General features: G+C 36.1%; 22 protein-coding genes, 3 long non-coding RNA genes and 2 other non-coding genes across 39 annotated transcripts; 12 read left to right on the plus strand and 15 right to left on the minus strand.

The window, feature by feature from the left end:
* Window positions 1-19,095: 19,095 nt before the first annotated feature.
* On the minus strand, window positions 19,096-21,810 carry LOC121729572 (HBS1-like protein). The gene has a single exon (XM_042118127.1). The coding sequence runs from the start codon at window positions 21,738-21,740 to the stop codon at window positions 19,719-19,721; it is 2,022 nt and encodes a 673-aa protein (XP_041974061.1). The 5' UTR covers window positions 21,741-21,810; the 3' UTR covers window positions 19,096-19,718.
* An 819-nt stretch (window positions 21,811-22,629) lies between these two features.
* LOC121729576 (ras-related GTP-binding protein A) lies at window positions 22,630-31,646 on the plus strand. Its single transcript, XM_042118133.1, has 7 exons — window positions 22,630-22,870; window positions 22,949-23,048; window positions 23,221-23,438; window positions 26,725-26,891; window positions 27,161-27,254; window positions 27,418-27,570; window positions 31,180-31,646. The coding sequence occupies exons 1-7, from the start codon at window positions 22,859-22,861 to the stop codon at window positions 31,357-31,359; spliced, it is 924 nt and encodes a 307-aa protein (XP_041974067.1). The 5' UTR covers window positions 22,630-22,858; the 3' UTR covers window positions 31,360-31,646.
* On the plus strand, window positions 26,604-42,148 carry LOC121729577 (beta carbonic anhydrase 1). Its single transcript, XM_042118134.1, has 6 exons — window positions 26,604-26,607; window positions 40,400-40,516; window positions 40,860-40,944; window positions 41,040-41,227; window positions 41,334-41,522; window positions 41,754-42,148. The coding sequence occupies exons 2-6, from the start codon at window positions 40,424-40,426 to the stop codon at window positions 41,961-41,963; spliced, it is 765 nt and encodes a 254-aa protein (XP_041974068.1). The 5' UTR covers window positions 26,604-26,607; window positions 40,400-40,423; the 3' UTR covers window positions 41,964-42,148.
* Window positions 32,190-55,291, plus strand: LOC121729581. Its single transcript, XR_006035980.1, has 3 exons — window positions 32,190-33,370; window positions 48,668-48,670; window positions 55,279-55,291. It is a non-coding gene; the product is annotated as an uncharacterized LOC121729581 (long non-coding RNA).
* LOC121729578 (HIG1 domain family member 1A, mitochondrial-like) lies at window positions 35,118-38,784 on the plus strand. 4 transcript variants are annotated; one of them, XM_042118138.1, is made up of 4 exons: window positions 36,227-36,308; window positions 36,522-36,577; window positions 36,680-36,785; window positions 37,928-38,784. In XM_042118138.1, exons 3-4 carry the CDS (start codon window positions 36,692-36,694, stop codon window positions 38,137-38,139), a joined length of 306 nt encoding a protein of 101 aa, XP_041974072.1. In that variant the 5' UTR covers window positions 36,227-36,308; window positions 36,522-36,577; window positions 36,680-36,691; the 3' UTR covers window positions 38,140-38,784. The 4 variants fall into 4 exon arrangements, with proteins under 4 accessions (XP_041974073.1, XP_041974069.1, XP_041974070.1 ...); XM_042118139.1 differs by lacking the exons at window positions 36,227-36,308; window positions 36,522-36,577 and adding an exon at window positions 35,118-35,163; XM_042118135.1 differs by lacking the exon at window positions 36,522-36,577 and having other exon boundaries at window positions 36,176-36,308.
* Window positions 38,847-56,125, minus strand: LOC121729574 (serine/threonine-protein phosphatase 2A activator-like). 4 transcript variants are annotated; one of them, XM_042118129.1, is made up of 2 exons: window positions 56,062-56,125; window positions 38,847-40,037 (listed from the first exon to the last, which is right to left on the minus strand). In XM_042118129.1, exons 1-2 carry the CDS (start codon window positions 56,068-56,070, stop codon window positions 39,054-39,056), a joined length of 993 nt encoding a protein of 330 aa, XP_041974063.1. In that variant the 5' UTR covers window positions 56,071-56,125; the 3' UTR covers window positions 38,847-39,053. The 4 variants fall into 4 exon arrangements, with proteins under 4 accessions (XP_041974063.1, XP_041974064.1, XP_041974066.1 ...); XM_042118130.1 differs by lacking the exon at window positions 56,062-56,125 and adding an exon at window positions 40,340-40,363; XM_042118132.1 differs by lacking the exon at window positions 56,062-56,125 and adding an exon at window positions 40,291-40,313 and having other exon boundaries at window positions 38,848-40,037.
* LOC121729580 lies at window positions 50,776-53,327 on the minus strand. Its single transcript, XR_006035979.1, has 2 exons — window positions 52,676-53,327; window positions 50,776-52,597 (listed from the first exon to the last, which is right to left on the minus strand). It is a non-coding gene; the product is annotated as an uncharacterized LOC121729580 (long non-coding RNA).
* LOC121729579 (HIG1 domain family member 1A, mitochondrial) lies at window positions 55,584-56,750 on the plus strand. Its single transcript, XM_042118140.1, has 3 exons — window positions 55,584-55,690; window positions 55,845-55,945; window positions 56,085-56,750. The coding sequence occupies exons 2-3, from the start codon at window positions 55,858-55,860 to the stop codon at window positions 56,276-56,278; spliced, it is 282 nt and encodes a 93-aa protein (XP_041974074.1). The 5' UTR covers window positions 55,584-55,690; window positions 55,845-55,857; the 3' UTR covers window positions 56,279-56,750.
* Window positions 56,751-58,282: 1,532 nt separating this feature from the next.
* LOC121729570 lies at window positions 58,283-68,116 on the minus strand. Of its 2 annotated transcripts, none has more exons than XM_042118125.1 (11): window positions 67,908-68,116; window positions 67,599-67,806; window positions 66,102-66,225; window positions 65,535-66,019; window positions 64,655-64,989; window positions 64,310-64,426; window positions 63,685-64,237; window positions 63,529-63,556; window positions 62,407-62,507; window positions 62,281-62,317; window positions 58,283-62,047 (listed from the first exon to the last, which is right to left on the minus strand). In XM_042118125.1, exons 1-11 carry the CDS (start codon window positions 67,974-67,976, stop codon window positions 58,384-58,386), a joined length of 5,721 nt encoding a protein of 1,906 aa, XP_041974059.1. In that variant the 5' UTR covers window positions 67,977-68,116; the 3' UTR covers window positions 58,283-58,383. The 2 variants fall into 2 exon arrangements, with proteins under 2 accessions (XP_041974059.1, XP_041974057.1); XM_042118123.1 differs by having other exon boundaries at window positions 65,367-66,019.
* A 1,777-nt stretch (window positions 68,117-69,893) lies between these two features.
* On the minus strand, window positions 69,894-72,308 carry LOC121729573 (flocculation protein FLO11-like). Its single transcript, XM_042118128.1, has 2 exons — window positions 72,063-72,308; window positions 69,894-71,646 (listed from the first exon to the last, which is right to left on the minus strand). Exons 1-2 carry the CDS (start codon window positions 72,111-72,113, stop codon window positions 69,994-69,996), a joined length of 1,704 nt encoding a protein of 567 aa, XP_041974062.1. The 5' UTR covers window positions 72,114-72,308; the 3' UTR covers window positions 69,894-69,993.
* Window positions 72,309-72,422: 114 nt separating this feature from the next.
* LOC121729571 (probable multidrug resistance-associated protein lethal(2)03659) lies at window positions 72,423-82,969 on the plus strand. The gene is made up of 29 exons (XM_042118126.1): window positions 72,423-72,534; window positions 72,820-72,914; window positions 73,001-73,154; window positions 73,261-73,332; window positions 73,419-73,629; window positions 73,713-73,850; window positions 73,926-74,010; window positions 74,100-74,256; window positions 74,384-74,597; window positions 75,000-75,141; window positions 75,235-75,297; window positions 75,425-75,522; window positions 75,686-75,842; window positions 76,000-76,196; window positions 76,327-76,409; window positions 76,602-76,725; window positions 76,834-76,977; window positions 77,236-77,402; window positions 77,676-77,855; window positions 78,138-78,285; window positions 78,463-78,613; window positions 78,696-78,923; window positions 79,053-79,216; window positions 79,450-79,584; window positions 79,840-79,995; window positions 80,522-80,642; window positions 81,377-81,615; window positions 82,358-82,498; window positions 82,904-82,969. The coding sequence occupies exons 1-29, from the start codon at window positions 72,458-72,460 to the stop codon at window positions 82,931-82,933; spliced, it is 4,071 nt and encodes a 1,356-aa protein (XP_041974060.1). The 5' UTR covers window positions 72,423-72,457; the 3' UTR covers window positions 82,934-82,969.
* Window positions 82,970-84,351: 1,382 nt separating this feature from the next.
* Window positions 84,352-103,826, minus strand: LOC121729352 (exocyst complex component 2). The gene is made up of 17 exons (XM_042117829.1): window positions 103,632-103,826; window positions 103,392-103,544; window positions 103,121-103,313; window positions 102,623-102,734; window positions 102,252-102,411; window positions 101,733-101,947; window positions 101,123-101,238; window positions 100,896-101,032; window positions 100,498-100,676; window positions 99,712-99,903; window positions 99,243-99,395; window positions 96,924-97,115; window positions 96,272-96,453; window positions 95,545-95,776; window positions 86,758-86,963; window positions 85,312-85,371; window positions 84,352-84,658 (listed from the first exon to the last, which is right to left on the minus strand). Exons 1-17 carry the CDS (start codon window positions 103,738-103,740, stop codon window positions 84,574-84,576), a joined length of 2,676 nt encoding a protein of 891 aa, XP_041973763.1. The 5' UTR covers window positions 103,741-103,826; the 3' UTR covers window positions 84,352-84,573.
* On the minus strand, window positions 90,372-90,511 carry LOC121730019. The gene has a single exon (XR_006036057.1). It is a non-coding gene; the product is annotated as a U4 spliceosomal RNA (small nuclear RNA).
* LOC121730018 lies at window positions 92,512-92,651 on the minus strand. The gene has a single exon (XR_006036056.1). It is a non-coding gene; the product is annotated as a U4 spliceosomal RNA (small nuclear RNA).
* Window positions 103,827-104,393: 567 nt separating the features above from the next.
* Window positions 104,394-107,753, plus strand: LOC121729353 (growth hormone-regulated TBC protein 1-A). Its single transcript, XM_042117831.1, has 6 exons — window positions 104,394-104,563; window positions 104,663-104,847; window positions 105,502-105,768; window positions 106,138-106,320; window positions 106,811-107,064; window positions 107,298-107,753. Exons 1-6 carry the CDS (start codon window positions 104,544-104,546, stop codon window positions 107,400-107,402), a joined length of 1,014 nt encoding a protein of 337 aa, XP_041973765.1. The 5' UTR covers window positions 104,394-104,543; the 3' UTR covers window positions 107,403-107,753.
* A 3,672-nt stretch (window positions 107,754-111,425) lies between these two features.
* On the minus strand, window positions 111,426-112,209 carry LOC121729354 (mitochondrial import inner membrane translocase subunit TIM14). The gene is made up of 3 exons (XM_042117832.1): window positions 112,070-112,209; window positions 111,734-111,973; window positions 111,426-111,642 (listed from the first exon to the last, which is right to left on the minus strand). The coding sequence occupies exons 1-3, from the start codon at window positions 112,070-112,072 to the stop codon at window positions 111,526-111,528; spliced, it is 360 nt and encodes a 119-aa protein (XP_041973766.1). The 5' UTR covers window positions 112,073-112,209; the 3' UTR covers window positions 111,426-111,525.
* Window positions 112,210-116,882: 4,673 nt separating this feature from the next.
* Window positions 116,883-129,796, plus strand: LOC121729908 (importin-5). Of its 2 annotated transcripts, XM_042118607.1 has the most exons (17): window positions 116,883-117,037; window positions 117,510-117,743; window positions 118,136-118,278; window positions 118,739-118,940; window positions 119,451-119,576; window positions 120,364-120,575; window positions 121,124-121,355; window positions 121,898-122,041; window positions 122,487-122,606; window positions 125,112-125,307; window positions 125,673-125,825; window positions 126,075-126,553; window positions 127,030-127,170; window positions 127,648-127,867; window positions 128,211-128,511; window positions 128,882-129,095; window positions 129,374-129,796. In XM_042118607.1, exons 1-17 carry the CDS (start codon window positions 116,957-116,959, stop codon window positions 129,455-129,457), a joined length of 3,282 nt encoding a protein of 1,093 aa, XP_041974541.1. In that variant the 5' UTR covers window positions 116,883-116,956; the 3' UTR covers window positions 129,458-129,796. The 2 variants fall into 2 exon arrangements, with proteins under 2 accessions (XP_041974541.1, XP_041974542.1); XM_042118608.1 differs by lacking the exons at window positions 116,883-117,037; window positions 117,510-117,743 and adding an exon at window positions 118,030-118,050.
* A 4,125-nt stretch (window positions 129,797-133,921) lies between these two features.
* Window positions 133,922-167,859, plus strand: LOC121729909 (choline-phosphate cytidylyltransferase B-like). 3 transcript variants are annotated; one of them, XM_042118611.1, is made up of 8 exons: window positions 133,922-134,219; window positions 152,751-152,973; window positions 157,018-157,115; window positions 163,649-163,811; window positions 164,236-164,405; window positions 165,422-165,645; window positions 166,392-166,464; window positions 167,358-167,859. In XM_042118611.1, exons 1-8 carry the CDS (start codon window positions 134,070-134,072, stop codon window positions 167,412-167,414), a joined length of 1,158 nt encoding a protein of 385 aa, XP_041974545.1. In that variant the 5' UTR covers window positions 133,922-134,069; the 3' UTR covers window positions 167,415-167,859. The 3 variants fall into 3 exon arrangements, with proteins under 3 accessions (XP_041974545.1, XP_041974543.1, XP_041974544.1); XM_042118609.1 differs by having other exon boundaries at window positions 133,923-134,219; window positions 166,392-166,456; XM_042118610.1 differs by lacking the exon at window positions 133,922-134,219 and adding an exon at window positions 144,881-145,257 and having other exon boundaries at window positions 166,392-166,456.
* A 774-nt stretch (window positions 167,860-168,633) lies between these two features.
* Window positions 168,634-169,540, minus strand: LOC121729366 (protein canopy homolog 4). The gene has a single exon (XM_042117845.1). It carries the CDS (start codon window positions 169,367-169,369, stop codon window positions 168,725-168,727), a length of 645 nt encoding a protein of 214 aa, XP_041973779.1. The 5' UTR covers window positions 169,370-169,540; the 3' UTR covers window positions 168,634-168,724.
* Window positions 169,541-170,806: 1,266 nt separating this feature from the next.
* LOC121729784 (N-acetyltransferase 9) lies at window positions 170,807-171,752 on the minus strand. The gene is made up of 4 exons (XM_042118408.1): window positions 171,591-171,752; window positions 171,417-171,526; window positions 171,231-171,287; window positions 170,807-171,151 (listed from the first exon to the last, which is right to left on the minus strand). Exons 1-4 carry the CDS (start codon window positions 171,665-171,667, stop codon window positions 170,814-170,816), a joined length of 582 nt encoding a protein of 193 aa, XP_041974342.1. The 5' UTR covers window positions 171,668-171,752; the 3' UTR covers window positions 170,807-170,813.
* An 846-nt stretch (window positions 171,753-172,598) lies between these two features.
* Window positions 172,599-180,020, plus strand: LOC121729781. Of its 2 annotated transcripts, XM_042118405.1 has the most exons (5): window positions 172,599-173,263; window positions 173,497-173,683; window positions 173,998-174,253; window positions 179,305-179,309; window positions 180,009-180,020. In XM_042118405.1, the coding sequence occupies exons 1-3, from the start codon at window positions 172,914-172,916 to the stop codon at window positions 174,250-174,252; spliced, it is 792 nt and encodes a 263-aa protein (XP_041974339.1). In that variant the 5' UTR covers window positions 172,599-172,913; the 3' UTR covers window position 174,253; window positions 179,305-179,309; window positions 180,009-180,020. The 2 variants fall into 2 exon arrangements, with proteins under 2 accessions (XP_041974339.1, XP_041974338.1); XM_042118404.1 differs by lacking the exons at window positions 179,305-179,309; window positions 180,009-180,020 and having other exon boundaries at window positions 173,998-175,194.
* A 1,490-nt stretch (window positions 180,021-181,510) lies between these two features.
* LOC121729779 (lysosomal acid phosphatase-like) lies at window positions 181,511-196,236 on the plus strand. Its single transcript, XM_042118400.1, has 6 exons — window positions 181,511-181,969; window positions 182,912-183,007; window positions 183,190-183,429; window positions 185,197-185,497; window positions 195,146-195,360; window positions 196,065-196,236. Exons 1-6 carry the CDS (start codon window positions 181,769-181,771, stop codon window positions 196,215-196,217), a joined length of 1,206 nt encoding a protein of 401 aa, XP_041974334.1. The 5' UTR covers window positions 181,511-181,768; the 3' UTR covers window positions 196,218-196,236.
* A 2,928-nt stretch (window positions 196,237-199,164) lies between these two features.
* On the minus strand, window positions 199,165-205,431 carry LOC121729778. The gene is made up of 5 exons (XM_042118399.1): window positions 205,328-205,431; window positions 204,700-204,960; window positions 201,668-201,862; window positions 201,134-201,373; window positions 199,165-200,128 (listed from the first exon to the last, which is right to left on the minus strand). Exons 1-5 carry the CDS (start codon window positions 205,398-205,400, stop codon window positions 199,197-199,199), a joined length of 1,701 nt encoding a protein of 566 aa, XP_041974333.1. The 5' UTR covers window positions 205,401-205,431; the 3' UTR covers window positions 199,165-199,196.
* Window positions 205,432-205,996: 565 nt separating this feature from the next.
* On the minus strand, window positions 205,997-207,715 carry LOC121729780 (mitochondrial nicotinamide adenine dinucleotide transporter SLC25A51). Of its 2 annotated transcripts, none has more exons than XM_042118403.1 (3): window positions 207,521-207,715; window positions 207,174-207,388; window positions 205,997-207,063 (listed from the first exon to the last, which is right to left on the minus strand). In XM_042118403.1, the coding sequence occupies exons 2-3, from the start codon at window positions 207,363-207,365 to the stop codon at window positions 206,338-206,340; spliced, it is 918 nt and encodes a 305-aa protein (XP_041974337.1). In that variant the 5' UTR covers window positions 207,366-207,388; window positions 207,521-207,715; the 3' UTR covers window positions 205,997-206,337. The 2 variants fall into 2 exon arrangements, with proteins under 2 accessions (XP_041974337.1, XP_041974335.1); XM_042118401.1 differs by having other exon boundaries at window positions 207,174-207,385; window positions 207,520-207,715.
* Window positions 207,716-208,146: 431 nt separating this feature from the next.
* LOC121729776 (integrator complex subunit 4) lies at window positions 208,147-223,589 on the plus strand. Its single transcript, XM_042118398.1, has 16 exons — window positions 208,147-208,298; window positions 208,480-208,812; window positions 209,015-209,263; window positions 209,543-209,718; window positions 210,436-210,628; window positions 211,273-211,447; window positions 212,083-212,288; window positions 212,615-212,737; window positions 217,599-217,734; window positions 218,220-218,357; window positions 219,010-219,169; window positions 219,633-219,779; window positions 220,005-220,180; window positions 220,528-220,670; window positions 221,183-221,402; window positions 222,850-223,589. Exons 1-16 carry the CDS (start codon window positions 208,245-208,247, stop codon window positions 223,047-223,049), a joined length of 2,829 nt encoding a protein of 942 aa, XP_041974332.1. The 5' UTR covers window positions 208,147-208,244; the 3' UTR covers window positions 223,050-223,589.
* Window positions 220,217-233,745, minus strand: LOC121729785. Its single transcript, XR_006036003.1, has 3 exons — window positions 233,735-233,745; window positions 222,126-222,129; window positions 220,217-220,463 (listed from the first exon to the last, which is right to left on the minus strand). It is a non-coding gene; the product is annotated as an uncharacterized LOC121729785 (long non-coding RNA).
* LOC121729783 (steroid receptor RNA activator 1) lies at window positions 223,841-229,273 on the minus strand. The gene is made up of 3 exons (XM_042118407.1): window positions 229,111-229,273; window positions 228,634-229,041; window positions 223,841-224,001 (listed from the first exon to the last, which is right to left on the minus strand). The coding sequence occupies exons 1-3, from the start codon at window positions 229,145-229,147 to the stop codon at window positions 223,844-223,846; spliced, it is 603 nt and encodes a 200-aa protein (XP_041974341.1). The 5' UTR covers window positions 229,148-229,273; the 3' UTR covers window positions 223,841-223,843.
* Window positions 233,746-237,696: the final 3,951 nt, after the last annotated feature.

Consider the following 237,696-nt stretch of genomic DNA (forward strand, 5'->3'; position numbering starts at 1 on the left):
GATCTACAATTACTTAGAACATTTTATGGTTCTATCTTTTATAGTTTAGGCAGCGTACGCGAAAAAAGTAACATTTCTGGTTGATTTTTTACACCTTGCGTCCGAAAATCCCAAATATCTTACGGAACCCTATTTTTTTTCCAAAATAAAATTTAGCCTATGTTCAGCAGAATTAATGTAGGATTCCAATGGTAAAAGAATCTTTCAAATCGGTCCAGTAGTTTCGGAGCCTATTCAAGACAAACAAACAATCAAATCTTTCCTCTTTATAATAGTAGTGTAGATGGTAATCTACAGTAACAGTTTGAATCTTAAATACGCTCTCCTGAAAACCACTACTTTTGACATGTCGCTTTATACGTAGGGACCGTCGACATGATAGGCTTAATACTCATCAATGTTACTTACCCTTATCACACCTAAAATGTGAAAATGGCCCCAAAACAACTGCATAAAATATTTCAGTAAGTAATCGGTGACTCGCTTTATAATATGCCTCGACATGCAATATCTCTCGACTATTATAATACAGGTATACTGTGTAGAAGTAGACATAGTCTTCTGTCTAATCCTAGTACTATCAATATTAGTTTGGTGTCTCACGTGTCGTGATATTAATTAATCATAAGGGATCGGGCCGCCATGGCTGCCGTCTTACTGTCAACATAATTAACTGGGATTCGATAGGCTTTCGATCAATTCCATGCAAGCAGTAATTAAAGATCAACAATAATTATTATTGTAGTCATTAATTTAAATTAATTGGAACTAAGCCTGCTTTGACAACCTGCCTAGTACTTATTCTACAATCTACATATTATAATTTTTATAGGTAGTACAGTAGTCGACAAAAACCTTTAGCGTAGAGGAGCTCTCTGACAGGAGCGTTAGTCTCGTCGTAAAAACTGGATAACTTTCAAATAAGATCAAGATAGCGAAAGAGATACGAGGGAGGGATCATTTGTGGCCTATCTGCCCAAAAAGTTTTGAGTTTAGGTAATAAATGGAAGTCTGATAGCGCTAGATCAGGTGGGTGGGGCAGCAAATCATACTTTAATTCTTTGATTTTCTTCAATTCTTTTTTGATCGTGCGTAAGCAACCGCGGCGGGCCGGTAAATTTTTCATATTTAATTCCTCACTTAGGATAATATGATGATTCCGTGCTCTTGAGATACCTATAGTGTCTGCTATTTCAGATAACTTCAATCGTCGATCTACTAAAACCATAATATCATGTACTTTCACGACAATTTCCGGAGTTGTGACGCTTTTTGGACGTCCAGAGCGGGCCTTATCTTTGACACATTTACGACAGGTTTAAACTCAGCTACCCAGTTTTTTTACTGTGGCATAAAGAGGCCCATTCACAGCAGGACTGCACGGCAGTCCTGCAGTGAATGGGCCTCACTGATTGGTTCACACTCGGTGTTGCCGGCCGGAAACACCGAGTGTGAACCAATCAGTGAGGCCCATTCAGTGCAGGACTGCCGTGCAGTCCTGCAGAATGGGCCCTCTAAGAAGAAACAGATTCACCCAATGATATTCTACTTATACAGATATGTTACGTCCATACTATTTTCCGGCTTAAAACTCTTCCGAACAATTTTCAAATTCAAAATTACAAACATTGACAAATTTGACAGATAAGTGAAACAAAAGATACGAAAAACCATTTACATAAAAGAGACAGTTCTATTTTTAAACGTCGAATCGTATCGCTGTCTCTTTCTTCGCCTGAGCTATGACGAAAATTCGATTTTTTCCAGATTGTTCGAAAAAAAATTGAAAATGTAAATAATCGAGGTATTTATCGCAATCAAGACATGTGGTAAGAGATTCTATGTGTTTTGTTTACTTTCGAGTCATAATTGGTACATTTTATTTATTTAGGTAAGACAAGACGCAGGACGTTCGTGACTGCGCTCGATGCAGACTAAACAACAGACGGCCCAATTGGGCCGTATTTGAATCTTCACAACGCGCGCGGTAGTAACATATCTGCTTTGAGTTTTTCATCATTGGATTCACCCAAAACATTTTTTAATTCATCATAGATATCTCTCCCCTATATCCCCTTCATATGAGGAAACTTTATCACCGCTCTTTACTCAATTTTATCCATATTCAAAACAGTTGACGAAATTTATTTTTAAATGATTTTTTTTAATTCGTCCCGGTCGGGACAGGCAAAGGGAGCGTTGCCCATACAGCCATTTTTATGTTTTCTCTATTTAATTAATGATAGTGAAGGCCGAAGCCAATTCTTTTATATTAACCATCTGAAATTAATAGAGTTTTCATCAGGCCGAAGCCGATTCTTTGATAGCAATAATATGAATTTAAAAATGACATACTTACATATTTTTTTAATTCTAAAATTTTAAATAGCAGAGGCTAGTTTCTTCTCATCCCGCCCTCGTATCTATCTACATACATATTATGCTAATATCTCACTCTATCAGAAATTCAGAATTCGTCAGACGTACTTGTTGTTCTTGTTTGATTAATTTTCTATTTTATTTGCACAATTAAGATTATGTTGATGTTTACGCAGGCAAAGCCCGGGTCAGCTAGTACTGTATAATAAAAGGTATAATAAATATCGGCGAGGCCGCTGGCAGTTCGGTGAAATAATAATGCGCCATATCAAATCCCGATCACGTAATTTATTGCAGCCAATTATATTTAGGCGCTCCCCAACAACCGTTCCAGCGTATATCATGAGCGAAAAACTCATTTTCTTAGCACATTTTTCAAAAGTTTTAATTGCACAGTTTTAATCGTAAATATAAAAACTAAATTTTAAGAAACTTAAAAAGAACCACAATAAGTGTCAGAAATCAGTATGCGAAATGTTGAACCAATAAAAACACCGAAAGTTGCCTTTCAACCTTTCTTGTAATAGACAAACCCAAACTTTCCAACATTGCACGGGCGGGCACGGGCACCTTCAATTTAATGAAGAGTTTGACAGATAATGTATGGAGCTTATGTCAAAATTTTGAATTAAGAGCCCATATGACCCTAACTTGACTACATACTTTAACCTAGATCTCAAAATCTGTAAGGTCTAGAAAACTGATTTTTTGACACAAGTAACTTCAGTTCATAAAGATTAAATGCTCAAGACGAAAACACGATTACTCAAAAAATGCTCGATAGTTTCTTTTTTACAAAAAACCTTGTTTTAGACACATTTTTGCTTGGATCTTCGAAGTTTGCTGTCTTTTCTTTAATATTTTTTAATATCTAAAAAGGTATTGATAAAACCAAAATTTGCTCAAAACGCTTTTTTCATAATCATTATAGTTCGTCTTTTATTCAAGTAAAACTAACTCGGCGATGATTCCGCGCCGTCTTTTTTCACCTTGCATATGAAAGACGGGCGTGAGTGTGAAGAGAGAAGGACGATGTTTGATTTTTAGAGTCAGGTGAGCTCTTAATGTCATTTAAGTAATTAATGTTCCACTCTGAATGCGGCAGTTAGACACTTGAAATTTTCACAAAATGCTCAATTATATACGTACTTAAATATTTCATAATATAATTGAAATAAAATAAATAATTAAGGGGAGCTCCCATACAAAATCACAATTTTTTCCCCTACTTTCCGTTTTTAGGTTTTTAGGTTTCCGTACCCAGAGGGTAAAAACGGAACCCTTTTTCTTGACTTCATTGTCTGTCCGCTATTCGTCTGTCTGTCTGTCTGTCTATCTGTCTCTTGGATGTATCTCATGCATCTAGCGACGGCCGTCGTAACTTACCGACTATCATAATATAAATTATAAACTTTCACCTTATTTTTAAGTTTCCGTACCCAAGGGGTAAAAACGGGACTCTATTACTGAGACTTCGATGTCTGTCCGCTGTCTGTCTGTCTGTCTATCTATCTCTAGGATGTATCTGAAGAACGGTAGAAGCTAGACAGTTGAAATTTTCACAGATTATGTATATCTATTGCCGCTGTAACAACAAGTACTAAAAACAAAATATAATTAATATTTAAGAGGGGCTCCCATACAACAAACGTGATTTTATTGGCCTTTTTTGCTCTATATCAATAATGGCAACAGATAGGTACTTGATTTTTTCTCAAAGTCCTAAGTTATATGTTAACTTTAATATTTAATAATAATATTAAAATAAAATAAAAAATTAAGGGGGGCTACTATACAAAAAACACAAATTTTTGCCTAATTTTGCTCTATATTGGTACGGATATAGGTTAAGTTGGGTTTGATAATTTTTTTGTTGTTTCAGTACTAATATTATGTTACATACCAAATTTCAGCTTTCTAAGACTTCAGGAAGTACCCTAACAGTTTTGATGATCGGTGAGTCAGTGACCGAATTGTGGGTTTTTGGACACCTATAAAATCTAAAGTATAATAGGTACGATATTCAAACTTTGCGCACTTAATAACTATAACCATGTCATAATATCTTAAAAATTTCAACTATCTGGCATTGTTCAAACCAAAGTTCGAAACGAGGGTTCAAAAATACGACGAAACGTTTCGAGAAATGGTAGGTAGTGCCCTTGCGCGCTTCGCTTGGCTCATCTTGGCGGGGGCACTCCCATGCCCCCAGATCGCCTACGTACAATGGCGTATCACGAGCCAGCTTCATTATCCGGACTTGGAGACGTAATAGGAACGTCCTACCAGGGCCGGATCTACCATATGGCTTTTTGGGCTTAAACCTAGGGCCCCGTGAAATCAAGAGCCCCCAGCTAAGTCAAGTTAAAATAAAAAATAAAAGACACTTAGAATTAACTAGCTGTTTCCCGCGACTTCGTCCGCGTCAACATAGTATAATACAGATGAGTAGTCCGCTAACAAATATGAAAAAAGTAAAATATAACCTCCTCCTTTTTGGAAGTCGGTTAAAAAGTAGCCTAAGTTACACCTTACTACACAGCTATATCTACCAAAAAAAGTCCCGGCAAAATAGCTCCAGCCGTTTCAGAGATTAGCCGGAACAAACAGACAGACATACAGACAAAAATTGTAAAAAAATTGTTTTGGTGTATGTATCGTATTAAAATACGTAATATTCATATGCACGTAGTAAAATACGTGCATATATAAATTCTTTCAATATTACAAACAGACACTCCAATTTTATCTACACTACTATTATAAAGAGGAAAGATTTGATTGTTTGTTTGTTTGTCTTGAATAGGCTCCCAAACTACTGGACCGATTTGAAAGATTCTTTTACCATGAAAATGCCTGGAAATCCTACATTAATTCTGCTGAACATAGGCTAAATTTTATTTTGGAAAAAATAGGGTTCCGTAAGATATTTGGGATTTTCGGACGCAAGGTATAAAAAATCAACCAGAAATGTTACTTTTTTCGTGAACGCTGCCTAAACTATAAAAGATAGAACCATAAAATGTTCTAAGTAATTGTAGATCTTTTAAATATCTACAAAAAAGTCCGCGACACACTATACCTATCTATGTTGAGTGAGGCACAATAACCATTTTTTTAATAAAAAATCTTGAAATGTTTTTGGACTACATTTAAATGCCTTTATTTTACTCATAGCATTAATTCTTATCAAAATAAATTATTTCATTACTAAGTACAGTTAATGTAGATAATATTTGGTCTTTAAATGATTAAAATTGGACGTTTGGTTTTAATGTTATGGCGAAATTAAAATATTACGATTTCTGCTGCACGTTGCGAATTGGGCGTCGTCAAGGCGCGCCGCGCGGGTGTGCTCGCCCGGAGAGTCCACGTAAATATTAATTATTATTACCTCGATCATGGGAATCGCAGACACAATAGATTTATAATATCATAGTTATGCGACAGCCGGGTGCCGCTTCATTGATGGGATAATAATATTATAGTGCTTCATTAATTCATTACGTTTAGTGTAAACCATTTTTATGTTCTGCTTAACATAAAGATTGACCACTAAGAAATAAAGATTAAAAAAATATATTTAAAAATCAATGTCCACCCGCGCGAAGCCGGGGCGGGCCGCTAGTTTTAAATATGTATATATTTTAATGAATTAAACAGGTCGTGTGGTTTCCAGCCCTGTGAATCCTACGACCAATAAAATCATTGCAATCAAGTCTAAGTTGTCGTTTTGTCTATTGTGGTTCGGTGTTGGTACTTCCAAACGTCCCTAAGTAGAATTAGCCCAGCAGGACGATTCATGATTTCGATTCGGATTCGGTCATTGCAAGTCAACGCGAAGAAGAATTGCGCGTCGTGATTTCGTGAATGATGACCAAGGGGCCAGGGCCACCCATGATCCGGCCCTGGTTCCAACTCTGGAACACCGCCAACTCTGTCACATCAACTGTAATCTTTTTCGCCACCTCGATGGATGTGCAGCTCGGCCGATTATTCTTAGTTATATGGACAGTATTTATGGTCGTGTCGCTTTAAAATAGAAGAGTTTAGATAAATAAATCGCGCATAAAATTACAAAATTACTGTAAGCATTCAACGCAAAACGTTCATGCAGGGTTCTACTTTTATTTAGACGTTTTTCACTGCTTTGAGATTTAAAATTGAAAGGACAATGACCAAAAAAAACCATAGTCGATTAAAATAATTTATGTACAGCAAAGTAGAGCATAAATAGTAGATTGAAAATATGCAATTCTTTTTTTTCTAAACCATAACCGAAAACGATAATTTGAAAAAATTAATCTGAGATACACAGTATGGTATCTACTTCGAATCAACTAGTTATTTCCTTTGTTTTTGTGATCTTTCTCGTGAAAGCGATGTTGATAGACAATAATGTACAATTAAATAGAAAAAAAAATCGGCCAAGTGCGAGTCGGACACGCGTACGAAGGGTTCCGTACCGTTATAGAGCGAAAGTAGGGAAAAATTGTTTTAAATATGTATGGGAGCCCCCCTTAATTATTTATTTTATTTTAATTTTGCGATTAAATATTAAAGTACACATATAATTGAGGATTTCGTAAAAAATCATGTGTCTACATAATATAGTCATTATAGATTAGGAGCCAAAAAGGGCAAAAAATCACGTTTTTTGTATGGGAGCCTCCCTTGAATCTTAATTTTATTTAGTTTTTAGTATCTGTTGTTACAGTGGCATCAGATATACACAATCTGTGAAGATTTTAGAAGTCTAGCTATAGCGGTTCTTGAGTAAGAGCCTGGAGACAGACAGACGGACAGACATTGAAGTCTCAGTAATAGTGTCCCGTTTTTACCCTTTGGGTACGGAACCCTAAAAAAGTATGTCAAATTTAACATATTTTAAGAATAAAGTAAATCACAACTCACAAGTGGCTTAACTCTACATCCTCTATCGGTTGTATCACGGGGAGTGCTCTAAGAATTTGTTCGGAATCATACCACCTGCAACTTTTCGCCATCGCTCCACGCAAAAAATATACCATCCTCATCACCCGACTGTGTTGTGTGTGTGTGACCCGTTCGCTCGTTTGCCCCCTTATTTTATAAAAAAACCCATCATATAACCGACATCGTGTACTTAATAATCCTAGAAAAAACAGTACATATTGTATACAGATTATTTTCTATACCAAACTAACATTCTATACTGTCAGATATAAAAGTGATAAATATGTTTTAAACATTAAATTCATAAATACATAATTACAACACTGTACTTACATCTGTATTAAAAATGTTTTTACTACGAACTAATCGCCACACTATCGTTTGTAGCATCGCGTCGTCCTGAATATCATATAGATTCCTATTTTTTTTTTTATGAAATAAGGGGGCAAACGAGCAAACGGGTCACCTGATGGAAAGCAACTTCCATCGCCCATGGACACTCGCAGCATCAGAAGAATTGCAAGTGCGTTGCCGGCCTTTTAAGAGGGAATAGGGTAATAGGGGAGGGTAGGGAAGGGAAGGGAAGGGAATAGTTGAGGGTAGGGAAGGGAATAGGGTAGGGGTAAGGGGATTGGGCCTCCGGTAAACTCACTCACTCGGCGAAACACAGCGCAAGCGCTGTTTCACGCCGGTTTTCTGTGAGAACGTGGTATTTATCCGGTCGAGCCGGCCCATTCGTGCCGAAGCTTGGCTCTCCCACGTATAAATCTCCTATACGAAAAGTCAATTAGTTACGATCGTTTTTAAAGTACTCGGTGATTGTTTAATCCAAAAAGGAAATTGTATTTGGGATACAGTATAAGTAGTCTACTATGCCACATATAAATGGTTTCAATAGATTACGGGTTTTTGGTCCATACATTTTTGGGCATTCACCTTTATTTAATTACGTTGAATAGGTACACCGTTCATGGTTGACATGAAAATATTATAATATCCACAGAAACTGAAGCCGTATTTCACTACAAACTAGCCAACGTACATTGCTTACGTATAATTTTAAATTTAACAAGCAATTCCACGACATTTGCCGTTTAAAACGGTAATTACTATGAAACGCGATATTAGACTTTGCAAACTGTCGTAAGTTTGCTCGGTGGAATACGGGCGTCGTGAAACTCCGATGGCAGCAATTAAATTGATATTGTAAATAGATACAACTGAACTTCGTCCGCTAGATACTCGTCAATATATTGCTAATTTGATTGCTTTGTGCGGCTTGGAATAGGTAAGATAATGTTATGAAATTGTACTCCTATGTGATGTTCAGAATAATTAAGGCATGATCACTCAATCATCAGGCATGATCAATTAATATTATACAATGTGTCCCGACACCTGTGTCCGATCCTTTAATGTCATGATCTATGGCATATTTTATCGACAAATTGGCTCTAAAAAATTTTCTCTCTCTCACGGTTGTAAAATGGCAGCCATTTTAATTTTTCTCGGGTTTTCACACTAATCTGATCAGTACTTCACACGTAAATATCCTATGAAGATAAAAAGGTCTCATTTGATAGCTGAATTTGTGGACTACGCTGTTATAAATTTCGTGGAATTAAACATAGAAAAACCCAAGTTTAAGAAAAAAAATGTGTATTTTTTTATTAATGGCATTTTGTGGAAAATCTAGCAGATTAAACTGGTTTTTTTTATTTTAAATAGATAGAGGAAGTTTTCATCTTCTAAAATTCTTTTACTTCAATGCTCTAAGTCAGATAGTTTAGAAGTTATAACGATTTTCTTATGATGAGGTGGTCAGATTAGTATGAAGCCAGAGGAAAAAAAATTTTTTCAAAAGTTTTAGAAAAAAATGTTCAACTCATGATATATGGCTTATATTAGTGACAAATTGGCTTTCAAATTATTTTTTTCTCCAACTTCTGAAAAAAAAAAATTTTCTCTGGCTTCTGACTTAAAACATTGAAGTAAAATAATTTTAGAAGATGAAAACTTTCTCTATCTTTTAAAAATAAAAAAGAGCCAGTTAATTCGCTAGATTTTTTACTAAAAGCCATTAATAAAAAATACACATTTTTTTTTTCTTAAACTTGGGTTTTTCTATGTTTAATTCCACTAAATTGATAACATATTGCCTGTGTAAGCGTAGTCCACAAATTTAGCTATCAAATGAGACCTTTTTTATCTTCATAGGATATTTACAAGAGCAGTTCTGGTCAGATTAGCGTGAAACCCTCCATGATAAATGGGCTATCTAACACTGAAAGAATTTTTCAAATCGAACCAGTAGTTCCTGAGATTAGCGCGTTCAAACAAACAAACAAACTAACAAATTCTTTCGCTTTATAATCTATATATATATAAAACTCAAAGGTGACTGACTGATTGACATAGTGATCTATCAACGCACAGCCCAAACCACTGGACGGATCAGGCTGAAATTTGGCATGCAGGTAGATGTTATGACGTAGGCATCCGCTAAGAAAGGATTTTGATAAATTCCAACCCCAAAGGGTTCAAATGGGGATGAAAGTTTGTATATAATAATACTTCTTAACGCGAGCGAAGCCGCGGGCAAAAGCTCGTAATATTATAAAATTATAAAGTATAAAGTACAGATAATTGCATTATCAAAATGAAGCTAGGTACTCACAAAAAATTACCTTGATAGTTACAAAAAGAAATTGTTCTAGGGCTCCCGTACTATAAGTAAAATACTTGTACCCATAAATTACAAGAAAATTCTTAAACTCAGAAAACACTTAACTTCTTTATCTGCACAGTTAAAGTGAATCAGCTCTGTCCACAAATTAGCGAGTTCTGAGCTGGATTATACGGGGTGGGGTAGCCCACTTAATTAATGTTTGTCCTTCCCAACTTACCAGAATACCTGCAAAGAGCTCTAAGTATTTATGAACATTGAGGTAAGATCTCGGTTAAAACTTTACAACTCAAGACGTGAATGGATAAATAGGGTAAGTAACATGAAAAAACTTCCCGTTTTTTTAGGCTTTATGGCCGGAAAAAATATTTGAAATAGAAAAAGTATGGATTATATGTGTAGCCACATATATTTAGCTTGGTCATGAAGTAGATAAGTCACAAGTTTTATTAAAATAATTAAGAAAAAAATGAGTTATTGTCCGAATGTTACGAAATGTTACTTGTTCGATTCTTCTACTCACTATTATTATTATAAAATTGGATTTTCTATTTAAAGTAAGTATTATTATTTTTAACTGAAAATGAGATAAGTCCATAATTTTTTGTAGAAGCCGTACAGTGTACACACATTTTACTTTTACAGCTTCGATCTATTCAATTCTATCATATTATCACAATTACTTATTATTGTATTCTCATAAACGATCACATGTAAAAAGATCGATTAGGTAATAGGTACTTAAAGTTTCGACCAATCAAAAGTCGTAACACGTTGGTTTGATAGTGACGTTTATATACCGAAACTGCATTAAAACCTAAAGAGGAGTCCACACCGCCGTTTTTCCATACAAACGTTGTCCCCTGTTTCCTCCCTGGATAACGCCGGTAGAGTTGTGATTTTTTCCTGATTATCTATGGACACTATTAGCATGTTATCTTTTTTTCATAATAAAGTTTCTATTTTTTCATAGTAAAATTATGAAAAAATAGAAAACATAGGGAATGTTTTCTATTTTTTCATAATTTTATTATTAAAAAAGATAATAACGTCCAAAAACCCAAAATGGCCAGATTTTCCTCTGTGTTCAAACACCCAGAAAACAAAACTGGTTAAATAATACAAAAAAAATAAAACATAGGAACACAGCTCAAGCCTTGCTTTAACTCTTAATAAAAAAGTACTTAAATCGGTTAAGTTTTGGAGCAGGAATCAGCGGACAACGAATCGAAGATTTTCTGTTCTTTTGTCTCTGTCTCTATCGCGCTCTGCGGTGGGAGACTTAAGATTGGTGAGACAGCAATAGATTTTCAAGTACCTATTATTAATTTCTCTCGCCCCTGGTGCATCCTCTTATAACGAATGTTAATCATTAATATTGAATTAACATATCTGAAGTAAAACATGCAAGTAATTATAAATAACGCAACCTTTAGGGTTAAGTTGTAAGTTTCGCAGCCGACGGCTGCAAAGGGTTACGAGGGGGTTGCTAACGATGAAGCTTATATAAATAAAGGATCACAAAAGCCCCTGGAATAAGTAAGAGGCACCCTTCTTTATCGCCCTAGGGCCCAGGGCATTCAGGCGTACTCCATCTTTGACGCATCCAAACATCAGAGGATACAAAATATACCTACACACCTGAAAAGTACCTACATTGCTCATAGTCTTAGGTAGATAACAAATTGTTTCGTAAATGGTTAAAACTCCGTCCATTTGATATGGACACAATATAAATATGTCTTATTTGGAGTGTTTGGATCGCAAATCGCATCTATTTTAAATGGTGAAATCGAGTCGTCAGCTTATTTTTGACGTCAGTGATAAATGAGACCCTATAGCAATTAGCAACTCTTCAAAAGTAATTACGATTTAAATAAAAACTTAAGCACGTATTAGGGTTGGTCTGGAAATAAATAGGTCATAATCTGTTTTTAATTTTTATACACATAGATAATATACACTTAAAACATTGCTTGCACGATTCAGAAAGCTTTCGGCCCCCAGTCTCTACCATACAAACTACACAAATTATTAATGTAGGTAGGTACACTGTACAGGTAAGGTCATAATGATCCGGAATTGAAATATAAATAAAATCAGAAATGCAGCGCTTTCGCAAAGTTAAAACGAGGAATGTATTCGCAAGTTTTATTTTACATTCCGCTATCCTATTTGCTTTCACAATCACAAAGGTTCATATTTTCTCGATATTCTCATTTTGAGCGGGAGTCGGCAGTCGGGACGCACAGCGCTAAATAAAACCTGACAAAATGAATCGCGGGGAAAATTAAACGAGACTTATTACGAACATTAAATTTTAAAACGTCATCTCCTTCACAACATTCCTTGTACACGAATATTTATTCCGTTTCAAGATTTTGCAGAATGAATCTAATAGCAACTTCTTAAATGGCGTTTGAGTGTAATAATTTTTCTGAATCTCAAAACGTAGATACTCAGTTAATAAAATATATTCACCCTGTAGATAAACGAGCGTATTGGGAGTAGAGGTAAGTATTTAAGTTAATTTTATGACTGCTTGTCATTATGACTGCTCAAATTCACAGTTCACTGCTACTTTGTAGTTTGTACCAACTTGATACGTTGATACAAACTACAAACTAGTCAGACTATTCTTAAGATGTCTCCTGGGTGGGCTATAATCACTGACCTCCATTATACAAGTACTTGTATAATGGAGGTCAGTGGCTACTGGCTATAATAGATAGCCATAGTTGTCAGAGGTCATCCATAAATTAGTATGTTACACCTAAGGGGGAGGAGAGGGTCGACGAAGTGTGACAAGGAGGGGAGGGGTACTAAGTTTTGTGACATCACATTTTAAATTTTATTTAAGATTGAATAGCGAAAATAATTGAGTTTACTGGTAGGTTTACTGCAATGCAACCGAACAAAAAAATTACAATGTTGGCGTTGCGTTCATTGACGCATACCTACAATTATTATCATTAAATGCGCCAAAACGAAAGTTGAATGAAAGAAGACGACGAAAATTGAAGATGAAAGTGCATAGTGTGGACATAGTTACGAACATGCCTCTCTACATCGTTGTATTAGCAGTTCATCATGGGCCAAAATGTTAAGGCCGGACGCATTAAGATTTTTCTATGGGTTTGTAATTTATTAACTGATGCAATATCAAAGTGAATTCATAAAAGAGTCCTCCAAAGAGTCATAAATTGACGACAGTCTTCATAATATAACGACTGCATTTACCAACAAAGACAGGGTAAATATACTAACATAAACTAATAACTACGTAATAACTAATAACACTAATAAGTTATGTTTGTCCTCACAGAAAGTAAGTTATTACTCGATTCAGCGGAGAAATAAAACACATAACTCACATTCGTAGCGGTCTAATGTACACAAACAAGGTACTGCGCCTGCTGGGAAATTGATAGGAAATTGGAATCTGTGCCCGCCCCCGCCCGACTCCGCGTCCTATTAAGGAGTGAGCACACTGAGACGGGCCGTGCCGGGGCTCAGCGTGCCGGGGCTCATCGCAAAAATCCGCCTCCATACAATTTGTATGGAAGCGGAAATCCGCTGCGCCCCGACATTTGTACGCTTACATACAAATTGTATGGTGGCGGATTTTTGCGATGAGCCCCGGCACGCTGAGCCCCGGCACGGCCCGTCTCAGTGTGCTCACTCCTTTACAGTCATGGGCGTTACGTTTTTTACTATAGGTCTACCAGGATCTGATAGCAATATTTGACAGCAGATTTTCAAAAATATCCTTGATCATTGGATAAATTTTTATATTTGCATGTTTAACACATAGAATCAGCCGCTAAAAGAAAAAAGCGGCCAAGTGCGAGTTGGACTCGCCCATGAAGGGTTCCGCAGCAGCAATAAGGTTTATTATTATGAAATTAAAAGGGTTTTGATTTATTTTTATCTTTCAGTTGCTTTATTGAAAGTTTATTTAAGGTTTATCATTTATAACGTGTTAAAAAAAACTACTTGATAGATTTCATTCAAACCAATTTTCGTTGGTAGTTTTTACAGTAATGTACATCATATATTTTTTTAGACTTATCATGCCCCTACTTTAGAAGTTAGAGGGGGGGTGGGGGGACACACACATTTTACCACTTTGGAAGAGTCTCTCTCGCTCTCTCGCAAACTATTCAAGTTAGAAAAAAATGATATTAGAAACTTTAATATGATTTTTAAAGATCTATTCATAGATACACGCATAAGTTAGATGAAAAAAAAAATTTTTGTTGGTGTAAGGTTTACCATTTATGATGTATAAAAAAACTGGTTGCTAGATATCGTTCAAACCAATTATCGTTGGTATTTTTTACAGTAATGTACATCATATATTTTTTTTAGAATTATCATGCCCTTACTTTAGAAGTTAGAATGGGGGGGGGGGGGACACACATTTTACCACTATGGAAGAGTCTCTCTCGCAAACTATTCAGGTTAGAATAAAATAATATTGGAAACTTCAATATGATTTTTAACGACCTAATCATAGATACCTCACGCGCATAGGTTAAATGAAAAAAAAATGTTAATTTTTTAATAATTTTTCCATTTTTGTATCAAAATATTAATGCGGTTCACAGACTACATCTACTTACCAATTTTCAATAGTACAGCTCTTATGGTTTCGGAGAAAAGTGGCTGTGACATACGGACGGACAGACAGACAGACAGACAGACAGACATGACGAATCGTGATACGTGGGAGAGCCATGCTTCGGTACGAATGGGCCGGCTCGACCGGGTAAATACCACGTTCTCACAGAAAACCGGCGTGAAACAGCGCTTGCGCTGTGTTTCGACGAGTGAGTGAGTTTACCGGAGGCCCAATCCCCTAACCCCTACCCTATTCCCTTCCCTGCCCTCAACTATTCCCTTCCCTTCCCTTCCCTACCCTCCTCTATTACCCTATTCCCTCTTAAAAGGCCGGCAACGCACTTGCAGCTCTTCTGATGCTGCGAGTGTCCATGGGCGACGGAAGTTGCTTTCCATCAGGTGACCCGTTTGCTCGTTTGCGCCCTTATTTCATTAAAAAAAAAACTATAAGGGTTCCGTTTTTTGCCATTTGGCTACGGAACCCTAAAAAAGGGTCAAAATGTTTTAATCCGGTATTGCTAGAGTCGATTTATTTTCTCACTTTTTGCCATCAGATTCTGGTAGACCTATAGTTACATACTGTTGTACGGTGTACCCCGTGTACCCACATGTATGCAGTTCAAACTTCAACCAATAAGTATAGAAGAATATATTATTATGTATAATGTACTTCATCTTATACCAGTGGTACTCAACCTTTTTTTATACGGGGGCCACAAACACATTTTGGTCTTGATGTCGCGACTCGTGGGCAGTCGTGGGCCGTAACCAAAACTTTTTAGGGTAAAAAATAATCGTTCTTCAAAATTAACGATTTATCAATAGGATACCATTCTGAGCAATCTATGAATATGAATTTTAATAGACATACAGGGGTAACAAAATTAAGTGACAATATACCTACTTTAGGGTGTGTACCTAATTGGGTAGGTATGTCATATTATGTGGAATTCACTGTGGAAGAATCAGCACTGTAAGAGCAAATTTTTTATGATTTGTATAGGCAAGGGCCCCAGAGCGTCATCAATTTTCCTATACAAAGGTTTAAAAAAAAGTTATTCTTTCAGCACTGCTACTTTCACAGCGAACCTATATTAAGTATAGGAATCCCATACACACCATAAACACCCTAAAGTATATTTCACTTAATATTGTTACACTCTGTATATAGGGGTTTTGAAAAAGATAAAACGATCAAGCTATTACATACCTACATAATTAATTAAGTAAGTATCTATATAATCTAGTTATGTTTTTGTCCTTTGAACTCCGAGTAAAACTATTTATGTTGATTCGGTATATTGCTTGGTGTTTCATCTTCATTTACCATTTATTTCTTATTAACAGTAATTTATTGTAAGCACAACGCTACTATTAAGAATTTAGGGGGCGAATGACCCAAAATTTTCGATGTTATAATTCATTTTTATACTTCAAACAAAGCCCCGAATTGTTTCATTTTCTAAAATTAGATACTTACTACATTATATTTCCAAGAATTCCATCCATTCCATCTGAGCAAAAACACGATATCTCAAAATTTTCTCCATAGAAAAAAATCACAAATAAGTATACATCTAATTTTCACGAATTTTTCATTTATTTCCATAACCGTGCATTGAACTAAGTTAATATATATATAGGCATCCGCTAAGAAAGGATTTTGATCAATTCCACCTCCAAGGGGTTAAAATAGGGGATGAAAGTTTGTATATAATAATACTTCTTAACGCGAGCGAAGCCGCGGGCAAAAGCTCGTGTTGTATATATTTTATAGAGTTATTGAGAAAAAACCAATTTGGCGATGAATCCGCGTCGTCCTTTACCACCTGGCATATGAAAGACGGGCGTGAGTGTAAAGAGAGAAGGACGATGTTTGATTTTTTGGGTTAGTCTGCCTACACTTACGGCCGTTCCCAATATTCAATCTATCTCTGGTTTGACATACAACCGGTCGCAGCTAACATTGAATTGACATAAAATATATGTCTCTAATGTCTAATGTGAGCTATTCCCATAGACTAACGGCCGTTCCCAATATTTGATCTATCTCTGGTTTTGCCCTACTAGACATAGTTATATTATAGCTCACAATTGACATAAAATATATGTCTCTAATGTCTAATGTGAGCTATTCCTATCGCTAGTAGGGCCAAACCAGAGATAGATCAAATATTGGGAACGGCCGTAATATATGCTATTCCTATCTCTAGTAGGGCAAAACCAGAGATAGATCAAATATTGGGAACAGCCGTTAATGACACTTATCTCTATAGCGATTAATATAATCTATTCTTAAATTTATGTGCTATAGGTTGGTAGGGTAGATCTTTTTAGGATTCCGTACCCAAAGGGTAAAAACGGAACCCTATACTAAGACTTCATTGTCTGTCCGTGTGTGTCTGCACTCTGCGTCCAAGCTGTATGATGTATCTCTACTCTCAAGAACGGTGATACCTAGAATTTAGAAGGTTAAAATTTCCTCAGATTATACAGTATTTCTGTTGCTGCTATAATAAATAAATAAAATACTTAAAAAAAGTAAATATTATAGGGGGCCTCCTATACAACAAAAACAATTATTTTGGACGATTTTAATACGCACATCTCTACAGAGACTACTCGTATTAAATCTGAGGTTATAATAACGTCGAAATTCATAACTCGGCAGTCAGCACATCTGTTATACTAAGCACTTTCATTTCCGAGCCACATTGGATCGTCGAGGATTAAGGAAAGGATACATAATTTATAAGTACACTAGCTGTTGCCCGCGACTTCGTCCGCGTGGACTTCAGTTTATAGCGCGCGGTGTCAATAAAATTGGATTCAAAAGCTTTTTAAAACCCTGGTACCCCTTAAATCAAAATACCCAAAACAGCCGTGTAGTGTGCACATAATATGTTTTTTTTTTAATTAAACTTTTTTATACCTAAAGCTTATTTAGCGTTACACAACTTAGCTGCATAATGCATTACACAACTTTAGCTTTGCCCAATACCCATAAACTATTTAGTATTTATTATTGGTAGACTGTTGTTTCTGATATCTATGTTGGTACGTGAGTTAATTAATAACATGTATAACAATCGAAATATTAACTCAAGATAACCTCTTATAGAAATACATATGAGCAAGCGATAGCGCGATCTAGGCGACTCTTGGCGCCATCTGTTCCAGTTTTTGGAACTAACTTAATTTGAACAAATTTACGCATAAACACCCCCTTACAACCCCTTTTTCCAGTAAGAAGTAGCCTATGTCCTTTCTCAGGCTTTAGACTATCTGTATACAAAATTTCAATACAATCGGTTCAGTAGTTTTGGTGCTGTTGTTTCTGATATTATCTAAGTTGGTAGGTGAGTTATTAATTAATAACGTGTATAACAATCGAAAGAATCGAGATCCAACTCAACATGGTACCACCTTTTATAGAAATACGCATGAGCAAGCAATAGCGCGATCTAGAGGACTCTTGGCGCTATCTGTTTTGAGTTTTTGGAACTAAGTTAATTTGACCAAATTTACGCATAAACACCCCCTTACAGCCCCTTTTTCCAGTAAGAAGTAGCCTATGTCCTTTCTCAGGCTTTAGACTATCTGTGTACAAAATTTCATTACAATCGGTTCAGTAGTTTTGGCGCTGTTGTTTTTGAATTTGATATCTAAGTTGGTAGGTGAGTTATTAGTTAATAACGTGTATAACAATCGAAAGAATCGAAAAACCTAACTCAACATGGTACCACCTCTTATAGAAATACGCATGAGCAAGCAATAGCGCGATCTAGAGGACTCTTGGCGCCATCTGTTTTGAGTTTTTGGAACTAAGTTAATTTGACCAAATTTACGCATTTCCACCCCCTTACAACCCCTTTTTCCAGTTGAAAAGTAGCCTATGTCCTTTCTCAGGCTTTAGACTATCTGTGTACAAAATTTCATTACTATCGGTTCAGTAGTTTTGGCGTGAAAGCGAGACAGACAGACAGAGATACTTTCGCATTTATAATATTAGTATAGATAACATCTACTACAAAATATCATATTATGTTTATCGGGCTAACATAAAGATTAAAATATACTGCCTTATCACATGGGCGCATTGCTTTTAAATTTCTTAAGGGGTTACAAATTATAATATTATGTAATATGTATATCATTCCCGTAACCGTTGCGCCAAAATTCGTTAATCGTACGGGAACCGTACATTTTTCGCCGGCAAAACAGCTATCCTATGTCCTTTCCCGGGACGCAGAATATCTCCATACCAAATTTCATCAAAATCGGTTCAGCGGTTTAAGTGTGAAGAGGTTTGACAATAGACAGACAGACGGACGGACGGATCTTTTACTATTAAATAACACAACTGATGTAAATAATAATATTATATAAATCTTACAATCTACTTTAACTAATAAGTAAATAACAAAAATAGTCAGCTAATAAGACTTCTGTCTTCTCTGTGTAAATTGAAGTAAAGGAGGAAGGATACCATGTTTGTGTTATGTTATAATCTTTATTAACATTTTAACACAAGCAACAACATTGTCCCTATTTACTTCATAAGACATTAGTTACTTACCAAATATTCAATTATTACCTTATGTGATAACAATACAAAAATATTGTATTTTAGCTATGGCAACCAAATAAATCATATTACAATAATTTAGTAACAAAGTAAATATCTTATGCTTGTACTGTACTACGGAATCAAAACAGGAATATTTAAATAACATAATTTAAGTAATTTCCATATTTTTTTTAATAAAACAATTTAATCCTTCGATCGTGGAAAAACCAGACATCGCAGCTGCATGGGGCCACTTGGAAGTTGAAGCATTAAAATAAAACTGTATGTAAAACATACTTTTAAATGATAAATAACTTATTAAACAATCTAGACAAAACATCTTAATAAGATACATATTATACACTTTAAAAAATGTACTTTAAACATTGGCTTAAAATAATGGGATTATCATATTAGCTTAGCTATCTTTAGCTTTTTGTTATCATAGAAATTTTCCTGTAACAAAATTGAATTCCTTTAATAAAATTTTAAAGAAACTGTGGAGTTATAACTTATTATACATAATTAGACATTATATATATCAGTAACAAGTCCAGCTGCAATAGTAACTCCGCTAACACGCAACATAACACGTCCTAGCTCCTTCACATCTTTGTATTTCTCAATACATATCGGCCTGCACACTTCTATTTCAACCACAGCAACAGAATTATTACCGAGGCATCTAGGCTTCTTTTTCAAAACTTCCCCCGTACTTTTGTTTAGTAAAGCCTTCAGTTTGACTATGTTGGCCGCCTCCACAAGAGACTGATGGTGAATGAGCACAGAGAATCCTTTTGTTATTGGAACTTTTACATTAAATACGACTAATCTAGCTTCAAATCTTGTAGTTACAGGCACTTGTTGTATCGGATCGCTTAGAACAAATCCAACTGAAACATTTTGCATCTCCACACCTGATAAAGTTACCGTGACTTGATCACCAGCAAAAGCAGAGTTGCACGTCATTTCGTTGATGCTTAAGTTTCTTATCTCAGCTGGTTCTTTCGTCGGACAAACTAAGACCTTATCTCCTTTATTGATTACACCATTTTCAATCCGACCGGCCACACAGAAACCGGATCCTGTTCCTTTGTATATATCACTGACAGACATTCGTAAAGGCTTGGTGATTGGGCGCTGAGGAACATTAAATTTGTCAATGACATCCAGAAGGCTTGGACCACTGTACCATTTCATCAGTTCTGCTTCAGAAGGTGGCTTCACTAGATTTTCACCAGTTAAGCCAGAACATGGCACATAAGTAACATCGGAATCCTTGAAACCGGCTTGTTTTAGGAATATCTTCAGCTTTTTTGTTATTTCATCAAATCTTTCTTGAGACCAATTCGTTGTGTCTAACTTATTAACGGCTACAGCTAACTGATTAACACCTAAAGATCTAACGAGCAATGCATGCTCACGTGTTTGCCCACCGAGTTCAAATCCAGATTCAAACTCTCCTCTGGTAGCATCAACGACAAGCAGGGCCACATCTGCTTGTCCGGCCCCAGTTATCATGTTTGGAATAAAGTCTGCATGGCCGGGAGCATCTAAAATAATAACCTTCTTTGTTTTAGTTTCAAACTGAGCTTTGCCAACATCCATGGTGATACCTCTGACTCTTTCTTCCCCTGTTTCATCTAACACCCAGGCATACATGAAACTTTGTTTACCAATCTTCTTACTCTCCTGCTCATACTTATGTAGTGTTCTCTGGCTCACTTCTCCCAGTTCACAGAGCAAATGTCCCATTAATGTCGATTTGCCCGCATCCACATGACCTATAATTACTATATACAAGTGTTCCTTGTCTGAACCTCTTTCATTTTTGTACAATATTGTCGGGTCACTTTTGTTCTCTTTAACTTTAGGCAACTTGGTATCATCGGCTTCATTTTTCGTCGAGTTTCTCTCCACAGCGGGGGATTGATCTCGAGGTGTTTGTGGGCGACTGTGGCTTTCACTCTCGATTTTGAATCCCTTGACAGTGGGCACTTTGTTTGGTTCTAGCTTGGTAGCTATAACTTTTGGAGTAGTGTCAACTGTTGTTATTGTTGGAGCTTTCGACGGGTCAATCAGAACGGGTGGTGATATGATTGGTTCTTGTTTAGTCTTCTGCAGAGATTTCTCGCTATTATTTAACAAATTGTCCAAAGATTTGCTGTAATCATAATTGTACTTTATCACCGTTTGAATGAGTATATTGTCAGGGATCGTGTCACCTAAAACATTTCGGAGTTCATCTAGACAAGACATGAGTTTTGCCTCGTCATCTTCGCTCAAGTTTAGTCCGCGGACATCCATAGATTCTCGCCGTTCCAGCGCTGGTCGTACTTCTTCATCGTCTTCATTTTCTTCTTGTATGTCATCTCGAGAGTCTATGAAGGTCGCTATCGCTTGACTATTCCGGGACCGATCGTACATCCACTGGGCTGAATCGCTTGGCGATAAGCAGCTGTCCTCCTCGACAGAGTGGCCGTATACATCGTCATAATCGTAATCGTCAGAGTAGCTCCTGTTCCGCACGTTTCTGTGTCGAGCCATATTATTTTATTTTCCAGCACTTATTGATAAACATTTTATTTTGGAAAAAATATAACACGTTTTCCTAATTTTCTATACTATTTTGACAGCAAAATAATTTGTTATATGTCAATGCCACAAACTGTCAATGATACAGATTACTAGTATATAATATTTGTAGAGTCAATCATAGATTTAGACTGGATTGCACCAACTAACTTTATTTAACTGTAACTTTAACTTTGACTACAGTGCAAAATGTCAAATCTTTGGGTAAAGTTAAAAATGGACGCCATCAAGACGCCATATTTAACTATAACCATAGAGCTCGACAAGGTTTTAAATGCATGTGGCGAAACAAGGAACTAACGCTGTCATCATACAAAAGCCGCAATTTTTGACAGTTTCCTTTACCAGCAGCGCTCCCACCCACGCGCATGTATAACCTTGTTAGATCAGCTGTCATCTGTCAATTTCTCCGGGCAAAGTTAAGGGTAAAGTTAAAGTTAAATTTACCTTAACTATAACCATAACTTTAATTACTTTAACTTTACCCACGCCTCTGGTGCAACCCAGTCTAAGGATATAGGTAGATGGCTTTTTAGCTCGCCAGCGCGTGGCCATTTTATGCTTTTTTCGTAGATTGATTTGAAAGGGATGACATTACGATGTTGCCACTTTTTAATTTCTTCACTTTCTTGACAGACTATATGATGTACATCATAAGTCCAGCGTATGCCTAAATGGAGGTCAGTGTTTTCCCGCCAATAATATACTCGACACTGGCCATGGTTATATAGCCGAAGTGCCATAAATAAAAAAAACAAGTTGTCAATGAAAAAAAAACAGTTGTCATTTGTCAGTGTCAAAAATGTATTAGTTATTTTTTCCTATTCGTTTCTTTGCGTTTCTTTGTGATTGTGTGTCATTGAGATGTGAGATTTTACTATAAATTTGAGCAGAATATTTCACATTTATCCTATTTTTGGAACTATTCCAACCATTTTAAGCATATCCAATATAAACCATTCATCCCTGTGTTTCAGAACATAAAAGAAATTATATTAAAAATCCAAAATTGTTTATCAGTAATCCGCAGTTTAATCGAGTTTACTTCGCATATTGAATAAATAACCAAAATGAAGAAAAAGGTATGCATGTTACAAACTTTTGATAGGTGAAATTATACCTTAGAAATACCCTGTTGTAATGAGCATGTTGTATTTTAGGTCCTCTTGATGGGTAAAAGTGGGTCTGGAAAGACCAGTATGAGATCTATCATATTCGCAAATTATATAGCGAGAGATACGAGAAGACTAGGAGCTACAAGTGAGTTAAAGTTGCCTATAAATTACTACAAGTCCAAATAAATTCTCCTTTGGAGCTGTATTAATTTTGTGTGATGTCCAATACTATATATATTATATATACTTGACAAGAGTAAAATTTTCCATTTTCGTCAGTTACAAGGGATATCTAAACCTTTTTACTTATTCAACAGTTGATGTAGAACATTCTCATGTCCGTTTTCTTGGGAATTTGGTGTTAAATCTCTGGGACTGTGGAGGGCAGGAGGCTTTCATGGAGAACTACTTTGCATCACAACGAGACAACATATTCAGGAATGTGGAGGTGCTCATATATGTGTTTGACGTTGAGAGCAGAGAGATGGAGAAGGACATGCATTACTACCAGTCCTGTTTAGAAGCAATACTACAGGTGGGTAGCATCATTTATACTCTATACTAGATGTCCCGCGCGGCTTCGCCCGCGTAAATTAGGAATTTTACAGAAACCGTACATTTTCCCATAAAAAAATATTTTCCCCGTTTTTCCCGCATTTTCCTGAGTTTCTTCGGTCGTATTAGTCTTAGCGTGATAATATATTATATAATATAGCCTATAGTCTTACTCGATAAATGATCAATCTAACACTGAGATAAGTTTTTAAATCGGACCTGTAGTTCCTGAGATTGACGCGTTCAAGCAAACATACTCTTCAATGTTGTTATATTAGTAAGTACCTGATGGACTTGTGTTACAGGTACCAGACAACGGAAATATATTTAATACTTTTATACTATACATATATTTAAGATTTTTATTATATGATACACATATTTAATACACATCCATGACCCAGGAACTTTGAAAACTTTTTGTTCCGTCGGCGGGATTTGAACCCGCAACCTCCGGCTTGAGCTACCAACGCGCTCACCACTGAGCCACAGAGGTCGTCAAACTATTTTTAGACATAAAATAAAGATTTTTTTTAATTATCGCTTGACAAACTCGAGTCTCGATCTAAAAGACTATGAAATGGTATAATATGGTAGTGATGATGATGATGATGATGATGATGAATGTAATTTGCATAGTAGCATATGGTTCCTGTTCTTAAAACAACGCCGAAACTCCCAAACTTGTATCTATAAAGAATCAAGAGTTCTCTCAGCACCTTCCGAACCACGGTATACCAGGTATATCTCGGTGCAAAATCTTACTTGTTGGTAGCATATGCTTAGAATACTTCTCACGTAACCGAAGTCACCACACGTTTCCCTATAAGTTTTAAGGAGTTCCCTCGATTACTTATGGATCCTTCATCAGATCACCACTTTTGTGAATATAAAAATCGGGTAACATACGGCGGAGTAATCGTTGAATATAAGAAAACGAACATAACACCTCCCCCATTTTGAAAGTCGGTTAAAATTGTAGCCTATGTGTTATTCTGATGTATAAGCCATATTATTGTAAAGTTTCATTAAAATCCGTTCAATAGTTTTTGCGTGAAAGAGTAACAAACATCCATACATCCACACATCCATACATCCAAACAAACTTTCGCCTTTATAATATTAGTAGGATGTAGCCTATAATATATTATCACGCTAAGACCAATAGAAGCGGAGCACCAATGAAGAATGTTTCAAAATCGGGTGATTTTTCCTATTGTGCTGCGTAAACGATAAAAGTTTCGCAAAAATTGGCAGAATTTTCTTTATTTACCCATGAATTAGTTACTCTCTCGGGTCTGTGGCTGTTTGGTTGTTCGTTTTGTTCGGTGTTGCTATGTGTCTGTGCGGATGATTTTCTTGCTCTCTGTATTCGATGCCTATCCCTATTCTGGCTGAGGCGAGCCTCACGCTCTACAGATGATTCTCTTTCTCTCTGTATCCGAATTCTATCATTTTTCCGACTGAGGCGAGCCTCACGCTCTACAGACGATTCTCTTTCTCTCTGTATCCGAATTCTATCATTTTTCCGACTGAGGCGAGCCTCACGCTCTACAGACGATTCTCTTTCTCTCTGTATCCGATTTCTATCACTATTCTGGCTGAGGCGAGTCTCACGTTCCGTTGACGATTCTTCATCTCTTGCTGAACGTGCTCTTTTGGCATTCACTGTACTACGACCTAAGCAACAAATAACCCAATCGCAAAGCAAAAACAAAAGTCCGTTTTTCTAACGCAAGTCAAATATATTTTTATCGACAATTCAGAAACCAAAGAACCAGAAACAATGAATATCTGAAAGAAAGCGCTGTGGTTGCTCCTCTGCGTTACCGTCTGCACAACCACACAATGACGAAATACACTATCTACTACAATAACATAAGCCCGAAGCTTATGAGAGCCCCCGGCCGGTTCTGCCGTAACCGCTATGTCCCTCGGCCGCCGCCGCGCGACATATTTTTTGATTCCGCGTAAGTTTATACGTTTGAAAACTTCTAAAGTATTGATCGAAATTGTATAGTGTAAAAGACAATTATAATCTACATTTAATGTCTTAGCTTCCAAACATGTTTATTTGGATAAGGGTTAATGTTGTAAATTGTTAAAATCGCTTCGTAAATAAGCCATTATTTTTCGTAAAAAGTAAAGAACAAAAATGGCTATTGTGAGTTATCCCTAAGAAATAGACATATACCATCGCGGACTTTTTTGTTTACCTAATTAAGGTGTACAATACTGTAGTACATTATTTTGATCTATCTCGTAGGGTTTAGCCAGCGTTTGCAATATAAACGCAAAAAAATGAATTTATTTACGACATAACATTAGAAACCTCTAAAATTATCAGTGTTTCTCTACCATATTATGCATATGTTATACATATAAACCTTCCTCTTGAAACACTCAATCTATTAAAAAAAACCGCATCAAAATCCGTTGAGTAGTTTTAAAGATCTAAGCATACATACACACATACAGACAGCGGAAAGCGACTTTGTTTTATACTATTTAGAGATTACTCTATGTTTAAATAAGTTGTTATTAACTTTATAGCACTAAGGGTGGGTTGCACCAACTTACTTTCTTCTTCTTCTTCTTTTTTATTAATGGCTCCTTTGTGAGTCACCAGTATCAGAGTGTTTTGGCAAAGACTTTACTTCTTGAGATGGCTTTATGAAGAAACAAGGTTACGGTATGTCATACTGTAATCTTTTGAAAGATCTAAAACAAACGCAAACTTTAACCATAACAAAATGTCAAATACCTAGTAAAAGTGTGTAAAAGTGGCGTACATTATGCAATGTACGCCATATTTGATGATAACATTAACCTTAACTATAACAATGCCTCTGGTGCAACCCACCCTTACTGATTTTAGGGCCTTTCTTAACCCATCAATCCCCAAGCGGCAGCCGGCTGCCGCATAACAATTGAAAACCTACTGTGTCTGCGATATCCACAATAGAGGTTGTAATGTTCCTAAAAAACTGTTTTTAAATATGCTTTACAATAGCAAAGATAATAATATTGTAGTTTGTATAGACTATTACAGCCCAATATTATAATAATTATAAAGCAGGATTGCTTCATGTAACTTGATAAGAGTAAACTTTATAACTAGCTTGTCACAGAGTTAAACATAGTCGCTGGTCCGATTCTCATTTAAAACTACATGACTATCACAAAATTCATTTACTAAATAACATTGTCACCAAAATGTGAAATATCAGCAATTTTTTACTTTTAAAATATATTAACTATTCTAGAACTCTCCAGAAGCACGAATATTCTGTCTAGTACACAAAATGGATCTTGTGTCAGAGGAGCGAAGAGAGGAGATTTTCCGGGCTCGGGAGGAGGATCTCAAACGGCTCTCTAAACCACTAGAATGTACCTGCTTTAGAACTAGTATATGGGATGAAACCCTTTATAAGTAAGTTCACATGCTTCTGCAAACTAAAAACAGTCACTCATTTACACATTAAAAGAACTTATCACTCTTTATACTTGTTGACCTTGAAAGTAGCTTGTTCAAGTAACCAGTACATCTTTAATATTAAATATTAATGAAGTTTGAAATAACTGTATTTTAAATGTACCATTCTAATAAAGTAAATTAAAAATAAATTACATTCATTCTTTTTCTGAACCTTACGTAAAAACAAGTATTTGCTAATATATATATTTTTTTTATTATTTCAGGGCGTGGTCGAGTATAGTGTACAAACTAATACCCAATGTCAAAGCATTAGAGTCATCCCTGAAACAGTTTGCTACCATTGTGGATGCTGATGAGGTAAGACCGTAACTGAATAAATGTACTTTAATGTGCTTTATATGGAACTGGCCTTGAAGGCAGTGGGGCGCGGCGGACTAAACCCGCGCCGCCACCACCGCTCTCGCCCCGCGGCTGCCCTCAAAATTCGGGGCTGAGGCTTTAGAGGTTTGTCACATTTCAGGTGCTGCTGTTCGAGCGCGCAACATTCCTGGTGGTGTCTCACTACCAGCGACGGCCGCACCGCGACGCGCACCGCTTCGAGAAGGTGTCCAACATCGTCAAGCAGTTCAAGCTGTCCTGCTCTAAGCTCGCCGCGCAGTTCCAGAGCATGGAGGTTAATACCCATGTTTTTTTAAATATAAAATAAGGGGGCAAGCGAGCAAACGGGTCACCCGATGGAAAGCAACTAACGTCGCCCATGGACACTCGCAACAATAAGCACTCGCCCGCCTTTTAAGTGCTGCAGGTGCGATGTCGGCCTTTTATAACTACATACTACCTACCTACCATCCAGTCCCGGATTTTTAATAGGCCGTTGTAGGCCATGGATTAGGGACGGCAGAGTCCATAAAAGCCATACAGATTACCTATACATATATCCTACCAAAGAAGAAATTGATTCATAGGCCGTTGACAAACCAACGTCATTTGATCAGATCATGTCAATTCAATGTTGTGATCTGTCGGCTGGGTTTGCGCGACCAAACTACGTAGGTCCGCCACACGTCCGCCATCTGCCTTTGAATCAACTTCTCTGATAGTACGTCTGCGTTGTTAACGACTACTACCTACCTATCAACCGGCCCCGGATTTTGAATAGGCTGTAATAGGCAACAACCTAGGGGTCACAGCATCCATAGAGGCCCTACAGATTACGGCTGCGGAAATGTGACCCACTCTCATAAAAAATATAAACTGCTACCAACCCACTAAAGGTAACGTTACGACTGCTAGGTTCAGTCACAGTAGGCAACCGATTTAAGCAATGCAACCAAAATAGAATTAGGTGTCCCACAGGGATCTATCTTAGGCCCATTTCTTTTTCTCATCTATATAAATGACTTACCTTATCTAGTAAAGGATAATAATAATGAGATAGTGCTTTTTGCTGATGACACTTCACTTATTTTTAAAGTGAAGCGACAACAGTCGAACTACGACGAGGTAAACAGTGCTCTCTCAAAAATAGTACATTGGTTTAATGTTAATAACTTACTTTTAAATTCTAGTAAAACTAAATGTATAAAGTTTACTTTGCCCAATGTTAGGCAAGTCATAACCAATGTGCTATTAGATAATGAGAAGATGAATTTGGTAGATAACACTGTATTCCTAGGTATTACACTTGATAGTAAATTACAGTGGGGTCCTCACATTGCTAATCTAGCAGGTAGGCTCAGTTCTGCAGCATATGCAGTCAGAAAAATTAGAGAAATTTCTGACGAAGACACGGCACGATTAGTATATTTTAGTTATTTTCATAGTAGGATGTCATATGGAATCCTTTTATGGGGAAATGCTGCCGACATTAAGACAATATATTTTGTGCTGCAGAAGCGAGCCATACGTTCTATTTATAAAATGTCTGCTTTAGAATCTCTGAGAGATACATTTAAAGAAATTGGTATTCTAATTACTGTTGCTTCTCAATACATTTTGGATAATGTAATATATGTTAGAAAAAATATAAATAAATTTAAAGTTAAAAGTGACATTCACTGTAGATTTCTACAGTGAATGTCAATCTAGTATTTACTAGAAATAAGCACAAGTTAGATATGCCAGTGATCAGACTTAGTAAAGTCAGTAAATCTTTTAAAGGTCAATATATACGCCTTTACAATAAAATCCCTGAAAACGTTCAAAATCTTTCCATTAATAAATTTAAAAAAGTAGTCAAAGAGCGTTTGTGTGCCAAAGCGTATTATAAGGTCAATGATTACATAGAAGATGGCACATCTTGGGAGTAGGATGGCTTCTTGCAAGGCTACTTCTACATTATTATAATATTATGACTTACAATTATGTATGTTGACATTGTATATAATATTAAGTTACAAAATTGTAAACTTTATTTTAAAAGAACAATTTTTCTCTCGTGAGTGGGAAAAAGTGGGATCCGTGCGAGTTTCTTACGCCGGTTCTACTCGCCTGGGTAGTTCCCGAACCGGTGGTAGGCATCAGGTAGACCATTCTGAAAAAAATTGATTCAAATTTACTCAGAAATAAAACATTTTTTATTTTATTTTTATTATGCAAATGTTACATAATAATATTATGATACAACTTGAACATTTATTCCGTTTTGTACAATTTGTACATTGTCGTTGGAGGAATAAATTAAACACAGAACACTATATCACTGAACGCTCTACTCTCGATGGTGGTTGGTAAAGAAGTGGACGACAGCTCTCACGTCTGGCGACCATCTTCTCCAAGCCAATGATTGGTAGTGCGGCCATCTTTATTTATCTTATTATATATATACTACACGTTTCAAATACAAGCAATGATTTTTTAAAACAGTCGCTGCGTCGTGCGCAATCTTTATAATTAAACTTACAGTATGTACCTATTCGTTTTTTTTTACTAGCTTTTACCCGAGTAATCATTTCAAACCCTATCAATTACCTTTCCCTTTAAGTACCTATTTTATTTTACCCACTCACGAAAGAACATAATATAGGATACTTTTCATTCCGGGAAAAATGTACGGTTCACGCGCGATAAACGAGTTTTGGCGCAACGGAGTTGCGGGCGTCGTCTACTTTATAATATAAACACAGTCTATGGAACTGACAGTCGGCCAACGGACACGTCTAGACAGAGCAATCGTGCGGGGCGTGCGGGGTGAGAGAGGGGCGAGCCCAAGCTGCCATACACTCGCTTGGGACACGTCAGCCGGGGTTGACGCTTTTTAATTTCATTGTTTTAAGTGGTTTGCGAGTTGCGACAGTGTTTCGTTTGAGTTGTATGTAGGTACTTATTACACTACATTGTACGACTTGATTTTTTACATTTAAAACATTATTTTACATTTTTTTAATATAAATATCAATTTTGATATATATCAAGCAAAAATATCAATTTATATACATAATATATCATTCGAACCCTTTTGTATACGCATTTGTATTTTTTATAATAAAAATCTTCATTAATATATATTTTTTGTTTTATCCCTAGTACTCTACATACACATACTACGAATACACAAAATGTAGAACAGATTATAATAAAACACATTATTGTGACAACCCTGCAGCAATCACGAATACCTACACAAAAGCGGCCGCGGCATGTCGCGCGACTTCAAACGCGTTGTCCCACTGTATTTTTATTACGCTGCATGTGATATAAGCATGGGCGTACCGAGGGGGGGGGGGGGGGGGGCAGGGGGGGCAGCTGCCCCCACCTGGATCATGTTGACGTCCCTACTAAGTGTATAATATATAGTACTTTTATCTATAAAAATCAAAAATTAGGAAAACGAATTTTACAATATTTTTGCAACTAAAAATTATAAATTTTTATTCTTTATAAACACCTAGCTTATAAAAAAATCTGATTTGCCCTCCCCTGGCCCAGAACCTGGGTACGCCCATGGATATATTTTTTTTTTTTTAATGAAATACGAAACAAACGTTTCGTTTCGTATTTCATTAAAAAAAATACGAAACGAAACGTTTGCAGGTGCGTTGCCGGCCTTTTAAGAGGGAATAGGGTAATAGGGGAGGTTAGGGAAGGGAAGGGAATAGGGGAGGGTAGGGAAGGGAATAGGGTAGGGGATTGGGCCTCCGGTAAACTCACTCACTCGGCGAAACACAGCGCAAGCGCTGTTTCACGCCGGTTTTCTGTGAGAACGTGGTATTTCTCCGGTCGAGCCGGCCCATTCGTGCCGAAGCATGGCTCTCCCACGTTTAAATATAGATGATGTTTTCAGGTGAGAAACAGCGTGTTCGCGGCGTTCATAGACGGGTTCACGAGCAACACCTACGTCATGGTGGAGATGTCCGACCCCAAGATACCGTCGGAGGCGACGCTCATCAACATCCGGAACGCCAGAAAACACTTCGAGAAACTAGAGAAGGTGTCCTCGAACGCGCCCAGCCAGTATCAATGAAGATGCATGTTTTGTTCCCGCAAAGAAATATCATCAGAGAAATGAGGGTCTATCGTGTCAATTGTCGTTGCTTTCATATATCACGATATAGCTGTCGTATGTCTGTCTGAACTCTGACACGATATTTGACACGAAAGAACGTCGCTTTGGTGGCAAATGATATATCGAAAACCCGCATTAATTCGTGGGTAGATGGTAGGCCCACGTTTAATTAGGTCGAGCTATGTCAAGCCAATGCTAGTTCGACAAGGCTGTTTATGAACGTGGCGAGAAAAGGAACTAACGCTTCTATCATACAAAAACGTCATTTTTGACATGTGTTTGTCAGTTCTCCTTTACCAGCAGCGCACATTGACTGACATTGACACATTCAATTAAAGCCTTGTCGAACTGTACGTTTACGTAATTAGATACAACCCGACCATATTACGTAAGCCATCCGCTTATGAATCTTTTCTCTGATAGTATGTTAATTGTTACGTTTCTCAACTCCAATACTAAAACTCGCAGTAACGAAAATGTACGCTTTATGTTGATAACTCAACTCGTAAAAGTGACAATATAAAGCTTGCTTTTCTGTCTTGCTGTGGGTTTAGTGCAGGGGTCACCAAATGGCGGACCGCCGACCCATTGTGTGCGGACCAAGCATCTACGAAGATGAACTTCGTTAAAATCAATTTCGCTCTAGACTTACTCATAAACATCTCCAGGATTTAATATCAATACATTGCACCAATTTCACACCAAACAAGCAACAAAAATTATCACTTTTCTCATTGATATGTCAAATAAAATTTTTTTTTACAAAATGTGTGGACCGCGAAGGTCATTTCATTTCCTAAAATGGATCCCGAGCGAAACTAATTGGTGACCCCTGGTTTAGTGTATCACTTGTAAAAATACGTTTAGACTTTAGGCCAATGTAATCGTCTGGCAATCTGACTTTTTATTTATAATGCCTTTTTAGAAATAAAAAATCTGACTGCCGGACGACATCTGTGTGGCAAAAACGCCCTAAATAAAAATTAACATGGCCTTAAAAGTAGCTTTGGTTACATTCGATTTATTTAATAAAAAAAATATTTTAAGCTTCATAAACTTTAAAACTTAACCTCTAAACAATGACAAATCCCTATGAAACTCTCGCTACGAAAGTTTACCTTAAAAAGACTTAAAAATAGATCTCCTAAAAAACTTACGTTATTACTTTCATTGTCAAGTTTAAAACTTTTGTACATACATCAATTATTCCAATTCACCAAACCAATTTTAGCCACCTATTAAAACCTTTATAAATCGCAAAGTCTATACTTGTTGAATGTAAAGTTTGTTTTAATAAATTAGTATATGTTATGTTACAACATAATATTGTTTTAGTGATTTAAGTGTGTACTCTAAGGATACACAGTGCGTGTCCATAGCTATACTTACTATGGGTTTCTGAAGTGTCGTCGATACTTTTATTGCAAATGTTAGTGTCAAGCAATCAAAAAAAAATACCAATTTTATCTTAGAAACCGCCTATTGATCACCAGAAAATATTAAAATATATATTTTAATGACTACGTGCTCAGCACAGGGAAATGTTAATGAGTAGCTTTATACCAGTACCTTATGAAGCGCTGGAAAAGCATTGTAATTAAAAATATTTAATATTTAATAATATATTATATTCCCTTTGCAGCTCATCGTATACTATATTTTACCATTTTAGCGTTAGCTCCACCGCTAAAGGAGGAGTGTTATTCTTACTATGACAATACATAAAGGTATAAAAAACATATCACCAAATTGCATATTATATAAAAAATCGGCTTTTGTAATGTAACATAATATTTTTAACTTGGCTTTAAAGTAAAATAATTTGCATACTATCTTTCAGATGTTATGCTACTCGCAACCGATACAGGATGTTTAATAATTTTGCTCTTTATGAAACTAATTTTAGGAATTATGAAAGCAAAAATATGTTTTACATTGCCTACTCATTTAAAACTTAGGTATATGCCTAGTTTGAATCCCTTAAACTACAACTAAGGAATATGTGATACTTCCCACTTGTAATATTTATTTATTTATCCAGGTTAGGCTATTTTGTTATATTTTGTAATAAAATGTTTTTAAATAGGTATAAAATAGCTTAATAAAACATTTGTTATTTCCGTACATAAATAAACTTATAATATTCATGTGTATTTCTTTATCAACACCATTAACCAAATTATACGTGGGAGAGCCATGATTCGGCACAAATGGGCCGGCTCGACCGGAGAAATACCACGTTCTCACAGAAAACCGGCGTGAAACAGCGCTAGCGCTGTGTTTCGCCGAGTGAGTGAGCTTACCGAAGGCCCAATCCCCTACCCTATTCCCTTCCCTACCCTCCCCTATTCCCTTCCCTTCCTTACCCTCCCCTATTACCCTGTTCCCTCTTAAAAGGCCGGCAACGCACTTGCAGCTCTTCTGATGCTGTGAGTGTCCATGGGCGACGGAAGTTGCTTTCCATCAGGTGACACGTTTGCTCGTTTGCCCTCTTATTTCATTTTTTAAAAAAATTGTATACCGGTTTAAAAACTATGTTATCAATTTATCAGAGTTTGTAAGTTCTATAATATACTTATCTACATATAAATTTACTTTAGAGAGGCATCTAAAAAACCGACTTCATAATTTTCTATCTCGAAAACTCCTAAACCGGACTTGTAGTTACAGAGATATGCGAACACAAACTCACACACACACACTCCCTCCTCAAATTTGCCCATTTTGTTCACCCGCTGAACTATAATTATATTATACATATACAAAAACTGGGCAGTTTCGGAAATATTGCTCCTTTTTTTATGGCGGATAAAAATCCCATGTAGGAAAGCTCCTGCCATTAACGGCCGTTCCCAATATTTGATCTATCTCTGGTTTTGCCCTACTAGAGATAGAAATAGCTCACAATTGACATAAAATATATGTTTCTAATGTCTAATGTGAGCTATTCCTATCTCTAGTAGGGCAAAACCAGAGATAGATCAAATATTGGGAACGGCCGTAAGAGGATACACCAGGGGCAAGAGAAATTGAAAATAGGTATTTGAAAATGTATTACTGTCTCACCAATCTCAAGTCTCCCACCGCAAAGCGCGATAAAGACAACACGACAAAAGTTCTAATAAAAGAACAGAAGATCTTCGATTCGTTATCCGCTGATTCCTTCTCCAAAACTTAACCGATTTAAGTACTTTTTTCATTAAGAATTAAAGCAAGGCTTGAGCTGTGTTCCTATGTTTTTTTTTTTTTTGTATATTCTAGTCAATTTTGTTTTCTGAGTGTTTGAACACAGACGAAAATCTGGCCATTTTTTTTTTTGGTTTTTGGACGTTCTTATCTTTTTTAATAATAAAATTATGAAAAAAAGAAAACATAGGGACATGCAAATAGTGGCCATAGATATTCAGGAACAAAATCATAACTCTACCGGCATTATCCAGGGAGGAAACAGGAGACAGCGTTTGTATGGAAAAACGGCGGTGTGAACGGCGGCGGAGGAAACTCCTCTTAATTGGGAACTCCTGCAATAAAGCGAATTTAATCTTTGGTTGTGTTGCTATTTGCTGTAGCAAGGAATGAAAGATTCTCATGAGTCACTGGAGCTAGGTTTTAAACGTGATAAAAATAAGATAATAACCAGTGTGCCGTGTGCAAAATACTATGGTCGGATGCTAATAGCAGTACCATGTCGAACTAACGATAAAACAATTACAAAGAAGACATTATCTGACATTATTGTGCAGTAGGTTTCTGCAGCTCATAGTAAGTACTATTACTACTGATATTTAATTTTGAATCAATAGATTAACCTATCAATCCCCAAGCGGCACCCGGCTGTCGCATAATGATTGAAAATCTATTGTGTCTGCGATTCCCACGATCGAGGTAAGAGCTTGACATGTGGACTGTTTCATAGAGCGTATAGGTATAGGTAACATTAAATATTATCAGGCTAATCTTACAGTTTAATAGTTAATAAATTCTCTTTTTTGTTAGAGAAGTCTCCTCAGAAGAATCTCGGGAGATTATTATCATTTACTGATATTTTGTAAGTACCTACGCATTTCTTTATCAAGTTACGTTTTTCATGCAAATTTCGGTTTTTACCTGCAATAGACTATAAGCTTATAGAACAGACCCTTTCAGACTTTATTTCTGTAGAAGTGTAAAAGAAACAGTCATGTGTAAATAGATACTTACCTCACTTATCAAGTGCTCTATCAATAGTAGGTAAAGATAAGTTAGATATTATAAAGAAGCAACTGCGAAAACTCTTATAATGCAATACAACATTTTATGAGGAAGGAAATTGAAAACCATATTCTATGATCTAACTACTCTCTCATAGGTTTAACCAGTACAGTGGGAAAACATACCTATACCCAAAGCCCGTGCAAAGTGCATTGTCCTTTGATTAGGTAGAGCAATTAATATGCAAAGAATCCGAATGATCTACATAAGATGCGCTGCTAAAAAGTTGTAGTGAAATAGTTATGCAATGCTTTAGAAAATATTAAAACTACTAGAGTTGCGAAAAACATGTTCTCACTTAATCCATAAATAAGTACCTATCTATTAAAGAGAATCCATTATCAAGAGACAAGATTAGTCTAGACTCTATAGACACCTCATCAGTAGTACTATGAAAACCAAAAGCCATGAGGATCTAGCAACCAATTTTACGACTTGTCAAATATTCCAAGAAATAATAAACTCCACGCGAATATCGCTCTTATGGACTCAACAGAATGAAAGGTTTTCCGTATAATAATAACGCATTTGTTAGGTGGAATTCCCGCGACGTTAATTCCTCGGTCCTCTAACATTTTCGCCAGTCGTGAACCGAACTTCGGACAGTGAGGATTTGTGATTAAAAATAATCATTGAAAATTAATCGAGTGATAAAAGTGAGTGAGTTTACAAAATATTATGTAATCGAATTCGAATGGTATAATAGTCAGGTTTTATAGTTTATACCCATCACTTGACCTTCGTACGTAATACAAAATTATTACTCGGTTTAGACTACCTTGATATTGTGTGGTAGCAGATATTTGCACTTGTCTGATAATAAAATTATCCACGTCAATTTGTTTCTCTAATTGATACGTTTGACCCAGGATCAGTGTTCTGTGGTGTACCGATGGGCGACGGGATTTCACTTTTCGCACCGGAGGTAGTGATTTCAAAACAATTTTGTGGTCTTACGGTGTTTAAATATACCTATTATTTGTATTCAAAAAAAATATTATTATTGATGAACGTTCGTAATGTACAGATTTAAACAAAAATGGCCGAGGGAAGACCAGACTTTGGCTACCATGAGGAGACACAGTCTGAGCGTTTGGCGCGAAAATCTAAGGACTCACCCTTCATGATGATCGGTAAGTGTATTATTTTAGAAATATAACTAATGATAGATTGACATAATAATAATTTAGCTGATAACATTGTGACGTCAATAAAGTTAGTGAATGAGTAGCCAGCTGTAGCACCATTGAACGTTCATTGTGGCGCCATAATGACAGATTGCTTTCGCGACGAACTTTTATGCATAGAAAATCAATATTATACCACAATTACCTAAGTGTTCTTGTGCAATAGTGCAAGTACTTAAGTACCTATGTATGACCAAAGTCTAAAATACATGATACGAATATCTATAGCTATGTCCACACTGTTGACTGTGCACTTTCATCTCGTCTTCATTTCATTTTCGTCATCAACTTTCATATTGGCGCATTCAATAATTGAATGCGTCAAGGAAGGCAATGCCAATATTACCATTTTTGAAGTTTTGGATACGGTCAGAGGGCATACGTTGCGGGCATGCCTCACGTTCGCTGTTGACTGCGCTATAATGCATGCCCTTGACGAACAGAAAAAGGCACAGTGTGGACAAAGCAAATAGGTAATTTCCTAGTTCATCACAAGATAAAATGCCACATAATCGCAAGATAAAATACCACCAGACCGAGACCTGGCGACACTGAATCGCTTATCGCTTATCAAATGTTATCGTAACTCGAAATCGAAATCTATAGAGCAAGATCCTAGCGATGAACCGATGACGTCACGTCGGGTGTAGCAAATATTGTAACAATGATTTCGATTCTTTAATAAGTAGGTATTATGTATGTACTAGTATCGTATCCGTAATAATTATACGTAGTGCCTTATTAGTTTATGAATAGATGCAAGCCTCGACGTGGCAAAAAATAGTCTGTTAAATCTATTTGCCCATTTGTCCAATGGCCTTACAAGCTAATTTAGACGACGAGACACTTTTATAGCTAATAGTTAATTACATAAATTGTGAGGAGCAAACGTCGTAATAGCACGAATATGCAGTTTTGGCACAAATATTCCTACCACTTAGCCTACCACACATTCTACCTGAACTTGTTCTAAAGTTTTTGTATAGATTTCACTCCGCTACTTGCATCACAGTTAACTGTTACCATATCTTTGGTACAAGATTTGCAATCAAAATGCTTAATAAATAATAACTCCTTACTTTTTCCAGGCCTGACAGGCCTCGCAGCGTCCGTCGGCTACGGAATGTACACATACAAGAACCGCGGCGCCATGAGTACCAGCGTCTTTCTCATGCAGTTCAGAGTCATCGCCCAGGGCATAGCGGTGGGGGCCCTCACAGCTGGCATGGCCTATACTTTGGTCAACAACCATCTATTGAAGCCAAAGAACGAGGCTATCTTACACAAAAATGAACACTAAATGACTTATCTGATTATTTTAAGTTATTTGGATTAAGTGCTGTTCTGTTCTGGTGTAGTAGTATCAACAAAATTAAGTATAGATGTTGAGTCTAATAATTGTCGTACTCAAAAACTTTGTCTTTAAATGGCAAGTTTGTGAATTTTTTTTTGGCTCGAGCTTGACAATTATTTTAACCACACCATAGCCAAGATAGATACGCTCTACCAACTTGGACCTTATTGCTAAGTACTATTAGGCCAAAAGCGGTGCACTGGATCTGTCTTCAACTGCGCAAAAGTTCTAATTGGAAGTTGAATGGTAAATTGCCTAGCAATTATTAAATTGAAACAATAAAGTGTTGACATTGCTTCATACCCAATGTCTGGATAAACATATTGTTTATCCATTGGGTATTCAGGAGCAATGTCAACACTTTTTTGTTTCAATTTGATAATTGCTAGGCAATTTACCATTCAACTAAACTGACTTGTGTGCAGTGTGTAACTTTTTATGGATAGGGACTTATAATGTGTAACTTTTAATAGATAGGAAATCCTTAAGTAGGTATTTATTGTTCTTGTGTACTTGTAAGAGTGATATTCAGAATATATTGCCTGTGTTGTAGAGAATGTTAAAGTGAAAAAAATTAAAATATTTTTGTTACACTTGTATTTTATTTACAATATTTTTGTACATAGACTTATACAAGCTTATATTATTTCATTTCAAAATTTGTTGCATAAAATCTTATGCTACAATATTTTAAAGCCACTTTTAATTAATATCACATTTTATTTACACACCAGTAAATTGTTGACATTCATAATAATACTGAGTAAAATAAATAGGAGGTTAAGGTAATATCTACTGCTATATTATCAAAAGTTTGTTAGTATCTAGACATTTTAAAGTACTAAAAAGTTATTCAGACTTTACTTTTGTATCGAAAATCTACGAATTGGCAGGAGGGATCCAAAAAAGACATGTTGGATAACCGGAAATTTAGCCAAAACTTCCTTTTTGTACATTTTAATCAATCCCTGGTTAATTTTTGACCAAGAACCCACTGCGCTGATACTCCAGAGTTGGTTAGAATGTTCCGCAAATGGACCTTTCTTAACTTCCTTGATGTATTTGATGCAGGACAGAAACATGTACTCCTCTGCATACTTATCTACAATTTCATCTTCTAGAAACTTCACAGGTGGGTATATCCGGGGCTGGTCGACCAGCTGCGAGCTGCCCCAGATGAATGGCACAAACTGGTAGTCGTCCAAGCTCCAGACTCCATGACTACCTGCCGGCTCCATTCTGTAGGTCTGCTGCAGTCTTCTAGAAATTTCTAGATATTTATTGAAAATTAAAGTTACAGTCGCTACATTGTCCTCGTCCTTGAGGCAACCTATTTTGTAGAGACAGCACAGGAACATAACAAATGACATTTCATGGCCCGTGCCATAGTCAATTCTAGTGGAATTACCAAAACTCTCCTCCAGGTATATTTTAATCTCAGGTACAGCTGAATGTATTTTTGGATCCAAAGCTTTCTGAAGGTACTGACTAGAGTTATTCTTTACTTTATTGAGCCAATCCTTGAAGGCAGCATTACCGAACCTCTGTGGTTGAGCTATAGGCGGACATTCATCAATCAAATTATTGATTTTCTCCAACATTCCAACAATATTCTTCACGCTTTCTGATACTTTGCAGTCTACCGAATTTGGCTTCCCCTTCACTGCCTCATTTAAAGTAGAAATGAAACCAGTGTATTCCATGTAAGCCTCGGACTTCTCCCAAATTGCCATATCAGTTACAGATTTAACAACTTTCTCGGGCTCCATAAAACGATGATTTGGGGGTAAAATGGGAGCATCTGACTTTTGGATTCCATCACCAACATCACCAGGGGGATTCATCTGAAATATACATGTAAATACAATTAAACTACTGATTTAATTTCAGAAGAGTTTAATTCATCAAGATTTTATTGATTATCCAATGTCAATGATCAATGATGACACTGCTCTGTTCACTGTTTAAAAGCATAGCAGTAATACGATTAATTTTGTGATACATTTTTAAGCAGTTGATATGTTTTATTACTGTACTAGGTATATGGTTTATTACTTAAACGATAACTAAGTACCTAATTCTAACGGGCTTATATACCTACGATAAGCTTTGACAACGAAGGTCGAATATGTCAAAACAAGGCAACCTTACGCATGAACGTAGACGTACGAGACTATAATTTACATCGTATCTTGCTAAGTCAAAGTTAAATAAAGTATACCGTTACAAAATGGACAGAATCTTGCGTGGAATAATGCGGTACCGAGTTTTAGACCGTGCGAGTATGGTGAAACAGTTTGAACAAGTAAAAGATAATCCAGTGGTAAGTTTAAACTAACCTTAATATGTAGTGAATGTATTGGTTGTTTCAGTTATAAAGTTTATCCGTAATTGATAATAATTATTTTAACGAGGAAAAACGAATAAAATAAAATTATTATTATTCATTGACAAATGATAAGTTACTTGTCATTTGTCAATGAATAACTTCTTGTCACAAGTATGAATTGTCAAAATTCAAAAAAAAATAAGAAGTGATGTCTGTCATAATGACATTGTCATATTTTTTTAAAATTCATTTTCACTTTTTGAATAAAATTAGGTGAAATCACCGGTTATGGGTAATCTCACAATAGTGATGCACTTTATTTACTTACTTCTTACAGCCTAAGGCGATTTTTTATACTTGTATGGACAGCAGAATGATCCCGACTAGATTTACAGAAACGAGCGTCGGTGACATGTTTGTGGGTATGTAAATGTTACTAAACTAAAATCAAATAACTAGATACAGAATGCAAATTTTCCCATACATTTTTGTAACTTAAATACAACGCGTGTTTCAGTAAGGAATGCTGGTAATTTGGTACCTCACTCAGAACACTTTGTCGATGAAATGACTAGCTGTGAACCTGCTGGACTAGAATTAAGCTGTATTATAAATGACATAAAACATGTAATAGTATGTGGACACAGCGATTGTAAAGCTATGAATTTGCTTTATAAATTAAAAAGTCCTGAAGAATCCAATATTGTAAGTAAAAAAAGTTCTTTACGCATCAGTAGCAGAACTAATACTTAATGCACTCGACCTCCTGCAGATAACATGATTTTTTATTTTGAATTTAACGTTTTTACAGGAACAGCGTAGAATATCACCCTTGAAATCTTGGCTTTGTACACATGGGCAAACAAGTTTGGATAAGTTTCTTGCTGCTAATCAAGATTTTTCTAAACCAATGCTATTCACTGCAGAGACGCCTCAGCGAAAATTTGTCGCCTACATAGACCCCGAAAACAAATTTTGTATAGAAGACAAACTTTCTCAGGTATTAAAATATTTTCCAGGCTTACACTAATTTTGTGTGGTCTGCTGTAATTGTCTGTTATGTGACTTTACCAACGCATCAAAAAAGACAGTCACAACTCACATGGATTAGTGAAAGCCTGCAATATTTTTATTAGTATGCAAGCGGCGAGAAATAGTTTTATCATATCGGAATTTCTTTGAAAAATCCATTTTTTTTCATTAAAGTTTTAACTAGACGATTTAATTTTAGGTAAACACTTTACAGCAGCTTCAAAACATCGCTTCTTATGGAATGCTGAAGAAGCGATTAGAAAGACACGATTTACACATACATGCATTGTGGTTCGATATTTATACTGGTGATATTTATTACTTTAGTAGAAGGGCAAAACAATTTATTATTATAGACGAATCAAGTTACGATATCATATTAGCAGAGGTTCGAAGATATTACTCATAGTAAAACTAGTAATGTTAAATATAACCCTAAGAGAAAAAAATATACTGTGTGTATAATTCATACGATGTAGAAATATTAAAATATCATTTGTTTTGCTTTTGACTGCTAAGCAAATTTTCCAACATATCAATTTACAACGTCAATATACACAGTGTACGTTTTTGTATGAATACTCAAGCACGGGAAGACTACGCTGCCCTGATACCAGAAAAGACCGCTACGTGCAAAACGCAACTTTTGGTAATTGACAAAAATAGCGGGAAAACAGATTTCTTGAAAAGTATTATGATTAGTTAAGATTTAATGATTGATTAAAATAAGTGACGTTACGTAGAATATTTTCATGTTCTCCTTGTCTATTTAATATGTTTGTAAGGTAATTTAAAATACATATTTCTGGTTTAGCTTAGCCCGTAAATATCTTTTTCACTCACGCTGCTAGGTTAAAACGCAGTTACCTCGATGGTAACTGCCATTTAGCGTATGATTTTTGTCTTTAAATTTTGATATATCTATTTTTTACATGAATCATACGAAAAAATGCCGCTATGTCGCCTAACTGCTTTATAGATTATTACGTAACTGAGAAGAAACAGATTCATCAATCTAAAAACGCCATTATGTGACGTCAACGGCATTTTTGATTAGTTTAATCAAAATTGGTTTAAAAGTTATCAGTATAATACTAAAAAAGAAAGCAGTTAAATGCACTACCCACTTAATAACTGTATTTTAACTAAGTATTCCACTTCAAATAATTCTAGTCATTAGCTGAAAAGACCATTAGATCAAAAATGCAACAGCAAAAAAAATGAAATTTGAGCAGAAATAAAACCATAATATCAAAACAAATTGTTTATTTGTGAAAGAAACTTAAATGCTTAATTTATTATTTGGTAATAAATTGTAAACGACGTTACGTAAACATTATAACAATCAATAGAATTCTTACTGACTTCAGTCCTAATAATTTCTAGTACAGTACCATAACTAAACATATGAAAATTATAAAAAAGTAACTTAAAAAATATTACACATCCAAAATAAAATATAATTATCAAATATTTATCAAAAACTTAATTGTAATGAGATCAAAAACATTACTTCTATGAGAGATCAAAAAGTAGATATATTAAAACCTAATCATTAATCAGTCTCTTCGTTATTTATATTATTAGTTGGTATTCTTTTCCAGAATGTAAGTTTATGAGAAGGCATAAGTTTGGTTAACTTGGTTAAAATATTCAATTTTCTTGTTTCTGATATTCCTCTCGCACTTTCTCTAGGAGTCAGCACCTCGGGAACAGATCCATTTTTTGGTTTAAGGTAAGTATCTTTTAAAAAACAAACTTCAGTATAATCGCCGTCAAAATCCGATTTGTAAAACATATTGTAGCTTTTTCGTTCAAAACTAACTTGAACGATATTTTTCATGTACACTCTTGGTGTTGAAGTTTGAATTCTTCGATTAGAAGTATAGTCAGATATATCGATAAAATCTCCTAATTGCATCTCTTTCACAGCTACCTTTCCAGAATTTGCTTTTTCGACACAATCAACAAAATCTTGAAAGTCATAGAGTTTGCCTGACTTCTTCATGGAGAGTTCTACTTGGTGATGAAAATGATCACAGCTCATATACGTATGCCCTTTTTCGAAATAATTCAATGTTATTTTGTTAGCGCTTATTTCATCCGAGTTAATGAGATGAACCAAAAAGAAATAGAGGAGCCAATTTTTATTTTGTGCCGAACAATTGTCAAGCCACAAATCAAAATATTTGGTATCACGATATTTATTGAAAAAAGCTTTAAACGCACTGATGATATCATTCTGCTTCCTTCCAGCTATAGCTTCGTGCCATACAACCGCTAAGGGTTTCTCATCATTGGATTTCCCTAGTGGTGCAAATGTTTGGTTGTAAGCTACTAAGCGCTGACAAAATATGACTTCTTTAAAAGTGTCTAGTCTCGGCAACATAATTATTTTCTCAAGATCTGTACTGAAATATAAGTGCGATTCATTTTTGCTGTTCTTATGTTTACTGTATAACATCCTAGCTTTTTTTGCTCGCATTTTGTGGTTTAAATAATCATTGCAGACTTGGCAATCAGTAGGTAAATTATCTTTGTCATGACATTCGCTGTCAGAATGAATACGGTGAGCTTCGCAGATCTCACACTCTTCATTGCCAAGTCTAGCAAACGATATGTTTAAAGACCTTAAATGTTTTCTATATAAATCGTAAGACATCTGTTGATTAGGATTTTTCTCTAAAAAATTTTCGTGCATCATTTTTACGTTTATATCACTTGGCAGGTATCTTCTCAATGGAGCATGCTCCCTCCTGTAGTGTGAAACTGTTGGATGAAAGGATTCTATGTGTCGTGTTATATTATCTCGGTCAAATAGTATGATTTTCTTATGCTTTCCTCTATTGTCCTGTATTTCTTCGCTGTCTTTAACCTTTAAAGCATTGTATAAAACCGTGTCATTAGTTGGTTTGTATCCTAGTGTGGAGAGAAAGAAGGGCTTGCACACATCTACCTTATTTTCGTAGGCATTTTTAAAGAAAAACTTGCGTTTTGGGTGTCGTTTAGGTGATGATGTTAGTGTACGTTTCGGGATTACAACATAGCAGCTTTGTCGAATAAATATGCGACGTGTTTTCCAAGACATCTGCCAATAATTTTCATTAAGTGTTTCTCTTTCTTCCTTGCTGATTTTTTCCATACACTTGTTTGCACATTTGCAGCCTCCTTTAACTAGAAATTGTTCTCGATATTTAGTTCTTTTTTCTTGCAGTCTTTCAGTTAAACTTGTCTCATATATTTTTCTTTTTCGCAATTGCCCCGATTTAGTATAAAGTTTGAGATCTTTTTCATAGCAGTCATCATGTCTATCTTGTTCATGTTCTTGGTTTAACTCAAATATTTCTTCGCCTGCACTATTTTCTTGAATCAATTCCTCTGGTTCTTTGTCTTTACTTGTAATTGTTTCTGTTACATTTGCTTCGCATTCATCTTGAATAATGATCACAGTTATAACTTCACCATCATCTTCAATATCCTTATTTTCGTTATGTGTTTCTATTGTCACTGTCTCATTTTTGTTTAATATTTGATATTTATTACTATTAATGACTCCCAAACATAATAACTTTAATGACAATACTGTTTGACCTTCTTCCTGAACTGAAAAATTAAGAGATGGAACTTGTCCTGTGTCTGAATCACAGGCATGGACCTCTGCCTGTACTGTGATTTGATGGTTTTCTTTAACATCGCATTTCTCATCCGACTCCGGAGGTTTTACTGTTGGCGGCATAGAATATACGACTGATTCTTTATCGCTTTCTTCAGAGCCCGAACTATCATCTTCCGGTATATAATCCTTATCCTTAACGGAGTCGTCAGAGTCGTAATCCTTTACACTTGATTCATCGTCTGTTGAAGGAACTTGTTTAACTGAATTACAGGGAATTTCTGCGAGTACTGACTCTGGACGTTTCATCGGTAAAGGCATAGAATTTTCGACGGAGTTTAAACTGATTTCCAGAATATCATCATCTTCTAGTGTTTCATGGCAAAGTAAATCTAAGTCTTGTTCTTTAAAATTGTCAAGATTTTCTTGTGAAAATTTTGTAATAGCTTTGTCTATTAAGTAAGGGTCGCTTGTTTTATATTCGTTAAATTTTCGAAAAAGGGGTGTCGTAAATGAATAAGGTCGTTTCCATAAATAGTCATTTTCAAAATATTTTGTAGAATATAACTTGGCAAGATTTGCTGTGTTCGTATTTTTATTTAGTGTTAAATCATTATTTCGGTTACTTGTAACAGACGAAGGTTCCTGGTTTCTCTTTAATGATTTATCCGCAAGAGGTGTTGTTTTCGACTGTTCATTCTTGGAGGAAGAAGTATCAATACTATTTATACACATTTGAGTAATTTTTTTTCCTCGATACATTTTACAAACGGCCTCTGGTTACCTAAAACAAAAGTACCTAATGTAATTTATATATCTAAGTCAATACAAAAACTCGCTGTTAAAATATGTAATAGAGTAAGAGCCTGCGACGGCCAGAACTTTCTCAGCTTGGGAAAGCTGAAAGTTTACCTGTTTGTGTAACGACCAGCAACTATGGAGTTTCGGTCGCGGTTACTTTAGGAGGAATCCAGTTCTGAAGGTCTACCTAGCCTTCGAGAAAGAGTTATAAAGCTCAATTTCATAACTTATATTTTTCGCGGTAAGTGGGAAAATCTCGTATTCCAGAGTCCAGTACCGGACATTTTTCACAGTTGCTTCCCATTGCTAGACATCCAAGAAAGTTTAAGGGTGTCTAGAAGTGGGAAACAATTACTGTCGAAAATGTCCGGCACTGGAATACGAGATTTCCCTACTTACCGCGAAGAATATTCTTTGTTTTCACCTCTGTAAAGGTCAAAAACATTTTCAGCTTTCCTAAACTGAGGCAGGTCTGGACTCTGGCCGTCGCAGGCTCTTGATCCATAATGTTAGCAGTTATCAATTAAAATTATCTGGTAGTAGAAAATAATTTGAATGAGTACTTTGTGTTACCTCAGCTGTCCCACGAAAATCGCGCCAAAATTTTTGGCGCGCAAAGCAAGCACGCGACCTTCCCCCACGCCGACAAAATATTGACTGTCGATCGATCGATGCTCTGCCGCGTTCGTATTCACCCCCGCTCTCCTCTAAATCAACTTAAATAGCGGTCTTTTTGTTTAGTTTTTTAATTAAACCGCGTTTATAAAATGCCATCATGCAAATATTTAAATAATATCCTAAGTTAAATGACGTTCATAGTTTTGTAGTGTAGTTTTTTAGTTTGATTTATTAATATTCTACTACGCTTAAAAACAGTTTAGATATCATAACGTGGTTCTAGTGTATGACGATAATTTAGCCGTTTTATTGCTTATAATGGAAATGGTTCTGGGCAAAAATTTGCTACGTATTAAGGTCGTTATAGTTAAATAACGGTTTTTATACTTATCATGACCATTTCACGGCATTCTTCTGTAGTAGTTCCCCAACCATGTTTTCAATTCTTACTAACATAAACATCAGTTAAGATATTATAACATGTTTATAGCTTAACAATTTAGTTTAGCGGCTTTTTATCTTATGGCCATCTCTAAAAACTGAAAAAAGGGGTCTTATAGCGGCAACTTATCTCAGAAACTAATAAACTTAAAAATATAAGTCAAATAGAACCAGAAAGCTGACAATCTGCTTAGTTTACACATAAAAAAATAAAAATAACGTATTTTTCACGTAGCGGTCTTTTCTGGTATCAGGGCAGTACGTTTATCACTATTATTATATATTTTTTTATTTTCATCATGATCAGTCATCAAAGAAAACTTAGAATCAACTTTGTGAAGATTGCCCGGTTGGTGACAACAAAATATTAGACGGTGATTAGATGATTTAAATTAATTTGTATAACCCTTATATTAATTCTTATCTTCGCTTTTTTTACCTGAGTAAGGCAAAGCTGAAAGTGAGGGCAATTATTAATGATGTATGTGTTGTTAATGCAAACAGTGGGTAGTAAATACCAGGTGCCTTAAAATCTAGAAAAAATCCTCATATATATGGATGAAAGGAAATTTATAGAATATTAGAACATTGTAAAGGTGGTGAAAGTAAGAACATAACATTTTGGCTACATTATATTTATAAGTAATATAAATTATTATATTAAATATTATGAGCTAGTAATATAGGTCGCCCACAAAATTAAAAAGGGCAATCCACGCGTGTGTATAATATCAACCAATAACGTACAGCAGCTACTATAAACTATTGGTAGCTTTTTTGTATATTATGTACACGTTACTGAATTACTGTGTGATCGCAATCAATCACTCGCACTCTGGTCTACAAACAACCTATGAAACCTAAATAATTGCACTCCTCTTTTATTTGACGAGCGATCATTTAACTAAGTTTTAGCGCGGCCTATATCAAAGCTATATTTTTGCTACATGTATTACTTATATTTTTTAGAAGTTAGGATATGGTATATTTTGATTTGCGAGTTTTTTAACATATTGTTTAGAATATTTTAAGATATCAAGGATAAACTAAAGCTCTATTCTTCTTACTAACAAAAATATTTATACAGCAAACTATAATATAAGGCCTGCTTGTCTTTGTTTGGCACATTGGAAAAGTTACACGACAGACAAAGACACCAGACTTTGAACATTATAAATATCTTAATCGGCTGCGTAAATATCTTCGTTAGTTTTTTTTTTATATTTTAATAAATACATTCCTCCTTTACTGTGTGCTATAATACAATCAAAAAGGTTACAGGTTGTTATTAGTGTGTCTTGACTCTTGTTTGATCAAGTAAATTATATTTTTCTGTAATACATGATATTATACATAATCTTATTACAGGAATAGTTTAAAAAATTATCTAAAATATATACTTATCACAAAAAAACTTATAATAATATGCTGAGTTGATTTTCAATCAATCTCGCTTTACATAAGCGAGATTGATTGATACACGTTTAAAATTATGTGTTCTGTAATCTGTATTATTGTCGAATACAAATGATCTGTAGTATCTATAATCCGTTAGTTATATCATAACTTATTACTTATTCTATTATAAGGCGACTGATGTAATATTATTGTTAAGCGCTTATTCCACTTATCCTAGCTAGGAAGTCCTAGCTAGGATCCTAAAAAATTTAGTCAAGTGGAATAACATTTAGAAAGCTAGGATCCTAGCTAGGATAAGTGGAATAAGCGCTATAATCTCCCAATGCCCTCATACTAAAAAAATATTTTGGCAGCATATTATATTCAAGGTCTGCTGTCCTTGTCCATTATGTAACTTTTTAATATGACAAACAAACACAAGCGTACCTTGTATAGTTATCGTTGTCTAAATATTTTCATTAGTAAGGAGTTTCGAAGATTTTTTAAAATGGAATCTTAAAAATGTGTATTGGTTTAAGTGTTTTGTTTTATAAAATAAAGTATTTTCTAAAGTTATTTTATAACGTCTACTAATTTTTATTAGGCAGCTCTTTAAATAAAAGGCCGATTTAAAGCGAAAACGACCCGCCGGCTTAAAACAATTTTTTTTTTCTATTAAAACGTTTAAGGCGGTCCCCCTACGGAGATGCCGTAATTTACCGCTTTTTAGAGCTTTATAAAATTATAACTCATAATTTGAAAGCTACAAATTATCGCATTCTTTTCGAATGGACTTTATTCCAATGGTAAAGTTTATCTGGTGATTGAAAAATCAGCACTTACTATACAATAATAATAAATTACAAGACCACAGCAACTAATTTTTCCCCATTGATTGGGCACCAGTCATATATCTGGCAACTCGATTATCTACGCACACAACAATATTTGTGCATTGTTTTACACACACTACAATATTGAGGTGCCGCATTCGGGAATCTGTGTTTTCTATACAGCGCGGTATCTAGTCGAACGCGCGCGCGAGACCAATTATTTATCTAAGTACTCTTCCTTAGTTTTTATTATTCGTAGCTTATGACCGCAGCTAAATATGTGGCACAATTATTATGATTCGTATTTCAAGGTATTTAACTAATTTTAGCAATTAAAATACATATTATTAGAACTTGATCATTTCTAAATCCGCCATTACACCAGCAACATCAAATTTAGTGCCTAATGGTCTTAATTGTTCATTTATTATAGGTAACGATAGTATATTATACTGTAATACTGTTACGCCAACGCGACGAGTTCTTAAGCATTATATTAAGCTATAACTGATAGAAATTTATTATGTTTGCAGCTTTTAAATTTATTATTTACAGCCCAATAAAAAATACTTAGTAAGTTGTCAACAACTGGTGGCTTTACCATACTTTTAAGGACTGAAAATAACTTTGCCTTATTCCAGTTTGTATAAAAATGATTTTATGTCAAAGGAAAGTCATGTCAATGTCAATTTTGACCAATACTGTCATTGATAGAACTTGTAGCAGCCACTCTGACATTGGCAACTCACCGAGGCGGCCATTTTTAAAAGAAGAAGAAGAAGTCTACAAAATGGGACGGCGGGAAACTCGAACGCGGGCGGTCGTGTTTTTCTCAAATTTTATTTGTTTATTAGTGTTCAGTGCGGGAATATTGTACATATTTTTGTAAATATTTAGTTTTAATTATCTTTCTAGTTTATTTTATATTTTCTTCTCGGTAAGTATTTATTTTTGTACTATGAATCGACCTCCGGATCCCGGAGGCGGGAATTTTTGTGGCCCAATTCCACAGCCCGGTTATTTTGTTACGTTGGATTTTGATGAGTCCAATAATATGGACACAGAAGAGTCAATAAGTCAAAGAACGTACAAACGATCTCGTAATGATTTTATTGACGAGCTGACGTGCAGACAATGTAACAAAGTAACTAGAGATAGCGCGGGAAATCGTATTAATTGTAAGTGTATACTTGAAAAGGATAATGCTGCTAGCATGCGTGTATCCTCAGCCTCAGCACCTGAGACAGAAAGAAAACATATTGGCAGAAATTTATATAATGAAAATGATGTTTCCCCTTATTTAATTCATGTACAAAAAGTTACAAAAAATGTCTCTGATGGTACGCAACTACACCCCATCACCTTTGGTGACTTTTTAATTAAAAATAACATTTATAATATTATTAATGGCTCTCTAAAAAAAATTGGTCGGAACAGAATTTCTGTTTCATTTCAAAATTACAAAGATGCTAATACATTTATTAATAATTCAATACTCGCTGACAATAATTATGAAGCTTTTATACCATCTTTTAATGTCGTTAGAATAGGTATTGTGAGGGGTATACCAGTTGAATGGTCACCTGAGGAAATAATAAATAACATTTCTACACCTACCGGTAGTGGTAAAGTTGTGAAGGTCAGACGCTTAAATTATAAAACAATGGTGGAGGGTTCTCCTGTATGGAAACCGACTCAGTCAGTTGTTGTATACTTTGATGGTAGGGTTCTGCCAAAAAGAGTTTTTATTTGTTATAATTCACTACCAGTTGAGCTCTACATCTTTCCCACTATACAATGCTTCAAATGTTGTCGGTATGGACATACCAAAGCTCAGTGTAGGTCAAAATCACGGTGTATCAAGTGTGGTCAGGAACATGATATGGATTCTTGTAGTGTTAATGAGCATGAATATTTCTGTTGCTTATGTTCTGGCCATCATATGGCTAATAACAAAATATGCCCAGAGTTTAATAGGCAAAAATCTATAAAAATACACATGGCTGAACATTGTGTCTCTTATGCAGAGGCCAATAAAGAAATTCCTTCCTCATATAAATCTTATTCAGATACACTATCCACTCCTAAATTTAATTTATCTACTAATAATAATAATAGTTCATCTGATAATAGATCATACAAAAAAACTGTAGTTGCTAAGCCTCGTGCTCCTTATAGACCAATGAAAGGTTATGATAAAATTGCCCATAACAATGTGGTAAAAGAGTTTTCTTTTGATAATTTAGAAAAAAACACAACACCAGTACATGAATACAATAAAGGTATAATAAACAATTACAAGAATGAACTTTCTTCACTTACAGATGTAATATCATTATTACAAACCCACTCACAGAACGATAATATACCGTCCATCGTTGCCCCTTTAATTCAATGTATAATTAATATTCTACAATATGGCCCAGATCATTCAGTGGAACGCTCGAAGTGTAGTTAATAAAAAAAGTGACATAGCTTATTTATTAAGAAATTATAATCCTTTTTTATTTTCTTTCTCAGAAACTTGGCTTAGGCCAAGTAATACTTTTAGATTTAAGAATTATAATACAATTAGAGAAGATAGGTTAGACGGCTATGGTGGTGTAGCCTTTCTCCTTGAGAAAAACTACCCTTTTAGCCTTATTGATATCCCTGTACATAGTTCAGAGCTATCTATTATAGCAATTAGTGTAAATAATATATGTTTTGTCTCTGTATATATTTCCCATGCCTCTATTAATATTTTAAATGAATTTAATAACATTTTAAGCTCTTTACCAAGACCTTTAATTATAACAGGTGACTTTAATTGTCATCACCAGTCATGGGGAAGCTCCATTACTAATAGTTATGGTAACAAGCTGCTAAGTGTTTTAGATCTGAATAATCTATGTGTTATAAATTCTGGTGAGCCCACAAGGCGCACTAGTCCAACAGAAGGCAAAAGCGTTGTTGATTTGACTATTTGCTCCTCACAGTTTGTAACACAATTAACATCTTCGGTTCTATCATCCACTTTTGGAAGCGATCACTTCCCCATATTAACTACCTCTCCTTTTGATAATTCTCAGGCTCCTATTCAAAATGTCAGATTATTTCCCAGGTATAACCTTAATAATGTCACCGATAAATGTTGGAAGAAATTCAGTAGTAAAGTTGATGTAAAACTGTCACAGATATTTCCAAATGAAGATGACTCTATTGATGCTCTCGTTTTTACAGATGTCTTGATAGAAAGTGCTAATGAAGTTTTTCCAATAAAAAATGAATCATCTTCCATTCCCAGCCCACCGTGGTGGGATAAAGAGTGTACGGAAGCTGTAAAAAGGAGAAAGAAGGCTGAAAGAATGTATAGTACAAATATGTCTCTTGAAAATTATTGGACATTGAAAAACATTATAAATAGCACCAAATTACTTTTCAAAAAGAAAAAATCTGAAAGTTGGCAAAAATTTTGCTCCTCTCTGTCCCCGAATTCTCCTCCAACTGTTGTTTGGCAAAATATTAGGAGGTTCAAATCTGCATACAATACTTCTCATTCTGTTTCTCTTCCTAGTTCTATTGCAAATGATTTTCTTGACAAGCTTGCTCCTCCTACAGTCAATCTTCCTAACCTATTTCATAACAATAGTACAATAGATGAAAATGAAGAGTCTTCAGAATTAAATTCCTCCTTTACCATGGCCGAATTAAAAAATGTACTTTCGTATGTATCGGATTCCTCTCCTGGGCCTGATGGTATTTATTATTCATTTATTTCTCATCTAAACGAAAACAGTTTATCAGTTTATCTTAGAATCATTAACTCAATTTTTGAATCTGGCAATATTCCATCAGAGTGGAAATGTCAACTAGTGTTACCCATTTTGAAACCAAACAAAGATCCTTCCCTCTCATCTTCATATCGTCCAATAGCCCTCTCGTCTGTTCTTCTAAAAATAATTGAACATTTAGTCAAAAACCGCCTGGAGTGGTTCGTTGAAAGTAACTGCCTGCTTTCTTCATCTCAATATGGTTTTCGGCGTAATAAAAGTACATATGACAACTTAAGTTCTTTTACCACCGACATAAGATTAGCTTTCAGCGCAAATAAATTCGTTCTTTCGGCCTTTTTAGATCTTTCTAATGCATATGATAGTGTTATTATATCAATATTGAAACAGAAACTAAGACGTCTAAAAATTCCTAAAAAAATTATTTCATTTATTATAAACCTGTTAACTGATAGATATATTATTTTCTATAATAATGGCCGTAAATACATAAGAATTGTTACCAAAGGTTTACCACAAGGCTTAGTTTTGAGCCCTCTGTTATATGACATATATACTTATGATTTAGAATTGGCCATTGCAGAGTTGTTGGATGTTGATATTTCGCAGTATGCGGATGATCTGACCTTATATGTTGTAGGGAATAATGCTGATGATGCTTCCGCTAAGCTAACAAGAGCCTTGCATTTTCTTAAGCGTTGGTTGGACAACCACGGCCTAGATTTATCCCCAACTAAAAGCTCCATAGTTCTTTTTAGTCGAATGCGCGTAACTCCTCAAGTTAGAGTATTTTTTGATAACATTATCATTTCACAAAAAAACCATCATAAATTTTTAGGTGTCATCCTGGATGAAAAGCTTTCCGGAATTCCACATTGTGATTATGTTGTAAGTAGATGCGAAAAAAATGTAAATATCATCAGATGTCTAGCAGGCGTATGGTGGGGTGCCCATCCATTTTATCTAAAATTAGTGTATAATGCTTTGATTCGCAGCATATTAGAATATGGCTCTTTCCTTTTGGAGCCTAGACGTGTATCAGGATTTAAATCTTTAGACAAAATCCAAAGTAAATGCCTCAGAATTATATGTGGAGCAATGAAATCTAGTCCAATCAACGCTTTGCAGGTTGAATGTTATGATCCTCCTTTACATTTACGCCGTCAATATTTATCCGACAAATATCTCTTTCGATGCCTTCAGCTTTATGATCATCCTATTATTGCGAAACTTCAAACGCTTTCCTATCATATTTCCGAAAATTCATACTGGTTAAATAAACAAACCCCGTGTTTAATTGTGAGCTATTTTAAATTTAAATCTCTTACTGCACCTATTCATTCTTCTTCTAAATTACCGATTTTTTCTTCTTCTTATGGGGCTCTTGTGTCCGCTCCAAATATTCTGACCATTAATATAGAGAAGAACTCTTTGAGGGCCAATGAAAGATTTAATGATATAATTAATTCACAATTTAAAGATCATCATTATATCTTTACAGATGCTTCTAAAAGTAATATTAATGGCCATGTTGGTGTAGGTGTATTCCATTCCCAGTACAATATTGTCCAAAAAATTAAACTCCCTCCCGAATGTACCGTATTCTCTGGAGAATGCTTAGGGATCTTAAAAGCTTTAGAATATATTTTATTAGCCAAACTTAAAAAATCTATAATTTTTACAGACTCTCTGAGTTCTATTCAAGCTCTTAACAAGAATCCATTTAAAATTAAACAACAACATCCTGTTATATTCGATATAAGACAGTTATTAACAGATGTTACCAAGAAAGGTACTTCAGTTTCATTTGCTTGGATCCCTAGTCATTGTGGAATAGAAGGAAACGTTAGAGCGGATTCTCTTGCCAATGATGCACTAACGTGTGGTGACTTAAATCCATACAAAATTTACTACCCTGATTTATTAACTTTACCCAAAATTCATTTAGAGACGTCATGGAAATCGTCATTTGATCAAAGTCATAAACAAAAAGGAGCACATTTCTATAGTATTCAATCCGAAATTGTATCAAAACCATGGTTTTATAGTATGAATTTCAATAGAAAATGTAGTAGTATTATATCACGATTAAGACTTGGCCACACTTGCTCGCCAGACCATCTTGCTAGACTTAATATAATTAACAATCCTTCTTGTGCCTGTGGTGCTGAGGTTGGGGATGTCAACCATATATTCTTTTCTTGTCCTCTTTACAACCGTTCCCATTTCCTTGATTCATTGTTAAAGAATAAAATTCCTTTTCCTACTTCAGTTATTTGCTTATTGCATTCTAGAAAATATATTATATATCAAATATTAGCTGATTTTATATTACATAATAATATTGAGATTTGATATTTCTATATTTAATTATAAGTATTCTTTTGTAAATATATATTTTTTCCTGATCCTGTCCTGAATTCCTTTTTCCAAATTCCTCGTTTTTCGTAATAATTTAATTTTTTACATTGTTTTTCCCGTTCGTCATTGGCAATGTACTATGTGCATGCCATTAAAAAAAAAAAAAAAAAAAAAAAAAAAGTCTACAAAATATATACTAGTAATCTGTGGTAGCAAGGTTAGATTTTATGATGCAATGTTATGAATTTGCCATAAAATATTATATAATAAAACAATTAGAATAAAATTAAACAAAAAGGTAAGCGAAATTGTAAGAAATTGTATGATGTCTAAGTCTCATATGATATTGTTCTATGAAATGTTTTTTGGTAGCATTCGAAAAATTATTTGTTCATTTATTTCATAAATCTGGGAGATAGCGAGGTGTTTTATATTAAATTTGTTGTTTTTAGATAAAAATTCAAAATGAGCGATAAAATATTTGAATATGATGTCGAGTCTCATGCCGACAAGCTCGCCAGAAAGTCCAAGGATTCACCATTTATGATAATAGGTATGATATTTCCAATACCTTACTCGTCGTTATAGTTGCATTATATTATGTAAGTACTGTTTTCATAGCAACTTCTCATGGGCCAATTAAAACAATATAATATTTATAATACTGACCTTATCCATTTTCTAAACTTCAGGTATAGTCGGACTTATTGGCGTGTGTGGCTTGGGTGTGTACAAATACAAGAACAGAGGCAAAATGAGTACAAGCGTCTACCTCATGCAGCTTAGAGTGGCCGCTCAGGGGACAGTTGTAGCGGCACTCACTATAGGCTTAGGATATCAACTAGCAAATAAATATTTATTCAAATCAGTCAATAAGGAAGAATAAATAGATATGTGCTTAGCTAATTATGACTTGTTGTTGTGTAGTTGCAATTTCTGCTTGTTTCAGTATTGTTAAAAATCTAACCTCACTTGTACTACTCAGTAGAAATGTTAAATGTCCCTAAATTCTTTTAAAACAGAATCTCAAAATTAGAAAGCAGAATCTCCAATCTGGCAGTCAAATAATTATTTATTATTAATATTATGAGAATAACATTTTGTTGATAAGAATATCCAAATTGTCAATACAAAGATCTACTGGATTTGTTAAACTACTTTATGAATATTATTCCAACACCAGTACATTCAGGTATTTATTTTAATGTCTAGGTGTTTATTTTAATGTCTAGCAAGTAACATTAATTTCTGTGATTTACTACAAATACCTTTTACTCAAATGTTATATTCCATCAATCAACCTCGAAGGTTACTTATTTTGTGATAAAATATTGTATTAAATGTGTCCGTTATTGTGAATAATATTTATTAAAATATGTAGGATACATATTATTTCTTTGTTTCCTTAATCTTCAATCTATGTTCTTACTCCCTGTATTATTATCTCAGTAATCGTATTATGTCCCTTCGATCGTGGATTCTTGGAAATCTATTGTTATTCTATTGTGTCTCGCCGGTGAGCGTATGGGGCTTGACGAGTTAATCTTGTCTGGTCATGACAACAGTTGAGTTACGGTCGCGCCTCGCGGTAATGTGTACTGTGTTACTGACCATCGAAATACAACAGTATTGAATGATAACTCATACATTGGACAGATTAAAATAAATAGGGCTCTAATAAAATTAGTCAGCTAGAGAAAATTGCATGACCAATCCAAATATGAGAACCAACTAAAAGTGACTTGGTGACTGGTGAGCATATTTTGTGGAACCTGATTTATTAGTGGTTCAGAGCTCGGCTCTTGACTCGGAGGTCGTGGGTTCGATTCCCGCGTTGGAAACATGTTATTTCCAAGTTTGGTTAGGATAATGCAGGCTGATCACCTGATCGTCTGACAAAGATGATCCATGCGTCGGATGGGCATGTAAAAAGTCGGTCCTGCGCCTGATCTCTCGCCAGTCGTGTGGGTTTGCCGTCCTGGGTTATGAGAGTAAAGGAATAGAGAGTGCTCTTGTGTACTGCGCACACACTTGGGCACTATAAAATTACTCCTGCGTAGCTGACCTGGTTTGGGAGCTATTATATTATTATATATTACGGCATTTCGATGGCACCGACCTTAAGGTATGTGACGCATGGCTTTCACCTTCACACGTGTTGGTCTACTGGCTCCTTGCCAGGCAATATGACGTATCAGTCATATGCTCTGGGAAAGATCTGATGGCTTTGATCACACATGCGGTTGTCGCGCATCATTTCCTATTCTTACGAATGCGTGCAATGTTGTGTGTCATCATAACTACCATATTATTATTATACTCGTTTTTTCAAGCAATCCGTCACGTTTTTCGCCAAAGCATGTTCATCTCTATCTCCATTGTTATACTTATAAATAAGTACAAATTTCTGCTTTAAAAGTATTATGAAAGCGTCGATGAGCGAATGCGCGCCTCGACGCGCGTTCCCACATTTTCGTTTCGAGATGCGATGAGAATGCCCTAGGGTTGAGCCTTACTTCAATTATATAAATACTAACGCCTCTAGCACAGTATAGCAATATGACATATTGCTATACTGCACAGTATAGCAATATGACATATTGCTATACTGTGCCTCTAGTACACCGACGATGAGAAAGTCGAAACTCGAAATACATATCTGCGAAACAAGAATAGAGCGAGATGCCATATAACGCATTGCCGTGTGGCGAGTGAGACAGCAAATCCGTTCGCCGCTGTTTCGCGTTTCGCAGCGTACTAGAGGGTATTAGCTCCGTGACTAGAGGCGTAATTTATGCCCTGGTTTTTCCCTTTTAATTATTATTATTAACTTATTTAAGAATAAAAAGCAATAGCAATTCTTTAAAAATGTGTATTTCGTAGCGTCAACTATAAAAAAATACACCGTAAACATATTATCACATAATATTATAAAATTCATTATGAACAATAAACAAGACACGTTATATAAATAATTTAAATATAAAGTTATTAGTCACTTTTACTAAGGTTACAGCCTTTTTTCAATTTAAGGCTATAATTTGGAATGGTCAGGTCCTCCTTATCGGATGTGGAATGATTTCGTAAAGAGTTCGATGTTCCTTTAACGGAAGATAGATCATCAGCGTTACTAAACAAACCGTTAGAAGTATTGGAACTTGAGCTTGTTTGGTACGTGGACGATTTGAAGACGTTACGTACAGGGGTAGAGGTGCGAGCTCGGTTATTTGGACTATTCGTACTTATGGAATGCTCTTCAACATTCGCCCTGGTATTTTTCATTTCTTCGGGAATTTTAGTTTCATACAAAGACAAAAACTCTTCAGCTGTTCGGCTTTTAGAATTGTCAAATGTAATTTTCTTCGCTAATTCGTTCCTAAGAAATTCTTTCACTGTCATGGAATTTTTGGGAGATGTCTGTTGGTCGGCATTTCTGAGATTTTGTTCGCCTTTTGTTAAAGACTTTTGATCGTCATTTTTGATGCTCATCATGGAGGATATTGAATCTGTTCCCAACGTCGGGAGTTCCAAGTTAAAACTTTTCATGTTGAACTTCCTCAAACTGGTGCTAGATGTGCTCGATGACGATGTTAACGCCAATCTTTCTTTTGTTTTCTTTAGGGTCGACGAAGCCCACCCTATTCCGAGTTTCTTCAATGCGTTTTCCAAGTCTGGGTTCGACGACGTACTCATTGTTTCAGAAGTATCTATTAAACTTTTTTGAAGTTTCAGTTTCGCTTCTAAAAATATTTTATTCTTTTGAGCTTTATTTAATGCCAATAATGATGTGGACGATTCCGAAGATAGAGAGGTGGAGTTATTATTGGACGACGAGTCGAACTTAAAAGGTTCACTGATCACATTTCTTTTTAACAGCTCCGTCATGACATCAGGCAAGCTATTTTCCGAGTTACTTATAACTTCAGGTACCGTCTTACCTTTTGATGCTTCCTCAATTACAGATCCATCTTCTAAGTTTTCTATATTGCATTGTTTTGCATACTCTTGTAAACTTACAAACGGTTTGAGCATAATCTCATTAAATTGTTTCATATTCATCATTTGTAATTTGGGATCTTCGGATGATTCGGTTTTTGATCTATTCGTTTTATTTTTCTGCATAATATTTTGGTTTTTATCGACTTTAAGTTCAGAATATGAGTCGGAAACCGGAACATCTGTGGTTGGCTGGGTACTAAGATTAGGTTTAGATTGGCTTTTCATCTGCACACTCATTGGAGAGTCAACTTCGACTACTGTAGACAATTCATGTGGTGCAATAAACACTTCTTGTCCATGTTTGAGATGACGGGTCAGGGCCGGCGGAGGCTTCGTTCTGCACTTTAAATTTGCAGAGTCACTGTTACTAGAAGAATAATAATCCTTTAAAGAGTCAGTATGCACGGATCCTGTAATTTTAGTAGATTTTAAAGCATCCGGTTTCGGTAAATCTTTTAAAAGTTGCACAAAGCCAAATGTTCCATTTTTAAATGCATCATTTCCACTAGCATTAGTAGAATTCTTAACAATGTTGTCACATATTTCCTTGTCTTTAGAGTTAGGTAAAAATATTTGATCTTTATGTACACTAGTGTCCGATTTATTATCAGATGATCCAGACGAAACATCGGTCGATGAAATTTGACTATAAACTAAAGATTTATTCCTTCTCACTTCTTCCAACACTTTGGCTAAATTGGATATGCGTTTCGTGCACTTTTCCGTAAGGTCGGCTAGTTTTTCAATATTTTGTATTTTATCTTCAGCTATTTTCATGCAATCTATGTCACTCCCAATACCATCATTCGTGTTCGAAGGGAACCTATGTGGCTTTTTGGAAGAATTTACATAGCTCAAAACTCTGTCGTGTGTATCTGAATCTGAGGAAATAAAATGAGATTTCATCTGGTTTTTAGTTAGGTATGAATGTTTATGAAGAGCATTATCTATTACTTTATTTACGTTTGCAATTTGATCATAAACCTTTCTGATGCTACTTTGACTACGATTTAATTGATTACTACCGCTTTTCGAGACAGGCGAACTTTGTTCTCTTGGTTTTAAAACCTGACTATCATCGACAGTATCATCGCCATCAGTACGTTTGCTAGCTGCGGCAGTACTGGTTTTGCTACGTACACTATTTGTATCAAGTCGCTGTGAAGTAGACTTCTTATTAACAGCATTATTTTTTAAAACTTTCTTTGATATATTTAGAGATTTAACTTTGTGTAAACGCTTTCTTCCACCGGCTAGCGGGACTTTTTTCGTAACTTGCTTAACGGTTTCTGGCTGGGGTTTATTATCGCTATGAATTTTCGTCGATTCAAGATTTCTACTAATGATTTCGTTTTTTAGAACTTCTTTCATTTGTTCAAGTGAGATTTTGTTTTCAACTCGGTTAAGTTTATTAACATTTGACGGGACATTTATTACTGAATTGCTCGGGGTCGTAACATCACTGCAATCTTGATTAATAATTTCAATTGCTTTTAAGCCTTCTTGATTAAGATCAAGCAATTTGTTTATATACTTTTTAACCACAGGGTCAATCTGCGATTTGGTCAACTTTGTATGGTATCGACTGTTAAACATACTTATTACATTTGCCGCTTTTAGACTATCTGCAGTACTTGATGTGGGTCGTTTTCTCTTATTACATTTTTTATTCTCTGTATTGTTGCGATTCTTATGTTTATGACAGTGCGGTTTAGACGTTTTGAGAGTTTGTTCATCACACCTGTATAGAGTTCTGCAAGTGTTGGGAGGAGTAGCGCTTGTAGTTTTCCTAGTATCTCCCTTTTTACTGGGACATCTTATTTTCAGTTCGCATTTGGCGCAGTTGCATTGTTTTTGTTTGTTACCTTTACATTTAAAATATTTTCGGTGTACGTTTGACTCCCGGCCATTGCTAATACTATTTGACGAATCGTACGGGTCAGTCGTTGGATAATAATTTTGTCCCAGCAACCGTGGTAGGATAACGTCGGGTGGGCTCATGTACGCTGTTGATGTTGAAGTACTCATGTGCATAAATGGCGGTCTGGGGGTCGGCGAACTGAAGTTTGTCTGTGTGCATGTGGAGGTGGCCTTGACGGCTGGGTCAGTTTTTGGAGCATTTTCGGGAACGGCGAAGGAATTCTGGAATGATGTATGTACAGCTTTTTCACAAGTGTTTGGTTTGTTAGGCGCGCTTTTAACAGGTTCTTTATCATTAGTAGTGTTAGTCGAGTTTACGTCCTTATTGGAGTTAATATTTCGAGTCTCTACGTCAGCAACTTCAGCCTGCTCCTGGTATATACCACTGTCGTTGGACGTGGCGACATCTTTTTCAAGCAGCAATGATTGCGCCTTTGTCGTATTATTTTCTGATACTTCAGCTATTGGAGAGTCTACGGATTGACCTTCAGTTACTATTTTCTTCTCCAAGTTTTCACCCTCCTTCTTTCTTAGTTGTATAATGACTTCATAATCACTGTCTTTCAAGAAACCTGAAGCTCCAATATAGAATTTACTATTCTCCTGGCTAACTCCATCAATGAGCTTGATGTAGCCATCACCAGGTGTACTTTTTACGTCATTTTTTGCGGTCCCAAACGCCGATGAGGTTGGCTGGTTTAGAAGATTCCTGCATTGGTCACATTTCTTTAAAGTCCTGTAATTTAATATGAAATAATTTTATCAATTTTTTTTTCTCATTAACCTGTAGTTTTAATTTATTTTTAACTTTTTGCCATAACTTTGTAAGTTTTGCATTTGATAGTGGACCCATAGTTTATCTTATGTGTTAATAAATTATGTGATTTTGATTGCCCAGCAGTAAAAAAGCAGATGTTTAAGAATATTTCTTGTGTCACAATTAATTATTATAATTTAAAAAAAACTTACGATTGTAAAACTCTGCCTTGATCAGCATCTGGGTTTCCTGTGAAGTACAAAAATTGGTACATGTTTTATTTTTTATTATTACAATAATTATATTGAAACATTTTGTGATGATCGTTCCTTTCTTACCTTTAATTTTATCACTACTGCATTTACAAGATGCTGATGTATTATTATTTTCTTTATTCCCTTGGTTGCGGTCTACGACGCAAGTAGCCTCAATATGGTCCCTGAAATATATATTTGCATAAGGCCCCTTACACATTGCGACTTTTAGCAGCGATGCAGTCGCACCTTTTTGAAACGCGCGATAGCATCGCGACACCAGCAATTTTTGCATCGATGCTGTCGCGCGTTAGTATCGATACAGTTGCGCGTTAGCGTCGATACACACGCGCGACAGCATCGATGCAGACACGCGTTAGCATCGATGCAGAATTGCAGACGCGGGCGGACTGTAAATGGGTGGACCCAATAATTACTCTGTTTACGTTTACGTTTTTTTTAAAGTAATAATACAGAGAGCGTGATTAGAACAGTTTCAATCGAACTTATCGCGCTGTGGTAGTTAACGAATGACTGACCAAAATACGTTCGCCGCACTTTCGCGTTGTGGCTCACCATCTGTCCATCTTTACACACTTGCGCTACTTTAAGCATAGATACAGTCGCGATGCTAACGCGACACAGCATCGATGCAGCATCGCGATTGCATCGATACTGCATCGCTACACCGCTTCTGCATCGCTACTGTATCGCGACTGTATCGATGATGCTTAAAGTAGCGCAAGTGTGTAAAGATGGACTATTTGCGACTGCATCGATGCTGCATCGAGACAGTATCGCGACTGCATCGCTGTTAAAAGTCGCAGTGTGTAGCGGCCTAAGACAGAAAAAAAAAGAAAAAAAAATTGACTCAACATTTCCGGAAGTGCCTTGTTAAGTGATAACCATTTACTTAGCATAATATATAAACTATGTGGGTGTTTAAATAATAGATAACACTACTTTGCCGCTGCTATGTTTGCTAATAGAAATGTAATACAAATGAAATTACCACCAAGAGTTCCATTTTACAGACGTTTGAGATATTTCAACGCCCGAACCGACTCTTGTAATTTTATATCCCAATCTGAAGATTTATTGATTACTTGTAAAATATAAATAAATCGTAATGAGACTAAATATTTTATTAAATTCTAATTTAAACTCAAAGAATAATTCTGTACTGATACCAAACTTTAGACTTACCCATTATTTTTCACTGCTTTGTAAAGTCCTGAAAAATTAAAAACAAATGTTATACTTAACAGACATATTTCTTCTGATATTGAAAAAAAGCATCACATACCTACTATCAAGTAGTTTGAAATATGAATACAGTGAATGTGTATAAAATTAATTTACCTTCTTGAACAGATGATTTCTCTTGAATAGATTCAACAATTGAATGTAATTCTTCATTTTGAGTTGAGGCATTCTTATGTGATAATGACCTATTCTTAAATTCAGGTGTCTTACTGTCTTTTTTCTTTCGTTCCTTTTTCGAATTCAGTATCTTGTATATTATAATCCGATCCGCATCTAATAAACTTCTATTATCCTTATCATCATTTTCTAAATTCAAATCTTGGACGGAACTAGTTTCAGATGCTGCGGACGAATTACAGTCGCTCAACTCATTTTCTTCCACTACAACAGTTTCTACTAATCTCTTGGGTTTATCACCAATATCTTTTGTTGGAGGTGTGTGTTTGTGCCGTGACCGGTACTCGTGGTAACTGTTTGCTTGACTGAACTTAACAGTATTACCCTTCTCCTTTACAGGTATTGTATGAATGGCTAGACTACCATCACTTTCGGGTACCGGCATCCAGGAATACTGGAACTTGTCATTTTCAATGTTACTTGGAGAGCTTGAAACATTTCTGTCTGACATTACAACCCTTTTCCTGGAATGCTGCAAGGAAAATTTTATGTTACAAAAAAGTTTTGAAAAAAATAATAAATTAAAAAAAAATGTTTTACTTACTTTACAACCATGTTTACAATTTTCTTTTTGCACTTTTCTATATTCTTCTTCAAGATTTTTTTGGTGAAATTCCATTTGCCTTTGCTGTTGGTCTTTAGTCATAAAATGTGCAGAAGCCTATAACAAATTTAATGTTAATTTTATTTCCAAAATAAATTGAGTTGAAGAAAAAACTAGCATAACACAATAGAATTAGGGTCTGTTTCACCACTCCCTGATAAGGCTATCCACCAATTAACTTGATAGATAGAGTATGGAGAATCTGTCAAATAAGCCTATACGTACCTTATCAGGAAGTGGTAAAACAGTAGTAGTAGTAGTGTTATAAATGAAATGTAATCTTACCATAGATGTAGCTTTCACATTCTTTTGAAGAGTATTTAGAAAAGACAATGTTTCTCTGTACTCCTTGTCAATGTTCTGTCTGTGCATTGCAATTTTGCCCCTCATATCTTTTTGTTGTTTATTTAACAAGTCTTGTCGTTGGTCATTATCAGCAGTTGATTCTTTATATGCATTAGAATACGCGTCGTCCTCTGTGTGTTCCTCTCTATGCACAAAACCACCGTCTCCACATGGCATGCACCGTGAATCCTTTGTTGTGTGATCATAAACAGTTACTAGGCTCCGTTTGCTGGATGTATCATGAGACGTTGAACGGAAGGACCTTTGCTTGTTTCCTGTAATCATTATTTAAATAATGATAATACCAAATGCTGCTATAGAAATAGATTAAAAAGCAGAAGGGTGGGAAGTATAGTAATTGGATTGGTAGGAAGTATAAAAAAATTAGATTCAATGTAATGAATAATGCTATTTATTTATTACTTTAAATATTACCTGACTGTCAAAAATAGGCAGCTAGATTAAGGGCCTGTTTCACCATTTCCTGATAAGGCTATCCACCAATTAACTTGACAGATCAAGTATGGAGAATCTGTCAAAAAAGTTGTGAATAGCCTATTAGGCACTTTATCAGAAAGTGGTGAAACAGGCCCTAAATGCCTATTTTTAACTGACAGATAATTTTTTAATAATAAAAACATATATTTGTAACCTGTTTTAGAGTGTTTGGGACTAGAGCTTGGTTGACATACTCTATCTAACTGTAGAGGTTGACACAGTTTGTTTATTGGGATATTAGGTTTAATATTATTGTCAGAGTGCCAGGAAGGGACAGGTAGGACTTTATCATCAAGCACATGCACACTATCAACAACACTACCGTCAGCTTTCGGTGCCCTTGTTTGTAAAATAGTCTGCTTTATACTCTGTAAATCTTCAGCTGGTTTCCTTTTTATCGGTTCAGTTTCACGTAAACGTAAATTTCTATTCTGTAGGTACTCTGATACCATAGTCAATGATGGTTTGACTGCCGGTCTATCTGAACTTTTAGCCAATTCTTCGTTCATATTAAGCGTCATTTCATCACTAAGAGCAAATAAGTTTGTTCTTTTATTTTTGTCAGTGTTAACATTTGTTTGGGCAGTTTCCTCTGGTTGCGATATGGATGCTAGTTTGGGTGATTCCCACTGTACACCAATGTCATTTGTTGCTATATCACATTCATCATGGACATTATCAGGAGCTTGTTCAGTTACGCTTTGAATATCTTTATTTGGCTGTTCTTCAGATATTTTGTTTGACTCTTTACTTAATTTTTGTATTACTGTTGATGATTTCTCTCTGCTTAATTCATTTGCCACTTCTCTGTTAAGTAAATGGTTTATAATTTTAAAGTCGTTATCATAATATATTATGCAAAATTTAAAATAAACATAAAATGACATACCTAGCCTTCAGTTTTCTATCTAATATTTTTTTCTGTTCATCCAACTTTTCTTGCTTTCTTCTTTTAAGCTCTGCAGCAGCTTCCTTGCCTCGTAATTTTGATAAATCTGTCTTTTCTATACCAGCTAAAAAAGAAAATAGCATTTTGCATTCTCAGACAAATGAGAAAAAGAAAGAGTTCAGTAGAACACAGACTAGGGTTGGTCCCACCCACGAAGCTAAAACAAAGAGGCGGTGTCGTAATCGAATTTCCTTAAGAAACGACGCGTGACAATTTGCGGGGTGAGGGGGTGTCAAGCTCCGCCCACTTTTCAATATTTTATCTATCGGCTAAAAGCAAAACTACTAGCTTAGGTCGATGTTGATGTTACTACGTTGTTCAGCTATCATACACTAGATGCGAGACAGTACTTCAGTCCGGACCAACGCCTACAACTTTACAAGGCGCAGGTTCGGCCTCATATGGAATATTGTTCTCATCTCTGGGCAGGGGCGCCTAAATACCAACTGCTCCCTCTGGATCGTATCCAATTTATACGAGAGAACACTTTTCTGTACTGCCTTGGCCAACAGTATCAGTTGCACAATAGCCAGCCACCCCTTGGAATAGTGAAAAACTGGTAAAGAGACATATTATGGTTGCGAAGGAAATACGAATAAATATGTATATCTTCCACTGTCATCTTCTATCATAGCAACTTTCTGAAGTATTTATCATAGCTATTGAATACCCTTCAGTTCATTGATTATACAACATTGATCAGTGTACAAAAAATTGGAATAATTTACATCCAATGTGCCCATTGGCCTCAAATAGGGACACTTGTATAAAACTACTCCTAATCTTATAAAGACAAGCTTTTCACACTAATATGTATATTTTTTATAGGTTATAGTGTAATGAGCTCTTTCAAGTAAAAAAATATAAATGCCTAAAAGAAAAACTTAAAAATAAAAAATACTAACTTGGCATCATTTCGGATGATAGAAACAGCTTCACAGCGTTATAAAACACTGTGAACTATTTTAATATTATTTGTTCCTTCTAGGAATAAAAAATATACTTTTAGACATATTGACACTTAGAATAAAAATAAGTATAAACTTGAAAGACAAAAAATTTAAGTAATTTTAAAAGTGTCCTTGTTTAGGCACGGCGGGTCTATATGGGTTAATGCATCTTTGTTATAATTAGATAATAATAACAAATGCCACTAAAATTGGTTTGTAGTGCTTCGCTGCACTACGCTACTTACTAGCTTGTGATAGTAAGTAAGTAACACGTAAATACCATAAAACATATTATGACCTTATAAATATTTCAAGATTACGATTTACGAAAATTTCAAATGCGAATTTCTCCTAAATGGGTTTTCAGGGGTAAGAAGTGGTACGGGGAGGTTTTTCTCACCCAAACATCATTCCTCAACCCATGAGACCACCAAAAAAAAATTGGGGTAGGTTTGTAAGCCATAGCCTAAAAATTTTATAATATTACCTTGCTTATTTTCCAAAATCTCTGCATGGGCTTTTCCAATATTTCTCAAATTTTCAGAATATATTTGCTGTAAGCGTTTAACAAACTTTTCTTGGCATTCAAAATATTCCTTTTCTTTTTTATTGTCAACGTTTAATGCATGCCGTAATTTCTCTACTTTAGCGCGATGTCTTATTTTCTTAGCAATATCCTTCGATTGTTCTCGAACCTAAGGTGAAGAAATTGAATATTATTTATGTTTATGTGTTTTCATGTTTATGTACAACTAAAGAGACTATGGCAGTAATAATAAAATAAAAAACAATAAACCTGTTGAAGTCGCAGTTTTCGGCGCTGTTGGAATTCATTTGTTTTACAAGCGACGTCGTCTAATGTCATTTTTACATGAGTTATTTTGTAATTAAACTTAATTTAACTATTTTAACACATGAAAGAACAAATAAACACAACTATTATAGTTAGAAAAGTTTCAAACTATGGAATTAACAGCGATTTTTAAACCACAAACTCCGAAAACGTTTTTTGAAACGAACAACAATGTCAATGTCAACTGTCAAGTGTCAGTAACTGTCGCTTTTGTCAAACTGACATTATTTTTTATCACTCAGTTCCTTATTTAAGCAAAGTAATACCATAGTAACGTTCTTATGCCGCGGCCGCATGATAATGCGTAGTGCTTCGCGCTAAAAACGATACTACAGTTCATAAACTGTCGTACTACAGTTCGACAAGGCTTTAAATGAACGTGGCGAGAAAAGGAACTAACGCTTCCATCATACAAAAACGTCATTTTTGACAGTTTTCCTTTACCAGCAGCGCCCAGTCCACGTTCATTTAAAGCCTTGTCGAGCTGTAAAACATTGTGATTCTTTTTTCCCCGGTACTGCTAGAGTCAATTTACTTTCTCACTTTTTTCCATCAGACTCTGGTAGACCTATAATTTTCATGTAATTTCCTATTAACTGCCTACTTAAGTATAGTTTTAAATATTTTAATAATAGGCTTGATGACTATTTTTTTATAGGTAATTGAGCGACCCTTAAAAATAGAAACATCGCTGAAAGAATGACTCTGATAGCTTAAAAATTTACCAAGATATGACAATTCAAACATCTTATAAAATAGACCTGCCCGAAACGCTCCATACAAAGTGCTACGAAGGACTGACGTCACTCTTTCATAGTTTGTATGCATCAGGAGAGAACTTTGTTCGATAGGTATATTAAATATTGCGTTTATGAAAGTGGTCTTATAACAAAAGTTGCTTTTAATTGCATAAGTTATCGAATGGTATACAAATATTAAGAAATATAATTGAAAAAAAAATCGACTTGATTATCCAACTTTGAAGGCGTATAACAAAAAAAATACAAATGCTATCGAGCTGAAATTTTGGGAACACTTATTTTTTACCGTGATTTCTTTATTTTATTAACAAAATTCACTAATCTTTGACCTTGTCATCATCCCTATAATTGTACTTACTATGTATAAAAATAAAAAAACGTATAATTTTAAATAACGTTTATTTCAAAATAACAATATTAATAAATGCTCTTCGTTTAGCTAGGATATTTTTTTAAATGAAATAAGGGGGCAAACGAGCAAATGGGTCACCTGATGGATAGCAACTTCCGTCGCCCATGGACACTCGCAACATCAGAAGAGCTGCAGGTGCGTTGCCGGCCTTTTAAGAGGTAATAGGGTAATAGGGGTGAGTAGGGATGCGAAGGGAAGGGAATAGGGGAGGGTAGGGATGGGAATAGGGGAGGGTAGGGATGGGAAGGGAAGGGAATAGGGGAGGGTAGGGAAGGGAATAGGGTAGGGGATTGGGCATCCGGTAAACTCACTCACTCGACGAAACACAGCGCAAGCGCTGTTTCACGCCGGTTTTCTGTGAGATTTGTTAATTATACTTAATATAAAATAAATAAAGTCATGTTACAATTTAATTACAACTTTAAATACTGTACCAAAAATTGTATATAAAACAGTTCTAGGGTTCGTCTCATTACTCATAACACCGAGTGTTACACGTTAGCTATACGCTAGAATCTAGACAAAAACTTAATCTTATATCAGTAATAAAAATTTAAATCTTATCGGTGTACCGACCTAAAATACTATACCTACGGCTTTTAAGGACTTACAGCTGGGCTAGCATAACAACAGTAGACATGGGAAAGAATCGACATACTGACAGATTTTATCGACAAAATGGCGGATTTCTATTGTCTGTCACTTTGTCTTGTCTAACTGTCACTTTGTCTATTCTTCCGTAGAAAGAAACCGTTTTTTATGGTGACCATGCTTCGCCTGCAGGTGGTAATATTTTAATTTACGTCATTTCCTTAAATATAACAAGGTATTTGGTATCCATATAGCAAGGTAGTCGCTATCCCACACTAATACTTAATAAAGAACCATTATTTTCACTGCTTTCGCTTTCACTTTCAGAAGAGCTACTACTACTGACTCCTACGTCCAGTCCGATAACACCACTACCACCAATAGTAATGTTTAAGAGGCCACCATTACTATTGGTATTTTCCTCTGAGGAACTACCTCCAATATCAACTGTTATTAGCGAACCTCCTCCAATATCAACACCTAGGAGACCAGAACCATCCAAATCTATTCCAATAATACTCTCTCCATCACTTGAAGGTATACTTAAGGGAATTTTAGATCTAGTTGTTGCAGGGTCAGATATATTAGGAGTTGTTTGCGTAGGTGAAGATTTAATCGGCGATTTCGTAGGAGGACCGATGCTTGGTGTAGTAGCTGGTTTGGATTTAGAAGCGGTCGGAGTAGAAGTTACCTTAGCTGGATCAATAGCAGGAGCTGTAGGAGTAGATTTAGACGAACCTGTGGCAGTTTTGGTAGGGCTCGTGGTGGATTGTGTAGATTTCGGATTTGTAGTTGAATTTGATTGGGGAGGGCTAGTAGATGCCGGAGTAGATTTGGAGAAAGTTTTGGTAGGAGCTGTTGTACCAGAATTGGTTTTGGGAGAGGCTTTAGATGTACTCGTGGTATGTTGAGTGGTGGATTGAGCTGTTGAAGACTTAGGAGTCGAATTCTTAGTGGGAACAGAGTCGGTCGTATCAGGGAGGCGCCTGGAAGAAGTAGTAATGGTAGGATCTACAGTTGAAGGTTTAGGTTTGGTAGGAGCATTTGCTATAGATGTTACTGCAGCGGAGGCAGTTGATGTACCTTTTGATAGTGGACTATTCTTAGAAGGAGCCTGAGTAGTGGCCGTTGCTTCAGCAGTAGCAACTGTGGTAGTAGCTATAGCAGTAGCAGAGTTAGAAGGTTTGTCGTTGTCGGGAGTCACTGTGCATTTGGAAGTTGAATCAATATTCGTTTTTGATGCTTTGTTTTTAGACTTCTTTTTTGGTCGTTTTGATTCACTGGGCCTAATCTTTGAAGTTGGATTCGCTGTTTCACTTATAGGTTGTACATTATTTGTAGGTTCTTCGTAAGTAATAGAGTCACATGGGTCAATTAATGATTGTAAAATTTGCTGATCACATAGTGACTGGAAGTTACTTGACGGATTCGGATGATTTATTGTAGGTTGTGGGATAAACGGCTGAATATCTATTGGTTGTTGGACTACAGGTTGATAGTCTGATATTTGCGGGCTTATAGATTGGATAGCTGGCGGCAAATTATTGATTGGCACGTCTGTTGTGGTGTTAGATAAATCATTAGATGATTTAGAAGGTAATTCATGAGTAAGTATATAAGGAATTGGAGGAATTGGAGGTATAGGCTCTGGACATCGCGCTTGCGTAGCTTGCGTTGCGGTGTAGACTAACGCGTTGACTAGATTCATAATAATTTCATCAGGATAGGATGTTGAAGTGACTGTTTTCGATGTTTTTTCCTCCAAGGCTCGAGCAAGGTTCAATAAAGCATATAGATCATCGCAACTGTAGCTCGAGTCTTTCGGCGGCGACTCTCTATAACTAGACCTGAAGTCCACTGAACTGGGTGAACCAAACGGCCTTAACCTTCCACCATTATAAAACTGTGCTTCAATGACCTAAAACAATTTTTTATCATTATTATCGTAATAATAATTTTATTAGGACATAAAAAATTGCTGTAAATAACGCACAATATATTTTTGCAAATAACTAGTTTAGTTGATGACCAATTTGAATGCAAATCTGGAATTAAAAGGTAAAAAGTTACAAAGAACAAGTCTTTAAGCTTTTTGGAAGCAAAAAATAAGGAGTCCAATAAATTTGCAGAAATATTCCCGTATACAGCAAGTTTAAAGTACTACGAAATTTTAGCAATATTGAGAAATTGATGGTGGTTAATTAGAAAATTATATTTTACAAGAAATTAATTGATTAACTTCATATACGGGGGCTAACTAGTATTTAGTGCTGATAACAGTTATTACGTGTTGTGTTACTAATTACTGTACATTCTAGGGAACTAGTTACTTACGTTTGTTATTGCAACAGTAACAAATATATACACAAGACCGGTATAGGCCATCTTCCTAAAACTTATTTCATTTAAATGGAAATTTCTAATATATATGAGTTCATTTCTAAGTATTACATAAGATGCAATTATTAGGAATTCTTCTACAGAATGTTTGTATTGATGGGTTTGAGTTGCGTAAAGTAACTAGGCGAGATTTCTTAAAGACCTATTTTATAAACGTCACGTAGTAGTTTCTTATCGGAATTATGATATTTTATATGCAGTTCAAAGATTTGATCTTCGAAAACGCTTCCTACCTGTTCATATTTATGAAAAAATTTGAACGTCCAATAATCGTAGCCCTATAGAGTAGGATCAGGTAAAAAATAAGAGCGTCTGTTGATTTAAACAACATGGATACAGATCCCAAGCAACGCAGAAAAATGAACCCAAGGTTCAAAGCAAACCTTTTTTCGGCACTAACGTTTGGGTATGTACAGAATGTTAGGAAAGAAATATTCATTTTATTCGTCGCAGTGATACAGTCATGCTGCTTTTAATAAGTTTACCTCTTGATTGAGAAATGTAGATTGCGTTGCTTGTTTTATAATAAGTCTTGCTCTCAAGTACTCTTGTGTCACAAATATTACATCAGTTAGCAGTTATCAAATTTTCTGAAGTATATTTACGTGACTTGGAACCAGTGATTGCCTTATTTTTATCCTCTGATTATAACTATTATTACTTGCAACTATTTTGCAACCAATTTCTGCAGATGGACGCTGGAAACTTTTATAATGGGATACAGTCGAGATATCAAAGAAGAAGATCTTTATGCTCCCCTACCAGAGCATAGATCTGACGTTCTAGGTAAGAAATTCGATACAGATTTGAGAGAAGAGATACAGAAAATGATTTAATTGATCACCTATTACAATAATATTGTCACATCACAGGCGATGCATTGGAAAATGCATGGAAAGAAGAAGTCGAAAGTAGTTCTCAGATTATAAACAAGATACCAAGTTTAAGAAAAGTGCTGTGTAAAGTTTTCGGGGCTGAGCTCTTGCTTTATGGACTAATTTTGGCTGCTATGGAATTCATTATTCGGTACTACCTTTAAGTCTCTGTATTAAAAACAGTCTGCGGATAGTAACTTATAAGTATTAGAGTTACATACCTTATTGAAAGCCTAAGCTTCATTTTTACATTTTAGTTTGCAGCAACCACTATTTTTGGGTCTTTTACTCCGCTACTACAGCCCGACACAAGAACTTTTTAATCGGACGTATGTATTTATTAGGAGGTCACTGGACATACAATCAATTTACTGCCTTGAATGAAACGGTTTAATTTATTGAAATCCTTTTCTAGGGTTTCCCATTCATATCTAAATCGGCTTTATAAATATTACGATGAAACGCAGCACTCTAGCCCCATATCGTGGTGGGAAGCCGTTTTCTTCTCCCTAGGAGTGGTATTCTGCAGCATGGTCAATGTGATGGTTCAACATCCTTTCATGATGGGTGCGATGCATATAGGCATGAAGATGCGTGTGGGAATATGCAGTCTTATTTATAGGAAGGTACGGACAGCTCCATGATATGACGAGAAAACCAAGATGTTAAAAAGTAACTCAGGAAAGAAACTAATTTGTGTAATTTTCAGACACTAAGAGTGAATCTTCGAGCAATGTCGGAAACCCGAGGTGGATCGGTAGTAAATCTCTTGGCAAATGACGTTAACCGTTTCGATACGGGTCCATTATTTATACATTATCTCTGGATAGGGCCTATTGAAACCCTGGTGCGTATTATTTTACTTGATGAGATCAGAGATGCCACCAATATTCAATCCTCTAAATTGTAAGTATTTTTTCAGATAGTCACGTTTTACATTTATAGGGAGCTAGGAATGCCAGCAGTATATGGAGTTTGTATGATTTTAATCGTTATGCCTTTCCAAAGTAAGTAGATCCTTTATTTATCAAACTAAGATAGGTATTGGATTTTAACAAAAATGGAATACTTTTGATGGGTTTTGACAATATTTTAGCTTATCTGGGTTTTAAGACTGCGTATTTTAGAAGGAAAACAGCGCAGAAATCAGACGAAAGGGTTCGGTTGATGGAGGAAATAATAATGGGCATAGAGGTCATCAAGATGTATACATGGGAGCAGCCGTTTCGAAAAGTTATTGACTCTGTGAGACGGTAAGTCACAGACAGCAGTTGGCAAGAGAGGTTTCTGGAGAAATAAATGGGGCGGTCCATATTATGGCGACTGCTGCAATCTATTTAAAATAAGTTGGCTTGTTTTCATCTTCTCTTTTTATTTTAGGGAGGAAATTCGCTACATCAAGCTGACTTCATACATCCGTGGGATAGTGATGTCGTTCATAATGTTTACGTCTCGGTTTAGCATATTCATCACTGTTCTTTTATACGTTATGTACGTTCAGAGAATTACTGTTGAAAGTGTATTCTTCCTCACTTGCTTCTACAACATCATCAAACAAACTATGACGTTGTATTTCCCGCAAGCTGTTGGACAGGTTTGTTGCTCTTAACTTACAAAAGGCTCAAAGTAATGTTTATACTATAACATTATATATATCTTTTTAAAGTTACCAGAATTAGGTAGATATACCAGAAATTGGCAAAGAAATTTTTGGTCAATGGTAATGTCAAATTGAGTTCCTATTCTTGGTGATTATACTTGCAACAATATTAGCTATATTGTTGGCCATGCAAAATACTTCGGAAATACACAAAACAATAGTCGTAGAATTATTACTTATTGTTATCGTCATGTGAATAATAAATATTAGAACACGTGCCATACACAAATTGCTAAAGATGTTTCTACGAATCGTAGACCCAACCATGCCTGGATCATTGGTTCAAATATCATCTACGTGCCTATTCCTTTTTTTAACGTTTAGGTGTTACTTCAGATTGCAGAGTTAGACGTAGCTGTTCAGAGAATCAGAGATTTTCTAATCAGCGAGGAGTGTCTCCTACCTTACCGTAAGGATTCGACGATAACCCACATGAAATCCAAACCAAAACGGCCGAAAAAACGAGTAACCATTTCAGGTAAGAAACAAGTGTTTTTTGCTTTGCGACTGTGGCTACAACTAGTGTCACAATCCTGCATCGACCGTAATTCAATTCTTATATTTATTTTAGAAAATCCAAAATTGGGACACACTCAAAAAGCAAGCACTTCAAAATACAAACTGAAAGAAGAAGGTAGAGAGCTGTTCCTGTATTTTTTGGGAGACTTCTAAAAATCTTAAATTTTACCGATCTACAAATCACGTAACAAGACAAGTTTTCAATGCGAGCACTATAATGATGTAGCTGATAATGTTTTTAGAAACCGATCAAAAGGACATCGCAATAAAGCTGCAAAATGCAAGCAGTCGGTGGTTGAAATCATCGTCAAAGGATGATGTAGCGAATGTAACATTGAATGTAAGAATATATTCTTAAAACCTATACACTGTATACAGTACCTATACGGCTTTAATAGGTACAAATTACGAGTAATTAAAAACACTTGTTGGAATTTAAACTTCTTCTAAAATACTACCTAATAGAATCTAGCTTCAAGTGTTTGTTGTTTAAATTTACGCAGATTTATCAAAAATCCCTTACGATTGTCATTGGAGCTGTCGGATCAGGAAAGTCTACATTGTTGCACATGATGCTCAAAGAATTGCCATGCTTAAAGGGGAGTGTGGAAGTTTTGGGAAACGTCAGCTACGCCAGTCAAGATCCTTGGCTTTTTGTCGGTAACTTTTGTTTAGCTATGTTGATGCTGTTTTCATAATATCATAAAAGAAAATAAGACAGCACCCTGCACCTGCCTTTTTAATACTTTCTGAAAATTTCTAGAGGACCTTTGACATTTCGTATTCTTTTTTGCCTTAAAGCAACTTCATATTACAGGATCTGTACGTCAAAACATATTATTCGGCAAGCCATTCGACAAAGCGAGATACATGGAAGTTTGCAAGGTGTGCGCACTCGAGAGAGACATATCCATGTTCCCGCATGGAGACAAAACTATTATGGGGGAGCGAGGAGTATCCCTTAGTGGTGGTCAGAGAGCCAGAATAAATCTAGCAAGAGCTGTTTACAAGGATGTAAGTTAATATGAGAGGACTGAAAATGAGGCAGTTTAAAACTTTAAACTAAGTTTTAAAGAGCATTTAAAGACTACTGTATATTAAATACTGAGAAAAGTTTAATAATTATGCCATCTCTATATTTCAGGCTGACATATATTTATTGGACGACCCACTATCTGCAGTCGATACGCATGTTGCAAGGCACATATTTGAAAACTGCATTAAAAAGTAACCATCATTTTATATTTTTATACTTATATAGTATTTGATTGTATAAGTCCCATAAATTCGTTAGCTTTCTCTTAAGCTCAAGTTGAGGAAACTAGTAGTTTAGCCTGAGGTTTAGAGATCTTCAATCAAGTCATAAATAAGATGTTTATATAACCAAATAAATAAACTTAAATTAAAAACTGTTAACAGATATTTAAACGACAAGACTGTTGTGCTTGTAACACATCAACTCCAATTTATCAAGTCAGTGGATCAAATTCTAATATTCAACAATGGAAATATCCTTGCACAGGGCAAGCTTGATGAATTAGACGTAAGCATAAAACAGTATCTAAGAATAAGTATTATATAAAGAAACATCAATTAAAAAAGTAATATTCCCTATAAAATTTTACTGAGACTGCTAAATTTTTAAATGCAGAGCAAAGAACTGGCCATCATTCAAACGATTCAATACCACCCTCAAGAACCACGAACAGAGAAACTAGCAGGCAGTTTGAGTAAAATCACATTAGCCCCTACTACTTCGGTTTGGTCGCGATGGTCCATGATGTTTGACATCAAAGTAAGAATTAAGTAGATAATAAAAAGCATTAAGCAACAAAAAAATGCATCCACTACGGATATCCAAGAAGACGGTTAAATAGTAATAGGAAATACCAAAGAGCACTTTGCTGTTTGATCAGTTGATGTTAATGTTAATGATAAAGAACATGTAATATAACAAAGAGTAAAATAATAAAATTTCCTTAGATGTAGAAGAGCTGTGAATGTTCAAAGCTTGCGATACTTACCTACTTCTATTTAACAATTTCTGTTAAAGGACCAAAAAAAGATAGGCGAAGCTCAAACTGAAGGAAGGGTGGACGGATCTGTATACAAGAAGTACTTTTTAGCGGACTCGCCTTGCTGCTATGTGCTTTTTGTGGTGTTCATGTTTCTTTTAGCGCAGTTCTTCGCGAGTGCTAGTGATTATTGGATCAGTCGTTGGTATGTGATAAAATATCTTTATTTACTCATTTGGTAACTCTTCGTTGACATGCGGGTAATCGATATTATTTACATGAAAGGTAACGTATACTTGGTGGCTTCCGAATTTATCAAAAATGTTGCAGAAGAGTAGCAATCCTGAACTATTTATTGATGATCGGTGATGTAGAGCTGCTTATGCGAGGAGTAATATTGCAGAGTATTGGGGACTTACGACAAAGCTTCCTTTTCCGTGCAAATAAAATGTAAACTAGACTAAAATACTTCTTTCAGGAGTATCGCCGAAGACCACCTAACAGGCGATGCCACGATGGACTACATTCTTTGGTCACAATACGGACTAAGTCGGGATTATTTCGCCCTAATATTTGGTATATTAACTATTGCAACGGTCATCGTCGCTTTGATAAGAGCTATATTCTTCTTCTCGCTCTGCATGAAGTCTTCGATAAAGTAAGAATACATTCCCGTTACCTACACTTATGCAGTTGTCACAGTTACTATCTGAGAATGCAAAATTATATTTAGAAGTTTCAGACTCTATGAAGCGTTTACGATATTTAGAGCACAGAGACGTAGCTCCTTAGCTGCAAAGTCGAGGCACTGCTACGCAACAGACCAATTTAGTCTACCCTTATATTTAAGACTTTAGAACCATAATTCCGGAACATTTCAATGAAGCCGAGAGTCAAGACTAAAGACGTACCTATCCTGAGATAGATTTGTTGTTCACAGATTGCACGATAACATGTTCGACTGCGTTTCAAATGCACCAATGAGTTTCTTCCACAGCAATCCCTCGGGACGGATCCTGAACCGCTTTAGCAAAGATATGGGCTCCGTCGATGAATACTTGCCTCAGGCTATGCTGGACTGTGTTCAGGTAAATGCTGATGTTTCTACTCTTACAGCGCTGTATTTTCTTTTCGCGACTTATGGTTAACCTGCTTAAACTGCTCGGAATTCAAATACAACTGGAGCAAGGACGACTTGTACCCAGTGGATCTCGGTCACCAGAATTTGGCCCATTACTTTTTTACTAACGCAAATTTAATTTCAGATAATTTTAAATTTAATGGGCGTGATTTTGGTAATATTGATAACGGAAGTAATATTTTTGGTACCGATAGCAGCTACGTTGTTGATATTTTATGCCTTTCGCCTGGTATATATCAGAACTTCAAGTGCTATTAAACGTTTGGAGGGAATAAGTATGAGCGTTGTTTCGATCCAGAAATAAAATCTTTTAAAGTTACCTATCTAAACTAGCATCATTGTGCATTTTATCAACAGCAAAGAGTCCAGTATTTGGTCATGTGAACGCGACATTACTTGGCTTGCCAACAATAAGGTCGTTTGAAGCAGAAATCCTCCTGGTGAAAGAATTTGACCGGCATCAGGATTTGCACAGTGCAGCGTGGTATCTGTTCATTACGACAAGTAGATCGTTCGGATACTTTTTGGACGTTGTTTGCCTTCTCTTTATTTTCTGTGTAACGTTCAGTTACATTATGAAGACTGGTAAGAACATAGGTCAATTCCTGATCTCTGATAAAATGCCTGTTCTCACGATTTTAGCTAGAGAGACCAGTATTTTAGCCATATTTGATTTGCATATCGGAACATGATCTTACTATCTTCACGTTTCAGATTTTGAAGGTAGCTGCGCGGGGCTGGTAATAACTCAATCTATCTCTTTAACTGGCGTGTTCCAATGGGGCATGCGACAGTCCGCCGAAATGGAAAACCAGATGACCAGCGTGGAACGTGTGCTAGAGTACACACAAATACCACGAGAGACCGCGCTTACGACTGTGAGTAAATAGCCGATGAGGAAAGCTAGACAAATATAAGTACTGTCGTATCCCATTTAAAAATACAAAATACTTTTACCAAATTACAACTCTTGAGTCATAACTGATAATCCCGTAAAGTCATCAGCAAGAAGAAAAGGCAGTTCAAGACATACATTAAAATGTTTAAATGCTTCAATTAACACTGACCACTGCCCTATGTAACTTTACGAGAAATCCGAAATAACTTTCAGAAATCGCAAACAAAAGCTCCAGAAAACTGGCCATCAGAGGGCGCCATTAGTTTCGAAAACCTTAGTCTGAAATACACTCCGGATGGAAACGAGGTTCTTCACAAACTTAATTTGGATATTCTACCACAAGAAAAGGTACGAAATAAATTTTGTACTGTCATTAAAGTAGAAGTTCACATAAAGAAATAGGCGAAATGATGTTATAGATGTCGATAAGTATTAAACTACGGTCAAACCCACGCAACCAAAAGCGACTGCGAAGCGGGAGCGTCCGCAACGCGGGACGTTCGCGTCAGCACAGCGGGAGTAGTCGCGTAGACGCGTGTGTTTGACCAAAACCTTATTCTGCCAATAATAATAATTATTTTTATATATTTTTTTAAATTCCAGATCGGCATTGTAGGAAGAACGGGTGCTGGTAAATCGTCAATAATACAAGCGCTGTTTCGCTTGGCGTACCTAGAGGGTGCCATCTTGATAGACGGTGTAGACATTGCCACAATACGTCTGGAAGATCTGAGACAGAAGATATCTATTATACCTCAAGTAATCCGAAAATCTGAATAAAACCACTACTACTGACTAATTAAAAATGTTATCAAACCTTAAGCTGGCATCATGTTTTTTGAAAATTCAGTAGTGCACTGAATATCTTCTTAATCTTATATAAAAAATTCTCGTGTCACAATGGCCGCGTACTCCTCCGAAACGGCTTTACTGATTTTAACCAAATTTTATACTTATGCATATTCAGTGGGTCTGAGAATCGGCTACTGGGTACTTTTTATATTGATGCATGCATTTGTGGAATAAATAATAGTAAATTATTACAACTTGAGACTGACGGCGACCATTGTTTGTGCGACGGGATAGCGATGGACGTTGCCATGGTGACATACTTATTTAGTCACTTCAATAAAATAATATGGGCGAAATACTTTATATGGCAAAGAAACGTTTGCCGGGACAGCTAGTAGAACTCTATAGTCTGCAATATCATAATACATAATATGTCTAGTCAAAATATGTATTTATTTTTAAAATAGGTATAAAACTTCTTAAATGTTTGCAGGAACCAGTTCTATTCAGCGGAACAATGAGAAAAAACTTGGATCCTTTCGACCAGTATTCTGATGACGTATTATTAAATGCTCTGGAGAAAGTTGAGCTCTTGGATGAGCTAAATCTAACAGGTGTTATGTTATTACCTAAACATTTAGACGACTATTTTTAAGGGTTCCGTAGCCAAATGGCCAAAAACGGAACCCTTATGGATTCGTCATCTCTGTCTGTCAGTCCGTCTGTATGTCGTCGTAGCGACTCCTTTACTATGACTATTGAAAAACCAAGTTACTTTTTCGAATGAACGAATGACCGGCATTTGTCATGTTTTACCACCGACTAATACTGAACAGTAGCAGGCTTCAAATTCTAGACGCTGCGCTGTAATATAAATATCATATCACATGCATGATGCAGCGTCCCAACTCTTAGGGCCTGTTTCACCACCTCCTGATAAAGTGCCGGATAGGCTATCCACAACCTATTTGACAGATTCTCCATACTATATCTATCAAGTTAAGTTGTGGATAGAATATCCGGCACTTATCAGGACGTGGGGAAACAGGCCCTTAACATATTAATGTGATAAAGTGGCTATCCAACACTTCCAACGACACTAAGGCTGCGTTTCCACTGAAGCGGAGCGGAGCTTAGCGGTGCCCGAATTGACCAATCGTGCTATTCCAGCGGAATGACAGCGAAGATTTCGAGCATGGTGATTGGTCAATTCGGCACCGCTAAGCTCCGCTCCGCTCCGCTTCGCTTCAGTGGAAACGCAGCCTAACACCCTGCACCTATACAGTTCACCAGTCACCACACACTATACCTCGCTAATACAGTTTACACAAAAAAGGTGAACTTTTAGACGCATTATACAAGAAAGTATCGGATTGCGGTTCCAACTTCAGCGTGGGCGAGCGGCAGCTGGTGTGTTTAGCGCGGGCCATCGTTAACAACGCGCGAATACTGCTGCTGGATGAAGCGACAGCGAACGTCGACGCGCAGACCGACGCGTTGATTCAGACAGCCATCCGACAGCATTTCCGAGCCTGCACCGTGCTGACTGTCGCCCATAGGCTTAACACCGTCATTGACTCTGATAAGGTGCGACTTTTATTCATTCCTGCTGTATCAGACGTTTAGTTCCTGCTGCTGGATGAAGCGACAACAAACGTCGACGCGCAGACCGACGCGTTGATTCAGACAGCCAGCCGACAGCATTTCCGAGCCTGCACCGTGCTGACTGTCGCCCATAGGCTTAACACCGTCAATGACTCTGATAAGGTGCGACTTTTATTCATTCCTGCTGTATCAGCCGTTTAGTTCCTGCTGCTGGATGGAGCGACAGCAAACGTCGACGCGCAGACCGACGCGTTGATTCAGACAGCCATCCGACAGCATTTCCAGCCTGCACCGTGCTGACTGTCGCCCATAGGCTTAACACCGTCAATGACTCTGATAAGGTGCGACTTTTATTCATTCCTGCTGTATCAGCCGTTTAGTTACTGCTGCTGGATGAAGCAACAGCGAACGTTGATGCGCAGACCGCCGCGCTAATTCACATAGCAATCTCCGCCCATAGACTCAACACCGTCATTGACTCTGCGCCTTTTATTAACTTAATCAGTATTCACTTCTATAGATAATGTTTTTTGACCTGATTGCACTCAGGTGGACATGTCATTGATTTTAGATCAGGGTCAGGAAATTTTTAAATCCGTGGCAGACTCAAGCAAAACAACTAAGCGGTTTTATAAAACATAACTACAAGACGACCGAAATCTCAGATCTTCATCCAGGAAATGTCGTTTGAGAGCTAAATTTTTTTACCGGTTTCTTTTTCAAGATCCTGGTATTGGACGGTGGACATCTCATGGAATATGATCACCCACACTTGCTGCTGCAGAACAGACAGGGCCACTTCCGCAAGATGGTGGCGGAGACCGGGCCAGCCATGGCGCAGATACTACAAGCCATGGCTGCTGAGGTAATACGAGCATTTTTAAAGATATCATAGAATGGAGGCATTAAACATGAATTAGCACAAGTCTCCTTAGACCCTTACTAATAAACATATACAGGTTATAACAAAACAAACTCCGAATAATTTTTGTGTATACCTTGCATAGAGTTCAATGTCAAAGTATCAAATATCAATAGCATCGAAACTTCGAAAGTTACTTTTTCAAATTATTGTACAGACGTTCATGGCATCAGGGCATTTCTCATAGAAAAGTAACTGTTTCGCCTATCACCAGTTTCATCTAAGTGTGGTTTGCTACAGGGAAATAACTCACCTCGTAATTTGAACCACAATTCTTTTGCATAGGAGTCAAACCTAACTAAAAAACTATTACTAAGTAAGCTACTAATGCTAAAATGTACTTTTCAGAGCTACAAGAAATCAAAAACCCAGAACTAGTTTCATAAATATATTATTTCTATGTACAGAACAGTCTTAATAAATTTCATTTTTCGGTTAATACTTTTTCATTTAAATATGATTAAATAAGGCCGCATGATTAATATACGCATAAATAAAATACTTACATTAAAACTAAAGTTTATAAATAATAATAGGCAGTAATACAAAATATTAAGATTAAAATATAACAGTAAAAATGTACGTAACATTTAAATGTTTATCTCGCTGGAACCATATTATATTTTTTCGTGATAAAAACTATCCGATGTCCTTTTCCGGGACACACAAAATGTCCATAGTACTCTCTATAACAAAATATATAAGTCTATACCAAATTTCATTTTTTTTATGAAATAAAGGGGCAAACGAGCAAACGGGTCACTTGATGGAAAGCAACTTCCGTCCCCCATGGACACTCGCAGCATCAGAAGAGCTGCAGGTCCATTTAAGAGGGAATAGGGGTGGGTAGGGATGGGAAGGGAAGGGAAGGGAATAGGGGAGAGTAGGGACTAGGGACGGGAATAGGGTAGGGGATTGGGCCTCCGGTAAACTCACTCACTCGGCGAAACACAGCGCAAGCGCTGTTTCACTCCGGTTTTCTGTGAGAACGTGGTATTTCTCCGGTCGAGCCGGCCCATTCGTGCCGAAGGATGGCTCTCCCACGTATAAATTAAATTAAATCGGTTTACCCGTGGAAGCGTCAAGCGATGACTGACATACATACTGTGGCATTTGCAATATTAGTATGGGATATGTTACACTCATCTATACTAATCTATACTAATATTATAAATGCGAAAGTATCTCTGTCTGTCTGTCTGTCTCGCTTTCACGCCAAAACTATCGAACCGAGTGTAATGAAATTTTGTATACAGATAGTCTTAAGCCTGAGAAAGGACAAAGGCTACTTTTTTACTGGAAAAAAGCGTTGTAAGGGGGTGAAAATGCGTAAATTTGTTCAAATTAAGTTAGTTCCAAAATGCATAATAGATGGCGCCGTGCGTCTCTTACATCGCGCTAACGCTTGCCCAAAAGTCTTTCTATAAGAGGTGGTATTATCTTACATTCAATTCTCGATTTTTTTTATTGTTATTTTCTTTATTACGTTATTTAATAAATCAGTACTTTATCTATGCAGTGAGCCAGTGACATAACCTTAAACTGATATGAAATGATAAATAGTTTATGGGTAAAGTTGTGTAATTGCGGGGCTAAATAAGCTTAAAAATTTGGCATAAAATATAAAGTTTAATTAAAAAAATTGAAATATTATGTACACACTGCACAGCTGTTTTGATTTAAGGGGTACCAGGTTTTTTTTTTACAAAAGCTTTTGACACCAATTTTGTTGACATCGCGCGCTATAAACTGAAGTCCACGCGGACGAAGTCGCGGGCAACAGCTAGTTCCAATATAAACTACTTTATGTTACATAATATTATTTCCTTTAAACATTGCTTTGAGACCGGCATATTTTTTTTACAAACATATCAATTATAGGTATAAATATAACAAGTATTTCTATAAATACTTTCTAATATTTACTATCTACCAAAGCCACCTGTCTAGTCTAATTATAATTCATAATAGTCTCACGGCTCACCTAATATAGTTTTCTATACATTTCGCAATGTGATTTATATGACTTCGACGTTACAGTTGAGGCTCGCGAGTTGTAGAGACATCTTCTGTTTGATGCCCTGTAGGAGCGTTTCCATGCGTCTGAAACATTTTAAATATTAATTAAGTACTCAACATTATCTAATGAGTGAGTATATTTTTTTACTAGATATTTCTAGCTTATTTGTGGAAATTGTTGATCACACTGGAAACATACATTCTTATGGAAAAAAAACAGATGGATGAACTACAGCTCACTGGAGGGGAATTTTCCGTGGGAGAGCCATGCTTCGGCACGAATGGGCCGGCTCGACCGGAGAAATACCACGGGCTCACAGAAAACCGGCGTGAAACAGCGCTTGCGCTGTGTTTCGCCGAGTGAGTGAGTTTACCGGAGGTCCATTCCCCTACCCTTTTCCCTTCCCTACTCTCTCCTATTTCTTCCGTACCCTCCCCTATTTCTTCCCTACCCTTCCCTATTCCCTTCCCTACCCTCCCCTATTACCCTATTCCCTCTTAAAAGGCCGGCAACGTACCTGCAGCTCTTCTGATGCTGCGAGTGTCCATGGGCGACGGAAGTTGCTTTCCATCAGGTGACCCGTTTGCTCGTACAATAAGGGGGCATATTTCATAAAAAAATAAGAATTAAAAGCTTGAGATTTCCCAAACATGTTCCTACTATTAAGCTTTACGTAACTTATACTTAATGTTAAAATAAAAATATATATTATATACAGAATAGTAAAAACTCTCACCTTTTCTCCTCCTGAGTTTCCAGCGGTGGAATGGTTTTCAAAGTCTCACTCAAATAATTCCTGGAAATGGTTTAATTGTAATTTAGTTGTAAGAAAAGCAATAAGTAGTTTTAGGCTGCGTTTCCACTGAAGCGGAGCAGAGCTTAGCGGTGCCCGAATTGACCAATCGTGCTATTCCAGCGGAATGACAGCGAAGATTTCGAGCATGGTGATTGGTTAATTCGGCACCGCTAAGCTCCGCTCCGCTCCGCTTCAGTGGAAACGCAGCCTTAGTCCTCTAAGAGTATGTTTCACCACTTCCTGATAAGTGCCGAATAGGCTATCCACCAATTAACTTGACAGATCAAGTATGGAGAATCTGTCAAAAAAGCTGTTATATAATAGCCTATTCGGCACTTTATCAGAAAGTGGTGGAACAGGCCCTTACACTAAAGAATTCTGGAAAAAAAGATTCAATGATGGTTAAATTTTAAAGAATTTATGATAATATTTACATTATAGTTTGTGCGTTCTAAGATGATATGGGTGACAGTTTTCATGTTCCTTGCTACGGGGTTTTTTACAAGAAAACAAAAAAAATCAAAATGTAATAAATTATATTCCATCTACAAAAACAAATGTTTCCTATAATTGTAAATGAATAAACATGAAAAGATGCTAAATGTTAACTTATTAATAAAAAATATAAATATTAACTTGAAATAGGAGTATAAAATTATTGTTACGAAAACATTTGAAAAATGTCATATGCATGAAACGGAACTTATGTCAATAGAGATTGACTCGGTTGAATCGAAATCAAATCGATAAAAAAGGGCGGCCATCTTAAAACGCCGGCACACCTGAAATGTCAGTACGAAATCGATAATTTCGATTGCAATTCCTTTACGAAGTGATTCGATATTTTTAAACTATCGATTAATTTTTGTTAGGTAACTTCCCTACTATTGTCAATTATAATGTGTCACGCATATCATCATAAAACGCACAAACTATAATATTGTAGTCGGTACCAGAATAACTGGATCTGGCTCGGCGCTGGACTACTATTGCATTAAATGAAGCATGCCCAAAAAAATCAAAAATTAAAAATCAAAAATATTTATTTTTACAATTTACAGTTTCAACTTAACAAATAAAGCAGAGATTGGGACCACCTGGTAAGTATTTTACTTGTATTAGGCATACCCAGCATCCAGATAGCTAGTTTAATCTAATCCTCGACACACACAGCTATTCTTGTAAATGCAATGTCCACTATCAGGCGCCTTCTGCAAATGTCAGCTATTGGCGACTGGTAATGTCTCAAAAGCCTTAATAAGGGCTCCCAGAGAAAGCTGCGGATTCGCATCGCATCGAAATATAATTTTTTGTATCAGTTTTGTCGCAGATATTTGCGATGGGATGCGAATTCGCAGTTGTGTGGGATCCCTAAACTGAACTTACTCAGCCTTCGGAGTGAGGTGTTGCACGCAGGCAGCCTGCAGGAGCGCCAGCTCGAGTCGGGCGCGGAAGGCGGGGGCCCGCGGCGGCACCGCCCCCCGCAGCAGCCGCGCCAGCTCCTCGCACACCATGTCGCACACCGTCTCACAGATGTTGCGCACGTAGCGACCGCCCCCGCCCCCGCCGCCCCCGCCGCAGATGCTGTCCACCTGAACACAAAAGCATAGATAAATAAATAAAAACATCTTCATTGTACACAAAAGAGACAAAACACAGCCAGATTTTAGAAAGACAATCGACTTAACCTTATATCTATGTCTAATCAATAACAGACTACATCACAAACATAATATAGGTTATGGCTACGCAATGCCCCCACAGCATGTTTTAGAGGTCACTTAAACTTCGGCCGCGGCAGTCTGTCAAAAGGGGGTAAATAAAGGTTAAGCGACTCATGCTCAGATTCATAGGTTTTAAACAGGGCTTTAAGCATAGTAAAAGGATTCGCTAGCACTTTTGATTGGCTGACGAATACATTAACCAATTAACAATGTTATAAAAAATATAAACTTTTCTCATCTCAGAAATTGCAGGAGAATTAATGTAGCTTACAACTTTGCAACAACCGCGGAAATCCGCACATTTTTTAGTGCCAGAAACTATCCTCTGCGACTCAAAGTATTCGCATTCAAGGAATCGATAAAGGGCCAAGAGTTTTTAATATTCGTAAGGGAGATTTGTAAAGAATCGGTGCATAATATATGAAAAACCGGTCTTTAACGTCTTGCATAAAAAAAACGGTTGTTCAATACATCTGATCATGAAAGCTTAAATTAATAAGAAATTATACTCCGCTCGTAATCTCTGAGAAATCAGAGCTGGGGACCATCTAAAAGTCACTCCACAGTCCACACACAATATTTTTGGCAATTTCTCGGAGCCTGTGCGCAGAGTATAATAATATGCCTTATGCACAGCTAACCTAAGGTACGTTTATTCTACGCTCCAAGTTCACCAACCTCTGTTTGTTAAATCCTAACAAGGCATTACTTAACGGACCTTGGAAAATTAAAAAGACTGTTAAAATACTTATGTCCCACAGTAAAAATTTAACAGCGGATTAGTAAACACAATGTTAAGTGAACATCGAGTGAATAACATTCAATTCGTTCGTTCTTGTTATAAGGCGACGAAATTGCAATGTACAAGTTTAATACGACATGTTGGCTGTAATGTGTCATTTTCACCTTATTCGTATAATACGTCATCTGGTAGATAATGCGACCAAATTAAAATATCACTGATCGCATACATTTGTTACACTACAATAGTTCTTTTTAATTTACCAGGTTAATAATTATGATCTGTTAAAGCTGAAAACATTAATCATGATACAAACTTTTATTTACTTATTTCGGTTTGGTAATTTTGATACAAGTCAGTGTATTTGCAATGTCTAGGAAAATCCGAGGGCTGAAGTTTTGACAAAATGAAAATAAATAATTATGCATAACATGAAAAATAATAAATAATATGTAAGGATGTGGCGAAACATGGCGGCAACACTCAAAAGTCAAAACAGATTCTTTTATTGATATTGGATATTGTCTTTGAAAGTTGTTGTTTTGACTATTATAACGGCCTGTTATATATTTAACGGACCTCCCTAGCAGGAATTAAAATTTAACACCGTGTTAGGCGATTTGACATGACATTAGCGTATGGTGGAACGCTCGATAGCTCTAACAGGCCGTTATCTGATTTAACAAGCCATTATTTATTTAACATTGCTTGATGAAACTGGGTCTAAGACCCAATTTCACCAACCTCTGTTTGTTAAATCCTAACAAGGCATTACTTAACGGACCTTGGAGAATTAAACAGACTGTTAAAATACTTATGTCCCACAGTAAAAATGTAACAGCTTAACGGATCTTGGAGAATTAAACAGACTGTTAAAATACTTATGTCCCACAGTAAAAATGTAACAGCGAATTAGTAAATGGAATGTTAAGTGAACAACGAGTGAACAACTATCAATTCGTTCATTCTTGTTATAAGGCGACGAAATTGCAATGTACAAGATTAATACGACATGTTTGCTGCAATGTGTCACTTTCTTCCATAGTAGTATAATAGTAGATAATGCGACCAAATTAAAATATCACTGATCGCATACATTTGTTACACTAAAATAGTTCTTCTTAATTTACCAGGTTAATAATTATTATCTGTCAAAGCTGAAAACATGAATCATAATACAAACTTTTATTTACATATTTCGGTTTGGTAATTTTGATACAAGTTAGTATATTTGCAATGTCAAGCAAAATCCGAAGGCTGAATTTTTGGCAAAGTGAAAATAAATAATTATTCATAACTATGAAAATCTATACTAATATTATAATTCTGCAGTGTTTGTTTCTTTGTTTGTTTGAACGCGCTAATCTCAGGAAGTAGGTCCGATTTGAAAAATTATTTTACTGTTGGATAGCCCATTGATTGAGGAAGGCTATAGGCTACATTTTATCACGCTAAGACTAATAGGAGCGAAGAAATAGAGGAAAATGTCGAAAAAACGGAGGAAATTGTATGAAAGGGTTTATTTGAACGCGCTAATCTCAGGAACTACTGGTCCGATTTGAAAAACTCTTTTACTGTTGGATAGCCCATTGATTGAGGAAGGCTATATTCTACATTTTATCACGCTAATACTAATAGGAGCGAAGAAATAGAGGAAAATGTCGAAAAAAACGGGGGAAATTTATGAAAGGGTTTATTTGAACGCGCTAATCTCAGCAACTACTGGTCCGATTTGAAAAATTCTTTTACTGTTGGATAGCTCATTGATTGAGGAAGGCTATAAGCTATATTTTATCACGCTAAGACTAATAGTAGCGAATAAATAGAGAGAAATGTGGAAAAAACGGGGGAAATTATATGAAAGGGCTTATTTGAACGCGCTAATCTTAGGAACTACAGGTCCGATTTGATGATGCAAACATGAAGAATAGACCACGTTAAGGAACAAAGACTATTTTTTGCGGAAAAATGTACGGTTGCGTGAAATTCCTAAATTACGCAAGCAAAGCCGCGCGAAAAATCTGTATTAATAAAATCGTAGGAAAGTCAATTATGTATATTGAATATTTTTGTACAATAAATAATACTTGGGATGTGATCTACTATGCTAACGCGGACGAAGTCGCGGGCAACAGCTAGTAATTAATAATAAGGACGTAGCGGAAACATGGCGTAAAGACTAAAGACTCAAAAGTCAAAACAGATTCTTTTATTGATATTGCATATTATTGTCTTTAAAAGTTGTTATTTTGACTCATATATCAGCCTGTTAAATATTTAACGGACCTCCATAGCAGGAATTAAATTTAGCGCCGTGTTAGGTGATTTAACATGACATTAGGGCATGGTGGAACGCTCGATAGCTCTAACAGACCATTAACTGATTTAACAAGCCATTATTTATTTAATATTGTTTGATGAAACTGGGTCTTAACCTATTACAGTAAACGTTCGTTCTCAGTTCTACGCTTGACTCATGATGACATTTTTTAAAAAGCGAGATAAGATGCATAGTTGTATAATGTATTTATGTGGCCAATTACGGCCTTTCAAAAATTGCCATAGCGGACGGTATTTCACGTCCACACGGCGGGGTATTGGTAAAGTTTTCAACTAGCAATAATCGCACCTCGGATTAACCTCATTGGTTACGATATTGCCTCTGCGCAAAGTAAAAATTGATGATTCAACCGGCCGCATATACGTAAACGGCTTCGTACAACCGCTAGCGCGATCTAGAGCGTACGCAGCGACATCTGTTGGTCACAAATCGGAAATATTTTAATATGTTTTTTTTTCAATGCTTTTTAAATAGGTTATTGGCAGTAACAGTTCTCAACAATAACACGTCCAACTAAATTAGTATTCAGATCAGGGACGTGTTACTTTGCTATTACTAATGCCTGTTCATTGGTGTCAATACTAGTAGTATTGTTTACAGTAGACACTAGAAGCCTATAAGCTATATTTTGTTACGCTAAGACTAATAGTAGCGAATAAATAGAGGGAAATGTGGAAAAAACGGGGGAAATTATATGAAAGGGCTTATTTGAACGCGCTAATCTTAGAAACTACAGGTCCGATTTGAAAACTTCTTTTACTGTTGGATAGCCCATTGATTGAGGAAGGCTATAGGCTACATTTTACTACGCTAAGACTAATAGGAGCGAAGAAATAGAGGAAAATGTCGAAAAACGGGGGAAATTGTATGAAAGGGTTTATTTGAACGCGCTAATCTCAGGAACTACTGGTCCGATTAGAAAAAATCTTTCAGTGTTAGATAGTCCATTGATTGAGGAAGGCTATAAGCTATATTTTATAACGCTAAGACTAATAGTAGAGAATAAATAGAGAGAAATGTGGAAAAAAAGGGGGAAATTATATGAAAGGGCTTATTTGAACGCGCTAATCTCAGGAACTACTGGTCCGATTTGAAAAATTCTTTCAGTGTTAGATAGCCCATTTATCGAGAAAGGCTATAGGCTATATTTTATCTCGCTGAGACTAATAGGAGCTAAGAAATAGAGGACAAAGTGGAAAAAACGTGGGAAATTATATGAAAGGGTTTATTTGAACGCGCTAATCTCAAGAACTACTGTTGGATAGCCCATTGATTGAGGAAGGCTATAGGCTACATTTTATCATGCTAAGACTAATAGGAGCGAAGAAATAGAGGAAAATGTCGAATAAACGGGATAAATTATTTGAAATGGCTTATTTGAACGCGCTTATCTCAGGAACTACTGGTCGATTTGAAAAATTCTTTCAGTGTTAGATAGCCCATTGATTGAGGAAGGCTATAAGCTATATTTTGTTACGCTTAGACTAATAGTAGCGAATAAATAGAGGGAAATGTGGAAAAAACGGGGGAAAGTATATGAAAGGGCTTATTTGAACGCGCTAATCTCAGGAACTACTGGTCTGATTTGAAAAATTCTTTTAGTGTTAGATATCCCATTTATCGAGAAAGGCTATAGGCTATATTTTATCTCGCTAAGACTAATAGGAGCAAAGAAATAGAGGAAAATGTGGAAAAAACGGAGGAAAATTATTACTGGAGCAATTTTTATGTTATTTGGCAAACATGAAGAATAGACCACGTTAAGGAACAAAGACTATTTTTTGCGGAAAAATGTACGGTTGCGTGAAATTCCTAAATTACGCAAGCAAAGCCGCGCGTAAAATCTGTATATAATAAAATCGTAGGAAAGTCAATTCTGTATATTGAATATTTTTGTACAATAAATAATACTTGGGATGTGATCTACTATGCTAACGCGGACGAAGTCGCGGGCAACAGCTAGTAATTAATAATAAGGACGTAGCGGAAACATGGCGTAAAGACTCAAAAGTCAAAACAGATTCTTTTATTGATATTGCATATTATTGTCTTTAAAAGTTGTTATTTTGACTCATATAACAGCCTGTTAAATATTTAACGGACCTCCATAGCAGGAACATGATCACAAACATGACATTAGGGCATGGTGGAACGCTCGATAGCTCTAACAGACCATTAACTGATTTAACAAACCATTATTTATTTAACATTGCTTGATGAAACTGGGTCTTAACCTATTACAATAAACGTTCGTTCTCGGTTCTACGCTTGACTCATAATGACGTTTTTTAAAAAGCGAGATAAGATGCATAGTTGTATAATGTATTTATGTGGCCAATTACGGCCTTTCAAAAATTGCCATAGCGGACGGTATTTCACGTCCACACGGCGGGGTATTGGTAAAGTTTTCAACTAGCAATAATCGCACCTCAGATTAACCTCATTGGTTACGATATTGCCTCTGCGCAAAGTTAAAAGTGATGATTCAACTGGCCGCATATACGTAAACGGCTTCGTACAACCGCTAGCGCGATCTAGAGCGTACGCAGCGACATCTGTTGGTCACAAATCGGAAATATTTTAATATGTTTTTTTTACAATGCTTTTTAAATAGGTTATTGGCAGTAACAGTTCTCAACAATAACACGTCCAACTAAATTAGTATTCAGATCAGGGACGTGTTACTTTGCTATTACTAATGCCTATTCATTGGTGTCAATACTAGTAGTATTGTTTACAGTAGACACTAGAAGATTTTAATGTACGTATATTAATTATTGTAAGTACATATTATGTATTCTATTCTTAAAACTTGTTAATGAAACTTCTTGGTAAATAAAGTTTTAAGGACATTTTGAAAAATGTTGGTAAATAAAGTTTTAAGAACATTTTCTAAGATGTTGATAAATTAAGATTTTAGAACATTTAAATTTTAAAATAAAACATTTGATAGATAATAGGATATTACCGACTGGGTAAATGTTTTTTTATGGAAGACCAACCTCCACATGACGACATAGATATCGAGTTACCATAATAACATGACAATGTTTAGCAAAATATACTTAACTTTAAAGATGCAAAAAGGTATAAAACATATTATGTATTATGACATCATGTGTAGGACGTAATTTTTACCTTCTTACTCGTAGGGTGGGCTGCACCAGAGGCGTGGTTAAAGTTAAAGTTATGGTCAAAGTTTTTAACTACAAGTATAAGCCCGGACGCGCACTAGCGGCCAGGCCGCGGCGGCCATCGAAAGTTGGTGTGGCCGCTTGACAGCGTGCGGCCAGGTGTGCGTGGTCTATGGCGGTTTCATACTAAGGTATCTATCTCGATGGCCGCTGCGGCCTGGCCGCTAGTGCGCGCCCACCCGCCCGGCGCTTAACTATTATAGTAATAGTTAACTATAATAGTTAAGGCTAACTTTAACCTTAACTTTGACCACAGAATTTGACAGATGACAGCTGGTCCGACAAGGCTATAAATGAACGTGGGTGGGGCGCTTCTGGTAAAGGAGAACTGTCAAAATGGCGTTTTTGTATAATGACAGCGTTAGTTAATTTTTTCGCCACGTGCATTTAAAGCCCTGTCGAAAATGGTCGCCATATTATATAAAATGCGAAAGTATCCCTGTCTGTCTCGCTTTCACGCCAAAACTACTGAACCGATTGTAATGAAATTTTGTACACAGATAGTCTAAAGCCTGAGAAAGGACATAGGCTACTTTTTAACTGGAAAAGGGGTTGTAAGGGGGTGAAAATGCGTAAATTTGGTCAAATTAAGTTAGTTCCAAAAATGCAAAACAGATGGCGCCAAGAGTCCCCTAGATCGCGCTATTGCTTGCTCATGCGTATTTCTATAAGAGGTCAGTGATGCCAGATTGGGGGGAATCCCCCCAAATTTGGGGGTTTTTTTAGGTAATGAGGGGAAAATTGGGGGGAACAATTTTTTGGGGGGATTGTTGGAGGAAAAAATCTGGGAACAGACGGCGAAATCTAAGTACTATGGTCCCGTTTTTACCATAAAAATGATCAAGGAGCTCGCGAAGATGCTGATTCTGTAAAGATTGGACGCTATTGCCGAAATAGTGTACATTCATCGTATCCATTTGTGAAATTCCCATTTATAATGAACAAAAAATTTCTTTTATAATTTGTGGGGGGATTTTTCTTGAAATCCCGAATTTTGGGGGGATTTCGGGCAACACTGTAAGAGGTGGTACCATGTTGAGTTGGATCTCGATTCTTTCGATTGTTATACACGTTATTAATTAATAACTCACCTACCAACTTAGATAATATCAGAAACAACAGCAACAAAACTACTGAACCGATTGTATTGAAATTTTGTATACAGATAGTCTAAAGCCTGAGAAAGGACATAGGCTACTTTTTTACTGGAAAAGGGGTTGTAAGGGGGTGTTTATGCGTAAATTTGTTCAAATTAAGTTAGTTCCAAAACTCATAACAGATGGCGCCAAGAGTCGCCTAGATCGCGCTATCGCTTGCTCATATGTATTTCTATAAGAGGAAGGTCGATTCTTTCGATTGTTATACACGTTATCAAATAACTCACCTAACATAGATATCAGAAACAACAGCATACCAATAATAAATACTAAATAGTTTATGGGTAGAGCTAAAGTTGTGTAATGCAGCTAAGTTGTGTAAGCTTAATAAGCTTTAAAATTTGGTATAAAAAGTTTAATTTAAAAAAAAATTATGTGCACACTACACGGCTGTTTTGGGTATTTTGATTTAAGGGGTACCAGGGTTTTAAAAAGCTTTTGACACCAATTTTGTTGACACCGCGCGCTATAAACTGAAGTCCACGCGGACGAAGTCGCGGGCAACAGCTAGTGGTTAAACATGGCGTCCATTTTTGACTTTAACCAAAGATTTGACATTTTGCATTGTAGTAAAAGTATAGTTAAAGTTATAGTCATAGTTAAACTAAGTTGGTGCAACCCACCCTTAGGGTTCCGTACCCAAAGGGTAAAACGGGACCCTATTACTAAGACAGACAGACACATCTTCCATGGCGTCTCCAGGCAGTATCTCAAGAATGGTAGTACCTAGAAAGTTGGAATTTTCACAAATTATGCATTTCTGTTGCCGCTATAACAGCAAATACTAAAAACAAATTAAAGACAACAAATAAAAACATAATAAGGCGGGCTAAACTGTGTTTTTTGTATGGGCAAAAAACACAATTTTTGGATGTTTTCCCTTTGTAATGGTACGGAACCCTTTGTGCGCGAGTCCAACTCGCACAGGCCGATTTTTTTATTGTAAAATTATATTTTGGCGCATAATGTTATAGGATATATCTGTAGTACAAATATTATGTAAATGTCAACCTACCTCAGCATGGACGGCAATCAAGTTGTTTATGATCTCGTACACATACGGGCGCGCGTCCTCTACCACCGTGTCGGGGTCTATTCTCTGCTGGCCCATGTACATGCTGGGCTCGATCGTGCCCACCAGTGGGTCGCCCTTGTGCTCCAAATACGTCTCAGCGATACTCGACTCCAAGTTGCTCAACGCCTCCTCAGCGGTCTGCAGTGCTAGTGCTGGCTTTGGGAACTCGAACCTGTTGGTTGTGGAATTATTTTCTTATTTTAAAGATTAAAATTTAAACGAGTTAAAGACCGCGTTTACTGATATTGAATGATTATTTATCACAATGTAAGTTTAAGTTACTTATAAAATGTTTTGACAATCCATACATTTTCTGTCGCTGTCTTCATTAACATTTAACATGGCCAGGGTGAGGCCATAAAAACAAAAGAAAATAGCAGGGACCTTTAACATTTGTTTGCAATGTTTTTATTTATAAAATTGAATAACGAATTACGAAATTAATATGTAAATAATTATCTAGTTATTTATTTACTACTTTTTTTTAATAATACAGCTACTAATTTAAATTTCGGTTTAAAAACATTAACACAGTCCGGGATTTCGAGGGAATGTCCATATTCTTACGTACGTTTCGGATCGTTAACCTCATTTCAATCTACCTACTCCGATCACTGGTGATAACACAACATTATGCTACAATTAGATAATATCAGGGCTACCAAACCTTTCGAATGTCTCAGCTATATGCGGCAAGGACGCCAACCGCGTACGCTGCGCGTTGGCGGCGGCCAACAGTAGCCGCTGCTGCCACGCTCGCCCCGCCCCTCCCCGCGCTCCACCCCGCGCCGCACCCCGCTCCTCAGCACGCTGCTCTAGCGCCACGGATAAACTCGTATTGTTGAACTCCTGGGATATTATTTAAATGCCATTAGGTTGCTAACACCCTAAGCCACACTTGCACAGTAGAGTTTATTTTTGGTTATCCGTCATGTAACTTTTATAGGTCTTATTCCTCGTATGGGTTATAAAATTAAAATTGAGAGTCTAGGAGCTTCTTAGTTTAACTAGTCGATCTCAGATCTAACTAGAGGCTATAACCAAACTCCCTCTGAGTTTGGTTATAGCCTCTAGTTAGATTAAACTACCAACTAATTTAAACTACCAACAACTACCAAATAGTCAAATGGTTGGCTAAAAAGACGTTTAGCTTTGCAAAGCCACAAAAGAAATGATAAATAACAGAAAGTTTTTTTTTTCAGAATTTCAGTTTGACACTACACATTAATATGTTGATTTTACCCTAGAAGGAGAAAAAGTGCCTTAGGTGGTCACACTAAGCTTATTGTTTACATTTCTCCTGGTCCCAACTCCATTACCTGGTCAGCGTCCTGCATCGCCAGGTCCTGTAGCACGGCGACGTACGCCAGCAGGATCTGCTGCGTGTGGGAGTGTAGGGCGGCGCGCGGCTCCCCCGCCCCCAGCAGCGAGCTCTCGCGCCGCCCGCCCCACGACACGCACTTGTGGATGGACGATAGCGCCTCGTCTATGTACGACTCGAGGAGGTGCGGCTGTGGGCAATGACGTTATTGTCTCAAATCTATAGTCTGTACTGATATTATGACGTATTAGTAACGTATTTGTAAAGTATTATTTTGTGACACTGTAATCGGTATATCTCTGGACCTGCTGGACTGATTCTAAAATTCTTTCACTAACATAAAGACACATTATCTATTTGCTTCATAGCCTATTTTAATAATCTCCAAATTGTACCGAAAAGTTAAATATTTGGTCAAAGGTGTGTATGTATAGCGCCCTGGCGCGGAGGTGCGCGCGCTGCAGGAACACCGTCATGCCGAACACGCGGTACTCGAATATTACAACTCACGAGGTCGGTGATAGCGCCGTAGTCGGTGTACTCCCTGATCCGCCACGTCTCCTTGTCCGGCAGCGCCCTGACGCGGCGGTGCGCGCGCTGCAGGAACACCGTCATGCCGAACACGCGGTACTCGAATATTACAACTCACGAGGTCGGTGATAGCGCCGTAGTCGGTGTACTCCCTGATCCGCCACGTCTCCTTGTCCGGCAGCGCCCTGACGCGGCGGTGCGCGCGCTGCAGGAACACCGTCATGCCGAACACGCGGTACTCGAATATTACAACTCACGAGGTCGGTGATAGCGCCGTAGTCGGTGTACTCCCTGATCCGCCACGTCTCCTTGTCCGGCAGCGCCCTGACGCGGCGGTGCGCGCGCTGCAGGAACACCGTCATGCCGAACACGCGGTACTCGAATATTACAACTCACGAGGTCGGTGATAGCGCCGTAGTCGGTGTACTCCCTGATCCGCCACGTCTCCTTGTCCGGCAGCGCCCTGACGCGGCGGTGCGCGCGCTGCAGGAACACCGTCATGCCGAACACGCGGTACTCGAATATTACAACTCACGAGGTCGGTGATAGCGCCGTAGTCGGTGTACTCCCTGATCCGCCACGTCTCCTTGTCCGGCAGCGCCCTGACGCGGCGGTGCGCGCGCTGCAGGAACACCGTCATGCCGAACACGCGGTACTCGAATATTACAACTCACGAGGTCGGTGATAGCGCCGTAGTCGGTGTACTCCCTGATCCGCCACGTCTCCTTGTCCGGCAGCGCCCTGACGCGGCGGTGCGCGCGCTGCAGGAACACCGTCATGCCGAACACGCGGTACTCGAATATTACAACTCACGAGGTCGGTGATAGCGCCGTAGTCGGTGTACTCCCTGATCCGCCACGTCTCCTTGTCCGGCAGCGCCCTGACGCGGCGGTGCGCGCGCTGCAGGAACACCGTCATGCCGAACACGCGGTACTCGAATATTACAACTCACGAGGTCGGTGATAGCGCCGTAGTCGGTGTACTCCCTGATCCGCCACGTCTCCTTGTCCGGCAGCGCCCTGACGCGGCGGTGCGCGCGCTGCAGGAACACCGTCATGCCGAACACGCGGTACTCGAATATTACAACTCACGAGGTCGGTGATAGCGCCGTAGTCGGTGTACTCCCTGATCCGCCACGTCTCCTTGTCCGGCAGCGCCCTGACGCGGCGGTGCGCGCGCTGCAGGAACACCGTCATGCCGAACACGCGGTACTCGAATATTACAACTCACGAGGTCGGTGATAGCGCCGTAGTCGGTGTACTCCCTGATCCGCCACGTCTCCTTGTCCGGCAGCGCCCTGACGCGGCGGTGCGCGCGCTGCAGGAACACCGTCATGCCGAACACGCGGTACTCGAATATTACAACTCACGAGGTCGGTGATAGCGCCGTAGTCGGTGTACTCCCTGATCCGCCACGTCTCCTTGTCCGGCAGCGCCCTGACGCGGCGGTGCGCGCGCTGCAGGAACACCGTCATGCCGAACACGCGGTACTCGAATATTACAACTCACGAGGTCGGTGATAGCGCCGTAGTCGGTGTACTCCCTGATCCGCCACGTCTCCTTGTCCGGCAGCGCCCTGACGCGGCGGTGCGCGCGCTGCAGGAACACCGTCATGCCGAACACGCGGTACTCGAATATTACAACTCACGAGGTCGGTGATAGCGCCGTAGTCGGTGTACTCCCTGATCCGCCACGTCTCCTTGTCCGGCAGCGCCCTGACGCGGCGGTGCGCGCGCTGCAGGAACACCGTCATGCCGAACACGCGGTACTCGAATATTACAACTCACGAGGTCGGTGATAGCGCCGTAGTCGGTGTACTCCCTGATCCGCCACGTCTCCTTGTCCGGCAGCGCCCTGACGCGGCGGTGCGCGCGCTGCAGGAACACCGTCATGCCGAACACGCGGTACTCGAATATTATCTTCTCCACTATAGCTAGCGGCTGAAAGGTAAGATAAGGATCAGTTCTTAGGGAAACAAGAAGTAATAAGATGTGACATGCTATTTGACCTTTGATGTTTATTTATGTTTAAAATATTATGTGTCTTCTTTTATTACGACTTGGCACAGGCGTTTAATTTTTGGATTAAATGTGAATGTTGAGTCTGAATTCTAGTTTTTTTAGGACTAGGGAGGATAAGTTTTATTCCGTTACATTATACAGTTTCTATACGCACGAAATGTAACGATGCGTCTCGATGCGTGTAATTATATCCATTAACGAATAGCCCAATTATTGCAATAGGAAATTTTATTACCTGTGACGGCAGATCCAACTTGAGTAGCGAGTCGTACGCCTCGCGCAAGTACTGCAGGTTGGCGAGCAGGCGCGCGCGGATCACGTCCGCACCTACCCCGCTCGACGCCCCGCTCCCGGCCCCGCCCCCCGCGGGCAACAGGCACGCCCGCATGTGCTCCGAGAACAGCTCCACGGCGGCGATTATCATCTCCTGATAAGAATTAACACAACAATTTAAAAAACCAATAATCGGGCACATTACACTTCATATCTGTGCCAAATAACATAAAAATTTATCCAGTAGTTCACGAAATAAACCCTTTCAAATAATTTCCCCCGTTTTTTCCACAATCTCCAATAATTAAAAAATCGGCCAAGTGCGAGTTGGACTCGCCCATGAAGGGTTCCGCAGCAGCAATAAGGTTTATTTCTATGAAATTAAACGGTTTTTGATTTATTTTTATATTTCAGTTGATTTAATGAAAGTTAAATTAAGGTTTACCATTATAGTAATATTTAACACTATTGTAGTAATAGTGTTAAATATCACTTAGCTATCACTTTCGTTTATTCATCAAGCCCCATACAGTCACCGGTGACCAAGACATAATATAAATTCTATTGTGTCTCGTTTTTCCACGATCGACGGGTGCGGTGATATTGTGATGTTGAATATAGTGCTATTATGATGTGTGATGTGAAACGTTGTCACGATATTTATTTATTTTTTCCATCAACCACAAATAATAATTATGTCGATTAGCCGATTCATATCAAAACTTTGTAGTTTGTAAATTCATATTACCTTCAGCTGGTCCTGGCGTTGCGGGTCAGCTGTCGTGCCGGCGAAATCGGCGAAGTATCGTCGTGCTAGCGGCCACAGCGCGTGCAGCTCGGCCGCCAGCGCGCCGCACGCCGCGCCGCACCACGTCCCGCGCCCCGCCCCCCACACGCCGCTGCCAGAGTCACGCCCTGACTTACGACCTTGAAGATAAAAATTACATTAAAGTTTAGTAAAAAAAAAACTATATATTATGCATCAGAATACGATACTATGGAAGAGTAACTGAGTTAAAGAAATGATTTCACGAAACGTGTAAGTTTCGTGAAATCATTTCTTTGACTCGGCGTATTTTTAGTTGGTTGTCATGCTTGTACGTCTATATATTTTCTATTTTATCTTCTGTATGACTAAAAAGATACCTTTATCATTCGTTTCCTGTTCTTCTTTTTGTTTAAAATGATCCTTAACTTTATTCAGAAGACACATAAGATACTCTTTGCGGGCAAGTATGGCGTCCCACGCCGCGTCTCCATTCCAATTCAAACTGATAAGCAGCCTTAAAAAATTACAACAGTTTACTATAATAATGTAACAATATTACCAGTAAAATATTGTACAGTTCATAGTAATTTCTTCAAAAACTTACCTGATATATTTGGTTTGATCCTGAACATTACAAGGCATTGTGACCATTCTAGTGTGTAAGTCCACTTTCAACTCTTCAATCTTTTTATCAATCTCACCAAGGATTTTTTGGAAGAGCTGGAATAATTTAATCTTATATATAAAATTCTCGTGTCACAATGTTAGGCCGCGTACTCCTCCGAAACGGCTATACTGATTTTAACCAAATTTTATATGCATATTCAGTGGGTCTGAGAATCGACTACTGGGTACTTATTATATTGAGAAGTGCATTTGTTGAATATATAATAGTAAATTATTACAACTCGAGACTGACGGCGACCATTGTTTGTGCGATGGGATAGTGGTGAAGTATGTCACCATGGCATGGCAACATCCTTGCCATGGTGACATACTTATTTAGACACTTCAATAAAATAATATGGGTGAAATACTTCATATGGCAAAGAAACGTTTGCTGGCACAGCTAGTTATATTATAATAACACTCAGCATGAGGGTACCCAGTACACTATAATATTATAATTATAATTTATCATTGGTCATACTGAATACCATTCATACTCATACTGAATAACACAAACATTTTACATCTCCGCTCTCTAAACTCACCTTGACATCAGTATTTCCAAACAAATTCTTCACTCTAGTGTAATCATTTACGACTAGATCATACTCCTTTTTGCGGATGTTCTTGTCGATGGACGCGGGTAGTTGGAAGAGGAACTTGTGCCGAGTCAACAGAGACAATGCTTCGCGCGTTTTGTCCGCGTGATCCTTGCGCGCCAGTATCTCAGAGAATAATGAGTCCGCAAGTGTTATAGATTCTGAAAAATAAGTTAGAATTAAATAAATGAAAAAGTCACAAATCACAACAATTTAAAATATTTATTGATACTTATTATTACTACTTACAGTCTAGCATTGCTCAAAATCAATCAAATTATAAACAAGTCGCAAGTCTTACACTTGCGACTTGTTTATAATTTGATGTGATTCAATCAAGAATTTTGTCTGTCTAACTTAAGATTGATAACATTAAATGAATGCTATCTTTCTACTGAGAGTATCTTCTAAGGTAAATCAGTGTTATTTGTAGCTGTTATAAATTATAATAGAGAAAGAACATACCCTCAATAGCCGCTTGTAAACTTAGAAGAGGTTCCTTTCCATTCTTCCTCTGATCTTCTTCAAACATATTTTTCAGTAAAACCAAGCGATCTAGTTGATCCATCACAGCTCCTGTATTAGCTTTTAAGAAACTGAGTTGCCCCTCTTTCTGCCCCTCCACCTGTAATTTTTTTTATTTTAAACAAATAAAACTTCGTCTAAACTTTAATACAATTTCTTTCATTGTGTTGATTTGAAAAATTCTTTTAAATAAGATATTGTAGGGTTAAAAAATTTAAATTAATGTACACTTTTTAAATTCTTTTAACAACATACTAACTTAAATACAACATTTTGTAGTTTTATTTTAAAAAATTAAAGAGTTTTTTGACCTTTCTCTGCAAAAACACCATTCCAGCTTTGAGATCTTCAAATGATGTGTTGCTGTGATGCTCCAAAAGATACCACAGAGGTTGAAAACTTTCATCTGTCAACTTTCCTGATCTACAAGAGAAATGTTTTAATATCTAAATTCTAATGCCTGTTTTCAATAACCACCTCCTAACGCTAAGTGGTCCCCTAGCGGCCATTAAGGGTACATATTATCCTTCAAGATTTCACGAATTTTGTAACGTAAACGTAACGTAACGTAACACGTAAGAACTTTTGCAAAACATTATGTTTTTTAAAATGTGTTTGTTTAAGGAAATATTTGATGCGCAACGATCGCTAGGGACCACTTAGCTTTAGGAGGCGGTTGGTGAAAACAGGCATAAGTGTATCAGAATTTTCTTAACAAAGAAAACGAAAAAAAACAATGGAATGAGTTAATAGCAATTTATTGTAATTTTTGGCTTCTATTAAAATAGATCTTAATATAAATAACTTACCCTTCTGGAAACAGCTCATTAAGTTCTTCTTCTGGGAATTTGCTCTCATCTCCCTCAGTGGAGAGACCCAAGGGATCTGGAGGGGTATAAACAGTGGGGGACATTGGTCTCCTACCCCATGGTAGGGAAGGTGGAGCTGCTTCTTCCACCCACACGGCACTCTCCTTAACAGGTCCTATAGACTCATGATAACCTGATTGCAGAAAAAATACTCATTAGAAAATAATGCCTTGATGACATAATGTTAAGTCAATTACATGGTTCTTTTTACCTCTAAATTGCACAGTAGATGTTCCCTCGCCTCCCGATTTAGTCGTCACAATTATATCACCCCGACCCTTACACGGGCCCGACCTGGCGACTATTTTATTTTTGCTCTTCCATTCCGCAGATAAAAGACAGTCACACCCACATATTTTTAATCCTGCAAAGGGTAAAAAAGCGAAATGCTTAAAATTCTACTAAATATGTAATGGAGTTATTGAAACTTTTAATGATAAATAATAGTTACCAATTAGATCACTGGGACTGGATCCAAGAAACTCCCCACGAATAGTTACTCTTGTTCCGGGAGGGCCTTCTTTTGGAGAAATGCCAGTAACAACCGGTGGAGGACCCATACTTGACAACACTTTATATATTCAAAACAAAATAAATAAAATGTGTTATTTAAAAACCAAAATAATAATTTATATTATTTTGTAAACACCCCGAAATCAGACACCTCGAAGTTTTTTGACGTCTGTCACTGACAGACAGACGTCAAAAATGTCAGTGACGTCCACAGATTACTAGTATATATTTGGTGACGTCAAAATCCGTTTTGAAATAAAAAACAATCTTAATATGGCACCTCGGCTATTTAACCGGACATGGTTAATTAAACCTGTCCCAGGGCAGGTGGGCCGACAGGATACGGAATTCGGAAACATCCGAAGTTTAAATTGACAACATAAATTACGTATAGAATGCACTAGTACTTATTGCATAGTACTAAGTACGAGTGCATTATATATACGTAATTTATGTTCTTAATTTAAACTTCGGATGTTTCTGTATCCTGATTCCTGTCGGCCCACCCTGCCCTGGGGCAGTTCAGAATTCACTTGAATTCAGATGCCGAAAACGACAAAAAAAAATTGTTTTCTCGCCATAAAAATTAAATTATACTCCACACTGGCCATGGCTAAATAGACGAAGTGCCATAATAAGAAATAAAATAGTAATGTCAATGTCAAAAAAAATTAACAGCAAATTTTGTGCAGCTGCAGGGGAGTGCTAAACTGCCAATTTGCTATATTTTACAAATAAATTAAATACAACAACTGAAAATTGTATACAAACACGCCCCGTTAAAATATTTGTGAACTCCAGTAAAACATGTATCGGTTCAGTAGCTAAAATATTTCAGAAATAAAAAAAAATGGCTAAATCGACCTTTAGGTGGGTGTTTGATATTTTCAATGATATTCTATGTTACCAACGGATATTTTTCGGTCTTTTCTTCGGCTCGATTGTATCAAAAAATTTTTACTGTTTTAGTGCGGTCGATGAATATGGATTTGAAAGACACGAAGACTTCGACTACGAAAGCTATGAAGAATTCATGTCAGAGTATTTAAAAGTATTAGCATCGAGAGCTCAAAAGTGGTCAGTTCTGTTGGGCGAAGGAAAATCTCTGAAGAGGACAAACATCGTAAAACGATACGTTCGAAAAGGAATACCAAGTTAGTTATAAAAGTTAAACCGTCTCAAAATTATTTTACTCAAAACTACCACAATCTTTTAATTTTAGTCAACTTTAATCGCGGGAACTTAAAACTTGTGATTTTTAACACATGTACTAATCATATATTTATACTAAATATCAGCTGTTAATAGTTATGTTCATGTTAACCAATATTTATAAAAATATATTATTAACACTTCCATCGTGGGTATGGCAGACACAATAGATTTTCAATTGTTATACAACAACCGGCTGCTGCTTGGGGATTGATGGGTTAATACCTCGATCATGGGAATTGCAGACACAATAGATTTTTTAGGTTAAGACTTAAATGTGCAATCAAACAAAATTTATATTATTAATTTATTACACAACAAATTTATTACAATTTATCAAACAATCTGTGGTTATCTTATCAACAGTAGTGACCATGAACTTATTGAATGCTTATTCAATTGTGTTTTGTATATCTCTCTCTAGAACCTCTTAAATTCTAGCTGTAAATCAATAAATTTGATTTATTATGCAAATAAAAATATATTACAAGTACAAGAAATATATATTCAAATAACTTTTGTACTCGTATCAGTTGTACTTTAAGCCACCTTGAATATAAATCTTTGCTAAAAGTTTTCATCGCCACAATTTCTAGGTGAACATCGACCATCAGTATGGATGGCTATATCAGAAGCAGAGAGAATGAAGGAGCAGGCACCAGATTTGTACCAGAAGATACTGGACAGTCCATTTGAAAAGGAGCTAGTGGATCTTGTGAAGACAGATCTACCAAGAACATTTCCTGACAATATCTACTTCACAAAGGAAGCCAATCATCAAGCTCACCTATTTAATATTCTGATTGCTTATGCTCATAACAACCGAGTTGTGGGATACTGCCAAGGATTAAACTACATAGCTGGTGAGCATGTTCTAAACTTCAGACTCATATTTAACTTAGGGCCTGTTTCACAACTTACTGATAGGTATTGGATAGGCTATCCACAACTTATCTGATACATAGAGTATCTGTCAGATGAGTTGTGGATAGCCTATCCGGCACTTATCAGTAAGTGGTGAAATAGCCCCTTAGACTTGCAAATTACTATCACTGAATTATAAATGTATATATACCTTGATGAACTTCTATTTATATATAATTGATTGTACTGTTGGTTCTTGGTGGAAATTCATTTTAAACTTTAAAATGAATTTCCACATTTAAAATTCCACTATATGTATATAATATTCTATTTATTATGGGATTAACATAAACAATATTTGTTTTAAGGTTTATTATTATTAGCAACAAACAATGAAGAAACATCATTTTGGCTGCTAAAAGTGCTGGTCGAAAAGATTCTTCCTGACTACTACACAAGGACTATGGATGGTCTTATTGTTGATATCGAAGTGTTGTCTGAACTTGTGAAGTCCAAGGTACCTGATGTACACCAGCATGTTATCAATTTAGGTATGTATTGTGATTGTTTTTAATACCTCGATCGTGGGAATAACAGACACAATAGATATTCAATTGTTATGCGGCACCTGGGTTCCGCTTGGGAATTGATGGGTTAAGTAAAATATTACAGTTGAACTTAATGTTATTATAGTCTCATTAATAAAATTAAACCTGGAATTCGACACTTCGACAATAAGTTATGTTATTGCAAACACAACAAAAAAGCTGTGTATAAATTTGTTTAGGCTTCATAATGTATTATGAGTTATGACATCCATACTAATATTATAAATGCGAAAGTGTGTCTGTCTGTCTCTTACCTCTTCACGCCCAAACCGCTGAACCGATTTGGCTGAAATTTGGTATGGACATACTATGAGTCCCGGGAAAGGACACATTTCTATCCCAGAATTGGCACAACATAGTTGCGGGCATAATCTAGTTACTTCACTCTTGTTAAACTCGATGGCTCAAATGTTAACAATGCATGTTATTTCAGGTTTGCCATGGGCTGTCATCACCACCAAGTGGTTTGTCTGCCTTTTTGCTGAGGTACTACCCATAGAGACGGTGCTCAGGATTTGGGACTGCCTGTTTTACGAGGGCTCCAAAATCTTGTTTAGAGTATGTCTGACACTGATTAAAAATAATCGAGCGTCGATTATGGCTTGCAAAGATTTCACATCCCTAGCAGAATGCTTTAAAGCAATTGTCAAGAATGCCAGCGCGCTTCACTGCCATGAGTTCATGCAGGTAACTATTTTCTCCGAGTCTTGTAAGTTGTGAGTCATTGATGGCTACTTCGAATTTAGTGGCAAGCACAGCTGAGCAGTGCGGAGATTGTTTGCCTCTATTCCAATTTTGTTCCATAAGAATGTATACAAAATATCTCTATATTTTAGAAGTGTTCTTTTAACTATTATTATTGCATTCTGTCATGTTTTAGAACCCAATGGCTAAGTAGTATATTTGTTTTTCTTTTCCAGTCAATCTTCAAGGTGCCAGGAACACTGTCAAACGCTACTATAATAAAGTTGCGAGCGCGATTCGCCAAGCAGCGCCGAGAACAGCAGCAGAAAGAGCCTCGATAGATATGTCAGAAGTCTGAAAAACCTTGTGAGTCTTATTTTACCATCAGGACCTAAGACAACAACATATAAAAAATATTTTAAAAAATAATTAAATAATTATTATACATAACACTATTATGAAACTCAGTGCAAGTAAGCAGTAAGTAGTAGGCCAGTAAAATGTTTTGCAAAGATTTTTTGGCTTGTGGCCAAAATCAAAAAGCCATATTATTTAGGCTTAATTTACACAGCTGCGAAATGGAACGGAATGGCAGCGTCAATTTGGCCTCATGAGGCGGGAGTTGGCACTGAAGAATTTTCGAGAATTCAATTTCATTGAACAAATGCATATTTCTAGTAGAACTTGGCCTAGGAAACCGTATTTCACCCCTATCATCAAATAAAAGCTTATGATTGATAAATAAAGTCGATTTGAAAATATGATTTTATGAAAATAGGATTTGTACTGACGAAAACGCTTTTGCGGTACTTCCGATTTGGATGTGACGTCATCAGACTCGTAATTTAATATCTTTTATTTATCGCGCTCGTTATATGTAAGTTTATTTGTACATAAATAATAAGAATAAGCCTAGAAAGATTTGTAAAATTTATTTTCTATTCAAGAAAATAAATTTTACAAATCTTTCTAGGCTTATTCTTATTATTATAATATATTCAAATAAAACATCACTTTTATATAATATTATCTCCATTTATTGTAGACGGGAAATGAAATGGCCAAAACTTTTCTCCAAACATTTTCAACATTACAAATGATTTCTTATTTCTTATTTTAGTATTTTTTTTATAATTTTTGGGCACTTTTAGACTTAGCATAGCACATAAAAATGTTCAATAAAAAGAGTTTAAAATACAAAACGTATGACATCACACTATGGCGGACAGTGTTTTCGGCGCCATTTATAAGGCATATTTTTCAATCAACATTTGTATGGCTTTCTACTGTGTAATATTTTACATTAGTTTTTTTTTGTAAAAATGAATGATTAAGAAGCAATTAGCATGAAGAAAAAAAGTAGGTCAAGTAGCCTATTCCGCAGAAGATGCGCTTCCATCCCACAGCGGTGTAAATTGAGCTTTAAACGACGACCCGCCCCATGACAATATTATTATTGAAACGCCAAGACTTGTTATCGGTCTTTAGCTCCTAAAGTTTGATGGTTACAGAGGCCAGAGGCCACAAAAATTGATCAAGACTATAATAGAGCAACAATAATTATTATAGAATATGCCATTTGCACTGAGCCATCATTACAGAATCGAGTCTTAAAGTCATAAATATTTTTCTATTATAAAAATATCAAAATAGTCATAGCAGAGGCTTTGTTTTATATGAGCATATCCATTTAAAATTTTCAGTGTTGCCAGATCTCATTTTGTCAAATAAAACCAAAACATAGTTTTAGGATTTTTTACTGTCTTTCTTAAGTTATTTTAGGAGAATAGTCCGTATTACACTTGGATTTTGGAATTTGGTGTGAGGGAGAAATATTTATATCGTTATTAATGGTAAATGTGTATTGAGTACAACATTGTCGCTTGGCACAATTTTGCTTGCATCATGCATTTGAATGCTTTAGAAATAAGATATGTGTGCACTATTGATTAATGTTTACATAATTATTATGTATAAATAGTATTTCTAGTTATTTTATTAAATAGATAATTGTGATAATAAAGAGCCCATGGCAAAGGTTTGGTTCACTGTTTATAATAATCTGTAAATCATAACGTGTTCGACAGTCATATTATAATATAAAATACTGTTGGTTATAACCGCATTTTTAGGGTTCCGTACCCAAAGGGTTAAAACGGGACCCTATTACTAAGAGGGGTATTACATTATCATTTATATTGGATCATTTCTATGATCATATATAGGATCCAATATATATGATCATTTGATCATATCTGCGTATTACATTATCATATTTCATTGATCCTATTTTACGTCAAATGTGGTTTCAATAGCCAATGGAGAGCGCTCACGCTGACTGGTATTGACGGCAGGGTTACTAGATCTCAGAGAATTCGATTTGTCAAAAGACATCGTCATTTTAATATGGCTTGTTTTTTGTTATTTCAGCAAGATTATCCAAGTATATAATTAGAAAAATAATAACATTACATTATTTGAAACATATAAACGAATAAGAAATTAAAAACTCTTTTTTATATTAAATAACACCTATTTCTATGACCGTATTGGATCCAATCTCTCAGCAAATGTCAAAAATCTATGATCAAGGAAGAAATGAATCATATGTCTATATTACATTATCCAATATCATTGACTCAATGATCTTGGATCCAATATATATGATAATCTTATATCCCCCTTAGACTTTGATGTCTGTCTGTCTGTCTCCAGGCTGTAACTCAAGAACGGTAATAGCTAGAGTTGAAATTTTCACAGATTATGTATTTCTGTTGCCACTATAACTAAACTAAAAGATTATGTATTTCTGTTGCCACTATAACCAAATACTAAAAACAAAATAAATTAAATATTTATTCCCATACAACAAACGTGATTTTTCTAAAATTTTTTGCTCGGTAGCAATGATGACAAAAGGTAGGCACTTGAAATTTTAACAAAAGCTTTAATTATGTGTACTTTAATAATTAATAATAATATTTAAAATGGGAGCCCCCATTAAATTTCTTAAATTTAAGGGGGGCTCCCATAAAAAAAAACACAATTTTTGGCCTATTTTTGTTATTGGTACGGAACCCTTCGTGCGCGAGTCCGACTCGCACTTGGCCGATTTATTTTTTTTATCTTTGATGAGTCATGGCTATGTTATTATATAATATTGTTCTCTCCTGCAAATTGCAATGGATTTTTTAAAAGTTGTATTTCCTATAATAAACCAAAGGTTGCATAGCAATGACAATAAATGAAATGATAATATTATGTTATTCTTATTACTTACAAAGTTATCATAGTAGTTAAGTTTTTAACTAATATTTTTTTACATATCAGTGTATGTGTCATTATTTATTACTTTTGAATATAAAACTAATGATTTCTGTACTGGGTGTATGCTGTATTTATTTTTTATTTAATTTAAGTAATTTTACTGTAAATGATGTACCTCAGTACAGCATTTAGTCTGTAACATGTTTTTAGTATTTCAATTTTTAAAACACATCATAATAATTATGATTTTTTATTTTTTTAAGGTCATGTTTTAAGTGATTAAGTAATTATAATAATACGGCAAAAAAATTAAGTTACTATGCTAATTTATAATATTTATTACAAGCCAATTTGGTTTCATAATTTTGATACATATTAAGATTTTACTAGCCTTTATAGTATTTGAATTGTAATCAATATTTTTATTATTATTATTGTATACTTTATTAATAATAATTAATCTAAAAATATTAAGTTATGTTTATAATTCATATTATGCCCTGTTGTTAGAAGTGATTATGAAGAACAGTATAAGCATATTGTTTCCTACTGAAGACCCAGTAGTTATGTTGTTTATTAAAACAGAATTTTCATTACAATGAAAAAATTGATGTTAATGTTTATATAATATTTAGAATTGATAAAAGGCATAATATTATAATATTTAAAAAAGTTATGAATATTGAATACTTATTACAGTATCAGTACAGAGCACTTAAAAATTAATATTTTCATTGCATCTCTGCTTAAAATTATAAATGTATAATAAGGAAGACACTTAATGTGATTTTTAGTAAATCCTGGTTTTCAGACAGTTTTAACATCTTTTCAGTAGCACTCCGGTTAATTATATTTACGATAAATTGCTCAATTAAATTTTAAACAATTTATTTTTCTACGATAAACAATTACTGTGTTCACTCCATTATAAATATTTTCAACTAAAAAGAGCATAGATAGGTAACTATTGTAATAGTTTTATTCTGTTTCACTGCCTGGTGTGGTTTTAGAAAAAATACAGTACGTAAATAATAAAACTATAAGCAACTCAAGTTTTTTTTTTCTAAAATGAACCTCACAATGAAGAAAAATATTTTAGCAAAACAAATTTATTTACAATACCAATTCTAAGAAACTTAACACTAATGAAAAGCTACTAACTTTACATATAATTATAATTTTTATTTCTTGATAACATCATGATTTCCCACTTTCAAGTAAATCTTTTGCTTCGTTTATTTTAGCTGCAATGAGTGGAGAACCTCCTTTATCTGGATGATTTAACAACATTATCCTTCTGTGTGCTTCCCGAATCTGCAATTACCATATTTATTAAAATATTACATAAAACAAGGAGAAGGTAAGTGATGTTGTACTTTATGCAATAACTCAAATTATATTGTACCTTGGCTTTGCTAGCAGTTGGGCTTACGCCTAATATTAATGCTGCTTCCCTTTTTGTCATTTTAGGTTCAAAACCACCTTTGTAGTATTTAGAATTTGCTAGGCTTTCTGCATCAAACTTCGGGAGATTTTTAATGGCTTCCGAAAACTTAACAGACACATTGGGCATTTGTCTGAGTACATAACGCCCTGCAAATCCCACTGCAGCCATACCTAAACCAGCCACAATAATGGAACTAGCCTGAAAGAAAATTGTTCATTAGAGGTTATATGCCGTAGCCCGTAACATTTCGATGGCTTATCGCAAGCCATATCGATTGAATTATGACAAATTTACCATTTTCGGATTATTATGTTTCTGGTAAATAAAAAAATATAATCAATTATGAGTCATTATAATCTTTTCACGCAAATAATTAATACTAATTTCGCAATAATTTTCGTCACTCATCAGTTTTCACAGATTACTAGTGTATTTGTCAGTTTTCTTGATATTACAACCAAAGAGAATATAATCACTACGATTACAACTTTGACATTGTTTTGACTTTTGACAACAATTTGACAATGACCATCAATGACCCAATGAGTAAGGAAACAGATGGAGGCGACATAACTACAAAAAAGTGTGGCCGGCGCCATATTGCCAAGAACTAAACATGGCGGTCTATAGTGATGGGACACTCGGTTGATATTTGTCGAGAACATCCTGTCGAGAGCGTCCTGTTATATTACATATTATATTGATATCAAAAATGTTTTTTTATATTATATAAAAAAATATCATTTTTGCCTATTTTGTCTCTATGTATTATAGTACATAGAGACAAAATAGGCAAATATGTTTTTTATTTTTATATAGGAGCCTCCTTAATTTTAATAAAACTATTTAATTTATTTTAAGTTTATTAATTATTATTTAAGTTGCCATTATTGATATCGAGCAAAAATTACCAAAAAATCGGACAAATACTAGTTGTACTCGCGCACGAAGTGTTTACAGTTTATTTTAATTTTACCATCAATTATTATTATTATTATTAAAGTATGTATACAACTGAGTATTTTGTGAACATTTCAGGTGCCTATTTTTTTCGCGATATATCGAGACCGATATTGATATTTTTTCAAATATCGATATTTTCTTTCAATTTCGACATTCCTATAATACGACACTTTGACAGTTTATGTAGGTACCTCGGAAAACCGTAACATAAAATGGCGGACCAGCCACAGACCACAGTATTTTGATTTGGTAGAGACCATTATGCCGAGTCCACTTTTAAAAGTCAATGAATATTTTGACATAATTTTTTTCTTACTATGGCAATTCGGCTATATTATAATTTATAACCATGGCCAGTGTCAACTTAAATGGGCCCTTTAAGGCAGGGCTTCATTGCAAAAATTGAAATGGGGGTTCCACAGGGGTCTATATTAGGACCCTTCCTGTTTCTTATTTATATAAATGACCTGCCATTCTTAATTAAAGATAAACATGGAATAGTATTATTTGCTGATGATACATCTCTTACATTCAATATCAAACGGCTTAATGCGTGTTATGACGAAGTAAATAATGCTCTCTCAAAGATTGTACATTGGTTTAGTGTTAATAATCTTTTACTTAATAGTAAAAAAACAAAATGTATTAAATTCAAATTGCCCAATGTAAGGCAAACGGAAACCAATGTGCTTTTAAATGGTGATGTTATGGAGCTAGTGGATACAGCTGTATTTTTAGGTATTACACTAGACTCCAAGCTTCAGTGGGGCCCTCATATTGGTGGGTTGGCCGACAGACTCAGTTCAGCAGCATATGCAGTAAGTAAGATTAGATAATTTTCAGATGAAACAACAGCACGTCTAGTGTATTTTAGTTACTTTCATAGTATTATGTCCTACGGCATTTTGCTGTGGGGCAATGCTGCAGATATAAATACAATTTTTGTGCTGCAGAAGCGAGCTGTGCGGGCAATCTACAAGTTGGCCCGTAATACTTCACTTAGAGAAAAATTTAAGGAAACTGGAATCTTAACTGTTGCTTCTCAATATGTCCTATCAAATGTATTATATGTTAAAAAGAATATATATCAATTCACGAAAAAATGTGATACCCATGGGAGAAATACTCGTAATAAACATAAGCTTGAAATTCCGGTGACTAGACTTACTAAAGTCAAAAATTCTTTTAAAGGTCAATGTATGCGCCTTTATAATAAGATCCCAGAAAGCGTTCAAAATCTCTCAATTAATAGATTTAAAAAAGTTGTTAAAGAACGTTTGTGTACCAAAGCGTACTATAAAGTTACTGATTTCATGAATGATAGTACACCATGGGAATAAGGTCGCCCCCTGCAGAGCTGTTTCATTATAATATGTATAATAATTGTACATTCGTTGTATTTTATTTAGTCATAATGACACTGTTATTTTATAATATATTTTTTGTAATTTTCCATCTTTTTAGAAAAAGATGGCCCCGTGCGAGTTTCTTACGCCGGTTCTTCTCGCCGGGTTAGTTCCCGAACCGGTGGTAGGCATCTGTGTAGCCCCGACGTTCAGAGAATATTTGAAAAAATTTATTCTGAATAAAAAATTTTGAGTTTGAGTTATAACGTTATGGAATACCCGAAATTATATCGTTACGTACCGTTATTTCCTAATGGTGGCCAGGGCTTCATAACGTTATCGAATACCCGAAAAAATATAGTTACGTACCGGTATTTTCATAATGGTAGCCAGATAACGGTATTTTTTTATCGATATCTAGTAACATAACCAAAAAATATCGTTATGAAAATACCGTTAAATATAACGATATTTTCTGGTATCAGGTATGCGGTATGCGTCGTGCACCAAATCTCACTCGCAGCCCAACTTCCAACTTCCGAGCACCAGTTTTTATATACGTGGGAGAGCCATGCTTCGGCACGAATGGGCCGGCTCGACTGGAGAAATAGCACGTTCTCATAGAAAACCGGCGTGAAACAGACGACAGACAGACCGCGCGGCGGCGCGGGGCGGCAACTAGCCCTATTCTCCCTATCTCCACTAGAACGAACGTCCTGAACTGACTGCCTCCACCCGTTGTATGCTTTGTGTACCTACGCGGCGAGGATAGCTGCAGACATTGACGGGCAGACGCGGTATTTATTCCTTCGTGGACAAAAAGCTCGCCCCGCCCCATCGTCTGCAAAACAACAGAGCCCGTCCGGCAGCCAGCGCACGACGCACGTGCTGGCAAATGGCAATACAATAACTTACTATACAAACCATAAATTAGTAATATTTGAACAAAGATACTGAGCACTGAACTACTGACCATGTCATTCTCATTAGTAGTGATGCAACGGATCCCTGTTTCTGTTTCCGCAAGTGCGGAAGTTCCACGCGATTTACAACATCCGTTTCTGCTTCTGTTTCTGCAACTTTTATAACGGAGATTTACAACCGACGGCGGCCAAGTTACTTTTTATAAAATGTAACTTGCCACTACTAAATTTTGAATATTAATCAAAATATTTCCAGTTGCAAAGTTGTAATATTGTTTTCTATTTTTTTTTTTATTAAATAAGGGGGAAACGAGCAAACGGGTCACCTGATGGTAAGCAACTGCCGTTGCCCATGGACACTCGCAACATTAAAAGAGCTGCAGGTGCGTTGCCGGCCTTTTAAGAGGGAATACGCTCTTTTCTTGAAGGTTTGCAGGTCGTATAGGTCCGGAAATACTGCTGGTGACAGTTCGTTCCAGAGTTTTACAGTGCGCGGCAGAAAGTTACGCGAAAAACGCACTGTGGAAGACTTCTATAATAGATTTCTAATATATCTATTTCTAATCTAGATTTCGTGTATTTGATACCTAATAAAATAATGAAGAATTATATATTTTGTACATTTGTTTTTTTTTATATTATTTACACTTCCGTTACTGCATCCGTTTCCGTTTCTGCAAAAATTTACTTTTGACATCTGTTTCCGTTTCTGGTTCCGCTAAGGCACTTCCATTGCAACTCATTAGACGTCATTTTTCCTATAATATAATATACCTACTGGTCACCAGACACGTCTAGTTTAAGGATATATATAAGGTCAAATTCCGTACTACATCCAATTAAATTATGAAAGTACTAAATATGTAAAAAATTGGACACCCAGACACTTATTATTAATTATAATGATTTTCAATAATAGATTTTTAAAGAACTATTTGATATTTAATTATTATTGAACAAAATTTTGTTGTAATTTGACTACCGCAAATGGCGGCCAAGTGAGCTCGGCAAAGCTTTAAATGCAGGTGGCGAAAAAAGGAACTAACGCTGGCACATACAAAAACGACATAATATTTGACAGTTCTTCTTTACCAGCAGCGCCTCCGCCCAAGTTCATATAAAGTCTTGTCGCACCCTTCGAAGGATAATTTTCATAAATTTCAATTAGAAATATTTCCTCAGGATTACCGGTGAACCCACTTTTTTTTGGGCTTAAAAAATCGCAAATCGTACAAAGAAATTAATAAGCAGTTTTTTAGCTGTTTATCTTTGTTACAAAGTTCCCAATTCTGACGAATTCTCAAAAATTGTAACACTTCCGGCAAACATTACGTATGATAAATGGAAATTTGAAAATTAATTATTTCACTTAACTTGTCGGTAAGGTATTGATTTTTTGGTATCAATCGATGCAGGATGTTTTATTCTACTATATATTTCGAATTTAGGTCAGAATCTTTGAATTTATAAATGTTATATACATCCTTAATTTTGTGCATACTGCATACTGTACTGACTGATTAAATTAAGTACTTATTTTACAAAAGGTAACGTTATCAAAGAACATATATGTACCGTTATATATCCTATTTACCGTTATATTAACATTTACCGGTATTAATTCCAATTTTTACCGTTATTTCTAGTATCGAGTAAATTTTGCAGTAACTTTATTAAAAAATACCGGTATTTGAAGCTATTTTATTCTACTATGTACTTATTTCGAATTAAGGTCAGAATCTTTGAATTTATAAATGCTTACATCCTTAAAACGCATCTAGGGTACCTACTTATTATAGATTTGACATTTAGTTCACCGTGTAACGTACATCTAATAGGTTATATTAAAAAAATAAACTGGCAACACTATGGAGTGGCGTTCTCTTCGTTGTTGGTTGGTCACGTAAACTTCTATCAAAGAAAAACGGGCCTTTTCAAAGAGGTTCAACATGGCAGGAGATCAGGCGCAATTTTATCAACTACTAAATACACTATTGTCTACAGATAATGAAATTCGAATACAGGCAGAAGTAAGTTTAATTTGTTAATTATAAAATTGTATTTAAAATTCAGCAATATGTGCAATCTTATAAGTATTTCGCGTTAAAACTTTGCTGCAGCCTCGTGTCAAAACGTGGTCATGGAGGATAGTTTTAATTAAAGAAGTTGTTTCTGTTGTTAAATAGGATTATGATTAGCGGTTATACAATACCAGTTGTAGTATTTAATGTTGAAAGTTTATTTACAATTGTTTCACAAATTTTGCTGACTGAGCTTCGCTTAATTTAGCATAACCCTAACTCAATATTGGCGGCTATTACAATAATTTATTTTCCGTAGTCCGTACATGTATCGTACTACCGAACTCTACGTGCCCATTGATTGCGATACAATAATTGAAAATCTAAATCTAACAAAAAGAATTATCATAGGAAAACAGTGTTCAATACTTTTTTGCTTGTTTCTTACCACCGAAATATTCAAGTTTTTTTTTCTTTACAGGAAGCATACAACGGTATACCTACAGAAACGAAAGTAGCATATTTAGTTGGTGCGATACAAAATGCCGAAGTCGGAGAGGAGGGTCGCCAAACGGCTGCAGTGCTCCTGCGGAGGCTGCTCAGTGCTGAGTTCTTCGAGTTCTTCCCTAAGTTGCCGTTTGAACAGCAAGCGGTGCTCAGGCAGCAACTCTTACTTACACTGCAGATGGAAGTCAGCCAACAGTTACGACGGAAGGTTATTTACATTTATTCAATATCTAAAATTAGATTTTATAGAAACAAAGAGGGTCTGAGTCATCATGATTTAAATTTTTTACTATGTAACTATTGATTACATTATAAGTGCATTGGAACATAAAGTACCAATACATATTTTGTGTCTCTCCAAAGGGGATTCTAATGCCTTTGTTTTTCAAGTTTATATTATGTTCATCAATACTTTTGATTGGCAAACATAAACCAACCAACAACCCTGTGATAAACCTGTCAAAAATCTGTATAACTAGGCAAAATTCTATCAGTCATATACTGGTACATTTAAAGTAAAAAGTTACTTTCTATTTGATAGAGAATCACTTATTTTAACTGTTTATTCGGCCCTTAAACTTAACAAATGATTGTTTTCAGATCTGTGATGTGGTCTCAGAATTGGCCAGAAACCACATTGACGAGGATGGGGTCAACCAGTGGCCCGAGTTTCTGCAGTTCATGTTTAACTGTGCAAGCTCACCGGACTCTAACATGAAGGAAGCTGGCATAAGGATGTTCACGTAAGCAAATTTTCAAATTCACAAAATCATTTATCTGTGCTACATGCACAATTTGTCTAATTATGTATATGATAATTGATAACATAATTAGTCTAATATTCATATAGAAAGTCATAAAATAATGATTTGAAACTTGATTAGCAATAAATATCAAAACATTAGAAACTAGAGTAATAACTAAGCTATGAAGATAGTTTAGTATCAACATGTTTACAGCTTATCTCTTCTATATTTGTAACTGGTAATCTGGGAGATATGAATCATGAGGACATTAAGTGTACATCTGATTGCCAAGGTCACACAAATTTGCCAATATACGAGTGACCTTGACAGGGTTATTAATATTTTGCCCATTTAAATTTTGCCCAGATTTGTTTTATGCTCTTTGAATTTATACTTGTGTTTTCCTTGTAATATTTTAGTACATTATTAGACATTCTAATTGTATATTGTATTTTAGATCTGTACCAGGAGTTTTCGGCAATCGTCAAAATGAAAACTTGGATATTATAAAGAGGATGCTACTGTCAGCCCTGCTGCCAAATGAACCAGAAACCCTGAGGATGCAAGCTGTAAAAGCTGTGGGAGCATTTATTCTGTTGCACGACAAGGAACCAGCAATACAGAAGCATTTTAGTGAAGTTCTGTTGCCTTTGATGCAGGTAATAATTCTGTTTCATGTTTCGCTTGCAGACTGTTAAGTTATCCTCTTATGAATATTAATAAATGATTTTAGTAATACAATTGTATCTAGACAAATGGTATTATTTACTAATACCAGGGTTAAATAACTAAGTATGATTTCAATGCTTTAAATATTTGGTGGTTTTATAATTCATAGCTTCACATAAAATGCACATAAACTCCTACGTGGGAATTTCCTATGAAATGTTTCACTGCTATAGTGTGCAATATAAAATTGGGGATTTCGCTAACACCACAATTACATAGAGTGGAGTTTGATAGTAACCCTCAAGACAAATTATTTAGTTAGTCTTCTCCATTTTGTTTTCACTCTATATTTCCTTGTGCTACACAAGAATTAAATATCTGCAGAATATGCAACTGATGCCACAATTACGGTGCCACCATAAAGATCAAATCATACTAGATAGATGATAATTCTTTCATATTATAATGTTTTTAACATGATGTATCATGTAATTTTTTAGGTGGTTGTGCAATCAATAGAAAAGGCTGATGATGACTCTGCGTTGAAAGTTCTTATTGAGTTGGCTGAGACAGCACCAAAATTCCTCAGACCACAAGTAGAAGCCATCTTCCAAGTTTGCATCAAGGTAATTTAAATTTTTCTGCTGGGCTTATATGTATTTTATTATTATCTTAAAATTTTTAAACAGATTCTCATGCCAGTTCTTGTCAGTGGGTGTGATCTGCAAGCTGTTTGATCTTAATGACCTTGGCCTTGCTTTGACATTCAGTACTGTCTAATGATTTATCCTTACTAATATTATTAATTATAAAGTAAAATATTATAATGTGAAAGTAGTTAGTTTGCCTGTTAGAACAGACAAAGAGAAATCTCTCTATGCCTAATGACTGGTATGAAACTTTGTATATAAGTACCTGGATGACCGAGTTTTGCTCGGTATAGCAAACACTCACTTAGCTTTATGTGTTGTTGTGTCGTTAAAGCAATTAGTTGCTCACAAAATAGTATTATTATTCGCCAATAGATGTCAGGAAGAGTCATATTTTTCAGTTTATTGATTATCGATAAAACACGAATAAAAAGACATTTTCTAAAAATGATTCCTAGCTAGATCGATTTATCGCCTCCAAAACCCCCTATGTACTAAATTTCATGAAAATCGTTGGAGCCGATTCTGAGATTCCATTTAAAAAGATATACAAGAATTGCTCGTTTAAAGATATAAGATATGGATTCTTTTGTATATTATTAATTATTATGCATATATGTAGACAGTATTTATATTACACAAAAATATATGATATTATGTGTGTTCGTGGTACATGAATTTGTATGCGAATAAAGTAGTGAGTGAGATCTAGTATAAACTAAATTGTTTTTTTTGTTATTCAAGTAAGTTAAATATATTCTAGGTGATTGCTGATGTAGACGCCGAGTCAAATTGGCGTCAGCTGGCGTTGGAGACTTTAGTGACGTTATGTGAGACAGCACCAGCCATGGTTCGAAAAGTGGTACCAAATGCGGTACAAGCATTGACACCCTTGGTGTTGGAAATGATGTGTGAGTTGGACGATGAACCTGATTGGTCGCTTCAAGATGATGCTGCTGATGATGACAATGAAGAGTAAGTATATTTTAACTTAGAATCTTAACATATAATATGAAAAATCTTCATTGAATACACTTCTTTAATGCCACTAAAAATCCTTATATGAATTGATTAAAATGTAGTAAGATTTTGATATTTACGACAATTCTACTTACAACACCTAAATATGACCTGTGAAACCCAATAAAGTTGGCCTAATTTTTTAAACCAGATTATGTGGGTGAGAATGATTCAGCAATTTGACCCACAATGATGTAAGATCCATTTAATTAGCATGGTAATCTGCAAATTACAGTGTGAATAGCGATCTTACAAGAGCAACATCAAGATAATTAGCACTGTGTGTTCCTTATACACAACAGTGTCAGTCCCTTGATGACATGTTTACAGAAAAAGCTTAATGATCTATACTTAGTAGGAATTTCCCATTTTAGATATAACTAAATGTTATCAGAAGATAAAGTCACAGTTATTGGGATATCCATATATTTTATTTGACACTTGAAACAATAAATTATAATTAGCTGACATGTTCTAATATTATGTATCCTAATGTATTTCAGGAACTATGTAGCCGCCGAATCAGCTTTAGACCGTATGTGCTGCGGCCTCGGTGGCAAGATAATGTTGGGCCTCATAGTAGGACAGGTCCCAGTGATGTTGAACTCAGAGGACTGGAAAAAGAGGCACGCTGCCCTCATGGCGGTGTCGTCAGCCGGGGAGGGCTGCCACAAGCAGATGGAACAGATGCTGGATCAAGTGGTCTCTGCTGTACTCAACTATCTTACAGACCCTGTGAGTATTTTTGTCTTCCTTTGTATATTTTACATTTTAGTGGTTAGCTCCCAGCAATATTGAAGGGTATTTTCCCGTCAGGCGCCGCTCCGTATCGCGTATAGTAGTATAATATTTTAGTTGAAGTGGGTTATTGTTCTTTTTCCATGCAACGCAGTTAAGTAATAAAATAAGAGTGTTGTTCGATATTGAACCTGATGAATTATAATTCTGTTGCTTATTTTCATCAAAACTCATATGCACATAAACTCCTACGTGGGAATTTCCTATGAAATGTTTCACTGCCATAGTGTGCAATATTAAATTGGGGATTTCGCTAACACCACATTTACATAGAGTGGAGTTTGATAGTAACCCTCAAGACATTTTTTTTTTTTTAGATTCAGATTCTTGTTAACATAAAGAATATATTACAAGTAGGTATGTACAAAGGAATTCATCGAGGGAAACATGAATGTTGCATACCAAAAACACCGCAGACATTTTCGCGTCATAAAATTATATAAGTTGTACTTCATAATAAAATTTCTTGCTTATTTCAGCATCCTCGCGTCCGTTACGCAGCTTGCAATGCAGTTGGGCAGATGTCAACTGATTTCGCGCCAATTTTTGAGAAGAAATTTCATGACAAAGTAGTACCTGGCCTATTGTTGGTACTCGAAGATAATGCCAACCCCAGAGTTCAGGTAAGAATTTGCACAATAGCTGTTAATATAAGGCTGCGGCCAAACCTACGCGTCAGTAACGCGGGACGCGGGACGGGAGCGTCTGCAATGCGAAACTGGTGTGCACACCTGCGCAACTACGGTGCGAAACCGTACATTATTCCCGCTCTGCCGACGCGAACGTCCCGCGTTGCAGACGCTCCCGCTTCGCAGTGGCTTTGCTCGCGTTGCCGGAAGCTTAAGAATTTAAATGTGACAGTTGATTAAGCTAGGTATTGAATTAATTCAAACAGCCATTCTTACAATTTGAAGTTTAGATTATTTTTTTATTCATCTTTTTTATTTATAGGTTATGTTGCTGTAGCTTTAGTAATAAGATACTGAATGAATTCAATGTGCAATTCTCATAATTTTATTGTCAAATTTTATTTTCTATCCTATTTCAATGTTTTTTTTTAATTTACAGGCTCATGCTGCTGCAGCTCTAGTAAACTTCAGTGAAGACTGTCCTAAGCCCATATTGACACAATACTTGGGACCCTTGATGAGCAAACTGGAGGCCATCCTGACTGCTAAATTCAAAGAGGTAATAAATAATATAATAGACTAATTAATAACTGGCTGTTCCCCTCGATTTCATAATAAAATTTATCAGCTGACTAATTATGGCCCTGTATTCCCAAAAACGGACGATTTTCAAGATTTAAAAGTGACAGTAGACACAAAAATATAGTAATTTAAATTCGGAAAAAAATATATGTTTTAGTTAAGGATCTAACACAGTGGAATTTATATTCTATTACACAATATCATGAACTTCCCTCGATAGAAAAAAACCCCAAACTTACCTCTTCTTTTAACGAATTTTCCATACTATGTCCAAATTATTTGGAATTTTCAGATAATTTTTGCACAGAATTAAAGACAAAGAATATATCTAGGGCGATTCGTTCTTTTGACTCGATTTAATTGATGTATAAAAAAACGACGATCAAAAAACTATAAAATAGCAGGTTCGGCTGGTACGCTTTCAGTCACACACTTTTTCCTCAAAAAAGGAGCCTTCCTTTCGTGTAGTCTGCATCGTATCTAAACACGCATGTAATCACTACCTGTGTTACTTATAAACCGAGTATAAAAGTTATACTCAGAATTAACTTGGAATAATCAAAATCGCGACTCATAAACAAGGTACAACTTAAACCTAGTATAAGGTTGGTGTAACTCCCATACAAAAGTTATACCATCGTTATACCAACCCCAGCCCTAGTTTAACGTCGGTATAACTTGGGTTGACAGTTCATATTTCGTAATATATAGCCTTAAACAGTATATTTTCATGAATAAAAATTTTATAATAAGTGATTCGAATAAATCTTTGAGTAGGTAATAAAATACATGTACTTAGGTATCAGTGATAATAAAATAACCATTAAATAAACCATTCAGATCGATACAAGAAGTGAAAAATAGTAAGAAAAAATTCGTTTAAAATATCGCTTTTCTAAACATGGTGTCCTATTTATAAATCGACTATTATGTATTTGATGATTTTGATGGCGCAATATCAATGTAGCAAAGTATTTGAAGCAGTAGAAATTATCTAAATCTCTTTTTTTTTATTATGGCGCTACAGCTAATAAACCAAGGCCAAATCGAGAAATAGCAGGAAAACTATTCTTGTTACAATTTTAACAGCATCATTTTTATTCTATCGTCAAGTCCAAATTCAGAGTCTAAATAAAAGTCCATGCAGTTACTGTTAAAGAATCAAGTCAGTTGCCTCCAACGATATCAAAATACTACTACTATTACTACGTTCTTATTCTATGGTTGCCTCAGTAAATTAGTATAGTCTGTCAAGAAAGTAAAGAAATTAAAAAGTGGCAACATCGTAGTGTCTTCCCTTTTTTCTTAGATTGATTTGAAAGCGATGATACTATGATGTTGCCACTTTTTTATTTCTTCACTTTCTTGACAGGCAATACTTAGTAGTTTTTGGAAGTTGTATCAAGTCTTGCCCACACTTGTGCATTATTATGAATATCAATTAGTAATGAAAAAATATTCCACCAATATTCCACATTAAAAACTCAGATACTTAACACAATTTTAGGAAAACAATACAAAAACACTTCACTCTTTCATATTATTCCCGGCAAAACCCCCATCTGTTGATTTATAGTTAACAGCTGTTAACAGAATTCACAGACAAAAACCAACTTTTTACTTTGTTTTATCTAATAGTATTGTCTGTTTGCGGCGTTGCCGTCTTGTGCATCGGGAATAGTGGTGGTATAGTTATGACAACCATATACTGAGATGAGTTAGAAAATAATCTTGGGTTATTCCTAATTTATACCGAGTATAACTATTCCTAGTTTAAGCTTGGAATATCCTAAGGATAAACAATTTTTATAAGTAACACTGTAAAATGCTTCCATGGTTCTCTGGTTAAGAGAGTGGCTCTTGACCGGAGGTCGTGGGTTTGATTTCCGCGTGGGGAACATGTTATTTCCAAGTTTGGTTATACACTCATACAATAACAATAATTACTCCTGCGTAACTGGCCGGGTTTCAATGAAATGTGCCACCATCACCAAATCCGGTGTGGGAGTTATTATAATAACTATGCAGTAGTAACAAGTGCAAAGAAAATTAAGTGTTCAATTTGTGAAAAATATGGCATTAGTTGAAGTTTATATTTTGTGTCCAAACTTTATTGGGGTTGTAGTTAGAGTGTTTGTCTTACTCCAATGTTCGTTAGTAACTGCACTATTACAATGGTGAATTTACTTCCATAACATTGGAAAATTATATGTGGCATTTGCTGCCTGCTTATCTGCTATAGATAATTGGGCATCTCAGTTCACACACATTCAAATACTTACAATAATTTTTTATGGGTTACTACAATATAATAAAACTATTACTGTAATATTTCTGCTTTTATAGACATTCATAGACACTGAATATATTATAATAATAATTTTAGAATGTGTAGAGTTGAAGAATAAGATGTACATGATAAAAATTCACTCCTACTTTAGTCTAGTAAATGCATAATTAAAAATATGTTTTTATTTTTCAGTTGGTAGAACGCGGTACGAAACTGGTGTTGGAGCAAATCGTAACAACAATTGCATCAGTTGCTGACACAGTCGAAAAAGATTTTGTCGAATATTACGACCGCCTTATGCCTTGCTTGAAATACATCATAGCTAATGCTACAACTGACGAACTAAAGATGCTTAGAGGAAAGACCATTGAGTGTGTCAGTTTGATTGGTAAGTTCACATGTTACAGCAATTTAACTATCAAAATTGTGAGGTAAAAAAATGTTAGGTCAGATTTTAGTTACGCCTTATTTGTGAAAAATGTAATAGAATGTCTTCTCTTTGTCAGTACAAAAATAGCAATGTTATTTGTTGTAAAGTAATGCAATGTATATATCCAATGTTCGTTAGTAGCTGCACTTCTATAGTGAAATTACTTCCATAACATTGGGAGAGTATTTGTGGCATTTGCTCCGTTTTTATCTGTATAGATACTTACGGATCTCAGTTCACTAACAAGCATTTTTTCACTATAATAATATTATAATATATAATTTCTGGCTGAGAATGTCTACATGAGGAGTTATGTTTCACAGGTTTGGCTGTTGGAGAGGAGAAATTCATAGCTGATGCATCAGAAATCATGGATTTACTTCTGAAGACACACACAGAGGGAGAACAGCTGCCCGCTGATGACCCACAGACATCTTACTTGATCTCCGCATGGTCAAGAATTTGCAGAATTATGGGTAAGATTTTTAGTAAACTGATTGTGCAGTACCCATAGGAAGGGCTTTAAGAATCAGAAATTCCGTAACGAAAAAACCTAACATACTTTACTCCGACCGGTGCAATTATAATTGCATAGGTTGATAAAAAATGCTATGCAATAGCTTTACCGCGGCAGTCCCAGAGTGCCACACGTATTTTTTTTACTATACATAGTAAAACTTGTTTTAAGACCTGAAAAATTATAAATGTTTTCCTTTTTTTTCCAGGCAAAAAGTTTGCTCAATATTTACCAATGGTAATGGAGCCAGTAATGAGAACTGCTGCCATGAAGCCAGAGGTGGCTCTGCTCGACAATGATGACCTCGAGACAATTGAGGGAGACTTGGACTGGCACTTTGTGACACTAGGAGAACAACAGAACTTCGGAATTAAGACCGCGGGTCTCGAAGATAAGGCGTCCGCGTGTGACATGCTCGTTTGCTATGCTCGTGAATTAAAGGAAGCATTCGCTGAGTATGCTGAAGATGTCGTTAAACTAATGGTACCGATGCTGAAGTTCTACTTCCACGACAATGTTCGAACGGCAGCCGCGGAATCCCTGCCTTATCTGCTCGAGTGTGCCCGTATTAGAGGACCCCAGTATATTCAGGGCATGTGGGCGTACATTCTGCCGGAACTGCTCAAGGCAATCGATTCGGAACCAGAGCAAGAGGTTCAGGTGGAACTTCTCAACAGCCTTGCTAAGGTAATTATTTAAGGTGTCCATTAGACGGTCATGCCCTGGTAAGTCCATTCCATCAATCATGACTTTCGTTTGGCTGTTGGTGAGTATTGGAATTAATTTCATGTTACACAGTTATTCCGACTGATTGTCATACGCAAAACTTCACAAAGAATACTCGTTCTCACGCAAGATAATAATTATGGACGACTGACTGACTGACGCGTGATTGACGAAATGACATTAGACATTTACTCAAAAGTCATGATTGATACCGTGTAACGGATGCTTAAGGCACTGGCAACTTACTGTTTGGCTGAAGAATATTGACAATAACCTAAATACAAAATAGAATTAGTTGTCCTGGCTTGGTTCTAATTTAAATATTGACTAAAAAGCCAATGAAACAGTAAACAGCCGCGTGATTGGTCATTTTTGATACTACCCAGATGATTTGTATCCAAAATTCCAAACATACTAATCAGTGTTACGATTTTCAGTGCATTGAGTTGCTCGGTGCTGGATGTCTGTCGGACGAAATGATGGCCGAGGTCCTACGCATTCTGAACAAACTCCTCACTGAGCACTTCGAGCGCGCAACGGAACGTCGCCAGAAACGCGCCGACGAGGATTACGATGAGGTAAGTTCCTTTAAACGTAATTTATGAAAAAAGAACTGGTTTTAGATTATTTCTAATTTGACTTGATAATTTGCTTGATACAGATTATGTAAATGAATGTATCCATATGACGATTTATGTGATACAGATTTAATTTGAGGCATTTACATTTTACACATCATGTTTATGCCTCTAAAGTCCCCAGTACACTCATTGGACTAAGAACTCCTTATTTTTATTTTATTTTACGAAATTCGGAAATCTTATGGCTATTGGCTAAACACAAGATCATAATATACAAATGAAAAAAACAAAAAGGCCACACAATATTTCACATAAATAAGAGAAGAAAAAACTTGACACATAATATATGGAGTCAGTGGTTAACAACAATAAAATATATAAAATAATATGGTAAAAACAATACATTGAGGTAAATGAGGTATGATACAGATTAAGAATAAAATGTAAAGGATTTTTAACACATTTGTTGTTTAGGTTGTAGAGGAGCAGTTGGCCGACGAAGACAATGAAGACATCTACGGCCTGTCCCGCGTCGCCGACGTGCTCCACGCCCTAATGTCCGCCTACCACGAGAGCTTCTTCCCGCATCTGGACTCGCTGCTGCCTCACCTGGTGCAACTGCTCGCACCGGGCCGCCCCTACGCCGACAGACAATGGGCGATATGTATATTCGACGACGTCATAGAGTTTGGGGGTAAGTTCAGGCGTTTCCCCCTTTAAGGGCTTTATTATCCCAACTAGAATCTAGTTACTAGATAACGCCCGGAACTCCGTTGCGTTAAATGTCGTTTATCGTGCGGAAACCGTCAATTTTTCCGGGATAAAAACTATCCTATGTCCTTTCCTGGAACTCAAAGAATCTCCATACCAAATTACAGCTAAATCGGTTGAGCTGAATGGGCATGCAGAGGTCACAGAGAGACACATTTACATTTATAATATTTGTATGGATTTCATTTTGGTTGTTCTTTGTTTTTAGTTTAGCAAACTACAGGATCTACATGATGAAATTACGAAATACACTCTTTCGCTTTCAGGACCCGCTTGCGTTAAATATCAGGACATATTCTTGGAACCCATGCTTAACGGACTACGCGAAGCGGAGCCAGAAGTGCGGCAGGCGGCGGCGTACGGCTGCGGCGTGCTCGCACAGTTCGGCGGGCCACAGTTCGCCGCCGCCTGCGCCCGCGCTGTGCCCCTCCTAGCCGCACTCATAGCTGAACCCGCCTCCCGCTCCGTCGAAAACCTCAACGCTACCGAAAACGCAATATCCGCAGTCACGAAAATCATCAAATACAATCACTCTCAAATCAATAGAGACGAAATTATAAGGCATTGGTGAGTTAATGCTCTGAAGACATTGAACTGCACAAACATCCTACTATACTACTCGACGGTCTTTTTCAATGGAAAAGTTGTATAAAAAACAATTTACCAAGCACTGATAATAAGAACAGCTCCGTGCGTAATTTATTGTGATACTTTAGGCTTAATTTATACACTAGCGCGGAATGGACTGGAATTTCGCTTTTGACATAAAATTCATTATGCTATGTACAGTTTCGTGGCAAAAAGTCGCTTTCATTCCATTCCGTGGGCAGTGTATATTGAGCCTAAGAAGGAAGTTTTATTTGTGAATTTATTCATAAGTGCTAACAAGATATTATAAACGAATAGCATAATAAAAACATATTGTAACAATTCTCAGGCTGACTTGGCTGCCCGTCACCGAGGACACGGAGGAGGCGCCGCACGTGTACTCTCTGCTGTGCGAGCTGGCGGCGAGCGGGCACGAGGCGCTGGCCACGCCCGACGCGCCGCAGCGGGTCATCGCGACGTTGGCCGAGGCGTTCCTCCGTGACGCCGTGCCCAACGACAACCCAGTGTTCGCGCAGATGGTCGCACTCGTCAGACAGATACAGGTAACTTATTGTACTATGTTGTAAATTTTAGTGTATTTTTTGCTACTTTCGTTGTCTCTATTATATTTGATAATTGATACTTGCAAAGCAATTTACAAAATTTGTTTTCTACCTACAAAGTGATTTTTTTTCTTTTTGGAACTTAAAAATGAATGCGCTCCAAAATATATATAAAAACTAAATGTCTACTTCAAAAATCTGCTGTTACATACAAAAGTGCCTTTTCTTCAAATCTATGCTTATCAATAATGTTTCTTAATAATTGTTTTAATTTTCAGGGGAATGCGGAGATGTTCAACTCGTGTCTAATGCAGCTGAGTAACGAGCACAAGGAAGCTCTGAAGGTCGCGCTCTCCACATAATCTAATCGCCTGAACTTATATTTATTCCCGCCATGTTGTCCAATCACTCATCGGTCGCCATCACACGTCCACAAGAGCCCTCATTACTTTCGGAATATTTAACCACCATTTAATATATAACCGCTAAAACTGAATGTTTGTGTAAATTCTATTTGAATGTCTAACCCCTTTAATGCTCGCTAGTTAGGAACTAGATAAAATTATTGACTTATACGAGAATGAATTTACCCTTTCCTTTTGAGGATCATTTTTCTTTGATCTCAAATTAATTTCTTGGGCTAAAATTGCTGTGATATATTTTATACTTCTGATAATCAACAAAAAATGAAAGCCTCTGATGTTAATGATTTTACAAATCTAGGTGCATAGTCCAGTGAGTTCCGCTTCGGATGTGTAAATTAGTTACATAGTAATGTACTTCAGCATAGCAGAGTTGACTTCAATAATGGACTATCGCATTTATAGTGTTCGTTTCGGCTGCGTTTGAATTCTGGTAGCTGTGTCTCATCGAGATTGTCTGTTTATAAAATGATAATTTTATTCATGAAAATATATATAATATTATATTATATATACATTTTCTTTGTTTAACTAAAATAAAAGTTATTGACATTATACTTGTTTTTCTTTATTTAAACTTTTACACACTATGCAAATCCTTCATATTTCTTTTCTTATTTTACTTGCATATTTACGGTACTTAAATAATAGAGATGATGAGGCCAGGCGTAATTTTTTATGACTCATCGTGTCGCTTCGATTCTGCGCCAATGTGAGTTAGATCAAGAGAAGGAAAATCAAGAATATGCTTATAATGCAGTGGTACTCAACATTTTTAAAGTAGGCCAAAAAATTATTTCTTAAACAAAATTCGTCCTCTTCCGTCATTCATCACGATCACAGGGCCGGCACATCTACTCCCCGAGTCGACGCTAAGCTATGCTATAGCTAAGTAATGGCAGCGCAGCGGCGAGCATTTTCAGTATCATATCACATATGATTTTAAACTTTGTCTTCATTACAGACTGCCCACGCGCCGCCGCCGCGTAGGAGTCGTCAGAGTCATAGTAAGACTTTCCAAGTTTCTCAAGCGATACTATGTATTACACTAATGAAGATAAAGTTTAAAATCATATGACACTGAAAATGCTCGCCGCTGCGCTGCCGTTTCGGTGTGATTGAGCCTAAAGATCAATGAGCGATAGGTTTCACAAAAGTTACGCAATCACACTGCAGCGTTCCTCGTATACTATATTGTTAGATTACTCATTACAGGTGACAATATTGTAATTTGTACCACAGTCCACAGGTCTGTGGCCACAAGGTACCTAGGCTCGGTCAGGGGCCAGGCGGCCCAATGAATGTATAATTCGGTCTATGGTTAAAGGATTACTTTAAATAAGCATTATGCATATATATTCGTATTTATCACTTACCAGACACGAGTCGGGAGTCAGGGACAGGACTCGGGAGCGCGGCGCCCGCGCCGGCCGCCCTTGGACTGCCAATGGAATGAAGTGGAAAAAATGGAAGTCTTTTGCCACACGGTGTGGCCAACACCTTGAGCTTACCCTAGATGGGCCTAGAACACTGACCTCCAATCTCCATTGTATACAAATTATATATGTACGTGGGTCACACTGAAAGTGTTTAGAACTAGCTAGTTAGAAACATTACTAATGAAAACTTTTTTTTAATTACAATTTTAGAACTCTTTGGTAACTATCTGGTATATTACATTTATTTGTTATTTGTTTTGGTGAATTGGCGGCAAATCTAAAACTCTTGTTACACGTGAAAATGAACTTAACGCGAAAAAATTTTCAGTTAATGATTTTTTATGACTTTTGTTGTGGGCTTACTCAATAACAAAGCTTTGTTATGCTGCTATTACCATTTCATAATGAAGCCCCATCTCGTGTCACTATTTACAATTGGTTTAACGAGTTTAAACGTGGACGTAGCAATCTCACTGATGATCCGCGTGAGGGACGTCCTTTAACAGCGACTACTGAAGTTAACATTAGTGTTGTGCGACGCATGATAGAGGGAGATAAAAGAGTGACCTACCAGCAGATACGGGCAAGCCTAGGCATTGCTATGGCCGGTTTAAATAGTCAGTACTCAAGATGCATCTCGGTCTCAAGAGATGGTTCAGGCTCTGTGATTGGTTGGCTGTCAAAATTTGGACCAATTATAGAGCCGAACCGCGTCTTGAGACCGACATGCATCTTGAGTACTGACTTTTTATACCGGCCTTAGAGTCAAGTTCAACAAATATTACATGAACATTAAGGCGTCAGGAAGCTTTGTACCAGATGCATTCCCCATACTTCAATCGACGACCAGAAACGCCTTCGCATGGACTGGTGTCGCCAAATGCTAGATAAGTTCAACGGCGGTGACTCTAACGCTGTATTTGACAACCTCACAGGTGATGAAAGCTGGATATATTGCTTCGAACCCGAAACCAAAAGACAATCAGCTCAAGGGGTGTTTCCTTTCGAGGTTTGGCCAACTAAGGTAAAAGGAAGAAGTCAAGGCAAAAAGATGATTGCCTCATTATTTGGTCGGAAATGTAAGTTTGCGACAGTTGTGCTAGAAGATGAAAGGACAGTTACTGCAGAATGGTATGTCAATCGCTGTGTGCCTGTCGTCTTGGAAATATTTTGACAGCAGCGCCCTCGAAGCAGGACACTCCTTCACCACAACAATGCTTCAGCGCGCTCCGCGAGACAGACTGTTGAATATTTGACTATGGCACGTGTTGAGATATTGAGTCATGCGCCATGGCGCCCTGCGGCTTAATTTATTCCCAAGAAATAAAGATAAAATTCGAGGTACTCGCTTTACGAGCCCTGAAGATGCGATGAAAGCGTACGAAAATGCCACAGAAGAGACCCCTAAGGAAGTCTGGGCCCACTGCTTTTTTCAGTGATTCCATCGAATATGACGATGTGTAGAAAGGAACGGAGATTACCTACTTCTAAAAACAATAAAAGTATTGGCAACTTTCTACATTAAGCCGTTTTTCATTTTCTAAAAATTTTCAGTGTTACCTAGGTATAATGGAAGTCAAAAATTATATTATTTGGTTACTTAGGGCCACAGAACAATAATGCTTAGGGTCGACCCACACGTACCACAACATCGCAACGACAAATGTCGTCGAACAGTGGTTACGTGTGAATGGTGTCGCTGCAGCTTTTTGTAGTTGCGTTGTGGTATCGACAAAATGCCGACGTGGTTGCGTTGATGCCAGTGGTTGCGATGTGGTTACGCACGAAAGTCAATAAAATGGAGAGGGGAAGAACGCGAGCGGTGTGCGCGCACTGTAGTTGCGGTGTCGTGTGGTTGTGGCCATTAGGGCCAATCCACACATACCACAACCACATGACAACCACAACTACACCACGTGGTCGGGCGTATATTTATTTCGTATTGTAAGACTGGTTTGCACCAGAGGCGTGGGTAAAGTTAAAGTTAGATTTTATGGTTATAGTTAAGGTAAATTTAACTTTAACTTTAACTTTACCCTTAACTTTGCCCGGAGAAATTGACAGATGACAGCTGATCCAACAAGGTTATAAATGCGCGTGGGCAGGGGCGCTGCTGGTAAAGGAGAACCATATACTTAATATATACTGTCGTAGGAAAACTGGCAAAAATGGAGGTTTTTGTATGATGACAGCGTTAATTCCTTTTTTCGCCACATGCATTTAAAACCTTGTCGAGCTCTATGGTTATAGTTAAATATGGTGTCTTGATGGCGTCCATTTTTAACTTTACGGTACCCAAAGATTTGACATTTTGCACTGTAGTCAAAGTTAAAGTTACAGTTAACATTTTGCACTGTAGTCAAAGTTACAGTTAAAGTTAAAGTTAGTTGGTGCAATCCAGTCTTAATGAACTAGAGTTAACTAGACCATTCACACGTACCACACGTAAATAAAAAATAAGAGAATTCTATAAATGTGCTAGACTGTGACAATATTTAAAATGTAATTTATGCGTTCTCTGTGAAAATACAACGAAAAAATACACCTTATTACGAATACTATACTCACAACAAATTTTCCCGCCTGTCATGACTTTCTTGACGCACTATTTATCGTATATTTTTCACACAGGTGAAAACCAATTTTGGTTTCGTTTGACAGCTCGAGATTGAACTGTTCTGTAGAATCCGCCCATCCTAGGATTTTTTATCTGTGTTCGCTGTCAAGGATCTTCATCTTCTTTGTCAATAATTGTCATCAAATGTCAATCTTGTGTCAATCTTCAGTCATCATCCGTGTTTTGTTTTTGTCGATTTCGTGTTGTCAATTGAGATTTTCAACCAATTTCACGTAAATTTCTTTTAAATATTATATTTTACACGATTTCTTGAAGCTTTTAAAATATTTGTTATATTGGTGTGTATTTTAATGCATTTAATTAAATTAAAGTGAGGTTATGAATCATATGCTCCACAACAGATTTTAATTCTGATGATTTCGTAATCGTCGTTTAAAGCGTTAAAAACGATAAGAAGTTTCAAATTTATTAACAATATTTAATAAAAGTCTTATGTTACGCATTATTTATTCATATTAGTGCCTGTCATGAAATAATGTCTCGAAAGAGAAGTCGACTTAGCACCGAATCTGAAATGAGTGCTAAGTTACCAGAAACCGGATCCGGAGTAGCCAAAAACGGCAGTGACGGGAGTTTCAGTACCGCCAGCAGCAGCAGTCAGGCTAAAGAAGAGTTCCAGCTGCAGGTAAGAGTGCAGCTTTTGATGGAAAATTTGTAATTCTATCTTTTGTTTCATTTTAATTTACCTACTACATAGTAAATAATCTGTTACTTCATGGTATAGCATTTTAAACCATCAAGCCTCAATAGAATACAATAGCATTTCCGAGAATCCCCGATCGAAGGATTAAGTAATATAATTTATTAAATTATGTAAAATAATTTGTAGTAAGTATTGATTATTCACCTTAGTGTAAGTACTCACCTACAGTTTTGCTCGATCGAGCAATCACGTAGAGTAAAAACCACGGCTCGGGCTTTCGTCCACACATTCAGTATTGCTCGATAGTTTTACTCCATTTTGAAGGAAATTAGCTACGACTAATAAAAACTAAGGAAGAGTAACTGTGTCTAAAATTTGTCAAGCCGGCTCGATGCGAGCCATCGAGCTGTGAGTTTTTGCTCGATTTTGAGTTAAACTAACAAACAAAACCGTATGTGAGTACTTAGCATTATTTGTTCAAATAATCAATGGTGATAAAGTATGGTGATAAAGTTGTTCAAAGAGAAAATCTACTAAAAACTTTTTAAAATTAAAACTGTGCAAGTCTTCTTAGCCATGAGCAATGTAGTACTTAACAGCTAGAGCAATATTTCATATATTTTAAAATTTCTCCATAATACTGATTTTAAGGAATCACACTAGTGTGTATAAACTTGCAAATTTCAAAGGTGCTGTTTACAATGTGCACCTTGTAATGATACAATATCTTGATAGAACTTGTAACATCAATGAGAAGTGACAGCACAGACCAGTTATACATGTATATACATATGTATAATTACTGGTCTGTCGTGACAGTGAAGTCAACTTGCTATGAAATCCTCAAAGTTGAATCTTTAATATTTATTATGTTACACGCGAATACTCGTCAGTCAGAGAGATATTATTGTAATGTTATGCTTAAAGATAAATCTATAATGTAACATTACACATGAATGCTCCCATTGTGGGAGCACCTAGTGTTTTTCGTCACTTTTAGCCATTTTACTTGAAATTTTAACCTCTGAAACAACATTAATAGAAACTCTTAAAAAGTTCCAATGGGTCCAATAACTCTTCTAATCTGGTTATTTCTAGTTCCTATGAATATTCTGTATGGCATGGCCTTAAGTTGATTAATGATAATTAAAGATGTGAACAGATGAAGTAGGTAACTAACAATTAGAAAATTGACATTTTTTTGCATAAATGGAGGCTTTAGGACCAGAAAATGGTTTGAAATCAAAAGAAAGTGGATATAAAGCCAGACGAAGAAACATAGATAAGTTACAACATTTGTTAAAATTATAAGGGGAAAAATGAGTAATTGTCCAAGTACGAGTATGTTGTAAAATGTTAGTTATCAATAAATAGCACAATTGTGGGAAAACCAGACACAATAGCTATTCAATTGTTATAGTTGGGCCGCTTGGGAGTTAAGCGTTATTATTATCCGAAAAAGGAATAAGCTTACACCTGTTTCTGCACTAGTTAAATACATTGTGTTTTTCTTCCCACTAATGATAAGTTCTAATCTAACCCCATTGCTCACAAATTCTAATTTTAGGCCGATTTATGTAGTTCTTGCAATATAATATTATTTGAAATTGAGTTAGAAAAAAGAAGTTTATAACATGATTAAATAATCTCTCAAAGTCAAAAAGCCTCAGAGAACGCTCATGCATTTGCTCATATTAATATGTTTGAATTGGCCTTGAGTAAAAATATTGAAGTGGCCACTCGGTCTACTTAATGTTGCCAGTTGAATGGCTCATCTCCAGCTATTATGATTCATGAACAATGGCTGAGCCTATAATGAGTGTGCCTTATTAGTTTGCTCATTTATAAGGTGAAGCTTTAAAAAAATATAATGCAGATTGTAGACACCTATTATTATAATTAAAGACTTAAATGGAAGAACTAGATAACTAACATTTTATAACATAAGAGCAATTATCCATTTTTCCCTTATATTTTGAACAAACCTTGTAACTTACCTACTTCATCATCTAGCTAATATATCTGGCTACACAAAAAATACACAGTTTATTGATTTCAAATAATTTTTACGGCCCTAAGATCTCCGTTTATGCAAAAAAATGTCAATTTTCTTTTATGAAATAAGGGGGCAAACGAGCAAACGGGTTACCTGATGGAAAGCAACTTCCGTCGCCCATGGACACTCGCAGCATCAGAAGAGCTGTGAAGTCATATCAAGAGAGAAGTGCATTGCCGGCCTTTTAAGAGGAAATAGGGGAGGGTAGGGAAGGGAAGGGATAGGGGAAGGTAGGGTAGGGGATTGGGCCACCGATAAACTCACTCACTCGGCGAAACACAGCGCAAGCGCTATTTCACGCCGGTTTTCTGTGAGAACGTGGTATTTATCCGGTCGAGCCGGCCCATTCGTGCCGAAGCATGGCTCTCCCACGTATAAAGTGGACGTTTTGCAGTTACTTACCTGCTTTTTCCACTAACATCTTCTTTTGGTATGTTGTATTCAAAGATTCAAAGATTTTATTTGCAAACTAAGTAATTTATATACAAACATTGTAAGTAAAACTTAGTACCTTGTGCAGGCGTTTGCTTAAAAATTGTGAACAATTACAACATTATAATATAATATTTTTTACAATATTATGTTAACAATGCGAAATGTTAATAAGTATCTTAATTTTATTTTATTTTATTAACAATATTTCTAATTATATAACTATACTAGTATATTATGTATATCTATATAATATACCTATGGGTAGTAATATATTTTATGAACTTTGTTATCTTTCAACAACTATTCAGGACATACAAAATCTAGGTTTGTCAAAAAGTGATAAACCAAATCTAGGTTTGACTGTACAATAATGCAAGATGCAATTTGCAGAATAATATTACTAGATGTTCCGCGTGGCTCCGCCCGCGTAATTTAGGAATGTCACGGAAACCGTACATTTTTCCGCAAAAAAGAAACCTATGTCCTTTCACGTGGTCTATTCTTCTTGTGTGCCAAATAACATAAAAATTGCTCCAGTAGTTTCTTAAGATAATAAGCAATCTATACTAATATTATAATTCTGAAGAGTTTGTTTGTTTGTTTGAACGCGCTAATTTCAGGAACTACTAGTCCGATTTGAAAAATTCTTTCAGTGTTAGATAGCCCATTTATCGAGGAAGGCTTTAGGGCTTGGCTATATTTTATCACGCCAAAACTAATAGGAGCGAAGAAATAGAGGAAAATGTGGAAAAAACGGGGGAAATTATTTAAAAGGGCTTATTTGAACGCGCTAATGTCAGGAACTACTGCACCGATTTGAAAAATTCTTTCAGTGTTAGATAGTCCATTTATCGAGGAAGGCTATAGGCTATATTTTATCACGCTAAGACTAAAACGAGCGAAGAAATAAAGGAAAATGTGGAATAAGCCGTTTCAAATAATTTTCCCCCTTTTTTCCACACTTTACTGTATTAGCGTGATAAAATATAGCATCCCTTGATAAATGGGCTATCTAACACTGAAAGATTTTTTGAAATCGGACCTACAGTTCCTGAGATTAGCGCGTTCAAACAAACAAACTAACAAACTGTTCCGGGGTCATGTCCCCTGTGACCCCCCCCTTCGGACCGCGCCTGGTCTGACAAGTAAGATGATCCATGCGTCGGATGGGCATGTAAAATGTCGGTTCTGCGCCTGATCTCTCGCCGGTCGTGTCGGTCTTCCGTCCCACTGGGTTATGAGAGTAAAGGAATAGAGAGTGCTCTTGTGTACTGCGCACACACTTGGGCACTATAAAATTACTCCTGCGTAGCTGGCCTGGTTTCAATGAAACCGACCACTATCACCGAAACCGGTGTGGGAGCTATTATTATTATTATAGACAGAGACCAGATATTTATTACTCTATGGTATAGACTAGAAAATCGGTCTTGTCGCAGTAAGTGATCTGAACAAGAAAAATCATAGGCCGAACAGTGAACAGTTTGTATGCTTAACAATGCCAGCAAGGTGACATTACCACATACCAGCTAGGAAAAATAATATTCTTACTTTCATATATTGTTATGAAGAAATGAGCAGCATATTTTTTGCAATACCAGCACCATTGATGCTGACGTCTTAACATTGCTTACCTTGCGAATGTCAAAGAGGTCAGCAGTAGATAGCTAACTGGGGTGAGCAACGTCAAAAACATCAGGCAAAAGCTGCAAATTCATTAAAAATTTTCCTCTTTTCCATAATGTAATATTTTAAATACTAGATGATGCTGATATGATGATAAAAAGTGTTCAAGGTCCTTTCCCGGGACTAAAAGTATCTCTTAGATACCAAATTTCAGAAAAACTGGTTAAGATCGACAAAACTAAAGCAACCAACGACGAACCCTAAGCTACGTGTTGAACTAAATGCAAGTAAATATTCGTCGATCGTCGAATTTAAAAATCCTAGAGGTTTATAATCGTAGACAGAGCATCTTATTCCTTGTTTATAATGATTCTTACCAAAAAAAACTGTCACGATTCTATCACGATTTATTCTTACCAGAATAAATCGTGATTAGAGAAGTACATAAATAGACGATCATAATAAAATGTGTAAACAGTGAAGAAATATCGAAAGCCAAACAAAAAATACGGGCGTGGAGCCAAAGAGTGGCGTGATCGCTGACCATGCCACAGCTGAACTAGATACATCCAGTATGTGGTCTGGGAATTAAATTTAACGGCTAAATCATAATAAATATCATAGCCACAGAACATAAAAAAAAAAAAAACAGAAAGGCCTATACATCATGCAATATTATGTTGATATTATCTACATAATTTTGTATCGGGTTTGCTCAGAATCAAACCATGAACACTGTTTTCATAGAAGTTTTACAATTAAGTGGTTAATAAAAAGTAAAAAGTAAAATAAGTGGCTATAGCCTGAAGTCTGAACAAGAAAAATATAGTTAAGTTCGTACCTTCGTTGCAGCTAATGCACATCTATGAATTTTTTTAAAGGAATGGTCGTAAAGAGTTACGGTCTTACTACAAAAGATTTAAACACCTGTTGAACAGTTGATTAGAAAAAAATTCAGTACATAATTGTCTCAAAACAACTGTTCAATAGATATTTAAATCTTTTATGGTTCTCCATTAGACTTTAGAGGAAGCTTAATGACCTATCAAAAAGGTGTTTCATAAGATACTTACCGAATCTAGTGACATTAAGTTTTACGATATTGTGTTTCTTCTAGCTTTACATTAAGATTCAAGACCTAAAAGTCAAGCGCAAATGGGATAAAAAGATCAAAATGATAAGAAAGCAATAATTATAACTTATAAGTGCTTAGGTTTTTTCATAATAAGTAATAACCAAAGCTAGAGCAACAAGAACAGACGACGTAACTAAATTAGGATTTCTGAAACCGCTATTGTAGAATCTGAGGATCACGCTGTAGTTATTGAAAGAGAAATACGAAGTACTATTATAATAAAGGGACATTACATTAGTTTATCCCTACTACAAGCAGTAGGTTGTAGGTACACAGTTGTGTAATCGATACAATGAGTCATACTGTGAAACCGGGCCCTAGGTAAACCCGCTGACACTAATGATTCTAAAGACTAAACGAATACAAATTTTGCATACGCCATTAAAGTCACGCAAGGATTCATATAGCATGTAAACAAACATAAAGTACATTATTTGAATCCTAATTATTATAATTGTTAAAATGCCAATGACTAATACTTGTTTTCAACCCTCATCCTTTGGGATTTTAAATTCAAAACAATGTCATTATCTGCATTATGTAATTATCGGCTTTAAAGTTAAAATGACTCAGATGGCGTGATTTCAATGTGAACAATTGGTAACTTCCGATACGAACACAAGAATGACATTAGCAATAGATAGCGGTGAGAAGAGGCTTAAACAGATGTACACTAATTAACAACGGTAAAACAACATTCCCTTGCTAACCTAATTGTATTTTTTGCAAAATGTTGTTTTCAGTCTTTTTACCCTAGAACTTCTAGTTTTTAGGGTTCCGTACCCAACGAGTAAAAAAAGGGACCCTATTACTGAGACTTCGATGTCTGTCCGTCTGTCTGTCTTTCTGTCTCCAGTCTGTAACTCAATAACCGCTATAGCTAGACTTCTGAAATTTTCACAGATTGTGAATTTTTGTTGCCGCTATAACAACATACATTACTAAAAACAAAATAAAATTAATATTTAGGGGGGGCTTCCATACAACAAACGTTTATTTTTTTGGCCTTTTTAGCTCGTAAGTCGTAATCAATAATGGCAACTGCTAGGCACTTGAAATTATCATAAAGTTATTAGTTGTATGTAGATACCTTTTTAATCAATAATAATTTTTTTTCTTTATTTAAAGGCCTTACATCGTAAGATTAAGTCGGCCTATCAATATTAATATTTAAATAAAATAAAAATTTAAGGGGGGCTCCCATACAAAACACAATTTTTGGTCTATTTTTCCTCTATAACGGTACGGAACCTTTTTTTATTATTTTACAATAAATCCTAGAATTTTAAGCAACCGAAATATTTGCATTACTTTTTTTTGCTCTTCACTTACTACTTTTCTCATAACTTACTATCTTTAGATAGTATTGTTTTCAAACCAACGTATATTGTCTGTTTTACTGCAATATAGCGTCGCGTCGTGCATTTGTCATCAATGACTAACATTACCTGCAATTTGCACTGTTTCAAAATACATATAATCTTCAAAATATTTAGCAACCATTTATTTATTTATTTTATTTTATTTTATTTTTATTTCTTCGGAAAACTTACAGCTATTATCATAAATTAACTTGACTAAATAGTAACTATAAGCCATTTAAAAGTTTTCGCAAATAGTTAAAAAATGTAAGTGCACAAAAAGTAACAGAGAAAAAACTTAATTTAATTATTTTTTCACATTGCGTTCACTAATCATGGTTTAAGCAATTTAATAAAAAGGTAGTCAATATTCGTGTGAGTATGTATAATGTTAATAAACTTATTCTACACTTATCACTAGTTAAAAACTAAACTGGATTAGTATCTAGATTCTAGTTTAGTGACAAATTATCAGCTTTGAAAAAACGAGCTAGTTACCGACTGTCTAATCTTATAAGGCTTAGTAGAGAATATGTCAAAGGAAGGATTTATTTTTAAAAACTCATTAAGTTGAGAACTAGCCCTTAGTAAAAACGAATTACTGCGATAGTAAGTATTAAAGGTAGGTACATCTATTGGAACGAAATTTCTAAAATATTTGGTGGGGATACTAAAATTTAATTTCTCTAACAGATATGTGCTGTCAATGTTACTATTGATAATTTTAACTAAGTAGGAAAGATCAGTTATATTTCGTCTAATTTCAATGGTAAAAAGTGAAAATGTCTACATCTTTCTTCATAATTGGATAAATAATAATTACTTCTAAACTGTAGGTATCGTAGAAAACGCTTTTGAACACACTCAATCCTATTTATATATATGTCATACCTGGGGTTCCATACCTCCGAGCAATATTCGAGCACACTGCGCACAAGAGAGCAAAACAGAATTTTAATAACCTTAAGTCCTGTGAATGCTTTGCTCATCCTTATGATGAAACCAAGTGCCTTCGAAGATTTATTTACTATATGATTAATATGTTTGTCGAAAATTAACTTTGAATCCATAATAACACCTAGGTCTCTCATTTTATCAGTGGACTCAAGATTGGTATTATTAATAGTATATGAGAACTTAATTAAATTTACATTGCGAGAAAACGTCATCATGAAGCATTTGGAGACATTTAGATCGAGTTTATTTATTTTGCAATAATGACTAAACCTATTCAAATCCTCCTGTATTAGGCGGCAATCTTTGATAGATGAAATAATCCTAAAAATTTTTGTATCGTCCGCATATAATAAAAATTTTGAGTATTTAAAACATGATGCAATATCATTTAAGAAAATGGCAAATAAAAGGGGCCCTAGGAGCGAACCCTGGGGCACTCCTGAGGGAATTGAAACCCAGTTGGAGATAAAGCCATTAATAGCAACAGCTTGTGAGCGATTGGTAATGTACGAGCAGAACCATCTGAACAAACTACCATGTACACCTGCAAACTGTAGCTTTTTAAGTAGCATTGAGTGATCAATTCGATCAAAAGCCTTACGAAAGTCCGTAAAGACCATATCAACCTGATCACCAGAGTCCATGCACGAAGATATATAGTCATTAGCTATGACAAGGTTAGATACAGTCGAGCGTCCTTTCATAAAGCCATGCTGCTCAGGTATAAACCAGCTACGGAGTGTGGAATATACCTGGCGATGTACGATACCCTCAAAGATTTTAGCAAGGATACATAGCTTAGAAATAGGTCTGTAGTTATTAATAGCAGTTTTGTCTCCTCCCTTGTGTACTGGCGTTATGAAAGCGGACTTCCAGATGCTAGGTACATGTCCTTCGTTAATTGATCGGGAGAAGAGGATACACACAGGGTAGACTATGCTCTTAGCACACTTAGAAATAAATATCGGATGTAGATCATCCGGCCCAGCTCCCTTACTGAGATTAACCGACTTGAGCGCATTTAATATTTCCGTCGAATTAATATCAATAGTTCCGATGCTAAAACTACTTGAGTTAACATTATGGTCATTGGTGTTATCATTATTGCAGCTCGAGTGTCGAAAATTAGCCTCAAAATATGTATTGAACAAATTGCACACCTCTTCGCCATTAGAAGCAAATGTTTCATTGTAGCTCATAGTGGAGGGGAAACCATTACCCGAATTTTTATTATCTTTAACATATGCCCAAAAACTTCTAGGACTATTCACAATATTGATTTCAGCTTTCTCAATATAGGACTTAAAGCATTGATGTTCTAAAGTTTTAACTCTGTTTCTCAATAATGAAAAAGTATTATAATCATCAAGGTTACCATATAATTTGTATTTCCTGTGGAATTTATATTTTTCTTTGAGTAACTTTTTTAGGGGTGCATTAAACCAGGGAGGAAAGCTTCTGGACGATGATATTATATTTTTGCTTGGAATAAAGGTGTTACGGAGGTCGTATATAATATTATAGAAATGCTCAACTGCATCTTCTAACGGTTTATCATTAAGGACGGTCTTCCAATCAGTAACATCAAGAGCGGAGCATATGCCATCATAGTTACCAGAGTTGTAAAAATATTTCTTTCTTTCATTAGATTCCAGAGTTCTTTGCACGCCCAAGCAAACATCATTTATTTGTGCTAATTAAAGCAAGCAAGCATTTAATTAGCACAAATAACAGAATGGACATAGTAATGAAGTAGAATACCGTCATCAAGTGATTAATGGATCACTTGATGACGGTATTCTCAAGGAAGAAATAAAATTCATGTGCCTACTACTTATCATGTTCAACTAGCTAGTCTCCTTTAAGTAAATTTAGCTGTTTTAGCTGATTTGATTAGTCTTTTTCCAGTCTATAGTTGCTGTTTAATAAATAAAGCTTTGAATACGCATGCATGCCGTACAATTTGGCGTTCCCCGTATCTTGATTCTTGATTAGATCAGAATGATCTAAGATGACCAACTTAGATAAAATGTCGCACCCACCTTATCTCCAAATTTATTTTCGGAACATCTCACTGTTAACAGGTTAGTTATATAACACTAAACTCACCCCTGTTTATTTATAACGTGTGGAATTATACCTAGTTTATTTAATTTGGCATACGTAACTCGGTCACTGTGCCGGTCAATGTCTTCGTTGTATTTTAGGATGTATAATTACTTGTTATAATATTTTGACTTCTCCACAAATCATTTTGCTAGGAATTCCAGATGATTTGGGTCATCCCTGTCACTTGTTACCATTGATTTGCTAAAATATATGAACGTCAGTTATATCAATCAATTTATTGATATTTTTAAATTTATTCGTTCGTTCGTTTATTCGAGAGTTATTAATAAGCATAATTACTTGCACCTGCGCTATTATCAGTATTTTTAAAAGTATCTATATTCTTTACCCATTCTCTATTATTCATCATTCATCAATCATCATTTTTAATTCCTTTTATATTTATTTATTCCTTTTACAGCTTCATTTTTCAGTTCCAATTCATATCTGAATACTTTGGTTAGCAAAAGCTCATGGAATTTGTCATTGACATACTTACTTCCTAACATTTAAATTAATTACCTAATTGGGCCTTCTTAACTTCAACGTCATTTAAAGTAAGTGGATGTAAGAAGGTTAAGTAGTAGTAATTACTAATTATGTACCCAAAAAAACGTATTTTTTTCTGAATCATTAGAAGTAGTATTTCTTTTTTAGGACCTATTTGCACGTGAATTAAATATTTTAAAGAATATTTTGCATAAAATTTTGTATTTAGTATTATTGACCTGCTAGTTATTGCTTAAATGTGTTGGGATTGTTTTATTCATACTAGTGACGATCACGATACTCACGATGTTCGGTAAAGTGTCGGAAAGATCGACCCTAAGCAGCGTAGACCCTATCGCGTTCGTGGCGCGACGCGTGTCTGACAAAAAGTCCACGTCGGCGTCGCCGGTCGCGCCACCGGGAGCGCCCCCCACCCCGCCCCCTCGCTCGCCCGACGCTCCGTATTGAACATTCCGCACTGGCTGCCAGAAGGCATGCTATACTATTTAGTCGCTCGTCAAAACACATACCGTGTGCGCGTGTTTCTGTGAATCCAACGAGTGCATTTATTTATGTGCATTACAATTGCATTATTTACGATTTTATTAAGTAGTTACATTTTACACAACCGCGAAGTTTCGGTCAGATATTTTGATGATGCCAAATATTCTATAGTCTCCGGAAGTGTTTGGTATCAATAATAAAGTTTAAAACTGAAATAATAATTTGATGATGTCAGCTCTAACCATGACCACGACGCTCACTAACGGGCACCACAACGGAAAACTGGAGAATGGACACAACGGCTTCAGGAAAAATGGTTTCGTCAAATTACAATCACAGGATCACAGTGTAAGCAATATTTAAACTATTATAATTTATAATTTAACAATCCTCAAAATATGACATTCCAAATAATGTAACTTGCAAGTCATTAAATCAAAATTTTTGAGTAGGCAGTTGTGCTAAATGCTCAAGGCTGGATTCCGGTGATAGTTGCTTATGATAACTAAGTCACGCATTTTGCATATTCACACACAGGTACAGCCCAAGGCCATACCCATAGGTGCCCAAAAGAACAATGCAGAATAGCCGTTTAACAGTTAAAAAATAAAAACAAATGTCCAAACGAAATGTTCTAATAAAATAATCTCAACGTTATTTCGTGTAAAATTTTAAAACAATACAGAGTTATTATTACCTGCTGCCAGCTGAAGGTTGTGCAACGGAGGCTGAAATAGTCACGTGCGGAAGACAATTAGTAAAGAAATACTTGTCACAATTAATGTTATTAAGATCTAAATACCAACGCACCCTGATCATGTACAAGTTACAATGTTATCAAGTTAACGTCTCAGAATGTGGCTTATGGATTTAGACAGAGAAAATCCAATACAAACGTAAAAATAATAACTACTCCTGTCTAGATTTATGCAGATAACGCTTGCAATCCCATCACCAGAGTCGTTGCGATGTATCAAATGGTTCTAATAACACTTATCAAATCTACAGTCATTGGAGAATCAAATAAAATGATTTCTAGGGAAATATTTTAAGCAAAATATGCGTAGAATTTGATTGAGGATCCGATCATGAATCAAGGTTTGCAATCATATTGGCTAGCTTTAAGCACTTCCCCACATCTGCACACTTAACATAATATGAAAAGAATTTCCTTTCAAGAAGCCTAAAGTATAGCAAACGATTGAATTAGATTTTAGAGTCTACATTTAATAATAATATAAATAAACATTTATTCAACAAACACCTAGACCTATTCATTTAGACCTTAGATCGTATCATATCGCACTTTAGGAAACAGTGAAAGTATTTGACGGGAATTGTTATATTTGCATAGAAAGTGTGTAGTTGTTTGTTGTATGTAGTTTCTAATAAATATTTACAAGAAAACCAAAAGAGAATTATGCGTATTGGAGATATTCGATCGAGTTTGTGGGAGAGAATTTTAACAAGGGTATCGACCCTGCGGAATTAAGGTACAAGTTATATTAACTTGCGCTTTTTCTTGCGCCATTATTTTACTAATTTCGTTCATTCCTCAATTATTGTAGGTACAATACTAACTAACAAGCCCTATCTGTTGTTTGTGATCAAATTTCTCTTCTTAGGGCTGCTGGAAGAAATTTCTTTAGAGATAAGCAATACCTTTTGTGTCGTTTTTCTTCATCTGTTTAATTTGTTAAATGTTTTTGTGTGCAATAAACTGTTAAATAAATAACAAGGTATAACATTAAGCTTTCCCTTTTCATTGTTCCTAAGTGTTCCCAATTTTCCTGTTGTTAATTGTTATTAACGTCGTTCATGCAGCTATCACAGTATTTAAGCGTATTTATTTACCTATATTACTGCACATATTTTACTTAAACGTTAGCCATAAGGCTCGAATTCCTGTATTACTTTACCGTTAGTTACTATCGCAGTTAACTGCATCTAATTTACTACATCGTCTGCAACGGTATTTTGCTTCATAATGGCATTTTAATATACCGAATTCATGTTTGGACTTACGATTCATTAACCCAAGTTGGTTAACATCGTTGCGATAGTTTCTGTCGCGGAAAATAACTAGAGGTCACATCTAATCTGTACCATGTTGAAATTTATATCGTCTTATCTGACATGACTCTGACCTCTCCATAAAATATATACAGTATGAGTTTGCTATCGTTGGTACCTTGCTTGCTTCTTGCAATCCTAGCTGTTAAAAGTCGCCATTCAATTTATATAATTAATGTTTCATTATATTTTAACGTGTTTCAATAAAATAGTTATTATTATTATCGGATATTGCGTGTCTTGTAGTTATACATTTTTGTATGCCAATGTCGTACATTTAACACCGTACTTAAGAGGATTCCATACCGCCCTTTTTTCCATACAAACGTTGTCCCATGTTTCCTCCCTGGATAATGCTAGTAGAGTTATATTTTTTTTCCTGAATATCTACGGCCACTAATACAATGTTCCTATGTTTTCTTTTTTTTCATAATTTAATTATTAAATAAGATATGAACGTTCAAAAACCCAAAAAAATGGCCAGATTTTCCGCTGTGTTCAAACGTCCAGAAAACAGATTTGGCTAGATTATACAAAAAAAGCAAAACATAGGAACACAGCTCAAGCCTTTTTTTAATCTTTAATGAAAAAAGTACTTAAATCGGTTAAGTTTTGGAGTAGGAATCAGGGGACAACGAATCGTTGATTTTCTGCAGTTGTCTCTATCGCGTTCTGCGGTATAGGCTTGAGGTAAGGGAGACAGCTATAGATATTACACGTACTTTTTTTTCATTTCTCAAGCCGCTGTTGTATCCTCTTAATAATTAATGTTATATCATGAAGATACAATATATTTTGATTTGCTTTTCAAATGATATCCTATCTAATTTTAATAGCGAATGTGTTTGTATTATTTGTAATTGTTTTATGGGGCGATAAATCGATCTAGCTAGGAATCATTTTTAGAAAATGACATTTTATTCGTGTTTTATCGAATACCGAGCAAAGCGCGGTCAAATAGCTAGTATTTTTAATTTAGTGAAGGTTAGGTAGGTAATGAAATAATTGGGCCCTGCAGACCATCATACATAACCATGTCATTACTTTCTAATTAGTAATTAATTACTTTAAAAGTAAATGCTCATTGTTCTGTAAAATTATGAGTAATTAGTAATTACTCCTTTTTATTGGTCATTAGAAGCATATTAAAACATGAATGTCGCTATAAATTTGTTTGTAACTTGTATATTTTAACGTTTACCATGTAAAAGGACAAAGTACTTTAGTACTAAATTAAATTAACGTTTGAATTAAATTAATTTTCTATTATTTTTACGAAGACTTAGTTTTTATTTATTTTTTATTTATTTATTTAATTCAGGCATTTTGGCCCATATTATAAATACCTTTTGTTAAAATAAGTTTTGCTTAATCAATTTTGGTTTCCTTTTGTCTTGGTCTCTGAGTTAAAAAAACTTCAAGATTGAAGACCTATTTTTTAGTTTTCCGTACCCAAAGGGTAAAAACGGGACCCTATTACTAAGACTTCGTTGTATGTCTGTCTGTCTGTCTCCAGGCTGTATCTCAAGAACCGCTATAGCTAGACTTCTGAAATTTTCACAGATTATGTATATCTGTTGCCGCTATAACAGCAAAATATATTGAAAACAAAATAAAATTAATATATAAGGGGGGCCATACAATAAACTTGTTTTTTCGGCATTTTCGCTATATGTATATCATAAGCAAGAGGCACTTGAATTTTTCACACATTTTTGTGTTATATATGTACTTTAATATTGAATAATAATATTAAAATAAAATAAAAATTTAAGGGGGGCTCCCATACAAAAAACACAATTTTTAGCTTATTTTTGCTCTGTATCGGTACGTAACCCGTCATGCGCAAGTCCGACGTACGAAATACATAAGGCTTTCATAATTATAATATCTAAAATTGTTTGGTGTGTTTGTTTACAGCGTTGATTTAAGATAACATATAAAACGTAGAAACTACAAATGTATGTTTTATACCTGAAGCAGTCTGATAAGCTATGAATGTAATTATGGTTCTGAGCATAAAACTGTAATTATTGTATTTGTAGTGGAAATGCTGTAAGGTTTATCCTTATTTATTCCGATGATATAATCTGCATTACCATACGCATGTGTTTGCGTCATACCCGTAACTCGTAACTAGCTAACATCGCTGGTTCGGGATAACCTAACGATATAAAAATAAATAATAAATTATCTTTTTCACCACCACAATCAATTTTATTTTTTTCCCAATAATAATTTAAATTTTTCCTAATCATTTCAATACTTACTCTTGGTACTTCTAATATATATTATGTGCTTACACACTAATTATGTAATTATTTTAGCATTCAACTGTTATTATTTCGATTGATTTCGATGCACCTGATGTTTCTGATTTTTGTGTTAGCAAGTGATTTTGATCGATGTGCTCTCAATGTCCATTGAAAGTACTTTTGCATTTAGAATTGTTATATATTTTATAATAATAACAAAATATGTATGTCATGTGTTTTTACTTTTTGGTAAGTATGTTTAAAATCGAGGTGATATTATTGTCAAGAATTTAAAGAGAAAGAATGTGATTGTATACAAAATATTTGTAAGTACTTAAATTAACATCTGATACCTGTTCACTGTCAAGTTTGTAGAAAGGTTAACGTAAATGTCCATAACTTACCTTGAATAACATGCCTTTCGAACTATTTATTCTACAGGAAACTTCGCGCAAAAGATAAACGAAACTAAAGATAATTCTAGGCTTTAAAAACTGGTTTCGAACTAAAGAACTCCCAAACTCTGGAATTGGTATTCTAAATTAAAAAAAAACAGACATATAATATAATACTGTTTGTTTTTTCTCCAGCGAGTCGATATTTGCTGCGACTAGACATAAAGCATTAAGATTTTGAGAATGAAAGTGCTTGTTTATGTCCAGATGATTCTAAATCAAATTGGCCGGCAAAGTGAGGCCACGCGAGGCGAATGTACGAATGAATATAATTTATATGATAATTAATAATATCATGGAGCCGGCGTCCATACGTCACATCACGCCACTTCGTTATCAATTCTTAATCGCTATTGAACCTTGACTCTTATTTACTGTAACGGACGTGCTACAAAATCCTTAACTGTTAATGATATCATCCCGATTGTGAGTTTCTCTTCCATGACGACATAGGGTTCCCGGTGAATCATAGATTGATGCGCACACTTTATTGTTGTTATTGATGCACATTGGCTTCACTTTTAAGGTTTGAGCAGCACCTGCATAATAATAATAAACCTTCGTTTTGCTGCAAATGTACTTTGAATTCCTTTTTTGAAAATTTTAAACTTTTAAACTTACTTTGTGCTTCCTTTTCCTTTGCTTTCATTTTCCATTTCCTTCACGTTATTTCATACTGTTTATAAAATAATATGCATGAGTTATTGAATTATTATTGTTCCGATAAGATTGCGAGAAAATGAATTAATTTAGTTACATTGTAGCAAAACGAATCATGTTATATTTTTCGTATTGCACTGTAGGTTTTTGCCAAGAGAATATTAAAAATTCATACGTATTTCATACCTGTGCCACAGTGCAATAATAATTGTATTTGCGTCAAAATCATGCGAGACGAATTTATTAGAACAAAGCGTGGCAGGAGGTTAGCTCTATGCCAGTATTTTTGCTTCTGCAATTTTTAGAGCATAAAACTTAAAATTTTTAAATTTCGGAGTTACAAATCGGATTCTAGAAATCTAGAGTTATCGATCCTTTTTCATTATGCATAGCACACGCGTTTCTGCTCTAATTCCTAATGTATTAATTATGCACTTTTAATATTACATCGACTCCAAGGTTTGCTAATCACAATATTCAAAATTCATTCATTCATCATCAAAAATGTATTAAAAAATGTATTTATGCCTTCAAAATATGTTTGTACCACTAAGAGAAGTTTTTGGTTTGTGGTCTGCTAGGACTAGTAAAGGAATTCTTTAGAACAAATTTATATTTTATTAAACTACAAATAATTTATATTTGAGTTTCTCAAGAATGTTTATGAGGTCAATTAATTTCAGAAACAGATTTTTCTTCCTTAATTCTTTCTCATATTCTTTAATGATTTTGTTGGTGCCTAATACATTTTGTTTACGTAGGTTTAAAATGTGAAGTTGACAATGTATTAAGATTACTCTACAAAACTTGTTCATAATACATAATTAATTACGGAATTTCCGTCAGAAATTCCGTAGTTGTAAAGGGCTATAATTAAATCCTCAGTGTTTGTAGTTTGGGACAAACCACTAAACTACTCTATAATATATTATTCTTTAGTCTACACATTCTTTTCTAAGAGGAATATCGTTTCTGTGTAATGGCGGCTCTCGACATAGGCGAACGCGTTGGCCAACGCGTCTGCAGACGCGTTGGCCCAATGTGTAGAACGGGCGTTCGCGCGTTGGCCGTAGGTATTTAGACGTTGGCCGACGCGTCTGCGAGCTTGCCGCGCGGGTCGGAAATGTCGGCAAAAGATCAAAGGACATTTGTCGCAAGCTTCGCGCTCCATCCACACATAGGCCGCGCGATCAGTTTGCCCGGAGTTATAATTATGATAATTATTATAATATGTAATAATTTTTGTATGTAATAATTTAATAAATAATAAGTAGGTAATAAAATAATTACTTATATTATTTTAATATTATAAAATATTATGTAAAAGTGAGTTTATTTCTTTGTTCGTTACGTTTTCTCGCCTTTTATTTATTTATTTCGAGAATACTCTTTAAAAACTTTTTCTTGTCCACATTTACAAAGTAATTATAAGCTGTGAATAAATAAACAGCTGCAGCTGTTAGCGACTAAACATCCATTTTGAATCCGTCCGCACATTGGCGCGATCCAAAGCATACTGAACGACCTTCCTATGTGTGGATTACTCACAAACGCCGTTGCAAGCGCACTGCCAACGCGTCTGCAGACGCGTTGGCCAACGCGTTCGCCTATGTCGAGAGCCGCCATAAGGGATACCTTTTAGTAAACTTTTCCTTGAACAACCTTACATAATACATATCAGGAATAAAGTCTTTTGCAGAAATTACTAAAAATGTTATTGCATCGATCTTCGGCTGTCTGAAGACAGCTGTGTTATATTCTTTAATTATGAAACAGATAAAATCGATATTACCAATTGAATATTCAATGCCATTTACAAATAACACAAATCGATATGCGATGTGAATTGTGAGCGCAATACAAAATGCGAGTGCGGTCGGTATATGGCAGGTTGCGTGGGCTAGGTGCACTTGTACGACCTGTTTCCGGGTATTGTCCCATGTTTAAACATTCCTTGTACACTTTCCACCAAGAAATGAGTGTAAGCTGCACTTTGAATTCTTTTATCACACAGTTGGTTTTACACCGCATTTTTATGTTTGGGTATGTTATTATACTTCTCAGTGGGGTTTATCCCACTCACGGTTTTATATTACATATAATATCGTATTTATTTTTTTATCCTCTTGTCGAAGCATTGTCAGAGTGTATAATTCTGGATTACCCACGCCAGATATTCCATTCACAGGACGATTCGCAGGTTTCAAAAGGAAGTTTGAAACCTGAGTCTTCGTCATAAAATATAATCCATCTCCTGTAACAGTTTAACCTTATGAACAATAATTATTAAAACAATGTTTTACCTGTTGGAAAATTTCCTTGCAAATATTTCTGTCTCGAAATCTGATAAAATAGGCCAAGTCCATTCAATCATTAACATCCCCTCTTTCTATTCCAGTCACTTCGATATGCGGCGCCCTTCAGCACAGACCCCATCGCCGTAGCGGAGCGGGAGAGGATATCGTACGGGCGCATCCCCCGAGCGGTCGCGCTGGCCGGCACCGCGCCGCGCAAGATCAGGGTGTACGCTGACGGCATATATGACATGTTCCACCAGGGACACGCGAGACAGTTGCAGCAGGCGAAAACAGTATTCGACAATGTATATCTAATAGTAGGAGGTGAGTTGGAACTAATCTTGTCTTCGTAAACTCCGCTAAGAGCTTTAACCCCGTTTACCTCTTCTCTGTATCCAGAGTATTCCAGAGCGTATGATAGTGATAAAAATCGATTGATATGTCGCAGCCGACTGGTTTAAATAGCCGTTCAATCAAACAGCATGCGCAGCGAGCGTGCTGAGGCAGCAACCGGCGACCGCCGTCAAATAAAAGGGGGGCTCGGGGGGCGCAGCCCTCCACCAAAACAAAAAAAAAACAGTTGGTTAAGCGTTGTCTAGCTGTAGTGTTGAACGTTATTGTCAACAAGTCGGCTAAACGACGTATAGCCGTGTGATTGAATGGCGTTGTTCAGTCAAAGGGCTAGCTGTTTGATTGAACGGCTATTTAAACCAGTCGGCTGCGACAGATACACTACTTTGATTCGAAAGCTCTGGAAAAGAGTCAATTTTCGCTTAGGGCAGGATTTGGCTGATTCTCCAGGGGACAGCCATTGCGAGTTGCGACGAACGCTTCCGATTATCGTAAAGGATCCATTTTTCATCACAAGTAATGATCCGATTTAAAATCCCTTCATTATTGTGTCGGTTGAGCAATGTAACGCAGCAGTCGACGCGTGTTTTCTGGTTTGCTTCACTCAATTTATGAGGTACACATCTTTCTAGTTTTTTTATCTTCCCAATTTGCTTCAAGTGGATTAAAGCAGTTTTATCACTTACACCGAAGCCTGCTGCTAACTCAAGTGGTTTGCGATGGATCCGCTTCCACAATAGCCTTTAATTCTTCATTATTCAGTTTGGTCTCGGGTCGTCCACGGGCTTGTTCTGAAGGTCGAAATTTCCAGAACGAAATCGTTGGAACCAAAACCGTACCGTGTTTTCTTTTGCGAGTTGCGACACCAACGCCATACACATTGTTAATTCTTCGAGCTGTTTCTGCAGCACTTGTGCCACGGTAGAACTCATATTCGTAAATAAAGCGATATTTCAATTTTTCCATTGTGCGATATGAACGACTCCAAAGAAGAAATAATCAAGAAAAAAACAAATGAATGACTGTTTTGGAAACTCAAATGTACCAAATAAATGAATACTTATATAAATTTGAATTTGGAATTCTTAACCAAAGAAGAGATATTTGAGATCAAATGGCCTGTACAACAAAACGCCAATTTCATATTATGTAAGGAACTTAGGACTTAGGATAATAGCGCAGTACAAACTTCAAAGACCTAAATAATAAATTAGGATCATTCGTTGGGATCCTAGGATCATGGGTTAGGGATTAATTATATAATACAACAAATAGGTATAACAAGTACAAAATATTATGAACTTAGCAAATGCGCAGACACAGCTGCTAGCCATAGAGTTTCCTAGAAAGAGGCCGTGCTTAATTAAGAGTCATGCACTAGGGCTGCCATACAATAGTGCTTGAATTTAATTATATAAAGGGGGTAGAAAATCATCTCTAATTACATGCACATCAAATGACATTCATGAACGTGACTAATCGGTAACCACTGATAGTGTGCACGTTTTTGATTCTTGTTAAAACCATCTAAACAACGATAAGCAGCTATCGCTAGATTGTAGTAAAATTAAAAGATAATGCTTTATCGAAGCGATTGAGTAACGATAAAATTACGAGGATTAGATGTTTATTTTTGAAACTGCGCAACATTTTGATTGCGATGCAATTTTTCGATTTCGTAACATAGTCTCAATTTTAATTAGTTCCTTCACATCATTATTATTTATTTTAGTAATGACCAAAGTATTTAAATTTATTCTTAATTGGTTGGTGTTAGCAGTTAGAGTCAATTAAGGATTTTAGACTTATTTTTGTTTAGCTGTTTTATAGAAAGCCTTTTGTATGTATGAAATAATGGGTGTGTACAAGCTGTGAACTGCGGTGTAGGCACCTTAAACATAATATTATAAGTGCAAGGGAAAAGTCTGCTTTCTATGAATCTAGAACCGGTTAACTTTTAGATTTACTAAAGATTTATTCACAACTAGTACCAGCTAGGTGTTTATAACAAGACTAACATTTTCCAAGTCATCTTCTAAGATGACTGGGAAAATGCTAGACAGAATATGATTAGAGTGTAATAACTGTAACACCTTTATTTTGATGAGTTTTGTTCCATATCTTTCCATTTAGGTACGCCAACACCGAGTTCAAAATTTGACCTTTGTAATTTATTCATAAATGGATATTTCAGCTCCCGCTGTCAAGTTTTATGGTGATTGACGTCAAACGTTGTAAAAAACTATAAACGCTAAATCCTCGTTCACCTCGTAAATAACTACAAAAACATTAAAAGCCTTCCTCATTTGGGGATTTACAGAAAAAAATAAACATTCCACTTAGATACGTAGAATACTAATTAGTACTACGTGATTCTATGGACAATAATATGAATGTTGTTTTTAGAATCAGGCATTAATTTATTGAAATCTATAGCATTTTTCTTATAAATGTCATTTTTATCTCTCGCAAACGCAAAATAAATTTATAATCAATTTCAAACTTTGTTATAAACTTAGTTTTCAGGGTTCCGTACCCAAAGGGTAAAAACGGGACCCTATTACTAAGACTTCGATGTCTGTCTGTCTGTCCTTCTGTCTGTCTCCAGGCTGTATCTCATGAACCGCTATAGCTAGATTTCTGTCACAGATTGTGTTACATATCTGTTGCCGCTATAGGTAACAACAAATACTAAAAACAAAATAAATGAAATATTGAAGGGGGCTCCCATACAAAAACGTAATTTTTTTGCTCGATATCAATAATGGTAATTAAAGTAGACACTTGAAATGTTCACAAAATACTCAGTTGTATATTTTATACTTTAATAATAATTAATAATAAAATTTAAATAAAATATATAATTAAGGGGGGCTCCTATACAAAAAAAACACATTTTTTACCTATTTAGCTCTATAATGGTACGGAATCCATCATGCGCGAGTCCAACTCGCACTTGGCTGATTTTTATTTTTGGGAAGTTCAAGAAAATATATTCCTCCTTGACTATTATACTATGCTATTATATTACCGTTTTAACTTTTAGGGTACCGTAGTCAACCAAGTTTTGTTGATTACAGAACCCTAAAACGGAACCCTAACCAGCTGATTTTTTGTATATTGGTAGGTTGATAGTTATATAATTTAAGAGTAACATTGTCCTACAAATAGAACAATCCATATTTTAGGACCATCAAATCTAAGTATGAAATCCTTTCTATCTCTGTTGACTGTTAGCTACCACTTTCAAGATTTTTCGCAGATAAATGTTTTAGATTGCTTGTTTTCTATGAGAGACCGGCCCGACCTCTCATAGAAAACAAGCAATTGAACAGCAAGAAATGGAAAGGGCGTAAGCGACAAAATGGTTTTTGTGGCGTAATTTAAAAACCATAAATACATTTCATATAAGCTATGGGAAAATTAAAGTGTATGCTTGAACCAATCTATGTACAAATTTTGGAAGCTTAAATCACTCTCCTCTGTTGGCAAAATAGGAATCCCCTTTTTTACAGAGACCTTTTTGATTGATTATTCTGTGTTATAAAAGTTGACCAATTGTGTTAGTGGGTAATTCAAAGACAAAGACATGATGAATACTGACAATGAACTTTAATTTCTTAGCTTTAGTCATTGCTGAGAAAAATCGATATCGCTGCAGCCGAATTATCAAGGCTTCGCCTTAACAGGTGGCTCGTTATTGGTAGATCGTAGATTAGACGGTGAAACACTATTGGTGGATATACGTGTGCCTTATACCCCCTCTAGTTTCGCCAAATGATCTTTAATTTTTGTGAGGCTTATACGGTGTACATGAGTATAAGAGTACAATAAATTATTCTCAACGTCTGACAAAACTACAAAAAAACCTTCCTCAACTGGAATCTAAATACATTTCTCATGGCATTTTGGCCATGTCACATTAAGGATATTTCTAACCATAATCGCTCTACCTCTTGTCCATATTAAAACACAGAAAAAAAAACAAACGAAGTGACAAGTATTCTTTTTTTTCAGTGTGCAGTGATGCGCTGACGCACAGTCGAAAGGGGCGGACGGTGATGACTGAGGAGGAAAGGTACGAGGCCGTCAGACACTGCAGATACGTCGACGAGGTACTTTAAATACTAATTTAGTACAGTGCGACAACGCTTTAAATGAACGTGGGTGGGGACGCTGCAGGTAAAGGGTTCTCTCTTGACCTGCAGCGCCCCCACCCACGTTAACGAATTGAAGAACTATCAAAAATGGCGTTTCTGTATGATGGCGACGTTAGTTCCTTTTTTCGCCACGTTCATTTAAAGCCTTGTCGCCAGTCGCACTATACAGCTCGACAAGGCTTTAATTTAATTGAACGTGGCGAAAAAAGGAACTAACGCTGCCATCATAAAAACGTCATTTTGACAGTTCTCCTTCACCAGTAGCGCCCCCGCCCAAATTCATATAAAGCCTTGTCGCACTTTAGTTGCCATTTACGTTCTGTACCCTGATTCTGCTGTTTTAACATTTAAGCCAACATTAGTACAGCTTGAAGATATTTTTGACAGTCTTGGTATAAAAAAAACGGCCAAGTGCGTGACGGGCCACGCGCAATATAGGGTTCCGTTATTCCGTAGTACCGCTAGTTTTGGAAAAATTTTGTATGGTCAATGAACGTACATTTATAACGTGTTAAATACTAACAACATCATCTCAGTTCCTATCAAAGGAATTAGGAATTTGAATGAAAAGTTCCTTTATTCTTCGCCGAATACATTTTTTTTAGTTGATCGATTATTACTTAATAACTTATTAGTAAGTCTTCTTAGCCGTGATTGATTTCGTTTTAAATTCAGCAATCTGCATATTTCTTACTTTAAGGGTTCCTTGTTGAATACAGAACCCTAAAAATGGTATTGAAAACGTCAAAGAAATTGTTATTTGATAGGATTTAGATGAAGCTGTATTTAATATTGGATTAAAATTGGAGTCATCCATACATTAGAAAAGTAGCTTGACAGACAAGAACGAAACGTATTGTAATTTTTACTTAGATGGTTAATTAATGAGTAATGACACAATGTCGATTTTTTCCTCATTGGGGTTAATTATACAAAATGTTTATTATGTCGATATTTCTGTGTCACAAATTAACAACTTGACGAGGTATATAATTACATCTTATTATGATGTTAATAATAATTGTTAGCGTCCCGAATGGTCTCACCTACAAAATATGTTCAGATTGAGTCACAATTCACAAAGCTAACATTACAGTCGCTATTAAAAGTATTTGATATTATAATATTTTCAAGCAAAAGTTTTGGTTGATTCGTTGCCCAGGTAGCCTCCAATTCGTATTACATCAACCCACCGAAGTATGCATATAAAAATAATATTTATAAAAATATTTTGTCTGCACATTATACATAGGTAAATTAAAGACACAAATTACAATGAGAAAGGTTTCTTTCGATCGATGTGTAAGTAGGAATAGAAAACGACACAACAGCACCATTCGTGTAAGTGGCTCTTGTGATTAATGTCGTTATTAAGATTAATAAACCGTTTACTATCACATGTATATCACGCGGGTTATTTTATGTTTACCACAAGGTCAATACCCTTGACATTACTTGTTGATAATTTATAAATATACTATCTATTATTTATGTATACTTACTATAAACTATATCTATACTAATATTATAATTCTGCAGAGTTTGTTAGTTAGTTTGTTTGTTTGTTTGAACACGCTAATCTCAGGAACTACTGATCCGATTTGAAAAATTCTTTCAGTGTTAGATAGCCCATTTATCGAGGAAGGCTATAGGCTATATTTTATGACGCTAAGACTAATAGAAACGAAGATATAGAGGAAAATGTGGAAAAAACGGGGGGGAATTATTTGAAAGGGCTTATTTGAACGCGCTAATCACAGGAACTACTGGTCCGATTTGAAAAATTCTTTCAGTGTTAGATAGTCCATTGATCGAGGAAGGCTATAGGCTATATTTTATCACGCTAAGACTAATAGGAGCGAAGAAATAGTGGAAAATGTGGAAAAAACGGGGGAAATTATATGAAAGGGCTTATTTGAACGCGCTAATCTCAGGAACTACTGGTCCGATTTAAAAAAAAAACTCTTTCATGTTAGATAGCCCATTTGTTTAGGAAGGTTATAGTCTATATTTTATCACGCTAAGACTAATAAGAGCGAAGAAATAGAAAAAAAAGTGTGGAAAAAACGGGGGGAAATTATTTGAAAGGGCTTATTTGAACGCGCTAATCTCAGGAACTACTGGTCCGATTTGAAAAAATCTTTCAGTGTTAGATAGCCCATTTATCGAGGAAGCCCATTTATCAGGGAAGGTTTTAAAGTGACACGAAGTTCACCGGGACAGCTAGTTATAAATAAGTGGGATAACCAAGAAAATATAACATGATAAAGTACGATTTGTACAAGTTGTATGCAGTAGACAGTAGTTAGTAGTAGTAATAGGAGTAGTGGGAGATGTATTAAAAATCATTGTTTAGACTTCAGATAAAAACAATAACTAAGCTATGTATTTACTCTCTTACTGTTTCGTCGTGTTGATAGGAAATATCTTCGAATGTCGGTCTATGTGCTCTATATTACCTCCTGACCCTAATCACTTACGCCTGAATACACCTCGGTTCTGTCGTTAGCACCCTTCATAATGACCTCGATAGGATGATCAAAGAAAAATCTTGCACCTAAAAAACTAGACACTAGAGGAATCCACATAAAGCAGTAAGGCTTCCTATTTGCTACATTCTTGAACTTGTGTTGTTTTGTTATGTTCTAATAATAATAATAATAATAATAAATCATTTTATTCATCTCCACAAATTACAAGGATATATAAAGGTACTTAAAAACTAATAGTTTACACATATTTATTAAGTTGTAACTTGTGGGAGATCTGGAGTCTAAACTAGGCCAAGCCTGTAATATAGATCTCCAGGCCCCCCCAACCAAAATTATTATATGTATTTGTGTACAATTTGTGAACATCACTTAGTTACACTCATTATATGTATATTACAATATAATATTATACATCCGTTAAATATGCGTCAAACATATTGATATTCTTACCTTCTTAATTTAAAGTAAATAGTAAAAAATAATCTTATTAATTTAGGTGTGTGTATGTTGTAAGTGTAATTGTGTATGTGGTGTTTGTGTGTTGTTTGTTGGTTGTGTTTGTATATATTATGATTATAAGATAACAATATTTTAATATTAAATATGATTTTTACCTTTTTGTATATAAATAAATAAATTTACATTCTAGCTAATAATAGCTTTTCCGTTTCTTCGTAATTAAGACCTAGTAACCATTTATAAATTAGTTTCTTGCATTCAGTTCTGGTACAATTAGATATATAAAGTTGTTTGTTACATTTATTATAGAGGGCGCTACCTAAATATTGAGTAAATCTCTGAGCAAAAGATGTATTGACGGCTGTAGGCTCACATGTAGCGTAGCTACGTCTCGTATGGGCTATAAGTGTTCTGCGGCCTTCTTGTGGTATATTATTATGTGTGTGTAGTAGAGTATGGTATATATAAAGTTGACGGACTGAAAGGACTTGGGCGTCTTCGTATAATTTAGTTGTAGGATATAAGCGAGGTTTTCTAAAGCTAACTTTGAGTAACATTCTTTGTGATCTTTCGAGGGTTAGTAATTTAGATTTGGAGGCTCCGCCCCACGTAGTGATACAGTACGATATTATGGACTGTACTAATGCCTCATATACTGACTTTATAATCTGTCTATCTGCCACTTCCCGTAGTGTTTTAAAAATGTAAGACAATTTCCGAATTTTGCTGCTTAAGGAATTGATGTGGTTCTCAAAGGTTAGATTAGAATCAATCTCAATACCCAGATATTTTATATTATTAACACGGGAAATTTTGGCGCAGTTGCAATTATTTGAAAGTGGAGAAAAGTGACATTTGTGTGCATAAATTTGGTTCTTGAGATTAATTATTTCTTTACGGTTTTGAATTGAGAACACAATATATTTTGTTTTATCCTCATTTAAAGTAAGGGAATGGGACGATAACCAATTGCACACTTTGTTAAATCCTACTTGAGCAGAATTAAAGACTTCTTCGAATGAGTCTCCATAAAAGGTAAGAGCCGTGTCGTCTGCATATGCGGAGATACGGCATTTTTGAAGGTTAAGTGCACAGAGCTGATTTACATAGCACAGAAAAAGGGTGGGACCCAATATGCTTCCCTGTGGTACCCCAAAAGTGACCGGAAGTTCTTCACTAGTATTGTCACCGATTTTTACTGATTGAGTTCTATTTCGCAGGTAATCAGTTAACAATGCCAGTGGAGTTCCTCTGATACCATGGGCTTCTAGTTTATCTACAAGACAGGGGACAGAAACAGTGTCAAATGCCTTTGCTAAATCCAGGAATATAGTAACGCATTTCTTTTTGTTATCCAACTTTTGAACTATAAAGTTAACAAGATCTAGTACTGCATTGTTAGTTGAGCGTCCTAGCCTGAACCCATATTGTGAGTTCGATAGTAAATTGTTGTCTTCTAAATATTTAACCAGCCTAGTATTTATAAGTCGTTCAAACAGTTTTGATATTGTAGGTAGGATCGCAATCGGTCTATAATTGTTGACGCTGCTTCTGTCACCTGATTTGTAGATTGGATGAACTACAGCCTTTTTAAGTGCATCTGGGAAGACTCCGTGGTCAAAACAGCGATTAATTAGGTCATTCAGAACTGGTGTTATAATGGTAGACAGTTTTTTCAGTATGTCGGCACTTATACCATCAACACCAGGAGAGCAGTCACTTTTTAAAAGTTGAATTGTTCTGAGTATTTCTTGATTGTCCGTAGGTAGAAGAACAAAAGATTTGCTTGGAGGATTAAAAGTTTTTTCAGATGCTGGGATGTTCACATGTTTAAATTTTTCAGATAAGTTCCTTCCTATATTAGAGAAGTATTTATTTATTTCGTTAACTGACTCTACCGGATTGCTATTTGTTTTTAAAAGTTGGATTGGTAATTCTGTATTTTTATTGTTATTAGTTAGTGATTTAATTTTGTGCCAAAGCTTTTTGGAGTTATTTTTATATAGATTTATCTGTTCACTGTCATATTGGTTTTTTAGTTTCTTTACAATAGTGTTGCAATGATTTCGATACCTTAGGTACGTTGTTTTTAATATTTCATTATTTGGGTTTGCTTTTAATTTTTTATGTAATTTGTCTCTATTGTGTAAGCACCGCAACATTCCAGCTGTTATCCACGGTTTTATAATATATTTGTTTCTGGGAATAAATCGACTTTTTGTGTTTTTAGCAATTAATTTTTGTATTATATTTATGAATTTATTCATGGCTAGGTTTAAGTTTGATTCATTATACACTTCAGCAAAATCGTATTCTTTACAATCTGACATTAATTGGTCTATATCAGTTTTAAGAACAGTTTTAAGCCTTATTGATTTATAATTATGGATATCAGTGTTTAAGCTGAAAAGTTCTATTTTTATATGCAAATAAATATTAATTAAACAAATAAAGATTCTAAGCACGTGTCGTTAAGCGTACCGTACAAGGTAAATCGATACTAAAAAGTGTGTCATTATATAATAGGATAAACGTACGGTTTTCTGTTAGATGTAGGTCGTTGGCTCTGTAAACTCATAAATCATAATGTTACCTAGATACAGTGCCAACAAAACTAAACAGACGAAATCTGCGTCCCATAATTTACGGGGTTGCCGATAACTCGTAAAAGTATTCAAATTCATGTTTTTTTTTAATGAAATAAGGGGGCAAACGAGCAAACAGGTCACCTGATGGAAAGCAACTTCCGTCGCCCATGGACACTCGCAGCATCAGAAGAGGTGCAGGTGCGTTGCCGGCCTTTTAAGAGGGAATAGGGTAATAGGGGAGGGTAGGAATGGGAAGGGAAGGGAAGGGAATGGGGGAGGATAGGAAAGGGAATTGGGCCTCCGGTAAACTCACTCACTCGGCGAACCACAGCACAAGCGCTGTTTCACGCCGGTTTTCTGTGAGAACGTGGTATTTCTCCGGTCGAGCCGGCCCATTCGTGCCGAAGCATGGCTCTCCCACGTATAAATATCTATTTTTGACTAGATGACGCCCGCAACTTCGTTGCCCCAAAATTCGTTTAAGCGCGGAAACCGTATATTTTCCAGGATAAAAAAATCCTATGTCGGATATCCTTTTTTTGGGATTCGGGTAACGGTTAGAGGTAACAGACATTCAGACAGACATATTTTCGCTTATTGTGCCTGCTAAGAGGCCTATGGATAAGATAATAGCCGACTATTTTGAACACTTTTTCGGTTATTATGAGTAAAAAGTGAGTAAACTCATTATGAGTTTATGACCGAAGAGTAATGCCGGTCTATGTTACTACATACATTTTAACACTCTTTTTTAAGCTTAGGTGTGTATGTAAAGGAATCTTTGAGCATGATTTTTGCCTGTCCACATAATAGTCTAATTAATTCGAAACTTTGCATACGTATTAAGAGCCAATGACAATGCAATAAAGTGTTAAAATAAAACTTTTAAAATAAAACGTTTTTTTTTTCAACTAACTATTCCTTTAAACACAAAACTGATTGTTTTCAGATCGTGTGCGACGCGCCGTGGGAATACGATGAGGAGTTTCTGGAGAAGCACAAGATAGACTTCGTGGCGCACGACGACATACCCTACACCACCGAGGACTGCGAGGACCTGTACGCCATGATCAAGGCCAAGGACATGTTCGTCGCCACAGAGAGGACGGAAGGTAATAAGGAGACTTAAGGTCTTAAGCCTTGAGTGGCTAAACAGTAAACACACTAGGCGGAAAAGTACGCAACCGAATTTCTGAGGCCGATTTTACGTTCCGACGCATTCGGCTGATATGACAAACGATAAGAGCCGAAATTACGCGGCGAAAATTCAGTTGCGTAACTTTGTCCGAGTATTCAGTGTCTCGAACGCCGCCGAATTGACGCCGAAAAAAAATATGGCCGCCGAATCGCTGCCAAACTTACGTCCGACTCCGATCGAAGTTCGGCTGTACGCTATATCGCGACGTAATTTCGGCAATGTGTGTCATCGGTAATTTAAAATACACTGCAGGCTTAATTGTGCCGAATTTCGGCCGCGTAATTTCGGCCTAATGTGTTTACACACTCACAGCTTTATAATTAGCAATAATTTGACAGGTGTATCGACGTCGGACATAGTGGCGCGGATAGTTCGCGACTACGACATATACGTGCGGCGGAACCTTGCGCGGGGGTACTCCGCCAAGGAGCTCAATGTCTCCTTCCTCAGCGAGAAGAAGTTCCGATTGCAGAACAAGATGGACGAGCTCAAGGATAAGGGGAAGAAGGTGAGAGGATGCATCTGCTGACCTTTTTTTATAAAATAAGGGGTAAACGAGCAAACGGGTTACATGATGAAAAGCAACTACTGTGTCGCCTATCGCAACATCAGAAGAGCTGCAGGTGCGTTGCCGGCCTTTTAAGAGGAAATACGGTCTCTTCTTTGAGGTTTGCAGGTCGTATTGGTCCGGAAATACTACTGGCGACAGCTGTTCTTTCCAGAGTTTTTGTTGCCGAGAAGGTTTTTGCCGTGTTTTTGTACTTAGAAGCAGTACCTTGGTTGTTCATTGTTAATATTTGGGGTAATCAAAAGCGCTAGTTAATACATTAACTTTAGTCAAAAACCTTAGAAATTTGTAGTCTCATATGGCAAACAACAAATTTTTGGTCTAATATTATTTTAACATAGATACTTTCATACGCTTATTATACCGAGACAGCATTTGAACGATTTTCAAAGCTGTATTGTTGAATTAAAAAAACACTTTAGTCTTTACCGTAGTTGTGTTGTTCTAATAAGTCTAGTAGCTGGTACGGAATGTACCAAGATCAGAACCCGATCTAGCCATTTAGCCGCTCCAGGCAAAGATTATTTTCGCCGCCCTTTACATATACAGGAAACATATTTGTTGGGGAAAAATGGGAGGAATATTTAAGTAAAATACTATAGTATTTTACTTAAATCTTATATATTTCCACTAGCAAACTTAAGGTAAAGCTGGTAAAATTCTCAAACTTAAGTGGTGGATGGCTAGGTTGTAAGATAGGAATAAGTCAATTTCGCCGCCCCTCATTTTTGCCGCTCGCCCCCCCTTAGATCGGGCCCTGACCAAGTAAGTTGTAAAAATGTTCATCCTAAACTTAAGGGCTCACACACATAACTGTGAATTCGCATCGCAATTCATAATAAAAATGACATTGCGATGCGATGCGAATTCTTAGTTTTGTACGGGAGCCCTAAGAGAAGTCATTTAACTTCTTAAGCTATCTATAATCTATTTAACTATACGTCAATCGTCCCCAGGTGATGACGAACATCGGCGAGAAGCGCGTGGACATACTGACGAAGTGGGAGGAGAAATCGCGCGAGCTGATCGACGCGTTCCTGCTGCTGTTCGGCCCCGACGGCCGCCTGTCCAGCATCTGGCACGAGGGCAAGGGCCGGCTCATGCAGGCGCTCTCCCAGCCCCCCTCGCCCCGCTCCTCCCCGCCCCCCAGCGAGAACGGCGACGCCACGCCCGATCACAGGTAAATTAGCTGTATACCAACACCTAAATTACACAGGTAAACTGCTACGAACACTCTTGAAGTAAACTATAGCTACCAGGACACTCTTGAATAAGTTACTTGACCTATATTCAATTTCATTGAACATATGCATATTTCTACTAGAACTTGGCTTTTTTTTTTTGAGGAGGGGAAATGCACTACGCATTCCTCGCCTCCTCGGGGAAAGAGGCAGGGGTATGTCGGACTCCCTCCGGATCACCGGAGGTTACTAGAACTTGGCCCAGGAAACCGTATTTCACCCTTATCATCAAATAAAAGCAGTCCTTCAGGTTCTTGCCACCGAGCCAGACTGACGTGCTGTTGTGAAGTGTCCATAGATATTATTATTAATTTTGTATGTAAAACTACGCAAGGGAAGCGCTGCGTTGACGCAACGCTGACGCAATGCGCCGTGTGGGCTGGCTCTAACCGTATATACGAGTTACCTTTGTAAACTTCGTAGAACAAAACAATCTTTCAATCTATACTTTTGAGAAAGTGTGTCTGTCTGTTTGTCTTTTCACGCCCAAACCACTAAACCGATTTCGCTGAAATTTGGTATGGGAAAACTTTGAGTCCCGATAAAGGACATAGGATACTTTTTACCCTGGAAAATGTACGATTCCCGCGCGATAAACGACTTTTGTAGCAACGAAGTTTCGGGCGTCGTCTAGTAAAAAATACTTTCTATTCTACATAATTAACTAATGGACCTTTCTTTGTAGGGGCTCGGTGTCGCCGCCTCCCACCAAGACGCGGCGGTGTGACACGCTATGGGAGTCGCAAGCAGGTAACTGGGTAATTATTTGTAGCTTTTCTAGTTATTTTGCACATTCACCAGGGCTGCCAACCGTTAAATCTAATATATAAAATTCTCGTGTCACGGTGTGCGCAGTGCGTGGTTAAACTCCTCTGAAATGGCTCGACCGATTTTCGTGAATCATAAGCAAGCATATCGGCTAGGGTGGAGAATCGGACATCTACTTTTTATATTGATAAGTGTATTTGTTGAATAAATAATAGTAAATTATTACAACTCGAGACTGACGGCGACCATCGTTTGTGCGACTGTAGAGATGGACGTTGCCATGGTGATTGGGGCCATACTTATTTAGTCACTTCAATAAAATAATATGAGCGAAATACTTTATATTATGGCAAAACAACGTTTGCCGGGACAGCTAGTCTCTATAATATTCATAACGTTGGCGGCTCTGCGCTACACATACGCTTTTTTCATCACTCTAGCGTTTAAGCACACAATACACAGTTGACTTTATTGAAATGTGATATAATTTTATTGTTATCTTTTTTGCATATAAAATAGGATGTAGATTAAAAGCATTAATTGCTATTTTATAGATGTGTACACTGTATTTATTCTGTAGTATGCCATTTAGTATGATCAGAATTTCTAGTGTTACAAAGTTTACATAATCTTTTGATTCCTAGTATCAACTTAAAATTGCTTGAATAATTTTTCTATACATTGAACAAAATAATGAGGCACAAATTTTTTGCCCTGATTTGCCTTTAACCCATCAATTCCCAAGCAGCCGGCTGTTGCATAACAATTGAAAATCTATTGTGTCTGCGATTCCCATGATGGAGGTGCTACTATGAATGTGTAACAAAATAATTTAAATGCTATGTTTTATTGTATATTTGCTATAGTGTTGTAATTGTTGCAGATGCATCGAGCTCTGAATGTGTTGGGGAGTCGGAAGAGGCCGTACAGCGCGAGCTGACAGACGACGGCTCAGACAGCGACGAGGAGTACCAAGATACCAGCCAATATCTATAGAAGTAGAATATTATAGTAATTTGGAAATGTAACATAGTATTTTTATACGATGTACAACGTCCATAACACATCGAATGTTACCGGTATGGTACGTTGCGGGACAGACATACAATAGGTGTTATGTTGTTGTATATTATTATTTAAAACGTATGAATGTCTATTGTCTAGGCTCTCGATTGTCTGGTGACTGAATACAGCGGAATGAATGTATTTAATCCTATTAGTTTAATTATGATATTATTTATGTTTCTTTTGTGTAAAATTTATCTCATAGTGAATATATGCAGAAGTTCTGCAGATTTCTTTAGCACCTCTGCTGTAACAGGTGTAAAATTGTCACAGAAGTTTGTATAGTACTTTTATGAAGTAAATTAAAGTGCTTATCAATTTTTATGCCTTTTACTTTATCATACATACTTGTATAATTCCTCTATGCTTTATAATAGAACTGGTTTATCATTTATTCATTAGACATTGGAAGAAATGTTCAGAATTTTGCATATTATTATTTTAAATATAGCAAGATGGACATCAAGATTTCCATTATCTTCATATTTATAATACTTACACTAGATGACGCCTACAACTTTGTTGAGCAGAAACTCGTTTAATAACACAGGAACTGTACATTTTTCTGGGATAAAAAGTATCCTATGTCCTTTCCCAGGAAACAAACTATCTCCATAGAAAATTTCATAAAAATCGATTCAGCAGTTTAAGCCCGGGCGCGCACTAGCGGCCAGGCCGCGGTAGCCATCGAAAGCATGGTGTGGCCGCTTGACAGCGTGCGGCCAGGTGCCTGTGGTCTATGGCCACGCGCGTATAGACCACGCGCACCTGGCCGCAACGCGACCAGCGGCCACATCATACTTTCGATGGCCGCCGCGACCTGGCGGCTAGTGCGTGTGTCCAGGCTCAGAGTAACAGTTTAAGAGGTCACAGACGGAATTCGCATTTATAATATTTGTAGCACAGATATTTTTAAAAACCTTATTTCGGAGTTATATTTGGCAACATTAAAAAAATTATAAAAATATTCCTATGTTTGCAATGTGGACTAGTAGACATGTGTTGTGGTAAGATAATAATAGGGAGAGTTAACATTGCGTAATTAAAAAACAATGTCAATAGAAATCATTATTATATGAATCTCATTGTCCTATTGTTTGGATACAATTATTTTAAAATTAAGATCACATTAGAACATATTGATATAAAAATAAAAATAATGACTAAACAGCCTGAACGAGAGAACTAGAGTTCATCTTTGTCTTTTTCTTCCCCTTTGACATTCTTCACCTCCTCAAATAAGCAGGAATTGTCTGTGTTCCTCAGAGCATGTTTTGTACATAGATGGTGCTTTAAGTCAACGCTACCCTGATGATTCCAATACCAATTCTCTATTGCTTCCTCATTCTCTTCTAGAAGACTCTCGCACTGTGTCTTCATATGGGTGATTTCTGCGGATGGTTTATCCCACAACTCTAATGGTATCCCCAGATCAACTTTCACACCTTTGTCCACGAGGCCATGAAGAGTTTTGAAAGTTTGACTCATGCCTTTTGCAAATCTGGTGCTGTCTTTTCGTTCCTTGTGTATGTTGTACTCCAAGATTCTGTCGCATACGCCGTCGATGGATTCGATCAGTCTAAGCTCAGACTTTTCATATTTAGTTTTTTTCTTTGGCTGTACATCGTCCAAGGAATACCCGATTTCGAGTACGTCGTGCACTTTACCGGTCTCCTCTAACCTCGCTTGTAATTCAGTAGCAAGTATTTTACAAACTTCGCAACGGTTGGCGTATTTTACTCCCAAATCTTCTTCTGACTTTACATCAACCTCGTTATCACTTAAAACACTTGTGATAAGAAGAACATTGAGAATAATGTGCAAAAACATTGTTATTTGGAATGGCGAACGAAGTACCCACAACACAATCAATACCTTTTATGTTCGGAGATTCATTTATGTTAAAAGTTTATCGCTGATATGGAATTATTATAGGGATATTCACAGATTACTAGTATATATTTGGGGATATTTCAAAATAACCAAATTAGGTATCGGATTTCCAAAACTCAGCTCAATAATATCAAAAAAATGACACTTTGACAGTGACATTGACATGTATGTATTTTTTTTCTTAATATGGCGCTCGGCTTTTTAACCATGGCCAGTGTTAAGTAAAATATGGCGGGAAAAAAATTTCGTAAAAAGTTTATAAAATTGAAATTAAAAAAATGACAGATTATCGTCAAGTCAAAAGTAGTCAGTAAAGTCAACGAGTCAAGTCAGTTGTGTTAGTAAAGCGGTAGACCCTTTACTAAAACTTTCGATGGAGTTTTGGAGGGCACACAAAATGGCACGTTTCCTGAAGTTGTATCACTTGCCCACACTTGTGCACGACATCGAATATTTAATGGTTAATATTCTACCAACATAACACATTAAAAACCGAAATAATAAAAATAGAATTTTAGGAAAATAAGGGTGAAGCCAAACGAGCGTAATTTGTGAGTCGCAGAATTTCTGCTGCGTAATTTATATCTTTTCATACAAATCATGACTCACAAAATTACGCTCGTGTGAATCAAACAGTACTTTTGATTTTTGAATGAAACTCAACTGAATGCAGCAGAATTCAGCTGAACCGAAATTCTGCGACTCACAACTCACAAATTACGCTCATTTGGCTTCGCCCTACAAAAACACAACTTCATTCTTTCGTATTCCCGGCAAAACTCCGTATGTAATTTGTATTCAGCAGAGGGCAGCACTATACTCAATAGTATAGTGCTGCCCTCTGCTGTCAAAAAAAAACAAATAAGATATGCCAATATCTTATTTGTTTTTTTTTTAAATCGTTAAGAATTAATGGATTCATTTTATATTTTATACGTCAAAAAACTGAAAATGTTGCAAAATTATAATAATCTAGACTCTAGAGATATGTTCTTTAATATTATATATCCTACCATGCCTTTAGAGAGCACATTTTGTGGAAACTCCATACAAAGTCTTACATTATCGCCACCTTATTGGTATTCTAAAATAAATGCAGTGTGTAAATGAAGAGACCTAACTTTTGTACCTACGTCTTCCCTGAGGCTGTAGTTTTGTTCGTACCGAAAACCTAGAAACTTATAGATTTTTTTTTAAAGTTTTTGATTTGCCCTACCTTTTTCAAAGTAAAATAATTACGAGAATTTAATATAGGTACTTAGTTATTATTATATTAAATTCACCTAAGTTTAATATCACTGAAACCACATTCCATATAGACATTTTATAATAAGTAGACATACCCTTTAGTTTCTTAATTAAAAAATAAATACCTAAAATTCTAATAGTTTTTTATTTCAATTTTTTTTACTTGTTCCCTCAACCAACTGGTCCACTGTTCATTGACTAGTTTTTTAAAAGTGATTTCTTTAAAAATCTCACTTCTAGATTCTTCTTCAAAACCTAATTTTGTAAAAAAATCAATGCTTTTGCTATTGTTCATGGATATCTTTGCTACATATTCCTTTATATTAATAAATTGAATACCATAAAGTAACATCATTATAACTGATTCCCAACCACATCTTTTCCGTCTTGCTGCAGTTTCCGCAATCATAATTTCTATTTCTCCAACAAGATTGTCCACCAAAAATATGTTTGTGTCTCCTATCATTGATTCTGTAACAAAAGAAGCAGTATTGTAAAATATATTTAAATAATGTATTTTGCATTATTATTAAATATTTCAAATACTTACCTACTTCATCTTTGGTCTCATCATAAACAGATTTTTCCAGAATTATGAATGTACATTCTAAAAACATAAAAGAAACAGGTTCAAATACGCCTCATGCTATGTTTAAAATGAAAGTTTATTTTTTTAAATCTGTAGATTTCAGATTGATACATCTGTAAAAGCATATTAAGAAATAAGAGCACATACTATCTTCATCTTCTCTCCAAGAAGCCTGCATTTGATATTCTTGTTCTAAAGTTAGCTCCTCAGATGCAGTAAGTTCTTGTAGCTCTTTTGACTTCATCCATCCATGGTACCTAAAATGTTCGCTTATTTAGAAAAAGCGTGTAATTAAGTAATTGAAAGAAAAACTTTCCATACTTAGGCACATGAACAGCTTCATATGGAACCAATAAAACATTTTCTCCCACAATCTTAGTTCGGCTATTAATTTTCATCGTAACTGTTTCCGTTGGACTTATTTACTGACGTCAAGTAAATAAATTGATATTAAAATTAATTTAATATGTCGCAAATATTGTTTCAAAATGTAGGTATTGAATTATTAACAATTTTTTACAAAAATACGGAAGATTTATTTGTTTTGTGAATTGTTTCATTGGATCGCTCAGACGTCAGCTGTTGTCACTTGTCATTTGTCAATTGTCATTTGTCAATATCTTGGTGAATGGTGATTTATTGGTGATAGGTATAGTATCTTGTCAACAAGTTTTGTGTACATAAATCATTATGACATAAATACATGTTAACAATATTAAATTGTGATGTCTTTACTAACACTTGTTTTTGTTTTAGGTGAATCAACTTGTAAATATGTATTAATATAATTAACCATACCCTTGCAGTTGCTTCACCAGACCTACAATAGAGCAAAGTCTATGTCAATAGACAATACACTCTGACATTGGCAATCCACGAAACTGCCATTAAAGAAGAAGAAGATAGAGTTTTTGGAAGAATGTGAAAGAGTGATGTTGTGTTTTTATATTATTTTCCTAAAATTGTGTTATCTGGGTTTTTAATGTGTAATATTGGTAGGATATTAACCATTAAATATTCGTCATCGTGCACAAGTGTAGGAAAGTGATGTAATAACCAGAAACGTGCTCTTTTGTGTTCCCTCCAAAACTCCATCAAAAGTTTCAGTAAAGCGTCCTACCACTTTACTGAATCGACCGACTTGACTTCTTGACTGTATTGACTTTATACTTAGACTTTGATTAGACTTTAGACCTGACTGACCTGATGATAATATAGAAAAAATTGTTTAAAGAATATTGTTTTCCCGCCATAATATTATACTCGACACTGGCCATGGTTATAGCCGAAGTGCCATTATATGAAAAAAAAAAAAGAAGAAGAAGTGCCAACAGCAACAAGAGAAATCGTATTTTCGGAGTTTGAAAAGTTTTTAAAATCATTATATGGCCTTTACAACATTAAAACGAACTATTCACGGTGTATTAAATATAGAAGAAACTTCTCGAAATTTGTTTCATTCAGCAATTAGTAGTTATATAAATAATTCTACAATCAATCCCTAGAGTATTCCTTGTTAGTTGTTGGTGTCTCGAATATTAATGGTTAGTTGCAACATATTAACATCTTTTGGGATTAAGTCTGTAGAGGTCAATGCATAACGTTCAAACTCGCTGACTAGTACAAGTGAAAGAAGAAGTGAAGATGAATCAATACGAAACAGAGAGGCGTCTTAGTTGGTGCTACGGTTTGCTGGTTGTATTCCTAAGTGTGTCAGTGATATGTGTGGCAATACCTTATAACCACTGGCGATCCACTTTGGACGTATGTCCAGGCAGCTGGCTGGAAAATACCAACTGTGGCTGCATATTTTATGGCGTAAGCACGAGTCAGTATTTCAATGGGGGCCACAATTCCTACTGCCTGTACGCTATATTTGCTCCTGTTCCGATATTGATATATGCCCTCATAATGACGCTCTTCCACATGTATAGAGTCTGTATCAACAATGTGGGGCTGTATGAAGGGGAGAAGTCTACTACTGTTGAGGAAATGTGAGTATGGATTTCTATTTTTTCGTTTACAATGTCAATAAATATGTTAAAGAAGCAGTCTGATATTATGTACTATTAGAGAAATTAATCTTTAGGCAATGCTTAGCGTACTTATTAAATTAGGTAAAGCTATGTCAAGCTAAACAGCCACACCTAAATCATTGTGCCACACCCTTTATTATTTGTGTAATTTTAACATCTTTATTAAATACGCAATATATCTGTTGTTATAGTGAAGGAGAAACTATAATAGTCCAATCCAGATCAAGAGTAGCACAGGATAGTGATGCTATAATATATTGCTGGATTCCAAACTCGTGTGTCAGTCTGGTGATTGCCATTTTCAACCTGGTGCATGCGGCCGTAATGACCGATGGCTTTTTGAAAACATGCCAACAATATAGAGGATACTTAGTCAGGGTAAGCTTTGTATCTTTGTAATATGTTCAGAAAACTAACAACTGCTGCAGTACAATTAGCAAAAAAAATAATATATAAAAGCTATAATATGTATTATGTACTGAAGCCATAGTGCAAAAAAGTAACCTAATAAGTAGACATTTCCATTTGTGTTACTGGTATTGTTACACAACTTTGTTATTTTACTTCTAAGCTGTAGCAGTTTTATTTCAAAGTATCTTAGATATTTTATAAAATGTTTTTTGATGAAATATTCAAATATATTCAAACCATAATTCCCTAAATGAACCTAATTTGTATGTTACTTATTACAGGAGACCCGTGCCTCTGGTGATCAAGCAACTGCAATACATTTCCGTTTAAGTTGTCAAGCAATATTTGACTTTATGGACTACATACAAAAGGATGCACCGAACAGTCGTCGGGGAGATTTTATTAACACTGGTGTTGCTCTACACCTAGCACTTATTTCTTCATGGATTGCTGTTATTCTGTGGATTACGGTTTCTGTTTATACAGCCGTCAGGGCGTACAGGGAACGTGATGTTTTGACTTGCTGTGGCAAATAAAGTATTACACTGATGTTTTGGCGCATTTTCACCGTAATTTTACTATCCTCCCTGGATAACATTCCATTATCATTTGCGATTTTGCCAATAATATAGAATAGCTATTTCTCTTGATTGATATTCAATAGTATACTATTGAATTTAGCCACGCGCCAAAACAGCCTTGTAAGTCTATAAATATATAATAATAGATTCAATAGACTCATTACGAGCTTTAATTCAGAAGTGTCATATTTTTGTTAGCACAAGTAATACCTTGGCACAATTTAATAAATCATAAATTCTTTGAACATGATAAAAGTCAGATAAGATAAGGGTTCTGTGAAAGCATACATGTTTCATATTATTTTCGTAAGTTATCTTATCTTAAAATCAATAACTGAAGCACAATTATGACCACTAAAATCTATACATGCTATAATTACAATATTGTGTTGTATATTATTATAGTATGGTAGTTTGTATGCTTGCTTAGGCATGCTTGTCAAAATGTATCTTGCTTGAATATTACTGTACTGTATCTCTATTGTGACACAAACACATTTTGTTTTGTTAGAAAGAGATAGATTAAAAATGTGACTGCATAATACCTCCAAATTAAGTATGTTAAGGTAAGATATTAAAATATTATATTTCCCACCGTTTTTATCAACATCCTATTTTACTCTGTCTCTAGAAGTCTGTGCAAACAGAATTAATTAGTCAATAATATTATTATGCTGCTGTATATGCTAGTTAAAACTAGTGCCCATATTTTATAAGTTTCTAGTAAGTTGTATTTAGGTTTTTGGGAACAAACTTTTTGATTATATTTTTTTATAGGATAAGTTTACTTGACAGTTTTGGAAGCCATGTTTATTGTGTTCATTTCACAGTTCATTCCAAGATGTAGCTTTTGTTTTTTATAAATAATTAATTATAAGCTAATAATAATAATTATGTTTTGTGACCGTCCAATTTAATATTATATAGGTTCAGTAATCTTAAATAATGTTTAATCTAGTTTGGTACATACACTGTATCACTTCTATTGGAATGTTGTTTAGACATTAAGTTTACCAACAAACAGGACTTTTTGATTATCATTTTTTATGGGATAAGTTTACTTGGCAGTTTTGGAAGCTATGTTTATTGTGCTCATTCCACAGTTCATTCCAAGATGTGCCTTTTGTTTTTTACAAATAATTAATTATAGACTAATAAACTAATAATTGTGATTTGTGACCGTCCAATTTAATATAAGTTCAGTAATCTTTAAATAATGTTTAACCTATTTTATTACATACAGACTGTATTTTATTTTATGCATTAATAATAATTAACACTTCTACTGAAATGTTTAGAATGGTAAGGGCCTGTTTCACCGCTTCCTGATAAGGCTATCCACCACTTAATTTGACAGATGGAGTATGGAAAATCTGTCAAATAACCCTATCGGGCACCTTATCAGGAAGCAGTGAAACAGGCCATAAGTATATATAATTATATACCGTTTTACTACACAAACATAAGGTAAATGACTAGTGATTGGACAGTACCAGTGATTGGACAAATCACAAAGCACGAAAACACATTATTTATTATGGTTGCTTTGAACTGTCCAATCACTGGTAATTTCACCCTAATATATTACATTTTATTTACAAAAAAGAAATACATAAAAACCAATATGATGTTGTAATTATTATTTTACTGTGTGATGTTGCCTACTTACGGCAGCTTAAGGTATATAGGTGACCCAACATGCTATTTTCCCAAACCTACTAAATGTGTCTAAAAAGTCTTAACTCACTCTAAACACAGATTACGCCTGCAATGTATTTTAAAATTGAAATTACCGATGACATACCATGCCGAAATTACGTCGCGTACTTATCTTGTATGCGTAGCGCATTGCTGACGTAATCATGCCGAACTTCGGCCGCGTAACTTCGGCATGGTGTGTTTAGAGTTTATTTAGATAGGTACATCACAGAATTCACTGAGGAATTCACAGATTAATAATATGTAGCAACACTTAATGATCGCAAACTGTTTTGGTGGCTTGTGGTCATGGGCGTACCCAGGTTCTGGGCCAGGGGGGGGCAAATTACCCAGGTTCTGGGTCAGGAGGGGGCAAATTACGCAGATTCTGGGCCAGGGGGGGCAAATCAGATTTTTTAGAAGCTAGGTGTTTATAAAGAATAAAAAATTAATAATTTTTAGTTGTAAAAATATTGTATTGCAAACAAATGACAAAAATTCGTTTTATTATTTTTATAGACGAAAGTACTAGATAATATACTTAGTAGGGACGTCTGTAGCTGCCCCCCCCCCTGCTCGGTACGCCCATGCTTGTGGTGTTCGAGTTCTAAATAGGTACTTCTAAACTTTGTGACACTCTCTGTGATAGACTCATTATATACAATATTAAAGAAGCTACAGAAAAATGAGCCGACAGATGGCCAGGCATATGCCTCATATGAGTTTATCTAAAATAATTGAAATTCAAACGTAGCTTTAAATACGTAGAGCTTATACTTACTCTGCTTATTACGTAGCCCAATATTTTTAGAATTGAAACATGGATGATGGAATGGATCTTCTGTTGTGAGTTCTACGCCTACGCAAGGAAACCATATTATTACACAATAGTGTATGTAATAGGCTAATAAGCCTAGTAAACGAATGATTCTGCTTGGAAGTCGAAAGCAGAAATTTTGACTTTGGTACCTTGTTTAGACTAGTTAGGAGATAAACATACAAAAAGTCGTGAGCCCGATAGAGGGGGGGCAAAGAAGGTCCCGTTTTTTTGGTTTTTTGCTTACTCATCATAAACGGTGTTTCGTACGTATATTCTCTTGTACTACATAATAAAAGCTAATTAAATTCTTTACAACTTTGTTCTTTACACTTTGTATCTATCTCCAATCATTGCCTCGCTATGAGCTTCTAAAATTGGTCGAGTGTGTTTTTTAGGGTTTCGTACCCAAAGGGTAAAAACGGGACCCTATACTGAGACTTTAATGTCTGTCCGTCTGTCTGTCCATCTGTCTGTCCGTCTCTTTGTCTGTCTGTCTGTCCGTCTGTCTGTCCTTCTGTCTGTCCGTCTGTCTGTCTCCGGCTATAACTCAAGAACGATAATAGCTAGAGAGTTGAAATTTTCAGAGATTATGTATTTCTGTTGCCGCTATAACAATAAATACTAAAAACAAAAGAAATTAAATATTTTAAAATTATTTTTTATCTCATACAACAAACTTGATTTTTTTTTGCAATTTTTTGCTCGATATCTATCATGGCATAAAGTAGTCTGAAATGTTAACAAAATACTTAGTTATATTTATACTTTAATAATTAAAAATAAAATTTAAATAAAATAAATAATTAATAATTAATTTTTAAAGGAGGGGCATATCGTCCAAACTAATGTAGCACTTTGAGACATACGCCAAATGAAAGGGCTTGAAAAGTTGAACATTTCATTGTATGACGAAAAATCTCTAAACCATGGGTGAAAAAAGTTAATGAGGGTAGAAGGTAAGAAAAAATCACATAAAAACACCCTATTTAATTGCATCAATTTATAGTGTTGCTGGTAAGGAATGACTTCTGGAAAGTAATCGTATATGGCAAACTTGAGGAAAGTGTTGTATTTTAGTATATTGTTTCATATTTTTAAGAAATGTATGGGAAAACAATAAAACCTTAAAAATCTAACTTTTCCTGGGTTTAACCGTACATCGTTACCTTGGAAGATTTTTTTATAATAAGCAATACTGGCGTATGGTGCAATAATACAGGGTGTTTTATTTTTCCTAAAAATAAAAAAACACCCTTTATTATTGCACCATGCGCTAGTTTTGCTAATTACAAACAATTTCTCCAAAGTGATATTAAACGAAAAAATCAGGCAAAGGTTCGATTCGGCTAAAACTCAACTATTTCTGTACTCAATCTTCATAATTTTGAAGTCGGTGCCAGTTACAAAAGTTTCAAATATTCTGGCAGACTGAAGATTCAGCTATATCTGGTACCGACTTCAAAATGATGAAGATTGAGTACAGAAATAGTTGAGTTTTAGCCGAATACGGAAAAAGGCACTATTAGATAGGAAAAATTATTTAATACTTTTTAGTTCATATTATAAGGATGTTATTATTGTTTTTACCTTGGAAGTCGGTTTTAATTTTTTGTTAAAAATAATAATTACCCTTTGGGTACGAAACCCTAAAAAACACACTTTTGAAAATCGGCCAATTTTAGAAGCTCATAGCGAGGCAATGATTGGAGATAGATACAAAGTGTAAAGCACGAAGTTGTAGAAAATTTAATTAGCTTTTATTATGTAGTAGAAGAGAATTACGTACGAAGCACCGTTTTTGATGAATAAGCAAAAAACAAAAAAAACGGGACCTTCTTTGCCCCACCCTCCTTCGGGCTCACCTCGGAGGGGTCAGGACTTTTAGTATGTTTATCTCCTAACTACTCTAAACAAAGTACCAAAGTTAATTTTTCTGCTTTCGACTTTTCCAAGCAGGTCACCCCCATTTTGGGCATTCGTTTACTAGGCTATACAGGGTGTAACAAAAATAAGTGATAATACTTTAGGGTGTGTACGTGTTCCTTGTAGACAGTTCACTGTGAAAGTAGCAGCGCTGAAAGACCAAATTTTTTTTCACTTTTGTATGGGGAAACTCGTGACGCTCGGACCCTTGCCCATACAAAAGTGAAAAAAAATCGTCTTGCAGCGCTGCTACTTTCACAGTGAACTCTCTACAAGGAACACGTACACACCCTAAAGTATTATCACTTATTTTTGTTACACCCCGTATAGTATCGATAGACGATAGCTCTGACTTCTGATAAACTAGTTAGTACCGTACAATAGTAGTTACTAGATTCATCGCAAATTATTGAGTCAGCCGAAGCGTTTATTGCCACAGTTTACAAAAAAAACCAATCGTGAGAGAACCATTGACTTTTATAAGTGGACGCGGCATAATGGTCTCTAAAAAGGAACGCCACTAGCGTAAATTGCTCTCGCTAAAGCAGTGTCCACCATTTCGTGAGTATTTGTAGACGAATTTGGTAACGAAGGCTATTCTATAGTACGAAGTACGCGTGGTGTGATTGGAGTCGCCGTCGTGACTGTTGGTGTAGGTATAGGGTTTGATGGACTCACAGAAGCCGGTGCTGATCAATTCGGAATACTCGTGACATTAACTCCTTTACATTTATTTTTTGAGTTATAAAGCTTTTTTACATCATTGGGTCAATTTTTTACATTTTAATAAATGTTCTGCAAGTCTATTAACCTGACCGAATTTATACTCCGTATTACAAAAATTGCACGAAACATGTTTGCCTCTACCATTTTCGTTTAGCACTAAAAAATGCTCCCAAACAGAGCCAAAAGATCGCGGCATCACTGATTTACAAAGTGAGAAATAAGCCCTAAAATCTCAAACGCCGCGTAATCACGACGAAGTACTTACACAGAATAAGCCACCTAGATTACTAGGACTAAGCGGCGCGGCGCGGGCGGCTACGCATACGCAAGTCGCAACAAGCCCCGCGTACTCACCCCCGCACGTTCCGTGCACTTTAATTAATAATTAGTAATCAAAACTAAACTAATTAATTAAACTACCTTTATTATTATAATTTTGTACGCCACCTTAAGTAAAGTTACAACATTAATTTCTGAATTAAGTAAATTAGTAGGTATTTTCAGAATTAACAGTATTTTCAGTGATTTTTAATAAAAACAAAAGTAAAAGAACAGAGTTAAGTGTTACAATATGATAACAAAATTATATTGGAACAATAAAAAAGTATTGAAAATAGTTTTTTTCTTCGATGCTCAAGTCAGGTAACAAGCGGCTGTTTACCCGGTAACAAGCTGCTGTTTATTCGTTTCTAGCGGCTGCTATCGGTTACTACCCGCTTACAAGCCGCTGGTTTATAACTATAGTTTTTAATCAACTTCCAAGGGAGGGTTATTAGTTTCAGGCATGTACAAGTATGTATTAAATAAACATATTTGAGTATAATTAATATAATCTATTATGTAAGTTTGCGTGTAATAATATAATGTAAGAAATTATTTATCATTTAAATTAAATTATAATTAAGCTTAGAAACAGTAGTGACAATTTAGTTTAAGAAAATGAAGATAATTGTTTGGTTAAATTATATTTTGTAATATATTTCATGATGCAAAAACAAAAACATGCAAGAGTTTTCGTCAAAAACGAAACACAATGAAGTGTATTGCAAAATAAAATTTAAGTAAACAACAACAATAAATTTATTCTTGAAATGAGTTATCTAAACTAAAATATAATATCATTGTCATAAATAGTCAAGTACCAAAACTATAATTCCGACTATAGACAAGGTTGCCATACCTAAATTATTTATTGAATTTGCCGCCTTTATCCAGATTCCAGTCTCATCTTTCGCTAGCCAGAGTCTACCAAATCAAAATACTGTGGCCGGTCCGCCATTTTATGTTCCGGTTCTCCGAGGTACATAAACTGTCAAAGTGTCGTATTATAGGGATGTCGAAATTCAAAGAAAATATCGATATATCGATACTTGAAAAATATCAATATCGGTCTCGGCATATCGCGAAAAAAATATCGATATATCGGTCAAATTTTTCGACCAATTTGCTTTTTTTTAAATTAATTTATAGTCCGTCAAAAAAGTGAAAAAATTTAAAAAAGTGTGTCCTTGGATCGGTACGTTTATATTTTTACTAAAATTTTTGTTATTTTACCGATGGCTTGACTTCGTATGTGCTAATTTAGTTAATAATTAGACAATAAATAAGATTTGTGATAGAATAGAACATAACATGGCTTGATTTTCGATATTTAATCAACATAGAAATTAGTAGATTTGACGTTTAGTGATGTACTTTTTTATCGAATTTAAAAAATATAAGGTGAAGAATCTGATCATATTTTATTTAAAAGATTTTAACCTTAATAGCTCACTTATAACATCTTACTTATCGATATCCTCGACAAATATCAACCGAGTGTCCCATCAGTATAGACCGCCATGTTTAGTTCTTGGCAATATGGCGCCGGCCACACTTTTTTGTAGTTAAGTCGCTTCCATCTGTTTCCTTATTCATTGGAGAGAAAAGGCGTCTGGCGACATTGACAGCTGTGGCTGACCAGCTGCATTGACTTTGACGGTTGACCATCTGTCAAATTCTAGTAATCTGTGGTCAAATTCTACTAATCAAAAAACAACAATCAATATTTCCAACAAAAATTATAAAAATATGTAATATGTAATTTATATGCTTCCTTTAGTTTTGTGTTGTGATTGTGGAATAGTAAAACAGACTTTTATTTTCTATATATAATTTGTATGTATATTATATATATAACAGTGCTTTATGGGTCTAATGTGATGTCTTTTCAAAAACGTTGCACTCATTGATATCGGAGCATATCACGATCAAAGTCAGTTTTACGATCATAAAAGTGAAAGTATTGTTTACAAAATAAACACCATGGAGTACGACAACGACGATACATGGCGTAGATCGTCTTTGCCAAAGCAGCGGCAGAGAACGTGTCATCCGATACCAAAAAAGTCGACAACAACTGCAGTTGTGGTATTAGGCCTCGCTGTGCTCAGTTGTCTGCTTGGATATTGCGTCCTCAGTGAAACCCTCCCTTACGAATCGAAAACGTTACGGCTCGTCATCATCGTAAGTTACAAAATCTTAAGGCGACGCCTTGATAATTTGGCTGTAGCGATATCGATTTTTCTCAACAATGATTAAAGCTAAGAAATTAAAGTTCATTGTCAGTATTCATCATGTCTTTGTCTTTGAATTACCCATAGTATAACATGATTGGTCAACTTTTATAACACAGAATAATCAATCAAAAAGACCTCTGTAAAAATAGGGATTTCTATTTTGCCAACAGAGGAGAGTGATTTAAGCTTCCAAAATTTGTACATAGATTAGTTCAAGCATACACTTTAATTTGCCCATAGCTTATATGAAATGTATTTATGGTTTTTAAATTACGCGACAAAACCTATTTTGTTGCTTATGCCCTTTCCATTTTTTGCTGTTCTATTGCTTGTTTTCTTCATTCATTTCGAAAACAAGCAATCTAAATCATATCCAACACGGTTTTTTTACTTTAACGTTGCGTCACCTTAATGAATATGAGAATGGTTACAATCTTTAAAACTGTTGATTTTGTTAAATACGACATAAGAGATGAATTAAAAACGGAACTTTTTATGATAGCTGTATTCTGATAGCTGTATTTTGATATCTTGATATAATAGAACTATGAGCGTCCACCGCGGTTGTAGGTATAGAAGTGGTTCGTGGCGGACCTCGTACCGCGCCGCGAATATTCCCGTGCGTGTGAGTGGGACGGAAGAGCGCCGACAGTCGCGCTCGACGATTGTGTAGGTGTTCGTAGCTAAGGCGCGAACAATAATATTATTATGAAGGTCAGAGTTATTATGTCCAAAATATCCCAGTTCATACTTAAATTTCTATTTTTCACCAATGCTATTTGATTTTAAGAACTTTTTTACTGTCGCCTTTCTTGCTCTTTGAAAAAGTTTCCTATTTTATTGAATAGCATAGATATTTAATCTACCTAATTAACAATTTGCCTTCCAGCTTTTTAGGCATGGAGCTAAAGCACCTGAGAGTACATACAACAGCGATCCATTTAAAAAATATCAGTGGCCAGAAGGACCAGGGGGCTTGACAAATGTAAGTTTTTTTTGAATAATTTAGATTTCATTTGGTCTCTTTTATACCTACTATAAGTTTGATAACAGTTGTTTTGCAAACCTTAATTTGGTTACTATAATATATATATTTTTTAAACCAATACCTTTATGTACATAATATTATTATAATGTTATGTTAAGAAACCACAACATTTATTTCAGATTGGCAAAATACAATTATATGAATTGGGAAAGAAGTTCAGAGATTATTATACTAACTTTATATCAGAGGACTATTTTTCCAAAGATGCATATTTTCGAAGCAGTGACAAGGATAGATGTTTGATGAGCGCATACACATTCTTAGCTGGTCTGTATCCACCTTCGGAGAGACAAGTTTGGAATCAAGAAATAAATTGGCAGCCTATTCCTGTCCGATCCTTACCTAGAGAACTTGATAATGTAAGTATTTTTTTTTATATTCCGTTTAGAAATTAGCATTATAGTTATATTTCTAATTTCAACAATAACAAATGGTTACTAGCTCTTTATTTTTATTTATTAAACTAGACGTTCCGCGCGGTTTTGCCCGCGTAAATTAGATATTTCACAGAAAAATTAGTCCACAAAAAGCCTATGATATTTCACGTGGTCTATTTCTTATCTGATCCAAATAACAGAAAAAATACTCTAGTAGTTCGTGAGATAAGCCGTTTGATAATAATTTCCCTCGTTTTTTCTACATTTTCCTCTATTTCTTCGCTCTTATTTCTACTATTCTATTAGTCTTAGCGTGATAAAATATAGCCTATAGCCTTCCTCGATAAATGGACTATCTAACACTGAAAGAATTTTTCAAATCGGACCAGTAGTTCCTGAGATTAGCGCGTTCAAACAAACAAACAAAGTCAAACAAACTAACAAACTCTTCCGCTTTATAATATTAGTATAGACTAGATGTTCGCCCGCGTAATTTAGGAATGTCACGGTAACCGTACATTTTTCCGCAAAAAATAAACCTATGTCCTATCACGTGGTCTATTCTTCATGTGTGCCATAACCATATACATAATCATAAAAATTGCTCCAGTACGTTCAAATAAGCCCTTTCAAATAATTTCTCCCGTTTTTTCCACACTTTCTTCTATTTCTTCGCTCTCATTAGTCTTAGCGCTATTAAATATAGCCTATAGCCTTCCTCAATAAATAGGCTATCTAATACTGAAAGAATTTTTCAAATCGGACCAGTTGTTCCTGAGATTAGTGCGTTCAAATAAGCCCTTTCAAATAATTTCCCCCCGTTTTATCCACATTTTCCTCTATTTCTTCACTCCTATTAGTATTAGCGTGATAAATATAGCCTTTCTCGATAAATGGGCTATCTAACACTGAAAGAATTTTTCAAATCGGACCAGTAGTTTCTGAGATTAGCGCGTTCAAACAAACAAACAAACTCTTCCCAATTATAATATTAGTATAGATAATTTATTTATGTCACATCTTAAATAAAAATGTTAACATGCTTACAGTACGGGAGCCCTAGAACAAATATTTTTTTTATTACATCAAGCTAATTTTTTGTGAGTAGCTCATTTTTGATAAGACAAAAATTTTTTTCTGCGAAAAATTTCATACTTTGACTTGATGGTCCTAAAATATGGATTGTACGTGATTATACGTGGGAGAGCCATGCTTCGGCACGAATGGGCCGGCTCAACCGGAGAAATACCACGTTCTCACGGAAAACCGGCGTAAAACAGCGCTTGCGCTGTGTTTCGCCGAGTGAGTGAGTTTACTGGAGGCCCAAATCCCCTACCCTATTCCCTTCCCTACCCTCCCCTATTACTCTATTCCCTCTTAAAAGGCCGGCAACGCACTTGCAGCTCTTCTGATGCTACGAGTGTCCATGGACGACGGAAGTTGCTTTCCATCAGGTGACTCGTTTTGCTCCTTTGCCCCCTTCTTTCATTAAAAAAAAATCTATTTGTAGGACAATGGTAGGTACTCTTAAATTATATAACTATTAACCTATCAATATACAAAAAAACAGCTTGTTAGGGTTCCGTTTTAGGGTTTAGTCAACCAAGTTTTGTTGATTACAGAACCCTATAACGGAAAATGAAGCTAATAAAAAAATTTGCTTGATAGTAATAAAAAAAATTGTTCTAGGGTTCTCGTACTATTATTATTTAGTAGATATAAAAACACAAACACTAAATATATTTTCAGATTGTAGCTGCTACGAAACCATGTAAAGCTTGGAAAAAAATGTACAATGATATATTAGCAGAAACAGACAAAGATCCAAAGTTTACAGAAATATTTGACTACTTGAGTAAACATACAAATGAGAGTATGAGAAGTGTATTAAAAGTGGACTATTTGTACAGTGCATTGCTGTCCCAGCAAACTGCTGGGTTGAAGTTGCCAGAGTGGACTAAGAATGTTTTCCCGAGTGATATGCGTCTGCCATTTATGACAAGTTTAGCTCTGCTGTCTTACAACCCCCAGATGCAACGGCTGCATACAGGTAAAAGACGTAAAGTTTTGGTATTCTAATAGTACTTATAGTATAAGATTTCAAAAATTATTCTAAGTATGTTTAAGGCCCGTATAAATAGTTGGCTCTTACCACTAAGAGCTCGCTTAGAACGTGTTTCAAGCTACTATCCTTATTAATAAACCTCACTTGAGTACAGCTTTTAAGTGCCTTTGATCAAGCGAGTGGGCAACGTATTAATAAACCAAATCCCGCACTCAACTGTACTGTCAAACTGACGCTTGAGCGCGCAATGTATTAATAAACGAAATCTTGCACTCAAATGTGCTATCAAACTGTTGCTTGAGTGGCTAATTCTGGGCAGAGTGTGGGCAGACCTTGACTTAAGCGCGCTCAGGGATACCAATTTACGGATTTTTCCCACAATTAGGAGAAAAATACCATCTTAGGGATACCACCGTAGGTATTTTTCCCACAATTAGAAGAAAAAAATAATAATTTCAAGAGTATTTTCTGGGATATGGAATGCTTATTTTTAAACACAAAATTAATATACCAAGCTGTTAAGTGCGTAATATATATTTAAAACGAATTTACAGTGTTTAATACATTTTGACCTTAAATCGGGGCAAGGGTAGTCATCACATTACATTATTCTATTAATTAATCTATTTAAAGTAAGTATATAAACCGCCTTATCAAGCTAATATAAATACTTAATAATGAATCTTAATTAATAAACCATACTCTGCAGATCTAATTTTGCCTTAAGTACTAATAAAGGCTTATGTAGTCTACTAAAATTAAATAATAAACAAATATAAGTACTTTATTGTGCAAAAAAATACAATAAAACTTAAATATTAACAACAATTATTGATAAATAAGACATATAGTAACAAAGGCGGCCATATTACATAGAAGCAATTTCTTCCAGGCAACCTTTTAACATTCAGTGATAAATCCAGGAAAATGGTGATGTGCAAAAGTATAGTTACTTAAATTAAAAACTATCAAAAGCACAAAATTAAACATGCGCCTTAAAATACATTAATAAAATTATACAATAAAATAAATAAATACAATACATACAATAAAATATTTAAGTTAGGAAATTACAGGTTTAATGCCAACTAGTAAGGTTATATTATATTGCCTAATGGCTTCGTCATCAGAAAATGAATTAGTAAGATAGATTTGCTCTGTGGACTGTGCTAAAGTAACAGAATAATACTTATAATACTAGGAAGTTTAATTAAAAGTCCCTTTCTAACTATTATAGTCCAAATGACACAATTGGGATAGATTTTATTTGGTAAAATAGGTTCTTTAATCTTTTCAAACACCACAGGTTAAGTATAAGGTAGGGATTATAAAATACAAAATAATCTTTTACTTCATAATCATCTTTATTTTAACTTTTAGCATAATATGTTTCATCAGTTACATTATAAACTCTTAGCCACAGAAATAAAACAAAATATTTAAAGTATCTTCTAAAAGAAAATGAAAATTGTTATTGAAATTTTGAATATTTAAATTATATACTGTGTCTGTGTTATCAAGTTCTAAAGTAAAGAAAAAAGGTACACTTTAAACTTCAATTGTTAAGTTGGATGTAGAAGGTCCAAAGAATATTTCACTCAACTTACTGAAAGATACAAATGGATCAATCAAACTTCAGAGCCGGATATAAGTAGTTATAACTTCATAGAGATATAACATCATCTTGCCAAGATCTTAGGGTTAGATAAACTCACACAGCTCTGTGTGAGCCGTTGATAAATATAATCTATAATTTTGCTAACAAAATTACTACTAAGTAATAATATTTAAAAAATTGTTTTAGATACAATAAGGTAAATAAAAGACGGTGTCAAATATTTTCATGTTACCAGTAGAAAGTTGTACATATTTAGGAAATTAAAATGTAATAAGGCTATTAAGCTTTTTTGTACAGAACAATTTCATAGCTTATTGATGACTGATGTTCTTTCAGTAGTTTCTTACATTTTTCTATGATAATATTCTTCTACATCGACGGCCTTGGTAAGGCAGGTACAGTTCTTTAATTGTATCTGAATTTATCTTCAAGAAAGCAAGAATGTGTGTTATTAGTTGTCACTGTTGGACAATCAAGTATGTTGGCCTGAAACAAAGAATAGGGTTAACAAATAATATCCCTTTGGACTATTTATAAAGTATGTAAATAAAGAAACACAAAACATTATACACACTACACAGCTTTCGGTAAAGTTATAAATAACTTTATACATGCTTAATACTTGTAAGTTCTAACGAAAAAACTTAAAGATTTTTGCAAAGTTTTAACAATATTCTTCTTCTTTGAAAATAACCTCGAGAGATTAAACACAGTTGTTTATTTTTTTTAAACAGTGTTACTATTGTGATAGCCATAAAGAAGCATTAGGTATATCTACAAGATCTTATTGTCTTTCTACATTCCAGAGTATCAAAAGATCAGTAAAGTTTTTACTATTTTTCTTCTTCTTCTTCTTTTAAAAATGGCCGCCTCGGTGAGTTGCCAATGTCAGAGTGGCTTAAAGGACTTTGCTCTATGTAGCGAAGGTCTGGTGAAGTAACAAGACGTGTACGGTTACAAAACAAAATTACATATTTACAGGAGTTGATTAACCTAAAACAAACACAAACACAAATGTTAGTAGAGACATCACAATCTTATATTGTTATCACGAATATATATACACAAAATCTCAATAAAAGGGGTATTTACATAAGATAAAACCGATTTAAAATTTATAGGGCGAGGAATGGAATTGGGAAGACAGTCATATAAGGACGATTGGTTTCTAGGACAAGAAAAGAAGATGTGATCTAAGGTACCCTCATCTAGACCACATTCGCAGAGAGAATGATCCTTGACCCTAATTTTAGCAAGGAACACTGGTGAGCAACAATGACCAAGTCTAACACGGCAGATTGTCGAGCATATTAGTTTGCTACACTGTGAATATCTAAAGAACCATGGTCTTACTGGTACACTACTTTGAATATCATGGTAGTGCTTGCCTTTGATGGTACTTGAGCCGTCCCATAGTGTATTCCATTTGCTAGAAAGTTGAGATTTTGCAAGTGGAATTAAGTCCTGACAATAGAGTTGGTATTGACTGAGTCCACCTGATGTTATAGCGGCTTTAGCATATGCATCCACACTCTCATTACCAGTAATTCCACTATGGCCAGGTATCCATGCTAACACAACATGGATACTACGGACACGACACCTAAGGAGAAGCTGTCTTATCTTAAGGATTAAAGGAAATCTAAACTTTGAGCGGAACTGGTTAGCAGATATACCCTCCAAAACGCTCCTGGAGTCCGAAAGTATAAGCGATTTACTAAGATCGTGAGACTCAATAAACGAGATAGCCTCAAATATAGCAAGGGCCTCTCCTGTAAATACAGAGGAGTGAGGAGGCAATTTAGAATCACATTTACTCTCGGAATCCAGACAGCTGCACCCACACAACCATCCACCGAAAGTCTAGATGCATCCGTAAAGATAAGCACCCAATCCCTATAGTGCTCATTTATATGCTGATTAAATTGAGTATTTGCTAGAGAGGAACCTTTATCAATAGGGAAGTTAAGGATGATGTTAGGAGAGAATGTCAGTGCTTCGTAAGGGGTGGAAAATAGAGGGTTGAGTCTGCACTGGACAATAGGACAAGGAAGTTGGGTTATCTTAAGGTAACTGATCAGGAGACAAGGGAGATCTTTATGCCGCCAATACGCAGATGTTGACGTCAACTGGGATAATTTGTGTAGTTTGTCTAACAGCGGGTGTGAAGAATTCTGGAATGCCTTAGATAAAAACCTATCCGCAAGATACTGCCGTCGGATGTTTAAAGGCGGATCGACACATTCAACTTGTAGGGCATTGATTGGAGAAGATTTCATTGCCCCAAGTATGATCCTAAGAGATTTTGCCTGAATTTTGTCCAGATCCTTTAATGGAATCTTATGACAAGGTTCCAATAAAAAGGATCCATAATCCATATGGCTACGGATAAGAGCATTGTAAAGCAATTTTTGGGTATATGGGTGAGAGCCCCACCATACACCACTAACCGATCTTAAAACATTAATATTCTTCTCACACTTTTTGACAATATGCCTAATATGGTAAGCGCCAGTTAATCTGGAATCAAGGTAGACTCCAAGAAACTTTACACTATCTCTAACCGGGAAAACTTGTTCATTATGTTGAATGTTAACTACAGGCGTAATTTTAGATCGAGAAAAAACTACCACAGAACTCTTCGGAACTGAAATATTGAGGCCATGTCGGTCCATCCACTCCATGAGGTATCTAATTGCAGTGTTAAGGCGTTCAGAACATACTGAAATATCCTTAGAGGCAATGTACACTGTCAAATCATCGGCATACTGAGAGACCTCACAAAAGCTACTTACGGAAAGATCTAAATCAAAGCTATAAATGTCATAAAGGAGAGGACTAAGAGGATTACCTTGAGGAAGGCCTTTATAAACAATAAGAGGAGGGAGGGTTAAATTTTGGGTGGATACGATAACAAAACGACAGGAAAGGGAATTAATTATGTAATTGATCATCTTCACTGGGACTCTCAGATAATGCAGTTTCTGCCTGAGAACCGGAAGAAGAACGTTGTCATATGCCGATGAAATGTCAAGGAACACACCTACCACATGTTCGCCTTTCGAAAAGGCAATGCGTACGTCAGTCACGAAAGATCCGAGACCGTCCATAGTGCTAAAGCCTTTCCGAAAACCGAACTGTGTTTTGGATAGTATACCATTGTTCTCCATAAACCACTCCAATCTATTTTTGATCATATGATCTAAAATTTTGCCCAAGGTGATAGAGAGAGCGATAGGTCTATAATTAGACGGATCTCCACAAAGTTTTCCAGGTTTGAGTAGCGGCAAAATAATCTGTGTTCGCCATTCCTCCGGGGGCATCTCAGATTGGAAAATATCATTTAAAACCTTGAGGCACACTCCTTGGGTAACGGGGCCACTGTTTACTATAAATGAATACGGTAATCCATCACTGCCAGGAGCGGTATCCTTTAATGAATTTAAGACCAATTGAAATTCCTCCGGGGAAAAGGGACCATCTAAATAACCTGTAGGAGGACCAGGAGAAAAATAATTGTGACACTCGTCAAAAGTTGGAACTGACGGAGGTGCCACCCTTTGAGAGAAAGCATATATCCACTCCGATGGGTCATTGGACGGATGGTAATCACTCACCAAAGAACCGCGGAATCTTCTGATGTTCTTCCAGACTAGCGAAGGACGAGATGATGGTGAAAGACTGAGGCAGAACTGACGCCATCCATTTTTTTTCTTATTGGATAATAAGAGTCTAACCTCAGCTGCTACTTTTTTATAATTTAAATAGTTTTCTAAGGTCATAGCCCTAGAAAACAGTCTTTCTGCGTCCTTGCGACGCTTACAAGCCTCAGTACACTCGGAGTCCCACCAGGGAGGAGACAGAATTCTCTGATCTCCTGTGGATTTAAGTGGAATGCTCCTATCCGCAGCCAATAGAAGGACATTTTTTAAATTTTGATAAACAGAGAGTGTGTCGTTGTTTTCGGAAGGTAACAGAAGGCTAATTTCAGAATCTGTCACATCAGCGAATTGGGACCAATTCGCATTAGCTGTTTTATATTTAAGCCGAGGGGGAGGCAGTGGTAATGTCTGTCTAGTATGTCTGTGAATGATTGTAATTAGGATTGGGAAATGATCACTACCATAAGAGTTGGGAATGACTGTCCAGGTACATGAAGGGGCAAGGGGAGGGGAGCATAATGATAAATCCACCACACTCCTCGGGTTCTGCAAAGGAGAGACCCGACGCGTGGGGGATCCATCATTAAGGACTATTAGGTTATTACTATCAAATATATCAATCAGGATGGGGGAATTTAGATCATTGGAATGGGAGCCCCAAGATGTATTGTGGGTGTTAAAATCACCCAGCACAACCAAGGGGGAAGGAACTGAGGAGAAAATAGAGGAAAGTTCGGAAAAAATTGTGGGGTTGGGGTGAGGGACATACACAGATATATAAATAATACCTAAAACACATACAGCTACAATATTAAAACTACTACTATGTACAGGGAGGTTATATACAGAATATGTACAATGGCCGGAGACCAAAATGGCTGCTCCAGCCCTGCCATCAGACCTGTCGTCCCGGAAACAGACATAACCTGGGATTCGAAAACGAGACCCCGGTGCCAGCCATGTTTCCTGGACGGCAAGAATTGATGGCTTATGTAAATTAATTAAACTACAAATATCTGGTTTTTTATTCCTGATGCTCCGGCTGTTCCACTGTATTACAGTGTGAGCCATTATTGGGCAACAGTTTTGAGATATGGGTCAGGTTGGAAAGAGTTTTGTTCGGTAGGGAGTCGCCAAATCTAGAAATGAGGTCAATAAAAAAGTAAGAAAGATTGTCAAGCAGTTTGTCGTTCTGGGAAACAGGGGACTTTTCATTAGGTGAGGGATATGCACATCCATTAAGAGACTGGCATTCTGGTTCTTCAATTATATTTCTGTGTGCCTCATGGTCATACCCAGGGGCCACAGGAATAATGGGACGACGGGGAATATACACAGTCTTCCTATAGGAAGTGGTGGTAGGAGAATTTGTCTGTCTGTCATTCTGTCTGTCAGTCTGTCTATAAGTCTGTCTAAAAGTGTTGACATTTGCAGAAGAAGAAGTCCTAGCAGAATCGGCAAAGGATCGTCTCACACGGGGGAATCGAGCTGACGCCTCCATGTATGAGATACTTTCCCGACTCATTACAAACTTTATTTCTTTTTGCCTGATATATTCAGGGCAAGAAACATCATTTGCTGCATGTGGACCACTACAGTGCATGCAAGTTAAAGAAGTTGCAGTGCATGTTGCTCCTTCGTGCTTATGTGAACACTTAAAGCACCGGGGTTCTGACCTACACTGTGCCTTAACGTGACCAAAGCGACAACATTTATTGCACTGTATTGTGGGTAACTTATATACTTCAACTGGTAACGAGTTGTAATAGCAGTAAACATGAGGAGGTAATTTTTGTCCTGTGATTGTAAGAACCACATATTGCGTAGGTAGCCAAACAGGGGAGTTTTGGTCAGTCATAGATTTGCGACTCAACCTACGTGCTCTAACTACTTTGCCATTACCTGATGGAACTTGCATGTTTTCAACCAACTCCTCCATAGACCAGTCTACAGGGACATTGCGGACAATGCCCATACGAGATACGCTGTATGACGGTATAGTTGCAATGTATCCTGCACTTGATAAGCTAGGCAAGTCTATAAAAGAGTTAGCGTGGTCTGGAGATTTAAATTCGATTGAAACGCGATTACGACCTATCTTTTTAATACCATCCAATTTAATATTTTGAACATTATTTTTAAAAACGAACTGACCAAACTGGATGGGATTAAGGACAGGACCCCGTTCGGTCTCCGGCCTTGTTACATGGACAATATAAGGAGCAGCGTCATCGGCATTGTATACTTTTTTATTTGCAAAATCTGGGTTAACATAGTGCAACTGAATAGAAGGCACTGAATGTGTATTAGTTGTTGTCTTTTTTGCTGAAGGCTCATTAATATCCTCATTATTCCGCTTTCTACTATTTACATGACCACCTCCGGGATCCGGAGGATCAGTATCTAGATCCATATTTACAAATGAAACCGGCTTAACCTATAAACAAAACACCTTACAAATACTAAGTACTTACGATAAGGACAACACAAACTATAACACAAAACACAAGATAAAGCTAAGATTAATCAACTAATGATGAAAAAATAAACAAAAAGCCGAAAAAAACGCCTTTAAAACTAAAAATAAAAAGGACGCTTGTTGACAGCACTCAACCAAAGAGCAAAGTCCTTTACTATTTTTACTACTTCTTCTTCTTTCTTCTTCTTTTAAAAATGGCCGCCTCAATAAACATATACTTGACACTTGACAGTGACAGCAGTCAGCTGTTGACTTCAACGCGTTCCGTTTGACTGAACGTGTTTTATAAAATATGTTATAGAGTTATGTGTTTTTTCATTTAATTTAAACGAAAATGAGTTAGGATAATACAAAAATATCAAGGTTAATTACTTTTGGTAATTTGTGTTATAAATATGTGAGATAATATAGTAAAATTTTATTTTATTAATAAAATCGATTTTTAATCGTATAAACGAAACGTAATTCGTATGTGTAGAATAGGCTTATAATATTTAGTTTATAATATTTAGTTGCTGATTTGGGGTGATTGAGTCGATGTCATGATATTAGTATCAACCGAAACGCTCCTGATGCTAAACTATTAATTAGATAACATCCTAAGTTGCTGATCAGTGTTTGAGAGGATATCAACCAACTAGCGTCTTGAGATGAATTTTGAAAGCCAACTATTTATACGGCCCTAAGAATATGAATAGGCAATTTAGCTTTTAGACAATTTATAATATTATGGTGGTCTAGGTCTTGACGTGTGATTTATAAGTAATCTAAATGCGAGTTAAGATCAGGATGCTCATTTTTAGAGTTCCGTACCCAAAGGGTAAAAACGTCTGTCTGTCTATCTCCAGGCTGTATCTCAAGGACAACTATTGCTAGACTTCTGAAATTTTCAAAGATTGTGTATTTCTGTTGCCGCTCAACAAATACTAAAAACAAAATAAAATTTATATTTAAGGGGGGGCTCCCATACAACAATTGTGATTTGGCTTTTTTGCTCGATATCAATAATGGCAACAGGTAGGGACATGAAATTTTCACAAAGTCTTTAATTATTATATACAGGGTGCAATTAAACCTTCCTGCCAATTTTTTTCCAGGGCTTAGGTATCATTAGGAGAGTCCATTTAACCAAAAAAAATTGGGTGTCATATTTTTTTTATTGACATATTTTATCCCATTTAAAATCGTTGCAGAACGGTCACTCGCGGCGCGGGGGAATTAGCGGGGGTAACGCGGGGGGAGGCGCGCGCGCGGGGTCACATCACGCGCGGGCGACGCGTCGTGTCCATTAATTGTAGTGTTTTATAGGATAACTTTCGGAAGCTATCTCTCAACATTTTAGTACTGAGTGATTATAAAAGAAAAAATACGTGTATTTTTATTTTTAACAAGGATCTATATATCAAAATTTGGCAGGAAGGTTTAATTGCACCCTGTATAATGTACTTTGCGTAATGTCCAGATTACTGAATAAACGTTTATTTATTTTATTTTATTTATTTTAATAATATATATATATATATTTTTATTAAATAAGGGGGGCAAACGAGCAAACGGGTCACCTGATGGAAAGCAACTTCCGTCGCCCATGGACACTCGCATCATCAGAAGAGCTGCAAGTGCGTTGCCGGCCTTTTAAGAGGGAATAGGGTAATAGGGGAGGGTAGGGAAGGGAACAATTTTTGGCCTAATTTTGCTCTATAATGGTCCCTCGCGCACGAAGGATCCCTCTATAATGGGACCCTTCGTGCGCGAGTCTGACTCGCACTTGGCCAATTTTTTTTGTTCCTTTGCCTTGACCATAGCCATTCCATAGTTTTTATTAAATATAGTTTCTGGAAAAAATAATATATGTGTGTTATGTAAATTTTCAGGCCCTCTGTTGGGAGACATAAGACATCATTTAGAAGATAATGTGCAGCACACTAATGTAGACAGATCCCTGTATGTGTATTCCGGTCATGATGTAACAGTTGTGTCGCTGTTCCGTGCCCTCGGTTTCCAAGAGTTACTAGAACCAGAATTTGGATCGAGTATCACTATTGAATTACATGAGGAAGAGGTTGTCAAGGATAGTTTTTATGTTAAAGTAAGTGTTGGTATATAAATGTTAAAATATTATTAAAATTCTGGCATCCTGAAATCTGAAAGTAAATTCTCCATAGAAATTAGCCAGTTGTCACAAACATTTCTGTAAAAGCTTGGAGTTTTAACTGGGATATAAGCAAGGGCGTACCCAGAATTTCAGCTAGGGGGGGGGGGGGGGGGGGGGAGCAGCTCATACACGTTGGTCTGTCTGGTACATATTGAAACAGAAAATCATAAAAAATGACTTTAATTAATTAGTTTAATTATGACACAAAAGTTTTGTGCAGACTAGGTAACACATTTTTAATTCCCACTTGCCAGGAAACTGTCTCCAGGCTGTATCTCAAAAACCGCTACAGCTACATTTCTGAAATTTTCACAGAATGTGTATATCTGTTGCCGCTATAACAACAAATACTAAATAAAAATATTTAAGAGGGGCTCCCATATACCAAACATATATTTTTTTTTGCTCGATATCAATAAGTAGCAATAGGTAGACACTTGAAATGTTTACAAAATACTCGGTTGTATTCATATTTTAATAATTGATAATAAAATTTTAATAAAATAAATAATTAAGGGAACATAAAAAAAAAACATTTTTATTTCCTCGTCCCGAACCCGTCGTGCGCGAGTCCAACTCGCACTTGGCCGATTTTTTAAGTTTATTTTTTAATCATTGTATTATTTCCTCGTTTTCAGGTGTTTTACAGAAACAACACCAAAGTGGAAGTACCCATGGAATTGAAGTTACCGTTCTGTGAGGAGCCATGTGAGTACATCAAGTTTAAGCAGCACATTGACTCGCTTATACCCACCGATTGGGAAGAGGAGTGCCAAAACAAAGTTCAGTGATCCCATCATTTTTTAGTTTTTCTTTTACGTAAGGGGTTGGATGTCTACTAAAATTAAAAAAAAAAAAAACATATTATAATTTAAACCTAGTTTGTTTGATAAAAATATTTTTTGTTTAAAAAACGTGAGACCCCATCTAGAGAGACTCACTTAACTTCTTAACTTCTGTACATTTATTGGTTAATAATTTTTAAGCCGTTACGAAGTTATTTTTGTACGTTAAAGTTTTTTTTTTTTTAATACTTAGGGTTTAGAGATAAAGCTCGTTAGTGAAAGGATGAAAAATATATGTGTATATGTTGTAAAATTTTATGAATTTACATGGTTACTGGAGTAGCGCAGATCGAGATGGTTGAATATATAATATTTATATTAAATCATGTTCGAAATTCGAATATATATGGCACCTTGTAAATTCATGAATGAGTAGATAGGTAGCCTAATTAATGTACCCATGCCTATAAAACAAGGTTTGTTAAAGTCTGTATATTTGAGCCTAATCGAGATTAGAACAATTTATTTTTTATACTTGTATTTTATGTATTACTTTTTTAATTATTTCTAACTACTAAAGTGGATGGCCTATTTTTATATTTTTTAGCTTTAATGATTATAATTAATATGACGTAGGACTGGTAGGAGCCCAATGGACCTCCATTTTAACGATACATTATGAAAACTATTTTAAAGTGTGACTATCTTTGACGATCTAAAATATACTTGCTGATAAATTTTTGATAATTACGCACATACTTAGATCACTTGAATATTAACACTCCTACTACATTGCAAATAATTGACTAATATATTATTCTTGCAACTAATTCTTATTCTCCACTATTTTCTACATTTAAATATACACTTTTATGATATTAATAATTTGATGATAACAGCTACGTTGTATGCCAAAGTAGCTCAATTTCGAAGTGCCATAACATTTGATATTATTACCAACTTAACTGTGATGAGAAAATAGTTTGTTTAGATTCAATAAACAATCTAGGCCTATAATGTTTCCTTTGAAAAGGTATGCGCGCGGTGAAGCATTTTGTTCCGTTGTTCATTATTTGCCTTATGCATCAATATTGTATAGTACTTAGTTTTGATATTAGAACATAGTAGACTCTACAGTGTTTAACAAAAATAAGTGATAATACTTTAGGGTGTGTACGTGTTCCTCGTAGAGAGTTCACTGTGAAAATAGCAGCGCTGAAAGACCAAATTTTTTTTTCACTTTTGTATGGGCAAGGCACAGTGTTTTAGAAATCCCCAAAATCGGACATAACTAAGTTAATGCAATAAGTCGATGGCGTCTTATATTTCAAATGCAAGAGTAGAACTCCCGTGTGCGCATTTTACTTCGTTTTTGAGAAAATCAATTTTTAAATTAGTCATTTTTTGACTCCGTGAAAACGAAATTCTTTTATTTAAATTAATTACGAGGGTTTGTAAACTTGCTACCCAGTTGATTAGATTGATCATTAAGAGACACAAATTTTGTACTTTATTTCATTCCTACAATTCAAGTAGTTCCTGAGATTTTAATATTTTTAAATATTTAGACTTTATTTTTTTTCTGCTTTCCTATATGATTTCCGCACTTTCTGTCAAAACTAAAAAATACTTTGGTATAGTCTTTACACTACAATATTTTTATTTTTTGTGAATCGCATCTCATACCAGAGATTTACGAATTTCTAATTTTTTTTCGCGCCTTAAAAATTTTAAGAGCAAAGTTTCATCAAATATTTTTTTTTATAATCAGTCAAATAATAAAACATTTACAATTTAAATAATCAGTCAATTATTTATCAGTCAAATAATAAAATACTTATTCTTCATCACCTTGGTCGTCAAAATGCTGTCCACATGTTAACACATGATATTTTTGTAATACTTCGATGAAACTTTGCTCTTAAAATTTTTAAGGCTCGAATAAAAATTAGAAAATCGAAAGGGCCCGAGCGTCACGAGTTTCCCCATACAAAAGTGAATAAAAATTTGGTCTTTCAGCGCTGCTACTTTCACAGTGAACTCTCTACAAGGAATACGTACACACCCTAAAGTATTATCACTTATTTTTGTTACACCCTGTATTTTGCATGTTATCGAGTCGATAATCGGAATGCAAATTGTGGACGACGGACGCAGTTGTTCCACGCACGCTATATAGTCTTTACTCTTCCAATACTCTACCAATATAAGCCTAAAATCTTTTGCACTTTACACACATTTTACGATTTACACCTGTGTATTTTAACTCCATTAGCCTCTATAAAGATGATACGTATTTTTCTAATGTCGAACAACATTTTCTGTTACCGAGATATTTTCGACGTTATTGATATTGTTATACCTAGTTACAGGTTGGAATTAAAAAAGGTTACGGATGTATATATGGCCTTTCTTAAAAATTTCTCCTTGTTTGGTAAATGGTGATTGGATTTTGGAACTATAATATTATGGTTTGATATGAAGTGATGGCTGGCTTCTATACTTAACTGTATTGGGTTCCTTTCATAATACTTTACTAACATTTTTTACTGTTAACAATTTAGTCTACTAGAATCAAAAACCGCAATGTCCAATAGAATCATTGCGGTTTTTTATTCTAGTAGACTCAATTATTATTAATCCATTTTTTTTCCGAAAACCCAACAATTAGTAATTATAAGATAATATTAGGTAGGTACGTAATGAATTAAGAATTGTTATAGTACCTAAATGTTATATGTGTCGTCTGAGTAGATAAATGTTAAAAATATATTATTGTTATTTAATACTGTGATTAAAAATATATTTCTGATGTGATACATTGTTTTTTATTAAAATGACACTCAATGTTCTTTAATCGTAATTAATTTTATTTATTTTATAATCAATAAGAATATGACTTTTATATTATGTTTATAATATTTTAAAGAATCACTCTAGAAACTATTTTTTTATTTCTGTAGTCTCGTGAGTCGTGTCTCGTTATTATGAACTTTCTACGCCAATATCGTCTGTATTAGCTGGTTGTAAAAATGCGTCCTGTGTTAGTGACTCTTCTGTCTGCATGTCTTCATTTGCTATATTTTCTTGTAATGTTGATGTGTCATCATTTACTAAATATGTGTTTACTGTTGTTGATATGTCTTTGTCTAACAAATACATATTTCCTTTTGGTGATGTGTCTTCATCATCTTTTGTCTCTATTGTTGGCAATGTAACATTGTTTTCTGTTGTTAATGCTGGTGGCGTATCATCATTTACTAAATCGGTATATAGTACTGCTGTTGTTGATACGTCTTCATATTCTAAATCTACTGCTTGAGTTGTGTGTAAACTTCTGAAGACCTTAACGGACTTGTTAGGTATTTTTGCATTTATTAGAATATTATTCGCTGCCTTTGTTACATTGGATTTTCTTAAGACTGTATCAGACTTGTGTGATTTGTTTACATGTATTCCATGTCTCTGTTTTGAGCGTTGATCTCCTTTTGGTGATATTTTATTTATCGAAACTGCTTCTGCTTGTGCTAAGTCAATATCTCTTAAGACTTCTACAATATTTGGTTTATTTTCATCGACTGAAGGTCTCTCTACTGCTTTTGTTGTACTTAGAATAACTCTTTCTGTCGGGTATGATGTGTCTAAGTTTCTTAATTTCTTTTTAAGTTTAACCCTTTTCATTGTAGGTGTTGTAGCTTCAGTAAATGTTGTTGCGGTGTCGGTGGTTGCAGTGGTGTACATTTGCACTGCGCTTGAATCGTTTGCTGGTTTTTCGCAGAAGAACACAGCTGGGGTGTCACAGGAACTAGTGCGGAGGAGGCCGGTTCGACTGAGGCCGCCGCATCGTTCCTCCGCTTTAACGTCCTCATCTGGGCACTTTATGTCCCAGTCAACTTGATGACTATTCAATGGGTCACCTGAAGATATAATATATTTAAAATGGCTATACTTAGGTATACACTCGGGCCTGTCCCACTCGCGCGTTTAGGTATCGAGTTGTAAGTACCCCTTTAAAGGGGCAGATCACAATTGGGACTCACAAGCGAGCGATGACGCGCGCTCAAGATTTTTTCGTCGCATTTACGTCTACGTACTGATTTAACCGCTGTGACAGAATCGTTATTAATCTGATAAATATGAACAATTGAAAAAAGTCAAAGAAATATTTCAATAAAGTAATTTAAGACTTACAATTTAAGACTTAAAATGCAAAAAAAGATAAAAAAAATACACAAACATTGCAAATAAACCAATTTGTTACAAATAAACCGCACACTACACATAAATAAACACAAGTTACTATGTATAAGTTGTAAAAATTCCTGACCAGCTCCTACACTATAATCGAATATAAAACTATCATAAAATATACGTTGGGTTACTAAAATTTGATTATTACTATAAAAAAAGTTTGCTATTAGTAGGTAGCTATAGTAATTAAAAGTAGATTATTTTATTTTCTAAAAGGTGACAATCTTGATTTCGTCAGAAAGGGTACCTCTTACGCGATAGAAAGGGAGCGCACATGTAGGCAAATATAATTGTAGGGACCTAACACTGCGCGGTCGTAATTTGAACTTTATAGTATCGCAACATGAGTTGTTATTTTTTTAAACGGGTTTCACGAGTTGGAATTCTGATGGTACTACTAATATATATTCTGTGATACAGTTTTAAATAAGTGCGTTAGTACGAATTACCTACCAGATTCGGTAAATTTGCGATTGCAGATCCCTTTCCTTTCCTTTAAGGCTTTGTCGCCTTACGATTACGATTCGATTATCGCTTACGAGTTACGCTTAAACCTTATGTTCTAGGTATCGTTTCACAGAAATAAATCAAGAGTAATTTCTGTGTATAGTTTAGTAGGTAGGTACTAGGTAGACTAGGCAGTAGGCACGTAGGATTAGATCTTAACTCACCAAAGATGGTGCGATAGTGGAATTTTAAAAACAAATCGTTGAATCCTAGGAAGGCGAATTCATCTTCTGTTACAGGTTGGACGACCTGGTTGAAAAGAGAGGCGATGTAGTCTGTCTCGTTCTTGCTGTCGAGAGTGGCGAGGTATCCGCCTGCGCCGGCGCATGTGTCGAACGCGTCGTACCATGTCTGCTGTTCGGTGTGCATCATGTAGCAGGTGGAATTTGGTCCTAACACCCATCCTGTGGAACATGCAGGCAGTAATTGAGTATCCAGTGGAATGTACTTAGGACATCAAAGTCCAAAAAAACCCAAAGTCCCACTTTAGTACCTTACGGACTTGTGGGAGGGTATGTGAACAATTTTAAATTGCTTGAGCTGTTCTGAGGGGTTAGGTATGAAGCTGAAATAATAAAAATGACAACTTTCTTTATCTGAATTGCTTTTCAGAGAAAATATTTGTAGTAAGTACTAAGTAGTCTTTCTTAATTCACAGACCTTTAAAAATAAATGCCCGATTACCGATAACTTCTTACTTTTATCATAAGTAACACAGTCTGGGTAGAACACGATTTCCGGAGCTCTTTTCTTGCAGACGAACGGTAGGCGGCTCAAACAGTCATGTACAAATAGTTTGCCGTTTCGTCGCATACCCACACAACGCCCGCCGCCTTGCATGGGTTGTAGTTGTTCCCATAGCAATTCCATGAACGTGTTTGCAAAAAAATCACCTTCAAATGAAAAAAGGTTGAAACCACATGTTACATACCTAAGCGCCACCTACTAGCCCGAAAGTAGACCTTAGTTGAAGAAGGCTCCGGTTATTGCTGTGGCGGTATGCTCAGGTCAGCTTACCTCCTTTGATAATAACTAACAAGAACTTGTCTTCAGAGGCAATCAGAGGGTTGGTCGTCAGTGAGTCATCTTCAACTATACCTATACGGTATACCACCTGGGGCTCTTTTGATTGGGCCTTAGGTATCAGTAAAAATTGACACGTTAGGTACCACGGACGTAAAAAAAATACGGACGGATCGCCATTAAGAAATGAGTGAAGCACCCTTAATAAGCCCAGGCGATCATATGTACACATCTTGCACAAACACTCGCACTGTAATAAGCCGATTGTACCGCCATTACGCAATTAGACTGCATCGCGGTGACACATCTTTGTCATTCATAAATAAAAATAAATATGCCATCTTGTGTTGTAAAATGGTGCAAGAACAATACAACCTTACACAAAAAACATCAAGGAATAATATTTCATAGGTAAGATAACATATTTTTAAAGTATTTTGATAAAATAATGTAAATATTAATTCAACTTCAACAGGTCAGTAATGTCCATAACAAAGTGGGGAAATTTTCCCCAAACCGGGGAAAATTTTAAATTATTTTTAAATAATCAAATAATTAATTTTTTTGTCTTTTATTAGTGTCATGTAAGTATTTAGCATACTATTGACCAGTAATTAGGCAGGAATACAGGGGTGTAGACAGTAAACGAAATCTAATACAAATTATTGTTTTTTTGAGAGTTTGTATTATAGAATTACCGAAAATGGACATATTTTACTTAATAACTTTATAATATTTTTTATATTTAATAAGTGATTTTTTAAATTGAAATAAGAGTGTATTTATTTTTTATACATATTTTTAGGTGTATCAAAATACTTATGTACTATCAGAGAAGTTGATTCCTATGCAAATCGGGGACCTAAGTAGTTTGGTTGCGTTACGTCAAACCCAGCGGACAGATCACAATTAACATTGAATTGACATAAGTATTCGACCAAATAACGTTGGTCTGTCAGTTGCATAGGAATCAACTTCCTTGATGGTACATCTGTAAAATAAATATATTTCCTAAAAATAGTCTACACCCCTATTCATTTCTTAATTTACAAAAGTGGATATAACTGTTGTTTGACGACCTCTGTGGCTCAGTGGGTGGGCTGTCGGTGGCTCAAGCCGGGGGTCGCGGGTTCGAATCCTGCCGACGGAACAAAAAGTTTTCAAAGGTCCTGGGTCATGGGTATGTATTAAATATGTGTATCATATAATAAAAATCTTAAATATATGTATAGTATAACAGTATTAAATATATTTCCGTTGTCTGGTACCCGTAACACAAGTCCTTCAGGTACTTAGCACGGGGTCAGACTGACGTGGTGTGAAGCGTCCATAGATAAAATTGTTGTCTTAGATTTCCTTCAGTAGTAGGGGAGGGAAGGTGCTATTGGTGTAGTCACCCGAGCGTCATTGAGACCTAGTAGGAATGAAAATATTGAATGGACCTCTAGACCAGGAATAAATTTAACACCATGTTAGGTGATTTGATTTGACGTTAGCGCATGGTAGAACTCTCGATAGCTCTAACAGGCCGTTAACTGATTTAACAAGCCATTATTTATTTAACATTACTTGATTGTTTGAAGATACGGGTTACGGGACTTAAGTATCTTATATCTTTTCGTATACAGGTTTCTTATATAGGTTTCGGGGGCGATAAATCTGTCTAGCTAGGAATTATTTTTAGAAAATGACATTTTATTCGTGTTTTATCGAATACCGAGCAAAGCTCGGTCAAATAGCTAGTAATAATTTTATTATTGTAAATGTTTGTACATAATCATTATTACTAATAATGTTATGTAAATAATATACTTCTCTGTACGTAATATGTGTTTTTTTTCTATCTATAGTGTCATAAAAATAATATTTTCATTATGACATCTTTAACAACCGCTTACATTTCTGAAGCGAAAAAAACATAAAAATATGTTTAAGTATAAAAAATACATTTAACTTGTCTGAGTTTACAAAATTTAAAAGTAGGGAAATTTATGATTTATATGGCAACCCTCATATCACGCACACGTCCTACACGGGCGGCCATAACTAGGCTTCACTCGTGATTAGAGAAGGTTACGTCCGTACTTTTTTTACGTCCGTGTTAGGTACAATAATATATTATATTTAAATAAATGCGGAGTTCGCAGCCTTTTCGGCCGTATTCCTCATGCATGGGTCGGGGGCTCGAGCCTCGACGTGGCATCTTGCCTATTAGTTAGGTAACATTAACCGCCGTACTCAGAGACATTTAATTATGATTAACCTTCAATTTAATGAAGAGTTTGACAGATAATGTATGGGGCTATGCTACGGGCTATGTCAACATTTTGAATTATACTCCACTCGGGCTACTTGTCGCTAGCGGTTCTTCTTCTTCTTCTTTTAAAAATGGCCGCCTCGGTGAGTTGCCGTTATTGACTCCCTGTCAAAATCTTGTCATTTTCCATATAAAACCACGATTGACAATATCTGACACTTCATTGTCTATCGCGGTTTATATGGAAAATGACAAGTTTTTGACAGGGAGTCAACGACCGCTAGCGACAAGTTAGCCCGAGTGGAGTATAGATAATTTAAGTAGGTATCTAATTAATGTTTCACTCTGAGTGCGGCAGTTAGGTAGGTACTTATCTACTACTACTAGAAATGTAACTACTCATTCAAATGAAACACTTACTCATCTCCAAATATAAGTAACATTCCTTACCATTAATAGTCACAAATACTCCTTCAGCGTAAATATCGTGAACGCCGATGAATACGCCTTCAAATTTACTGAGGGATGGGGATATGACGAGCATGAGGGCAGTGGCTTCGTCCAGGGACTCCGGCACCACCAGCTCGGTACCTTCGGCCTCGCAGCGGATCCTCGCACGATGCCAGTCCACAGCCGTATGGTGCAGCTTATAAAAAGAGTCGAAAGCGCTCTCGTATCTGTAGTCTTTGCAGTAGGGAGGACGCTTAGCTTCTGTACGTACATGAGTAAAAATGTAACTAGATAATGCCCATGGTAATAGGTGTCAAATGAAGATTATTGAAGTACAACCACTATGTGCGTACAAGGTACTAGGTACTTGTATAAAAATAACTTATTATTTTATTGCGAGTAACTTAATATACTTATATCGTGTAAGCCGACTAGTGGCCATGCACTTTGTAGAATAGAATTAAATGCCATCAACACATAAATGTGGCAGGGTTATTATAATGCCCAAGTGTGTGCATCATTCAGTCTTCGAAGCCCCAGAGAAGATAGTTTTCGGCAGTTTACTGTTACTAGCTTACATTTTTTACTACAAAAAATGTTTACGACGGATATAATATGTAAATCTCACCGATACTAATAGATAACAGCACAAAAATAATCGAGGTGTTGATAATTAATTCCACACATATCGTGCCCCTCATATTTGATCACATTTTAACAAGTCACGCCTATTTCCTGCGTCATTAATTTACGTTATTTATTTACAATCACAAATTCAAGTCACCGGAAAATTACTTACCAAGGCATTTGTGTAGTAACGACAAAAATAACTGAATATATGCATAGGCGGACTGCACAAAGCATAGTTATGGATTGGATAAATTACCGTTAAAGTTATTTCTTTGGTTTTTTTTCAACATAGTAGGTAGGCAGCCTTAAATAACAGTACAAACGTATGTATGCTCCTCCTATGAGTTATGACTGTTTGCTCCAGTATGGAGCAAACAGTCATAACTCATAATGTTAGAAAAATTTTGCCCACTCCTTTATTATTGTAGGTATTTATCACAAATTAATAAAGCGATTTTAAATCATAACAAATAGCCATACCCATGAAAAATAAAATAAATAGTGGGAGTTTTAATCGATATAATACATTTAAATAAAAAAAAAGCTCTTACTTGATTTAATTATCATTAAAACAAATACATTCTATTAAAGATTCTGACATCATATTGCTTAAATAAATTACAGTCAATGTATTCATGAAATTATACATCCAGGTACATGGTTTAAATAAAATAATATGATGCTGTTTTATTTTATAGTAATCATACATTTATAATTTAAAGCTTTAAGCTTTTTTGATCTAGTAATATATCACAAATTTATAACACAATATGCTATAAACACACATTGTACTGTCCAAATAGAGAAACATATTGCCCCTATGGCACTTTCTTTCTCTTAATTTTCTTTCCCTAATTTTGGACAATAGCGTGATAACAATTTAATAGTGCTGTAAATGCTTCAATGTTATTCTTAAAATATTAAATAATACTATACAAAATAACATCATTTCATCTAACACAGTATATTAACAATAATATTAAAAACAAAATATATTTACAAATTTGACTAGGAATAAAGAATTTTCCTAAGTATTTCGTAGGAGGCATTCACTATGCCCCAGCTTAAAAATGCACGGGATATGTTAAGGAGGGCACCATGATAGAAATTACCAAATTTGGATCCACGTTTCCGCATGATGTAATTGAACTCATACAGGACAGTTCGATGAGGCCCTCCCACTTCACATTGCATACCAATTTTTATGACATTCAGTGGATAAAACAGTGTACTCAGTAGTGCACCAATGGATGCTCCAGATATGAAATTTTGAAGACTTTCATATAGAACATTGTCTTGTTTAGGTAACCTGATATTTATTTCATCTCTGATTATGAAGAACATTGCATTAGAGGGCCCGTTCCTGAGTAGTATTGGGACGAGTCCTCTGTAAAATTCTTTTATCCCATAAAATTGAGCTATATGTTTTGCAGCATGAGCAGTGTTCCTGAATTCTTTGTGATACTTTGGATGTATCAACAGTGTTTGGAGTCTCTCAAAGGGCATAAGTGTCGCCTCAACGCTGCCAGCAATTATACCAGCTAGAGATTTGGCGATATAGGGATTTATATTATAATCTAATAGTGGCTGGAGGCTTTCATCATACACACCAAACATGAGGGACATAGACAGCGACCTCTGTAGCAGCGGTGGAAGCATACCTCTATACAAATAGCCTAGTCCTTCTTTATGTAACTGATTCAGTACAAAAGTAGCCTCAACTCCATGCATCATCTAAAAGAAAAAATATTTATTAAAGTTATACAAGTGTATGTTATGTAAAGAACATTTAAAATAAATAATTGGAGTATCTCAACATTACTTTGACAAAAATGACTAGTCACCTGTCTAAAAATCAATTTATTCAATGGGTAACTGAGTAATATATTACAGAATGCCGATCCACCACCACAAGCATACTCCTTCCAATGTAGCCATTTCTTTGCAGGTGCGGGCACTGACACACTACCCTCACTGAGGCAGCCGCCCTCTAGAAGCTGTCTGTCTGACATGGTCGGTTGTTCTTCGCAAGACATTATTTTATTCCATCCATTTTCTAGAAACACAAAAATAGATGAGACAACTCTTACCCAGTTATAATTTAATTAATGTTTTGATTTAATTCTTTGCGTAAAAAAGAGCTTATAAGAATGAGTAGTGCAGATTATGATAGGAAAAAAGAATGTTTACCTTTAATCTAAAGATGTGTTACGTGCACAAAATCATGATTACGAATTTATATTTTTGCCAAATAATTAATTAAAGCTACACTTATTTTGTAACTTATGAATGTAAACACTTTTTAATTAGTATGGAATTTCTTTTATCGATGATAGCCAGTTTTATTATAAGTGGTAAAATAGTAAAATTTATTCTAAAAACCCAAATTTCCAAATGTTTTTCAGGTTAGTAGCGATCTGTCAAATTGATGATAATTGATAGGCAAGGAGAAAGTGACAGTAGGTTTTTTTAAATATTTTGATTAGTTTTGCTTTGATTAGTTTGCTGGTTTTTTCATTTTTGTATGGCTCATGGGCTGGCTCATGACTCATGAGTCATGGGCTCATGGCTGATCTGATGGCTCCATACAAAAACTCACTTTTGTCATTTTCCCCGCGGCCGCGTTTCACTTGACGTTAAATTTGAAAACGATCAAAACGCTCAAAATAGGAGGCATTTTGAGCGTTTTGCTGGAACGCGGGGTTTGTACTTTGTTGTTTGTGTCAAAACTAAAAGCAATAAAAAAATTGCCATTTGCCAATCTCAATTGTCAAAATGCTGTCAAATGATTAATGACGACAAAACACTGTTTTGTTGATGTTTTCGTGTTTCCTATTTTTGTATAGAATTTAAAATAACATCTCAAAAAAGACCTTAAACCTAAATATTAAATATAAATTTTCAAATATTAAACAATGGCAGCAGTGTTAAAGAAGAGAGCTTTAGCAGAATACAACAAATCATTTCAGGTAGCTTTTAGAAATTAACATTTTTTTCTGATAAAACTATTGCTTTCTAGTTGAAACAGTTCAATAAAATATAATTTGATCTGACTCTACCTTTCAATAATAACTACATACTACATATTGAACATTTTTACATAACCTCAAACAACCTTCCTTTCCTGTGAAAACTTATAATTCTTCTCAGGATGGTCCAGCGGCAAAGAAACTTCACTTAGCAAAGAAACCATTAATAGGTAGTTCTGCTGCTGCTTTCGTTGGCCTTCTGGAAAAATGCAAATCAAGTGACGAAGCTTTGCAACTCTTGCTTCGAATTTCTGACTGTCTACAATTTCAAGAATCAGATGTAGAAGAGGCTATTAAAAAGTTGTCTGAGCACTTTAGATCTGAGGAAGATTCTGTTGTGAGAGTGAAAATACTGTGGCTATTTTGTGATATTGGCTTGGAGTGCCCAGGGGCAAATTTAAACAATTTGATTGATGAAACAATACATCTCATCAAAAATGAAACTTCACATAAGGTAAATAATATACTGCTAATCACAGTACAATTTTTTAACATCACATAATTACTTTTTGTATTCATGATTTTAATGATTTTATCCTCTCAAGCCCCAAGATGCATGCGACCGTGATAAAAATAGAATAACAATAGATTTCCAAGAATCCGCGATCGAAGGATTAATATGAATAAATTATACTTATTTTTTTAAACTTTGACAGGTTATAGCTCAGGGTATGTCAACATTATTGAAGCTCGGCATTAAACTAAATGACGATAAGGCACTCATGATGAAACTTGTGAACGTTGGAAAAGACAATCTGAAGGACACAAGCCAGCGGGTGAAATGTCAGTGTCTGCAGCTGATCAGTGAGTTGTACCCCATCTATCCGGAGGCGGACAGAACAGCAGAAATGACTGCAGAGGCTGATGCCATTGTTAAATTACTCGGAGATTACAGTAATGCTGAGGTAAATTAATATGAGATAAACTACAAATATTAATACGAAAACTACTGAAATTACAATTTTACACATTATATTATATGTGTTAAATTGTATTTTTAGTGGTTTTTGTTAATGTCTTAGTTTAAACTAGAAATTTAAAGAAAAAATGTCATTTAACTTTTTTTGGACTAAAAATAAGAGGTACTTAAAAAAGTTGGATGCTACAAGTGCATCAAGAGATTTGAAATAGTCATCTAAATCACTGTTTCTACCATTGTCATAATATGTGTTTCTTTTTTTTAGGATGCAAGAGTAAGGAGTGAAGCTTTCCAATCTCTCCTTACTTTGCATGAGAGAGGGCAAACACTGAGCGCAGATCTGTATGAAAATGTATGCGCAGCTTTATCAGATGATTATGAAATTGTGAGAGAAGTAGCTATTAAATTAGTGTGGTTATTAGGAAACAAATATCCAGACAAGTGAGTAAATAATTATCTAAAATATTTATTTAAAGCCTTTATTTTTCAGTTTCACTTCTTGATTTTTTTATTTTTGCTTGGCAAAGGCCTCCCCCAGTTCTTTCCATTCTATTCTGTTTAGCGCTGTCCCTGTCAAAGTTTTTCCTGCTGTCATTTTTACTTCCCACCTCCGGAACTGCCTTCCTCTATTTCTTTTACCATTTCTGGGGGCCAGAACATTAAATTTTTCTTCCACTTTTCACCTCTTATTATGCGACCGGTCCACTTCCATTTAAGTTTCATAATTTTTGTTATTACATCCTCAATTTTTGTACATTTTCTAATTGTTTTGTTTCTTATTCTGTCGGTCTTCCTTATGTTTAGCATGCTTCGTTCCATTGCTGTCTGGCAGGTTCTCAGTTTATTATCTTGTTTTTTTGTGAGTGCCTAAGTCTGGCATCCATATGTTAGGACTGTAAAGTTTAGTTTTTAGGTGCATCTTTGTTTCGTTATTCTTCATCATGTCCTTGAATCCCTTATCTACAATAGCTAATGCTTGAATAATTTTAAAGATTAATTTATATTTTATTTTACACAATTTGAGAGTAAATTTTGATGGTTTAATAGTTTAGACTTAAGAATATTTATGTAAAAAAGTTAAGTATTAAGATTAATGTAAAATCTTAAAAAATTATGTTGATGGTTAAAAACTTTAAGTCAATTATCTAATATTTTCAGCTCTGTTACCCTGCAGGATGGGGAAACCACAATTCGTTTAGTTGACGATGCATTTATACGCCTCTGCTCCGCTGTGAACGATCTGTGCATGCAAGTGCGAGCTCTCGCCTGCACGTTACTTGGTACCACTCGTGCTGTGTCCGATAGATTCTTGTTACAAACCCTTGACAAGCAATTAATGAGTAACATGAAGGTAAGTGCGATTACATTTTTAAAGAATACAGTGAATAGTTCATACAAAGTAGAAAATTATTAACATGTTTGCTTGGGTTAAGACGCCAATAAAAAAAAGTAGAAAAGCTTTTATGAGTCATGATGTCTTAATTTGACCCTTAGACATCATGAATCGTAAAAGCGTCTACTCCTTCACAATAAATAAACATTCATAACATTCAAACATTCGCAACAGGTATCCCGACACCGCGAGCACTAAGTCTATCAACACAATGTGTATCTTCTCTTGTAGTAAATAAACTTCAGTTTCGAATGGCTTACTTAAAAATACATCGCATCGAAGCGTCACATTGCAATGTTAAAGCTGCGCGTCCACCGGGTCGGAATCGGAGCATACTGTGCGGACGGAGAGTCGTCATTTATAATTTGTCAGGTGCAGAAATGACGTTCCAGTGCACGCTGTACTATGGTACAGAAATTAATACAAAAAAAAAATCCGTCCGCTCTGTACGGTCCAATTCCAATCCGGTAGACGCGCATCTTAACTGAGTCTATGACTCGCGTCGTTGAAAAAAAAAACGAACGTCGTTGAAGATAAAAAAGTATATAGGTGAAAAACCATAGATGGTTTAGATTTGTATTAAAAAAATACTTGTGTTGCAGAAAAAGCGCACGGCACACGAGCGGGGGGCGGAGCTAGTGCGGTCGGGGGCGTGGGCGAGCGGCCGGCGGTGGGCGGACGACGCGCCCGGCCGCCTGCTGCCCCGCGCCGCTGTCACGTTGCTGCCGGGCGGAGCAGCTGGCGCCTTCGTGCACGGCCTGGAGGATGAGTTTATGGGTCAGTTACATAGATAGAGTATAATCCCACCATAATATTAATTAATGAATAACTAGACGAATGGCACTTGTCGAAGCACGCGTGGATGGCAGCCGTCGACGCGTGTCGTTGACAAGTGCCGTTCATCTGTAAGAAGTAAGGAATGTGTCTAAATCAAACTAAATCTAAATTTAGACACTGCATACAATGTTTTGTTCTTGTTTGTTATAATCTATTGTATTTATACGTGGGAGAGCCATGCTTCGGCACGAATGGGCCGGCTCGACCGGATAAATACCACGTTCTCACAGAAAACCGGCGTGAAACAGCGCTTGCGCTGTGTTTCGCCGAGTGAGTGAGTTTACCGGAGGCCCAATCCCCCACCCTATTCCCTTCCCTTCCCTACCATCCCCTATTACCCTATTCCCTCTTAAAAGGCCGGCAACGCACATGCAGCTCTTCTGATGCTGCGAGTGTCCATGGGCGACGGAAGTTGCTTTCCATCAGGTGACCCGTTTGCTCGTTTGCCCCCTTATTTCATAAAAAAAAATAAAAAAAATTCGTATTTGTATTTATACTATAAAATATATAATAGAAGTAAATAAAGGTATTTGAATTTTAACATAAGTACTAAAATAAAAATAAAAAAAATTCAGAGGTCCGCACGGCCGCCGTTGATGCTGTATGTCAGCTGTCGATGGAGAACACGGTCTTCGCTACCACATCCCTGGACTTCCTCGTCGACATGTTCAACGATGAGATCGAGGATGTGAGGCTCCGGGCCATCGACAGCCTTACGAGGATCGCTCACCACATCATACTGAGAGAGGACCAATTGGAGATCATATTGGGAGCGCTGGAGGTAAATATTATGTTGTTGCGTGCCTACTGCCTATGTGCTATGTAGTTGTGTATATTATTACTGTAATATTATTATTCGTGAAAAACTACTTGCGACCACTCCTGGTTGTGATCGGATTTTGCTTATTGTTTCTTATACTTGATATTTTCATTTTAATTTTTTATGATCGAAAAAGTTTTATAATTTTAATTGCTACTGAATTGATTTTGTGTTTGGTTTCTATTTGATTATTGTTTCTGCGACGCACTGTTACAGTTCTGAGAAAAATATATGGAAATTTTGCGGCAGAGATGTGTTTTTAACAAACGCCTTCTTATATTCCCTAGGACTATTCCATGGACGTGCGTGAGGGTTTGCACAGAATGCTGGGTTCGTGTACCGTCGCCTCCAAAACGTGTCTCGAGATGTGCATCGAAAAGATATTGGAAAACCTAAAGCGGTATCCACAGGTAATATTGCAACTTTTAGAGTGAGTGTGTGTGTGAATGCGATATTATTTGCTGCTTACGTCACGAGTCACGGCTGTTTCGTCAGAAAGTGTCTTAACAACAATTTAATCTCATAATATTATATTTATTATATTATGTTAAAAATTGCATTTATGTTTTATTACCTATTGTTTTTATGCGTGTACCTTTTTAGGGTTCCGTACCCAAAGAGTAAAAAACGGGACCCTATTATTAAGACTTCGATGTCTGTCTGTCCGTCTGTCTGTCTCCAGGCTTTATCTCAAGAACCGTGCGCGAGTCCAACTAGCACGTGGCCGATTTTTTATACTGTGCTAAGTATAAAAAGTATATTTATTTATTTTATTTGAAAAACAAACAGTTACATAATAAAGGTAGTGTATGTACTATCAAAGAAATTGAGTCCTAGGCAGTTGACGGACCTACATCATTTGGTCGAATTGACACATGCCATATTGTGTTTACGATTTTTATTTTTTGTGTGTGTCCTTTTATTTTATACTAGATGTCCCGCGCGGCTTCGCCCGCGTATATTAGGAATTTTACGGAAACCGTACATTTCCCATCCCATAAAAAATAGCTCTTATTTCCCTACTCCCTTCACTTGGTCTATATCTGTGCCAAATATTGCCATAAAAATTGCTCCAGAAGTTCGTAATCTATACTATAATATTATAAATGGGAAAGTATCTCTGTCTGTCTGTCTGTCTCGCTTTCACGCCAAAACTACTGAACCGATTGTAATGAAATTTTGTACACAGATAGTCTAAAGCCTGAGAAAGGACATAGGCTACTTTTTTACTGGAAAAAAGGGTTGTAAGGGGGTGAAAATACGAAAATTTGTTCAAATTAAGTTAGTTCCAAAATTCATACTAGATGGCGCCGTGCGTCTCTTACATCACGCTAACGCTTGCCCAACATCTTTCTACAAGAGGTGGTATCATCATTCATTCGAGTTTAGATTTTTTCGATTGTTATTTCATTTTTACGTTATTTAATAAGTCAGTACTTTATATTATATACAGTGATGTAACCTTCAGGCTTAAACCTATCAATGATAAATAGTTTATGGGTAAAGTTGTGTAATTGCGGGGCTAATTAATAAGCTTTAAAATCTGGCATAAAATATAAAGTTTAATTTAAAAAAATGAAATATGTGCACACTGCACATCTGTTTTGATTTAAGGGCTACGGTACCAGGGTTTTTTTTTTATAAAAGCTTTTGACACCAATTTTGTTGACATCGCGCGCTATTAACTGAAGTCCACGCGGACGAAGTCGCGGGCAACAGCTAGTTTCTAATATTACGTTTTTCCCACCTTTTCCTGAGTTTCTTCGGTCGCATTAGTCTTAGCGTGATAATATATAGCCTATAGTCTTACTCGATAAATTAGCTATCTAACACTGAAATAAGTTTCTAAATCGGACCAGTAGTTCCTAAGATAAGTGCGTTCAAGCAAACATACTCTTCAAGTTTATAATATTAAGTATAGATTTTTTTCAATTATCGCTTGACAAACTCGAGTCTCGATCTAAAAGACTATGAAAAGTACCAATGACAGGGCCATTATAGGCTCATAAGTCATAACCGTGGGACGATGTATGGTATAATATTATGGTAGTGATGATGATGATGATGAATGTAATTTGCATAGTAGCATATTATGCTTTCCGTTCTTAAAACAGCGCCGAAACTCCCAAACTTGTATCTATAAAGAATCAGGAGTTCTCTCAGCACCTTCCGAACCACGGTATACCAGGTATACCTCGGTGCAAAATCTTACTTGTTGGTAGCATATGCTTAGAATACTTCTCACGAAACCGAAGTCACCACATCGACACCTCCTACGTAAATTATCGTAATCAACAATTTTAGGTATTTCACTTTTTTCAATTAATGATCTTTTAATACATTTTAGCGGATACACTTATCAAAATTATGAAATTGTCAATAGAAACCTCATTACTGCACCATAAAAATGCCATCAGTTTTGCCCGTAACAGGGCGACCAGAGTGACGTTCATCTTTGATATCAAAATTTCCGGATTGAAAACGCTTAAACCAAATTTGCGCTACGCTCACAGATACGGAATTAGGTCTATAAACATTACAATATTTTTTCGCGGCTTGTGTTGCATTTTTACATTTCTTGTAATAAAAATTTAAAATGTATCGAATTACTTCATTAGAATCACTCATTTTAACAATAATATTGTTACTAAAATATAATAATACGATTATTTTTGGTAAGATTAGTAATTATGCTAAAATTAAAAAGGGTACCTAGAATAAGAGAAAGACTAATACTACATTTTGTTATTTTGAGACTGATTAATAGAAGAGAAACAAAAAATAATACTCTGGGACTGGTTAATATATTTATTTTTGTTACTTTGAAACTAGTTCACATTATTTCTTATTATTAGATATATCTAGTTACTAGAAGATAATTTTTGTTTGTTTAACAAGTTTATAATTTTTTTTTCAAAGACTCCAGGGAGTGATACTTCAATTATCTACATCTTAAAACATATCTATGTCTTTTATTTATATTCCTTTTATTTTCATTAACCTATTCTTCTCAGTAATCTATAATTTGTTAGATACTATTTAGATGATTTTACAAGAATTTTCCATCGATAATTATGTTAAGTATAACTTACAATAATATTTTACTGACACACAACATAGTAAAATATCGTATTTGTTATATACGTTATGTGTCAGTCTATAATTTACCATGTATACTACAGTAACTAACACATACGCTAGTTAGCGAACGATGTAATCCAACGACAAATGTGACTTTCACAAAAAACTAGATAAAATTAAATAAAACCTTATAAAGTCACTGCTTTTCGACATCATAATCACTCGTACACCTTCTTATCTATATGAGAAACTCTCTTGGGCCAGTGACTTTAGTAAACGAACCAGAGCCTCCCAGTATCAAATCACAACACCACGGCACAGGACTTCAGCATTCCGTGGCTCGTTTAAGTACGCTGCCTCCCGCTGTTGGAATAATCTTCCGCCTCCTTTTAGGGCGCTGAAATCAAAAAACTCATTCAGTCGTCACTATAGAACTCACCTGCTTAAGACTCAAAAAGAAAATATAATATAACATACCTGAGGTTTATGCACCACGATCTGCAACTAAGGTTATCCAACGGCGCGGGCGGTACGAACTTTCCTTTTCGTTGTGCGTGTTTAGTGATTATGTTTGTCCAGTGTCCACCCATTACTGTTCCAATTTCTCATTCTTGTGTTGTAAATAGTTAATATTAGACCAAACTAGATTTAAAACAACAAATTATAAACCACGTCACAATCGATAAAATTATCCATGTGTTTTTTTCCCACCATAGATTATATTATTATGTTACATAGACATAATATGTTATGCCTTTCTTGTCAAACTATTTTTTTTTTTTTTTCTTTTGTATTTTAATTGGCAATAATCTTAGTTCTTATGCTTGTACACCTGTCACGTATCTTTATTTATAGTAAGTAATGTTATTTCTTTGTTCTTTCTTTTTTCTGTCTATTATTTTTACTGTTGTAGCTGTTGTAGTCATAATTATTTATTGTTTATCCCTGCATGTTATGTTGTGAAGTCACTCTTTGGCCCCTGCAGAATACCAGTGCAGCAAGCTTGCTTGCTGCGTATAGCTGAGCTGGGGCCAATTTTTGACATCACATAACATATACCTATAATTATAATTGTACATAGCTTAAGTCCTTTTAATTTTTTATTTTCTATTCTGTATATGTTGTGTGTTGGAATAAATAAACGTATTCTATTCTATTCTATTCTATTCTAAAGAGTATTATTTTATTCATATTTTTCTGATTGTATGCCAATTTTTATAATTATAGAATGTTATTTGTAACCACCATCATGAAAAATCTGTTTCCAAATCTTTAATCGGTCGTACTGTAAAGTTGGTCATTTGCAGTTACAATAATATACGTAGGAGGTGTCGACATGTTTCCCGATAAATTTTGAGGAGTTCCCTCGATTGCTTATGTATCCTTCATCAGACCACCACTTTTATGAATATAATACCAAATTGGGATGATACCCTATATACCAAAAGAAAAATTTTGAAAATCGGTTAACAAACGGCGGAGTAATCGTTGAACATAAGAAAACGAACATAACACCTCCCCCATTTTGAAAGTCGGTTAAAATTGTAGCCTATGTGTTATTACTTATTCTGATGTATAAGCTATATTATTGTAAAGTTTCATCAAAATCCGTTCAGTAGTTTTTGCGTGAAAGAGTAACAAACATCCATACATCCACACATCCATACATCCAAACAAACTTTCGCCTTTATAATATTAGTAGGAAATAGGATAGTAGACACACAATATGTAAAATAAAAGTTGTCTTATTTTACATGTGTATCAATATTATAAAGAACATCGAACCTTATTGGCATACCTGTCGTATTTTGGTGTACACCCATGAAACATATGCCAATCGAAAGAGAAGATGTTTACAATCAATAAATATTCTTTGACAAAATACCGTAAATAATTTACTTTCTGAGTTATTTCAGTTTGAAAATGTAAAATAAATGACATCTTAGATATAGAACCTGAGATATTTCAAAAAGTATAACATTTACGACATTTTGTCAATGAATATTTGTTGTTTGTAATTATTTTTTCTGTTGATTGACGTATATTTCATAGGTGTACACTAAAATATGCCATTTTCAGTACTTGAAACTATGAATAATAAAAACTATTGAAACTAATAATTAGGTATGCCACGCTCCATACAAAAAGGTCCGAACTCTTTTGCCGCAGGATAAAAGTCTGTCGTTACAGGACAAACGGTCGACGTTCCGGTGCGTGCAGCGTATGGGCGTGGCGCACGCGTCGCTCGTGCTGCCGCTGACGGCGCGCCTGCTCGCCGCACACCCATACATAGACACTCCCGAACCCGACGTCGACGATCCGGCCTGTATCCTCGATATACTTTTGTAACTTAGGGCTTGTTTCACCACTTTCTGATAAAGTGGCGAATAGGCTATTTACAACTTTTTTGGCAGATTCTCGATACTTTATCTGTCAAGTTAAGTGGTGGTTAACCGGCTATTCGGATCTTATCAGGAAGTGATGAAACAGGTATTATATTAGATAGTGTCGAGTTGCAATAATTTACTATTATTTATTCAACAAATGCACTAACCAATATAAAAAGTAACCAGTAGCCGATTCTCAGACCTACTGAATATGCATATAAAATTTGGTAAAAATCAGTAAAGCCGTTTCGGAAGATTACGGTAACTAACATTGTGACACGAGTGAGTATAATTTCAATTGTATTCAAATGTAAATGTGCATCTATTTTTTCTTAAAACATATTGTCAAAATACGATTATTTCGTAAAAAAACCACGTCAATGATCCAACAATTTCTTCAAACCATTTCCTAAGCGCACCACAGACATTTGCGTGCTGATACTCGTACTGAACGCGGCGCAGCACTGCACGACGATGCTGCCGCTGTTCGACGACCACACCATCAAACACTACACCTACCTGCGAGACACCATGCCGCATTTTGTGCCGCAGCTGCCTATTGGTATGTGATGTATATTATTTAATAATAATAATAATATAATAATATCTATGGGAGCTTCACACCCCGTTAGTCTGGTCCTGTGCTAAGTACCTGAAGGACTTGTGTTACGGGTACCAGACAACGGAAATAGATTTAATACTTTTATACTATACATGTATTTAAGATTTTTATTATATGATATTTACACATATTTAATACACATCCATGACCCAGGAACTTTTTAAAACTTTTTGTTCCGTCGGCGGGATTCGAACCAGCGAACCCCGGCTTGAGCTACCAACAGCCCATTTAAAAACTAATTATATAAATGCGAGAGTGTGTGTCTGTTACCTCTTCACCCTCAAACTCTCTCTGTTATAGAAATGAAAATTAAAAAAAAAATGAAAATGCAGAAAATGTTTATTCAGAAAAATAGATACTTTGAGCCTCGAGAATGCTGCGTCCTACTCTAACAAACGAGAGATGACGTTGTAGAGTGGGACGCGGCATTCTCATTCGATTGTTTGAGTCTCAAAACGGTTTCGTAGTAGGCCCACTGATTTGGAAAATAAAATAAAATATCGCGCGCTTCCAAAAAATCGTGTGTCATGTTGAACACATTCTATGAAAAATTAAACCAACACCAAACTCATTGCAATTTTTTTTGTCTCAGGTGGTTCCGAAGTGTCGAGTATAGAGAAGAGCGAGACGGAGATAGACGACAGCGCGGTGCGGCGGTTCTTCGGCACGGTGTTGCAGCACATCGACAACACCGCGCTCTCCACTAACGTGCGACTCAAGATGCTACAGTCAGCTGAGGAACAACTTAACAAGTAAATAAGTGTTTAATAATTATTACCATATTATTGTGTTATGTAATCAGTCATTAGTAACAAAAAAGTTATACAATGAATAAGCTATACGAAGAAACATCATATTAGAACCCTAGCATATGGCAGTCTTTTGTAGGGATACAAACGCTTTTCGCTACTGAAGCTTTTTAGTCGCATTTGCAACGTACGTAGCGATGCAGACGCGCGACCCTGTCGGGTGACAGCCCGAACAAATAGGTTTCTTGAATTTTTTTGCCAGAATGCGATGCAAATCGCGACTTAATGAGCACTCCGTGTGCTAAGGCATACAATATTCGACCGCTTCGCGATTGTATCGATACAAACGCGCGATAATATCGCTACTGCATCGATATAAAAGTCGCTGTGACAGCTGTCATTGTTGATGACTGTCTACAAAGCAGAATATCTTTGTAAGCCCGTTGAAACTTGGCTTGTCACACAGGCTGTCGGAGATGGAGCCCCTGGTGGCGGGCGCGGCGAACTTCACGGCGCTGCTGGCGCGCTGCGTGCTCGCGCTGCACGCCGCGCTGCACGACGCCACGCCGCTGCCCGCGCACGCCGTGCAGCAGCTCACCACCGACTGTCTTAGGTGTGCCAAATATCCTGAATCGCGTTTACGAGCTTTCCTATGTTCGATAGTTTACAATATTAGCTAAAAACTAAGACGACAAAGCCCACCTTTTGCCTGAACAAGCACATAACCCTGCTTGGTTGGAAGATCCTTCACTCATATTCTAATTGGTGACCTACGACAAGAACTCGTCTATATCTAGTATCTAATATATCCATAAACCTTTTACATTGTTCATTGCAGGCTGCAGCACCAGTTCAGCGGTGTGAGCGAGCAGGAGGCGGCGTGCGTGTGGCAGGTGGCGCTGCGCGTGTGCGGCGCGCGGCTGCTGGCGGCGGACACGCCCCCCGCCGCGCTCGCCGCCGCCGCCGCGCTCACGCACCACGCCGAGGTGCTGGACCGCCTGCTGATGGCTGCCGGTAAGTAAAGACTAACTGGCGCACTCAGAGGCAAATACACCCTTCCACATATGGACGTCAAATACCAAACTTTTACTTGATTTTGTTTACTTGCCTATTTGACTCCTTTGATGTGCGTCAAAAACTGACAAAGGTACGGATACGTGTATTTGGTATTGGTCATATTTGTCAAATAGGCAAATAAGGCCAAAACTTTGCCAAACATATTGTCTACACATGGTGATTGTTTGGCGAATACATCAAATACGCAAATACAAATAGCCATGTGAAGTGCCTCCATTAGCTATATTTATATTAACAAACAAGTTATTATTTTCTAAAAATGATAATATAAGCGTGTTTTTCAGGGGCGGAGCCGGACCCGTTCACGATCGCGGTATTTCAGCAGCTGTCAGTGGGCGAGCACGCGGCCCCCGCGGCACTGGCGCGCGCCCTACACCCGCTTCTGTTAGCTGCGCCCCTGCCGCAGGTGCCTGCACCTAATCTGAAAGTAAGTGATAGCATCATAATTAAAACAATTTACAGGGGACATGATCCCGCTAAAATCGAGGAAATTACTATGCGAGTTACTATGCGAGTATAAGATATAGGTTTTGTGACTATTACTATTCGTAAACATTCCTAATGACCTCTTCCAAAATTCAAGGATGTGCCTGCTTCGGATTATTGCATAATATACTACGACGATGCAACGTGTCGCCAAACAGAAACACTCCATTATTTACTAAATTACTCGATATAATATTACATTTAACATTGCTATTTATAATGCATGTTCCCTTATGGTCAAACTTAGCCGGCCCCCAGACGAGCAATTTTATTGTCAATATCACGCTAAAATTTTTTTGAACAGTTTATTTGATAATTAGATTGAAGGCGCGCGATATTCTATATCAAGCCTAGACGGTGAATAATATTACGCAATACGTAATTTTGACAATAAAATTGTACGTCTAGAGGCCGGGGTACGTCTTTCAAATAAATAAAAAAAACCACACTCAGATCCGCATGTGCTCCGCGAGTATAATCGAGCCGGCGACGGACAACGACACGGTGTTACGTTTCTGCGCGGGTCTCGTGACGGGCGTGGCTCTGGAGGCGGAGGTGTGGCGGGTGCGGGACCCGTCTGCGCTGCGCGTGCGCGTCGCCTACCCCGACCGCCGAGTTCACGCGCGCGCGCCGCCGCGAGATCATCTGCGACCGCTGGATCACGGGAGCACCAGTATGTACCATCGAGAAAATTGATTCCAGGCAGTTGACAGACCAACGTTATTTGGTCGAATATGTCAATTCAATGTTAATTGTGATCTGTCAGCTGGATTTGACTAACGCAACCAAACTCAACAATCAACTCAATCAATCAAAAGGGATCAACTTCTCTGATAGTACCATCGAGGAAATTGATTCCTAGGCAGTTGACAGAGTTGGTCTGTCAGACAGACCAACGTCATTTGGTCGGATCATGTCAAGTGGTGTGTTGGCTGGGTTTGACGTAACGCGTCCAAACTACGTAGGTCCCCCATCTGCCTAGGAAATAGGAATCTACTTCTCTGATAGTACATTTAACATTATCATTATATCAGGGCTATTCAGAAAGCCAGTAGCTGTAGTAAATATTCGAAACAGCTCCATAACATATTATGCATGTTAATGCCTAGTCTAGAAGCATAGCTGGGCATTAACTCGTTAATCCGTTAATCGTTAATTAACAAAGTTAACATTTTGATTAACGGATTAACTTTTAAGTTAACTTTTAAAAACATTAACGGACTCGTTAACTTCCGTTAATATGCAGCAGTCCGTTAATCGTTAATCCAATGCCTACTATTTACCGCACGGCACCGCGGCACGGCGCGAAAACAGGTTTAGACAGTTAGTATGAAACGACAAGTGCCGGGCGGGCGGGCAGAGCGGCGCCGCGGCACGGCAGCAGCAAAACAAAAACAATACTAGATACATTTTCAGGCGCATGCGAGTGAGAAGAGATTTGTTTCGTTTTATCATTTTATTACTCAGCATATAGAGAGAGTGATTTGTTTATTGTTATTATAAATCATTTGCATGTTGATAAAGAAGAGTGCAGTATATTAATTTAGTTAGGTAGAATACAATAATCATAGAAGTATTTTGTTTTGTCCCTAACATGTTAACTTCCAAAACCTTAAACCAACAGGTTTTGTATGTACACTAACGCAATGATATAAGTTACAACAAGGCCATATTACACATATTAACGGATTAACGATTAACGTTAACTTGCGTTAATTCGTCCGAAATGTAACGCTTTAACGTTTAACGAAGCTAACATTTTTTTTAACGGATTAACGATTAACGAAGTTAACTATTTGATTAACGGTGCCCAGCTATGTCTAGAAGTTACAAGTTTCTTTTTTTAGATAATGCCGTGCTAAATTGACGAATTTATAAGTACCAAAGATTCACTACGTTCTTAACTCGAATACAACGAAAAGGTGTGACATCACTGTTCAGATTTTCCTCTTTTTATGTTACTTTAATTAAATTGTATGTTTCTTTCGTATGTATTTGAGGGTTTTTGATATTTTACTTCAAAACATCCAAAGAAGCAAGATTTAAGTATTCATTACTTTTAAATAAAATATAGTATTATTGTAGGTATATATCTTCTAAATACACATTATTTTTTGCAGATGACGATGGCACGCAGAACGTCCGTCTGCTGACTAAAGTGCTTATATCGCATGGCGTGTGGACGGAGCCGTGCGGTGTGGACATATCGGTGTGTTTAGCTGTGGAGGAGGGCGGGGGCAGGGAGACCGCGCAGCTTGTTGAGCTGTGTCGCCCCGTGAGAGTGACGGTGGCACCCAAACCCATTAAGCGCGGGATATAAGATGAAGAAACTGTCCTTTTTATGTTATAGGGGGGTTAGTCCCCGATGCATTGGCTAGTCAAGCCATGTTTTTAAAGGGCTGTTCCTCTGGTAAATACAACTATGCCTACAAGTTTTATTAAATATATTTTTTGGTACTTAAGTTACTTAATAAGTTTGTGTACATACAAATTGAGCAACAAAGCAGTTGAGTAGGGAAAAAAAAGGAAATAACGTAAATAATTATGCTGTATAGTTGTGGAATCTAGACCTACAAGGATGTTATGGCACGTAAAAGTGAGACAGCTGTCTCTAAAGTGACAGCACTTGTTTTAATTTTGGCTAATAATCCTTGTAGAATTGTGACCACTACAGAGCTGAAATGGTCGCTTTGGAGAAAGGAGCTAATCTCTCAATAAGATTAACATTATCTAATGCATAAGATTTTACACTGTATTAACATTTTTCAGAGATGAAAAATTCTTCAAACGAACATGGAAATGTGACCATAGTATTATGCTGAATGTAAATATAACCAATAAACATTTATTTTAAGTAAAATAAAGTTTATTTTTCAACATGTCTAATTAAAAAAAAATAAGTAAACTGACAAATATATTGTATTTGTATATTGTAGCCTGATGGTAGGTATGTTTTCTAGAACTAGTTGCAAAATAATATACAAACCAGAGTATCTTTTAAACATTTATTAAAAAAGCATTTTGTACAATATATACAGTATATTATGGCATTCATAATCACCAAATTAATGCAGACAAGTACCATAAAACATAGTAAATTATATTTTGAAATAATTATTCTTCTTTATCTATAGCCAGTAGCTCCGAGCGAGCAAGGCAGTTGTATATCAGTTGCCTCACCCCTGGCATCCAACTGCTCACCTCACTGACATGGTCTACCATCAGAGCTTTGTGTATAATGTCTGCTTTACTTGGAGCATCATCTCTTAAAGCTGAAAAAAGGAAAGTTTAAGTAATGTAGAGATTAAAGGGGGACTTCACCATTCACACTTAAAACTCTGTTTAATAAAAATTAGTTCTCATTGAATTCATTCTTTCGGCAACGTAAATCACGTTTTAAATTGATTTCACAATCTTCTTTAAATCGCAATTAATTATGGAACTTGATTATTTTAAAAGCTATGCTCTGTTATTTTAACAATAAAATAGACACATAAATAGTAGTGGAGGGGAGGGTGCTATTTGTGTAGTCACTCAAGCGTCATGGAGACCTAGTAGGTTTTTTACATTGGGTGAAAAGTGATAAAAAAATAAAAAGTGCTTTTTATTTTAGCGGTGGGTTCAGAAACTGCGGCCATTTTAAAGGTTTGAAAAAAAAATATATATATTCAGAAAATTGCATATTTAGGTAAATGATAAATACATTTTAGACAACAAGGACTAAATCATTTAGTATCGAGTCAAAAATAGTCTTATGCCCGCCTTAACACCTAACGTAAGTTTTGTTTCAATAATTTAGGGGATGAATTGACAACTCCGTAACTCTTAGGTGACGTATATCACTACATAGAATAACACGAAGTCGCTTTTTCTGTCCACATGTCCCTTTGTTCCCTTTAATTGCAGTTTTCTTTAATAGATAGAGTGATTAAAGAGGAAGGTTTGTGATAAATATGAAGATATTTATGGGAGTTCGCTATTTTACAAGTAAAATATCAGACGGCCATTCGATAACAGATTCATTGTCAAGGCAACCGTCATCGTTGGTGAAAACGGGCATTAAAGACGCCTATTTTGGGCGCTAAACAGACTTCTTTGGGGTATATTAACAAACATTATGCTTGTCTAAGGTCATTGTTGACATTGGACAATGTCAAGTTACAGTTTTGAGAGATGCATTTGGTTATAGTTGGGTAGGGGAAGAAGGGATTTCGGGACTCGAGTGTGTTCTGAGTTCTGACACACTCGAGTCTCGAACTTGACATTTATTTCATCTATTAGGGTTTTCAGCATTGGAAATTGCCCCAGCAGGCAGGGGCGGATCTTGAATTTGTGGGGCCCTGGGCTAATACTGCTTAGGGGCCCTACCTAATTACTCAACTAATTGCCATTTTGACAAGAAACTGTTTTCTGTAGTGATGTAGGTATATCTATATTCTATACTAATATTATAAAGCGGAAGAGTGTGTTAGTTTGTTTGCTTGTTTGTTTGAACGCGCTAATCTCAGGCACTACTGGTCCGATTTGAAAAATTCTTTCAGTCATAGATAGCCCATTTATCGAGGAAGACTATAGGCTATATTTAATCACGCTAAGACAATTTATTTTTTATATTTCGTCCCCCTAACATTATCAGGGCTATTTATTTTCTATTTGTCTATAAATACATACAATTTGTCTGATCAGCCTTTGATGTAACAATTACTTACTATGTTCAATATATTATAATTTGTACAAAATTTATGATATATCCAATATAAAATACCAATTCCAATAAAAAAAATACAATAAATGATTTCACTAAAATAAACAAATAAAATTAAATACAATTAAAATGTCAAATAATAAAACAACGGCACGAATATAAAACCAAGAGTACAGAGACTATCCTAATATCACAGCTTAAAGTAAGAACCTAATTATTGTTATTTTCACACTAAGTACGCTTATTTACTACACCCACGATTGTCCTGCAAAAAGCCAGGAAGATATCTCGCTTTTTACCCCCCAGGATGGATAGCAGGTTCTCTCCCGTTATTGATGTGCCCAATTTCTGCTCAATATCGTATCTATTGCTAGCAAAAATTGGGCACTCGAGTAGCAGGTGAGAAACCATCTCCTCAACTCCTGGCTGACACAGGCAGGACGGATCCTCCTTCAGCTTGAATCTGTTCAAGTAGAAGGCGAATCCACCGTGACCGGTCAGAATCTGTGTGGTGTGGTGTGTGATGTCTATTTTCTTTGTATGCAGCAGCAGCGTTTGGGAAAATAGCTTCGTGACTCCGGCCGTCCCTCCACTTCGTATCTCCTGTTCCATTCCTCAATCGTATCCTCTCTCAAGATACGCTTGACGAATGAAACAGGACACAGATCGTAGTCAGGTTTCCTTCTCAATTTCAGTGCGGCGTCCTTGGCTAGTTCGTCAACCCTCTCATTCCCTCTCAACCCTGCGTGCGCCTTAATCCAAAACAAGGAGACCTCCCGCCTCTGCAATGCAGCTTTTCGGAGGGCCGACCTTGTTTGCACTGCCAAGGGATGAGGGGAACTAAGGGTGACAGCCTGGAGAGCCGATCTGGAATCACTAAGGATACCGACCTTTGCAATCCACTCTTGCAGGCTATACTTACTGCTCTTTGGAGCGCTAGAAGTTCGGCTTGGTAGACGGTGCAATACGGCGACAAGGCAAGCTTGACGGCCTTTGTCTCGGCCTCACCCTTGCATACGGAGAGTGCGGCTCCGACTCGACCGTCAATCTTGCTGCCGTCCGTGTAGATCCTATGGATGTGGCTATCAACCACATCGGCATACGAGTCTTCATCTACCATCCCGAACCTCAGCTCTACCTGCTCTGCCGGATGTGGGTCCTCAATCGCGGAAGCCATTCGTTCCACCTCCCTGTCCCCAATGCCGGGTATGATACTCCCTTCTTGATCTCATAAAGTCTCGATGCTTCGAGTAGTCTGAGATCAAGAGGGAGCACTCCAGCCAACAGCAGCGCGGAGTTCAGGGAGACGGTCTGATATGCTTTGCAGATCTTCAAAGCAAAACTTCGTTGGACGGAGTTGAGCCTTTTTTGGACCCCCATCTTTTCCACGATGGTTGCCCACGCTGCTGCTGATGCATACAAAATAGTTGGTTCTATGACCGCTGTATATATAATTTTAACCACTTGGGGGTTAAGACCCCAACCTACTCTGGCTGCTCTGGCTAGCATTTTGTAGCGAACAATTGCTTTTTGGTACGCGTTCTTGATATGGTTGTTAAAAGTTAGGCCGCTGTCTATTGTCAATCCTAGTATTTTTATTGATTCACTAGCTGTCTTGGTGAACTTCGTGTCACTTTAAAACCTTCCCTGGACTTCTACGAATATTTTAAGACTAAAATCAGCTCAATCCGTTCAGCCGTTTTCGAGTTTTAGCGCGACTAACACATTTGAAAATCCATTTTAATATATATAGATAATACTGGATATCAACACCCTCCATTGCGTGTCTTGGTCTATCATATTACTAATAGGACTAATCGAAAAATGCTATAAGCTATATTCTATCACGCTACGACTAATAGGAGCGAAGAAATAGAGGTAAATGTTGAAAAAACTGGAGGAAATTATTTGAAAGGGCTTATTTGAACGTCCTAATCTCAGGAACTACTGGTTCCATTTGAAAAATTCTTTCAGCTTTAGATAGTCCATTTATCGAGAAAGGCTACAAGCTATATTTTATCACGCTACAACTAATAAAAGCGAAGAAAGAGAGGAAAATGTTGAGAAAACGAGAGGAAATTATTTGAAAGGGCTTATTTGAATGTGCTAATCTCAGGAACTACTGGTCCGATTTGAAAAATTATTTCAGTGTTAGATAGTCCATTTATTGCAAAAGCCTATAAGCTATATTTTGTCACGCTACGAAGGAGGAGCAAAGAAATAGAGGGAAATGTGGAAAAATATTTGAAAGGGCAGGGCTCAGGCAAGCAACTACTGGAGGAATTTTTCTGTTATTCGGCCCACATAAATTAGATATTTCACAGACAAATTAGTCCACAAAAAATAGCCTATGATCCTTCACGTGGTCTACTTCTTATCTGTGCCAAATAACAGAAAAATTGCTGCTCCAGTAGTTCGTGAGATAAGCCCATTCAAATAATTTCCCCCGTTTTTCCATAATTTTCTCTATTTCTTAGCTCCTATTAGTCTTAGATTTATAAAATATAGCTTGTAGCCTTCCTCGATAAATGGCCTATCCAACACTGGAAGGATTTTTTCAATCGGACCAGTAGTTCCTGAGATTTGCGCGTTCAAATAAGCCCTGTCAAATAATTTCTCCCCGTTTTTTCTACATTTTCCTCTATTTCTTTGCTCCTATTAGTTTTAGCATGATAAAATGATGGAATAGCAGTTTGGGAAAACATCAACAAGTTTCTTTTCATAAATTAGCCAAAAATTTCACTGCAAGAGGTGTAAGACTCTGTCTTTGACTGCAGTAAGTAAGATTTTAACTGAATGCACTCATTCACTAAATGTTCGTCTACGGCATTTGGATAATGCGCCAACCTTATGATCGGATTTTTTAAATTGTAGATAATTTTTATTATTGACAATATCGTCTATTGGTTTCAGTTCGGTTGGGGGCCCTCTGTATTCGCGGGGCCCTGGGCTGCAGCCCAAAAAGCCATATGGTAGATCCGCCCCTGCGAGCAGGGCTGCCCAGGCAGGGCAGGCCGAATGGATATGGAAATAGCCGAACAAAACCAGTGATCCACAAACAGCGACAAGACCGGTTTGTGGTGTTTCTATGTAGCTGATAAAACTTCAGCTATTTATCTATTCAGCCTACCCTGTCAATGTACATAATGAAAATAGTACAGTTATCATCTTTGCCTTTGGTAATAAGTGACTTTCTTACCATATGCCAAGTCTTTCATTTGAATCTGTACTTGGGTATTTAATTTACCATTTGCCCACATTTCTTCCAGTATGCTAAGTTTCTTTTTAACACTCTCGACTTTTGAGCCCAGCTCACTACTGTCTTCTAGTATCTTTGACAGTATATTTTTTACTTCTACCAGCGTATTGGTATCTACTTGCACTGTGTCATTATTCTTAGGAACTGCATTTGTAGTAAGTGGTGGTGGTAGTGTTGCACCTGGTAAAGGTGGTAGGTTAACTGGTGGTGACGAAACTGGATTGCTAGCATTGCCAGACAAGGGAAATGCTACCCTTTTGTTTAGAAAATTCCGTGGCCTATTTGGAGTTGTTTGTTGCGCGTTATACGCGATACTCGGTGGGTCGTTCCACCCAGGATCATATGCAGCTGAAATTGTACACGAAAAATTAAAACAAAGATATGATTATACGAAAATAATATACAAGTATAATGTACCTTTCTCAGATGCAACTGGTGTATTGCAACCTTCCATAATGATATAGGATAATTTTATTATAACGCAATAAGTGTTCGTCTAAGGGAGAATTTAAAAATACTTGTTTATTTTACTATTATTTCTCTCTTTATTTACGTAAAGCTTGAGAAAAGAAAATTTAATTTCCTAAAAACAAATGTCAAAGTCAGCTGTCTGCTTGCTGACGAGTGACAACTGTCTATTATTTTTTTCACAGAGTATAAACCATAGACATAATATAATGCTAAAGACCAACAAAGAGTGCGAGAGAGAAGAAAATCCTTTATGGAATTATAACAAGATGAAAAGAGAGAGGCAGTCTAATGAAAATTGTAACAACTTATATTTGACAGGTCGTCAAAAGTCGTCAATCGTTTTTATGCCCTTTCGGTATTTGCAATTTATTATTTAAATCGTATGTTATTTTCAACAAATACTATTATATATAACAATAATAACTTGTGCTGTGAGTGATTGCAGTGTAAATCATAGGAATAATCCTGAAAAATATACATTTCACCCGTAATTAATCTTCATGTCCTAATTGCTACGATGTGTTTATTTTTGCTATATTCTGTCTTTAGTTCTCTATTTCAAATAAAATATTGTGAATCCTCCCTTTTACTTTCATATTTTGCGTAACTAAAGGTACTATTGTTCCTATATTACACAAATTTTGAAGAAAAATTTTTCATCAAAATTTCTTACATAATATACGCTAGTGCTTGAATCAAATTTATCGATATGCTTATCGATATTTTACAATAACATAAATCTAAAATAAAAATCATTTACCTTTATATTTATCACCTTAAGCCCGGCCGCACATTATCCGAAATTTCTGATCAGAAAAATTCGGACGCCCGGCGGAACGCACTCTGTTCATACATTTTGTTGTAGACCCATCATACTAAAAGAATATCTGACGTGTCAAAATGTATGAGCGGGGCGGGGCGTCCGAATTTTTGTGATCAGAAATTCGGAAAATGTGCGGCTGGACTAAAAAGGACATATTATCTTATTTTAACTAATATAATATAGTATAGTATAATATAGCTAATATAATATAACTACTATAATATAGAGTGACTCTAAAACTAGAGGAAGGTTTATATTTATATATCATAATCATTTGTTTTACAGATTCCCTCAAGATCCTCTAATAAGAGGAAAATGGCTGAAATTAATTGGGCGTGTTGGTTGGAATCCCAAGAAAAATTCAACAATATGTAGGCAAACATTTCATTGAAAATTTTAAAGAAAAATTAGAATAAATACTATTTTGGTTAAAGGAGCTATCCCAACTTTATTTGTGCCAGTAAGTTTGACATACTGTTGCACTTGTTACTGAAGCAATTATTAAAAACTAGCTGTTGCCCGCGACTTCGTCCGCGTGGACTTCAGTTTATAGCGCGCGATGTCAACAAAATTGGTGTCAAAAGCTTTTATAAAAAAACCCTGGTACCCATTAAATCAATACAGCTGTGCAGTGTGCAAACAATAAGTACTTCATTTTTGTATGTTAAACTTTATATATTATGCCAAATTTGAAAGCTTATTTAGCCCCCCAATTACACAACTTTACCCATAAACTATTTATCATTGATAGGTTTAGCCCCAATTTCACCAACGTCTGTTAGTGTTAACAGCTTGTTAAAATATCCTGTCTTCTCTTTCATTCATATGAAAAACGAAACAGCTAACGTGATACTAATTCGAGCAATAAATTTAACAGTCGTTGGTGAAATTTGGTATTAAGGTTACGTCACTGCCTGCACAGATAAAGTACTGAGTTATTTAATACCGTAGAATAGATATAACAATCGAAAAAAATCGAGACTTAAATGTAAGATGATACCACCTCTTATAGAAAGACTTTTGAGCAAGCGTCAGCGCGATGTAGAAGACGCACGGCGCCATCTATTATGAATTTTTTGAACAAATTTACGACCCTTACAACCCTTTTTTCCAGTAAAAAAGTAGCCTATGTCCTTTCTCAGGCTTTAGACTATCAGTATACAAAATTTCATTACAATCGGTTCGGTAGTTTTGGCGTTTGGCGTGAAAGCGAGACTGACAGACAGAGATACTTTCGCATTCATAATATTAGTACAGATTATGTGCACACTGCACAGCTGTTTTTGGGTATTTTGATTAATTAAGAGGATTCCACACCGCCCTTTTTTCCATACAAACGTTGTCCCCTGTTTCCTCCCTGGATAATGCTAGTAGAGTTATATTTTTTTTCCTGAATATCTACGGCCACTAATACAATGTCCCTATGTTTTATTTTTTTTTTTCATAATTTAATTATTAAATAAGATATGAACGTTCAAAAACCCAAAAAAATGGCCAGATTTTCCACTGTGTTCAAACGTCCAGAAAACAGATTTGGCTAGATTATACAAAAAAGCAAAACATAGGAACACAGCTCAAGCCTTTTTTTAATCTTTAATGAAAAAAGTACTTAAATCGGTTAAGTTTTGGAGAAGGAATCAGGGGACAACGAATCGTTGATTTTCTGGATTTTCTGCAGTTGTCTCTATCGCGTTCTGCGGTATAGGCTTGAGGTAAGGGAGACAGCTATAGATATTACACGTACTTTTTTTTCATTTCTCTAGCCGCTGTTGTATCCTCTTAAGGGCCGCGCTACACCGGAATGGCAGCGGCGAGGCAAGCACTTTCAGCGCTGCCATTCCGGTGTAGCGCGCTGCGCTGCCCTAAGAGGGGTACCACTTACCAGGGTTTTAAAAAGTTTTTAAATTTGATACAAATTTTGTTGACACCGCGCGCTATAAACCAAAGTGTCCACGCGGACGAAGTCGCGGGCAACAGCTAGTTACGAATAAAAACAATAATATATAATAAAGTAGGTATGATTAGTTCTGTTATAATAATGAAGTAAAAAAATAAAGCGCCATCTGTTTTCATATATTAGAATTAAAATGTTGATTGCTGATTGCATTGATATATTTTCTGGATGGAATATAGGCCAACACAACACACTCGAACTCCTTAGAAATGCAGTAGGAGTTCTATAAGATAAGATAGATTGATTATTATTATAGCAAGTGATAACATTATTAAACATAATATTCTAACGTATTAAAAACTATAAACAAAAACATAACAACTAATAAGTATGATTAGTTCTATGTTACAACGAAGTAAAAAAATAAAGCGCCATCTGTTGAATCGTATTAGAACTAAAATGTTCATTGCATCGCGTCGATATATTTCTGGATTTTTTATAATATTACACATAAAATATATTTAAGATTTTTGAAATATTATTTTAATACACATCCAAGACCCAGGAACATTAAAAACTTTTTGTTCCGCCTGCGGGACTCGAACCCAGGACCCCCGGGATGAGCGCTGGTCACGCGCAATGCGAAGTAATTTTCATCGATATTTTCATGGAAATAAGATATTTTCCCACATCAAAATGTAGCCTATGTCCTTTCTCAGACTCTAGAATAACTGTGTACAAAATTTCATTGCAATCTATTCAGTAGTTTTGGCGTGAAAGCGAGGCAGACAGGCAGACAGACAGACAGACAGAGATACTTTCGCAGTATATTTCGCAGTATTTATAAGTCGCGGGCAACAGCTTGTTATGAATAAAAACAATAATATATAATAAAGTAGGTATGATTAGTTCTGTTAAGTATAATAATGAAGTAAAAAAATAAAGCGCCATCTGTTTTCATATATTAGAATTAAAATGTTGATTGCTGATTGCATTGATATATTTTCTGGATGGAATATAGGCCAACACAACACACTCGAACTCCTTAGAAATGCAGTAGGAGTTCTATAAGATAAGATAGATTGATTATTATTATAGCAAGTGATAATATTATTAAACATAATATTCTAACGTATTAAAAACTATAAACAAAAACATAATAACTAATAAGTATGATTAGTTCTATGTAACAACGAAGTAAAAAAAAGCGCCATCTGTTGAATCGTATTAGAACTAAAATGTTCATTGCATCGCGTCGATATATTTCTGGATTTTTTATAATATTATACATAAAATATATTTAAGATTTTTGAAATATTATTTTAATACACATCCAAGACCCAGGAACATTGAAAACTTTTTGTTCCGCCTGCGGGACTCGAACCCAGGACCCCCGGGATGAGCGCTGGCCACGCGCAATGCGAAGTAATTTTCATCGATATTTTCATGGAAATAAGATATTTTCCCACATCAAAATGTAGCCTATGTCCTTTCTCAGACTCTAGAATAACTGTGTACAAAATTTCATTGCAATCGGTTCAGTAGTTTTGGCGTGAAAGCGAGACAGACAGACAGACAGACAGACAGACAGACAGACAGACAGACAGAGATACTTTCGCATTTATAATATTAGTATAGATAAGCAATTATAAGCAATTAATGCTTTTTAGTTCATTTAAGATTATACTTATATGAACTAAAAAGTATTAAATAATCCTTATTCTGTACTCAATCTTCATAATTTTGAAGTCGGTACCAGTCCTAAGTATATAAGTTGCTGTTATACCTATTCTGTCAGAGAACTGGCGATTAGGTTAGCTGGTACCGATTGCAAAATAATGAAGATTGAGAACATAATTAATACTGAGTACAGAATAAGAATTATTTAATACTTTTTAGTTCATTTAAGTATAATATTACTATTGTCCTTGCCTTGGAAGTCGGTTTTAATTTTTTGTTTAAAAATAATAATTTTACTCATTTTAACTGTCCTTAACGTTTTCTATACTTACAGTTGGTGTTTTAAAAAATCAAAATCAAAATTGCTTTATTTCTGAACAAATCTAAAATAAAATATATTTTCAGAATACATGGTGCCTACCACCGGTTCGGTAACTAAGCCGACGAGAAGAACCGGCGTAAGAAACTCGCACGCCCACTTTTTACCAAAAAAAGTGAGAAAAAAAAATAATCTTTTAAAACAAAATTTACAATGCTGTAACTAAAAATTATACAATGTAAACATAGATAGATACATAATAATTGTAAGTCATGTAGAAGTAGCCTTGCAAGCAGTCATTCAGCATTCTACTCCCAAGATGTGCCATCAATTATGAAATCATTTTGGCTTTGGCACAAAACGTTCTTTGACCACTTTTTTAAATTTATTAATCGAAAGATTTTGAACGTTTTCTGGGACCATATTATGTTCCCATTTGAATATCAAGGAGTCACTTCGATTTCTCATTGTTTCCATCACCAGACCACCACTTTTGTGAACATGATACCTACTCGGAACAATACAATGTACAGCAAAAAAAAAAAATTGAAAATCGGTTCATAAACGGCGGAGTAATCGTTGAACATACATAAAAATATATCCACAGGCGAACGTCTAGACTCCTCCTGTTTGGAAGTCGGTTCAAAATAATTGTAATAAAATATTATGATATTTTATAATATGTATTTAATTTAAGAATAAAATATAATATACTATGTGTGTTGTTTACTTTCAACGTTTACTTTCAATGTAAGGACTGATTTACCAGATAGATTTTACCTGAGTAATAAATAACTTTTTAATGTGTTAAGTGTAAATTATTTACCCCTATAAGAACCTCATGTCATAACATATCCGACGATTGAAAAATCATTCCAAAAGAAAATGTGTATCTACTTTTCAATCGTCACCTTTTTTTGCCAATTAAAATTTATGATACCTAATTTGAAATACAAATCTATCAATGTTGCATATTATTTATTTCTTATAGAAACTCAGGTAAAATAACTCGAACGGACTAAACTATCGATAGCAACTTACTATACTATCGATAGTAAAATATACATCACTAGCACACGCACACATTGACAGATCAAAAATGGTCACGCATTTTCGAGTTGTCAGGTGGTCTTTACGACAGTATATATTATGTCTATGGTATAAACTATAGCCGTGTTCGTTTCATTCTTTCGCGGTTTGGCAGCTTCATAATTGAGTGTCATCAGTCATGTTCAATAAAATACTAATAAAATAAATCTAACAATTTCTGTCAGATTATAGAACATGAGTATAAACAGTAAACTATACTTTGTAGCAAACCGATCATCCGATCGTCCCATTCGGGGTACTCGCGGGCGCATGCCGAGCCGATTCCTGCAGTAACGGCTATCGCCGTCTCGCTCACCCCCTAGACGATTGAGCGGGGCAACAGAGTGACGCGGGGGCAGTCCGCTGGCCGCCGGCTTTGGAGCAACAAGTGCGCGAATATTCTCTTGTACCGCAACCACGCTTTCTTTTTTTGTTCCAAACCTTTTTCCAACTTTGTGTTTTTTTCTTTGTACTATTCAACTTGTGTAGTGCTAGAATAAACAGGGTATAGACTCCGAATCTCACGACTTCTGATTTCATCCCTGAGAACCAACCTCATATGTGGCGCCCCAACGTCTCGGAAAAGGGCGGAAACCAGTGAAGTGTGAAAAGTGGTACACCATGCCGATGACAAGAAGCAGAGCGGCGAGCCTTACACGTAGGGAGGAGGAGCAAAATGCCTCTCGACCGAGCACGCCAGCCGCGTCGTTTGAAAATCTTCAAAATGGCGACGACGCGTCCCTGCACCGAGTCGAAACAACATTCACCCAAGAAAATATGACATCGATAATCGCGTCGTTGCAGCGATCCCAGACCGAAGCCTTTCGGGAATTACTGCAATCTGTTAGGGCCAATTCGACATTTTCCGTCCCGCCAGCCGAAGCTACACTTGCGCGTTGCACGGCGTCCTTCTCCGGCCGAAGCAAAGAGTCGGTAGAAGCCTTTATCGACGCCATAGAAGCATATTGCGAATGTGCGCAAGTGTCGGACGCTAACATTATAAGAGGCCTGGCATACCTCCTTAAAGAAGACGCCGCCACGTGGTGGCAAGGGATAAAAGACACCTTATCAACATGGCGGCAGGCTAAAGAAAACCTAATTAGTGCATACGGAGACCGTCGCCCTCCACACCGAATATATCTCGAAATATTCGGCAGTCCTCAGCAAAGCGAAAATACAGATATTTTCGTCGCGCGAATACGCGCCCTTCTTGCGAGGTTACCAAGGGGCGATCTATCTCTTTCCGCTCAAATGGACATCACCTACGCGCTTACGAGTAGCCGCATCCGAGAAAGGCTCAGAGGAGAAGAAATCGGCAGCTTCACGGATTTTCTACGCCTCGCACGAGCGGTCGAGGACGCCTTCGACGAGGGGCGAAGGCCCAGCTCGGGCCTGAAACCAGCATTGCATGTGGCTCCCGCCTCGTCATCTCCCGACGCCGTGTACCCGGTCCCGCGCGAGCCGGCCGTAGCAGGCCCTGCTCCCGTGCGTGCCGCTACTCGTCAGCAGCCTCCATCATCAGCTCCGGCGCGACACCCGCCCACGGCGCCGGCGTCCACGGCGCCGACCAGGGAGTCGCCCGCGCCCACGAAGAAGTCCCGGCCGATGTGTGTTTACTGCAAACGCTACGGCCATACGAGAGACCAGTGTCGTAAGTTGATGACCCCAGGTGAGCATCAATATTCTAATAACTCTAACTTAGTACGAAACAGTGAAAAGATAAGTGAGCAAAATAACTCTTTCTATTCTATCGATTCTCATAATTGCGTATCCCAAAGCGATCATAACCTTAGTCCAAATGTAAAGTGTTTATGCACTAGAAACTCTAAGAACAATAGTGATTATACCTATAATTATAACAGTGGTAAAAATAAGTGTTATAACTCGGAAAATGTATGCTTTTCTAAAAGTTCATTGACCTTACAAGACACTACAAATGTAAGTGACAATAATTCTAAGAATTTTAAGTTTTGTATGGAGTGTAAAAGTTCATTGACCTTACAAGACACTACAAATGTAAGTGACTATAATTCTAAGAATTTTAAGTCTTGTATGGAGTGTAATAATATTTTGTGTAAAAATAATGAATGTTTTATGATATCGTGCACTCCACAAAACACTTTAAACATAAACGAGTGTAATAATGATTTGTGTAAAAATAATAATTACTGTTCTTGTAATAAAAATCATAGTCTAGGAGCTGATAGCTTAAATAATATGCAACTAAAGTGTACACAAGAAAATTTTTCGAATAACTTTCTGTATCACAATAGTTCTTCTCCTCCTTCTTCCATTTGTAACATTCACGATCAAAAGGGCAATAACTCAAAAATTGTAAATAATGTAAAAAGTGTATTTTCTAGCTGTAAGTGTGAGTGTGCTCGCGAGTACGACAGTGACAATCCCCGTAACAGTCGCGAATTACGACCGACTTTTAAAATTAAAATTTTAGGGTTTCACGGCACCGCGTTGATTGACACGGCGGCAAAGCACTGTATTGCCGGTCACTCGCTATACACTCTCCTTCAAAGTCAGGGATACCCTCTCCACCCGTCTACGCGTGAAGTTAAACTTGCTGACGGTGTTATTCGCATAATGGAAGTTCTTACCACCACTTTAGATGTGGCCTTAGAGTCAAAAGTTATTACAATGCCATTCTTAATTTTCCCGGATTCCATTAATAACGAAACCTTGCTCGGGATAGACTTTATCACCGCCGCAGGTGTT

This window comes from Aricia agestis, chromosome 8, assembly GCF_905147365.1.
Source record: "Aricia agestis chromosome 8, ilAriAges1.1, whole genome shotgun sequence".
Lineage (NCBI taxonomy): Eukaryota > Metazoa > Arthropoda > Insecta > Lepidoptera > Lycaenidae > Aricia > Aricia agestis.

Coding starts and splice junctions, on each gene's coding strand:
- LOC121729572 (XM_042118127.1), bottom strand. CDS start 21,740: ATGGCTCGACACAGAAACGTGCGGAACAGGAGCTACTCTGACGATTAC.
- LOC121729576 (XM_042118133.1), top strand. Junction 23,049..23,220: donor GAGAAGACTAGGAGCTACAA/GTGAGTTAAAGT, acceptor CTTATTCAACAG/TTGATGTAGAACATTCTCAT. Junction 27,571..31,179: donor CGCAGTTCCAGAGCATGGAG/GTTAATACCCAT, acceptor TGATGTTTTCAG/GTGAGAAACAGCGTGTTCGC.
- LOC121729578 (XM_042118139.1), top strand. CDS start 36,692: ATGGCCGAGGGAAGACCAGACTTTGGCTACCATGAGGAGACACAGTCT. Junction 36,786..37,927: donor CTCACCCTTCATGATGATCG/GTAAGTGTATTA, acceptor TACTTTTTCCAG/GCCTGACAGGCCTCGCAGCG.
- LOC121729577 (XM_042118134.1), top strand. CDS start 40,424: ATGGACAGAATCTTGCGTGGAATAATGCGGTACCGAGTTTTAGACCGT. Junction 40,517..40,859: donor AAGTAAAAGATAATCCAGTG/GTAAGTTTAAAC, acceptor TACTTCTTACAG/CCTAAGGCGATTTTTTATAC. Junction 41,228..41,333: donor GTCCTGAAGAATCCAATATT/GTAAGTAAAAAA, acceptor ACGTTTTTACAG/GAACAGCGTAGAATATCACC.
- LOC121729579 (XM_042118140.1), top strand. CDS start 55,858: ATGAGCGATAAAATATTTGAATATGATGTCGAGTCTCATGCCGACAAG. Junction 55,946..56,084: donor TTCACCATTTATGATAATAG/GTATGATATTTC, acceptor TCTAAACTTCAG/GTATAGTCGGACTTATTGGC.
- LOC121729570 (XM_042118123.1), bottom strand. CDS start 67,976: ATGACATTAGACGACGTCGCTTGTAAAACAAATGAATTCCAACAGCGC. Junction 67,807..67,907: donor GAAAACTGCGACTTCAACAG/GTTTATTGTTTT, acceptor TCTTCACCTTAG/GTTCGAGAACAATCGAAGGA. Junction 66,226..67,598: donor GATTTTGGAAAATAAGCAAG/GTAATATTATAA, acceptor TTTCTTTTTTAG/CTGGTATAGAAAAGACAGAT.
- LOC121729573 (XM_042118128.1), bottom strand. CDS start 72,113: ATGGCCTATACCGGTCTTGTGTATATATTTGTTACTGTTGCAATAACA. Junction 71,647..72,062: donor TTACTGTTGCAATAACAAAC/GTAAGTAACTAG, acceptor AAATTGTTTTAG/GTCATTGAAGCACAGTTTTA.
- LOC121729571 (XM_042118126.1), top strand. CDS start 72,458: ATGGATACAGATCCCAAGCAACGCAGAAAAATGAACCCAAGGTTCAAA. Junction 75,523..75,685: donor TAGCGAATGTAACATTGAAT/GTAAGAATATAT, acceptor AAATTTACGCAG/ATTTATCAAAAATCCCTTAC. Junction 76,726..76,833: donor GCAAGCTTGATGAATTAGAC/GTAAGCATAAAA, acceptor TTTTAAATGCAG/AGCAAAGAACTGGCCATCAT.
- LOC121729352 (XM_042117829.1), bottom strand. CDS start 103,740: ATGGGTCCTCCACCGGTTGTTACTGGCATTTCTCCAAAAGAAGGCCCT. Junction 103,314..103,391: donor ATCTACTGTGCAATTTAGAG/GTAAAAAGAACC, acceptor TTCTGCAATCAG/GTTATCATGAGTCTATAGGA. Junction 99,904..100,497: donor AACGCCAGGACCAGCTGAAG/GTAATATGAATT, acceptor AATTCTTATCAG/GAGATGATAATCGCCGCCGT.
- LOC121729353 (XM_042117831.1), top strand. CDS start 104,544: ATGGCTAAATCGACCTTTAG. Junction 104,848..105,501: donor CGTTCGAAAAGGAATACCAA/GTTAGTTATAAA, acceptor CACAATTTCTAG/GTGAACATCGACCATCAGTA. Junction 107,065..107,297: donor ACTGCCATGAGTTCATGCAG/GTAACTATTTTC, acceptor TTTCTTTTCCAG/TCAATCTTCAAGGTGCCAGG.
- LOC121729354 (XM_042117832.1), bottom strand. Junction 111,643..111,733: donor CAACTGCTAGCAAAGCCAAG/GTACAATATAAT, acceptor TGGTAATTGCAG/ATTCGGGAAGCACACAGAAG.
- LOC121729908 (XM_042118607.1), top strand. CDS start 116,957: ATGGCAGGAGATCAGGCGCAATTTTATCAACTACTAAATACACTATTG. Junction 120,576..121,123: donor GCTGATGATGACAATGAAGA/GTAAGTATATTT, acceptor AATGTATTTCAG/GAACTATGTAGCCGCCGAAT. Junction 129,096..129,373: donor CACTCGTCAGACAGATACAG/GTAACTTATTGT, acceptor TTTAATTTTCAG/GGGAATGCGGAGATGTTCAA.
- LOC121729909 (XM_042118609.1), top strand. CDS start 134,070: ATGTCTCGAAAGAGAAGTCGACTTAGCACCGAATCTGAAATGAGTGCT. Junction 157,116..163,648: donor ACTGCAGATACGTCGACGAG/GTACTTTAAATA, acceptor GATTGTTTTCAG/ATCGTGTGCGACGCGCCGTG. Junction 166,457..167,357: donor GCTATGGGAGTCGCAAGCAG/GTAACTGGGTAA, acceptor TAATTGTTGCAG/ATGCATCGAGCTCTGAATGT.
- LOC121729366 (XM_042117845.1), bottom strand. CDS start 169,369: ATGTTTTTGCACATTATTCTCAATGTTCTTCTTATCACAAGTGTTTTA.
- LOC121729784 (XM_042118408.1), bottom strand. CDS start 171,667: ATGAAAATTAATAGCCGAACTAAGATTGTGGGAGAAAATGTTTTATTG. Junction 171,288..171,416: donor TTGGAGAGAAGATGAAGATA/GTATGTGCTCTT, acceptor TTATGTTTTTAG/AATGTACATTCATAATTCTG. Junction 171,152..171,230: donor TGAGACCAAAGATGAAGTAG/GTAAGTATTTGA, acceptor CTTTTGTTACAG/AATCAATGATAGGAGACACA.
- LOC121729781 (XM_042118405.1), top strand. CDS start 172,914: ATGAATCAATACGAAACAGAGAGGCGTCTTAGTTGGTGCTACGGTTTG. Junction 173,264..173,496: donor TCTACTACTGTTGAGGAAAT/GTGAGTATGGAT, acceptor CTGTTGTTATAG/TGAAGGAGAAACTATAATAG. Junction 173,684..173,997: donor ATAGAGGATACTTAGTCAGG/GTAAGCTTTGTA, acceptor TACTTATTACAG/GAGACCCGTGCCTCTGGTGA.
- LOC121729779 (XM_042118400.1), top strand. CDS start 181,769: ATGGAGTACGACAACGACGATACATGGCGTAGATCGTCTTTGCCAAAG. Junction 181,970..182,911: donor CGTTACGGCTCGTCATCATC/GTAAGTTACAAA, acceptor TTTGCCTTCCAG/CTTTTTAGGCATGGAGCTAA. Junction 185,498..195,145: donor GATGCAACGGCTGCATACAG/GTAAAAGACGTA, acceptor GTAAATTTTCAG/GCCCTCTGTTGGGAGACATA.
- LOC121729778 (XM_042118399.1), bottom strand. CDS start 205,400: ATGAGGGGCACGATATGTGTGGAATTAATTATCAACACCTCGATTATT. Junction 204,961..205,327: donor GCTGTTATCTATTAGTATCG/GTGAGATTTACA, acceptor ATGTACGTACAG/AAGCTAAGCGTCCTCCCTAC. Junction 201,374..201,667: donor CTGTGTTACTTATGATAAAA/GTAAGAAGTTAT, acceptor CATGTTCCACAG/GATGGGTGTTAGGACCAAAT.
- LOC121729780 (XM_042118403.1), bottom strand. CDS start 207,365: ATGTCTTGCGAAGAACAACCGACCATGTCAGACAGACAGCTTCTAGAG. Junction 207,064..207,173: donor ATAAATTGATTTTTAGACAG/GTGACTAGTCAT, acceptor TTTTTCTTTTAG/ATGATGCATGGAGTTGAGGC.
- LOC121729776 (XM_042118398.1), top strand. CDS start 208,245: ATGGCAGCAGTGTTAAAGAAGAGAGCTTTAGCAGAATACAACAAATCA. Junction 208,299..208,479: donor AATACAACAAATCATTTCAG/GTAGCTTTTAGA, acceptor AATTCTTCTCAG/GATGGTCCAGCGGCAAAGAA. Junction 212,738..217,598: donor ACCTAAAGCGGTATCCACAG/GTAATATTGCAA, acceptor CTGTCGTTACAG/GACAAACGGTCGACGTTCCG.
- LOC121729783 (XM_042118407.1), bottom strand. CDS start 229,147: ATGGAAGGTTGCAATACACCAGTTGCATCTGAGAAAG. Junction 229,042..229,110: donor ACCAGTTGCATCTGAGAAAG/GTACATTATACT, acceptor GTACAATTTCAG/CTGCATATGATCCTGGGTGG. Junction 224,002..228,633: donor AATGAAAGACTTGGCATATG/GTAAGAAAGTCA, acceptor TCCTTTTTTCAG/CTTTAAGAGATGATGCTCCA.